The 288358-nt window shown below is 44.1% G+C and overlaps 1 long non-coding RNA gene across 4 annotated transcripts; it reads left to right on the top strand.

The window, feature by feature from the left end:
* Positions 1 to 5953: 5953 nt before the first annotated feature.
* LOC149524294 (uncharacterized) lies at positions 5954 to 142418 on the top strand. 4 transcript variants are annotated; one of them, XR_016349584.1, is made up of 9 exons: positions 5954 to 8084; positions 34944 to 35072; positions 36398 to 36512; positions 39865 to 39977; positions 117129 to 117223; positions 118231 to 118334; positions 134491 to 134621; positions 139582 to 139708; positions 140128 to 142418. It is a non-coding gene; the product is annotated as an uncharacterized LOC149524294 (long non-coding RNA). The 4 variants fall into 4 exon arrangements; XR_016349583.1 differs by lacking the exon at positions 5954 to 8084 and adding an exon at positions 15003 to 15900; XR_016349586.1 differs by lacking the exons at positions 5954 to 8084; positions 39865 to 39977 and adding an exon at positions 15002 to 15900.
* Positions 142419 to 288358: the final 145940 nt, after the last annotated feature.

Below are 288358 nucleotides of genomic sequence, written 5' to 3' on the forward strand. Positions count from 1 at the left end.
TACGTTAAATCTTGTAGGCCTTAAGCCTTACTTTGAGTAAGCTGCTGTCTAAGCCTGTAGCTTTGTGTTACTGCCTTAATCCATAGTGCACCTTTTTTAGTGTGTGCCCGTATATCTTTATCAAAATGGCTGGCACCATGGAATGTAGCAGATGAAATCATATTATGGCTATGGAAGTGATTGTAAACTAAATTCCCCCATTAGCTGGGTTAAGTAGAGATCTCTGGCTCACATTATTTGTCAGGTAAATGCAATTTATTATTGTGCTATGAACTGGTAAAAAGATGGCCTTTGCAGTATGTATTTAGTGATCTTGTAAAGTTCTTATTTTAAAATATTGTGTGATGAAAAATGAAAGTTATCCAAGTACTTCTGCATTTTAATGTTCACAGATGTGCTCTGTGAGCCGCAAGCTAGCCTAGCCACGTAGCTGATTCCAGAGACAGACCATTTAATTGGTGTATACGTTTCCAACTTGAAATATATACATGCATCATGTCTACTTTGTGTTAGATGGGTAATTTGTTCTTTCCTACCTTAGGAAGCTGTGGGATGGTGCCATTTCTCTTATTTCTTGTTTAAAAAAACAATTCCATATGCTGAATTTCTATAGTGTTCATTACAAGTTGATCATTATAATCTTTGCTAATCCGAGGCAGTTTCGTTTGAGAAGCACAAAACAATGTGAATGATGTAGTGGTTGCAGACACAACATGATTAGCTAAGTGCATCAGGATGATTTTACCACATGAAATAGCTAATCATCAAGGGCAGATACTAGTGAAAATGAAGATGGTGCTGACTACTTGGTTTCCATTGGTGTCCGTTTTAAGAAACCAATCCATGTTGGAGAAATCAATCCCTATTGAGAGACCCAGCAGAAGACCCGTGCACTGCCTTGGCCCAACTCTGAGAATTCCAGTGGGACTAAAATGGTGTGTAAGGTCTGTGGTTGGCTCTCTGCATGGGGTGGATTTCACCTCTCCCCCCCCTTCCCCTGACTTCTTACAGTGAAGAGGCAATGGCTTTGGCAATGGCGTTTTATGTTTCCTGCAAAGTCTAGGTATTTGGCTAAAAGCCATCAATGCTTGGAGTGAAGTTGTTTGTTGTTGTAGCACCTAGGATGCCAGGACTTCACTATGTTAGGCACTGTACAAAGGTAACAAAAAGTTGCCTATGCCCAAGGACCTTATAAGTGAAGTGTAAAGTAGGAGACAACAGGTGGAGACAGACAGGCTGATGGGGGAGTAAAAGGAAACAATGAGACCGGATGTTGTTTAGCACGATAGACAATGGTCTCTGTGCACTAGAAGCCTGCCTAGTCAAGCCTGTCAAGTCTATTGTAGACCTTATGGCAAGAGAGTTTTAAGGAAGATGATGAGGCAGGTTTGTGATGTCCACAGGGAGCTCCTACTAACCATGTGGGACAGCATAGGGGAGAATATGGAGATGTCTGAAAATTTAACTCCTGGACGAGGAAGGCTCATGGGAGATGAGCCTCAATTGATCTGGAGGAGCATGTAGCTGGTATGGTGTACGTTTTAGCTGTGGTATGTACAGGTAAAAAGCAACAAGTACCTAAGACCATTCTGTTGACAGGTCCAGCAAAAGGCTCTCTTGGGTTATTTATTTGGAGCTTGATCCAAAGTCACTGAAACCCTTGCGAATTTTTCCACTGAGTTTGCCTCGCATCCTGTGTTAGAGATCCTTAGCTGACGATGATGACAACTGACGTTTTGCACGGATGCAACTCAGTTGAATTTAATGGCATCACTTCTGATTGACACTAGAGTAAGATCAAAATTAGACCCTCTCTGGATCTTGGGTCCTGCTTGTCTTTTTACTGACGACTGGGAGTGGTGGGAGCCTTTAGTATGTATAGCCCTATTTCTCCATGTCAATGCCATGGAGTCACTGCACTCTCCTATCTCCTCAAATAATGGCATAATGAGAGTGGGAACACGAAGGAGCCAGGTGTGACTTCCTTGACCCTTGGTATAGATTTTTATCACCTGGAGACCTGACAAAGATCAGGGCAGTCAGGAGCTGCTCCAGTCTTTTCCTTTCTGGCCAACCCTTCCTCAATGCTAGGCTAGGGCCAAGCTAGAGAGACATAGGTTACCGCTCCACCAAATGTGAGCATCTCTATTCTAGGGGAATTCTTAGATTCATGTGCTTTCTAGCCACTTCGCATTACTGAGGGACTGAAAGGCAGCTAGAATCAGGTCTTTGTTTGCATTTTGCACATCTGTAACTCAGTAAACAACAAAGAGTTGCTACTTTAAAAAAAATCATATGCTATAATGACTTAAGTCATTTTCAGTGTAACCTACTACATTTATCTCTTTCAGTGGAATAAACTGTTTGGTTTTGTGCTAAGTTTCAGCACTATGAGATACTGAGAGGCATTTAGTCAGTGCCGATTTGTACTTTTCTCTAGCTGCATTTGTATGGATTTTAGGGCTTTCATATTTGCAAATCGCAGGTTGGTGAGGTTTACAGGAGATTTAGCTAGTTCAACCACATCTTTCAGAGGTCTGGTACTTCTGAAAGGTTCTCAGTTTGAACAGGGACCCCTGTTATTTATAAGAAGAAATTGTCAAAGTTAAGCTCTGCTCAGCAGTCTGAAGAGCAGCTTACGTACATCAGTACTAAACTGTGCTCATTTGGTTAGCACAAATGGCTAATTTTAGCTTAAAATTGGAGCAATTATGGGTTCAAGAAGAAATGTCGGCTGTATGTCACTAGCAATTGATTTCTTTTAGGGAAGAGCTTGAACAGTTAAGAAGTAAAACCTACCTAAGTGATGCAACCTGTCATGAAATACGAAAATATTTTCCATGTGTGTATGCATCTGGTAGACCAGAGGTTCTGGTTTTTCCCGATATTTGTCTGGTTTGTTTATTTCCACATGCCAGGAGACTTTCTTACTGAAACTCATGAGCTAATGATGCCTCACTTCATTTATTCAAACTGAGAAGATTGCACAAATATTATACAAAGCAGAGATCTATATGTCTTAGCATAGGAAGAGTTGAGTCATTCAGTAAGATTTAGTTCCCTGCTTTCAACATCACAATGCCTTGATAACTTGTTCTGTCTTTCCCCTGAATAGCTCATGGTAATTAGGCTGAGGCAAAGGCTGGTCAAGCAAAACAAAAGTTCTATATATTGGTGAGGAAAACTCAGAACGCTGTTTACAAAAACTAGAAATAGAAAAAGAGCGCTTAAACTATTGCCTACTGTTCTTTTCCACTTGGAGCAATTTGTGCTGTTTTGTAGAGATGTCTAGATAAAACAGGAGGCAGCAAGTACCTTCTGGAACAGAAATTTGTGGCTCCAGTGGAAAGGATCAGACTGCTGAGATTCAATCTAACTTACTTAGGCCATGCCCATACTTACCACGCCAGAGTTCAATCTTCTGGCATTCATTTTAGCTGGTCTAGTAAAGACTTGCTAAATCAAACACAGAGGGCACTCCCAATTGGCACCAGTACTCCTTGCAGTTGTGAGGAGTAGGGGAAGCCAACGAGAGCGTTAGCTCCCATTGGCCTCCCACAGTGGGGATGGTGCCAAACTCGGCTTTAAGGGATGTTTACATAGCTAGAGTTGCGTACCTTAAGCCAACATTCCAGGTCTAGTTCCAGAGAGGTAGCCAGATTAGTCTGTTTTAGCAAAAACAACTGGGAGTCCCGTGGCACTGTTCTGGCTGTGCCCTGTGGGTCCTGCCCTCCTTAGGTGATTATATTATATGCCTCAGATCCTCTACACTGCCTCTTATGTTTTTAGAGGTCAGGGTTACAGCTTATTGAGCTAGTTTCATCATTGGCAAAGTCAATGAATGGGGAGAGGGGAATCTCTCTGTAGATTCCTGGACCTTCTTTTCATAGAATTTGTTCTTTCTGTGATGTGGGGTGGTTGGGGGGAACCCAGGCCCACCCACTACTCAGAGTTCAGGCCCAGGGACCTGAGGCAGCAGCAACTCAAGTTTTTCCCTCTAGTCCCAAGACAGCAGCCTTTTCCTTGGGCCACTTCCCCAAATGCTCCCCTAGTACCTTTCCTCTGGTACCTGACTGACTCTTGCCCTTCTCAGCTTCTCCACAAACACACTACTTCCTCCTCCTCCTAGTCCATCCCTCTTCTCCTTCCTTACCCCGGGGGAAACCTTTTAAAGCAGAACCCCAGGCTTTAATTGGTTGTGGGTGTCTGATTAGCCTGCTCCTTCAGGCCAGCTATTAATTAGCCTCAGGTGTCTGTCTGCTTTAATTACAGGGCAGCAGTCTCTGGGATTTTATTCAGGGATTAGAAAACTGTGTATCCAGCATCCTATATACCTGCCCTCCATTAGACTGTGGCAGTCAGCTAGTCTGGGTCTGTCACACACCTTAAAAATTAACAAATGTATTAGGGCATAAGCTTTTGTGAGTTGCAGCTCACTTTGTCAGCTGCATGAAGTGAAAAAAATCAAATGGCAGGGATATAAACATACATACGGAGGTAGGAACGTACTAAAAAGCACAAGTCAGAAATAGAAAAAATGCCCAAACTTTAATATTTTTAGAAAAATCTCACGATTTGAAAGCCAGTTTTGGAGGCCATGGGATGGTACTACAGCTGGGTTTTAAAAATCAGCCATTATTTCATTTTTTAAATTGTATACTTGTTGCTGTCAATAGTTACAATATGTTTAAGGGAATGTACACTATTTCCCAATTTGTTCTCCAGTCTCACAGGTCCTTAGGGCATTGAGAGGCAAGATGCATTTAAAATTATCTTTGTGTTTTCTGTGCCACAAATGCTTAGTGGGAGATAATGAATGCATGTTAACAGACTGATTATTGAATTTTTGGTTTCTTATGCTCTGTGCAGTCCTCCTCCAGTACTACCACATTAGCTACCTCTATATGGTAAATCTAAATCTTATATTGAATGATCTTCCCTCTTTGGCTATAGGAATTTGCAACATCTTAACAAATACAACTATAAAAAGTTTTAAAGATAAGTAGTTTGTTTAGCTGACTGACTGTATATTCAGTATAGGCTGTATCTCCAAAATCTGGGACTCTCTGGTCCGGCAATACCTTTGGTCCGGCAGGACCACGGATGCTCCTGGAGTTGAGAGTCTGGGGACCTAAGGGCAAGAGGGCCTGCCAGGTGAACATCAGAGTTGGGAGCCTGGCTGGGGGGAGTGTGGTACTGGGGCGAAGCATGGGGCGGGGGTTGGAGCCCCACAACTACCCCCAGCTGTGCGGTGCCAGGGCTGGGGCTGTACGGGGCTGGGGTCAGAGCCTCAGCCCTGTGGCTGTTCCCAGATGCATGGGGATAGAGCCCCATGGCAGTAGCCAGAGCCTGTACCACCCAGACTGCATGAGGCCAGGGCCAGAGCCCTCTGCTTTCCCCCAGCTATGCAGGGACAGGAACAGAGAGCCCTGTGGCTTTTCCTGGCTGCACGGGGCCCTGTGGTTGGAGCCCTGTGGCTTTCCCCACTGCATGGGGCCAGGTTCGGTGGGGGAGAGGGTGAGCAGGATTGCCTGCTGGGGCAACCTGCCAGCAGTGCTTGGGGGCCGGTGGCAGGATACCTCCCCTGGTCTGGCAAATTCTCTTGTTTGGGACCAGTCAGGTCCCAATGATAATGGACCAGGCAGGTCCAACCTGTGCTACTTTTATTGTTAATGTGTACACACATCTGTTCCAGGAAATGAAAATTATACTACTAAGGAAAAATTTTGAATATGAACCCATTTTATCGGGTTCTTAGTTTTTCATGTGAAATTATAGAGATTGCAACATGATTAGCAATACATTTATCTAGTGCAACTTCTGGAAGTGTTTGTAGTTAGACATGGCAATACTTTGTTAGTTCCATTCTAGAATTAGAGGCAGCAAACCAAACAAATGGCTTGTCAATATGTTTTACTTAGGTTCATTTTTATTGTTGTTTCTAATACAGCATTTGCTAGGTTTTATTGACAAGGATGCCAATCTGGGAGTAATTTTGGCTTTGAAAATGCTATCAAGCTCCTCCTTTTGTATTATAATGCACCTTGATTAATGGGTTGTTGATGAAGGAAAAAAACAGAGCATAGCAAGATAAATACAATAGCAATTGTTGTTTGACATGTTTTGTCCACTAGCCTAGTTTATTAAACTTGCTAAGAAAGAGCTAAGCAGTCGTGATGAATGTCTCTGTTTTCCCTAAAATTATCTCCTAAGAAGTACTGAAATGATTTTATATTCTATATGAAATGGGTAGACAATCTCGTTAAACAAAAGGCAATTCTATGTATTAGCAATCGTGATGGAATAATTAAAAATAACGCACCCCGAGGAATGTCATTTTAGAAGGAGATTTTTTTCAAGGGTTAATATGAGAGCTGTTTTCTGTTCATTTTTTTGAAAGCTTTGCTGTAATTTTCTATGGAATTTGAGATCAGTAAGTCTATAATATCTAATGAATAATTTACAATGCCAACAGTCTTTCTGTGGAAGAATACTAAATTAATTAGGGCCTGGAGGAATTTCCATGTGTTTAAACCACATTATATCGTCAAGGTTTTACTGCTTCAAAGTCACTGAGACTAACTTCTGCCTTCTTAGGTGTTAATAGTGCTAGCAAAACAAGATCTGTGTCCTTGTTATAGGCTGAATGAACCAAAGGGCTGGGGTACACCAGAAACACCTTCACATGCCAACTTCCCCTCCCCTAGTTTTCTGGGAAAGGCTAGAGTTAAAGGACCATCCCTAGATTCTCTATAATCACCAATGACCTTGTTGACATTAAGAGGAGACATACGCATCCACAGGGGCAGGCTCATTTTCCTGGTTCGAAGGAAACAGAAGCCACCTCCAAAACCCTTGAGGGCATTGGTAGGCTGCTGAGCCTGTTCACCTCCAGAAGACAGGTGGGGAAGAAAGCTGCACAAGGGAGGCCATTTCACTTAACTTGACAGTGGGTTTCAGAGGTTCAGGTCGTTCAGCTAAACCCTGGATACTCTTGCGAACATGGCCCAGAATTCTGTGTTTGTGAACTTTGCCCACGGCTGATGGTGTGGAAAGGAGCCAGTGGTGCAGTGGTTAAGGCTCAGAGGGGTTTCCATCAAACACTGGATCCTCCTACAACCTGCCACACCTGTATTTTTAGAAATTGAATTGAAAACAGCTACTCTAGCGCCCATGGCTTAACATAAGACACAAAGATCAAAACCACACTCCACTGTTAGCAGATGGTCTCCCACCATCCAAGCTGATGCCTGAAGCACTGGACCAGCCTTCCCTCCCCCTACAAGCACATGCCAAAATGCTCTGTTGAATCGGGGCCTTGGACCCTTCTTCCCTCTCTCCTCTTCGAACATTGACTACAGCTGGGTGTCTAGATGTTTAAAATGCGCAAGCCTGTGTGTTTCATTGATTTGTTTGTGTATTTGTTATATTAATACATAAAGGGACCAGAAGAGAGAATCAATGTTTTGTAAATTGCAGCAAGTAGAATATTTGAGTCCTATTTTATATTGGCAAATTATGGTGTGTGTGTATGTGTATATATTCAAGCTACTGGAATGATTGAATTGATAATTTAGAGCAGGAAAAAAGGCCTTCAGTGAGGGCTGGTTGTAAAAGGGGGGAGCCAGTTTGGGGGCCTCAAAAATATCAAAACTGCCCTGGGAGCCAGTATTCCTGGATGATTTCCACATCAAAGGAAGGGAGCGGAAATGGACATGAGAAGTGGCAGCAGTTGCCAAGTTAAATAAAAGCCCCTCAGTGAACGGGAAAAGCAATAAGAGCCGTTTGGAAAGTTGGCTGCAGAAGAAGAGGCTGTGTGAGAGCTTATCCCCTACTGCCTTCTTCGTCCCTTGGGAACTGATACAGACTCTGCATTCACTTGACCCGTGAGGCTCAGGAAAATGTGGCCACACATCAGTAAAGCCTGATGTTTGTCATAGGAAACAAAAGCAGAACTGTGCTGGCCACCAGACGAATGGGATCGAGTAGCAGGAATCAAGACCCGCCTATAAATCTCCAAATTAATCTGGACCAGTAGGTTTCCTTAGAGCAGAGTTGCCCCTGCTTAAAAAAGAGCGGAATATGTAAGTTGATTATTTTTTTCTTGCTTAGGTGTGTTGGAGGAGAAATCCAGGGTGGGTTTGGTAAAGCAAGCAGTCTCTTTAAGAAAGTGCTTCTTAAAATATAAGGTTTTGTGGATTTGGCATTAAAATGCTTTCCATTCTTGTCTTGAATTACTTTTTTAAATGAAAAGCAGTTTACATAGGTGGAAAATTAATACCAAAATCAGCTTTCACTTTCCACCCCCAATGTGGTCCCCCTCTTCTCCTGCCCTTCTGGAGCAAATTGAGGAATAACCCAGACTTCTGTCCCAGAGGTGGAAAGTTTCCATTTTCACCATGCAGCCCTCTGAAAGTTACCTTTGTCAGGCAGAGGGAAATGTTATCCCTGTTCATATTTGCAAAGACTTGGAGGAAATGATCTGTTCCCACTGCAAATAGCTGTGGGGGAAAAAGTGCTTGTCATCTGAAGATGGGATCTTGGGTCAGTTTCTTACCTCAGTATCACTATTGTACACAAGAGTAAATCCATGCCGTCAGTCTGGTCACTCTAGATGGACACACGTGTAATGGAACAGAATTTGGCTCTGAGTTTTTAATTTTTTTTCCCACTCAGGCTGCCTGTCTGAGGAATTAACCTAGCTCATGGTTCAGGGTGGTGGTGCATATCACTGCACAGATACTGCAGTCCCATCTTGGCTCTTGGTGCCGTCTGCACATGGGTGGTGGATATCAGGCAGGAGAAAGCAATACCTTCCCAAACTGCCTGGCTAGCCCTGGTCATCCTCCATCCCCAGGCCACCCCATTCAGTGCCTGGGTTTCTGCCCTGTGCTTCTTGCCCTCCCCGTACTTGGAGGGAAGGGGTCAGAAGGGGAGGCAGGGAAGGCTGGGGCTGCAAGCTGCCCATGCGTGGAGGAGGAAGCCGGGGGGCGGGGAGCTGTCACTTCAGTATGGGAGGGGGGCAGCTTAGGTCCCATGAGGGCCATGAGTAGCAGGGGCATGGTATTGGGCAGAAGGCATGGACCTAGGGGCTTGCTTCCCCCAGACCTGGGTTCACCCACCGCCCGTGTACCTGCACTTGCTTTATGCTCAAACTGACCAGAACTGGCAGTATCCTGGCCTCACAAGGCACAGCAGGTTTCTTTCTCCAGGCTGAACTCTGTGACTTGCCCCTTTGTGAGTCACGTGAATTCAAGGTGAATTTCTTGCGCCGATCCAAGGTGAGGTGTGCGTGTTTGGGGGGTGAGGGAGAGGGGCTAGGAGTTGCTAGTGGAGATGTGTCTAGAGAGGAATTACGGTTAACTCAGTCACTTTGGAACACAGGGGTCTAAGCTACCTTCCAGTTCCCAGATTGCTTACAGGATAACTACAGCTGCAAAGTGGCCTCCACTTACTAGGGCAGGTTGAAATCTCTGTGGAGGTTACAGCCTTTGCTGCAGTGCTACATGGATCAGATAACAAGCTCTTTCATGCTAGTACAACTTTGCCCTAGGCAGGGGCTCAAGTAGTTATCCCCGCAATCAGGAATCTCTCTGTTTATCATGTCGAGGTGTGTCACAGATTGTTCCCTACTTCTCATTTAACAGCAAAGCTCCACATTTTCTTTCTCCAGGTCCCTTATGCACTGCTCCCAGTCACATTATGTGTAGTCTCATAACCTCCAAGGCCTTAGCAGACATGGCTAAGCAATCTTTGGGCTAGTGGGCTGGAGGAAAAGGGTGAATCCTGGACATTGCAGCTGAAGTGGGGTTGTCCAGCAAAAGAACTTGGCAGGGGGACCCCAGATTTTCTTGAAAGGGCCCTGCTTCCTGCACCTGAGATATAGTAAACCCCTCCTTCCCTGCACATAAGGCCACGTCTACACTACCAAGTTTTGTCAACAAAACTTAAGTCGACACTAGGGATGTTTACAAATGTTTATTTTTGTAAACGTGTAACTGCTGGAATTTTAAAGCAGTTACATGTTTACATGCAAGTGAGAGTCAGTGAACACTGGCTCTCCCTCCCCCGCCTCTGTGGGAGCCAGCAGTGGGTACAGGAGGCTTTGTGGGAGCCAGCACACGTGGGCAGCTGGCTCCCCATGTGCACCGGCTCTCGCCTCCCTACCCCACTGCCTCTGATAGAAGCAGCAGGGGGAGGGGATGCCCATAACTGCGTGGGTTAACAGGTGAGCCGAGGCTTGTCAGTTAACTGGGTACATGGGTACACATGGACATTCCTAGTCAACACCCAAAAGTCAACAAAATAAAATTGACCAGAGTGTGTTCACACTTGCTCCCTCTGACAGATCATGTCCACATTGGGGCACCATCATCAACAATGTGAGCAATGCTCTGTGGGTATGTATCCCACAGTGCCTTGTGGGAAGGCAGAGCAGCATCATGAATAGCTCTGTGAGCTCTGAGGAAGGTCAAAGCGGCACAGCAGCCTGTCCCCCTCTCCCAGCAGCAGCCTGCCTGCCCCTGTGATCCTAGTGCAGGGAAGAACAGGAGAAGTCCAATGTTTTGCTTTTTGTTCCCTAAACGGAGCAGCTCACTCAGGTGTCAGACACTTCCCTGGGCTTTGTAAGGGAAGGGGCGCATGCCTGCAAGGCAACAGAGATCAAAGTTGAGGAGCCATCAGGGCAGGCATTATGGGATACTGGAGGAAGCCACTCTCTCAAAACAAACAGGCTACGTCTACACTGCAGGCTTTGCTGGCAGGTTCTATGCAAATGAAGCACGGATTAGCATATCACCTTGCTTCATTTGCATAATTTATTTGCGCTGGTTTTGCACAAGGGGTTTTTGCTCAAAAACAAGCAGTGTGGATGTTTTCTTTTTGCTCAAAAACCTCTTTTTTTCCCCCAAGATCCTTATGACCCCAAAAAAGAGGTATACCGGTCTTGCGGAAAAAGGGGGTTTTGCGCACAAAGAAAATGTCCACATTGCTTGTTTTTGTGTAAAAACCCCAGAGCAAAAATGGATCAGCAGAAAATATGCAAATAAGATTGTGACTCATGCAAATGAGTCCCTCATTTGCATATTTTTTGCAGAGAAAACTTGTTGTGTAGACGTAGCCACAGAGTTTACACTGGCTCTTTGTCAACAATAAAGGGAGGGGGAAATAAAAGTCTCTTGGAGGGGTGGGTGTTTTTCCCCACAAAAGTCCCATTGCAGTGTGAATGCTCTCACTGTTTTGTCACCAAAAGTCAGGTTTTGATGACAAAACTTTATAGTATAGACAAGATGTTTCCTTTAGCTGCATCTTCTCTCGTCTCTTCCCTCCATTTCCAGTTCAATTAGCAGGCCAGATAATGTTTTCTTCTGCTACACCTCCCAGATTCCATATGAAGAGCCAGATTCTCCGGTGGCACAGACCTGCTTATGTCTGACTCAGAGGTGCTACCTCAATTTACACTAGCTGAGGATGTATCCCAAGATTGCAAAAGCTTCCAAAACAAGATGCTTTGAGATACCTTGCACTGAAACCAGTCTAATGATGTTGGAAATAACCTATTAGATCAATGCCTCCCTATTAGGATATGTCCTAGTTATGATGCAATCAGTTTCTATTTTCATTCAATAACTAGGTTTACTGTAATTAGGCTAATGACCTGAGCATGAGGGAGAGGAGATTAAATTTAATAGGGAGACAATGATGAAAAGTCTAGAAAACGTGATCTTGAGGGAAGGCTGAAAAAACTGGGTTTGTTTAGTCTAGAGAAGAGAAGACTGAGCAGGGATGTAAGTTTTCAAATACATAAAAGGTTATTACAAGGAGAGTGAAAAATTGCCCTATACTCAGATGTTAAGGAGAAGAAACAGTGGGTTTAAACTCAGCAAGTGTGGTTGAGGTTGGACATTAGAAAACTCCCTGTCAGGATAGTGAATCTTGTGGTGCAATTTATTCCAATGTTTGTGGAATCTCCATCATTGGCAGTTTTTAAGGGGAGGTTAGACATGCACCTGTCAGGAAACGTTTAGATCAATGAGGGGCAACCTGGGCTGGTGAATGGGCCGCATGAGTGGCCCTCCTCCATCTGAGGGGGCTGCAAGAGTGTCATAACCAGAATGGTCCCCAGGATAGTGTACTTTTGCTAACTGCTTAAATACCTAGAATTCACGGGGTGTGCCGATTGAACCATAGCCGTGCTTGATTGGATGCGGAGGGAGCACACGGCTCTTACAATCGATGTTGTGTGTAATCGGCAAGCGCCTCACTCCACATTCCCTTGCTTTAAATGTGTGTCACTTTAGTAATACTGGTAGGAAAAACCCAATGTGGGCAGAAACCAGCAGAATCTGGCAACAGTTAACAAAATGTCTTGCGGGCTACAGCTAGAACCCCAATGGGCTGCATGCAATCCTCAGGTCACAGGTTGCTCACCACTGGTCTAGATAGTGCTTAGTCCTGCCTTGAGTGCAGGGAACTGGACTAGAAGGTCTCATGAGGTCTGTTCCAGACCTCTGATTCTATACTGTAGGAACGTGTCCGACTAGTGCTGATCCCTTCAATGCTTGCTTGCGAGCAGAGTGAGAGGAAAATTCCTTTCTGATTTTTTTTCCTCTGCGTCCTCTTGAAATGTAGCTGATAGGCCAGTAGTGGGCAACCTGCTGCATGTGGCCCATTGGGCTTCTATGTGTGGCCCATGAGACATTTTGTTGACCGTTGCCCACGTGCAGGGTTGCCAGATCTCGCTGCTTTCCATTTGTGTATTTTTGTTCCAACTGGTATTGCTAAAGTGACACGCACATAAAGCAAGGCCATGTAAAAGGAGGTGTGTGGTGACGGCATACAACATTGACTGTAAGAGCTGTGTGCCTCTTCTGCATCCAATCAAAGCGCTGCTCTAGTTCAATTGACACACCTGCACATTCTAGGTATGCAAGCGCAGTTAGTAAAACTACCCTATTCTAGCACACTGTCTTAGGTACAACAACCATGTGGCCCACTGAGATGGAGGGCCACTAATGCAGCCCACTCACCGGCCTAGGTTGCCCATCGCTATGAGAGGCAGAACCTCTCTTTGCTAGCCCCTTGGCAGCTTGGAGTTGCAATTCTGTGCATGCTGTGGAGTAGCGTGACTGCTCCAAGGCAGCTGGGCCATGCCATCATGCCAAGCTGGTGGCATGTTGTCACTAATTTGCTGAGTATCACCAGTCTGCTCACTCAGTCTGCAGGGTCCAGGCAAGATGATGCTAACTGATCAAGAGGGAGAAAACGCAGCTGTGGCACAATACAGACACCTTTTTCTCAGCTGACCGTAGAGTGCTGAAAGGATTTGTTGTGTAATCTAAAGGAGCTGAGAGCTCCCAGGTGGTGGACCAATATGAATAAAGAATAGCGCAGACTGTGATGGCATACTTAAATATATGTCTGCACTGTAGCTTAGTTACTGCCTGCTGGCATGTCCCTCAATCTGGCAGACGGTGTCTCTGAAACAGCTGCTTGCCTTCTTTCTCAGACACCCAGCAAGGTGTAACAATGACAGCTGTTCCCTTAGGGGGAGCTGCTTCAGAAGGGTATTTAGGTCTGGAGGGACTTGCTCTGGAAGGACAAGCCTTAGGCTGTGCACATGCCAATCCACACAGGCATGAGCACCATCTGGTATGAGGTGACTGCTCTGAAGAAGGGGGCAAGGACAAGCAAGGCGTATAGTTTTGTTCTTAGCCTAATAGACTAGTATTTAGTCATCCTTTTCCCATAGGGTTGCTAATTTTGCTTGGACATATTCCTGGAGATCTAGTCATGTGACCATCTTTGGTTAATGAGTAATCTTTAATTTCTGGAGATGCTAGGCCAATCCTGAAGGGTTGGCAACCCTGTTTTCCCAGCAAACTCAGTCATGTCTGCAAGATCTACAGTATGGACTAACGTTTTTTATTAAATAATGTATCACTGATGCAAATGGTAGTAATTACCTAAGCAATCTCGAAACTCTGTGAGGCATATCAGAAAAACCAATCTGCCTCTTGTTGCCGGAAGGAGTGTGAAAGGGGCTGTCAGCTGCTTTGAGGAACTTTCTGCCTGACATAAAGGACTCAGCCATGTCAGATGCCATAAAGTGTCTTGTAGACAATTGTTTTATCTGTGGCTCCAGGTATTTGCAGGAGACAGCTGACAATTAGACCTTTTTGTTTTCTTTTTCCTGGTTGATAGCCAAATGTTTTTTTTTTTAAATTTTTGGGATGCGCGCGCGCGCGTGTGTGTGTGTGCGTAACGTTAAATATACTAGCCTTATCATGTCCTGAATTTTTAAACGAAGAGAAAACTGTCTTGAACACTGTAATATCATAGAGAAGAGCTTTTGGTGCTTATTTTAAAAAACTCTGAAAGAAAATCACCTTCTTTCTCCTGAAGCTACAAATTGTAAGAACTGTTGTACAGCCTTTGCAAAGGAAAGACAATCCCAGAGTTGGATTCATAAATGTTTGTGCAGGCACTGTGTGATTTCTACTGCAAAACTTTTTTTCTGTGTGCTTCCTTGAATCCGTTTTCCCCAGGGCTGAGCAAATAGGATGGAATCTGTTTTGAGTTCTAGATGCTGAATACCAGAAGCCAGTCTGTGAATTAACCACAGGCTGAGAAGTGTTTGTGTTTCAAAAAAAATTGATCAAATAATTCTGAAGAAGGAACTTGCTCATAGAAATGATTTTTCTGTGGACATTTTGTGAGCTTGAAAAAAAATACCCAACTAAACAGATCAAGAAACAATATAAAGGTGTGATAATTTGCATGCATACTGTATAGCTACTATTTATGGCTTGAAATATAAATAATAGCATACGTGCAAAAGTGACGAGGACTCCTGTGGCACCTTATAGACTAACAGATTTATTGGAGCATAAGCTTTTGTGGGCAAAGACCCGCTTCGTCAGATGCAATATCTATAAGGTGTCACAGGACTCCTCATCGCTTTTGCAGATTCAGACTAACACGGCTACCCTTCTGATACTTAATAGTATACATGAGACACTCATGATATTGGCTGGATTCTCAGCAGTAATGGAGAGTAGCAGCTGCAAAAAGCTGTTCTCTGATTCAGAACTATCCAGCTCCAGTGCAAATTAGAGTTGCATGGGGCAGCCCTGATTCGTACAACTGATTTGTACAAACCCAGTGCAGCAGAGAGCTGATCTGCCACATCCCCTTCTCACAGATGATCTGCTCCAGACATCCCAATGGGTGTCCTCTTATGCCAGAGGAAGGGGACACAGGTTTCTCTATGCAGAGACAATTCTCCACTCTCCATTTCCACAATAGAGAAACCTGTCTCGTTGTGTCAATGAGGCCCAGTAAGCAGTGCAGCGATCGGAGTAGATGGTAAGGGATGAATATGGGACTTTGAGTCTTTTGTTGCATCGAGCTGTTCTAAAGCCCTGACCATTCACAACTGCACTTGAAAAATGTTCTCAGGAAAGCTGAAGAGTTGAAGGCACTAGACTGACTGTGATGAACCAGGAAAATCCTGGCTAGTTGATCCATGAGGCTGAAAACCCAGAACTTGCTCTAGACCACATCCCTAATTAGTGTATCAAAAGCCCTGTCATAGCAGTTCCCTAGCAGCCCAGTAATGGCTGGAGTAATTAAAGAATTGGGTACAAGAGATACCAGTCCTTGTTGGAAAGCTATGGGGATTGCATTAGAAGGAATTTTTGCTGTCCCAGTATGTTGAGAAAAATACCTAACAGTAATTGTTCTAAAATTAAAAAAATGAAATGCATTGACATGTAACATCCCTCCTCAGCTCCTTACATGCTTGGTCCCTATGAAGAAAGAATGAGATCTGGTAGTGACAAAGTGACCTCTGGGAATGTCTGGAGAGGCTTGCTTCCATCAAAGGAGCAGAATGGAAACGTAAGGAGGCTGTTTTCCTTGGTCCTTTGCCAACTGAATAACCATTTGGGAGGACAGTGGAATGGCAATGGGCGATCTAGCAACCTTTGAAGTACAGTCCCAGCATATATTTTGTGTGTTTGCATTTGTGGGCCTGCTCCTACCACCTTGACTCGCTTGAGACTGCAGTAGTGTATATGAGCTGTGTGTGAGTGAAGACTGCAAATTCTGTATTTGTCTGTGTCTATCTTACCATTCCAATGAGTCATCCAGGGCTTGATTGGAGGTCCTGTTTTTTTGAGATGCTTATGTAATATTTGGTGCTTTTAAGACTGCATTGAAAACAATTACAGGTGGAGATTTTCATTCATTTTCAAAGGGAATTAAGCATCACATTCCTTAATCGCAGCTCAGGTGAAATCCGGAGGTCTTTAATTGGCAAAATTTGCACTGAAAGAAATGGGTGTTTTGAGCAAAGTGTAAGCAAGACCTAGGTTAAGTTTACTGCAGGTATGGTATGTGGACGTTGCACACAATTTATAAACATCATGTACTCTACAATCTGTCATAATGGCAGTGTATACTAGTGGTGCCCCTCTAATTAATACACTGTAATAAACTCTTAGTGTGTAATGATTAGAAGAAATCATGCATAAAGAAATCACTAGCAAATAATCACATTGGCAAAATTATAACTCAGGAATATTGTGGTTTCATTTATTTTCTGTTGGTTTAATCACCACTAATAATTCAGTCTGGGATAATTAATCTTTGCTGATCAAAGTACAGGAAAGAACTTAAGTACTATAACAGCATCATAATCAGAAGAGGTGCTGATGGAGCAGAATTATTCAAAATGCTCACTTCTGTGGAGAGTTGTGAAGATGGTCTGATAGGCACACAATCAATCAGCGCATGTTTATTATCATCAGATGGTAGCTACAGCTCAGGCTTCATGGTGACAGAACCCTATAAGTACCAAGATAGACAGATGTTAATAACTAGGACCAGCTCGCAGGAAAAAAAATGATGGAGGAGAGAGCCGGGGAAAAAGACATTCTAAGTTTCCCACCTGATTTCCTTAGAATTGTTCCATCAGTGGGAGGGGACATGGTTTTTCTGCACAAAAGGAATGGGGGAATCCCATTCCCAAGCCCTGTGGGTTACCCATGAGCTTTGAAAGGCACTGGCTATCAGTATGGAGGCTCTATTCTTATGCAGGGGTTTCCTGATACTTTCCCTGTTATGGTTTCTCCTAACAGCTGCTGCCCATGGCGTCTTACCTCTTAAAGGGCTTGGGGGTGGATGGTTTGTAGCACACAGTAAGCTCTAGTCAGGCGTTAGTTTAACTTGAAATCAAGTGAGGATGAGAATTAGGATTCAGCTGTACTCAGAATACAGTTGGACTGTAGATAACATGTCACTCTTGGTACTCTGTCTACCCTTTCCCTCATTCCTCTGTTGTTAGGAGTACAGGAACAAGGTGTTTGCACTTGTCTGCTTGACCAGATGGGCTAAATATTGTGTATATAATAGGTATGTATTGGAGTTAACAAAGCTACACTGCAGTAGTGGAGGTTATGAAGATGACTGATTGAAAAGCCTTGCAAGCCTGATTAGTTTGGGTTCATTTATTTTAAGCTTTCAGCTAAGCACTATTTGAGGAACTTTGATCTGAATGTGGTGTCTGTTTTCAAAGGGCCAATAAACCTTTTCACATCTGAATATTGTATTTAAAATACCTTTGATAGTCCCTGCTATTGATTCTGCTGCTGAACATCAGCCATATTTACACACCCACACCCACCCACAGTATTTATAATGATCAACAGCATTGGAGTACAATGAATTAAAGGCAGAGCTCCATCAATTCTTCCACTGCTAAAACATTTCCATGGTGGGTTTGCCTTTATTATCTAGAATAAAGAATATATTCAGAAAACACCAAATATCTGGCAGTAAGCCAGAGGCATTGGCTATAGGTCAATTAGCACAAGAGGGACCAAAGCTGCCCCCATCTCTCCCCTCCCCCAAAACAAGGCTTCTGGAAATAGACAGACATGAATGAGAAATATTTTTAACATGCACTTTAACTTATTAGTTTGATCCAAGTGGTTGCCTCTTACTCCTCTTGGCTGGAAATGGAGTGTTGTGTTACTTGGCTAGCTTTGCTGTCTTCAATCATTCGTTCCCCACTTCAGTTGTAGGACTAGTACAATATTGCATTTGTTGTCTCTTTCATCTTTAGGACCATTTTGTTCAGTTTAGAACAGATAAAATGAGGGCTCAGTAGTAGTCACAAAGATAGGCTGCTTTCTTCTAATCCTTCAGCTCTCCCTCGATAAACAATTTTAATTAGAAAAGAGGATTTAAGACTTCACATTCCAAGGCTTGCTACAGTCAAACTGATAATGAAAAAGGATATATTTAGATGGCTAAAAATCACTTCTAATGATAACTTTTGATATTTAAAAGTGCTAGGTTGCTCTCAGTATCACATGCTATAGCTCTACTCTTGTGTATTAAGAAGAAGATGATTTTAGTCCTTAAATCTAAACATGACCCCATAAAGCCTTGAACACTGAAAATAATGCAAGTTTTACTAGTCTGCTTGAACAATTGGGACTGTCCCAATCCTCATGTAATGACTTCAGTTTACACTAGCTGAGGCTCTGGCTGTATAATTTTGACCCCACTGATATGGAGCATTGATGTGACAGGTGCCATGTTAGCCAACATCAGGGATTCAACCACAGACTTAGAAGCTGAACTCATATGAATGTTTTATAGCTTGAGATAAGGAGCCAGAGTTGTAATGGATTTGCATTTTCTGTCAGTCAGAAACATGGGGAGGTGTAACACATGCCAATCAGTGGATCACATGCTTCATCTACACAGGAGGTAGTTCAGGTGTCCACTTATGTGACACAAAGCTGCTAAGAAAATGGTTTTATTTTCTCTTGGAGAAAATGTCAGTGAAAATAGATTTTTAAGTTCTTTTTTTTGTTAAAAAAAATTGCACAGCAAATTTTGACTGGTGAAAAACTGAAAACCAGTATTTTCCCTTAGGAAAATCAAAATGAGATTTTATTTTGGGTTGTCACATCAATATATTTTGGTCTGTTGAACTAAGTTACAAATATTGTTTTTTGTCTGTCTGACTGAGATGTCTGAGCTGCCATGGTGGCTGTAGTTCAGGTGTCTTTTCCCATGATGCATTACACTCTTCTCTCTTCCTGTTCTGTCACACTGAACCATCCGAGTACATCTACACTGCAATTCTATTTTGGGATGCCAAAGTATCCCGCAATAGCTATTTCACATCTTCACAGCAAGCCCGTTATTTTGGGCTTGCTATTCCTACATGCCTGTAAACCTCGTTCTACGAGGAGTAAGGGACATTTTGGAATAGCACTGTATTTCAAAATTTGGCGCTGAGTATCATAGAATCATAGTATCCTAGAATCCTAGGGCTGAAAGAGGCCTCAGGAGGTTATTGAGTCCAGCCCCCTGCCCAAACAGGACCAACCCTAACTAAATCATTCCAGTCAGGACTTTGTCAATCCAGGACTTAAAAACCTCTATGGATGGAGATTCCACCACCTCCCTAGGTAACCCATTCCACTCCATCACCACCCTCCTAGTGAAATAGTTTTTCCTAATATCCAACCTAGACCTCCCCCACTTGTTGGTGTAGACAGGAACAAATGACGAAATAAGCTATTTTGAAATATCATCGAAATAAGATATGCCCTTTGCAAAGCTCAAATTGTGTATCTTATTTTGAGTTATGGTGCAGTGTAGATGCACCCTCAGAGTCATCTAGCTGTGGTGCATTGTAGGAGAGTTAATCCAACTGGGAAATCTGGTCCATAGAGGAGAATGGGGATACAAGGTATGCATGGTACAGCTCTGATTGCATCGTGGTGACTCAGGAGTGCATGCTTATATGTGGCATCCAGAAATATCATTTATGCTGTCATGTGCCGAAAGTGTCTGTCTGCTTTGTACATTGGACAAACGTCTCAGACACTTTGCCAAAGGATCAATGCCCACAAAACAGATATTAGACAGGATCACAAAGAAAAAACAGTTTCTTGCCATTTCAACCAGAAAAGACACTGTCTCAACGACTTAATTACATGCATCCTGCTTCAAAAGCATTTTAAATCTGCACTCGAAAGGGAATCCTCTGAATTGTCATTCATGCTAAAATTTGACACTCTACGTGTCGGTCTCAACAAAGACCCCAACTACCTTACCCATTACAAAGATAGCTTCCCCAATTATCACCTCTAATACCATTAGCTCACAGACTTTTACCTTTCCCCACCTCTAATACCATTAGCTCACAGACACTTACCTTCCCCCCCCCCCCCGCAGCCCCCTTCTGTTCTGAAATGTGATTTGTCCTTTTCATATGTGTTCGCTTTTTTTTAAATTGCATCCTTTGGTATATATGGTTGTGACTATTTTCTTCCACTATTTGATCTGAGGAAGTGGGTCTGGCTCACGAAAGCTCATCATCTAATAAATCATCTTGTTAGTCTTTAAAGTGCTACATAGTCCTGTATTTTGTTTCTGCTTATATGTGGCAATGCTTCTATTCAAGAATTCAAAATATTTCATTTTGATTGTATATGTTAGGGTGTTTTTTGATACTTACTAAATGGAAGTTTTAGTTTTTTGTCCAAAACTCAAAAACATTTCAGTTTTTGGGTGTTTAATGTTTTGATGAAGAGCTGATATTTTTTTTCCACAGAAACAAGATGCTTTTCAAAACAAACCAACCCCCAACCCCTTAATTTAAAACCTAATTTTTAGTCAAAAAATTGTTTTGCCACCATCTTGGCCAAGGCACCAAGGATTGACTTGAATCTACAGAACCAAAACCAAGACTTTACAGCTTGAGCTAACTGGTGTCACATGTCCCACTCTCTCTGAGCCACAGAGATAGTGGGTCTGTTACACTGTTCTCTCAAGCTATAGTCTTATATTTTCAGCTTACAGACACTTCCAGAATCTTGACTGATTCTTATTCAGGACACGGCTCATCATCTTGTGTGTGGGAAAACAGAGATCCAAGGGAAGGAAATGTCTGTCTGGTTTCTTTTTGCAGTTTCTCCTGAATCCTTCCTGTGGAGGGAAACCCTCTTCACCTGACTGAAGTCTTTTGCCTCTATGGCTGTCTTGGTCCCTGGCAGTCCTCTGTCACTCAATGGAGACTGATTCCAGGGATTCTACAAGGCTGGTTGTCACTAGGACTTCATTAACGGCTGTATGACCTTTATACTTTAAGCTTCAGCTACAGCCTGTTCACATTGTGCCCCCTTAAGACTTTGCTCCACCTGTGCACATCCCATATAGACCTGGTCTATACTACAGCTGAAGATTGACTTAAGATACGCAATTGCAGCTGTGTTAATTACTGTATGTAGCTGGAGTTCATGTATTTTAAATCATGTTTCCACGCTGTCTATGTAGAGGGAAGTCGATAGGAGCAAATGCTCCTATCAGCTTCCTTTATTCCTTGTTAGGAGTACGCACCCTCTGAGTTGATTTAGTTGGTCTATTGACTGCAGCAGCATCGATCTTCTGCGTAGTGTAGACATGGCCTCTGGGAAGCTTGTAAACTCTGGCTGTAGCTGTATGGCAGCTCAGATTAGCTATTGTACAGCATTCTCCTCTCTTTCCCCATCCCCTATTCTGGGGGTTGCTTCATTTACTCAGGTGGTACAGAATCCTTCCAGCAGCTCTCATCTGCCCCTCCCATGCCAGGGGTACCCCTTTTACAACTCCTTTATACTGTGGGAGTGAAAGGGAGAGTCCAGCCCAAGACTTATAGGGTTGGGAAGAATTGAAATATTGACTTTGCAATCAGGGTTCTTTTAAACTGTAGTTTCCTGTATGGAAGGGCTTCTATTAGTTTCAATTGACTTGTACTCCATCTGGAAAACTGCAAACTGTGCTCAAAGAAACTGCACAGGGAATATTGGCCCTAGAATAATTCCTCCTCTGAGGGAGCACAAGGTCATGGAGCACTGGAAGGGCAGGCATGGGAGGGTAGAATAAATGTCAGAGTTATGTTTCTGCCATAGATTATTGCTGTTCTGTGTCTCTAGGTCAGGGGTTCTCAGACTTCATTGCACTGTGACCTCCTGCCGACAACACAAAAATACTACATGACTGCAGGAGAGGGACCAAAGCCTGAACCCAATTGAGCCGTGTCTCCCTAGGTGGGAGACCAGAGCTCCAAGGGCTTCATCCCAGGTGTGGGGTCTGTAACCTGAGCCCCTCTGCTCTTGGTTGAAGCTGAAGGCTGGGTCCCACGCAGTAGATCTCAGGCTTCAGGTTTGGCCTGGACTCATGGGGTTTGGGCTTAGTTCCCAGATCCCAGCCAGTTTAACACCAGCCCTACTGACCCCTTAAAATAGGTCTGTGATCCACTTTGGGATCCAGGCCAATCTTCCTTCTAATCTTTTTCCTCCATGTGTGGAATAATTTTATATACACCAAGGCATGTGCAGATGTGCACCACCAGGAGAAACCAAACACCTAGCTGTGGGCGCTCTGCTAATCTGATGTGTGGCAATGGAATCTCTCGTGAGTGGCTGCACAAGCACGCAGCTTACAGGGAACACTGGTCCAGACCCACAGTTTGAGAGCTGCTGCTCTCGGTGCTTCTGCAGCTCCCATCCCCTTGATACCTGAATATCTACAGAGAGGTTTTTTTGTAGCTCTTTATAATACTTTAGCATTTCTGTCCCATTTTCATGCATTACCTAAGGGCCATGGGCACTAATCACCACAAGCCAGATCCTCAGCTGATGCACGTAGACATAAGTAAACTGATTTCAATTTTTTATGCCAGCTGAAGGTCTGCCCCCAAATTCATAATGGAAAGAGTCACCCCTATATTGTGCTGAAGGCTTGTGCAGAGACAAAGAAAGCCCAAGCTACTTGATGAATTGATACACAACAGGCTATTTGCACCATCAGGACTGGAGGGGAGACAAGCCAGCCCACTCAGCTGGGAAATTGAGCAGGCAGAAATATGTGCAAGACTCATTCTGTTGTTCCTTGTTGAAGTTCCTAGGGACATTTGCCAGGCAGGAATGTGCAGTGTGGTGAGATTCCCTGTAATTCCGTGGGGGAGGGAAGGGGCAAGTCGAGGACCTTACCCCTGATTAGAAGCTTTGTATTTCTTTGGTTTTGTCATGGTGTTTCTGGCACAGCTGCAAATAAATCAGTTTGCTTCAGTTCATTTATTTTAAAAACAGAAGCAAGTTGAAGGGATTTGGGTTTTAGACACAAAATATGACCTATTTCAACTTCAAAATGGCTTGCTTTGGCGGGGAAATCTTTTGGGAGGTGCAAAAAACCCCAGAAGTGACAGTGCTGGTGCAACTTGGAAACAGCTGAAGTAGAACGATGAAATAGGGTGTTTTGAAGCAGGCTGGGCAGGCAACTGGGTCCTTTGCTAACCAGCTCCACCAGTCATTAACCCATACAGAGCAGGGATGCAGGAGCTGCAAATGCTAGTCTAGCCTGAGGGTTGCAGAGGAAGAGGTCTTCCCCAGCTCACCTCCATGCAGCCTGCCTGACTAGATTTTTCTGGATTTTTTCCTTTATGCAGTTGGAATTGGGGATTTTGCATGGCCTGTGGTGGAGTTAATTGAACACTGCCTTGCCAGCCACTTGTGGGAAATACCTATCAGAATTCCAAAATATGAAAGGGAAAGTGTTTGTGCTCATAGCTTCCACTGAGCGCTCACGTGGCATATCTGATATAAAATTCCTTGCAGGTCTGTAATAGTGGTATCAATATTCTAAATGGTCACCCAGATGCCAAACAGTGTCACAAAGCCCACAGTCCTTGTTCCCCTATGCACTCAAAGCAGGGCTTGCTATAGCTAAGAACAGAAGTGTTAGTATTCAGTGGCTAATTTGAACAGCTCTTGGGTCCCAAATGATAACGAGACTAAAAGAGACGCTGTTCAGGACTCTGAACAAAGTTGTTGTTCAGACCTATATGTCTACAATACTTGCTCCTTTAGGAACTGAAAAACTGGCCACAATAGAAAATGGCTCTACAATGGCTTTTAGCCTCTAGACATAAATCCCAGAGCTGACATCATCAGCAATTATGGTGCACAAACAAAAACACTCTGACATAAGAAGGTAAATTATGCATTAGTTGGATAGTAGATGTAGCTGGCACTTTATGAAACATAGGAATAGCAAGACTGGATCAGACTCAGGGTCTCAACTACTCCAGCACCAGAAGATTTGGAGGAAAGTATAAAAAGCTCCTATTAGGCAGATTTGGGGTAATCTGCACGCACATAGGTATTATCCCAGTCTCTAACACTCTGGGTGCATCTACATTGGCAAGATTTTGCGCAAAAGCAACAAAAACTCGCCAGCTGTCTACACTGGCCGCGAGAATTTGTGCAAGAGCACTGACGTTCCAGTGTAAGAATTGAGTGCTTCTTGCGCAAATACTTGGACACTCCTGCTCAGGGATAAGCCCTCTTGCGCAAGAATACTTGCGCAAGAGGGCCAGTGTAGACAGGCACCTTAATTTCTTGCGCAAGAAAGCCCGATGGCTAAAATGGCCATCGGAGCTTTCTTGTGCAAAAGCACGTCTATACTGGGCATGGATGCTTTTGCGCAAAAGCAAATTTTTTGCACAAAGGCACTTGCCAATATAGACGCTGTCTTGCACAAATACTTTTAACGGAAAAACTTTTCCATTAAAAGTCTTTGCACTAAATCATGCCAGTCTAGACGCAGCCTCTGAGATTGTCTTAAACCCTGAAGCACCAGCCATAATACTCCTTCCCCATATGGAGGCAAGGTTCCTGGCCCAAAAAGCTTGCAGTCTAAACCAGGCAAAAGCAAAACACAGGGCAGGAGTGGAGGCATCGAGACATTTGTGAGCTCAGAGTAAGAGGGAGTAGTGGAAGAAGTGGGAAGGTTTTTGTAGGGAGGATACTGGGCAGGCACATCTGCTGTGTGTTTTAATGAAGTTCAACCCTGTAGCATTCCAAACTCAGGAAGGGGCAGCTGGGAGTATCTGTCTGCCAAATAGAAAAAGGACGGAATCACTGGCAGGAAGGGTATGTCTACACTACAGTGTTATTTCAAAATAGCTTAGTTCGAAATAACGTGTCTAGACACAAAATGCATTTCGAAATAGCGTTTTGCTATTTCAGAATAGTGCATCCACACTGATAGGACGCTGAATCACATTTAAAGGCCGGTTGGAACCAGTTCTGGCAGGGCATCAGGTTAGGAGTTACTTTGTGTGGCTGCTGCCTGAGGCTATCTGAGGCCTGTGCTTAAAGGGACTCCCTCCCCCCCCCCCCCCCGTCCCGGACAGCCGGTTCTCAGCTTTCCCTGCTTGCTTTCCTACCTCATGAGAGACAGCAAAGCATTTTTTTTCCTCTGTGAGCTCTGGTTGCCCTCAGTCAGGACTCCACAGCACTCTGCAACATGGAGCAGGAGCCGTCCCTGGGCACTCTGGTGCTTCTCCTGGATGTATTGTTGTGAGCCTGGCAGCATGTTCTGCAGGCAGTAACAGTCTCCCTGGTGTGCCCCACTGGGGGCTTGTGCCTCATTCCTTCCTCACGTCCTTCCACTTGCCCCTCCCTAACCCCCCCCTTCCTGCTGTACAATAAAAGACACATGTTCATTACAACAAAGCCTCTTTATTGAACAAAACTGGGGTGGGGGGGAGAATGAAATTGAGGTGAGACCGGGGAAAGAAGGTGGGAGAGGGGAGGTGGGAGGGTAAGAGAGGGAAACCTGGGAGGAGGGAGCTGGCAGGGGGAGGCAAGGGAAGGAAGGGGGAGGAGAAGCTCAGGGTTGGAGGGTCTCGCTGGCCCAACTGTCTCCCAGCACCGTGGGTGCAGGGACCTTGGCATCCCTGGGGGTATGGGGAAGGTGGGGAGGAAGAATCAGGAGGGAGAAAAGGAGTGAGAGGAGGAGCGGTAGCTGGGGAGGCAGCAGGGGCTGGAGCAGCAGGAGGCAGCAAGCTCTGCCCCAGGGTCGATGACCACCTGGGGGGCACGGACCGTCCTGTGGCCCTGACATACTCCTGCCGCAGCTACTTTATTTTCATGCGAACGTGCTCCTGGGTTTTCATGTGGCCTTTGGTAGCCAGGCTGGCAGCCATCCGCCTGTAGACGGTTGCGTTCCTCTGTTTAGTGCGGAGATCATGGACGTTGGAGGCATCCCCCCGCCCCAAACCTGAATTAGGTCCCTGATCTCTGCACTGGACCAGGAAGGCGTCTGCCTTTTCCAAACCTGGCAGGCTCCTGGGAGCTGGCAGACTGGTCCTGGGGAGCGGTGGAGGGCTGGCTGGCACTGGCTACCTGGCTCATGCTGAGGCCAATGGGTCAGGTGCAGCGACTGCTGGCTCTGGGCTGGCAGGCTTGGAGCTGGCACAGGCACTGTGGCCAGAGTCTACCCCTTTAAGAGTTCTGGGGAAGGAGGGAGGGAGAGGAGTTTTCTTGGTTGTGCCCAGAGTGGCAACCAGGACACCCTGGGAAGGGCTGGCAGCCCCCTATTTCAAAATAAGCATCTACCCAGCGCTAATTTCGAAATTGGCGCTATTCCTCGTGGAATGAGGTTTACCAAATTCAAAATAAGCCTTCTGCTATTTTGATTTAATTTTGAAATAGCGGTTTGGCTGTGTAGACGCTAGTAAAGTTATTTCGAAATAACTTTGCTGTGTAGACATACCCAAAGAGATCATGATTCTAAGAGGGATCATAAACGCTGCAGCTAGGGGCCACCCCAGGTAAGGATCTAGTGGGGGGGGGCAGGCGCCTGCTTTCCCTGCATACTCATTTATCACCTGATAGATTTGGAGAGGTGTAACTAGGCAGGGCTTCTCTCCAGCCCCCAAAGATACCCTGTCACCCCCACAGTCTCCCTTAGGTAGGGTAATTGTCCAAATTTAAAGAAACAAACAACCCAGACTGTTCCTCAGCTTACCCTTTATGCTTTAGTTTCTCACTGCCTCCCCTGCCCAGGGACTAGTGGCATAGGCACATATACTTCCTGCAGTTCTGTAGCCTTCTTGCAAGCATTCCATCTTCACCAGGTCTCTCTCTCACACTTTATAGCCAGTGATACAGAGATGATCACTTAATTGGCAAGGGGCACTGTACTTGCTTCAGTGACCGGGACCAGCCATCCTCTGACAAGAGGTTAATTGGAGTACTGATATAAGGCAAATTTTAGTCCTAATTGCTAGGGTCCTATGGACGATTGACTTTTCAAGGACTCAGTTGTGCATGGTTTAATCCCACTAGCATTTGATTGTAGCCAGTCCCGTGGGGGTGTGTTGTGGTGGGATCAGAGCACAAGGAAACATTTTCTCCGAACTTGTGTAGCTATATAAGGGTGAGTCCCAAACTCTGTCCTTGCACTCCAGGTCTGCACCCAGGCACTTGATACCCTAATGTGGTGGAGCCATTGCTCATGGATGCCTGCCATGTAATCAGAGCTACTGCAGGGGAGAAGCCACGTTGAATCTTGCTGCGACCCCTATAACACTTGTTTAGGGGGCTGTGCTCCCAGGAACCATACAGACTGAATCTGCCTTTACATCTCACATCCCCTGTGTGTGCTCTGGCTGGAAAAGCCAGAGGAAAGCTTTTCCTCATAAGCAGCAGCACGAGTTTTTGCGTTAAAGTATTTGCGCAAGAGAGCGTCTACACTGGCATGTGCCTTTGCGCAAGAGCATCCGTGCCAGTGTAGACGCTCTCTTGTGCAAGAAAGCTCCAATGGCCATTTTAGCCATCGGGCTTTCTTGCGCAAGAAATTCATGTTGCCTGTCTACACTGGTCTCTTGCGCAAGAACAGTTGCGCAAGAGGGCTTATTCCTGAGCGGGAGCATCATAGTTCTTGCGCAAGAAGCACTGATTTCTTACATTAGAATGTCAGTGTTCTTGTGCAAGAACTCGCAGCCAGTGTAGACAGGTGGCAAGTTTTTGTGCAAAAGCAGTCACTTTTGCGCAAAATCTTGCCAATGTAGACACAGCCTATGGATTCACTCACATTTCTGGGCATGGTCTGCAGTACTCATATACACAAGGGCTATGTCTACACTCGCGGCTTCTTGCACGATTAATATGCAAATGAGGCTAAGCGTGGAATATTGCCGAGCCTCATTTGCATACCTAATGACCCACCATTTTTTTCCAGAAGATGCTCTTGCGCAAGTAGGAGCGTATACACTGCCCCTTCTTGTGCACGCAAAACCCTCTTGCGCAATGCTGTTATTCCTGAACAGTAATAGGTATAATGACATTGCGCAAGAGGGTTTTTCTTGCGCAAGGAGGGGCAGTGTAGACGTTCCTTCTTGTGCAAGAGCCTCTTCTGAAAAAATGGTGGCTCATTAGGTATGGAAATGAGGCTCAGCGATATTCCACGCTTAGCCTCATTTGCATATTACTCGTGCAAGAAGCCGTGAGTGTAGTCATAGCCAAGGTGTAGAAGGAAATAATTTAACCCTCGCTCAAGATTTGAAACTATTAATGAACACACATTCATCTAATGAAGTGGGATGTGCCCACAAAAGCTCATGATACCATCTACATTTTTTGTTAGTCTCTATGGGTGTGTCTGCACAACACCATAAAGTTGAAATAAGATACCCAATTTGTGCTATGCAAATTGCGTATCTTATTTTGAGCCTATTTTGAAATTTGGCTCATTTACACAGTGCCAGATTTTGAAATAACACCCTATTTTGAGACATCCCCTAAACCTTGTGGAATGAGGGTTACAGGGATGGCAAGGTAGTGTGCCCCGTTATTTTGAAAAATATTTGAAAATAACAGGTGGCTTGTTAAGATACGGAGCATCTATTTTAGGATACCGCCGGTATCCTGAAATAGCTGCACAGTGTAGACATACCCTCAGGATGCCTCTAGACAGAAGTGCTATTTTTGGAAACATCCGGTATCCCGAAATAGCATTTTCCATGTCTTGACAGCACACTCGTTATTTCAAAAGCGGTTTTGAAATAACAGGCATGCTTTCCGATGTCCCTGTAAACCTCGTTCCATGAGGATTAAGGGATATTTTAGAATAGCTCTCTCTTCTGACATTCCAAATTATTGAAATAAGCTATTTCGACATTAACTCCAAATAAGCTACTCAATTAGTATAGCTCAAATTGTGTAGCTTATTTTGAGCCAAGTGTGCCATGTAGATGCACCCTAGGGTGCTGCAGAACTATTTGTTGTTTTTTAAGTTTATTCATAGATTTGTAATGCTGGAAGGGAACCTTATGATCATGTACCCTGATCTTCACCAAGTAACGTTTAAATGATGCTAGGGGAGACATTTAGTTTACCATCTATCATTTAAGTGACGAAAACTTTCTTGGGGAACTTGTTTTTTTATGTACTAAAAATTAGCCTCTAATATCCTCCCAACCCACCTGCCAACCAAAATAAAAAGCACCAACCAACTTGCAGGATAGAAATTTCTTAGCATTGTCAGTTATAGTATGAAGAACAAAACACATCTGGTTGAGATTTACACCAACAAAAAAGATGAGTTTCTTTCTTTCCATTTCATTATCTCTGTAGGTATCGATGCAGCAACATGTGGCAGCTGCCTCATAAACAAGAAAAGCCTCCAAAAGCCCATCACACGAGATATAATTTAGAGCCTTTTTCCTAATCTCAAAAAGTATAGGAAAGATCAGTCTATTTTAGATCCTGGCCCTTTTAATCACTGAATTCAGTGTCAAAACTCCCATGGAACAGGGAGCACGATTGGATCAGCTCACCATTTGTGACCCACCAAAATAGCTACACACCAGGAAAGTTAAACTTTGAGGTTGCATCTAGATTGGCAAGATGCTTTTGCGCAAAAACTTGCCAGCTGTCTACACTGTCCTCTTGAATTCATGCAAGAGCACTGATGTTCTAATGTAAGAACTCAATGCTTCTTGCGCAAATACTTTGACACTCCCACTCAGGGGTAAGCCCTCTTGTGCAAGAGGACCACTGTAGACAGGCACCCTAATTTTTTGTGCAAGAAAGCCCGATGGCTAAAATGGCCATCGGAGCTTTCTTGCGCAAAAGCACGTCTATACTGGGCACAGATGCTTTTGCGCAAAAGCAAATCTTTTGTGCAAAGGCACTTGCCAATCTAGATGCTCTTTTGTGGAAATACTTAATGGAAAAACTTTTCCGTTAAAAGTATTTCCACAAAATCATGCCAGTCTAGACACAGCCTGAGAAAAGGAGGCAGCTAGCCCTTAGCAGAGAGTGCTGGATTGTGGAATTCCTTGTTAAGGATCAGAATAGCCACAGGTGGGTCATTTTCTTAGTATGACACACCCTCTTTATGAAAAAAGCTTTATGTAGTAAGCCTAAAGATCCTTCAATTGATTCTAGTAGTTGTGAGGAATAAAGTCCTTTATGGGTGAATTCAATACAAGTATTAATTTTTCTAGTTGACACCATGAAGCAATTGGATGGGTGAATTATAAATGCAATAGAAAGACATATAATCAATATCTTAAGAAATGCTACAAAGAGGAACATCCATCAGGCTTTGGATATGTATTGAGTTGGAAGAATGAGTTTATTTATATTAAACTATATCAGGGTAAGCCTATGCTATTGTCTTAATGAGGAGTAATATAAATAAATATTCCTATTGTATTAAGCTACGGCCTGGTGTCATGAAAAGGTACTGGCAGGATCTGAAAACATATTTGATTGCAAAAACGTCCTTTGAATTAACACTGGTTCAATTAGAGGGATTTGCAGGGAACTTTGGTCCAGTTGGCAGGCTGCACCCTGAGTGAATGTGCTAGACAGCCCTGCCTCAGCAACTGAGACCCCAGCTGCCTATCTATAGCCCCACTCTGGCTTCCATCAGCCTTGGTTACAACCTGCAAGGTGAACCCAACACACTCCCAGTCCTGAATTTTCCCCAGACCATAACCAATGCCAAACAAATAGTAAGGTTTGCTTGTTCCTCTAAAGATTACAAGTGCATCGCAGCTTATTAACTTACCTGGGGGAAATACACACTTCCCTTCAAGTGCAGCACTGTGGTGGTTTATATAAAATTAAAACAAGTTTATTAACAATAAGATGTAGAGCAAGTGATTCCAATAAAAGAATAAAATTAGAAATGTGACAAGCAAATAGAAGCGAAAACACCCAGTTAGCTTTTTGTAGTTAGCAAGTTCCTCTCTTGGAATTCACACCTCCAGATCAGCTACTATAAGGTGCCACAGGACTCCTTGCCGCTTTTGCGGACTAACACGGCTACCCCTCTGATACATTCATATGACATGTGTAGTGAGTATGTCAGGCCTGGTGAGTTGCTGATGCAGGGTACCACAAATGAGCAGCTGTGTCGCCCGCTCTCCATGCTTGCAGTTGTAGAGGGACAGTGGTGATGTTTTCTCCTCCAGCAGTCTTGAATGAAACATACGTATGTCCGCAACTGTGACATTGCCAGGGATGATGCTATTCCCTGCCCCGCAGGAAAAGTAGAACTGCTTTTGAGGTTTGGGCATCTGTTTGACTCTGACTCAATGATAATTCTTTAGAAGTTAGCCAGCTTAGAAAGGAGCAGCCAAATGCTACTCCTAGTTATGCCTCTGGCAATCTGGAATATCTCCACTGGACGAAATTCATCCCTGGTGTAACTAGAGGAATCTAGATTCTAGACTGTTCTCCACCTCCTACGCCAGTGCGTAATTCAGCTCCTGTACTAGCATAATTTCTCCCACAACGCATGTCCCAATATACTTTATAGTTCCAATATACTTCCCAAAGTCTCAGACTTTGGACTATACCCCTGAACCTGAAAGGGGAAATGTTTTTGGTGGTGATGTTATCTGAAAGTAGAGGGGACAGCTTCTTAAGTGAAAGCAATTCTATTGAATCCATTGATACCAGATCTGAATTTGGCCTGAAACTTTCTTGTCTTTGAAGAGAATCATCCTTTTCTTACAGTCTTTGTGGTCTATTCTGCACAGAAGATTAATCCTCAAATGCTATACATTTAGGCTGTGTCTACACTGGCGCGATCTTGCGCAAAAGTGGCTGCTCTTGCACAAAAACTTGCTGCCTGTCTACACTGGGGCTACGTCTACACTGGCCCCTTTTCCGAAAGGGGCATGCTAATTTTCAACTTCAGAATAGGGAAATCCGCGGGGGATTTAAATATCCCCCGCGGGATTTAAATAAAGATGTCCGCCGCTTTTTTCCGGCTTGGGGAAAAGCCGGAAAAAAGCGTCTAGACTGGCCCGATCCTCCAGAATAAAGCCCTTTTCCGGAGGATCTCTTATTCCTACTTCGAAGTAGGAATCTCTTATTCCTCTCTTCGAAGTAGGAATAAGAGATCCTCCGGAAAAGGGCTTTATTCCGGAGGATCGGGCCAGTCTAGACGCTTTTTTCCGGCTTTTCCCCAAGCCGGAAAAAAGCGGCGGACATCTTTATTTAAATCCCGCGGGGGATATTTAAATCCCCCGCGGATTTCCCTATTCTGAAGTTGAAAATTAGCATGCCCCTTTCGGAAAAGGGGCCAGTGTAGACGTAGCCTGGCTGTGTGTTCTTGAGCAAGTAAAATGACGTTCTAATGTATGAAATCAGGGCTTCTTTTACCAGAACTCTGATGCTCCCTGTAGCCAGACAGGAACCCTCTGCCACAATCATCTTGCTTGCCCTCTAAGATGCCTCAGAGCACACAGGGCACAGAGAGCAATAAAATCAGCATAGTCTTTGATGCCTTGACAGAAGGCCCGGATATGCTGACTCATTGTGATCCTGGACAACTGTAAACATAGATAAGAGGGCCATTAAGCCAGTCGTTGACCAAGAGGCTGCAGAAACTGCCCTTGGCTAGCACTGATATTGATACGATCACACAACCGTCCCGGAAGAGGAATCTCCCGCTGAGTAAAGAATGTCCAGTACTCCCAATTTAGTTCTCTCTCTCTCTCTTACAAGTGTAAATTATGTTCATAACTCCCTTGTAAGAACTGGCGTCACAAAGACGAACCATCACAATTTGGCACCTAAGATAAGAAAGAGAATACGTGACCCCACGGATATAAAGATGGGCCCAGCAGCACACTCACTTTGAGTATCAATCCATCAGCTGCCTGCTGGTCGGGCTAGGTGATTGACTCCCAAGGTCCACATGGGGATGCCCAGTCTCATATTCGTCTTTCCGAGGAATTGAGTTACCGATCCTGGCCTGACCTGCTAGAATCGAGACACGCAGAAGGTGGTAAAAATTGTATCTGTATGTGTCCTTTTCTTTTGTCATTGTGCAGGTATAGCATTAGAGCTCTATAAGGCTAAGTTGTCATTTTGGTACCATTATTTTGGTGTGTTTTTTGTTTTCCCTCCTTCCTTTGTAACCACTTAAGACGTATATTTGCTAGCAGTTAAGAAGTAGAGTAATAGCCATTGTAACCATATGATTATAAGTTTCTCTAAATAAACCTGTAACTGTTTAAGCTTTAACCTGACTCCTTCTGTTGCTGTAACAGAACCAGACACACTTAAAAGAATGATAGCCAGTCGGGGTAAACACAGTAAGAGCTAAGTGTCGAGTCGTGTTGCTTCCACGGGGAAGACTCTTGGGGTGCCCATCAGCCTCCCTGGCTGCCCGCTGCAAAGGGACTTTTTGTTCTATCAGTCAAAGACTCGGGTGCAACTAGCTCTCTCTGCACCACCTTGGGGCACCCGTCAGCCTCCCTGGCTGCCCACTGCGAAGGGACCTTCGTCCTAGCAGTCAAAGACTTGGGTGTATTAGGGCTCACAGACCACTTGCTACCCCAGCCACCGGCTGACACTCCCGCTCAGGAATAAGCCCTTTTGCGCAACTGTTCTTGAGCAAGAGGCCGGTATAGACAGGCAACGTGAATTTCTTGCACAAGAAAGCCCTATGGATAAAATGGCCATCAGAGCTTTCTTGCACAAGAGAGTGTCTACACTGGCAAGGATGCACTTGGACAAAAGCACCTCTCTTGCGCAAAAGCACATGCCAGTGTAGACGCTTTCTTGCGCAACTACTTTAACGCAAGAACTCTTATGCTAAAGAGTTTTTGCGCAAGATCACGCCAGTGTAGACATAGCCTAACTGTTCAAGATCGATCACTTTAATCCAGAGAAGGTTTGATGTTCTAGTAACTAGACTCAGAGGAGTAGCTGTGTTAGTTTCCAACTTGAAAAATAACGAGTAGTTTTGTGGCACCTTAGAGACTAACAAAAACATAGTATCATGAGCTTTTGTGGGTAAAACCCACTTCTTCAGATGAGCTTGAGTGAAAGGGGAACTCTCAGAATTTATAACAGAAAAAGAAAGGGATGGGGAAGTACCTGTCAGTTGTAGTGCCGGTGCTAATGAGGCTAATTGAGTGGGTTGGACGTGTCCCATAACTACCTTTCAATGTCAATGAGGTGTTGAATTTAAGGAAGGCTGGTTTTATAATGGGCCATCCAGTTCATGTCTTTATTCAGGCCAAGGGAAAAAGTGTCAAATTAGCATATGAAGGTCAATTTCACACATACTGTGGTTGGCTTGTGAAATTCCTTTGTAGAAGGATGGCTATTTTTAAATCCATTAATGAGTGCAAAGGTAGATTAAAATGATCAAGCAGGCCCCCTGAAAGTGAAAATAAGGATTCTGTGAGAAAATTCCATTAAAATAACATTTCATGATTTAATTTTTTTTGTACACGTTAAATGTGATTTTTGTTTTTAAATATGTGCAGTTAAACTAAATGTTGATCTCATGACCTTGTTTAGCATTTGTTAATTATTATCCTTACTTATTTGGGATCTACTTTTTCAGCTCAATATATAAGACTGTTATATGGGGTTCTGCAAAATTCTTTCGCATTTAAAAGGGTTCTGTGGCCAAATAAAATTGGGAAAAACTGGTCTAGCGATACTGCAGTGTATCTTTGGGGGGGGAAAAAGAAAAAGAAACAAAAGGAACTGCTGGCTTCAGCAAACTGTGTAACTATCTGCAAACTCATTTTCCCCCTGTGCCAGTTTCCCTCTCTCTATTTCGGGATGCCTTGTTATTTTGGAGAAACATCACCCTATCCAGCTATCTCTGAGGATGAGCATTAAAAAGCTGTAAAGAGAACTGTGATGATGGTAGAGACTTGTGTAGATGAGGTAGGTGACATTTACTTTGGGGCCTTGTTTGCAATCAGAGAAGTGCCTTGAAATAATTTCTGTGCTGAAATATACTGAGTTGTTCATTTTCTATCTCATTACCTGGAATAACTTGGCTTCTTTCCTATAGCTTGGGCAAGACACACCACAGTATTGTAATTACTCGGGGAAATGCTGGTTTTTCATGCTGCATACTCCATTTTCCTGTGTGTGAGAGAGGAGTATGTCTGTATAATAGGTTATATTTTTATTACACTCACACTTCCTCTCATACACAGCACCTTTAAAAATTCAGCATATTCCACCAAAATCACAGTTCATTGGTGTGTCTGACCCAGAATATAAGAAGTTTCCATAGTGGTGGGATGTAGCTTGGACAGTGAAAGTTGCATTTTTAATGGTGCTTAAAATATACAGTCTAAACTTTGGTGATTTGTTTTGTTACTCTAATTTATTCCCGCTGGCTGTGGATAAATGAGGAAGAGTCCATTTTTAGTCTGACTGTTGCTTTTTCTTTGCTTCCCAGCAATCCAATTTTTGATTTAAAAAATACATCTAATTAAAGGACACATTATTCAGCAGGCACTCTTTTAAATGCATAACTGATTATCAGCTTCCTGTAATTGGTAGCTTGTATATTGAAACTTTGATTGAGTTGGCAGCCAATAAAAGATTATTTTTTAATTAGACATTCTCATTCCTACCATTTGGGAATAGGGGATTTCTACCCTGATTTGCTTCAATTGAAGAACACACACAAATCGCTCAGTAGCCATCCGTGTCCTTTTCCTCCAGATGATAAATAAATAGAAATCTGCTTCTCTCTCTCAAAACCAGCATGGTGAGGCAGTATTTGTCATATGAGTTTGAGAAGCCACTGCTAACAGGGTATACGTGTATTGTATGATACACAAGCAATATAACGGAGCAGTTTAAAATACTGAGATTTATTTCCTGTCCCAAAGGTTTTTTTTGAAGTTTCCTCTTCATTAGAAATTCTGCTTTTACACCAGGAGAATGTTGACATGAAGTTATGACCCCAAACTACCCTTTTAGAGGATACCAAACTAATCCCGCCCCCCGACCAAGCAATTGTTAGCTGCCATAAGAGACATCCCATGAAACCTCTTGCCCTGCAAACTCCATCTAAAGTGATGACTCCTCTAGAGGCCTTTCTTTCTGCTTGATAAACTGTGTTGTAGCCTGTCTCTAGTAATATACAGTACATAGATGTGCAACTCTTTGGTAGTAGCAGAGCTGCCAAACAGGGTTAGTATCCTGAAACATTTGTAGCAATTCTTTCTGTCTGTCTGCCTTCCTTCCAGGTGCAGAGACCTCCATCCTTTCCATTCCAAACCGCATGAGCCATCTCCTTCCATTTGAAACTGCATTCCGTTCATGTGGGCACTCACAGCTGATGCTTTCATGGGCACAAACCAGGTAAGTAGTGAATATGTTTGTTTTTAGCAGTCTGTGACACGGCATTTGCCCTGCACTGGCCCTTTAAGGGCAAAACCTCAGCCCTGAGCAAGGGCTGAGAGCAAAGCCCCAGCTGAGGCAGTTCTGGCTAATGAGGGCCCAGCTGGGGGCTATATATAAAAGGGCTCCTGGCAGGAGAGGGAGAGCTGACTGTGGTTCTGGAGAGACAGTAGAAGGGACTTGGCTGCCAGGGACGCAGGAGGCTTCCTGGTGGTAGAGCAGGGCTGGGGAAGCTCTGGCCAAACAAGCTCTCAGGTTACAGGGCCTGAAGCAAGGCCCAAGGCTACTAGGGCTGTAGAGAGGTAGGCAGGGGCAGCAGGTCCACACCCCTTTGCCAGTGATGAGTGGCCATTACAGACTGCAGTTTGCCCAAGGCAGGGGCTAGATGGAGACTGGCAGTGGGTCTGAGGCAAGCTGGGTACAGGGCAACTGGGTGTTCCTTGGGAGGAGAATAGGGTGCCCTGGGCAAAGGAGGACCCTGGAGTGCAAGCAGGGTAAACACTAACCCCCGGAAGTACTGTCAGAGGGCAGTGGCCTGAAGAGGAACATGGGGAGACACCATCTAGAGGGAGGCAGCCAGCCAGACAGACAAAGCTAATTCCCAGTAGGTTGCCAGATGTTCCATTTTGAACCGGACAGTCCAGTATTTGAGCTTTCTGTATGGGGAAAGAAATTGAGAAATAGAAATGTCCAGTATTGTCTAAAGAAGATGTAATATTGATTGTGATGTCAAGTGTGTCTGGTATCTTCGTTGAAACCATCAGGCAACCCTAATTCCCAGGACTGGTGGCGCTATGGTGGTGAGTCTGCCCCGGTCACAGTGCTTTTAAAGTTAGCTAATGGAAATGAGGAGGAGTTGCTGGCAGCCCACTCTGAGTGGTGCACAGCCACTAGTTTGAGAATATGGGTGCTAGGTTTACCCTTCTCCCTCCCCCCTGCCAGTTTCTAATGTCTTCTGAGTTGTATGATCCGCTGCTTGTGAATACATGCTGCCTTACTGTGCTGGACACCACCGCTATTTTCTAACTGAAAATGTGCAGTTCTTCTGCCCTGTGCGTCTAAGTCAATCTCCTCCTGAAAATGGCCAAATTCATCTTTATCTGTAACCTGCCATTGGCGTAACCATTATGCACACCTTCCTTGGTCATTGTCCTGCTGACTGTTTCAAATCTCTCTGTCCCTCTCTCCCATGGCCCTGCTTATCTGAACAATATGGAACTGATTCTCCTCTCCCTTCCACGGTGTTTAACCTGGTATCCTCTGCAGTAGAGTTATTCCCAGCTTACACAAGGCTCAGTGAGAGTAGAAGGGGGTCCCAAGACTCCTAGGGTATGTCTACACTTGTGGGTTCTTGCGCAAGAATCTGCAGAGTGTCCACACTGCCCGCCCACTCTTGCAAAGGAAATTTACAGGATGATGTGGTAAGAGAGGGCTCCTTGCGCAAGAGCCATGCTCTTTTTTAACAGGTGTAAGCCCTCTTGTGCAGGAGCTCTTGCGCAAGCAGGCAGTGTGGACACTCGGCAGGGATTTCTTGCGCAAGAAAGCCCTATGGCTAAAATGGCCACCAGAGCTTTCTTGCACAAGAGAGTGTCCACACTGCCATGGGCACTCTTGTGCAAAAGCACAGCTCGCACATGGCAGTGTGGATGTTTTCTTGCGCAAGACTTCTTGCACGAGAACCCTTGCGCAAGATTTTCTTGCGTAAGAAGCTGCCAGTGTAGACATAGCCCTACTATGTTGAAACAACATTATTCTCTTTGTGCATAATGTGACATGTCATCACACCACCCCTCTGCCAGTTTCAATAGCTTCCTCTGCTCAGTAGCATCCCAAGGATTTTCAAAGCTCTCTGTGGACTTGTCTGATGCTCCCTCTCATCTTGTATCCACCCCCATACACTCTGGATATCTCCTGTGAGTCTTCCCCTCGGCTCTGAACATGTGGGTGTTTATCTCTTGTACTCATTTATCTGAAACTTTGAGTCACTTCCTCTCTCTAAATCTCTCACCCACTTATCTGAGTCCCCGGGCCACCATTTGATGACACTGTGCAGGAAGGCAGGCGCTCTGAGTCATGCTGATCTGGGACAGCACAGATACTGTTCTATGCTCAGCCACAGCTGTTGTTTCAGATCCAAACTGTAGGCCTCAGCAGGGAGTGTGGGATTGTGCCTCAGAAAGGAAGAACTTTCTGTGGTGGTGTGGGAGGCCAGGGTTTCTGCTGTGCTGAGTGCATCAGGGAGCTGGTTATGGCTCCATGATTCTCTGCCTTGCCCCGGTACAAGTTAGAGCAGCCCTGGGGTGTGTTCTAACCCATGTCAACTGCCCAGCAGCTACCCAGGGACCATCTACCAGCTGAGCATAGCTAGCCCTCAGCCACTGTTCCTCATCACCCACAAGATCTCCATCCTCACCCCTCTCAACAGGGGGTCCCTGATAATGAGGTAGGTCCCCTTTAAGACAGGAGCAGCACGAAGGGGGCATGGACTCTGGGTCCAGAAGTGGTTTTCTGTTCAAAGGCTCCATGGTGTGTCCTATTGGGAGGGGTTAATTCTGAACGGCATTTATGTCTCGAGTTTTGTCATATGATAGTATGTTTTACTGGGGGGTACGTCTACCCTGGCATGATTTTCTGAAAATGCTTTTAACGGAAAACTTTTCCGTTAAAAGCATTTTCAGAAAAGCATGTCTAGATTGGCAGGATGCTTTTCCGCAAAAGCGCTTTTTGCGGAAAAGCGTCCGTGGCAAATCTAGACGCGGTTTTCCACAAAAAAACCCCGATCGCCATTTTCGTGATTGGGGCTTTTTTGTGGAAAACAGTACTGTGCTGTCTACGCTGGTCCTTTTGCACAAAAGACTTTCGGGAAAAGACTTTTGCCTGAATGGGAGCAGCATAGTATTTCCGGAAAAGCACTGACAATCTTACATGAGATCGTCAGTGCTTTTCCGGAAATTTAAGCGGCCAGTGTAGACAGCTGGCAAGTTTTTTTCCGCAAAAGCAGATGATTTTGCGGAAAAACTTGCCTGTCTAGACACAGCCGGGGTGTTGCTGGTCTAGTCTGTGTCCAGGAGCTTTCTGGGGTTCAATAGCTTTATACAGAGGGTTTTGTCAAAGGGGGTGATTTGCAGCTGCATTTTAATGCCATTGACTCTTGGTTTATAGTACTTGGGGAAGTGATCCTTGTATTAGCAGAAGTGACCTCCTTCCCCTCCATAATGGCTCTGTTGCCTGTCAGGTTGCAGTGAGGAAATCAGAGGTGGCGAAGTAACCTCTTGCTGCAACTGCATTTTCAGCAGGCCTTTTTGTGTGGCAGGTGTAACCTTTGGAGAAGATATAGGCTGCAGTCCCTTTCCCTCTTCACCCACTGCGAGCAAGCTCAGGCGACATGCGATCAAATGAGCAGGAGAACTGCCTCAGGGCAAGACGGTATGAAATGCACGGTGCTGAACGAATTGATACTCTGTGCAACTGTGTATTTGCAGCAGGAGTGTAATAACGTGGTGTTTTGCTTCCCTCTCAGAAAAACAATTTACATTCTTTTTGTTTGTGAATACAGTATGTATTTTCCAGTGTGTTAGATCCAGAGCTATTGGGCTGACTCCTCAGCTGTCATAAGCTCGGGGTGCAGGGCCACACCAGAGCCATCTGCAACTTGCTGCTCCTGGGGCTGATGCTACGCCACCCTGTACTCCGCATAATCTAGAGCCACCTCAAAGAAGCTCTACATTCCACTGGTAATCTCCATTATGCTGACTGGAGATCAAAGAAGCACCACACTCTGCCCTGCCCCTTTCTCCCTTCCCCCTGATCATGGTGACTTCAGCTGGGGTGTGGAATATGATGCTGAGATGACGGAAGGAATCTGCAGCTGACAAATTAAACTTGCATTCTGGTCTCTTTTGCTGTTAGAGGAGATCTGTCTGTAGATGGGTGCCAAATTCCCATTGACATTAATGGGTGTTGTGAGCCTGCGTGGAATGAGTAGTACTGGGAAGCAGCTGGTCTGTGTCCCCACAACTAGAAACTCCCTGAAGATATTGTGGTGTTCTTCAGAATGTCAGATTTCATTGGTGTTAGTGTGGTGTGTGTGTGTGTGGGAGGAGGAAGAGAGAGTAAGTCTCTAGATGCAGTAGCTGCTTAGAAACTCTCAGAAATGTGAACCCAATGTAACCAAAGAAGAAATGAGTCTACAAAGAGTTTGCAGAGGTATGAACCTTCTCCCCACCGCCCTAAAATGCCCAGTGATGATGATTAACTATTTCATTCCTCACAGGAGGCATTGTCTGCATGGGAAAGTATGTTTAACTTAAACTCTTTCACAAGTGGTATAAGCTAACATGAGGACAGCATTGTTTTACCAGAATGTATCCATACAGGGGATTGTACCTATATAAGGAGGATGAAGATTAAAGCCTTGATTATACATGCAATTGTACTACTTTAACTATACTGGTATAGAAGCTTCAGGGGGTAGCCGACTTAGTCTGAACAGGTAAACTGAAAAAACAACAAATGATCTGGTAGCACTTTATAGACTAACAAAACATGTAGCTGGTATCATGAGCTTTCGTGGGCACAGCCCACTTCTTCAGATGACTGGAGAGTTGGATGTCTGTAGATATCTGCATGCCTCTAACTAGGGGACCGGTACCACCCACTGCAGCTGTATTTTCTCTTTTTTTAAAGCTCTTTTGGGGAAATGAGCTTGGAGTACCCCTGGAGTTGGTTTCAAGTGTCCACCCCTTGTGGGGTTTAAAAGCACTTGATGGTGGCAGCGGATATTCCCCCAAATCCGAGTACTAGGATATTTTTGGGGGGAAGTTTTTGTACCAAAGCCTGTAGAGCTCAGATTTTGGTGTGGTTTTGCAGGCCCCCACTTCTGCATTCATTGTACCAGAGTGGGGAATAGCCTAGATAGCCAACACCCCGGTCATCTGAAGAAGTGGGCTGTGCCCGTGAAAGCTCATGATACCATCTACCTGTTTCGTTAGTCTGTAAAGTGCCATTTGTTGTTTTTTCAGTTATACTGGTATAGTTAAATTGGTACAACCCTTTGTAGTGTGGATGTGGTTCTGTTAATACTACAAGACTTACCTGGTGTTACTTGGGTCCTTCAGGGTAGGGATCTTAGGTGTGCGGGAAAGCAGGAGTCAGGGCAGGGGATGGGGGCAGGTGGCAGCTGCTCCCCAGGTTGGCCTGGCCTGGCGTGGGGCAGTGGCAGCTATGCCACCGAGTGGGTGGCTGCTCCCTGGGGCTGGTCTGGGAATATGGGGACTGCCTGCATGGCCACCCAGTGGGTGGATGCTCCCTGGGGCTGGCTAGGGCTATTAGGGGGTCAGCGATGCGCGTGCTTGCTGCCCCAATGTGGTCAGTCTCCCTGCTATCGCAACCATTCCTTTCTGCCTGATGAGAAACAATCACATTACATGCACATCCCATTGTCCTGGCACAACCAGCCCTGACCTTGCTTTAAGTTATGAAAAGAGGGAGCTACATACCAACTTTGGTGCTCGGAGCTCTTACTGCAGTGGTCCCCAACCATTTGGTGCTGCTGGGTGCCTGGGGGCGGGGCCACTCACGTGGCTGGGGCTGCCCATTTGCCACATGCCTGGGCCAGTGCTCCCCATGCGCTTCATGGCTAGAGGTGGGGCCGCTCATTCGCTGCAAGCCCAGGGCCGGCGCTGCCCATTCGCTGCATGCCCGGGGCTGGCAGCCCCCATAGCCGCGAGGCTGGAGCAGCCAATTTGCTGCATGCCCAGGACTGCCGCCCCCCAGAGCTGCATGCCGGCACTCCCCATGCGGTGCACTTGGGGCCGGTGCCGTGGATGTGCAGAGAGCCCCACACAGCACCACGCGCCCAGGGCGGGGCCGGCCCTGAGCACTTGGCGGGCACACACAAATGTCCCGATGAGTGCCATGGCGCCCGTGGGCACCATGTTGGGGAGCACTGTCTTACTGTTTAGCAGGAACAGACTCTCGGATGGGTGGACACCAGGACAGACTGTCATATATAGTAGATCAAGGTGCCTTATGGGAAAGTGAATAAGCTATATTGGTGTGAGGCACCTTTTTTACAACTATAACCATATCAATGCTATACAGGTTTTACTGACTTTGCACTATGGCTACATCTAGATTGCATCCCTTTTCCGTAAAAAGGATGCAAATTAGACATATCGCAATTGCTAATGAAGCGGGGATTTAAATCTCCCCCACTTCATTAGCATAAAAATGGCTGCCGCTTTTTTTCGGCACGGAGCTTTGCTGGAAAAAAAACGCCAGTCTAGACGCAGATCTTTCGGAAAATAAAGCTTTTTCTGAAAGATCCCTTATTTTAAGAGGGATAAGGGATCTTTTGGAAAAGGCTTTATTTTCTGAAAGATCTGCGTCTAGACTGGTGCTTTTTTCCTGCAAAGCTCTGTGCCAAAAGAAAGCGGCAGCCATTTTTATGCTAATGAAGCGAGGGAGATTTAAATCCCCACTTCATTAGCAATTGCGATACGTCTAATTTGCATCCCTTTTACGGAAAAGGGATGCAATCTAGACGTAGACCTATTTGTTTTAAAAAAAAAAATAAAAACCTCACCCTGAGTCAAAATAGTTAAACCAGTGTAAAAACTGCATAGACAGGCTTTAGTGGTAAAACCTTCTCTTGTGCACATGTCCTAAGAAAGGGAGGAGCACAGATTTGCCTGATTAAGTGATGGTGCATTTCAGTGCCATTAATAGGTGATGTTTGGGAGGTGCCATCAAGGTTCCTTCTAAGTGGTGCAGCAGCACAGCCCTGCAGCTGCTTAATCGGCCTAGCCCAGTCAGGCAGCTCTGTACTCAGAGCCCCGGACTGAATGGGGCTGATTAAGCAGCTGTGGGCCTGAGCTGCCATGCAGCTTATAGGGAAACGTTGGGTGCCACCACTACCTTCTTTGCCCCTCATTAAGAGGGAGTTGAGCCCAAAGAGCCACTGACATGCTGAAGTCACTGAGGGCAAGCCAAGCTGAAGGAGCCCAGAGCAGCCCACAATTACAGCATGAATATCTACATACACAGAAGTGAATGGGATCATGTCTTGGCTTCTTGCATAGGCAGAATGCACCAGAGATCTTTCTCTACACTGCAGAGTAAGCCCAGGATTCAAGAGCAGGCTCAAGCATAACCCTTCTTCTGTCTACACCCAAATTACCCTAACCTAGGATTCGGACTTAGGGTCTTAGGACCTAGAGGGGTGGGCAGTCTGAGATTGAGTCAAGCTGGGATTCAGGAGTCAAGCCCTATTGCTTTGCAGTATAGGCACAGAGCTTGTACTCTGTGAGACTGCCAAAAGTATCCCACAGGCTGAATTCTTGTTCTCTGGACAGTCAAACCTTCCCCCACTACAGCATGAGCAAAGGGTTAGCACCACGTTTTGGGTGTGAATGCAGAACAAGGTCTATATGGCTATAATTATTTCGTTCAGAACAGTGTCCCCTTCTCAGTAGCACTTGCATGATAATCAGGCCTACAGATTCACCCTAACAGGGAGCTGCACTGTGAAAAGTGAGTGCAAGTTCATAAAATGTCACAGTAACCTATAATAATAAATATTGATGGTAAAAGGTGCAAAATAGGGGGAAATGAATTAGTCCAAACAGAAAAGCCTACTTATGCAATTCAAGCAGTGCTTAAAATCACGCCTGGTAAACATGAACAGCGTGAGACCACAAATCAGTGAGTCAAATTGGTGTGCTGAAAATTAGGCCTAAATGATGGACAAAATAAAGAGGGGATGGACTATTCTATTCATCCCTCCCTTTTGGGGGTCCCTCTGTGGGGGAAAAAGACTTTGTAGCAATAGCCAGTTTTCCTCCCACTGGCTGACTGAAAGAAGGAAAAAGGATGGTCCTTATATGACCATCACTCCCACCTTTTCCTGGGACCTTCAACCTCCTTCATACTATACCTGGAAGATGTCCTACGCAGGCCAGGCTCTAGAGGGAGAGCCCAATGACATCACCACCTCCACTGGGTCTAGCTAACTCCCAAACACCACTTGGGATGTGACCCGCCCCTCCCCCCCATCCGGACAACTTCCATGTGACTGTTTCCTTCCCTGTCTTCTTTCTTTGCTTTCTTATCTCTCTCACTTTCTCTTCTGTGTACTAAGAGTCTGGCATAGACAGCCAAGATGACGTATTTAGCAACAGTGCTGTAAACTTGCGCCAGAGAGGCAGATAAAAGTAATGACCCACCCAGTCTGATCCTGTTACAAGCGTGGCTGATCAAACCATGTGCTGTTCCTGTGTGTTTCCAGCAGTGAAGTTGCAAGTGAGAGTTAGGAGCAGAGACAGAAGTTGCATTTTTTTTTGTCTTTGCTGTTCTTTCCCCTCCCTTTGTGTATGGTTACAACAAGGATTCTAGCCCAGCTCAATTAACTTTTTCTCTTTTCCCCAAAACGGACAATTATTACAAGCTTTATTTGAACTAAGACTGTCAAATGGAGGTGTATGTGTTTTTAGGGGGTACCCATCCCACCTCCCTCCAGTTCGAGAAAGGGAACAAGAAATTTTGTGAAAGTGAAAGCCTTATTTAATACTTCACAGGTCAAATGCTTTAACTGGTTTTCCTGTTTTTAACTGCTTCATTTTCTGCATTTTGAATACATGATTAAAAAGATGTTTAATGGTGTTTTCTCCCTGGTACCGAACAGGCTGGGATGTGTGTATATCAAACCCTGAATCTTTTTTAACATTGTGTAGTGTTGGGCAGTGACAGGGTTCTGTCAACATCTTTAACAATGGGGGTCCTGTATTCCATCTAAATTAATGCAAGAGGACTAATGTGGTGCTGTTTCCCCTATGTGCCCCTGTTCACAAAAGGGAATTCTTTCTCATCTGACAGGGTACTGCTGCGTTTTCTGTCACGTGTGGAAAAAGTGTTCAGCACTTCCATTGTTGTATTGTAATACCCGTGATATGGTCCGCAAACATGCGTGGTGCTGTACAAGGGAAGTGTGCTTAAAACTAACATGCTTCTGTTCTCCAAAGAGTTAAACTGGGATTTGTAAAAGAACCCAGAGGAGTCCGGTTCCCAACTCCCAGTGCATTTCAGTGTGGGGGGGTGGTTGTTGAATCTGCAGAGAAAATACTGAGTGGTCTTAGATCTTTGGAGCTAGGATGCTTCCCCAAGCAAAGATGGCACTGGAAGATTTTGCAAGTGAAATAGAAATGGGCTGGGTGTATATTAACTGGAAGGCTATTTGGGGTGCACAGTTCATTGTGGAATAGTAACAGTCTGCAGTTGGTGAGATGGGAGGGCGCGGGAGTCTGATATTTTAGCATAATCTTATTGGTGGAAGAACTGCATAAGTCTTTCAGCACCATAGTGAACATAAGAATGTCCATACTGGGTCACCAAAGGTCCATCTAGCCCAGAATCCTGTCTGCCGACAGTGTCGACTGCAAAGTACCCCCGGGCGGGAGACGACCAAAGACAATGATCAAGCGATTTGTCTCCTGCCATCCATCTCTAGCCTTTGACAAACAGAGGCCAGAGGCACTATTCCTTACCCCCTGGCTAATAGCCTTTTATGGACCTAACCTCCATGAATTTATCTAGCTCTCTTTTAAACTCCGTTATAGTCCTAGCCTTCACAGCCTCCTCTGGCAAGGAGTTCCACAGGTTGACTGTGCGCTGTGTGAAGAACTTTCTTTTATTAGTTTTAAACCTTCTACCCATTCATTCCATTTGGTGTCCTCTTATTCTTCTATTATGGGAACAAGTAAATAACTTTTCTTTAATCACCCTCTCCACACTACTCATGATTTTATAGAGTGATGCAATAGTGGCAAGAGGTGGTGTCAGCAGTGGGGTCGACAGACTTGTTGGGCCCCTGGACAAGGCTGAGGAGGACTCTGCATCTCCCGAAGGGGCAGGGCTGAGGGTAGCCTCCCCCGGGCATCCCTCAGTGCCACCCGGAATGCACCACACATACTCCAGTCAGCCCTCAGTGCTGTCCAAAGCACGCTGCTTGGGGCTGTGGCAGCAATGTAAAGGGCCAGGGGTCCTGGCTGCTGCCCCAGTAGCAGCAACAGTGGTCCAGAGCTCTGGGCCCTTTTGAATCACTGGGCCCAGGGGCAGTGCCACCTTTTCCCCCACCCCCAATGGCGGCCTGGGTGTCCATGACTGTGTTTAATTTATTACCCACACTTACAATTACAGCCCATTTTAAAAGTATCATTATTACGGTTGCCCTACCAACCATGGATCTCTGATTAATGGCCTACAAGCAACACATGCCCTGCCCAGTCACAGCCAATGTTCTATCGCTTTGACCCAGGTAATTCTATGAAGGGAGTTACTGTCTCGTTGTAGATTTATCAAACTGGACGTTACTGTCTGGTGCACCGTCTCCTTGCAGAGCAAAGTGTTCTTCGTTCTTGCACTAATGTAATACGCTAGTCATATAAATGTTTCCCAGGTAGGCATTGCCCTGAGTCCAGCTCATAGGTTTCCCCTGTGGAGTAATTCACATTTTTAAACTTTGCTGAAATAAAAGGTCATCCCGTTGTATTCTTTGCATGATTCAGAGTCTTTCTGGAGAATAATCCATAGCCAATATTTGTAGAGGAGAACATGCTTATTAGTTGACTGTCGCTGTCTCTCCAGATCATTTGGAAGACCTATGTCATTTACACAGGTCTCCTGTAACGGGGTGAGAATGAAAGGAGATTTCTAGGCACAGAGTCTGTATGGAGAGCAGGCATTTGTAGACTAGTGTAGACGAGAGCTCTATTTCCTCACTCACTTTTTATCTTTCTCCATCAATCCTATTTTCCTTATTTCCCGTTCTCTGTCCTTGTGGATCTCCTAGGGTTGCCAGTTACTTTCACAAAAAATACCGAACATGGCAGGAAAAAATTTGGCTGAGCCCAAAACAAAACAAAAAACCCCCACCGGGGGCCCACAGTTGTTGAGCAAAAAAGAAAAAAAACACAAAAGAAAAAGTCACTGTGACTTTAAATCCCCACACTCACCGCTTCCCCCATCCCCGCCAAGCACGGCAGGGGAAGAATGTCCCAAGCAGCCTTCCTTCCGAGAAAAACAGAACATACTGGACATTTTACAACCGTAGGATCTCCCAGTTTCCCTCACTTCTCCATGCCTCTTATGCCTATTTTCTCTGTGCTAGCGTCAGCTAATGACTCCATGGGGAGATGCTAGAGAGCCAGCCAGGCTGAGATTTTGGGTTGGACAGAAGAGCCTATTCTGTAGCAGAAAGATCTGTGACTCACCAGCACAGCATCCCAATCTGTCCTCTCCCTGCGTCTTTCCAGCTGTTCTTACTTCTAAATCCTTTGCCACACTGTTCCCACCTGTTCTCCTTACCCTGCCGTTCCTCTCTGTCACTGCTCCAGTTCTTCCTAAACACCAATCTCCCTCCTCCCTTTTGTCCTTCCATTGGCATAGGGGACACTCTAAGATGTTTCTAGAAGGGGAGGCCATTGGGGACTGGAGTAGCCAGAACGATATTCTGCCACAGAGGGATAAGGACCACTGTTCCTTTTAACCTTTTCCAGTCATGTGTGGATTTTTCCCCCATCTATGTGTGGAATAAATTTTGTGCTGTGCACCAAAGCATGTGTGACAGTGCACTACCACTATAAACACACATTCTCTCTGTGGGTGCTCTGCTAATCAGCTGGGCAGTATTTGGATTTCTCCTGAGTAGCTGCACAAGCACTCCGCTTACAGGGAGCACTGATGAGAAGGTCTGGAACAGCTAGGAAGGAGGGATGTGCTGGGGCCTGAGGAGAGAAATGGAAGGCAGCCTGGGATGGGGCCAAAGATGCTCTGGTATATATGGGTGAAATGGGGTTGAAACAGCTGAGCTGCCAAATATGTGCTGGAGCAGAAGCTTGTGAGCGAGGGCTGAGGTGCAGCTCTCTCCTTCAGAACTAGTCACTCTCTGCTCTTCTGGGTCTTAGCACCCAGAGGTGGCCTTTTTGTGCAGGGGCAAAGGGAGCCACAGCTGTCTATGGAGCCAGAGGGGGCACTGGTGTCCAGGGGCTCAGAGAAAAGCAGCATCGTTGTATTGAGGTTGCTAGTACCCTACATAAGAACAGCCATACTGGGTCAGACCAATGGTCCAGCTAGCTCAGTATCCTGTCTTCTGACAGTGGCCAATGCCAGCTGCTCCACAGAGAATGAACAGAACAGAGCAATTTTGAGCAATTCCCCTGTCATCCAGTCCCAGCTTCTGTCACTTGGGGTTTAGGGACAGTCCGGGGATGGGGTTACAGCCCTGATAAGCGTGGCTAATAGCCATTGATGGACCTATCCTCCATGAACTTATCTGGTTCCTTTGGAACCCCAGTATCATTTTGGTCTTCACCACACCCCGGGCAAGTCTCACCCTCCTTCTGTCTACGATGCCCAGCGGCTCAGCTGCTAGCACTTCCCCCTGGAAGCATGGTAGATCTCTTATTCCTGATCTGCGGGGGAGGGAGGATGGGCTGAATGTGCACTTGTACAGTGTGTCTGTTCCCATGATGGGCTCTGTAGATAATGATCCCAATTGCAGATGTTTATCAGAAAGGCATGTGGATGACTTGGATGGAAAATCCTAGGCGATGAGGCTTTCTGGAAAGACTTACAGTACATGCTGGTTTTGCCTGAGGTGGGAGTTCTGTCAGAGACTCCCCCTTGTGGTTGGTACTAGGGATGTTAAAGGTTAAGTGAATACGCAGTAAGCATCACCCTAAACGGGTAATCAAAGAATCCCAGGGCTGGAAGAGACCTCAGGAGGTCATCGAGTCCAGCCCCCTGCCCAAAGTAGGACCAACCCTAATGCTTACTGGTTCTGGTTAACTGGTAATGAGGGCGGGGGGAGAGCGGGGAGGACTGGTGCAGCCCCCCAGTTGCTGTGGGCTGGAATCTTCTCTAGCCCCACAGGGGGGCTGCTCTGGCAGGGACTGGGAGCCAGGAGCCAGCCCCAGCCTGGGGCTGAAGGCAGGAGACCCATGTTCTGGGGGCTGCTCTAGACAGGCAGGAGCGGTCCCTAGCTCAGGATTCCACTTGTCAGTTGACTGGTTAAGTGCTAGGTAGACCTAACATTTAACCAGTTAACTGATTAACTGGGATTTTACATCCTTACAACTGCTGCACGGCCTGGCTATAACCCAGAGAAGATACATTAAGAGATTTGGGAAAGGTCACCAACATTCACCCTGCTTTTTCAAATCTCAGAAGATGTTTGGGTTCAAGCAGAGCTCAAATTCTAGGTGAAGATTTGGTTCCATTTCTAGTTGTTTTGCTTGAATTAATTTCCTGGGTCTGGTATCAGAGGGGTAGCTGTGTTAGTCTGAATCCGCAAAAGTGGCGAGGAGTCCTGTGGCACCTTATAGACTAACTGAACTCCTCGCCGCTTTTCCTGGGTCTGTTCCTCCCCTCTACATCAAACTAATATCTTGGACCGAGGGACAAAACATACCACAAAAGTGAGGGACTGGCCCAAACCAAAACGCCAGCTCCAATGGCCCCCAGATCTTTGGGAAGGATCAGTTCTAGCGGGATTTGGGCCCAGAAATATACAGAGGGGAAATAAAAAGGGGACTAGTGAGAAGTAAAAGGCCACGTGTGTGCCCTGTTAGTTTGGCTCCTTTTCCTCTAATGAAAGACCCTATTCCACAAATACACCTTTGGGGTGTCTCAATGGGATCATGCAGGTGCCTAGATCTGCTCGTGTGTAAGTGTTTGCAGGATCTGGGCCTAAGTCAATATACTATCCCCGTGATACGTATTTCAGGCATGGAGGGAGTCACTCAGATTGTTCTGGGATGGGGCAGGGGTTGGGAATAGAAGAACTGTCATTGTTAATCATCTTCACTGATTTCAGGTTCACCCTCCCACTGGCAAGTGTCAGTCTAAAGGACGTAAATTGATAGTGAGGGAGGTTTCTCAGCTTCATCTTTACTGCAGCCATTGCCTCATATTTTTTTTAATCTGGATAATTTGGTCTATAACAATGGCACCCAACAGGGCTGGTGTGCTGTAGTACACCTGGGGAAGATTGGACCAGGTCCTTTGGGTAGGTCCAACTGTGCTTGGTGCCAAATCCAAGGAGAAGGGGTAAAGGGCCGCTCTAAGTTAGTTTAGTGGGAACAGCCGGAGTGGAAGGTACTCAGTTCATGACCTGACTTGCACCTAACATGCCTCTTATGCTAGTGAGTGGCTGGAAGCGGGTGGTGTAGAATAAAGCTAGTGTAGCCAGTTCTCCCAGGCTTAGTAGTACATAGTAGCTGGTTACAGAGCAAAGGCTGGAGCATACAATGGCACGTACGTCAATATGGAGTGAGGTACGATCAGTATATAAGAAATCCTTCCTTTGCAGGGGAGAATGCCATAGGGTGAGTTGATTGCAGGGTGATTTATAGGCTCCTTTCTGCAAGAGCAGCTTGTTCACTGCCAGGATTGTAGACATATGCACTCACTCTGTTTTGTGCAAACCACATCCCATTTCCCTCAAATTTCATCCTGATAGGTCATGGTGCACTGAATAACCATGTCCAGCCATGTGTTTAGTATAGTGTAGGCTGGGATGCCTTCTGGGGGCCCAGTTCATATGCCCAATGAATTGTGTGAAGGACTGTGGCTAATGGACACCCCTCTCCCATGTGAAGCACCATGCTATTTGGACATAGAGTAATGGAACCATTTGTATCTGAGCAGGTTGCAGAGGTTTCTCCATGTCTATCCCCTTCAGTGTGTTTATGCGGCACCTGGAGATGCTTCATCAAGGATAGAGGCAACTCTTTAGTCTCAACAGTTTACAAGAAGTATTTTATTAAAAATTAAAAAAAGCATTAGAGAGTGAAATGTTCAAGAAAGCACAATATTCTCACTGAAAGCCCCAAGAGGTATCTGTAGAATACGCCAATGTAATCAAGCAATTAGAGAAGTGTAACAGCCCAATAAATCACAGTGGCATAATGACCCCACCTAATGCATAGCTGCGCATGTAGCCTCCACACAATTTTCTCATGCAGAAACCCTGAGAGTCTTTTAACGCCACTGCACAACCCTACCAAGTGCTTCACAGTTCATTCTCCCGCTCTGCTCACATACATGGCTGCCAGAGCTGAGTTCATAACATGCAGACCTCAAACAGCTGCCTGATGTGCTTTTAATCTTTCCCAGATGCTGCATCCAGGCACTTCAGTATAACAAAGAGCACATCTACAGGCAATTTAACAAATCCTGCGTGTTCTTAGGTCTAAGGCTAGTCTTGACTCTTGAGCCTCAAACTAAAGATAATTGGCAAAGTGCAATGGTCACATTTATTTCCAAATTCCTCCAGCAATGGGGATAGTTCCTGATATTCTATGCTGCTTATTCACAAGTAAGCCCTTGAATAGACACAGATCTAGATCTTTCTCTCTTACTTTTTACTTTAGTGAGCAGGGGATATTTTTCTGTCGTCCATGTATTAAATCTTTCCATGATCATTCCTTTCTCTCATATTGTCTTGCCTACTCTAGTTAGTTCACAAATTCCTTGCACAGGGACTGTCTCTAACTGTGTGTATTTATACAGCACCGAGAACAATGGGTCCTGACCTTGTTTGGGGCCTCTATGCTCGGCTCTACCCTAATACTACTATGATTAATCTCAATGATGAGCAAGATCATTACAAAGATCATGTCAGAGAACTCACTTTAACCCTTTTGAGACTTCACATCCTTCGGAGGATCAGCTTTTTGTTGGCACGCTGAAAAATGCCATCTTTCTAAGAGATAATATTGAGTGCCATTAACAGCCATGCTCTTTACACAATAAATCTGAATATTTTCTCCATGTTCCCCTTTCCTACATCTGCCTTGAGCCTCCACATGAGCCTGAGGATTATTCTCTTTCCTGCTCCAATACCGCTTCAGTTCCCAACTTCCCTCTGCCTCCCACATGACCTAAACTAAATCTGGTAAGAAAAAAAAGTTCAAATTCAATTTTTTTTGACAAAAATCAGTGACAAACTTTTTCATAACATTTGGCAAAAAATGTTGTCTCTCTACACCGAGTCCTAGAATCACTCTCTCAAGCTGTGGCAGAATGCAAATGCAATGAGTCTTACCTGTGTCATAACTTTTATTATAGAGACACCATCTTCCAAACCATCTTTCCACCAAAGGGCAAGTGATCCTCTCGGTCTTTCTGACTGAATTGTGGGCCAGAGAGATGCTTATAGAACAGGGGTGGGCAATATTTTTTTTGCCGGGGGCCACTTCGGAAATTTTTGAAGGTTCCCCACCCACAGACAATGATTAGTCTGAGGGTGAGGGAGTGCCTTTGCCCCCATCCCATGTTCCCCCATGTGAAGGCCCCCTACGATGGCCCTGACAGCCTGAGCTGTCAGCTGGGCACCAGGATGACAGCTGGAGCCCCTCAGGTCCTGTTTCTGGCACCCCAAGCTATCAGCCAAGTGTGGGGCTCAGTTTCACAACAGGGAGCCTCCCAGCAGTGAAATGGACATTTGTGTCAGCTGCTATTAGTTCACATTTTTGTCTCCAGCTCTCAGCCCGTGGGTCGGGGTGCCAGTGCCCCCCATCCGTCTGTGCAAGTACTCCTGGTGAGAAAAAGCACCACCAGTAGCAGTGCGGTGTGATCTCACCAACAGCCAATTGAATTGCAGCAGTGCCTGCAAGTCCACCTAATGTCAGTCAACTTAAGTTTGCAGTGAGGACAAACCCTATGTGTAATGGAATCTGGCCCTTAATGTAGTAATTATTCTGACATTTATATATAACAGTTGGCCCCACAAAAGCTCTCCCAAATCATATCACTCTTGAAACTGGAATCTATCATAGGGAAACTAATGGGACTTTGCTCATAGGTCCCTATTGAGGTCCCTAGGGAACGTGTTGATGGGAAAGAATAATGCCTTTCTTTGGCCTGAAATAGTCCCAAGTGACTGTGCACTTAGGAGCAGATTAAACTTCACACCAGTGTTCCATGTGGCAGCTGGTCCCCATGTGGCTGTTACTGTTTCTCTACTCTGTTATGGCTTTCCTTTCATATACCATGTGAGATTATTCCTGGCTTGGAATCAAAGGGCAAAGGGGAAAAGGATAACAGCCCAGGCTCTAGTTTGAGCATTTTGTTTACTGGAATATCCTTTTAGCTGTTCAACGTATATATTGGCACTGAATGCATGGGCTGGGAAAAAGTCATTAATGCAGCCCTTGATAAGTGGATTAAGTAATGCTGCCATATGCTCTGATCTAGTCAAATGAAATCACTGCCCAGAAAGGCCTTTCCAACAACAAAAACAAAATGAGATTTGCTCTTGCTCATTTTTCATTACCCTAAGGACGTGTGACTTTGCTTCACCAATGTCAATGAAGTGTGCAAATGTGCCCAGTGCCTCTGGACAGACAAGAGCTTTAAAATAATCACAGATAATGCTTTTTTAAAAAAAATTTCTGTGTGAAATCTAATAGTCGCTAGCATCAGATTGAAAACACAGTCCAGGCCACCAGCTGGTAATGGTTGGCATTTGACTTCAGTTGAGCTAGACTGACTTACATCTGCTGAGGATTTGTCTCATTGATTCTCTGTTTTGCTCAGTTAACATATATTTTGCCTTGTTGATGGAGCCCTGGACTGGATTCTACTCACAGCTCTGCTGCGGACCTGCTGAGGGATCATGAGCAAGGCACATCTGTGCCTCAGTTTCCCCATCTGTAAAACTCACCGCCTTTTGTAAAGTGCTTTGAGATCTATGGATGTAAGTGTGCAAGAGTCAGGTGGCAGTACTGGGTTAGTTATTATCAAATGACACATTACTGGCTGGCTTTGCATGAAAACAAGTTCTTGCCTAAAGTTATATCTGCTCCTGCTGCTTCTTACCCATGTGGGATCACAAGTTGTGGAGGCTCCCACGCTAAGCTCCAGGGGTCCCAGGTTCAAATCCGCCTGCAGGCAGTTACACTTGGAGTTGAAGAGACAATGTAATTATAAAGTCATGTACAGAGGCATAGCATGGGGATTGGTGCTGGGAAATCAAAATAAAGGGAAATAAACTGCAAATTATCAGCAACACTCTTTAAAATAGGCTGAATTCTGTACAGGCATGCACCCTAACCTGCCACAAATGATTTGTAGAAGGCATAAATCAGTGCAGAATTTGGGGCCCTGTGTTGTACAACATTAACTGATTAATCCTCTGAGCTGCTCTATAAGGCAGGAAAGGATCTATTATCACCCCTATTTTTATGGAGGGAGTAATTGAGGCCGCAAAGATGAACGACTTAAGGCCATGGAAGTAATGATTGTCAGAACTTGGTTTAGAATTGTCTCTTAGTCATTTCTGGACCACTCAATTCTCAGCAATGCCAGATGAGGAATAAAAAGTAGGAGCTGCTGGAGCTATTCAGAAACCATGATGAGGGGCTGTATCCTGATCTCAGCTGTACCTGCTGTAAAGCCAGAGTTGTTCCATTTGATCTCAGCGGAGACACCCTGGATTTATGAGGGCACAACTAAAATCAGAGTCTGGTTCCTCATATTCATATTCAATGCAGAAAATACAAGCAAAGGGCCCATCCAGAAAATAGGACTGTTATAAGCAAAATTATTTTAAAAATACTTATCCAAGCCTCCCCTGTATGATCCTGATGAGAAAGACTTATGCTTTTATCAGGGAAGTATACTGAAAATGAGCCCAGTGGTAGCAGCAAATATGCCGAAACATGACAGGATTTTTAAACAACAAAAGAACAATTCTATTTGCTTAGTGCTGACTTTCCGGAGTCACTGCAGTGTGTTGTACATGATGTATGAAAATGAAATATAAAATTTCTGCCCAGTCCCCAGTGCTGTGTAATCACTGCTATGCGGGGCTATGTCTGTGGCTCCTGTACTTGCAGACATGAGACGAACCTGAGACAGCCAGAGGAGCCAATGAGCCAGAAATTGCTACATAAAATATCCTGGTCACAATGAGGTTTTCTGTAGGTGCCCACTAATATTGAGTCTGATAGAAGAAAAGAGGGACGGGCACAAATACTTACCAACCCTCCTCCAAAAGCCAAGTAGCCATGGTGCAATCAGCAAAGTAACAAGCTGGATACAATCACTGCTCTTTCTGTTTTTGCTTTTACTCGGTATTTGTACTGTGGTGTTGACAGCCTCTACCTTGCAATATGCTGAGGACAAGAGAGGGCTGTAAACAAACAGGGCTGATGCAATGAAATCAGTATATGTGCACTGGTGACACAATGTGATTATGTCAGTACATTAAAAGCAGAAAAATAATGCAATGGAGATTATGACAAACCAGATTTCTGATGACCTATTTAAAGAAATATACTGTTATACTGCAATGCAGCAGTGCAAACAGTGATGATTAATGCCATTAAAAATTAATGCAAGCACAGGTTCTCCAAATGCTTTTCCATATGAATTGTCTCTATAGAGAGGGCACTATTGCAAGTATGAAAGATCAGTGTCCAGGCTAACAACGCAGAATGCTGAAGGAATAGCTTCACAACAAGAAACTTGGATCCGATCTCCCTGTGCCCCAAGGTAAGAAATGGATCATGTGTTTCAGGTACAAATTCCTGGCATTGTAAGTGTACAATACGGTTCTATACCCCCATTTTGTCATTTGCATTTTCAGAGGTAACATATGCAAGTGTAAACAAAAAATAAAAATATAATAAATGAAATTAAAAATTCTAGTTCATAAGATACTTTAATACCGCCTGGAAGCTAAACAGAGATTGGATTTAATTTAGGCCAATCCTCTGCTGAATTTCAGATAGAGGATTTTTAATCTAGTCATAGGTTGATAAAAATACCCCTCTTCTATCCTGAAGGCAACTTTTTTTCTGCCAATTTTCTTTGCAGAGAGGAAGAGCAGGGAAGAAATAATTGAAATAACACTGCAGCATAGAAAATCACACTAGAAGAAGAGTGCGCTTTGGAGTTGTATGCACTGCCAGTTCTACTGTTTTCTATACTCTTCCCCTTTCCTCCCCATCCCACTGTAGTTCAAGTATTTTAAGCTATTGGTAGTTGTCATCACTCTTCTTTTCTGAGCACAACATAAGCTGCATTTATTCAAATAGGAAACAAATTCTGTAGTCTAGAACATTAGTACAAGTTTCACAGGATCGTTTGTTCTCTTTTACCCTCACCCACCCCCCAAACCTAGTGGATAATTTTTAGGGTTAAGTTATTCATCTTGTTGCTGGATGCATATATGGCATTGCAGTCCATAGAGTATTTTTGGAGTTACGGCTAGGGAATGATTTCATAGACACACATGTAAACATGATTTGAAGGCAGTACATTCTCTTGAATGCAACATTTCAAACCCATGGCATGAAAAATAAAGGTGTAGCTGGAGGCACATCTGTTTGGAGGTGTGAAATGCTGAACTGAGTATTTTTATCCAGGTTAAGAATGCTCTTCAAAAAAGATATTACCTAGCATTTTCTGGCAAGTCCTATGTAGTTGAATAATCAAATGACAAAACACGCACTTGTACATTTTTCGCACATTAGGCTCTTGAGTCTTTCTCTAGGGTTGTAAACATGCGACATGCAGATTTCACATGACAGTGGAGTGGAATGAAGAAGGGTAAGAGGGGCTAGCTTTAGTAAGTGACCTACAGAAAAAGAATGTTTTAAAAAGCTTTGAGGCTGTTTTTAAAAGAGTATACATGCGAAGGGATTCAGGTGTTGAGAGTCAGACATTGGTGTAAATGAGGAAAATGTGTGTAGTTACACTGGTGTAACACTATGACGACACAGGAATCGCACCCTATAGCTATAGGGTAATCTGCAATCACCTGATACTTGCTCCCGGAACGTTCTGTTTCCTGCATTCTCTACCAGTGCATTCTAGCATTAGCCTGTGGAATCATTATCTTTCAAGTATTGCCCTCTCCCCCCCTTGTCACTCATAGGCTACAAGGCTGAGTGAGACATGTTGCCACCTACTGCCTGGCTCACAATGGGACTAAGTAATAGAAATGTAGCCGTGTTAGTCTGGTGTAGCTGAAGCAAAATACAGGACTATGTAGCACTTTAAAGACTAAGGGGTCTGTTGTTACTTCCTGTAAAAGGAAATGTCATTTAGGCAAGCTGTTGGAAGCTTGTTTCTTTAAAATGAGCCCCCATCTAATCAAGTCTTAATGCCCCAAAGGTGTGAGTCTGTGTGTGCCATAAAAGTAATGCAGCTGCTCTTTGTAGAGCACGGATTCATTACAGCTAGACTGCAGACTGTCAATCATGCACAATTAACCTAAACTGCATAGCCAGGTAAATGTGACTGAGGGTGAGTGATCCAGGTCAGATAAAATGACTCCTCCCACTACCATTTCTTAGCCAGTTATAGAACTAAACTCAGACCAAGTCCTGAAATGCTCCAGTAAGTATTTTAGCCACTGCCTGTTATTTATCAGGATTAGTAGGAGAGGTTTTTGACACTGCAGCTAGTGGTATTTCAGCTGGGACTGGAATGGCCAGAAATCCAGCCCAGTTTTGCAGATGCAAAAGACATGAATATACTCTGGGTGTTGATCCAAAGTCAACACCATTTCTGAATAGTTTGAGACTCTTCAAGTCCTTTAACTTTTTATCTGAAAAAATTTAAATCTGCACTATCTGTTTGGTAAGGAAAATGCACACTGGGGTGAATTTCACCCCTTGCATGAAGAGTTGGTGCCAAAATATGGTGTAAATATGTTATCCACTCTGTGTCCTTTATTGTAAGCTATAGAAGCCAACTTTAAGCAATCTGTCCACTATTTGATCTGAGGAAGTGGGTCTGGCTCACGAAAGCTCATCATCTAATAAACCATCTTGTTAGTCTTTAAAGTGCTACATTGTCCTGCATTTTGCTTCACCTCAACATGAAGAAATCTTGAGAAATTTTAGTTGTCCTCTGACTGCCTCTCGTTGCAACATCCTCCTCTGGGCTTCATCCAAAACCCATTGAAGAGAATGGGAACCTTCGCATTGCTACAGTGGATGTTTGAACTGGCTGGATGTAGTGGTGATTTAAATGTGCTCCTACTCTCCCAAATGAGGTCCCAGGTAGTATTTATACAGTCCTGCAATTCTGTAGTGAGTCCCTTGTTTGTCTCTTGCTTAATGGGTCGTAAACAACGTGTAGGTGGTATAAATACGTTATCCAAAATTACATCCAGTTTTCACTGCCTCTTAGTGTTCTGCACTGTGCTTCTATTCAGACTGCAATCCCTGTGCTTTCTGTCGCTCTCCAGTCTCATTACCTTTCATTTTGCTGCTTTTAGCCTGGCTTCTTGATTGTGATAGTCCATGCTCACTCAGTGTTACCCAATAGGTGAAAAAAAAAATAAACCAAACCAAGAGACAGCTATGCAAAAAAAACCCAAAAAAACCAACACCTTGGAAACATGTGTTTAACAACTGGGTAAATACCTACACCAGTGCCTAGTTTGGCACCTTGTTAATCTGTTAGGTGCACATACACAATATCTAGGCTTGCCAGCATAAGTGCATTTTATATACAGCTTTTCAAAATCAGGCCCTTTAAATAGCTCCAAAATCAGGACTGAGACATATCCCCAGTGTGGAATCACAACTCATCTTATATGACATAAGCAAACAACTTTCCCACCGTAATATTATCGATTGTGCATTCAGGCAGGCCCTGGACAAGATGGAGGTCCCATGAGAACGGGTCTGAAACTCTGAATTTCTGGTTCATAGGATATTTCAAATATTGTTTCCACTCCTATAAGGATGAAATCATTTTAAAAAAAATCCATTCAATAGATGTTCCATTACATTTTAGTTTGAAAAACAATGAAACACCCTATTTGAGAAATGAAAATGCTCCCTAGACCTCATGGTCTGCTGACTTAAATGGCTTTGATTTGAGGTGGGGCTCTCTAGGGCTATTAGCTCTTGACTCTCTGACCCTGACCGTCCTTAATGGCAGGACTGCTCCAATTGGCCAGCTCTGAAAGATTATCTCAGGACTTTCAGGCTCTCAGCTCTGCATCAGGGATCTGGAGTCCTCAGTCCCTGGGAAGTCTTTATTGTAGGGATGCCCCAGAATGACTTTGGAAGCCCTGGTTTCCCAAAAGCCCACCAGGTGAGCTGGCATGAAACCAAGCAGAGTTTCTGATGGAAGCCTTTCTAGCAGACAGGGTGCTGCCAGGCCCCTGTCTGTAGTTTGTGGGAAGCTTGTCAAACCCAGTGTGTTTCTGCAGAACTTTTCAGGTTCAGTGAAATAGCATTTTTTGGTAAAATTCTTTGTGACAAAATCTCTAACCATCTTGAGGCTGTATTGGGCATGCTGTACAACTTCCCTTTTCCCCTCCCCCCCTCCCAGCAAAAGTCTCTCTGTTCCAAAAAGCTTACAACCTAAACATAGAAGATGGACAAAAGGTGGGAAGGAGTACATACTGTTATCACCATTGTATGGAATAAACTTATGATGCAAAGAGATTAAATGATTAGCCCAGGCTTGCACAGGCAGTCTGTAGCAGAGCCGAGCTGGAAATTGTCCCCAGATCTCCTGGGCAGAGCTGACTCATGTTTTTTTTGATGGGACCGTTTTCAGTTGGAAGGTGGAGTTTTGTGAATTTGGGAATGTGTTAATGCTGACATTTTTTTTTTTTGAAAGAAAGGTATCCTTGTGACTCATTATATTTTGATAATGTTGAGACATCTTATTTAGATTTACATTATCATTTAATAGCATGTATATGGGCAACCAATGTACTATTTTATATTATTGTGTTTTGACATTATAAAAACAAAGAACTTCTATATTTCCAAACTGGAATTTTACAGAACTCTCATTCTGTGGGGAAAAAATGAGTTTTTCTTCCCATTTAGAATGAATGCACATTTTAAAATGCTGACTTTTCCCTTGGACAGAAATTACAATTCCCAGCCAGCTATAATCTTGTGCTCCAGTCTAATGCCTTAGCTAGATGCCCAGCCTTTCTCTCACCAAGAAAGAAAAGCCACTTTTTTTTTTTAAATCAAACAACTTATTTTGAAGTTGTGGTTTCATACATCATTGTATCATGTATAATTAATAAACAGAAATGATATTCATTGCTCAGGAGTATATACTTGCAATAAATGCCTTGCAGTGTTATCAGAAACCTCAGTACTTAATCACCTGCAAAAGCATGTGTTGCCTGATGTGCTCTATTACCATGAACATTATCTCTTCATTAACGGCCTTATTTAATCTGGATTTAAAAAGATCATTTGAAGTGTTAACACATATTTATTATTAACCTTGAGCTGTATCTATTACATGGAAAAAAAGTTATTCTGTGAGCCGAGGTATACAATTTTATTTTCTTGTGGAAATGAATGAGTGTTTTATCTTTGGCTTTCTGTGTTTTTATGAATTGATCATGGATTATTTTTTTCTGCTGTCATGGACTACAACCGAAAATATCGTCCCCAGGGCTGCTCTAGCTAAAATCAGGAAGTCAAATAATTGCCCTCACAGAATCTCCCTGCAGACTGTCTAGTTTAATGGTACTAGATTTTTCAGTGGGAACAACTGTAATTAAAGAAAGGAATGTTTTGGAAACAGCATCCCAATGGTCAGAGTATTCATGGGCCATAAGGAAACACATGACAGAATAAAATCAAAACAAAAAATGGAAACATTTTTATGAAAAAGTCTCTTTGTTTCTCTTTTGGCTAATGGATTTTCCCCTGGGCCTTGACTTATCTAGCCCATGCATTAATTCATCTGCAGCTAGTTAATATCTTTGTACCCTAACACCTTGCAGAGGTGGATGTGGATGTGGATGTGCCACCACAATTTAGAGCCCCAGGAAGCACTGGGGAGTCGTATTTCAAAACAGAGCATCCATACTAATGCTGTTTCGAAATAATTTCAAAAATAGCATCATTCCCCGATGAAAGCAGGGGTATAGATAGTATAATATAGTATAGTACAGATTTTGAAATAACGGTAGTGTGGTATAGCTTGGTAGTGTAGTATAGCTCCACTTATAAATTTGACCCAGAGGGGGGTTATTTTGAAATAATGCCCTAGTGTGGACCAGGGCTTGGAGGGGTCAGGGCAGAGGGCTTGAGGGGCTGTGATAGGAGAATATCTGTATGAAATGTAAGTGTGGGTTGGAGTGGGAGGAGTCCAGGATGGGGCTGTGGGTGTGGGGTTTCAGAAGTTGGAACAAGAAGTTGGGAGCTGTGGGGGGGCTCAGGGTGAGGGGGTGCATGAGTCAAAGCAGGGGGTTGTGAGGCGTGGGAGGGGGGAGCTAAGGGCAGAGGGTTAGGGGTCTGTGGAGGTATTTTGGGGCTGGGAGAGCAGCCACTGCATTTGCCTGGCCACTGGGTTCCCAGGGCAGCAGAGAATGTGCTTGCCTGAGCCCTGGGCCTGGCTGGGGTGACGGGGACTGTGCTTGCCCAGATGCTTGAGCACTAGGGCTCTAGGTTGGGTGCACTATGGCCAGGTGCCAGTAGCATCCAGAGCCCTGCTCCCAGCCGGGGCACACTGGCTTACTTTCACCTTTGATTTGGACACTAATTCAGGGCTTTTCTACACAGCTGCTTTACTGCTCCATAATTTTCTCGCTCGGGGTGTGAATCCACCTTCCCCTGCCGAGTGTAAACAGGCTTCCAGCACTGTTAGCTGCTCCCCTCATGAAGGTGGTTTACCAAGAGCCATGATGACACTGCCACATTAAAACATTCTCCTGGCTGCACTTTGAAGTGTAGACAAAGCCTCACAAGTCTGCGTCCTCTTTTTGAGGCCAAGGGAGGGACACAGTCCATTTACAGCAATGCTGTAGGAAGGGGCAGTTGTGCAAGTGTGAAACTGCATTGAATGGGGGTCGATGAATGGCTAATGGTAAAGACATTACTTCAGACACGTGAGAGAGAGATTTATCATAACAAGAATGGGTTGCATGCACTGGTGAGTGGAGATAGGATGCTGTTCTACTAGTTGCAAATTGAAGAGACCCTTAAATCAAACAAACAAACCTCAATATCCAAAATTGAGCCTTGCCCTAAGGTGACTTTTTTTTGGTTACAGCCTAGTTTTCCTTATCCTTTTCTGTTTCTTTGACTTTGATTTTATACATTTTCATTACACAATTGTACACCGCCATTAAAGATGGATTATCATAAGGAGGGAAATAGGCATTATCTTTATTGATAGTGGAGAGAAACAATTTCAATGTTTTCTGTCATAGTTTTCAGTAATGGATTGACAACTACTGAGAATAAATAGGTTTCAGCTAGCAATTATTTTCACTGTGAAGAACATTCTCTGTAAATACCTAGTCAGAATTTGGGTTATGTTTCTTTTTAAACTTTAACAGTTTTTTTTTAATTTTCAGTAATGCAGAATTATTAACAAACCTTTTTTTAAATGTTCACAGTTGTATGAAACTGTGGGAGAATCAGACAATTATTAAATGACAATAGATATTGGGATATATACTATTAAATCAAGTTTGCAACACCACACACCAAAACAAAGTAGATATCCTTAAATCAACACATTTAAATCAACAAATCATAGCTTTTTTTTTAAAAAAAAAAAACTATTCAATTACTAGTCCATTTTTGACCAGTCTAATTCAAAAGTTCAATCACAGGATTTTGACCTATAAGTTCTCAAGCAGCATTTTTCTCACTACCTATCTGTAAATTTTAGAGAATTATGACTAGAACTATTTTTGTCAGTTTGTGTCTGTACAGGTAAACTGGCATTTACCAACTTTTGCCTGTACAAATCTAAGCCCTTTCAAGCGTAGCTATATTTGAAAGGCACATTCTTCCTTTTTACATGAACATGTAGCACTCAAGGCAATATCACAGAATCTCATCAGACTTGCCCAGAGATCACCATAATGCAATACTGGCACAGCCCCGCTACGGAACAAGCATTGATTTAGCCCCAGATTAAGCTATTTGCTTAGCTCCAGTATTAAAATTCAACCCTGACAATAGTCCAGAGAGAGCAGATTTCCCAATGTGCAACTGGAATTAGATTACTCTTAACTGCCGCTATTCTAATCCTCTCTTTCCATCTCCCATCATATTTAAGGCTGGGATTTCATTTTGTATCCCATGTGCCCCCAGCTTTAGAACCTGCAAACGTGGTCTGCAAAAAAGTCACATTGGAGCCCAGAAGGGGGTAATGGTGGGCATGCATTTCACTGGTCCCCCCTACCACTGGAGTTAGCTGGTTAGCAAGCATTTCACTGGCCCCACTACCACTGGAGTCAATCACAGCAGGTCAGTCCCGAGGGCTATGTGGGCAATGTGCCAAAGCTTCAGGCAAAAACCAAAGCCAAGAGCAATGCCTCAAGCATCTTCCCTTCCACTGCCCCCAAATGTAAGTGCTTCTGGGGAAGGGAAGGTTTTGTGCCCTATGGAGGTGCAGTGCTTTGGCTTAGTTCTGCTGCAGTGCTGCTGCTGTTGCACCTCCAATGTGGTGTGACAGCTTCCCTGATGGACATAATTTATGGTAAGGTAACATGAAGTGTCAAGGTAGACACTAGCAAACGTTTGTCCTTTTCAGTAGCAACCAAGCACTACTCACTTGGCAGCTTTCACAGGCATGTTGTTTAGTTACGAGGCACCAACGTTGTGTATTGCATTTTAAGCACATTAACAGGAGGTGTCTTCTGCTTTCCCTTTGTTAGTGTTCATGGTAAGAGGATTTTTCTGTTGCATGGCCAATAAAAGATTCATTTAAAAAAAAAGGACCTATTTGCACTGCGACAGCGATAAGAGGGTAGCATGACCAGTTGCTGTCATTTTTACAGGTGGCTGAGATAATTCTGTAAGTAGCTTTTTACACCTCTGCAGCCCGTACTTCCTGAACAGAAGTCAAAGACTGAGCATACAACCTCACCAGGCTGTTTGCACTGACTAGTTACAAGCTGGTACCAAAGCAGCTGTAATGTTATCTGCTTAAAGCCCCAGGCAACACATAGCAGGTAAATGGTTAATTAAAAGGCTTCTTTAAGGCTACCTTGAGGGGTGCATGGAATATTTCCAAAACTTCCAGCAGCAGTTATTGATGAAAACTGCTGCCTGTGTTTTTTTTTTCTCTCAGGGATCCTGAGTCAGTAACTGTAACTGTTGCTGACACTTTATTCATTTCACCATGAGATTCCTGAGAGGGCAGAACTAAATAGCTAATCTCCTTTAAGAATGAAGTGTGACACAGGTACAGACATAGTGGTAAAGACAAAGGATCTATTCATTCAGCCACAAGGCTAAAGGACATTATTCAAGTTGCAAAGTCAAGCACTGAAAAATTCAGGAAGCCCGGAATTGTCTGATCGTTCTGAAGCGTGATTGAGATTTTAATGACATGAGTTTGCACTCTTTTCTAGAACCCCCCTCACCTTTCAGTCACTAGTGGGACAGCACTCACTTAATGAGCAGCTATTCGATATTTAATCTTATCCTCAGAGTTCAACATATAGCTGTAAGCCTTGTTTACAGCACACTGTCCAAACCCTGCTTGGAAGACAGAATTTTTAATTTCCCCCTGGTCTTTTCTATGATGCGCCTCACTACACTGTCCGAGTGCTGCACAAGCAGTCACAAATGTATTTTCAGAATAGCCCTGTGGGAAGAGTAGGTAGCCTATCCATGTTACAGATGGGCAGCTGTGGCACAGAAATTAAGATCAAAATTATCCACTAATTATGGGTGCCCAATGTGAGACACCTAGGACATAATTTTCCAGAACATTTAGCATTAGATAGTCCTTTGTGTTCAAGCCACAGCTCCTATTGTCTTCTGTTGCAGCCATAAGTGCTCAGCACGTCTAAAAACCAGACCCCTGGGTCTTATGGCAAGCACTAAGAGTACGTCTACACTGCGGGTTTTTTCCGGTATCCTGGAAAAACTCCGCCGTGTCCAGGGAACACATTTGCTCTTCCGCAAAAAAAAAGCACCAAAAAAGCTGCTCCTCCTATGCACTGAAAAAGCTCATTCCACCAGGAAGAAGGGAACTTCTGAAAGAGGGGGCTTTTCTGAAATTTGGCCCAATGTAGACTGGCCAAATTTCAGAAAAGCCTCTTCTGAAAAAAAAAAATGAAAAAGCTACACAAAATGCGGAGTGCATTTTGCATAGCTTTTCCCGAAAAACAGCTGTAGTGTAGACCTAGCCTTAAAGAAGAATACACAATTAGGGTGTCTCTACACTGCACCGTAACTCAAAATAAGATACGTAATTTGAGCTACGCAAATTGAATATCTTATTTCAATGCTATTTCGAAATAGCACATTTAGTCATGTGGTGCTGTCTACACAGCATCAACTTTCAGAATAGTGCTTTATTTTGAAATGTCCCTTACTCCTTGTAGACTGAGTTTTACAGGGACGTCAGAAGAGCAAGTCTGAAATAACGGGCTTGCTGTGAAGATGCAGGATAGCTATTTTGGGATTCTCTGGTATCCCAAAATAGCGTTGCAATGTAGACATAGCCTTAGTGACCTCCCATATAAAGCTTGGGTGAAGTGACTTGCCCAATATCACATAGGAACTCTGTGGCAGAGGCTGAGAGAAGATCCATTGATCCAGAGTGGAATTTGACTGCCTTAACTGTGAAGACCCTACTTTCTCTCTCTGCAGTCCCCTGCTTCATTTGCTAAACATCTTCCAACTTCTGCAGCAAATGGGGTTGGGATGATAGACAACAGTCTCTTTTACAACACTATCCTGATTCATCCTCAGAGCAGATTCCTCCTATGCACTGAATAAGACAGGTTCTGTAGACAAACTAGTGAGTTATCATGCAAATAAAAATTGTAACATAATATAAATGGGCCAGATCCTCAGCTGGTTTCACAGATTCTAAGACCAGAAGGGACAAAATTGAGCTGGAATATATCAGGAGGTGAACTGGGCAGGGCAGTAGAAAGAGGAGCCAGGCAGCATGGGGAGAGCTTGAGAACTGGATAAAGAGAGAGAGCTGGTGCTGGACAACATAGAGTTGTAGCATGTTGGGAGTACAGCCAACCCCCCAGCTCATGTGAGCTGTTTGTTATGTGCCAGTCAGAATGCTCAGCATGCTCATTGTAGAACAATTATCAAAACATTGGCTGTATCCATCAAAGAACGGAAAGCAGGCAGCTGAAAAGCAAGAGTCTATAATTAAAACTGGATTGAATTTTGTTTCTAAAATTTGTTCAGATAAATCTGTCAGAATTTCCACAGGTTCATTACCCTCCAAACCTCCTCCTGGTGCCAATACACAAATATTACAAGTACAGAATTAGTTTTTGAGTGATGCTGATGACTTTTTCTCTAACCAATGAACTGCCCCTTGTTTATGAGGGAAAGCTTGTCTTTGTAATAAGATCCTGATTCAGTGAAAGCAGTTTTACACCCATTCTGCAGTTGGTTTACTTTGCTCCTCAATTTTGCAATGTTTGGCCAAGTTCTCAATTAAACTATAAAGAATTTGATCCTGCACCGTGCAGGATTGAAATTTACATAGAAGTGCCAGCTAAAAGATGTTGTCAACTAGGGAGTGCGGGACAACTGAAACCTGTGTTTAGACGAGTGATGCTACATGGGCACCAAGTTACTCCTGCTGTCAGAAGCAGTGAGTTGAAGGGTGTGCAGTCAGAGAGGTGATTGAAGCATGTGTAGATATGCCTGAGCTAGCTTTGATCTATCTAACTTGAATAATAAATAGCAGTGTAGCTGTGGCAGAATGGGTGAGCTGCTTGAAAATTTACCCAGGGCATCCAAGGGTTTTGTCTAGCCCATGCTGCTGTGCTTCCCTGCTGTTCTTACTTGGGCTGGCTAACTCAGTCACACCTCTGCAGTCACAGATCTGGTTGTAGTGTAGACGTTCAAGGAGAATGCCTAGCTCAGGCCCTCATTGGAAAGTTAAAGATTGCACTTAAACTCATTCATGGCTCCCCAGATGTGCCTGTTTTTAGTTTCCACTCTGCTCCTTTTTTCCTCCTTTAAGATGAAGTGAGTGGGATGCAGAGGGCTTAGACCCTGATCCAAAGCCCAATGAAATGATTGGAAAGACTGATTTCAGTGGCCTCTGTATCAGGCCTTTGCCTTTACTTCCACTCCCTCTAGGGCTCTAGAGGGGAGATTTCCAAAGGTACAAATGAAAGTGTGAGGCAGGCCTCTAATTTCTTTTCCGGCCTTCAGAAATGATGCCTTATCTCTAGGCAGAGAGAACCGGGACAATGCAATTTCTAGGCTTTAATCATTCCTTCACATATGCTGTTTGTTCTCATCGAGCACCATCTGAAAGTGCTCCAAGTTCCCACTCAGAATCATACCATAGTTTCACCCCACAGGGATGCTATTTACTGTAACAAACTAATATTGTACCTTAGCTTGCTTGTGTACTTGTTGTCTGCTCAGGTCTGTGCTCCCCACTGGGCACTGCACAAGGACTTGAATGATTAAACCTTAGCTGTGTCAGCCTGTGGCCTCCACTCACATGTGAGAAAGGGCTCCTCCCTGCAAGGTGCCGAGTGCCATCCAAGCCACTAAAGCTAGTAGGAACTGAGTATATTTGACACTCACAGGGACTGCTCAGCATCTTTCAGGGTTGGGCCAATAAGGTGCAACATCCTTGTACTCACTCCAGGCTGCCTGCTACGCAAGAACAAGCAGGACAAGTTTGAAGAGATGTCAGAGAAATTTCTGAATTGTCATACCCTGACCTCATTAAGCGACTAAACTATTCTGAAGAACAGGGCTTCACCCCAGCCCCTTATCTCAGGCATCCTCATCTATTTTGTCCAATGCATGAGAAATCATCTAAGATTGCAGTTTGACTGGGGATTTCCTCTCTTTAGATCTGTGATTACTAAAAGAAGGTGACACCCAAAGGAATGTTGCAAAGAAGGAGTTTCTTTGCACAAAGTCCTAATAGCTCAAAAGCTGAACACACGGGAGAAAGAAAGGGCCACAAACCCTCTGGAAGCATGGTAGCATGAGAGAAGTCCGTTGTCTGTTACACCCTGCATAACTCTGCCACCTAAAATACTATTCATAACAAAGAGATGGAAAATATTTTTCATAATCTGCGCTGATGCTAGAAATGTTTCCAAGCTCACACTATCTCCCATAGTTAGTCCAGGGAAAAGGAAGGGAGCTGATATCCTGGCTCAAGTGGGACTAACTGACAGCAGTAAATCCTATATTTCCAGCAGTCAAGAGGATGGAATTGGCAGGGAGCAAACAGAGTAAGCCATGCTAGAGCACTGGTCCAAGCAACATGAGTTCAGAAAGTTACATTGATGAGTGTTACTATGTATTGTTAGCGATTATAGCAACATATATGGGCTTTAGTATGCAGGTGGGTGCAGCAATCTTATAGAAAGGCTAAAAATTACGTATGGTTTTGGATACTCTGATTTTTGGCTCCCTGATGGTGGAGGAGTGGCTGAACTTTCAAAAAGTGTTGAGCATCCACTCTCTGTGCCAAAGCTTCCGCTGGCATCGCTCGATTGAGTGCAGTTACACAAACAACAAAGACAATGCAGCTTCTTCTTTAATGGAGCTTTCTTGTGATTCCAACATTTCTTCCCATGTTCCAATTGTCTGTTGTATTCCTCTATACTCAATAAAAGGAGAAGTAATCAGGTTAAGAGAATAGCAATATACACTTGTTAAAATTGTCCAAGAATGAAATTATCAGTTGAATTTCATCGAAGGTATTAGAGAGCTGGATTTTCGGATATATAAATTAGGTTTTTTTATCTCGACATTTTCGTATGTACTCTTTGTTTAGTTAGACCACATATTAGATGATCGATATTAAAAGTCTGATATTCAGTATAATACCAGATTTGGGATTTCCGTTTATACAGAAACGAGCTATGTTACTTTTCCAACAGAAAAATCAATATTATCTTACTCTGATGCATGTTGTTATAAGGACAGACTAGCTATTCAGAGAGTGAGAACTGAAGCTTATACCTTTGCTTCTCTGTGGACTGTTTCAGTTATTAATCAATATTTATATGATACTACTGGATGGAGAGTGAGGATAATTTTATTGCCAAATGTATTTTCCTCAAAGCTCAGATGTATATAATGCAATAGGGCAGCGTTCACTAAATTGTTAGAGGCTGAAAGGTGTATGTCATGTGATGAGAATGCTGGTGATAAATTCTTCTGTTTTTTTTTTCTGGTGTTCTGATACACAGCACGTGCCATATCAAATTTGAATGTAACTGAGAATGGGAAGATCAAATGAAGAATCAGTTATTCAGGAAGTTCTACATACTGCTGTAATGAAACGTTCCATTTCTCATTCTTCGTAACTCTGAAAGGGTCAGCTACATAAGAGCTAGGCATTATTATTGTCATTTCAGTTCCATGCCATTGATCATGCTTCATTTATCAACAGAATTTTGCATTCCAATGTGAAGATAATTCAAGTCTCAACTTAGCAAAAACTAAAACCTGCTAGATTGTTAATACAGCTCTTGCATTGTTTCCCCTAGTTGTTTTTACTAACCTTTCCCCTTCATCTGGTACACCACCTTTTCTAATGAGGATATACAGAATTTTCTTTTGAAGTGCTGCTCTTTCTGAAAAGGGGCCCCATTTCCTTCAGTGGGTTTAGTATATTCTTTGTAGTGCGGGTCAAGAGATAGGAGAATTGTGAGGTTCTATAATTACATCTTGATTGAGAAGGGATCCCTCTAAGTAAGAGGCACATAACAAAGACATACTGCGAAGTAAAACTAGTCTTAAAGCGGAGAATAAGACAATTTCATTAGAGACTAAGGTCAGGTCTACATTAAAAAGGAACATTGAATCAAGATACGCAACTCCAGCTCCATTAATTATGTAGCTGGAGATCACGTACCTTGTTTTGAGTTTCCTCACCGTTCCCACAGTGGGAGACCAATGGGAGCAAATGCTCCTGTCAGCTTCCCTTACTCCTCGCAGAAGTAGGAGTACCAGCCACCAATGGTTTTATTTAGCAAGTCTTAACTAGACTCACTAAATCGAACTCTGGAAGATCGATCAGCAGTGTCAAACTTCCATGTAGTGAAAACGAGGCCTAAGATTGGAATTTTCATAGGTGCTTAGGGGAGTAAAGTGGAATTTGGACACCTACTTCTCTTTGGCTCCTTTGAAAATATCAGCCAAGATTTTGCAAATCGGAGTCTAAAATTTGGCCTCTGAACATATGCAGATGTGTACATGAGTGGCAGTGCTTGAGCACGTTCAGTGACTTCAATGGGAGTGCAGGGTGCAGATCACTTTTGAAAATCAAATGATTTATTCAGGGGCAGGGAGCCAAGACTTTCAGAAGCAATAATGCCTTGTTATCTGAGTGCCCAGCTGAACATACCTGATTTTCAGAGAGCAGGTGTTCACCTCTGTCTGAAAATCTGGCACCTTTAAGCAGTCACAAGTTAGGCTCCTAGAAACGAAGGCATGCAATATCTCTAGTCACTTTTGAAAATATTGGCCTTATATGTATGCATAAGAGATTGCTTGGCTCCCATTTTTTAAAAATCGTGTCCCAATAGTTTCTAATGTTATAAATGATCCTGAATGAGCAAGCTGCATACTATAGAAATTTTGTATCCAGGGACATATTTTCAACTGTGAGCACAATGAATGATTCCTTTAAAAAAAAAAAAAAAAAAAAAGTGCCTGAAATCTCACGTGTATAATGCCAACAGGCGGAATTAAACATGAGACTTTTGGAGCTTTGAATATGAGCCTCTATCAGATATGCTAAAAGCCAGCTGGCTAGTACCTAAGGCTGTAAAGCAGATTCATTATTCTCTCCGTGAGTGGGCTCAGTGCCACTAGATGGGACAGTACACCACACCCAGAAGGTGTGTGAGTTACACGTGCATGTGCATGTGAAGGGAATGTTAGGTTGTAGTTACTCTCTTTCAGGATTTGCTTTTCTTGGGAACTTTAGGCTTTGCTGGGCACATGGCTCTCGGCTTACAGATCTAAGTGACAGTACAGCAGATAATGCATGATATGTATTTGGATCAGTTTGTCACAGTGTGCATGCCCAAATGATGAGATCACTTCCTGGCACGTCCGTTCTTTGTTGTCTGAATCCCTCTGTACGTGTGAGAGAAGGCGCAGGTCTATGCCAAACCTAGTTATAAGCTGAAGCTTCTGCACATTTTAACTGTTGCTTAGGGTGGACCATCGCAAATTCGAAGTTGTGGTCACATTTGGAGTAGTGACTACTCTTAGACACATGGAATAGGGCCAGCCACTAGCCTAGCTCAGTTTCCCTTATTTAATCTCTTAAGCACATTTACTGGCTTAGCTGGTTGAGTGGCAGAATCCCCATCAGCAGTTTGAAAAAAGCAATTATTTTGAATCTCTGCAGAAAATATTTTTATCTGAAAGACTTTGCCTGGCTCCTGCATATTAGCAATGGTGTGAATCATTCTGGAGCATTAATTGATAAGACTTATTACTTTAAAAACATTATTAAGGAGCATAATGTGAAGCACAGGCAGTGTAATTCAGTCCAGAGGCGGGGGGGAGACAGTATTTTAATGAACGTGTGCTAATTATGTATTGGGTATTTCAAGGATCGTGAGAGAGGCTTTTAACAGAAAAATCAAGTATATGATCAGCTATGCATTATATCCTTCAACTAACTCCCCCCCCAAAAATAATATAATAGATGATTTATAACACCATACAAATCTCTAATGAAAGGACCCTATTTAGGGGAAAGCTTTTTTTTCCATATCACTGCTCTTTTGAGCCAACATAGCAAAGGTATGAGTGACAGCTCTATTTCCTCTAATCTTCAAGCCTCAAACAGTTTAGTTTTCATAAGAATAAGCCATTGTCCGTAGTTATTGAAATGACATTTAGGAAAATTTCCATCTCTGCTGTGAATATAGTGAAACTTGAAACATTTACCCATTGGTTATCATGGAGACAGAGATTAAAAAAGACTCACTTGGGTCACCAAATTTATTTCTCCTGCAATAGATCGTTTGTCCTGTTTTAAAATGTATTTACCTGATTTGCACGTGCAATTACGTATGTTTACGCAGAGCTCAGTTCAGAATCTCTCAGAATCAGAGGTTGATTTCTGTTATAACTAGTGACCATATTTCCCCATGCCAAATACGGGACACCAAGGGGGGAGGCTGCTGGCACTTGGAGCTTCAGCCTTGCAGTGGAGGGTGGGGTGCACTTGGGGCTCCAGCCCCACTGGGGAAAGGGGAGGGAGCTGCTGGCACTTGGGCTTCAGTGGCTGACTCTCCAAGTGCCAGTGGCTCCCTGCCAGCCTGCCCCACTGCAGGGATGAAGTTCAGCCCTGCAGCATGCAGGGTGGGGAGGGGAGAGGAGCTGCCAGTGCTGGGGCTTCAGTGGCTGAAGTCCCTTGTGCTTGCGGCTCCTCCTCACTCCCACTGCAAGAGAAATATGGAACAATGTGCCCGTTTTTTTTAAAAACTTCGGAACAGCCCTTAAATTTGGGACTGTCCTGGTAAAAATGGGATGGATGGTCACCCCAGTTATAATTCCAGCCTTCCATGTAGTCCCTTTAATTTTTATGTCTTTTTCTGTAAATAGTCCAAGGCTATTCAAGTTTTCTTGAATTAAATTGAAGAAACTAATTTTGTTGCTAGTATTCTATTCGGACATGTAACCAGGTATTTTTAAGTGCTTTGTATTGTATGGTGGACTGCAACTGCTTTATAAGCATAATATAAAGGTTTCCCTGGAGTTGAGGAAAAATTAGCTTGTGCGTCCCTTATCTAATTAACCACATGCATGTTGCTTTACTCTTTATAATTTACTATTGTGCACAGTAGATAGAATCTGATTGGGAAAATAATGTAATCCATAAAGGAAAGAGGAAAAATATCCTTTTGTCCCAGGCATAATATAAGCAGACATTTCTAATCACAGCAGATTAAAAAAGTACATTAGTATTAAAATCTCTCAGTGAAAGGAAGAGAACTAGAAACTGGAGGGTATAATTCAAAGTGTGGATGTATTTTTGGTTTAAAACTTACTTTTTGCTGATTTTTTTGGACTAAGTTGGTGTCATAAAAAATTTGATAAACACTACACACTGTATCACTGTGTATCAGTGTCCCCTCCCACACTGCCTCTGTCTCTCGACCCCATCCATTGCTGTGATGGGTACATTAGAAATAATGGAATGGATCTTCATCTGGTGTAAACGGCTCAGCTCCACTGTCTTCAGTTAAGTTGCGCCAATTTGTACCAGCTCAAGATATGGCTCAACAGAGACGAATATCCATATGTAATGAGGTGAATGGAGTTATTCCACGTTTACACTGGTGTAAGGGAAAGCAGAAATTGGTCTGAGGTCTCACAAATCAAAGCTGTGAGGAAGGTTCAGGTTTTGAATCTTATAATTTCACTGGGAAAGATGGGACTTCAAAGGCATCCAATAAATATTTTTAAAACTGCGTAAGGGATTCAAAAACAAGGGGACATGCGAGTAAATAAGGAATGTGGGATGAAGTATTTCACATCCAAGATGATATTCATATGGCTTAAACTGCCAGGGAAGGTAACTAAAGCAAAGGGTGCTTATTGTAAAACAAGCCCACTATACCAAAGTTAACTGATATTTTACCTTAGTAGACAAAATAAAGTTGTTCTTTCTACAGCTGACAAGTACCATGAATATAGGGTATGGTATATACCGAATATCTCACTTGATATCTTGAAATAAAAAAAGTGTACAAATGCCAAGGTCAAACTTAGAATAATAGTGTCCCCTTCTTCGTGAATCTCTCTATTCCTTCAGAAGGGAGGAATCCTCCCTTTCCCTCCATTTTTCTGTCCTTTTAATTTTTTGGCATCTACTTTTCCTTTTCATGTTCTCTAATGCATAGTACTTAGAAGCTCCCCTCCTCGGTTTTTATCTCTGATCCCTCACATTGGATTGTTACACGTCTGCCTTTAAAAGGTTATTTGCAGTACTATTCACACCTGAGGTGCAGTGAAATTTTAGCCTGGATTCAGAAATGCTTGCAGACACTTGACACGCCAAAGAAATCACATGAGTGGTAGGAGATGCTCATTTATTGGAATGTGCATACTTCACGGGCTGGGATGCAGTGCATAAAGAAATTGATTCACTGGGCATTGAAACATAGATGCTGCCTGTTAGAATACATTCATGCTTTACTAAAAGAAAAGATGAGTATCAAATAGATGCATTCCTTCCTGAATCAGACATATTGCCTGTTGCATTGGATACATGACTTGTCAAATCAAATCATTCTGGTTCTAAACCAGGGTTGACAGCTCTTGAATCAGCTGCGTTGGCTATTGAATTAAACCTGTCACATAGGAAATCATATCAGTATTAAGTAGAAAACATATACAATGTATTATAGAGATCTCTAAGCTGATATATAAGGTACACAAAATATTATTTGGCATTATATTCAGTGCCCCTTGTGCGTCCATTTGTGATCTGGACCATCAGAGCTATAAATCAGTCTAGCTCCAATGACGTCAATGGAACTATGCTATCTTATACCATTAGTGGATCTGGCTATGTTATTTTCTGTTCCTGAGATATTGATATATCAATCCTATACTGTTCTGTCAATACTTTTAAAATATACTGTGTTTATTATAAGAAGAGGATCATAAGCTGATAACTAGAGCTGGCCAGGAACTGGAATTCCCATTTATTGGGAATTCCAAATGAATCATAGAATCACAGAACACTAGAACTGGAAGAGACCTCGAGAGGTCATTGAGCCCAGTCCCCTGCCCCTATGGTAGGACCCAGTACCATCTAGACCATCCCTGATAGATGTCTATATTATGTACCTGCTCTTAAATATCTCCAGAGATGGAGATTCCACAACCTACTTGGGCAACTTATTCCAGTGTTTAACCACCCTGACTGTTAGGAACTTTTTCCTAATATCCAAGCTAAACCTCCCTTGCTGCAGTTTAAGCCCATTGCTTCTTGTCTTATCCTCAGCAGCCAAGGAGAATAATTTTTCTCCCTCCTCCTTATGACACACTTTTAGATACCTGAAAACTGCTATCATGTCCCTTCTCAGTCTTCTCCTTTCCATACTAAACAAGCCCAATTCTTTCAGTCTTCTTTCATAGGTCATGTTCTCTAGACCTTTCATCATTCTTGTTGCTCTTCTCTGGACCTTCTCCAATTTCTCCACATCTTTCTTGAAATGTGGTGCCCAGAAGTGGACACAGTACTCCAATTGAGACCTAATCAGTGCAGAGTAGAGCGGAAGAATGACTTCTCGTGTCTTGCTCACAGCACACCTGTTAATGCATCCCAGAATCATGTTTGCTTTTTTTGTAACAGCGTCACACTGTTGACTTAGATTTAGCTTGTGGCCTACTATGACCCGTAGATCCCTTTCTGCAGTACTTCTTCCTAGACGGTTGCTTTCCATTCTGTATGTGTGAGAGTGATTGTTCCTTCCTAAGTAGAGTACTTTGCATTTGTCCTTATTAAACTTCATACTGTTTACCTCCGACCATTTTTCCAGTTTGTCCAGATCACTTTGAATTATGACCCTTTCGTCCAAAGCAGTTGCAACCCTTCTCAGCTTCGTATCATCTGCAAACTTAATAAGAGTACTCTTTATGCCAATATCTAAATTGTTGATGACGATATTGAACAGAACCGGTCCCAAAACAGACCCCTGCAGAACCCCACTTTTTATGCCCTTCCAGCATTATTGTGAACTGTTAATAACTACTCTCTGAGAATGGTTATCCAGCCAGTTATGTACTCATCTTATATTTACCCCATTGAAGTTGTATTTCCATAGCTTATTGATAAGAAGGTCATGTGAGACCGTATCAGATGCTTTACTGAAGTCTAGCCTATACCATGTCCACTGCTTCTCTCTTACCCGCAAGGTTTGTTATCCTATCAAAGAAAGCTATCAGATTGGTTTGACATGATTTGTTCTTTACAAATCCATGCTGCCTGTTACTGATCACCTTATTATCTTCCAGTTGTTTGCAGATGAATTCCTTAATTACTTGCTCCATTATCTTTTCTGGCACAGAAATTAAAGTGACTGGTCTGTAGTTTCCTGGGTTGTTCTTATTTCCTTTTTTATAGATGGGCATTATATTTGCCCTTTTCCAGTCTTCTGTAATCTCTCCTGTCTTCCATGATTTTTCAAAGATGATAGCTAAAGGCTCAGGTACCTCCTCTATTAGTTCCTTGAGTATTCTAGGATGCATTTAATCCGGCCCTGGTGACTTACAGATATCTAACTTTTCTAAGTGACTTTTAACTTTTTCTTTTTTCTTTTATCTTCTAAACCTACCCCCTTCCCACTAGCATTCGCTATGTTAGGCATTCCTTTATCATCAGGCTTCTTGGTGAAGACCGAAACAAAGAAGTCCTTAAGCACCTCTGCCATTTCCAAGTGTCCTCTTACTGTTTCTCCCTCCTCACTGAGCAGTGGGCCTACCCTGTCTTCCTCTTGCTTCTAATATATTTATATAATGTCTTCTTGTTTCCCTTTATGTCTGTAGTGAGTTTGAGCTCATTCTGTGCATTTGCCTTTCTAATCTTGCCCCTGCATACTTTATTGTTTGATTTTTTTATTTATATATAAGCAATCTCCCCCAAACTCCTTCAGAATTGATGGGAAATTCCAAAAAGTTTAGAAAAAGTGAAAATGATGTTTCATTTGCACCTGCTGGCTGTGGAGCTCTGGGCAACTTTGTGCGCGCACAGGAAATGCTTCTGCAGAATATTTTAATTTCAATAAACAGGCATTTTTCAATGGTAAAACATTCTGCTGGAAAATTTCCAGCTATCTCTACTGTTGGTGTTTTTCAGCTTAATTCCTCTCTATCTTGCCCCCTGTGCAGTCATGACACTTGTGTGCAATGCTGTTGTAACAGGGTCATGCTCATTGTTGGGACACCTTGTGGCTGCAGAGGAGGATTAGCTCCTTTCCAGTTTGAAATGCCTGTTCCACCACATTTGCCCTCCTTCAGCCGTGCTCTCTCTCTCTGTGACTCTACCCTGTGGCCATGTCAGTGTGCAGTCCTCCCTTTCTGGGATATCAGAGTTCCAATGGATCAAGTGTTCACATGCCATTCCAAAGCCAATCCCATATCCAATTTCATGTCACTTTCTGAGCGTCTGGTCGGGGAACTGGGACTGCCCACTGCTCCATGTTCCAGCTCAGTGGCCTTCCAGGGAATGACTACAGACTACTTCCCTGGAAGCCTTTCTCTGGTTTCAGCTTCATCCCTTTATACAGGCCCAACCTGCTTCTTCCCAGCTGAATTTCTTTCATTAGGCTTTCTTGAGCTTTGGCTCTCCTCCAGGTGCAGCATATAAGGTTAACTGAGCCAATCCAATCTACTCTGCCTTGTGTGGGGTGAATTGCTATCAGAGCTGCCCAATCAAAACCATAGCATTTTACACCCACTTTGTAGAGGGGTAAATGACTATGACCTAGAGAGCTCCTTAATGCCCAACGGCAAAGGGCACATCATACCCTTATTCTCATCACAACTAGCCCACTCATTGCCCCAGCTTGCTGTTGTCATAATCTGTGTTTGAAAAGTGTTGTGTTAAGTGTCATATGAGAACTGGTAACATGCTGGTCATTAATATTATTGTGTGATGTTTAGTGCCCTACCCAATTCATGGTCCATTTTGGTCAATTTCACAGTCATAGGATTTTAAAAATGGTAAATGCCATGAGTTGAGGTATTAAAAACTGAAATTTCATGGTGGTGTAATTGTAGGGGTTCTGAACCAAAAAGGAGTTGTGTGGGGGTTGCAGTTTATTGTTTACTTCTGCATCACTGCTGGCCAGGAACTGAGCTCTGAAGGCAAAGCTACTGCCAGCACCAGCAGCACTGCGGAATTACAGATGTCATGATGTGGGGTTGCCCGCCTTACTTCTGCACTACTTCTTGCAAAGCTGGGTCACTAGGGACATGTTTCCACTTGCAGGAAGATCGATGCTGCAGCAGTCGATCTTTTGGTGTTTGATTTAGTAGGTCTAGTAAAGACCCGGTAAATCAAACTCTGAGGGTGCCTCCATTAATGACAGAAGTTCTACTCCTCCTAAGGAGTAAGGGAAGTCAATGGATGTGTTTGCTCCCATCAGCCTTCCACTGTGAGGATGGTGCAGAAGCTCAGCTTAATGTATGTTGACTCCAGCTATGTTTTTTTATGTAGCTGGAATTGCATACCTTAAATCGATCTCCCCCCGTACTGTGGACCCTTAGTCAGCTGCTATGCTCTGCCCTCCCAGCTCTGCAAGCAGCAGTCCAGAAGTAAAGGCAAATGTGGTTATGGTATTTCCAACGTTATGGCTGGTGGGGTGCTGCCTTCAGAGCTGGGCACCCAGCCAACATTACAACCACCACTCTCCAGTTGCCGTTCTCTGTGGGCAGCACAGATGTAAGGGTGGCACTACTGCGACACTCCTAAAATGATCTTGTGATCCCCCTGCAACTCCCTTTTGGGTCAGGACCCCCAATTTGAAAAACTGGTCTCCCCCATGAAATCTGTATAGTACTGACCTAAGTCAATAACCACAGTCTCAAAGTATGGCCCTTTAAGGCAAGGCCTGCGCTGTCTGATCAGGGTTATAGTGAGGTCGCACCCCTGGTAGGGGGACCTGGGCCCACCCTACTCCACCGGGTCCCGACCCAAGGCCCTGTGAGTGGCAGGACGGCATGACACTCCCTCGGCGGGGAAGTCCTGCCGAAATGCACCAAGGTTCCCTGGGGGGAGAGGCGGCTCACAAGTCCTCACAATGATGGACCTAGACTGACAGCCAGAAGGGGCCTTTGTGATGTTCGAATCTGACCTTCTGGTTAGCACAGTGGATAGTATTTCCCCCAAATAATTCCCAGAGGAGCTCTTTGAGAGAACCTTCCAAACTTGATCCAAACTACCCCAGCTGAAGCATGGGGGAGGGAGACTCAGGCAGTGCGCTGCTCCTGCCCTTCCCCCCACTGGCTGGAGCACACTTATTTGGGGGACCGTAGGGAAGGCTAAGCACCCAAAGACTGACTTAGTCCTTTTGACCACAGTGTTACATTAGGAGTGCATGTTCAGCTGATTAGTCACCATGATAGTTGGATCTTTTTAAGAGATGCTGCTTCCCAGGATAGAGTCCCCGTCTCTCAAGTTTTTTTTTATTAGATGAATACGTTTACACATAGCTGTATTAAAACACATTTTGTTTGCTTGAACACAGTTTACTAAGCAATCCAGATTGCTCTGGGTCAGTGACCTCCCTTCTTCATTATTTTCTGTTCCACCTCCCTCCCCACCCCTCCCCACCCCCCGCCACCTTCCCCCATTTTTGTGTTACCTGCAAATTTTGCCAGTGATGATTTTATATTTTCTTCCAGGTCATTGATAAAAAGGTTAAATAGAGTAGGGCCAAGAACTGAGCCTGGCGGTAACTCCACTAGAAACACACCTGTTCAATAATTATTCCCCACTTAACAATTATATCTGGAGACCTATCAGCCAGCTTCTAATTCATTTAAACTCAGGTCTTCTATATTTTTAAAGTATTTCCATCTTGTCAGTTTCACAGAAGAGGTCACTGACTAGTTCGTTAAATCGTGTGGTGGATTTTTCACATTTTGAAGTGTTTTGAGAACACCTTAATTCCTATGGGATTTTGAGTTCTTATTGACTTGATATATTTTCCCAGGAGTGTGTATCTCCAAGTTTTGCAGCACACTAGTTGGTCAGAATTCTTGGGTGAGGTTCTTTGGCCAGTGTAATGCAAGAGGTGTGACTAGATAACTATAGTTATCTCTTCTGGCCATAAAAATCTATAAATCTATGAGTATTGCAAAAATGAGCTAACACAGAAACAGGACCTGGGACCCCTCACAAATCTCTGGAGTCCAGCACCTCTGAACTTTGAGTGTGAGAGTCTTGAAATATATTTATGTATTTTTTAATAGCCCCTATTTTTATGTGGACTGAGTAATAAGTAAAATCCCCCCAAACAAGGATTTTGCAGTCATCAGAAACCAAAGTTACATTGTATGGACTGTATCTTTTTATTAAAAGACCATGGATGGCTTTTAATAACACATAGCGAGCCAAACCCATTGCTATGGCAATATTTAGAAATAGATAGAAGGCTGGGTATGGATCTAGGATGTTGGACGGAAGCTCAGAAGTTCAGGGTCTATAAATTCCAAGGGCACAAGATAAGAGCCAGAGAACTATGCCTAAATAATACCAGGAGCAGATCTTTAGAATAGACATCAAATCTTGAATGAAACATGATCAGTCATGAAAAATCCACCATGAGCCTTGGTAAATTATCCCAGTGGTTCTTTACCCTCACTGTCAAAAATATACACCTATTTCCATGCTGAATTTGTCTAGCTTCAGCTTCCAGCCATTAATCTGTGACACCTTTCTCTGCTACATGGAAGAGACCATTATTAAATATTTGTTCCCCACGTAGGTACATATAGACTAATCAGGGCACCCCTTCACATGTCTTAACACCCTGTAAGCAAACAGATTGAGCTCCTTTATCTTATCACTTCCAGGAATGTTTTCTAACGGTTTCATCGTTCTCTTGGCTCTTGGAATTTTTCCAATTTATTGAGCCCTTCTTGAATTGTGGGCACCAGAACTGGACATAGGATTCCTACAGTAGTTGCACCTTTACATTTATGTATTCTAGCATCAAATTAGTTCTTCTGCTCATAGTGTCACATTAGAAGTTCCTAGTCTGCTGAGTATCCACCGTGACCCCCAAATCTTTTTCAGAATCTCTTTCCTGGAACAGAGTCCCACATCCCCTCTGTATAGCCAACAGTCATAGTTCCTAGATAAATCCATTCATTTTGAGATGTATTAAAATGTATGTTGTTTGATAGCACCTAGCTTATCAAATAATCCAGATTGCTCTGTGTCAATAACCTGTCCTTTTGATTCTTTACCCTCCCCCAACTTTTGTGTCATCTGAAAACTTTAGCAGTAATTATTTTACAGTTTTAAGTCATTGGGGAAAAAAAGGTTAAATAGTATAGGGCCAAGAACTGGTTCCTGTAGGATATCACTGTAGCCGCACCTGCTGGATGACAATTCCCTGAATACAGTTACTTTTAAGATCTATCAGCCTAGTTTTTAATCCATTCAATGTGTGGCACTGTTTCAAAAAAAAGCAAACAGGATTCTGGCATGCATTAACAGGAGTGTTGTGAGCAAGACACGAGAAGCCATTCTTCCGCTCTACACTGTGCTGATTAGTCCTCAATTGGAGTATTGTGTCAAGTTTTGGGCACCACATTTCAAGAAAGATGTGGAAAAATTGGAGAAGGCTCATAGAAGAGCAACAAAAATGATAAAAGGTCTAGAAAACAGGAGCTCTGAGGGAAGACTGAAAGAACTGAACTTGTTTAGTTTAGAAAAGAGAAGACTGAGAGGGGACATGCAAGTAGTTTTTAAGTATCTAAAAGGGTATTACAAGAAAGAGAGAGAAAAATTGTTCTCCTTGGCCTCTGATGATAGGACAAGAAGCAATGGGCTTAAACTGCAGCAAGGGAGGTTTAGGTTGGACATTAGGAAAAACTTCATGACTGTCAGGGTAGTCAAACACTAGAATAAATTGCCTACAGTGGTGGTGGAATCTCCATTACAGGAGATATTTAAGAGCAGGTTGGATAGACACCTGCTAGGGATGATCTAGACGGTGCTTGGTCCTGCCATGAGGGCAGGGGACTGCACTTGATGATCTCTTGAGGTCCCTACCAGTTCTAGTATTCTATGATTTTGTTTATTTTATATACGTTTATTTTTTTATCAAAATGTCATGCAATAGCAAATTAAATAAACTACTGAAGTCTATTGTTTCAACACTGTTATCTTTATCAACACAATTTTTAATATCAAAAAAGATATCAAACTTGTTTTAATAGGATTTCTTTTGATTTGCACTAATTACATTACCCTCTGTTCATTCTTTATTAAATCCCATATCAGTTGCTCCTTTATCTTCCCTGGGATTGATATATGTCTGACAGGTTACAATTAACAGGATCAAACTGTTATCCCCTTTTTAAAACTGGCACAACATTAGTTTTCTTCCAGTCTTCTGGTACTTCCCCAGTACTCCAAGACTTAACTGAAAGTCAGAAGTAAGAGTGCTGTGAGCTCCTTGTCCAGCTCCTTTAAAACTCTTGGATGCAAGTTATCTGGACCTGGAGGTCCAAAAATTTCTAACATCAGTCGCTTCTGTTTAACACTCTCCAGAGATACTAATAGAATACCTAGCTCTGCAGCGTGTTTCCTTTGTGGCCCTAGGCAAATCACTAAATCTTTTTCTGCTCCAGTTCTTCTCTCTAAAATGGGGCTAATACTTCCCCTATCCATTGTCTGTTAGGATATGTCTAGACTACATGGCTCTGTCGATGGAGCCATGTAAACTACTTTACCCAGCATAGGCAAAGAAGCGGGGATTTAAATAATCCCTGCTTCATTAAAACAAACATGGCTGCTGCGCTGTGCTGACGATCAGCTGATCCGGCACAGTGCGGTAGTCTAGATGTGGATCGGTCGGCTGTGGAAGCCTTTGCCGACCGATCCCTTATGCCTCGTGAAACCACGTAGAAACCAAGATTCCAAAGCAAAGAAACAAAAAATTAAACAAAACAAAAACAAACAAGCAAGCAAAAACCCAAACCACCCATTTAGCAAGCAGAGCTCCTCTACTTGTTTGTTGAAGAAATTAACTTTAACTGGGAGAACAGCAGTTCCTTTTTTCCTCCCACAGTTTGAAACCTGCATCTCGAAAGAGAAAATGAGAACCATTCACTAACTAGTAGAATAGCTTCCTCAGCTCATGCTCATTCTAGAAGAGACCTATATTTAGAGAATTCAAAGTATTAGATATACACTAAATTGGCAACTGTTCTGGGCAAATTTCCAGACCCGTCTGATTTACTAAACAAGTGAAACCTTTTAGTAATATAAGTTGCACGAGATCTAAAGCAACATGTTCCTACATTTGCAGCTATTCCTGCCTCTGCTCAATATCAGTTTTAAGATGAAATGTTTGATATGATATGATGTAATTCTATGTGTGCGCACATGTGTGCGTATATACACACTGGAAGTAGCATGAATATAGGAGAGCAGAATTTGGCCAATTTATTTTGGCAGCTCTTTAATGAAAAATAAATCCATTTTGAGGTTAGACATACAGAGGCATGTGACACAGATGTGTGACATCCTTTATGCTATGGTGAGCTAGCACCTAATCACCCAATAATTTAGCATCTGTAGATTCCTGCAGTCATTAGTTTCCAGACACCTCAAGCTGATTATGGCAGGAAAGTTTAGTTGCACATTATGTCTGCCTTAAGGGAAGAAGTCACATGTGGCTTTTGTATTTATATACCAGAATATGGTAACAGAAGTTGTAGTAGGTCAGGATTTACCAGTGTGGTATCCTGGCAAAGATGACAATCAGAAGGGTGTGTGTGTGTGTGTGTGTGTGTGTGTGTGTGCGTGCGCGCTCAATCATGTGTGCTGCGTTGACCTGCGCAAGTAGTCAACACCACAGACTCTGAGAGAGCCCCCAGAGACCACAAATCAGATAAGGATTGAAGGCACCCGGCCGGGTTTATTGTTAAGCGAAGTACAGTCATAGTTGTCAGTAAACTCTACTGAAACACTACGCACACGTACCTGTAACAATGGACTCAGCTCAGTCAGTGGGAGGTCCCACTGCCCACTTGGCTGGACAAAGACTGTCCCTTCAAGATACACATCGCTCCTGATGTGGCAGGTTGCCACCGTCTGACATTGTCAAGTTACCACCATCTGTTGCTGCTTAGATACCACCCATCACCCTGCACCTCATGGTTCCATTAGAACATATCTATCCATCATGCTGTTATTTTAGACCAGGATGGGGAACCTAAGGCTTGCCTGGATCCGGCATCTGAGTCTCAGGGTTCCCCCTCAGTGTTGGGGAGCCTGCGCTGGTGCTCCAGCTCCACTGCTGTTCCCCCCATGGGGCTGGAGCACACAAAATCTTCTAGCCTGGGCCAGACTGATTTTTCTGTGGGTCAGTGGCTCCTGACCCAGAAAAGGTTCCCCATCCTTATTTTAGACCCTTTACTGAATCTGGGTTTGTGTCTGTGGGAAGTGTGGGTACCAAGGTATTTTTTTAACGAGCTGGTAGTACCATCCTTTTGGAATGTGCTTTCAACTTATGACCAGCACTGATTACTCTTCTGCACCTGGACCTATTACCAATTAGTGTTTTGCACTCTCAGCCTTGTTTGTGCCAAGTTCTGTGAGCTGCCTCTTGCTCACAGCTTAGCTTTGTTTTATATTAGTCATGTTTTGTCCATTGTTAGCTAGGCCTCAGACCAGCTCTGTACTACGTGGACTTTAGTTTCAGGCCCTCATCTTGCTACAGAAGTCATAGCAACTGCTATAGATAATGTTTCAACTTCCTTTATAATAACCCCAGCCTTCCTTTTTCAGTTCCTCATGATTTTGTCATATTCTTATAGATTTACATTTTCTATGTCTGCCCAGAAGCAATCTTTTGGTGGAAAGAAATGTCAGACTTTGAGTTGTGCATAATTCCACCCCATTATTGCTGCCGATCCTGATCTTCCTTTTGTATTCTTCCCTGCCATTTTGCTACTCTGTTTGGTGCCTCTTTGTTGAAAAGTAGATTGCAAACTCTTCAAGATGGGAAACTAGCTTCCTTAATTGTAGCAATAGGAACCCAGCACACCTGAGGTACTGTAACAATGATTCATGAATTTTAAAACCATATACACCTTTAATTAGAAATATTATGCACCCATAGCTCAAAAATGCCTGAATATATTTCTTCAAACTTGACTTGCTTTATAGAGCTCATTGAGCTCCAAATGAGTTTGAAGGAGATTAGGTGAGCAGGTTTGAAGCTATAAGTGTTGATGGTATTTAATGCCTGCATCATAGGTAGGTTTTCTTGTTTGCTCTAAACATAGAATACGGGTGTATGAGCCAGCTATGCCTTATTGTGCATCCTTCTGGAAAGTCAACAGCACCTTTTGGAGGCACTTTGAAATAACATGAAGAGGAAAGATTGAAAGAATTAGATTTGTTTAATCTGAAAAAGAGAAGACTAAGAGGGAACATGATACAAGCTTTCAAGTACCTAAAAGGTAGTTACCAGGAGGAAGGGGAAAAATTATTTTCTTTAACCTCTGATGATTGAACAAGAAACAATGGATCAAACTGCAGCAAGGGAAAATTAGGTTGGACATTAGGAAAAACTTCCTGTCAGAGTAGTTAAGCACTGGAATAAATTGCCTAGGGAGGTTGCAGAATCTCTTTCATAGGAGATTTTAAGAGCAGGTTAGACAAACTCCTGTCAAGGGTGCTCTAGATGGTGGTTGATTTTGCCATGAATGCAGACCTGAAGACCTCTCGATGTTCCTGTCTGTTCTATGATTCTATATTAACTAGCCAATTAACCCATCATAAAATGGGATTTTCAGGTCTTTCCTCCACCTATTCCCTTTCTATCTCGGTCTTCTCTCGTGAGCCTTCAGTCTCTCTCTCTCTCCCCCCTCTTCCCACTGCCTCCCCCCAGCCCCCTCTCAGCTCTCCTCCGTCTCCTGCCTCTTTCTCCGTCTCTCTTTTTGTTCTCCCCCTCCTGCCTCTCATTCTCTTTCTCTTCTCCTCCACCTCCTCCTCCTGCATGGGGAGTGTAGAGCCCAAACGGCTGTTTGTGCTGCTTGCTCCTGCGCGGCAGCCCGGCTGAGTGGCTGCCTATGAGCTCTAGCTGCCCCCCTGCACCGTTTCCCTTCACTCCACCACTGATCCTGCAGCCTCCCAGTTGTCCTCCCCCTCGTTCCCCCGCCCTCCCCCCCCCGACAGGGTCAGCGCCCAGCCCCCACTCACAGGTGCCGACTGGAGGACTGAGCAGGGGGCAGCCATGGAGTAGGCGGCTAGAGAGAAGCGGCACTTTCCCCTTCAAAGTGCCGCTTCTCTCCAGCTGGCTGTGCACCTGCTTGTGCTCCTCCAGCCCGTGCCTCCCTCCCGGGCCTGCTCCAGGTTGCGAACTCTCCCATGCTGGTTGGACCAGACGTCAGCACAGTAAGGACATGACGGAGGCTCCAGGTCCCGCCCCCTGGCTGTGTACCTCAGCGCCCCGCCCCTCTTTGCCTCCCACCGCGGCGGCCCAACTGAGCAGCGCAGAAGTCAGCCGAGCACTACAGCAGGAGGCAACAGCGCCGCCCAGAGGGAACAGCCAGCGTTTCAGCATTACAGAGTCACAGACATTGGGCTGCTATATATATGATGTTACAGAAGTTGGACAGAAGAACATGGTGTTTAAATCCACCTCTACGCCAATAAGCTGTATTAATACTTTGTACTTTGCAAGTATTTTTACCTTTCCTGGGGCCAGGATTTACCCTATTTGGTTATGTCTCCCCATTAAGTAGATACACTGAGGCTCAGTGATACTAAGATCTACATTTCAAAAATATCCATTTATTTTGGTACCCAGGGTGAGACAGCTAAAGTATCAACTCAGGCATCTGACATGCCCATAATTAGCAATTGCTTTTGAACAATGACTTAAGTGAGCTGCCCAAGCAAGTCAGTATCACAAGCACCATTTAAATGCAGATCTCTAAACTGCTAGGCATAAGGGCCATGATCTTCAAGGAATTTAGGTTCTGGAAGTTCAGAATCTAAATACCTTTGAAGATCTGAGCCTAGCCAACTCCAACACATTATACTGCTTACCAGGTGAGGGTGTGTCAGTGTTTCATTTTCCCCATCTGTGTATGTTTAATAAACATTCCAGTACAATTCCACATACTAAACCATTGTATGGATAAAAGACAGGAAATAATTCAATGAGGGTATATATGTTGTTTTCAGATTAATTTAAAGCACCTTGGCAGTATCCCTTTATTTCTGTGTGTAAAGTCATTGCACTGTTGCCAGGACAAGTAGATGCATGCAGACTTGTCCTACTGCCATTGTCAGTGCGAATTGAACAGAAATAAAACACTTTTATGTAAGTGACTGTAACACCAAAAACTATTTTGCACAAGCCAATTTGACTGACCCAGAACTTTCATATTTAGTAATTACACAAATCTTAATTTTGCTACAGTAGTGTTATACATTTGCCACTCTGTCCTGTAGACAGTGCCGGACCGAGCCATATTTGTGCCCTGGGCAGCGGGCGCGTGGCGCATGCGCGTCCTCGCCCCTGGGCGGGTGGTACCTGATTGACATGGTAAGGGGCGCTGCGCCCCCGCCCCTGGGCGCCAGCCTATGGGGGTTGTCTGATTGAAGTGGTAACGGTATCCGGGGGCAGGGCCGTGCATACGCCGCATGCCTGGGCATGCGGCTCCCCTTACCACTTCAATCAGGTGCCCCCCCCCATAGTTTAGCGCCCTGGGCAGTTGCCCGGCTAGGCCCCCCTTAATCCGGCACTGCCTGTAGAAATGCCTTCCTTTGCGATTATCTACTCCCTACTATTCCTCCTCAGTGTCTTTTTTAACCAGAACTTTTTCCTAGTATGCCTTTCTGGGGTCTGGCCTTTTAAGTTTGGGAAAGATACACAGTTGCTTTGTTAATATGGCCATTTTGCAGATGGTGACTGCTTATTACTGCTCTCTTTCTTCAAGCAGGTAGATTTTCTTAATTGCTATTACTTTCCCTCTCTCTGGTTCATTCTGATGTTAATTCCTTTAACATCTTTTAAATATTGTCAGTGTTTCTTTTGAGTCTGCTTCAGTCTCTAAAGTGACTCAATCACAAACGGCATTGGTAAGGTTCCATGTATTCTGGCTCACTGATTTTTGGCTAACAAGTAAGATGACATTTTTTCATATTGCCAGCCTTGCAAATTCAACCTGTGCTCAGACAGCTGAGCTGTGCTCTTTCCTTGTCATGCGATTAGTGAAGATTCTGCAATCAGGATTTATTGTAACAATTCTACTGATGATGTGTGAGTTAAAATAGACTCCCATTCAATCTCTCATAGTAGCGACTGCAGTGCTAGCAGGAGTAACCATGTACTGCAGTCAAAATAAGGAGATGCAGAATGAGATATATGCAGAAGGTTTGAGCCTGATCTTACGTACACTAGTGTCACTTCACTGACTTTGGGGAAGATTTACATGAGTATAAATTTTTAACACTTTCCATGGGTAGACAATAATGCTTTCAAGACTAGAAAAACTCTGTTCCTTGGGCTTCAGTGGGTAGCTGAGTTAGTCTGTTACAGAAAAAACAGCAAGCAAATGGTCTGGTAGCACTTTATAGACTAACAAAACATGTACAGCCTGTCTCTGACTTACGAACCAGTTACAGATCAAGCAATTGGTCGTAACTCGGTTTGTTCATAAGTCGGACCCCATTGAGTTACACACGACCGCACTGTTCATAAGCGCGGATCGTGTTCGTAACTTGGGGTCCGCCATTTACGACACCTTTGGTCGTAACTGCAAACGGTTGTAAGTCGACCATTCGCAACTCGGGGACCAGCTGTAGATGGTATCATGATAACTCCGGTCATCTGAAGAAGTGGGCTGTGCCCATGAAAGCTCATGATACCATCTACATGTTTTGTTAGTCTTTAAAGTGCTGCCAGACTCTTTGTTTTTTTTAAAATTTATCCTGTACAGACTAACTCAGCTACCCCTCTGAAGCTTTTGAATTCATTGTTCAGTGACACATAATGCTTTGCTCAGGTCTTCTCAGAAAGTGGGAACCCCAGAGTGGTTCACACACAGTTAAAAAGTACACACTTTTGAGCTTTGCTCTAAAAGGGCGTTATGAGTTTTTACAAGATTGCACAGTAAACTTGCAAATGGATCACAAAGTAGCATGGGAAATGGGGTTTGTCTGTATCGTGCAGCATGCTGGCTGTGCTAATGCTGTGTATTCAGTGACTGTCTTGTAGACACAGATTCATAATATATGTACCCAATGAAAAGTAGCACCAAGCATATCTATATTCCTTAATTTACATTTATTTTGATTGTGGGCTTGGCTTCACTATAAACTTAAGTCAACTTGTGTTTGGTCAATTTATTGTGGTAGTTCGTGTCTGCGCTGCCCTTCTTCTGTCAGTTGTTCATGTCCTCACCGGGAGCACTTCTACCAACTTCAGAGAGGCAGTGAGGGGGACTTGAGGTCAGGGCTCTCAGCTTCCCCAATTAGGAGCTTGGCTGCACCCCCTTTGGTTCTCCTCCAGGAGCAGGGAAGCTGACCAGACTCTGGGTGCACAGCTTCTCCCTGAGGACAGCCATGCTTGCAGTGGGGAGCAGGGAGCTAAGCACCCACAGGGGCATATGGGCGCCTAGTGAGGAGATCTGTGTCTAGAGTCCAGACAGCTGCTATGCACTTGGCAGGGGGCAGGGAACTGAGAGGCCGGGTGGCAGCCCAGCTGGGACCCCAGGAGGGGTGGGGTAGCAGGGCTCTGAGTGGGGAGCCCTGGCAGCAGCCTGAGCCAGGACCTTGGTGGGGATTTGTCAGCCAGCGTTCCCGTCAATTTCATGGCACCAGAGGAAGAGAAATTGACAAGAATGGCAGCCAGGAGCAAGGCTTTAGTGTTCAGACTGACCTAATCAGATTGATAGAAACTGCTCAACGTCGACCTGAAGACGAGGGCAGATGCCCCACATCCCTCATACAGAGCCGGCTCTAAAATGATTTCAGTTCTTATCCTACAGTCCATACACTTTAGACACAACTCACTCTGCTGCTGGTTCAGTGGCAGGTAATGTTCTCGGTACTGTGCTCAGATGGTTGTGATTTGATCCCTGATATTCCCAGTCAGACTGGAAATGACACCCCCAGTTCCCAGAAACAGCTTTCTGTGTTTCAAAGCAACAGGCGAGGGAGTCACTTCTCAGAAGACTTTCCCACAGGAAGGGAGGTGTTTGCATTGACCTTCACTGATGAAATCATTGGCTGACACTGGCTCTAGGAATAGTTGCAGTGAAGTGACGTCCTCTAGGTTCCATGGAGCATGACTGTGATTGCAGGTTTCTATAACTGCAGGATTCAAAGTCAATTTTAAAAAGAGAGAGAGAAAAAAGGGAAAAAAGCTAGGAAATATGATACTACAAGGGGAAAGCCTAAATAAATGCTGCCATTTTTCACACCCAAAGAAAGAGCTGATATCTCAGTCAAACTGCAAGCACTATTGCAACAGTTAATTATTTCCATGTGTTTACTGGCTTTAATAATGGTTTGAGGGGGAACCAATATAGAATTCTGACTTGTGTTTTAAAACGGTTCACCCCCAAAAAATATTTTTCATGGCTGTTTGATGTAGCATAAAGAATCCAGGGACTGAAAAAACATGATAGAATAGAAACTAAAAATATAAAATGTCGAATATCAAGGGTTTATATCACAGTTGTAAATTTTATGTCCCAGAATAAAATAAAAAGGTATAATCAATGAATGACTCTGAACACTCCAGATATGATCGTATTACAGTAGTTGTGCCCTTCACCGAACAAGAGCTTTGTGAAATATTTACTCTGAACTTTGGTTCAGTTCAGGGGAACAGACAGCCACGGTGGGCCCCTGGACAAGGTGGGGGGGGGGGGGAGTACCACGTTCTCTGAAGGGGCAGGCCTCTGGCAGAAGGGGTGAGGCCAGAGCAGTGAGCACACCACACTGTCCCTCCAGAGCCTCAATGCTGCCTGGAGCATGGCACCGCTGCCCAGTCCCTCCACTTTTCAGCCCTTAAAGCCACATGCGGTGTCAGCACAGTGCTCCGGTGGTGATTTAAAGGGCCAGAGTCCTGGGCCATTTTGAATCACTGGGTCTGGGGCAATTGTTCCTTTTGCCCTCTCCTCACCTTGGTCGGTGTGCCTGGCTTAGTATTAATGCAAGCCACCAGCTTGTTCTTATTTCAACCTCCAAATGCGGCTAGAGGGGGAAGTTTGTGAATTCATTGTGAATCTGAACTCACATGATTCACACAGACCTGAGCAGAATGTATGAAGATGCTGTTTGCATTTGAGAGATGCACAATCAAAAAATGGGTTACGGAATTACCTTTAATCAAGTGAAATGCAAAATCTTTGATATTAAATCATAAATTTGTATACTTAAAACCACACACAGCCAAGAGTTGCGGAAGTGTAGGTGCCACTAGCAATATCAACTTTTCATACGTTTTATGACATGAACTGCAATATAGAGATACAAGTTTAGCAAGAAAAAGTAGAAATAGAGAATACTACAGATGGGGAAAGTAACAAAACTAACTTTGCTGTTGAAAGCAGAGCTGTTTCATTTCCTGTGTGCTGTGAGAAACCCTTAGAACAGGGGTCTCAGATTCAACTTACCTTAAGACCAGTGTCAGTCCCCAACTCCTCCTAATGGGCTAGCAGGCATCCCTCTCTGACAGGGCTCGGAGGCAGCTGCCCAGAAGAGATTCAAATGCTGCCCAGATGATTAACAGAATGCCCGCAGCCTCCCACACAAGGGTGTCATTTTGGGAGAGCTGGGGGAGGGCAGTCCTGCTCCTCAAAAGGATTAAGGGAAGTTGAAGGGAGCGTGTGCTCCCATCGACCTCTTTCTATGTGGATGGTGCTAAAACGTGATTTAAAATACTTCAACTCCAGCTATGTAATTAACGTACCTGGAGTTGGAGATCATAAGCTGACATTCCCCTTTAGTATAAACCAGGTCTATGTGTGTTAAATCATGTCCATTTCCTTTAGTGACAAAAGCTTTTATTTTGTTTTTTACTTCCTCAGGACTGCAGAAGCAACAACGCTACAGAAGAGTGAAAGCGTTTGCATAATCAATAGTTATTAAATTTCTGTTACATACTATTTACTTCAAGGTGTACAGATAGTGCATATTGGAATAGCACTTTAACCACAGAGATGATACACCTCAGCTAGATCAGAATTATGGATAACGATGCATGAGCCAGAAGGAGCATACTTTGATTTTCATGCCAGCTTGAGTTTTCAGAGATTACAGTTTGGCAAAAAATATCCCATACAAATGAGAGAACTTACTACAGAAATAAACTTAAAAAACAACTAATAGTCTAATAGTGGCACTTTAAAAACTAACAAAACATGCAGATGGTAGTATGAGCTTTCATGGGCACAGCCCACTTCTTCAAAAACATGGAACACTATGGTGCCAACCCTACAGTCACTTTTCAGAGTGAAATCACACTTCACAATGTACTGAAAGAATATTTATTCAAACTTTCCAACCAGATTTCACTTTGGGGTACAACCCAAATCAGGAAAATGTCAATGACAATAGGCACAAGTTTGAAAGGTGAATGTTTCAGAAAATCAGTGTGTGTAAAGAAAAATGGTTGGAATGAAAACAACTTTGTCTTAAATCTGGAATTCTCTACTAGCAACTGATACACTCTTGCCAAAGCAATTTTCAGAGAGTCATTACACCTTGGTAAAAAGAAAATGGCTTGTTCCAAAATCCTCACTCACTGTACAGGCAGTCCCCGGGTTACGTACAAGATAGGGACTGTAGGTTTGATCTTAAGTTGAATTTGTATGTAAGTCGGAACTGGTACATATTGTAGGGGAAACTCTAGCCAAACATTTCTCCAGAGCTCAGTTTTATTCTCCCACACCTCACTTCCCTTAGTCCTTTATTCTCAAGCTGAGGTGTCTGCTGAGAAAAGCCGCTCCTCATCTCCCTGATCTGCTGAGGGGGGCGCTAGCTTCGCGTCTCCCTGGTCTGCTGGGGGGAAGCAGCTAGTGCGGGGTTGCCTCACCCCGTTTTTAAGTAGGGATCCGATGTAAGTTGGATCCATGTAACCCGGGGACTGCCTGTACTTTGTCATTTGAGAATGTAATAGCAGTATTTTCATTTTGGGGGAACAATCTGATCCAGACCACTGTTCAGAATAGGACTGGTTGGCACATTTTTGCCCAACTGAAATTTTGGTGAAATATACGGTTTGAGGAAGCTGACACATTGCATAGAGATGTATGAGTTTTGACAGAAGTATTATCAGGAAGCTAAGGCAAAGTGACAGATCTTTTGTAGATAGTTGGCTAAAATTTTGGTCTGGGAAGTGGGCGAAGCAGGTTTGAGTCCTTGCTGTACCCGAATCAGGGTAGTCTGAACTGAAAAACTCTTACGTTGAATCAGGCATTGTAGTAAATTGAACCTGAGTTTCCCAGACCATAGGTTAGACACTTGGCACTTTACAAAAACATTGAGAAAGTTTTGGTTTTCTTCGAATGCCTTGAAAGTTGCTGCAAAACGGAATTGCTTTTTGATCAGCTCTAAGTCAAAATCAACAGTAATAGTGAAAAGCTGCTTAATAGATATTGATTATTATTTATTATATGTGGCAGAGCAACATTATCTTTGTGAAAAGTTACTTTTCTCTGTCTCCCTTTTGAGGAGCTACTTAGGGTATTTTGGAGGGCTAATGACAGCTGTTTACCACATTATATTTTAAAGGCGGCTGGCTTCTGTAAATGCATTTACTATTAAATCTGTCTAGCTCACAAGAGTGCAATAGGAGCAGCAAATAATTTTGGAATCTGAATGGAATCAGCCATTTTATTTGCACAGACAAGAACTTTTTGATGACTAGATATGTATGCTATATTGTGAACTTGGATCAATCCCCTATTATCTACTCGGGGCTAGTAAACATGAATGAAGTTTAAGGAAGACTGGCTGGCTCCCTTTAAATAATAAACAGAAACTGATAGTCTCTTTTTGGCTTAGCTAGATAAGAGGTATAGAGACAGACTGGCTGGTACAAAAATGAATTATTTCAGTGCTATATTAGATTGCTTCTTTAGATCTGAGCAGGTTTCCCGTTTGTTGCTCATGTGTAGCATGTACTCGTGCAGCAAGGGTACCCAAATTATGCAAAATCAGGAGCTACATGGGCAACTTGCCAAGAATCTGCAAGTACCGTTTACTGTGAATGAAATGGAGAAGACTGGAACAGCCTTGATCGCTAATATTTAAGTGTGGCCCACAGAGGTTACAACTCCTGGCGTCTCCATCTTGGTCTGAGTAGCCAAGAACTGATGAAGTATTAGGTGCTTTACATCATAGTTTCCATGGGATGCCTTACTATATTAAAGATTGCCTGCCATGGACAATTTGGCCACTTCCCTACCTGTAAGAGGTTGCTTGGTGTATGAGGGCACCAGAAAGATGAACCTACCACATCTTTAGACTCTGAAATAGAATTCAAGTGATTCACGCTCATTGAGCTGCACCTGGTATAGTGCATCTCGTTATGTGACCTCATGCTCTGCGTGTTGGTGGACTCATGCCAATAAGCATAATCCCCAGAAAGATGACAGAAGGCACAAGTTCAGTCATGCTGATGGCTGACGAGAGCATGGCGGCAGTATGTGGCTGCTGGTTATGCCCATGTTCAGCAAAATAGAGATAATGGATTTTAGGAAGGCAGATTTTGGTAAGCTCAGAGAGCTGGTAGGTAAGGTCCCATGGGAAGCAAGAGTAAGAGGAAAAACAACTGAAGAGAGTTGGCAGTTTTTCAAAGGGACATTAGTAAGGGCCCAAATGCAAGCTATTCCGCTGGGTAGGAAAGATAGAAAGTATGGCAAAAGACCGCCTTGGCTTAACCAGGCAATCTTGCATGATAACAAGTCTTGTGGATAAGGGAGAAGCAGTGGATGTGGTATACCTAGACTTTAGCAAGGCATTTGATATGGTCTCACGTGATCTTCTTATCAATAAACTAGGCAAATACAACTTAGATGAGGCTACTATAAGGTGAGTGCATAAGTGGCTGGATAACCGTTCTCAGAGAGTAATTATTAATGGTCCACAATCATGCTGGAAGGGCATAACAAGTGGGTTTCTGCAGGGGCCTGTTTTGGGACTGATCCTGTTCAATATTTTCATCAACTATTTAGATATTGGCATAGAGAGTACGCTTGTTAAGCTTGCAGATGATACCAAGCTGGGAGGAGTTGCACCCACTTTGGAGGATAGAGTCGTAATTCAAAATGACCTGGACAAACTGGAGAAATGGTCTGAAGTAAATAGGATGAAGTTTATTAAGGATAAATGCAAAGTACTCCACTTAGGAAGGAACAATCAATTTCACACATACTAAACGGGAAGCGACTGTCTAGGAAGGAGTACTGCAGAAAGGGATCTAGGGGTCATAGTGAACCACAAGCTAAATATGAGACAATAGTGTGATGCTGTTACAAAAAAAGCAAACATGATTCTGGGATGCATTAACAGGAGTGTTGTGAGCAAGACAGGAGAAGTCATTCTTCTGCTTTACTCTGTGCTGATTAGGCCTCAGTTGGAATATTTTGTCCAATTATGGGCACCACATTTCAACAAACATGTGGATAAATTGGAGAAGTTCTAGAGAAGAGCAACAAGAATGATTAAAGGTCTAGAGAACATGACCTATGAGGAAAGGTTGAAGGAACTGGGCTTGTTTAGTTGAGAAAAGAAAAGACTGAGAGGGGACATGATAGCAGTTTTCAAGTATCTAAAAGGGTGTCACAAGGAGAAGGGAGAAAAATTGTTCTCCTTGGCTGCTAAGGATAAGGCAAGAAGCAATGGGCTTAAACTGCAGCAAGGGAGGTTTAGATTGGATATTAGGAAAAACTTCCTAACTGTCAGGGTGGCTAAATGCTGGAATAAATTGCTTAGGGTGGTTGTGGAATCTCCATCACTGGAGATATTTAAGAACAGGTTAGACAGACATCTATCAGGGATGGTTTAGTCGGTACTGGGTCCTGCCGTGAGGGCAGGAGACTGGACTCGATAATCTCTCGAAGTCCCTTGCAGTTCTAGTGTTCTATGATTCTACGTTACACTTACGTATTCTGTCTGAGGACGGAAATTAGACACATCCCCGACATCCTCTTGGTAGCAGTCCTGGGCGGACAGTACTTTTGGGGTACGCGAAGGTGGCTATCTGGTTCTTAGGCTGAGAACACTGCCTCTCTGAGCCCTCAAACTAACCATGTTCCAATATATCAATACATGGATTATATCCTTTTGTTATAAACTGTTTTAGAGTCCCTGAACTAGCTAACTTCTTTAAGCAATGTAGCTCCTGTCAGTAAGGAACATTGGGAGGTTGGTGACTGTTCATCAAAGCACTTAATCACGTTTAACTTTAAGCATATAAGTGAGTTGACTTCAATAGAGCTCCTCAAGCACATACTTAATTACCTTGCTGAATAGGCATTTTTCTCAAGTGTGTATTACTAGTTCTTCAAAAGCTTTTTTTTGTCATTCAGTAGCAGCCTTTGGAAACCTGTTTGTATCTTGTTTGAGGGACCGGTGAAAAGACCACCAAATTACAGAGCTACTTATGTTACTCACTGGTCAGTGTGTCTGACCTGCAGAGGATATGAGTTTGCTCCAGCTCCAGCTAGAGACCTTAACAGTTTGAGTTTGGTCTCCATTTCAGTCCCCAGTGTGTTTCCAAGATGGTGGGTGTCACATTTGTGAACTATGTTAGACCATTCATTCTTTGGATCCAGTCCTTCCATGGACAAACAGAAACAGAGCTAGAAGTAATTTATAAAATAGAATCTGGCACCTAATGTTTCTAACAGAGAAGTAGGCGCGATACTCAACATGCATTGAAAAATAGAACAAATAAGTCCCTTATTTTTCAAGCATCTGGGGGATCACTTTCATTCTTCTTGTATCATGGTGAATTGGGCCTTTAAGATATAGTGTGCAAGGAACAGCATCATATTTCACGGCCCAAACAAGTTTGATAGAAATACTTTTATTTCTCCACTTGGTCAGCAGGACGCTTCCTCTCATGGGCTGGAATTTTCAGATGGATAGCTCAGAGCAGCCATTCATTAAGAGAATGAGAAAGGCAGAGTGAAGTGAGGGGAAGATTGATACACACCTCTCCTATAACAGATACAGCACAAGGCGGCATTGATGGGCTGGACTGGCATGGCAACACCAGCAGATGGAGAATGATTCTTCTTTTTTTTTCAGAAGCAAACCCATTTAGGTTGATGCTTTTAATAATCATTAGTGGTTTGACTTGAAAAGCAGTGTTTGCCTTCCACCCAGCATGATTAATGAATGACAAGCGTCTGGTACATGGCCAGGTGGAATCATACTTCTTGAAAAAGGCGAGTCCCTGAGAAGTACCTTTCTGCTCTGGAACTGTATCACTCAACTTGTATTGACAAGTTGGCCTGGCAAACTGGAAACGAAAAGAGGCAGAATGCTCAGGGGCAGGATGACTCAGGCAGCAGCAAAAACCCACAAAGTCCTTCCAATGTTTTCAGCCTTTTTTTCAAAGGCATGGTGTAATAAGGGTGAATCTCCCCAGGTGTGGAGGGAAAGACGCCCTGCAGAACTCCTGGTTGTGCAGACATACAGGCGCGCTTGCACACACTCACAGTCACGTCTCACACAGGAAGGCAGAGGAAGCCATGCTGAGGGGCGAGCCGGGAAATGTCTGTCAATGGGCCAGGGGCAGAGCTGTGGCTTCAGTGGGCCCAACCCATGGCTACAACTTAGCCGCAGCTGTGAGTGAAACATGGTGGGTGGATTGAAAGCTGAGGTGGGAGGCTGAGACTCTTCCCTGAGGTAACCAGTGTTGTGGAGAACCTCACTGCCTCCTGCCCTTAGTGTATCTGCCTGCTGGGGATCAGCCCCCAACAGATAGTGCCTCCCGGGCCTCACAGTTTTTACTCTCACTCTGCAGGTTAGCAATAGGCACCCTTCAGCTGTGGGAGCATTTATTCAGACCCTAGTCTGCATTATTCACGGATTCTCTGCTTTCCAAGATACAGCAAATCCCAGCTTATTGGTTCCATCTCAGAGCCCTACTCAGCTTAACAAGCAGCAACAAGATCTGCCTGTAGTGAAATCAAGAAGTTTATTGAACAAGCTATTCAAGTACAAGTTGAACTTCTCTAGTCCAGAACTCATCCGTCGTCTCAAATGATTTTAGTTAGGCGGATGTCTGCTTTTCATGGGTCTGGCCAAGTTTCTTGTGGTTCCATAAAGTTTGTTTATAGCCACCAGTCCTAGCTCTGTGTTCTGTGCTGTTATTTAGCTCTACTTCGCCCCTAAATGTCTTCTAACAGCCCAGTAAGCAGTGGAAGTGTTGGTAATGCTGCTAGACAATATTGACCTCCTGTGGTCCGGAAAATTTTCTGGTTTGGAACCGATCAGGTCCAAAGGGTTCTGGACTAGAGAGGTTAAACCTGTAGTAGCAAGTAGAAATATTGAAAACACATGGTTACATATAAAATATCATAACATGCATTGTGGAATCTAGACTTAATTATCCAGATACTTTCATGTGTAGACTATTACTCAGCCCAAATCCTTGCAGTGCTTTTCTGGCAGGCTGGTTGTCATCCTTCTTTCATTAGACCACGAGTTTCCTGCCTAGGTGAAGGATTTTGTATGTATCTTTGTATTTCTACATATACCACACTAATCCTTTGTCTTTACTCCTAAGCAGGAACCCTTCTGCCGTTTGTTTCATTCTGTAGATTTCCTGAAATCTCTCAGTTCACACCACACTCGGTATGCAAATAGGCTCACCATGTGAGGCAGACCATCTACCAGTGGCTAGATGGAGAGACAGGTGTCAATTATCTCATGTCTGAATGGAACATCTCCAAGGTACATCACCTTTTGGGGGGCCTGCCTTAACTCCAAGACCTTTAGAGTATCATTTTCTATACAGATACATAATTCCTTACGTATTTTCCATACTGATTCTAGGTCAGGAGCTCAGGTACCACCCTTTGGTGGGCTAGCAGGCTGATATCTGAGGCAGGGGCTCCCTGTAGAACACTATGCATGCCTTGTGTCTTCTGCTAGCTGGCAGACTGAGGTCCCTGGGGCAAGTTTGCCTGCTTTGGATGAAATCTTCACACAAGGGTTTGAGATGTTTCCTGCGACAGAAGCAGTGGGTTCTGAATAATGTTTCCGGCCAGGGGTAGCTCTTCTTAATCTGTAATTTCAGATGTTGTCAAAAAGCTCGCTACATGCTTGGGGTTATAGATACCATGTAAGTAAGTAAATATGCGCTTAAGACAAAATTCTCACCTCCTATCTGAAACCTGTTCTTGAGGCAGTATTGTCTCTTCCTCGTGATTTCCGTCTTCCGGCTGTAGCCAGAATGTAGAAAAGAAAGAGGGGAAAATCTGACCCAAACTGTATCGTTTTTGTGTGAACTGTAGTCGCTTATGAGCTACACCAAGAGGTGGTCACAAAGTTTGAAAAATGCAAAAGAGCTGCTAATTAAAATGATTATTTTTAACTCTTTTATTTGAAAACAAAATTCATTTTGGAAAAAATAAAGTGCAGTAGAATGTTCCCTGATAAGGTCTGTAATTCCAACACTTGTGTTTTAGTTCCACTCTAGAAGATTAGTCCTTTTAACAGGTGAGGAGAGGACATTGAAACTCTGAGAACAAGGTTGGGGGAGGAGGAACCAAAGCCTGTGGCCTGTGATTTGCCTTGATTTGTCCCATGAGGCATGGGGCTCCCCCTCCCAAAGGGGGGAGCTGGTACTGGTGCTCCAGTCAATTGTGGGTCTCCATGGTTGGAGTATTAGTACTGGCTTCCCACTGCAGGGACAGCCCCGAGTCTCTCGGGCCTGATCAAGGCAAGGCAAGCCAAAGCCAGATCTACCTGATTGGGGAGGGGAGAGGAAGCAGCTCTGTCACTCTCATTGGTTGGGAACTGCGACCAATGAGAGCAGGAGGTGCCTGCAGGAAACTCTTCTTGCAGCTTGCTGAGCTGCATGGCGGTGCACCAGATAGGTGCTTCTATCCCTTGCCCCTTACTGCATTCCCTCCCGCCCAGATCTCATACCGCCACTCCGCTCCTGCACCCTCTCACCCAGATCCCATACCCCTGCTCTACTCGTATACCCCCCCTTCCTTCCAAATCCTGCACATCTACCCCAAGCCCACTCATCAGCAGCTCCCTGCCTCACACTGAACCCCTCATTTATGGCTGCACCCCAGAGCCGAAGAAGCCCACAAAATCCACTAGCCCAGCCCCTAGAAAAGTTAATTCAGCCCTGTAAGCCCTGAGCCTTGGCACCTTCCCTCCTCCCTCCCTGATGGGACTGGCGCATGAGGGGAGTGTGGGAAGTGTTCCCCCCCCGATTCTCAGTTGGGGGCCACATCAGTGAGAGTTGGGGTTTTTACTTTGGGTTGCATTTTTTGTTTTGTTTTGCTTCTCACTTCCCCCAACTGATTTTTCTGTGGGTTAGTGGCCCCCGACCTAAAAAAGGTTCCCCACCCCATCTTAGAGTATATACATTGTAGCTGACAGATAGTGCCCCATATAGCTGATCCCAAGAAATAAATAGCTACACTATATGTCACAAGGCAATATTGTCGTCATCACCTTCCAACCACCGCTCCAGGGTGCTATTTTGCTTACCACCTTCAGTGGCACGTACTTCACATTGTAAGGAAGCAAGACAAGGCAAGAATAGAGTGGGACACTTACAAACCTATGTCAGCCAGGTCTAGACCTAACCATGATTCATATAGTAAACAATATGAACAGTGAAACCTAAACTGGCTATACAATAATAATATTAATAACAAACCTTCAAAACTTTCCACTTACTTTTGAGAGGAGTAGTGGAAAAAAGAAAATTGACAATATGCGTGGAGAGTGAAAAATATTTGTACATCATTTAGAAATAAATAGGTACGTAGAAGAACAAAGTCACTTGTAATTAACACTCCCAGGCAACTGAGATTATGAACAAAGAAAATTATCGAGAATCAGTTTAAAAAAAAATCTGTTATCTTATATAAGTTGTTGTGTATCAGACTAGGCCATCTGCAGCATGTTCCAAAGAAATCTGCAGTGTCATTTTAGGGTCGGGCTTGTTTGGTTGTTTTACTGCATTAAAATTGCTTTCTATTGGCATCCAGTAACATCTTCTGGGGCTAATACCACTCCAAGGCAGGTGGAACATTGTAAAGAAAGTTTTTGGTCTTGTGACCTAGCTACGGTTTTGTAAATCAAATCAGCAGCCAAGAATTTTGGGTGTGACTTATGAAAACAAACTCCATTTATTTTGCTTTGTAGGATGTGCCATAGAAATATACCTATGTTCCTAACATGGACATTTTGTTAGAGATGCAGAAGAGTATCAGAAGAAAGACATGTGCAAAGCACCCCTATTGCTTTTCTAACTCTAATACCTGCAGTAATGTCACACAAAGGTGAATACTTTCCCCCAAAATATCTCTGTAAAAATGTAGTCCTTAACCAAGAGATTACATAGTCTGTTTAAGCCCTTATTAAAGCCTTTTTGTGTCTTCAGTGCTATAGAATTGACAGTGCATGGAATGTGAAATGGTAGAAATTCCCTAATCTTTTGTCAGTGAATAGTCCTCTTGCACGAGTAATTTACCATGAATTTTTTTCTGTGCAAGATGTCTGCATAAAATTGCCCATCCTCCAGGAGTTGTACATTACACATGATATAAATGCTACAGAGTCCGCCTCAGAAATCTGAATGTTTTATATAAATACATATTAAAGGGAAATAATTTACAATAAATAACAATCCACAAATGCCACTTCATCTACTATCCATGAGGAGATTGTAATTACCTTGACCTGCTTGCTGAATAACTTCTGGGATTCATTCTCTGGAGCTCACAGAAGAGCAATTTGTTGCAACCATTTGAAGCAAAATGCAGGACAATGTAGCACTTTAAAGACTAACAAGATGGTTTATTAGCTTTCGTGGGCCAGACCCACTTCCTCAGATCAAATAGTGGAAGAAAGTAGTCACAACCATATATACCAAAGGATACAATTTAAAAAAATGAACAAATATGAAAAGGACAAATCACATTGCAGATCAGGAGGGGGATGCGGGGGGGGGGGGGGGCGGGAGGAAGGAAGGTAAGTGTCTGTGAATTGATGATATTAGAGGTAGGGAGAGTGGGATGTTTGTGAGTTAATGGTATTAGAGGTGATAATTGGGGAAACTATCTTGGTAATGGGTGAGATAGTTCAAATGTTTGTTAAGTCCTTGTTGGAAAGTGTCGAATTTTAACATGAATGACAGTTCAGAGGATTCCCTTTCAAGTGCAGATGTAAAAGGTCTTTGTAGCAGAATGCAGGTGGTTAAGTCATTGAGAGAGTGTCCTTTCTGGTTAAAATGGCAAGAAACTGTTTTCTCTTTGTGATCTTGTCTGATATCTGTTTTGTGGGCATTAATCCTTTGGCGAAGTGTCTGAGATGTTTGTCCAATGTACATAGCAGACGGACACTTTCGGCACATGATAGCATAGATTATATTTCTGGATGCGCAGGAATATGTGTTCTTGATCTTATAACTCACTTGGTTAGGTCCAATAATGGTATCAGCAGAATGAATATGTGGACAAAGCTGGCAACGGGGTTTGTTGCAAGGGAAGGTACCAGGGTTGGTATTAGTGTGGTATGTCCTGTGGTGGTTGGTAAGAATCATCTTGAGGTTAGGTGGTTGTCTATAGGAGACTATGGGTCTGTCTCCCAGAGCCTCTTTGAGTATGGTATCCTGTTCCAATATAGGCTGTAGTTTATTGATAATGTGTTGGACAGGTTTAAGTTGGGGGTTGTAGGTGATGACAAGTGGTGTTCTATTGTTGGTTTTCTTGGGTCTGTCTTGAAGTAGATGGTTTCTAGGTATTCGTCTGGCTCTTTCAATTTGCTTTTTTATTTCTCTGAGTGGGTAGTTGAGATTTATAAATGCTTGGTAGAGATCCTGAAACTTCTGGTCTCTGTCAGTGGGATTAGAGCAGATGCGGTTGTATCGAAGGGCTTGGCTATAGACGATGGATTGTGTGGTGTGTTCTGGATGGGAGCTGGATGCATGTAGGTAACTGTATGAGTCGGTGGGTTTTCTGTAGAGAGTGGTGTCTAATTTTCCGTTGTTGATTTGTACGGTGGTGTCCAGGAAGTGGATCTCTCGTGTAGAATGGTCCAGGCTGAGGTTGATGGTGGGGTGTAGGTTGTTGAAATCTCTGTGGAATATCTCCAGTGTTTCTTGGCCATGCGTCCAGATCATAAAGATGTCATCGATGTACCGTAGGTAGAGGAGGGGTGAAAGGGGACGGGAGTTGAGGAAACGTTGTTCTAGGTCAGCCATAAAGATGTTAGCATACTGTGGGGCCATGCGTGTACCCATGGCTGTGCCGCTGATCTGGAGGTATAAGTTGTTCTCAAACTGGAAATAATTGTGGGTGAGAACAAAGTTACATAGGTCTGCAATCAGGTTGGCAGTAGTGTCCTCTGGGATAGTGTTTCTAATTGCTTGTAATCCGTCTTCATGTGGGATGTTGGTATATAGAGCTTCTACATCCATGGTGGCAAGGATGGTATTATTGGGGAGGTTATCGATGTTTTGTAGTTTCCTTTGGAAGTCAGTAGTGTCTCGGAGATAGCTGGGGGTATTGGTTACGAAGAGTTTGAGAAGAGTGTCTACATAGCTGGATAGACCAGTAGTGAGCGTGCCAATACCAGAGATGATGGGACGTCCGGGGTGCCCAGGTTTATGGATCTTGGGAAGTAGATAGAACAATCCTGGTCGGGGGTCAGAAGGTGATTCTGTGAGGATTTGTTCCCGAGTAGCTGTGGGGAGGCTTTTAAGGAGACAGTGTAGTTTCTTTTGGTAGTCCAAGGTGGGATCAGAGGGGAGAGGTTTGTAAAATGTGGTGTTCGAGAGTTGTCTGGTTGCCTCCTGGTTATAGTCGGCCTTATTCATAATGACCACAGCACCCCCTTTGTCAGCTGGTTTGATTACAATGTCCAGGTTGTTTTTGAGACTCTGGATGGCATGGTGTTCAGCGCGGCTAAGATTGTGTGTCGCTTGTTGTCGTTTGCGAATAATGTCAGTCTGTGCGTTGTTGCGGAAGCTGTGTATATAGAAATCCAGATTGTAATTCCGACCGTCAGGGGGAGTCCATATAGAATTATTTTTCCTTTGGTGTTGATAGGGGGGATCTGGTAGGTCAGATTGATGTTCAGTGGTGGTTTGGAAATATTCTCGGAGACGGAGGCGGCGAAAAAAAGCCTCAAGGTCACCACAAAATTGTATCCAGTTTGTGGGGGACGTGGGGCAGAAAGAGAGACCCCGGGACAAGACAGACTCTTCTGCTGGATTGAGTTTGTAGCTGGAGAGGTTAACAATATTATCCGGTGGGTTGAGGCAGTTGCTGTTGTAGCCAGTGGTATGGAGCAGGTTAGAAAATTTATTGTCTTTTCTTTGTTGTAGGGAATAGAAGTGTGTATAGTAGATTTCTTGTCTGGTGGAACAAAAGTCTTGCAAGGTTAAAATGGCAAGAAACTGTTTTCTCTTTGTGATCTTGTCCGATATCACAAGGGTTGGTATTAGTGTGGTATGTCCTGTGGTGGTTGGTAACCCTGGTACCTTCCCTTGCAACAAACCCCGTTGCCAGCTTTGTCCACATATTCATTCTGCTGATACCATTATTGGACCTAACCAAGTGAGTTATAAGATCAAGAACACATATTCCTGCGCATCCAGAAATATAATCTATGCTATCATGTGCCGAAAGTGTCCGTCTGCTATGTACATTGGACAAACATCTCAGACACTTCGCCAAAGGATTAATGCCCACAAAACAGATATCAGACAAGATCACAAAGAGAAAACAGTTTCTTGTCATTTTAACCAGAAAGGACACTCTCTCAATGACTTAACCACCTGCATTCTGCTACAAAGACCTTTTACATCTGCACTTGAAAGGGAATCCTCTGAACTGTCATTCATGTTAAAATTCGACACTTTCCAACAAGGACTTAACAAACATTTGAACTATCTCACCCATTACCAAGATAGTTTCCCCAATTATCACCTCTAATACCATTAACTCACAAACATCCCACTCTCCCTACCTCTAATATCATCAATTCACAGACACTTACCTTCCTTCCTTCCCCCCCCCCCCCCGCATCCCCCTCCTGTTCTGCAATGTGATTTGTCCTTTTCATATTTGTTCATTTTTTTAAATTGTATCCTTTGGTATATATGGTTGTGACTATTTTCTTCCACTATTTGATCTGAGGAAGTGGGTCTGGCCCACGAAAGCTCATCATCTAATAAACCATTGTTAGTCTTTAAAGTGCTACATTGTCCTGCATTTTGCTTCAACTACCCCAGACTAACACGGCCACATTTCTATCACTATTCTACTTGCAACCATTTGACATTCAAGGTTTTCAGCTAGTTCCATTTGAGATTTAGGTGGTCCAGTATATTCCAGTTTCCGGGGTGGATCAGTGTATTTCTTAGACTTGAGTTTCTGGTTTGAGTAATCCCAAGTATGGACTTGAATTTTGAAACTTTCAAGGAGTATCCACTACTATTTGTTTAAAATTTGCTGTTTTGTCAAATAGCGGTAATATAGTTGCAGAGAGCACAAATGAATACATCTGAGGCAAATTCATTTAAACATTGAAATGGATGACCACTGACCACTTGATTTTGCTATAATCAGCCTTAGTGCTGTGTATAAACTCGCATATTGCTAACCCATAACCAGTCATGCAGGGTCTAATAGCTTTTTGAAAACTGCATTATTGAAAATGTAGTGAGAAAATTAAATGTAATAGGAGATCAGAGTGGGTAGAAAATGTAATCTCTGGAGGAAATCACTTTGATCCTGTTGCTTAAGGTATCTTAGTGTACATAGGGTCTGACCTGATCTTGCTTCACCATAGCAATTCCATTGACTTCAGCTGAGTCTCTCATGATTTACACCACACTCCTTAAGCTCTACTGAAGACAAATTTCATTGCAAACTTGCCTTATCTGAAACAATTGTTAGACCAAAGCCTAGCCTGAAATGAAGTCTTCCCAGGGTGCAGACAGCCTGCCAGATTCTGGCAGAGAGAATATTCCGCTCTGTTAAGATTCTTGATGTGGTACTCATGATAGATAAAAACAAAAGACGTAGATCACAAGGAAAAGCTAATGCTGCTATTGAGAGCATTGCATAACTTTGCATCTAAGAGTTTTTATTACCACTGTACGCAATCCAACCCCTCTTTTGGTTCAACTTTTGCCCTAGCATCTTATCTTGGAGAGCACATGTTCAGATTGAAGATAACTTTGCATAAGGTATATTTTTGGCCCTCTGATGTTTAGAGCTGCTTTAAGTCTGTTAACCTTTTGCAGTTATAACATCCTTGCAGGATTCAATAATAAAAACTAAGTTATAAAATAGGGACAACATTCCAACCTCTTTACATAGCTGGATGGTGTACCTTAAGCCAACCTGCCTGGTCTAGTGTAGACCTAGGCTTATAGAGTACCAATATATAGGTTTGTATGCTGCTTTCTTTGGAAATTGGATTCTAGGAAGCTCTGGGGTTTTCAGATAGGTAGGGAACAAAATAAAAATCACCAAATTGTTGTTGAAGTTTGGTTCACATACTGAGAGAGGGACGGGAAGGAAGTGGAAAGTAATGCACATAGGATTGTGACACTGGAAGGAAAAGTTACAGTGGTAGCGGTCTAGGTTGGATATTAGGAAAAACTATTTCACTAGGAGGATGGTGAAGTACCGGAATGGGTTACCTACGGAGGTGGTGGAATCTCTATTCCTAGAGGTTTTTAAGTCTTGGCTTGACAAAGACCTGGCTGGGTTGATTTAGTTGGGATTGGGACAGGGGGACAGACTTGATGACCTCCTGAGGTCTCGTCCAGCACTGTGATTCTATGAAAATAAAGCCATTCATCACTAGTTTTTGAGCTCCAAATCTGTGCTGCTCACACAGAGAGAGAGTAAGAGGAGACATTAAATCCAAAAAAATCTAATTTCTGGATAACAATAAAACTATTGACAAAACCTCCCAGTGGAAAGTGTTCAATTAAAAGTTAGCTCATCAGCAAGTGTGGAAAACTAAAGGGCACTATGGGCCATCAGCAGCTATGCCCTTAATACCTACTGAAGATGGTGCCAATAGGCATCTGTATTCCGCCTCGAGACAGACAGAAATGTGCCACATGCATTTTTATAAAGACCAGGCTAAGTACTTGGAGCAGCAAAAGAAAATCTTCAATGAGAGATGTTCAGAATGCATCCAGAAGCTTTTGCTAATGGATACACTATTGGCCTCTCTCAGGCCCAAGCTCCATAGTTAAAAAGGTAGGCAATTACCCCAATAATCATTTCATAAATGTATGTGTCTGGGTAATGATTCTCTGCCTTATACCCTTCTGCTTGAATTAAACCATTATGGCTTGGGAACCTAATTCTTTGTAGTAAGCCTTTTGATCTGTGCCGGGAAATGCTCCTATTAAAACAAAAAAGTGCTTCCCAATCAGAGGCCACAAGAGTTGAATATTGTTCAACTTACTCATTTAAGCAGCCTTTAAATTCATCATGTGCATAAATGGATGCATCTTTCTTGAAATCAATGACATTTCATCCACTCATGACACTGGTCAATACGGCCCCTGAAGGCATTCTTAAGAAATAAGGTGAGCAGGACTTGGCCATATTGCTGCATGCATCTGCATACAATGATCAAGTGTGAAAGGGGCAGAGGATATAGTACGAAAACAGCTTTGTTGACACATTTTTCTCCAACAATCTTCATTTTTTTTCATTAATTTTCCATTTCAAAGGAGAAAAAGAAAAAAACAGCAACAAAACCCAAGAGAGCACTGGTATTAGGATTAACAAGGCAAACTATCTCTATGTATTTATAGAGGGTGAAGGTGCGTGTTGGAAAAAATATGTCCCCGAAGACCATTGTTTTTGCTTGTTGACGTGGTGCATTCATTTTACTGTGCACCTGCTGTTCTTGATTTTTAGTTCTGCGGGGTAAGCTTTGAATGACATAGGACTAGAAAGCACAAATTGCATTATTTGTTAATATACGTGTTTTGAAAGTGCAATTTTCAGCCGTCTGCAAAGAGTACAAGCACAAATCCTATCATTCAGTAATGAGCTCTGTGAGCATAATTTCCACAGACTGTTTTAAACATTTATTCTTTTTTAAAGGGATTCATGTTTATCATATTTAATTCTCCTCTGAGATCCAAATGTTGGGCTCGTTTGTATAAGACACTTTCAAGTAGTGATTCAGAGCCTTTGGTCCTTCTATCATGTTACAAATATATGCAAAAATTTGAAATCATTAAAATGATCTAAATGAGTCCTATAGACTGTAAAAAGCAAAAATTGCATTTGTTGACTGTGTAAACAGCTTAACTTGGCTGCACCTTTTAACGTCTCTAGTAGGAAACCTTTTGACATTGCAGGTTGCAACAACGTTATCTGCGAGGGCATGCATCAGTCATTGGATGAGCCTAAGCTTGTCACAAACTTTCAGTGAACCATTAAGTGGCTAGCCTTAATACATCACATCTCAAACATTATGCAACTATAATATACAAATAAACAGCTGACAAGTTTTTCCCCCCCAGGCACCATGTGTGCATGCTGAGCAGATGAGGAAGAGCCTAGTGTGTTTACTATATTACTATATTGTTGTGTACTTTTTTCAGTATGATATTTTAATAGCTTCTTACATAATATCAAGTTCCTTTTGGTTCCTACAAAAGGTAAAACAACACTAAATAAATCACCTGGCATCAGAAGAAAAAGAGAATTGTGTTCATCATAAACAATAACAAGACTTTGGGCCCTGAGGGGAATCTAGCAGATTTTTTATACATGCATATTAATCTTTAGACCTGGTTGAATTGCTTAAAAAAAATCCAAACTCAAAGAATGTTTTTTCTATATAAAAAACTAATTTCTGTTTGGTTGGGTTTTTTTGGGGCAGACTAATATTTGTTGTTCTTGAATATTCAAATAAGCTTTGGTTGTTTGCGATATCTGAGTATCCCGAAAGTTCCACAAGACTTAGCATAGTACTGAAAATAATTATTTGTCATTTGCTAGTCCCCTGCTTTACGGATGTTCAGTCATCCAATCAGGGAGCAGAAGCAAGACCCTCTGCTTCAGGTCACCAATCACAAAACATGTATACTGAATATGTAAAGCAAATAGTTTGCAAACATTCAGTAAGCTAAAAATTAGTGGCTGAAGCTAATCAATGACTACTTAAGAATGGCAGTAGCAGAAACCAGGAGGATCAGTTTGCACATAATTTACTAACCATTTAAGGTGCTGACTTCATAACATCTATTATTAAGTGTGATCAGCTCTGTAAATGGTATTTACCAAGAATTCCTTCTTCACATGATAGCTCCTTAAATGTTTTCATCTGGGAGTTTTCAATGTGATGGCTTCTCATATGACTATGGAAGGGAAAAGAAAGTAGTCCAAAAATGTTTTTCATACATTCCCATCTTTCTGTTAAATATTGATGCCAAAACTGGTCATGAATCCCTTTCAGATGAGATGGATCCTTTTCTGCCACGGTTAAGTAATTCAAGCCAAACTATTTCCAGTTTGGGATGATAGTAGAATGAGTGAAATCCTAGCTGCATCAAAGTCAGTGTCAAGTTGCCCTTTAACTTCATTGGGGACTGGATTTCACAATGTATGTAAAGAGTCCATGGGACTTAGGAAGCAACTGATCACAAAATATCATTTTAGAAAGGTTTATTTAAGTTATGCATGAGTGGCTCTTACTAAGAGGCCATCTTGAAGCGTATGTTAATATAACACACCTAAAGAGATTCTGTACAGTTATCACATTTGTGTTCAAGTGGGGGATGGATAAGGCTTTTGCACTGGCAACGTAGTTAGAATTACAGGCCAAGAAGGAACCTAATGGTGGGGAAGAGTGAAAAATGTGGAAATTACTGTTTGCAGTGAGTACTGTAGTTTTTCTAGCGAAGAAACTTTATTGCTAGTGGGTCTCTTTTGTATTAAACTTGCTGATGCTATACTTTTCTGACCATAAGATTAATGATGCCAATCCTAATATTATGCCCAGGCTTAAAGGTCACAAATGATTTCCTCCCTTTATCATCTGTTTTTCATTTCAATGACCACCAAGGCATTTGCTTTTACAGGAATGATTACATATCTAAGTTTTAAGCAGATTAAATTAAACAGTGGTCACTCGTCATGGTATAGGTCTCATTAGCATAACTTCTTGCTGCTGACAGAAAGTAGTTTAATTAAAATGGCAGTACAGTTTTAATGTGAAATGAGTTAGGAATCCTGTGGAGATCATGCCTGGGTAGTTATTTTCAGATTGCTAAAGGCACCATCCCAAGTGGCCCCCTGGATGGAGGTCACGTCAGAGAGGCCAAGAACTCACTGGATCGCCTCACTTCTCAAAGTGGTCTTCCTGGGCTGGTTTGAGGATAGCGTAAGGAAGCATGCAGTCCTTCTGTTCATATTCTACCTATGTGGTCCAATACATTCTATCCAGGCAGGTCCCTTTCACCAGCATTAACAGTTGTTACATGACCCTGAAGTGTGTTGATCAATGGGCTTGCAAAAGCAAGGAAAGTCACTGGAATTGTGATGTAGGTACAAACTCAATAAGCAGCAGAACTATATCTACTAGTTACTGGAAGGGCGTAATTACCAGCAGCTATCCTGTTACCAGTGTTTCTGACAGCTAGAAATTCGAGTTGGTTGGAAAGCAATATTCCGCGTTGTGAAAAAGTTTGAACTTTTGAAATATGAAAGAAAAGGAGAGACTCTATTATAGCAATCGCCATAGGTATTCTTCAAACTAGGCTGAATAGAGACTGAACCTAGATCTTCCATATTCCATACATGTGCCCCAACCATAGGGCACTAGACTAAGTCTCTAACAAGCATTTCTGTTGCAGTTCTACTTTGCATAATTATGTATTCACTAGCCCAGAGAGAGAGAGAGAGAGAGAGAGAGAGAGACAGAGAATGAGAATGACTATACAGGCTAGTGGTTAGGGCATGTGAGAGACCTGAGGTAAAGATTCTGCTCCAAATAAAGCAGGGTAGAGACTTGAACCTGGATCTCCCACAGGAGTGCCCAACCCCTACTCTTTCTCTTGCAATTCTGTCTTGGACCTGATAAACATTTTGATGACAGGACATTTTCGGACAGGAAAAGGTTCTGTCATTTTTTTTTGACCAAGTCTGCTAGAAATGCACTTTAAAAGAATGAAAACTGAGATTCTTACTTAATTGCTTGGCTCCTAGTGCTGAGGCTTCAAGAAAAATACCTGATATTGCTGGATGACTGGTAATGAATTTGGGAGAACTGAAATCTCCACTCTTTCTTTCAGGCCTAGGCATTCCAGTGGGGGGCTGGGTGGGGGCAAAGCGGGCATCTACCTGGGGCCCAGAACCCTGAGCGCTTTAAATCTCTACCAGAGCACCACTATGATGCTTTGGGCAGCTCTTAGGACTGCCCAGGGAGGTGGGGGCTCCGCACAATGTGCTCCAGGCAGCACTGTGGGGGGTTCTGTTTTCTAGACAGCGCTGAGAGCTGGCTGCCTTTGGCCCACCCCTTCTGGGAGCATGGAGGTATCCCCCGACCTTGTCTAGGGCTCTGTCATGATTGTCAGCTCTCCTGCTCAGGCCCTACTTAAACTAACCTCCCCGTGGTTGAGCTATCCTATGCAACTTCTGCGACACAATTAGCATAGCTGAAGTCGATGTATTTACTGTGGTGTCTTCCATGCAGTTAGGTCAGGAGGGGCTGCTCTCCCATTGACTCTGGCTACTCTTTTCATCCTGATGGAGCACTCGAGTTGATGGGAGAGTGGTCAGAGATCGGTTTATTGTATCTAAGCAATGTTGATCCACCGCGTAGTGCAGACAAGGGCAGAAAAGCACAGACTTGCCTGGACATCCTCTTACAGTTCCTTCCTGAGGATTCCCGCTCGGGCTGGAGTTTGTGCCTCTCATTTGGGAGGGGCATCATCCTTTTAAATGCTGTCTGTGCAAGCACCTAGAAATGCTCACTCACCCAGCTAGCCCAGTAACTGAGTCCTGTGTTACAGTATTGTATTTATTGTAATGCATGGAGGCTCACCTCACGTTGGGGACTGCACTGTTCTATGCATTGTGTAAACACATTAATGATACCGTGCTTGCCCCAGTGAGTTTGCTATTGGAACCGCTGAGATGGAAGAACAGAGCTGAAGTCACTCGTCTAAGGGCACTGAATAGGCGTCTGGTCGAACTGGGAATAGAACGCAGGTTTCCTGAATTCCAATCTGTGCCTTATCCACTAGGTCATGCTGTCTCCCTGATTATTTTGAAAAGAACAATAATATTTCTGTCTTACATGTTCTGGGTAATTATTGCTATGACAGCTCTCTCTTTACAACAGACATACATTTTGGAGAGGAGGTGGAAAGCAGCGAATTGAAGAAATAGCCCAGGAAAGTATTTGGATGAATAATTTTTACTAAAATACAACAGAGGTAAAACACAATGTAAATTCATTCACTGACTGTTTTGCTCCAGTGGCATGGCACAGGAACAAAAGCCCAGAATCCCTCATGTGTTGAAAATGTAGCACCATGAAAAAGTAAACATAGAAGCCTATCTGCTATTTCCTCAAAACAATGTTAATCTGTAATAGGATAGCATGGAATATGGATCAGAGTCAGAAGTTGAGTTTGTTCAGTGGTGTGACTGAATTGATTGGTATCCCCTAGGTAAGGAGAAGCATTTTAACCAGATGGAACAATGAATGCTTCAAGCCTACAGAGTATTCATTGGTGACAGTGTTACTGAATGCATTCACATTTAAAAGGCCAGCAGTTTCAGTATGTAAAACACAATGATTTTAAATGGTTGTCCTTGGGAATAGTGATTACTGTGTATTCAGTTGCGGTAGTGCCTACTAGCTTCAGGCAGTGATCGGCCTGCTAGGTGATGAACAAACAGTCCCTGCCCCTAGGAGCTTACAATCCAAGTAGAAGGCAAGAGACAGAAGGTGGTTATAGGTAGAGGGAGCACAGAGTAGCCATAAGATAATTATGATCTGGTCTGATTAGCCCCTTAGCCACTGTCAAATTTTTTGTAGGTGTCCCATAAGAGGTGAGTGCTAAGAGGGAGATGAAGAAAGACAATGAGGTGGCCTTGCACGTGTTTATGGGAAACACTTTCCAGGCATGAAAGAGCAGCCTGGAAGAAAACATGAAGGTTCCTGCTGGAAAATTTGACAAGAATGCTGAGGGCTGGCACCACAGCTGGAGCAGAAGCAAGGAGTCAGGATCTTAATAGCAAATGGTGTTATAAGAGACGTGAAGGCAAGGATTGCAATGGAGGAGGGGGAGCCATTGGCTGGGAGTAAGGAAGGTAGGGATGTAGTTGAAGTGCCAAGCCATGGAAATGATCATGTTGCAGCAGTATTTTAAATAGATAAAAATGGATCCAAATGGAACTAGTCAAGGCCAGGATTTGATGGACTTACTGAGAAATCATAACATTCCCCTTCTGCATTTTTTGCCCAGTTTTTCAGAATGGTAACTTTTTAGTGGCTTGTAGATAGCCAAAGAAGCGCTCTGATTTCTGGTGTGTGTCTGTTGTGAGGGTGAGATGTCACACTCAAGGTTTTGCTAAAACATCCAGGAGTAGATGCCACACTCCCAATCATTTGCATTTTCTCCCATCACTAACCAGTGCAAATGTGTAAAATGAGTTCTGAGGAAGGTGAAGTGTTGAATTAAAATTGAATACATATTTAGGAGGAACACTGTTTTCTGCCATTGAGACCTGATGTAAAGTTCAAACGGGTTAGTATCATGTCTCTTAGGCCAGGTCTAGCATACAAAGTTTTGTTGGGACAGCTGTGCGTGAAAATGCCACATCCCCTAGCTGACATAATTGTCAGTGAAACCCTAGTATCGACAGCATAGCTGACTTTGCTTGGGAAAGTGGTTTTACTGTGTCAGCCGAAGAGTCCCTTCTGTCAGCATATGCATGTTCATGCTATGGGGCCATGTGGGGATGGTTATTCTGACATAGGCTCTTTAACATTGGCATGACCCAAGTCATCAATAAGGATAAAAGAAAGAGAGGGAATTAAAAAGCTTCACAAATTTTATTGTTAGTTAGGACTTGGCACCCAGAAACTTTATTTTTTTTAGTCATCTTTAATGTTTGTCTCTTTCTTCCACTCTGCCGTCTCCTTTGATAGGCCTATGTCTTGTGCAAAATATGCAGGTGTATCCATGTTTTATATAATGGATTCAACTGACCTCTGCTTGTGCCAGAGATGCATACTATATTTCCTTCCAATGAGGAGGGCTGCTAAGGTAGGGAGCCCTGACTAAAATGCATAGCTCATGGCTGACAGTGTGCAAATTATCATATTTGATGGGAGCTCAGCTGCAGGAGGCTGCCCATGAGAAGGGCTTATTCAATGCATTCTCTGGTACCTGGCCAGCTCTTCTGATGCTGCAATGAGGCTGCACTGTGGGGACGGAGATACTGTGCATAGCTGTGAGCCTCCTGCCCCCTTCTAGTTGGCCTTTCTGCCCTGATGGGAGTAGATATTGATGCTCAGGCTCACCGACAAGGGGCTAAAAGGGGAAGCTTCCCTAGGGCCCAGTGATTCAAAAGGACCCAGAGCTCCCAGCCGCTACCGCAGGAGTGATGGAGGTGGGAGGACCATGCCCTTTAAATCACCACCGAAGCACCATGTGAGGCACTCAGAGAGCAGCCTGGGGGAAGAAGGGTCATGGCACGGAGTGCTCTGGATAATGCCGAGGGCTGGCTGCCCCTAGCCCCACACTTCTGCCTGAGGCCCCGCCCCCTCTGGGAGTCCAGAGACCCCCTTCCTACACTGCCCAGGGGCCTGGCAAGTCCATCAGCCCCCCGTGCTGAGGCTAAGTAGATTAAGCACTATGCTTCTGGTTTGGCATTCATCCTAGTGTTGTTAGGAGTCACGTTGTAATAGCTCTCTCACTACAGGCAGTCCCCGGATTACATGGATCCGACTTACATTGGATCCCTACTTACAAACGGGGTAAGGCAACCCCATACTAGCTGCTCCCCCCCAGAAGACCAGGGAGACGCGAAGCTAGCGCCTCCCCCACCCCCCAGCAGACCAGGGAGACGCGGAGCGGCTTTTCTCAGCAGACACCTCAGCTTGAGACTAAAGGACTGAGGGAAGTGAGGTGTGGGAGAATAACACTGAGCTCGGAGAAATGTTTGGCTAGAGTTTCCCCTACAATATGTACCAGTTCTGACTTACATACAAATTCAACATAAGAACAAACCTACAGTCCCTATCTTGTACATAACCCGGGGACTGCCTGAACACTTCTATCAGCTGCTTCGCTTGAGGGAAAATCAAATATCAGCTTGGGCCCAAGCCCTGCAACCATCCTTTTCCAGATCAATGCAGACGCCTCTGACCTCAGGGGTTGCTGTTGAGCAGGATGGAAAAGCTCAAGGAAGATTAGAGAGCCCCTCCCCAAATCTCTGGATTACAGAAGAGTGACTTTCCCTCCTGACACAGGAACTGTGTTGTTCCTGGTTGTGGGAGAGAGGTCAGGGGGTCCCTGGTGCATTCCAGCACCATTCCGTCTTGCAGTTTCCTTTCAAATGCCTCAGGGCTGTGGCCTGAAACACTTCTCGGGGCAGCTCATTCTATTTTCTCTTTGTTTCATCCACTGCAGACATGAGTCCACTCCTCAGTATGGCTTTTGGCCACCAGTCATTTAGAATATACCTGGGCAATAGCTGACGTCCGCTGCTCACGTGGCAAAGGCCAGTGGAGAGGAACTTGTGTTTGGTCTTGTACATGTCATACTGATTTCCTCCTCGCTTCAAGAAGTGCATTCCCTTCGGAGAAGCAGCAAACTAATACTGCTTTTAGTCCTGCGTCGCTTCCACAAGGCTGTTTTCTCATCTCTTTGGGGGTTTGACAACATTAGATGTAACGTTTTCATGCAAACTCTGGAATAATAGTTGGACATTTCAGTAATATTTGACCAGGGCCTTGCAAAAAACTGGACTGTTACTCACTTACTAATGCCAAAATAGCCCCCTGGAGTCAGGCCTTTGTGGGGAGGAGTGTGTGGAAAGAAGGCAAAGGGAGCAGTTGCCCTGGGCCCAGAAATTGTAAAGGGCCCAGGGCTACTGACTGCTACTGTATCAGCAGCAGTGGTTGGAGTGCTGGGCCCTTTAGAATCGCCATAGGAACACGAGGTGGCATGCTCCAGAGCCCCATGCTCCAGCTGGCTTGGAGGGCCAGTGAGGGGGCTGTGCTGAGGGAAGGCTGCCCCAGCCACACTCCTTCTGCCCTAGGCCCCGCCCCTTCTAGGGGTGCAGAACCGCCCCCTCCATATTGCCCAGGGGTACAGCAATCCTGTTGGCCCCCCTACCTGGAGTGTGCGAGAGGCACATTGTGTGGCTTTCCTTTGTGTTTGCTGAAGCGGAAAGTGTCAGACAGAGGCCTGCCACCAAATCACTTCATGACTATTACATTTAAGCCCCCGGTTCGGTTCTAAATTCCCTTGAAATGGACACACACATTTATCCCAGTGACACTAATTATGATGAAGCTGATATTCTATATTACTGATGGTGAGGGTCTGTTGCAATGGCTGCTGAATAAGCCAAATTTTGAGGCGCTTTTTTTTAAAACCAGTGGGAAGGTCAAGCCCAGCTGTGAGTCTGCAGTGCAAGGTGATGAAAGTAGCAGACACTACCTGACGGGAGCTCCCTCTGCATTGCTGACGTGTGGTAAGTGCCTGGATTGCACTAGGGTGCAGGGAGATGCTGGTATGTTGGGGGCCCAGTCAGTGAACGTGGACACAGTGTGGATCCACCTGACCACAAACCTTGATGGAAGGTAGCATCAGGCAATGCCCAGTATTTCTACCCATACCTAGTGGTGGCTGCATGAAGCTCAGGTGTGCCAGACCCGCCATTTGCATGTGGATTTAGAGATATCAAGGCTGGAAGGGAATGCTATGATTCTCTGGCCTGACCGCCTGCACAACAGAAGCCAGTGAATCACCTCCACTAATCTTTGCCTGAAGCCCGATGAACTAGAAGTTTTAGATAGATTTCTCAATGTAAAGATTTTAATTGATGGGGAATACATTGTATCCGTGGTAAGACAATCCACAGGTTAATAACCCATAATGTTATAAATTTGTTTCTTATCTCTAGCCACAATTTGTCTATCTTAAGCTTCCAGCCATTGGATCTCAATGTATAGGTGTCAATTAGCTTAAGGAGACCTTGGCTATCAGAAATCTTTTCCTCATGTAGATACTGATAGGATGTAATCTAGTCATGCCTCCATCTTAAAAGCATAAGAATATAAGAACAGCAATGCTGGATCAGACCAATGATCTTGGGGAGGGCTGACAGCTTCTGTGGGCCCCTAGGCAAAGTAAAGGGGGTGGCTCTGTGTCCTGGAAGGGGTGGGGTCTCGTGGAAGGGGTGGGATCTCAAGTGGAAGGGGAGGGCTGTGATATCCAGCCCTTAGCGCTGCCCAGAGCATGGCGCAAGCCTCCCTACCCCCGTCATTAGAGCTGTGCAGAGGGTGTGGAGCTCTGCTCTGGCAGCAATTTAAAGGGCACCTACCCCCTTTGCCCCAGGGTAATTGCCCTTTTTTCCCCCAAATGGTTGGGGAGGGGCTGGTCTTGCCCTCCCTTGTGTGTTCCTTTCTGTCCCTTCCCCATCTTCCTTCTGTCCTCCTCTCCTTTTGACCTGATCCTGAAATCCACTCCATTGCACAGCACTGGTGAGATGAGATGGCCCATCCAGTGTTTCCTGGCCTGAGAAGTACCAGTGAAGAAGAGAGACCTGATCATCCAGACAGTGTCCCTGACTGAGGACACAAGTAAGGATCCAGAGCAATAAATGTCATGGCCTGCCAGCCCCAAAGCATCCATGCACAACTAACCAACTGTTGTGAATTTTCAGAACATCAGCAAAAACTCTATTTTTCCTCTTTCCACTATTCTGTCCCTCATCTTCCTTCTTGTGTGTGTGTATCTGTATTGTCTAAAGCAGGAAAATTGTCATTCCTGATTCAGAATTGAGCAACAAAACTAACCCTTCCTTCCCGTCTAAGGCGGTTTGTTTGACTGAATATATGTAACGACTTGCAAAGCTGACAAAATCTGTTTAATATCCATGGGTAATTGCATGTGTGGATGCAGATATCTGTGGCTCAGTTTTGCAGATATGGATGCAGATACAAATTTTGTATCCAGAGCTCTATAAATATGCAGATATCTGCTTTATATCTGTAGGTGTCCACATCCATAATAATGATAACTTCTGAGATATCAGCGGATCGTTTTTGCAGATGTGGATACCAATTTTGTATCTTTACAGCATTCTAAATATATGAATACTAGTTAAAGTCTCTGTCTCCAAAAAAAGGAGCATTAAATAGGTTTTGATTGTTTTGCATGAACAAGTTCAGAGTCAGTACTCTATACTTCATTTGGGTGACTCTCCTTTAGTTTGTTTCAGTCAATACATTTCTGCCCTTTGCCATGAATTGTATAGCATGTTTCTCATGATACTAAGCAGGCTGAGGTTTCTGATTACTGGACTGATTGCTGGATTAATGAGGTTTCTAGTTACCAATTCGTCTTTAACACTGTGGAATGTTGGATAATACTTAGTCCATATAGGTTATGTTATGCCTAGTCCATATAGTCCTCAGCGATATCTTTTTGGGTGCTTTTTATGAAGTCCTACAGATTCAAGGTTGGGAAGTTGAATGAAGAATTACATTCCCCCAGTCAAGAGAGTTTTGCAACCAAAACCCAAATAAGATTTAGAAATAAGTCCCACCCTTCAGAACTGATGGGAATTTCACTTTCAGGGTTGCTACTGAGACAACAGCAAAATCATGTTTTAAACATTTTCCCCCGTTACTTTCTCATATGTCTCAGTCTGCCAGTAGCAAACATCCTCATTGTTAGTCACTGAGAACTCCATTCAGGATGAATTTAGTCTTCTGAGAACTTTGTCTTCCAAAAGCATATTTTGCAGTTTTGCCTTTCTTCTCTATTTCTTTTATAAGTGCTAGGACCAAAACCAGCTTTTTCAGTCTTTATAGTATAAAGTCTAATTTTCATGTTGTTTTTTTTCATTTGGTAGCTTAGAGATCCACAGACAGTTTTACTGTGGGTTAGTATGCTAATTTCACATGGTCTAAAGTACAGTAATACAGTAACGCTATAAAGTGGTGTTCTTTATTCTTAGAAATAATAAAAGCCAGTTACCTCATGATGTTGTTTTATTAGCAGAATATGGGTCTCATGTAAATAACTACATTAAATGGGAAGCATTGTGATCACATTCAGTCTCCCTTGCATTGCCCAATCCTGAAGTTCTCAAGAGAAAGGGAGCTTTTGTCTTCTCCGGAATCCTAGTTTGCATAATCTGGTTAAATAAAACCAGCACATACACAAAAGATTGTGGGGAAAATAGTAGTAATAGCCAAGCCCAGTTTCTCTGTCTAATCTGACAACAATATAATATATAGCTTATTTGTGTACACTGGAATAGCTCCTTGGGACCGAGTCCTTCTCTCGTTTCCCAACAACACTGTCATTAAAACAATGGGCACTGTAATTACTGTGATAGAAGGGCATTATGGCTTAAGTTCTTCATCTGGACCATGTGCAGAAGGAAGAGTTTGTCTTTATAATCTCCCTCCACCAGGAGTACACGGACCAGAAGGCTCCTTCTACCACTGTCTCTGCATGTACAAAAGCTTTCTCCACACAGGAGACTGCAGTGTGAGAGCCTTTGTCTTAAATGAAAAGGGCATAACACAAGCCTTCTGTCAGCACTGCCTAAGAATGAAAGAGGAGCCTCTATGCACCAGCTCACTGTTGAACTGAGCACAATACTGTAAAATCTGTATTTTTCTATTACCTCAGCTGGACTCGTATATCAGTAGTACTGAGCCTCAAACAGCGGCAGCCCCAGTTTGTGGCATGGCAGCCTTGCAAAATCATTGTGAAAGTTGTTGAGCCCCAGCAGAAAATCTGCTCTCCCTTATTGCCAGCTTGCTCATGACGATAATGAGAGGAAAATATTTTATTTGTCCTTTGAAGATAGTTGCTCTGGCTGGCAAGTAGAAATTTGCTCAGCCATGCTATTTGCTTTTAGCAAATTGTACTTCCATGTTCTGAGTGACTCTTGAGAGTTTGATTGCATTTCAGAAACTAGGGGTTTGCAGGTTGTTTCCAGTGACTGATGACTATATTGCTACAAGCTCAGACTTCTCTGCCTCTAATAACAAAACAATGTAGGATGTAGCTAGGCTTGTAGGTCTCTCATTGACTGTCACATAAGCTGTACTGTTTTAAACTATCCCGCTAGTTCAGGGATAGGCAATGAGACAGCAATGGTTCACCAGGGTTAGCCCTTGGCAGGTCGCCAGTTTATTTATCTGCACCTCTGCAGGTACGGGCGATTGCAGCTCCTATTGGCAACAGATTGCCATTCCCGGCCAATGGGAGCTGCAGGAAGTGGTGTCTCATTCTGTGCCACTTCTCGCAGTTCCCATTGGCCGGGAGTGGTGATCCGTGGCCAACAGGAGCTGCGAGAGCATATAACTATGGAGGCATAGGTAAATACAGCAGTTGTGGCCTGCCAGGGGCTAACCCTGGTGAACCATGTCCAGTCTCTGGGCTGGTTATTGCCTGCTGCGGTGCAAATCCTATGTTCAGACTTTCAGCAGGTGTATGTGCTCCATTGACTTCAGAAAAGACACATTGGCTTGTGCAAGCTAGGATCACATCCATGTTATCACTGTTCTAAATGCGTGAGCAGTGACTTAAGATGGATAGAGTTTCAATGAGATTTTTAAATGGCATCAATTTAGTTGAAAGACGAAAGAAGCCTCTGCCTGCCAGATTCCAGTGGGAGAGATTTTAGAGCTGTCTCTTCCCTACTGTGTCTGCCTTAGGGGATTTTATTATGTTTAATACTGAGCACCCTTGCCTCCCACTGGCTCCAGTATGGATTGAGGATCCTCAGCACCCCCTAGATTGCAACGGGCATCTCTCAAAATTAGGTGTAATGGCAGCAGAATGTTCCTTGGTTGTCTGTAATGTGAGTGAGTGCTGGCTGGGAAGCATCAAGGATTGCCATTAGGGAGCTGAAAAAATCATTGCTATTCCTAGTGCCGTGTAGTAGTTTGAGTCAGCGGGAGGCTTCAAGGCCTGATGGTCGGCCTGTAGTAGTCCTAGTGGCCCGCCCTGGTTTTAGGGCTGGTCAGCAAATTAGCAGTGACACAGTAGTACGGAGGGATCCCCCACAGTTCAGGGGCCCAGGCCCTGGGTCTGGGCCAGTCAGTAAATTAACAGTTGAACTGTAGACTAGTAGGCTGCACGACAGTTTGTGAACCCACACCCTGGGTCAGGGCAAGGCAGCGAACGAGTAGTCAAACAATAAGAAAAGTCTAACGGTTCAGGCCTGTTTGCAGGCTGAGCCAGGAGTTGGGTCTCCTTGCTAGCGGAGAGCTGACAAGCACAGGGGATTTGCCCCCACAGGGGGAATTTGCCACCCAGGGAAAGTGGTGGGGGGAGAGGGGGGATGCGGACCCTCCCTATTCCATCGCATCCCAGCCCAGGGCTCTAGTAGTGGCAGCACCACAGCCACTGGATCGGCAGGACTCCTGGTCGTAACGCGCCGTCCGGGTCAGTGAGTCAGCAGGGCTTCAAGCCGCAGCGCCCTGCCCAACCAACCTCCATATCCTCAGCCGCCCCAAGATTGGCTGTCCCTGGGCCACTTCCCTGTTCCCCTTGGGGGCCTACCTGACTCGGAGGTCACTCCTTGGCGTCAGCTAGGGATGGCTAAGGTGGCAGAGTGTCCATAGGCTCAGGATCTGGGTCTGTTAAAGGTTCAGGCAATTCGGCCCACTTGGCTGGGCCCAGCAGATGCTCAGCGGGTCTGGGTTGACTGGTGGGTACAAGCATCGGCTCCCGTCGGCGTGTCTCGGGATCCCGCTCCAGCTGCAGTCGGCGCAGTCTAGGCCTCAGCTCAGGGCCTGGTAATGGCCCGGTCATACACCTGAGAGCAGCGTAGCAAGGCCCTCCGATGCTGGGGCTGGGGGAGAACCTCTGCCCTGCTCGGTGGCTGAGACCTAACTGAGCTGGGAGCTGCCCTTCTTATACTTCCAGCCCTGGCTTCCTGTTTCCTGTGGGCGGGACTGGGTGATTCTGGCACCGCCCACCAAGCGGTTTTAAGGGGCGTTTCCTCCTCTGAGTCAGTGGAAGGCCATGCTGACTCACTCCATGCCCCCTTTTAAGAAAATTATTTTCTCCCCATTGAGAGCATAACTGATGTAAATTGGACATGTCACCCTGAATGGAACACCAACTCCCTCCTCTAGAACTTTTATCCTCTCCTCCAACTATGGGCAAACAGAGCGCCCATTCAGACGTCAGCAGAGTGCCAACCATTTCATCAGAAAGCAGAAGCCATCCTGGTACAATCTGCTACATCTCAGGATTTGACAGTGCTGTGAAATGTAAATGATCTCCAAGATGGCAACGCCTGCTTCGACTGCCGGTAAACAACTTCCTTCCTTAAAGAGATGCTTTTGAAATGACAGCCCAGGACTATGAAAATATATTGATATAGTTCCTATCAGCCAGTGCTCGAAGGCACTTTTCAGGGTTCACCAGCTGCAGATCTCTTCTCAATTGACTGAAAGAATCATCTCTGAGCTGCTAGACAGAAGCCATTTAAAAGCATTTAGGATAGAAACCAAACCATTACAGGGATAACTATAGGTAGGCAGAATGTAATTACTCACTAGAATTTGGCCAGGCAGCAGAGTTAGCATCCATACTAGGGATAGTCGACTACACAATTAACTGATAAACTTATTGGTTAATCTTGTCGACTACGTGCATTCCCCTCCCCCCCGCCCGTTGCTGCCTCTGTATCAGAAGCGGGGGCGGGGAGAAGTGGGAGCCAGTGCCTGTGAGGAGCTGGCTTTACGTTGGCTCCCCCGAGCACTGGATTCCCCTGCCCCCTCCTTACCTCTGTGCTGCTGCTTCTAATAGAGGCGCTGGCTTTCAAGCAGACTCCCTTTGTGTGCCAGTTCTGTAGACTCGCCTGCCTCCCTCCTCCTCTCCCCACCGCCCCGATGCCTCCTGAAGAGGCGGGAGTGGGGAAAGAGGCATGAGCCAGTGCTGGTGGGAGCTGGCTTAAAAGCCAGTTCCCCCAGCATCAGTTCCATGGTGCTCCTCTACATCAGTGTAGGGGACAGGGGTGGGCAGGAGAGGCTGCTGCAAAACAGCCTCTGTCTGTGGCAGGCCTGAGCTCCCTGTGGACAGAGGCCGCGCTGCATCCAATGGAGCAGCCTCATTCCATGGGAAGGGGGCTGCTGTCACAGACCAGCCTCTGGCCGCAGGAAGCTCAGACCCTCTGCGGACAGGGGCTGCTGCCAACCCGTGTTACTGCCTCTGTATCAGAGGCAGCAGCGCCAGGCAGCAGGCAGCCAGTCTGTGCAGGAGCTGTTTTTTAAACTGGCTCCCCTGGCAGACCAGCTTCCATCTGCCACCCCCATGCTGCTGCCCCTGATAGAGAGGCAGCAGCATGAGGTGGCAGGGGCTCCCTTGGAGTGGCACTGGGAGCACACTGGCTGCTGGCCCTACTCCTGGGGATTATTGAATAATCATGTAACTGCTAAGATTTCATGCAGTTACCTGACTATTCAGTTACAGGATATCTAACATCCCTCATCTATATTCTTGCTGAAAGCTGTATTAGTACCATTGGTAAGTTTCTTGGGGTAAGGACTGTGCATTTGTACAGTGCCTACAATAGTGGGATTCTAATCCAGGATGCACTATGGCAATACTAATAATAAATAATAGTGATCACAAGTGGTCAGGGCCTTAATTTTATGCCTCATCTGAAAGACTGATCGTTGTCCCATACCGTGCTTTTGTATGTTGGGAAATGATTCAGGAAGGAGTGACACTCACCGAGTCAGCAGCTTCTGGGTTTTCCTGGGAAGTAACTTACTGACGTACTGACTTCATCTTACTTATCTTTTCAGATCGGATGAGATGAGAGCTGGAGGTAGCATAGCTGCTGTCTATCTTTAGATTTTCCATATGATTCCTACACTGAGTCAGATTAAAAATGAATGAGGTATAGAGCCATAGCATATATTGGATGTATTTCTCAAATATAAGAACATTCAGATCAGACAGTGTCTGAAATACTATGAGTAAGAATATTCTCATATTACTTGTGACACAAAGAGAAATGGAAAGTACCTGAAATTTCAGGAGCCAATTTTGCAGGATGAATATGTTTTTAACAACATCTTGGCAGTATGTTTACCTGACCTTTGTTGTAGTTCACCCTGACAACATGGCCACTATTTTCTTATCCAAAAGATCTAGACAGGACTCTATTTGAAGATGTCCTGCTGCTTTGGTCTTACTTAGATTTAAGGGTTTGGATGGCAGAAGAGTAGCAGTCTAACCAAAATATAACATATTCCAGCAGGCTTATTGAAAGATTGTTAAAAAGAGGAAATGTTTCCTGTGACTTAATACTTTGCTCAATTAGTATTCTTTGGGGTAATGGAAGACACGTTGTCTTTATGTAATTATGACTAGAACTGCCTCAAATGCAGGATTTCTGATTTGTGCAGATTTTTACATTTTCCAAATTTGTTTCTGAATCAGAAAAAAATCCAGATGTGTTGTGTATGATCTTTGCACCCCTGTAGACTCTACTTAGTTGGCACAAAATGGTCCCTAGGTCAGACATACCTTTAGGCAATTAACTCCTTAAATCAAGAACTGTCCTTTAAGCGTGTGGAAAGCACCTAGCACCGGGGTGGGCAAAAGGGCCTCTGCGGGCTGGATCCGGTCCGCCAAGCGAGTTGACCCGGCCAACGGAGGCCCTGCTGCTCCGTCTGCCCTCAGACCAATCAGGGCTTGGGGACGGGGGAAGCATGTGACGTCTCCGCCCACCCTGCAAGGGGCTCAGCACTTAAAGTCAACTGCCAGCTGCTGCTCAACTGGAGTTTAACTTTAAGCATGGCGCTCCCTTGCAAGATGGGGGGAAGGAGTGAGAGACTTTGCACTCTTCCCCTCCCCAGGCCCTGATTGACCTGGGAGTAGCAGCGGGGGGAGCAGGCAAAGTCTCCTTCCACCGCCGGGACATGGGTACCTAGAGGAAACTGCCAGCTGTTCAGAACAGCTGGCAGTGCTCTTGGGGGGGGCAGGGCAAAGAGTTTGTGTGCTCCCTACCCTCAGACCAATCCAGGTCTGTGGGTTGGTAAGCATGGAAGTGTCCTGGCCCCGCCCCTTCCATCTGAGGCCCCTCCCTTTCTGGGGTAGCCTGGGGCCACTTCAGAAACTTCTGAAGTATCCCCCGGTCAAAAATTATTGCTCACCCCTCACCGAGCATATAGCGAACACTACCACAACTAAATAATAAATACTAACACCATAGAACAGGAATATTACCTTGTCTTCCCATATGTAGACATTGTTTACCTGGTTGTGTTCAAGATTCCTTTGCTCATTTTAGTGAAGTGTTGTTAGGAAAGAATCTTTGATGTAACTATTTTGATCTTTTGTAATATTTTTTAAGCAAGCTTTTTTACTGATTTTGTTCAAAATTATACACCTGATTAATCTAATCTGACAAGTAGCCCATAGCTGTCAAGAGTTGTACTAAGGTGTAAATGAAAAGCTTATGCTGATAAAGGAATCATAAATCTGATTTCCTTAGGCAAGTTCAACTGTGCTCCGTTGACAACAGTTTGATGTTTCCCAAGAACACCACTGCCTGTGTTTCCCAGTAAGATTCTTGTTGGTTCTTCTTATCTGTGTTTAAAATGGAGGGAAACATCTTCCAGATTCCAAAAGGAATTAGAGTTAAATGAGTTTGAAAATTAAGACCACCAGGTATCTTCTGCCTGTAGTGGACTGAAAAGTGTAAAAAATGGCAAGCTGTCATTTTTAATCCAAAGGGGTTTCCTGATCTTGCTTGCAGGCAAGGCTCTGTAGGAAAGTGTGTGATCTGTGTCTTCACAGTCGGTCTATGGAGAACCAGCCTAGAGCAAGGTGGGTTAAGCTGTGCTTCTGTTTTTAAAAGCAGCCTGCTTTGCCTCACTCTCTTTTGGGGATTCTTGTGTGTTACCATTGTGAATTTTAAGAAATAAAGTCATGTTACATTGCAACCTTATAGAGACATAAAGGTATAAAACATTCTAATTTCGCTGTAAGCTAAGAATATATCACTCCACATTTTCAGCTCCTCCAAAAAGGATCCTCAAGTAGGGTCGATTTGTGGGTCTTGAGTAAGATTACTATAAGTCATTGGAGGAAAATATTAATAGAGTGTTTTCTTGTGATGTTCATAGTAAGTCTGAATAGAGCAAAATAAGAGGCATCATTTCTAATGTCTTCCTTATTCAATGACTTTTTAAAATAGAGCCCTTTCATATTAATTTATTATGTGGTGTCCATTCTCTCTGCTCCTCTGATACCTTCAGCAGTTGGAATTTGATCCCATGAACACTGAGAGAGACCATCCTATTAAACAAAGATAGTGGATGTTTTCACATGAAATTCTAGTGCACACCTGACTAAAATGGCTTACAATCAGGTGTTTCTGACACTTCAGTGGCATTAATGTTGCCACCTTTTCGACACTAGCCTACATGTCAAAGTCTTTAGCTCACAGCATTGTGGCACGTGCACTGTGACATGTGGCAATACAAATGTGCCACATCATCTGGTATGTCAGCACTCAACATGTTACATGCAGTGTTAGAGTTTGAAGAGAATTTCAGGCTCTCAATGACATGGAAGCTAGCTTGCAGGTGTGGAATGTGTACCCTTCAGAACTGAAACTAACCTGAGAAAATGAGAACATGTAGCAACTAGCAGCCCCATGTTTCAAGTGATGCATGTATGTGGTGGTTAGTATCTTTCCCTGCAGCTGCCTATACTATATTCCTATAGCGTGTAGCACAAATTCTACCATTCTAATTAAATTGCAATGTCTATGTATAAAGGGATTTGCAATAGTTCTAATTTTTTTTAACATCCAGGCATTGTTTATATAAAATCTCAGAAACTAAAATAAACATGTAAACCTACATAGAACTAATAAAATATTACTGCTAATGTAATAAAATTATACACTCAAAGTACATCAATAGTATATTACTACTCTTCTTAAATTACTTTCTGTTTTTCATTTTAAAGTGTAATTAAATGAATAAACAAACATTCCATTTATATTAGAAAATGCCCTCTTAGATATAGCTAAAATGCATGGCACAGGCTTCTGAAATCCCCAAAAGCAAAACTGAATGTTTTTTCAGCAAAACTATTTACATAATGTGTCAGTACAAAGGAGACCTGAGATGTTTACTTTTGATTCACAAAGAAAATGACTAAGTACCCCCTCATCTGTTATTACAGGCAAGTTTCTCATGCACTATAAACTTGCACACACTTTCACAAGTTCCTGCAATGCATCATTAGGCTGTGGAACTCATTACTGTGGGATATCATTCAGATCAAGAACTTAACAAGACTCCAAAGGGATTGGATACTTCTGGGTAATGAGAACATCAAGAGTTATAATATTAAATACTAAGAGCGTTGGCATATAAAATCTAATGCTCAAATGTAGAGTTAGGATTCTCTGTTTTTTAAATTTCAGTTTCCATTTTTTCTTGGAAAATAAATAGCATTGTCTGATTAGCTTTCGTCATCACAATATGAGACATGTCCCCAGAGACGATGCACAAAATCACAGAGTGTTTGCTGGGAATTATGAAAAAATAGAAACTAAAAGCTGGCATGAAAAAAAAACTGACTTCAGTAGGGGGAAAAAGGTTTAATCACTTTTAAGAAACTCATCAGACTGGGTGTCAGTCTTACCCACTGGAGGGGTGCTAAGAACTGCTTAAATAGACAAATCTATGGGCTATGCAGGGATGGCAGATATGGGAAGCGGGGCTAAGGATGTTAAATATCGACTAATAAATCAAATAGTTGATGCATTTTGCATTGACTATTTGATTGGTCGATAGGGCGCCTCCGCCTTCGAAGTGTAGCAATAGCCCTAGGGCTGTAGCTACACTTCAAAGGTGAAAGCGCCATGTGGAGTCCGGGGTCAGCATGATCCTGGGCTCCACATGGTGCTGCCTCTTTGAAACGCCGCGAGGAACCCGACACTGGGCTCCCCATGGCATTTCAAAGTGGAAGGGCTATGTGGAGCCCGGGGTCTGGCCCCAGGCTTCATCGGCACTGCAGCTTTGAAGTACCTTCTCCTCTCCCTCCCCCTTGCTGCTTCTTTCTGATAAAGGAAGCAAGGGGGTGGGGAGCAACTAGTTGACTATCCTGTTGATTTTCCTATAGCATTTGCTTATCGGATAATCGACTAGTCAACTAGTCCTTCACATCCCTAAGCAGGGCCAGAACACACAGTGCTCTGGGTAATCCAAGGCAGTCAGCCATTCTTGCTGGCATAAATAAGTTCATGTCTACGCTTATGGGGATGTGTAGAGTGCATACACTGCATATCTCTGGCATGGGTTTTCAATCTCAATGTTAATAGTGAGGCATGGCTTAGATAAGTAGAGCAAAGACACACCAAAATCTTAGTGTATATACCCTCCATGGCTCTACATGCATCCAAGCAATCCCTCTCACCTGTACATTGTAATTTTTAACAGTATAGTGTCCCACTGTGAGAGCCTTTCACAGCTGTATGTCAACCTGTGGAACTCCTTGCCAGGGGATGTTGTGAATCCAAGACTATAGCAGGGTTAAAAAAAAGGATGGATTAATCAATGACTATTAACCAGGATGGGTGGAAATTGTGTCCCTAGCCTCTGTTTGTCAGAAGCTGGAAATGGGCAACAGGGGAAGGATCACTTGATGATTATCTGTTCTGTTCATTCCCTTTGGGGCACCTGGAATTTGCCACTGCTGAAAGATAAGAGACTGGGCTAGATGGACCTTTGGTCTGACCCAGTATGGCCATTCTTATGTTCTTAACTGCACACCACAGTGTGGATGCAACCTACTTTTCACTGCAACATGTAGCTATGTACATTACATGCTGCTGCCAGTGTAGACCAGGCCAAAGAATCATCCTGAGGATGCTAATTTAGTCAGTTCCCAGCTGGCCCCAGGACTGTGGAAGATGGAAAAGTTCTTTAACGCAGACTGAAACTTCAGGTGGAGTTCAAGATTATTTTTTCTTGTTGAAAATTTCCAGTGTGTTTGAGATGCGGAGGAAGTAGGGCTTAACAGAGTAAAACTGAAAAGTGAGTCCTGCAGTATAGTTTCTGTGAAACCCAAGAATCCTCTTTTCTTCCCCTTTCTTATCTTCCTCCTCTTTTATTTCCTTGATCGTCATCTTTGTTTTTCAGCCTTCACCCAAATGTTCCTGAATTGCTCTTACATAAATAATCCAAAATAAAATTAAATTCAGTACATTAGATCCTGGTTGTCCAAACTGTCAGTGCTAGCTGGGATTTTGATTCATAGTGAAACACTCCTCTCTGATCTGGTTTTCATCGTGTTGAGACAACCTTGAAATGATGCTTGGTCGCATTAAAACAGCACATTTGGGCTACCTCCATAAATAAGATGCACTATACATGTCAAAACAAGTTCTTATGTAATAGAGATCTTGTGGTTTCATTTACTAGTAACATCCTTCATAAGTCATAACAAGGAAAGAACCAATCTCTGTGATATGGAAATTTCTTCTCAAGTGCATAAATTATGTCTTAATGCTTCAATTGCTTCAAAAGTGGGGCAGTCCCACAGGTCACCCACTTCTATCCAAGAGATAAGATTTGCAAATATTAATAATGATTTCTACTTTATGCTTAGGATTAACTTTATAGCTATTAGGGGTACAATTTACAGGAAAGAAAAAGTCCCTCAAAGGCAGTAAATTATCAAAGTCAAGTAGCGAAGGAGGACATTCTATTTGGTTTGTCAAGTCTGAACTAATTTCAAAATGCCTAACAGCTGAAAGACCAAATCTTGATTATAACTTCTGAATTAAAGCACAACGAATACTGGCCTGATTTAATACGCTCAATTTTTCATGCTTAGCTCAATTTTTGTCATTGGGTCAGATGCAGAGGGCATGCAAGAGACACGTGGAAACAGCTGTGGTATGACACTGCAGGATTGGCTTCAGTTGGTGCTGTGGTTGTCAGCACCTCCAACAATTTGGTCCATAGGCATCTAACGTTCAACTGCCAGAGAGACCTCTACAGTCACAGAAATGTGAGTGGGATTTGCTGATTTCTACTAGTATCGCCACTAAAATACATGCAAAAGGACTTTTAAAGTCTTACAAATAACTGTCATTGAAATGGAGCGAAATGAAAGATGCTGACTATTTCATAATGTCATGTTGCCTTACAAATAAACAAACAAATGAAAAATCTGGGCCCAGATATTGCTCTCAGATTTGCAACTTTGTGGATTTGGAGATTCCAAGGCCAAAAGGGACAATTTTTGGTCTTCTTTCTGACCTGGTGAATACTACAGGCCAGAGGACTTCCTCAAACTAATTTCTAGAGAATATCGTTCAGAAAAACATCCAATGTTGATTTAAAAATGGTCAGTGGTGGAGAATCTACCATGATCTTTGGTAAATTGTCCCAGTGGATAATCAGTACCCCACTTCAAAGTGAAACACCCTGCAAATATGAAGATTCCCCATTTACAGTTACATTTTGAGACCTATCAGTTAGCCAGTATGTAATCTAGTTAATGAGTGCCATGTTAATGTTATATCTTTCTAGTTTTTAATCAAAGTGGCACATGCATCTCATTAAATGCCAAACAGAAGTCTATTACATAAATGCTATTATCTTTAGCCATAACATTTGACATCCCATTGAAAAAAATAGATATATTATTTTGACAGATTCTGTTTTCCATAAGGCTGTTTTGATTGGCATTAATTCCTTTTGATACTTTATTAATTGAGTCTCCTATCAAACGTCTTCATTATCTTGCTTGGGGTCAATATCAGACTGAAAGGTCTATAATTTCACAGGTCATCCTACTTACCCTTGTTAAATATTGGCAAAACATTAGCTTTTCTTCAGTCTTCTGGAACATACCCAGTATATCAACTCTCAGCCAGCTCTTTTAAAATGCTAGGATGCAAATTACATGGATCTGCTGATTTAGAAATGTCCATTGTTAGTAGCTGCTGTTTAAAAGCCTTCTGAGATACTAGTGGAAAGGAAGGAGTGTTGTCATCTGATAGGGGCATATTGTTTGGTTTTCCCCCCCCAAATGCAGAACAAAAATATTTATTGAATGGCTGTGTCTCTTCTGCATTGTTATTGATAATTCTACTATTTCCATCTAGTAATGAATACCACTGTTTGTATTATTTTTGTTTCTAATAGACTTCAAAAAACTTCTTATTGCCCTTAACTTTGCTGACCTTAAAGATTTTTCCTTCTGTCCCTGGCTTCCTTTATCAATTTTTTGCAATGCCTAACTTCTGATTTATATTCATTATTATCAACTTCCATCTATCTATCTATCTATCTATCTATCTATCTATCTATCTATCTATCTATCTATCTATCTATCTATCTATCTATCTATCTATCTATCTATCTAGTTGCCTTAACTTTCCTTAACTGTACAGTTATCTGCAGCTGCCATATGTGGGTTGGGATATGAGGTTTTATTATCAGAACTCAATGGGCAAGGAGAAGCTGATTCTCCTACTACGAGCAGCAGAGACTTGCAGACAGAGACAGATTTTCAGAAAATGTGGAGTCTGCTGGGAGTAAGAGACATTCCCAAGAGCTGAAATGACAGTTGACAGCAAGTAGATGCCAGCAGGGAACCCTGAGTTTTCAGGGGAAAAGTTCCAGTCAGGGAGGACTTGGGAGATCCCCCAAAAGGGGGCCAGAACATTGACTTGATGGGGATCTGAAAATATTTATTTTGAATATTTTATTATGTTCATAAATTCAGTCCCACAGAGGCCTGCGGCTGAGAAATTGGCTTGAAGGTGCCGTGGAAAAGAGGGGAAACTGAGGCCAGGCATCTGCAGTGTGACCTCAGATCAAAAGTACATGCTCAGGAGGTAGCTGGCCCACTTACATTTCAAAACAGTTTTTTGGTTCAAAGACTGATGGAAAACCTCAAATCATAAGAAATATTAAACGAATTATTTAGTTCAGCTCTAAACCTTTTTTTTTTTTTTTTTTGGTACTTGGTTCACCAAAAAGTTGGTTTTCAGTTTGATGTGAAATAATTGTTTTTATTTTTTTGAAGCAGCATCAGGGTGAAAATGGTGATTTGTTACAGCACGATTATTGAGTGTTTTAAGTCAAGGCAGAATGGGAACTAGATGTGTGGGATTGCTAGTGCCCAGTCCTGCAATCTTAGTCAGGAGAGAAATCTACTCCCATGGGAAAGGGTTTTAGGATTGACTGTTTCACTGGAACTTCAGGAAGCCTGCAGCACTGGCAGGGAAAGGGACAGCATAATGTGAAAGCTCTTTTCCTGACTTCTGGAATTCCCAGTAGGTCAAAATACACATGCTCATGTGGTTGGGAGGCTTGTTTTGCAAACATTGTGTCACTCAGCAGCCAGTTCCTCTTCCCTCTGCCGTGTCTTCCTGTATTTGTTGATCTTGTGCCTTTGGTGGGAGGCAAGAGCACATCTGAAAGTGTTGCTTGTTGGTTTAAGGGTCCCTCACTGCGTCGACGGCGTTAGAAAACACACATCTCATTTTTCCTGAGCGGCCCCTAAGGACAGCAGCCAGGCAAACCCCATCCAGCAAAACACAGCCAACGTGATGCAGCACAATCTGTTTGAAATGATTAAATGGTACCCAGTTTTTTCAATGACTTTCCCCATAATCTCTCTAATTTGAGGTCACCATTGCTACTTTGCCACCCTTTCTTTGTGCTTGAAGGGAGAGGTTGGAAGCACTGCGCTGACACGCAAAAGATCAAAGGCCACATCCCCTGAACCAGACCAGTGGAGACTCAGGCACTGAACTCAAACTTTGACTCTGGTCTCCAGTAATTCAGCTCTCACTCAGCCAGCTTTTGTGCCACAAAAAGAGGAGTCCCCTGGCTTGCTGACGGGAAACAAAGGGGGCAGTTGCCCCAAGGCCCAGAGATTCAAAGAGGCCCAGAGCTCCCAGCTGCTGTCACTGCTTCTGCTGTGGCAACAGCAGCCAGGAGCCCTGGAGCCTCTTGAAATTGCTACTGGAGCAGTGGAACACTTCTCTGTGCAGCTCTGAGGTGGGCAGGGGCTGCACCTTGTTCTAGGAGGTGCCAAGCACTGATTGCCCTCAGTTCCTTCCCCTCTGCCTCAGCCATGCCCCCTCTGGGGCACAAAGCAGGCCCATCCTGGAGCCCACGGTGAAAAAAGAAGGGGAAAAGGGGAAAAAAGTCAGAGTGTTCATGCTACATGAAGCTGATAGAGAAGGTGCACATTGTTCGTAAGTACCCATTGTTTGGTTTTTTAAAGTCATTAGGATGTGGAAGCTGGTGTGCTAGCCAGGTAATGTCTTTATTCATACCTTTGTGAATTGGCCTGTCCCCCAAGGCTTGTGAGAGTGAGGGGTCATTTTCTAGGATAGGTTGTAGATTGTTGACAATGAGTTGGAGGGGTTTAAGTTGTTGGCTGTAGGTGATGACAAGTGGAATTCTGTTGTTTTCTCTTCTTTCTGGCCTGAAGTAGTTCATGTCTGGTTACCCTTCTCCACTTCTCAGTCCCATGTGGCGATTCCACTGAAATCCTCACCCCCACCTTATCACCTCTGACTACTCTTTATGCTTTGATGCTATGACTTAATCCTGCTGCTTTTTTCTTTACTATGTTCCCAAATTCATCCCCATCCCCAGATCCCCAAGCCTTTTCTAGCCCCTTAATTGTCTTTCAACTGGACATGTGCAAATGTCTCATCTCTGACCTTTCGAATATTCATCTTGCCTCTTCCAGTCAGTCCAAAATGTGGCAACAGGCCTGTTCTGACCTCATCCATCCGCTCTTCAAGACTCCTTGCAATGTTTCTATCACCCTCCATGTGAAATTTTGGACACGACCTTTCTACACTCTCTGTGAAGCCCCATGTAAGCGAATTACTGCCCTGCTTTTTCAAAGGCCTTGATGCAATATGCTGGCTAAATATGTTATTTCTATTCTATTGGGTGGTCCATGGAGAGGATACAAGCCTATTACTGCTTCCTGCTTATACTCACTTAAGTTGTGTGTGTGGAAATCTGAGTGTAAAAGATGAAGGAGAAAATGTTTCTATGCTAACATTTCTAGGTGCAGAAAATTGTGCCTGCAATTTTATATGTCTGCTTAAAAATGTACCTTAATGTGTTCCTTAAAGTATTTAAGATTTAACACCTGTGTAGTACATTTGAGATGCCTGAGTTTCAATTTAATTGTTTCTTTTGGCAACTGCTATATAATACTCTGTTTTTATTTGTGACAATAACCCCTCATCTTTTTTTCACAAGAGCTTCTGCAAGCTCTGAGTATTGATAAAGATGGCCTTCTACTTGTTACAGTACTTGTTTGAAAAATATAGTGCAGTCTTTTGGAAACTCACAATAAGTTAATTGGCCTGACATTCAATCACTGGAAACAGGAGTTCACCCTTGGGAACTGCAATTTTAAGAGCACACAGGAAAACCAGTTGAGTACCTATTTGGCTGGAAGAAGATCTCACAATTTTTGGGAAAAGGCACAAATATATTTAAAATAGTTGCATATTTAAAAAACTATATGTCAGGTTTGTTTAGGAGCTGCATGCTTGAGTTGTAAATGTTTCCCAACAAACAAGCAAATGTGTTATCAGAGACTTCAGCTCTTTCTTATGGTTTTTGCTCTTTCCAGAATATCTGAAGTGCTCTGGGCAGATGTGTTATAATGTTACAGGCCACTTCATTACTGGAAGCTAGACTGTAATAACCTTTCAAGCATCACCCATCCTAAAACATCTGTCTGAGTAATGTGTACAAATCATGGTAGCTCACCATTGACTCCTCTCTCTCCCCTTCCTTGAAAGTTACTCTTCCCCTGCAAATGCCTGAAAAAAAGGTAAATCTTGTTCACTTGACTCACTCTTCACAACCAATGTGGCTCCTCATTGGCGTAAAGCAAGGAAGTTTGGATCAAATATGTAATTTCCGAAGGAATCAGAGTATATAGAATGGAATGGGAAAGTCAGTACTTGACAGGTGATGCAGTAAAATATTTGCTGTTCTGTCTTTTTCTTCAATTTCCTATAACATGCATGGGCATTTATGGCCCTCAGCATTGTAGTATTTAAGAGCCTCACAACCATTAACAGATTTTTAACCGTACATGCCTGTGAGGTAGGGAAGTATGACCCACATTCCACTGATGGGGAAATGTCATAGGGAGGAAGGATTCTCCCATAGTTAGAATATTAGCCTCTGATTTCAGCCAGGCAAGTTTGAGTGCTTGCATCTCTGAAGATTTCCTGTGTGACCATGGGAAACTCATGTAGCCTTTCTATACCTCAGCCCCTTATCTGTAAAAGGGAATAATAATACTTCCCTACCTTGCAGAAGTGTTGAGGATGAATGTATTAAAGATTTTCAGGTTCTTAGATACTGTTGTAACATGCAAATTTCAAAATGGAAACGCACAAGATGGATTAAGTGACTTGTTGAAAGCCACATGGCAATGAAAGGGCTGACACTCAGAATTCCTGTCCCATAGGAAATTCAGTATTTTGAAATTTTATTTTGAACTGAACAAAAAGTCTAAATATTGAAAATGTTCACAGAACTGGAAGTTTAGATACATTTCAATTCAGAAATGTTGGAATATGCAGTTTTGGCTGGGGAGCTGTAGTTCAGCTGCCTCACACACTATTTTCCTCATGGGCCAGGCCCCCCTGACTGGCCTATATCTCCCATGATATACCTTGGTTGTACAACTCCCATGATGCACCACAGTGGATCATCCGGAAGGGAGGCTACGGTGCCTCAGGGAGTTGTAGTCTAGCTGGGGACCCTGGTCCCTGGAGAAGAAATGAGGCACAAAGCATCCTAACTCTCCTGAGGCCCAACAGCTGCTCATATTGGTGCAGATTAATATCCAATTGACCTGAAACTAAACATTTAGATTTGGCAGAACAAACAGAAATATTTTAACTTGAGACCAACTAACTGTAAATGCCATACTTCAATTAGATTTTCCTGAGGGAAACTTGAAAAAAAAAATCAATTCTGCAGAAACGGGATTGTCTGTTAGCAGAATATTGCCTGCCAGCGAGCCTTTCTCTGGCAGTCTGTGCCTCAGGTGGGTACTGAACTCCAGTACTGCAAGTCCCAGCTTGTGCCGGATTCACCAGGCCACCTTTCTTCCTTCAGATCACTATTTACAAGTGTCTCCTGCTAGCAGGGCCCAGACTCTGCAGCCCCAGATCCCCCCCTGGACTCTCTCCTCAGGAGTAATGTAGCAGGCAAACTGTGTTAATGTAGAGGAACTCTCTGAGGCCTTGTCTACACGGAGAGATAAGGTCAAATGTATTAAGTTTCATTTTTTTAGTGATTTTGTGAAGTCGAAGGTGCATGTCCCCCACTGTGTGCAAGAACTCGACGCCGTTTGAAGTCGTGTATCCCGAATAGGGTGGCTACCATCGACTTTGAGAGGGATGCACTGTGGGTAGCTATCCCACAGTTTCTGCTTCCCTTTGCCTTCTGGGTGCTGCTCCCAATGCACATGGGGACCAAAACTGTGCAGTAGGTGGTTTTAGGTGTATGTTGTCAGTGTCTCATAATGCATTCCTCTCCTCCCTCCCCCTTACTTGAAAGCAAACAGTCTTTTCCTCCCCCCTCCCCACTGATTATTTGCACAGACACCATAGCAGCATAAGCCCAGAACACTTGTGGATCCCATTGAGCATCAAAACATTATGGCAGTCATAGTAACTATTGTGAGCTGTATGCTGGAGTTTATCCAGGGCCTGCCGGAACAAGGACTATTCTTGGGAGGCCATAAACATACTCTTCGGTGAAGTGCTTGAGCTGAGCAACTTGCACAGGTTGGTGGAACCACGTAGCTATGGGATGATCAGAGTCATAGGGAGCAGATCCTGACTGTGGCCAGAAACGTGGGCATTATGCTGCAATGCTTTGTGCTGCAATGACACTGACCACTCTCCTCCTCCTTCTCTTCCTCGTCCACACTATCCTCCATGCTGCTGCCTGAGGCTGCCAAAAGAGTGTCTTGGGAGGAATCCACAAATTGGCTAGGAAAGCTGGTCAGGTACACCCTTGCACCTATGGATCACATGCAGTTGCTCATAGAATCAGCAGGTTTATGGTGATGATCCAGACCATCCGTTTGCCTCCTTTGTCTTCTAGTACAACTGCCTTAGCTCCTTTATTTTCACATGGCACAGTTGTGTGTCCTTGGAATATCCTTTCTCCTCCATGCCCTTTGTGATCTTGGCATAGATATCTGTGTTCCTTTTGCTGGCTCGTAGTTCTGCAAAAAAAGATCCCTCTCCCCACGCAACAATGAGGTCCAGGATCTCCCGCATGCTCCATGCTGGCGTGCCTCTGTGACCCTGAGAACTCACGACCAGGTGTTCTGCCTGCTCTAAGGCCTGCTTTGCCAGGCTGGCGACAGAGAAAATGGAATTCAAATTGTCCCAGGGCTTTTCCTGTTCACCTGGAGAGCTGCCCAGAGTGGTGACTGCAGGTCACTGTGGGACACCTCCCCGAGGCCAAGAACTTAGACTTTCACAGCGCTGCGTCTGTGCTACCATAAAGTTGAACATGCAAGATCGAATTTAGTGTTACTCCTTAAGAAAAGCTGGAGAACCAACATCCACTTTAGCAGCCCTTACCTTGATGGAATGGGTGTGGTGGTGGATTCATTGCTTAAAAATTCGACCTAATGCAATTAAAATTCATCCTCAACTCCCAGTGTAGACCAGGCCTGAGAGATTGTGCCTGCTATTTCCACATGTGGCAGAATCTATAGACCAGAGCCACACCTAATTCTGGCTTCTGGATCAGAGTCTATAAGCCAGAATCAAGCCTTTAACACTGTCATGTACAAAATATGTATTCTCATCAGTATTTTTCTTCCCCTCTTTCCACTAATCTAGTTCCTGAGGCTTTGTCTGCTCACAGGAGTTGCACTGATTCAGTTAAAGCTGAGAAAAGGCTACTAGGACACTCTTATTTCAGCTTAAGCCAGTTTTATTTTAGTGTAACCAAGTGGATTAGGGATTAGTTTAAACTAAATCAAAATAAACCACTCAGGCTGAAATAAGAATGTCCATACAGTGGTTTCGTGGATTTAACTCAATCTGTTTTAAATCATACCTAAAGTTTAATTAATGCAACTTTCTTCTTCAGACAAATTGAGACAGTTTTAGTTTTCCCAGATTACTTAAACAGAGTCCCTGGAGATGATGACTACCAATTCTGCTGTTTGGTTCATAATACTGCTTTATACTAAATCAACGCTATTCAGTACTCCCTCCCCCCCCCCCCCACACACTCCCTGTAAACTATTGCACGTTGGCCTTTGCCAAGCCTCCTCTGAGTGACCTATAGATGTGGTAAATAATCCATTCAATGGCTGTAGAGTTTGTTTATACTGTAAAGCACTGAGGAATGAAAACAGCACTATATTCCAGCTATTAACCCCTCCCGTCAGAAAATCCTAAAATCTTATTCTCTCACTGATCAATTTGAACTAGCACATCAAATATTTTCTATACTACTATTGCCCTTCATATATTTCATACTTTGGCACACTTTTTATTTTCAGAGTTTTATAACCTGTGCTTCTCTTTGCTTTGAAAGGAATCAAGAATTCCCAACTGCCAAGTCACACTTTTATGTAAAGCTTTAATTGTCTTAAAGAAAGAACCATTTTGAAATCTAGCCCTTTGGATTCACTGAGGCAATTTATTATCCGATAAGCCCCTTTAAGCTTTGGAACAGGTTAATGTGCCTCAGCATCTGTATAATTTTTCTTAGGCTGTGTTACCATGTTTATATGTGAATCTCCATTTTGCTTTGGCAGCACAATTTCTTTTCTGCTCCTGCAAATTACAGGGAAAAAAAAAAGAAAGAAAAACCCTACTAAGCTGGAATGCTCTGCAGCTGTGAAAACCTATAATAACTTCAGTCGGATTACAACTACATCAAAGGTATTATATATCCCTAAGTAACATATTTACTCGGCTTTTCAACAGCTGTGTAATTAGCCCCGGATTACTATTTTTCCTCTACATCTTTAAATATCCATATTTTTCAAAACTTACCCTCCGTTGAAAGAGAAAGAGGTTTTCCCCCTTCACTGAAGACGTAACCCATCCCTTTTTCTAAGATGGCTAAAAAAAAAACCAAACAAAGCCCTAACCTGCTTCCACTACCTCCTAGGAACTGGGATCAAGGTACCCACTGTCCCCTCCTCCAGCTGCTTTGAACATCTGATTGATTACTTAGGTAATTTGATGGGGAGGGGGGAGTTGATATCCTTTGTGTAGTACTGTGTGTAGTCAGTCAGTAAAGGGCTTTGAGATAGCAGCTGTCCCGTTTAGTAGTCCGCATTCTCTCTTCACAATAGGGGGATGCCAGAAGGTGAGGAAAAGCTCGTGCCTCCACAAGACGGAATAAAGACTCCATATGTCTCCTGCCTCAACAGATGCTTCTTCAGGGTGACCCTGTTTACTACACTACCTCCACCCCCTGCCATCGCATGGACCTCAATCACCTCACAGCTGACAGGCCCTATTCACAAGCTTGTCTCCAGCAAGACTTCCCTTCATGCCCTGCTGATGCCGACAGACGTTTTCTATGTTTTTTTTGCACCCTGAGTTGAATTGGAGAGCGCATTAAGTCACAGTCCTCCTGCTGTGTCCCTACACACTTCTGCTGTCATTCCTTTTCAGGACCCTTTGCTATTCAATTGTCTTTATTCTGGCAACAGGGAACTAGGAGGGAAGAGGACTTAAAAATTACCTTTAACACTAGCTGTTATATATTCCATTATAAATGTCAGGATAAGATAATGCTTGAGCATTTAAACAATTTGAGGGTTCCCCTCACCCCACCAACATATATTACATTTTCAGTAATTGGCAACTTGCTGCTTTCTTTTGCTCAGGTCTCAGGCCTACATGCAGGTCATTGGAAGGCAGCGTGAGGGAGAGCTTTTTCTATCCCTTGAATGAAATGTTGGTTTCCCATTGTGATTTGTGCTCAGCTGCTGTTACAAACAAATGGGACTTAGAACTGAATTTTCTCTTTGAAAAGTTTTTCTAAAGGAATCAAAAGCAAAAACAGAACAACCTGCTTTGTGTTGTTCTGTCATCTTAAAACATTTCACCGGAATTCATTTCATGCTATCTGGGTGTCTCTGGCACATGGTCAGGATCCAGCCAGCTGGGGACTTGAGCCAGCGTGCTATGTGATTTTATAAGTGCCATTCACTAGCTTTTAAATAGACATTATTTAACAAGCATCTTGCTAGTGTGGTGTCTAAGTGAGTTACATTCACAGTTCCTAGTACACTACTGTCTGGCTGCTGTCTAACAACCTGCAGGCAGTGCTTAACATGTGGCCTTAAATGGCTTGATTTATTTCAGGTTAAATGTGAAGCAAGATGACACATTATGGCCCAGCCCAGAGCATGGTGCTTACTACTGTAAGCAGTTATATTCAAGGCCCTAATTCTGCAAAGCATAGAAGCACATGCTTAAATCCATCCTTATTCATCTAAGTATATGTGAGCTCCTGCATTGGAATCTTATTCAATGGATCCTATAGAACTCATGCCTTCAGCAGGACTTCTTGAGTCTGTTCACAGCAATGTAGTAGAATACATGCAGGTCGTAAAGCTCTCAGTAGGTCTGTGCAAAGCACTTTGATGTTCATTGTGCAATATATGTCCTATCACTTTCCTTGTCCATGCCATATTGTTTTGGGTGAGCTCTCAAAGCATATAGCTGGAGCGACAGATGCTTTGTGAGACAAATGAAAGTATCGCTTTACATTTTCTGGTCCCATCTGGCTCACCGTATCATCCTATTACTTAGAGCCTGATATGCTTCAGTATCAGGCAGGTCTAACTGGACAGCCAAGTGAATACCGTGATGAAATTACACAATGTTTGTCAATTTATGGTTTCACTTGGAAAATGGTTTAAGTGGCAGTGTTGAGCTCTCTCAGGTTGCGTGCATAGGAATTTAAATTTGATTGCTTTTGCAGGGGCACGTTTTGTGTCCCCCTCCCTGTGCTTATCGGGGGAGGGCATTCCCCCACTTGTGCATGCCCCTGACGTCTCCCATTCTGTGTCATGTCACACCTCGCAACCACAAGGGGCAGTAGGTCATTGTGAATTTTGAGGCTGTGTGTGACTGGCCTGCAATATGCTGAGCATTCCGCACACGAGTATGTCTTTATTGTAACAAAGGAGACAGTTTATTACAAGAGAAATGTTCAAACTTCAACAGGTTGGCTATTGCTTTGAAACAGGACACCCCCTCCACACAGGGGCACCATTTCAGATTTTGGTAGGCAGGGCCAATCTATGCAAGCTCTGATTGCAGGGGTGATGGTGTTGGAAGAGAGTGAGAGCATAGGGAGGCAGATTGAAGACAATGGTTTCAGCAGTGTTACTGAGCATGCTCAGTATAAACCAAGAAACAAATGTGGGGGTAACCAATTCCATTCGCCCTCCCCACACACACATCACTTCTTTCTAGGACTGCTAAGGCACTGGAAAACTAGGGGTTTTTTGGAAGATAACTTAGCAATTAGCTGACAGATGCACTATATCTAATTCCTGTAAAAAAGAAATAAAATTTAAATAAATATTAGACCCGCTCAGCTCTAATATTAACAGTCTGACTTCTTGTGACAAGGCGACGAGGAGTCCTGTGGCACCTTATAGACTAACTGAAGTGTAGGAGCATAAGCTTTCGTGGGCAAAGACCCACTTCGTCAGATGCATGTACGAAGTACATGCATCTGACGAAGTGGGTCTTTGCCCACGAAAGCTTATGCTCCTACACTTCAGTTAGTCTATAAGGTGCCACAGGACTCCTCGTTGCCTTTGCAGATTCAGACTAACACGGCTACCCCTCTGATTCTTGTGACAAGTCACTTAAAAGACCCTGGTTAGCCTTAACATTTTAATATATATTCTTACTTTCTGACTAACTGCAGATAGAGAGAGACTATCATGACTCTGGACTCTATCTCTGGAAGTGGAGTGCCTCTAGTGGGTTACAGCAGGGGCAGATACATTTGGGCTCTATTTAAGGTCAGAATGGCCATATTCGGTCAGATCAGTGGTCTATCTAGCCCAGTATCTTGTCTTCCAACATTGGCCAATGCCAGGTGTTTCAGAAGGCACGAACAGAAGAGGCATTCATTAAATGATCCATCCCCTGTTGCCCATTTCCAGCTTCTGGCAAACAGAAGTTAGGGACACCATTCCTGCCCATTCTGGCTAGTAGTCATTGCGGGACCTAACCTCCTTTAACTTACTTTGTTCTTATTGATACCCTGTTATAGTTTGGGCCTTTCCACCACCTCCTGGCAAAGAGTTTCACAGGTTGACTGTGAAGAAATAATTTGTTTTAAATCTGGTGCCTATAAATTTAATTGGGTGAGCTTCATGTGTTATGAAATCTCAGAGGGGTAGCTGTGTTAGTCTGTAGCTTTAAATACAATGAGTAGTCCTGTGGCACCTTAGAACAGAGGTGGGGAACCACAGACCCGGTGCTTGGATCTGGTCCCAAGGCTTATGCCCTTCCCACCAGCATTGGGGAGCCTGTGTCAGCACTCCAGTCCTACTCCTACTGCCCCATCACAGGGCTGGAGCATACTCAATCTACTAGGCTGCCCCCACTAGGCTCTGTTGTGTGAAGGGAATATTGGGAGTGTCTTTCTCCTCAGTCAGGAACCACATCAGTGAGGGTTTTGTTTTTGTTTTTGCCTCTCATTTATGTGCGGCCCCTCACTGATTTTTCTATGGGTCAGTGGCCCCCAACCCTACCCTAGAGATATATATATATAAAATTTTCCACACCATTCATGATTTTCTAGACCTCTAACATAACCCCCATCCTTTAGTCATTTCTTTTCCAAGCTGAAAAGTCCCAGTCTTGTTACTCGCTCCTTATATGGAAGCTGTTCCTTACTCTTAATCATTTCGTTTGCCCTTTCTGTATCTTTTCCAAAACCAATATATCTTTTTTTTAGATGGGGTGACCGAATCTGCATATGGTATTCAAGATACAAGCATACCATGACTTTATATAGAGGCAATATGATATTTTTTTTGTCTTATTATCTATTCCTTTCGTAATGATTCCCAATATTCTGGCTTTTTTTAGTTTTTAGACTGCCACTGCACATTGAGCAGATGTTTTCAGGCAACTATCCATAATGACTCCAAGATCTCTTTCTTGAGTGATAACAGCTAATTTAGACCCCATCATTTTTGTATGCATATTTGGTATTATATTTTTCCCATGTGCATTGCTTTGCTTTTATCAACACTGAGTTCCATCAGCCCTTGTTTTGCTCAATCACCCAGTTTTGTGAGATCCCTTTGTAACTCTTTGCAGTCAGCTTTGAACTTAACAATTTTGAGTCATTTTGCAGTATCTGCAAATTTTGCCACCTTACTATTTACCCCCTTTTCTAGAACATTTATAAGTTTAACAGTACTGGTCCAAATTCAAATCCCAGCATCACAATTCTCATTGCTACTCTTTTTTCCCTCTATCTTTTAAGTACCTGGCAATGTTTTCATTATGATCTAACCATCCTTCAATTACTTGAATGGACCAGTCTTTTGTTATTCTTAATCCCCTGTGTAACAGGGCAGCTGCCCTGTACTGGCCCTTTAAGAGCCAAACCCCAGCCTTGAGCAGGCCCGGGGAGTTCAGCCCAGCTGGGCGGCGTTGGCCAATTAAGGCCCAGCTGGGAGGCATAAAAGGGAAGGCCGCTTCAGTGAAGGCAGTGTGAGTCTGGCTGCTGAGGGAGCAGGACGCTCCCTGGAGCTAGGGCAGGGCTAGAGAGTCAGGCTGGGCCAGGGCACTCGGACAGCCAACCGGCCAGCCTGCTAGGCCTGCGGCAAGGCCTGCTGGAGAGACACCAACCCCCGGAAGGGGGGCTCGGAGCGAGTGACTTGGGCACTGCCGGAGGGCAGTGTGGCGAAGAGAATGACGTGACTGGAGGATTCCAGAGGGGAAACGCCACGTGAGCGGAGGCCTGGGCGGGCGGAATGGACTGATTCCGGGGACAGATGACGGACCCCTGCTACGGTGGTGAGTGACCCCCTCACACCCTGCCTCCCTCTTCCTATAGCAAACTCTCTGTCCCAAAGGCAAGAGCTCAAACTCTGTTTCATTTAAGAATTGCCTCTGGAGTCAGGGCATGCAGGTTTAAGGAGACCTCAAGTATGAAATCTAAGGGTTCCAACTTCAGAGGGGGATGACTGTCCCTGCATTCCCCTAAATAGTGCCCTTGCCTCCATAAAAATCTCCTAGGAAGCTTAAAACATTTGCATGCCAAATCAAAACACATGCCACCGGTAAAATAAGTACAGGCAGTCCCCGGGTTACGTACAAGATAGGGACTATAGGTTTGTTCTTAAGTTGAATTTGTACGTAACTTGGAACTGGCTCCAGATTCAGCCGCTGCTGCTGAAACTGACCAGGGGCTGACTACAGGAAGCCCGAGGCAGAGTTGCTCTGCCCCCAGCTTCCTGGAATCAGCCACTGATCAGTTTCAACAGCAGCTGAATCTGGAGCCTGGGACAGAACAGCTGGGGCGCTGCCGGGTAGGTCCCCCCAGGACCAACCCGGCAGCACCCCACTGCTCTAACCCAGGCGTCCACAACAAAAGCCTGGTCTGCTGGGGGGGGGGTGCACTAGCTGCGCCCCCCTCCCCCAGCAGACCAGGGAGACCCGGAGCAAAGCCGCGGAGGTGGCAGGGTCCCGAGCCTCTGCGGCTTTGCTCCGGTGTCCCTGGTCTGCTGGGGGAGGGTCCCCAGCAGACCAGGGACACCCCAAGCAAAGCCGCAGAGGCGGCGGGGTCCCCACCTCCAAGGCTTTGCTCTGGGTCTCCCTGGTCTGCTCGGGGTGCCCCTGGTCTGCTGGGAGGGGTCCCCAGCAGACCAGGGACACCCCGAGCAAAGCCTTGGAGGCGGCGGGGTCCCGCACCTCCAAGGCTTTGCTCGGGGTGTCCCTGGTCTGCTGGGGACCCCCCAGCAGACCAGGGACACCCAGAGCAACTTTTCTCACCCCGGAGGACGCGGTGGCGGGACCACTGCACGTCTGGGTGGTCCCGCCGCCCGCGAGTTCCGGGGCGAGAAAAGCCCTGTTCGTAAGTGCGGATCCTACATAAGTCGGATCCGCGTAACTGAGGGACTGCCTGTATAGCAGGCCCCAGTGAAATTTGAATGTAGCAGAGACACTTGCAAATTAGGCAGACTCAAAAAGAGGGTGTGGTTTGCTCATGCTTTTGGGTCTGCCCATAATATTTTAAAAGGCAATAAAACCTTTAGCAACTGTCCATCACCATAACAAAAGTAAAAAAAAAAAAAAAAAGATTACTGCGTTTATTAGACACTGTGTTCCCGCTGCTTCTCTCCATTGCTTGGAGAACACCACAGATGAGCATGCTGTTTCACACTACCCAGAAAGATACAGATGCCCCATGGCAAAGATCTTACAGAGCAAGAGCTTGGTTGCCCCTTTTCACAGGGCCAAATCCCTCCTGAAATCCATCCTTACTCGATCCATTGGGTGTGGTGTTGGCATCCCCTCCAAAGCTTGCAGCTTTCCTGGTGTTGAAACAGATCCTGAGGGATCATGGGGCTATCCTATGCTGAGGCCTTGCTCCTCCCCACTGGCTCACTCCCCATCTCATGCAGGGCTTCTGAAGCTAGGAACTATCCCAGGGATGTCCCCCTCCTTGAGGCGATCATGCCTGGATCAATATTGTCCTTCTACTCTAGTCTCTGCAGGGCCAGAAGAGTGATGATGGGCATCTCCTCCTCAACTACCTGTGCTCACCCAGGTAGTGAGCAGAAATGCCCTAAAACCTAAAATGCCCTAAAACCTAAAATATTTTGATTTTTGACTAGCCTGCTGGGGCACCTCATGGGAGTTGTCATTCAGTTTCTTCATGGAGTCTCTTCTAGGGACTGGACTACGTTTCCCATAATGCTCAATGACCAGGGTGTCCCATGATGCTTCTTGAATCTCTTTTTAACCCCCCCCCCCCTTTATTGGTAGGAGGCTTATAATCAGCCGCCTCTTTGCTCCACAGACACACACAGAAAGAAAGAAAATACATGACTATGTAACAGTCTTAAAAGGCTTTTGAAGCAGGATACTGGTAATTAAGTCATTAAGACAATGTCCTTTCTGGTTGAAATGGCAAGAAACTGTTTCTTGCCATTTGTTTTTAAAACTGCACTTGAAAGAGAATCCTTTGAACTGTTGTTCATGCTAAAATTTGACACTTTACACCTGAGTCTGAATAAAGGATCTAATTATCTTACCCATTACAAAGATAGCTTCCCCAATTATCACCTCTGATATCATTAACTCACAGATATTTACCTCCCCCCCCCCCCATCCACCTTCTATTCTGAAATTTGATTTTGTCCTTTTCATATGTGTTCATTTTTTTTAATTGTATCCTTTGGTATATATGGTTGTGACAATTTTCTTCCACTATTTGATCTGAGGAAGTGGGTCTGACCCACGAAAGCTCATCACCTAATAAACCATCTTGTTAGTCTTTAAAGTGCTACATAGTCCTGTTTTTTGTTTCAGCTACACCAGACTAACACGGCTACATTTCTATCACTATAGAAATAAAGGTGCTTGTAGTAAATGTGACTGGTGCGTCCCCCGCTTCCCACAGCATACATTTTCATTTCAGTATGTTGAATGTCTGAACTCTGATTACCTTGGGTTGCCAGGCGTCCAGCTTTCAAGTGGAATGTCGGGTTGAAAAGGGACCTGGCAGGCTCTGGGAAAGTTCAATCAGCAGTGCAGTGCAATTAAAGGGGGCTCCCTGCCTGCCCTGGCTCTGTGCAGCTCCTGGAAGTGTCCAGCATGTCCAATCTGCCTCTTCATGCAGGAGCAAAGGGGTGGGGGTTCCATGCTCTGCCCCCAGAGCCAACTCCACAGCTCCCACTGGCAGGGAACTGTGACCAATGGGCGCCTTGGGGGTGGTGCTTGCAGGCATAGGCAGTACACAGAGTCCCATGGCCTATGCACTGGGAGCCGTGCATGCTGTCCTCTTCTAAGAGCCACGCAGAGCCAGGGTAAGTGGGGAGCTTGCCTTAGCTCTGCTGCACTGCTGACCAGGGACTGCCTGAGGTAAATGCTGCCTGGCTGGAGCCTGCACCTCAAACCTCCTCCAGCACCCAACCCCATGCTCCAGGTTGAACCTGGCTACTTCCCACACCCAATCTCACCCCCCAAGCCTACACGCTGTGTCCCGTCCCATAACAAAACCCCCAGTTCTAGGTCAGAACTCCCTCCCACAGCAAAACTCCCTCCTAAAGCCCGCAACTTGAGCCCACTTCTACACTCCAAGCTCAGCCCCCATCCAGACCCGATCTCCCCTCCCAGAACCTGCACCCCATACTACCCTCCTATACCCCAACCACCTGTCCTAATCCAGAGCCCCACTCAACACTCTGAACCCCTCATCCCTGGCCTCACCCCAGAGCCTGTACCACCAACCAGAACCCTCATCCTCTCCTGCACTCCAATCCCCTGCCCCATCCCTGAGCCCCCCACATCCTGAACCCCTCATTTCTTGCCCCATCTCAGAGCCTGCACCCCCAGCCATAGCCTTCATCCCCTCCTCTACCCAGCCCCTTTGCCCCAGCTCAGTACAAATGAGTGAGGGTGGGGGACAGATTCTGGAAGGGAGCACACAATGGAGGGTGGAAGGAAGGAGTGAGTGGGGACGGACCACAGAGAAGTGGTGAGGCCTCAGAGAAAGGGCAGGGAAGGGAACAGAACCAGGGTGTTCACAGACATGCTAGTAAAGGGCTAGTTTTTGCAAGCACTGAGCCCCCGCTGCCAACACTAGTTCAAGCCTGTGGCAGCATGTAGCACCCCTAACAAGCTATGCATGGATTTTAAACGTCATCAAAGTAATATCAAAGTAAAGTGGCACTGTGCTCCCACCCCAGAATGTGTTCATTCTTAGGGTGCATTTCCACCGCAGTTGGGATCTGTGTGTGTGATTGCAACATGTGTCGTCATACTTTAGTTAGCCTTAACCTAGCTAACCTGGGTCCCAATAGCAGAGAAGTCACGGCAGCCCAAGCTGTCCAGCTTCCAAGACCCTCAGTACTCAGGCAATGAGCCCATACTCAAGCCCATACTGCTGCAGCTTCACTGTTACACCTCTGCTAGGTCTTTACAATCTAGCTCAGGTATGTCTACATGCGTTTCAATCACTCTTCCATTTGCAGTGTAGACATAAGCTTAGAGACATGAATATACACTCTATAATTGTGAGAAAATATATTAGGCAAATCAGTAGCAGTATTTATTGGATAAAAATCCTGAAATGTCTCTTATGGAGTTGGATAACTCAGAGCGTATTCCAGGGAGTCTGCTATTTTGCCACTAGCTAGGAAGATGGCAGAGAAATTAGGACAGACGGAAAAGTATTTTATATTTTAATCAGTGGAAAAACCCTGTAATTTGCATACCAATTTTCGGTATGTTTTAAAGCATATTTAGCGGGGTTTGTCAGTGTAGTTTTTTTTTAACTACATTTCTTTGATTGCTGGAAGATGCCCAGAAATTTCAGACAAAGATCAATAATCCCTCTCTCCACATGAGAAATGGTGCAGCCCTGATTCCTGTACCCTATTTCATCCTCCCATTGCCTCCAGTCTAGGCCACTCCAGGCCTGAAGAGTAGGAGAAGTCTTGGGCTGAAGTCAGGAGTGTCAATGGAGGCTGAGTTGCAGAGTAACACCAGCCACTTTTGCACTGGTTTGCCTCCTGCAGTTGGGGTGTGTGTGTGCTTGCAAGATGCTTGCAAGCCATACCCGAGTGAGCCTTAACCTAGCTAATCTGGGTTCCAATAGCAGAGACGCCCCGGCAGCTCATAGAATAGAATAGAACATGTACAGGCTTTCTCTCCAGCAGGCGCAGATCCGACTCTCTCACTTCCAGAGCCCATCGCAGGTGAAAGCATCCAGAAGCTTGCGGTGCATCCCAGGAGGTGCTCTGCATCATGCTGCGGGATCTGACCCTACGTATCTAGGGCTATGCTCTAGCCTGAGAGCACTGAGCAGAGAAAGCAGGGAAAGGAGACTAAGCTCTGCGACACACCATTCTCAGGGCTCAGGCTATTGAGTTGGATCTGAAATTCCTGAACACTCTTTCATGCTAAGGCAACACAAGTTAAGTGAAAGCAAAAGGGAATGGGCCTGATTTTAAGAACAAATATTTCATATACATCAAGATGTACAGTCCCTTCTACGGGTTGAACGCCTCTAATCCAGCACCCTCAGGACCTGACCGGTTCTGAACCAGAGAATTTTTCAGACCACGGGAGGTCAATATTGTCTAGCAGCGTTACCAACACTTCAACTGCTTGCGAGGCTGTTGGAGGACATTTAAGGGTAAATTAGAGCTAAATAACAGTACTGACACTGAGAGCCAGGACTGGTGGCTGTAAACAAACTTGATGGGACTGAGGGAAACTTGACCACACCCATGCAAAGTGGACATCCGGCTAGCTACAATAATTATGGATGACAGATATTTTGGGACTAGAGAGCTCTGGATTAGAGAGGGTCAACCTGTATCAGGGCTCATACACGTAATTCTCCTACAGCCTCTTGCCTAGTAGCACAAAATGGCATCCTCTATAAATTAAGTTAGTTTGGGATAGATTCTCTGGCCTGTAGTGCAAAGTAGCTTTAATTCCCTTTTGCGATTTGCTTGGATGGAGGAGGATGTGTGTGTGTGGTGGGGGAGGGAGGAGAAGGGAGGGGGGAGATTTGGAGTGAAGAGTTTGTCTCCTCTCCATTAATCCGTTTTCTCTATAGGATGTGTGTGAAATTCCAGCTCCGGCACATTAGGATGAGTTTCTCACACATAGCAGAGCAGCATAATAGAGTTGGGATTCATTGTGCAGAGCTGAGAAGGTCACTGCCGCCATCTCTAATACAGCCCATTGTCCCTAGGCTGGGTATTAGTGTATTTGTGATTATGTCCTGGCCTTTCCCCTGTATTTCCAAAGCCACATGTACAGTTTTAATCATGCAACTCCCATGAAGAACATTGGGTGGGCTCAAACTTGGCGAAGTGCTTTGCAGTGGCAATTTTGTAGAAGGTTAATCTTATTGATCCACTGGGCTAGATCCTTAGCATACTACTATTGACAGCAGTGGAGCTATGTCAGTTTTTACCAGCTGAGGAGCTGGTCCCTTATATTCTAGTTCGTACATCCATCATTGGGGGAACAAATTTAAAAGGCTTTATTACATTTATTTATTGATGTATACTATTATATCAACCAGGAGCCCTACACCTGGACTTGTACTCCCTCTTCCCATGTTAGAGGCTGTACTGAAACACAGATCGAAAAGAGCTGACAATCTATTTACAAAGCAAGTGACCACAGAGGGATACAGACAGATTGATGGGGAAGAAGGAGGAAACAATGAGACAATATGGATCAATGAAATGACATTGAACAGCAGGATAGGTCGTTGCACCGGTGACCTAACGATTGTCAAGGTTTTGTAGGTATCACAGCAAAGGTGAGTTTTAAGGAGGGATTTGAAGGTGATGATAAGATCACTTGGTGGAAGGTTACAGGGGGCTTCTCCCACGTGTGAAGAGCACCATGGGAGAAATAACGGCAATGTTTATTTGAAAATATGACATGCAAATGATGGTGGATGACCCCATGGGCTGATCAGAGCAGAAGATAACATGTTGATATCACAAATCAGCTGTGATATATACAGCAGGGACAGCCGGTGAAGGGCCCTGAAGTGGAGACAAGTAGCTTAGGTTTGATGTGAGAGAGAAGGGGCCAGTGGAGGGATGCAAAGAGAGAAATGACACGTTCAGAGTGATGGACTAGGAAAATGCTTTTTGCAGCTGCTTCGTGAATGGATATGTGCAGAGCAAGATTGCATTTTCAAGGGCAGAGGGAAGGGAAATAAGTGAGAGGCAAGATGATGAGAGCTTGCTTAAGACTTTTAGGTGTGTGGATGGATACAGCTTGCTAATGGCTCCCATCACAATGTTAATATGGATGGGTGTATTAAATGTGAGAGAAATAAGATACCACTTGTAACAGTGCTGCTTACATATCTGTAAAGGGCATAACACAAAGGGCCCTTATTCTGGTTGGTACCCTTAGGTACTGTACAAAAGAATAGTAACTTTATTGAATATAAGCAAATAAAATATGCTAAACGGCAGCTGATAATGGAAAATTGACAAGCTCTAGTGGCTACATCAGTAACATAAGCCAATGCTCCTCTGTGCTCCAGGCGCAAATGTGTTAAATATTTAACAACTATATGGCAATAAATAATATTGTTTTTTTTCAAAGTGCACAGTATTTTTAAGTATGTTTTACTCCAGGAAGAATTATATACTCAAACCTCCTTAATAAAAGCCACAATCTGTGATATTCTTGATGTGCACGGAATGAGACTACACAGTATGATGACATTCTTCAAGAGGTCTTTAATGAATTAATGCCTCTCCAAATGGGTTGAAGCTTACAAAAAGAAGATGTGTGAATGATCCTAAATCACTCAGAGCCATTTTATTCAGTGCCTATTGATTTTAGTGCCAGTAAACCTCATTGCTGTCTGCATCTGATGGGTATTACATTATATCCTTCAGAGCACACGGTGGGATTTAATGGCGCCAAAAATGTAATTTCAGCGCAAAGTCCAGAAGTCATTATGACATCAGCTCTTCTCTCAAAAGTAACGGTACCTTAGGCTCAAACTCCTGAAGAAATTAGAGCCATTTATTTGAAATCATTGCAAAGAACTTCTTTCTGAGGCTGCAAATGCATCTTTGGAATTTGAATTGTTTTTGGAAAGGAAAATGATGGAGTTCAATGTTTTTACTCATATGCTTTGCATTTATTTTTTTTATTAAGGGGCATAGGACTGGGGAGGAATTTTTAGTCAGAGTCCAGTCCCCTGCTGCTATTGGCCACCCTGTCCTACAATTTCATTTGTATTCGTATTAAAGTAATGGGTGTATGCCCCAGGCAAGATTTGGGCTTCTGTTGTGCCAAGTGCTGCACCTCATTAAAGGCCATCCCTGCCCCAAAGAGCTTTCACAACTTCACAAGACAGGTCCAATCACTGCCATTTGAAACACCCCCAAAAGAAAAGATGTTTGGTTGCAAAGAAATAGCCCCCTCTACACTGGCCTGCATCAAAGAAGGGACTGTCTCTGCTCCAGCGAGTTTATACGGCGCTTCTGGTGATATTCCCAAACAAAACAGCTTTGTCACTTGATTCCAGCAAACTTTGAAAATGCTCTGCTTTGCACATAGCCCTCCAAAGATTTTTTGCCTTTATTCAGTCAGTGAGTGGAACCAACTATATATTTTAGAAACGTGTGTCTGTCTGTCTGTCCATCCATGAGTCTGTTTGTTCAAGAACTCCTAAACAGTGAGGGTATGTCTACACTACAACGTTAATTCAAACTAACGGATGTTAGTTCGAATTAACTTTGATAGGCGCTACACTAGCGCTCCGCTAGTTCGAACTTAATTCGAACTAGCGGAGCGCTTAGTTCGAACTAGGTAAACCTCATTCTACGAGGACTAAGCCTAGTTGGAACTTACTAATTCGAATTAAGATGTGTATAGCCCCTTAATTTGAACTAGTGGGAGGCTAGCCCTCCCCAGCTTTCCCTGGTGGCCACTCTGGCCAATACCAGGGAAACTCGTATGCCCCCCTCCCGGCCCCGGAACCCTTAAAGGGGCACGGGCTGGCTACGATGCCCGTGCCAGGTGCAAGCCTGCCAGCACCTGGCTAGCAGACCCTGCACATGGCACGGCTCGAGCCAGCCACCCGATGCCCCCCAGCCCTCCCCCTCTTCCTGGGACCAGGCTGGTGGCTCCCGGGAGCTTGCCCGGGACCGCAAGAGGCGGGCACCCACCTGGTCTAGTGCGGACATCGTGGACCTCGTCCACGACCTCCGCACTAGGCACAGGAAAGTGGCCATCTAGGGCAGGAGAGCTGCCAGCCTGGCCACCCAGGAGCAGGTGTGCATGAAAAGCAAGGTGGTCCACTGAGACCCCCGACCCTGAGCTTACAATGGCCGTACTGGGTCAGACCAAAGGTCCATCTAGCCCAGTAGCCTGTCTGCCGACAGAGGCCAACCCTAGGGACCTTGGAGGGGATGGACCGAAGACAGTGACCAAGGCATTTGTCTCGTGCCATCCCTCTCCAGCCTTCCACAAACCTTGGGCAGGGACACCACTCCTGGCTAATAGCACTCCATGGACCCAACCTCCATGATTTGATCTCACTTCCCTTTAAACTCTGTTCTAGTTCTAGCCTTCACAGCCTCCTGCAGCAAGGAGTTCCACAGGTGACTCTTTGCTTTGTGAAGAACAACTTTCTGTTACTAGTTTGAAGCCTGCTACCCATTCCTTTCCTTTGGTGTCCTCTAGTCCTTCTATTATGGGAACTAATGAAGAACTTTTCTTGATACACCCTCTCCACCCCACTCGTGCTTTTATAGACCTCTATCCTATCCCCCCTCAGTCTCCTCTTTTCTAAACTGAAAAGTCCCAGTCTCTTTAGCCTCTCTTCATATGGGACCTCTTCCAAACCTCTGATCATTTTAGTTGCCCTCCCCTCTCCCACCCTCTCTGTTCCCCTCTCCCACCTCCTTTTCCCAGTCTCCCGAGTTTTGTTCAATAAAGAGATTCTATTTTTGACCACACGTTTTCTTTATTTTGTACATCAGGAAGGGGGGCTACGGAAGGGTAAGTGGAAGGAGGTGAGGGAGGAATGGGGTACGAGCCCCCGATGGGGAGGACTGGGCTGGCTCTGCGGGCTTCTGGGGGTGGAAGCTCTCCTGCAGCCCCCCAATTGCCCCCTCTCCCCAGATGGCAGCCTGCGGCAAGTGCAGCCGGTCTGATGGCCGAGTGGTGTGATGTGCCCAGTGTGGGCTCTCCGGGCAATCCAAGCCAGGACTGCTTTGCAAGCGGGGCACCCCTGAGAACTGTCTGTCTGGGGTGGGGGTTGGGTCCCTTTAAGCACAGCCCTCGGCTAGCCTGAGACAGCAGCTCCACGCTCTAAGTCCTCCTCTGATGCCCTGCCCGCACTGCTTCCGGCCATCCTTAACCCCGCTTCAGGGTCCACTTAATGTGGACATGCTAGTTCGAATTAGCAAAACGCTAATTCGAACTAGTTTTTTAGTCTGGATGCGTTAGTTTGAATTAGCCTAGTTCGAATTAACTAATTCGAACTAAGTTAGTTCAAATTAGCGCTGTAGTGCTCCAGGAAAATGGGATGTGCCCGGAATTTGATTGTTTTCCATAACATGGAAAGGGAGGGGGCTGATCATAGGAGAGCTCTACTGCAGAGTAACCACTAGGGGCAGCAACCACGGGGAATAGCTATGCTGCACAGTGACCATTGGGGGCAGCCACACCAGCAAGACAGAGACCAGCTGGGGCCAGGGCTTGCCATCTTGCTGGCCATCTGACCGGGTAAGTGTCCCCCAACCCCTACCCCAGTCCTCAGCTGCTGTGCTGGACAGTGTGTGTGTGTGTGTGGGGGGGGAGATCCCTGCCAGTCATTGTCCCTGGCACTGTCTCCCTTGGGACTACCCCCTGGGCTGGGCAGCGCAGCCCCACCCCTCCAGGAGTCACCAGGGAATTAGGAACCATGGCCTGGCCCCAACCTCCTCACACCAGGAGCTACTGGGTCGCTGGGAACTGTGGCCCAGCCTTACCCCCATACAAGTGGAGTGTGGGTGGCTGGGCAGCCGAGCCCCAGCCCTGTGAGTACAGCAGCCACCCACCAAGGAGAACTGGGTACGCTGGCCAGCTGGTGGAGTTGACCAGTCCCACCTTGCCAGGAATTGCCAACTGTGGGGGCTGGGCAGCATAGCCCCCAACCCCTGGGAGGAGCCACCGGTCCTCACCCTTGGGTGGAGCTGGTATCTGGGGCCAGACAGTCCAACCCCAGCTCCCCCCTTCGCAAGTAGCCAACGGGGGGGGGGGGGGGGGAAGGGGAGCTGGGTAGTCCAGCCCTTTCCCCCCAGGAGCTGATGGGGGGGCTGGCAGTGTAGCTCTGGCCCCCTGAGAGGAGCTGCCAACTCATCCTGCCCCCCAAAAGGAGCCACCAAGGCAGCACAACTCAGCTCCTTGGAAGGAGCCGCAGCTGGAAAAGTACTACCCTCACTGCCATGGCTGGCCATGGTAAGCACCCCCCCCCCCCACACACACACCTCCCAGCCCCCTTCCCTAAGCCCACCACCACCTACCCTGAGTCCTGCACCTCCCACCCTTTGCCCTGAGCCCCCTGCCCTGACTGCTGCACCTCCCCACCCCCACAAGGACACGGGCAAGACCTGTTTAAATCCTCTAGTAATAGACAAAACACTGATGTAATTGTACTTCAGGCTACAATGCACGACGTTGCACAGTGTGTTTAGTTTCTGAACACAAAAAAGCCAAACTAAAGTGTAGGATTGTTTCAGGTCTAAGTGCCTGACGTGAGGAACCCTGTACAGTTTGGTTTCTTTTTCTTAATGGATTATTTGCTGAGAAACTGCAATTCCAGACCACAAAGATCTACTTATGTATTAGTATGTACTAGCATATCCAAGAATCCCTAAAAAACACTCAATCATATTCCCTTCTTGATGTCCAGGGACTTGTCAAGAGGAAAATATAATTCTTACTGCCACCCCATCTTGTTAACAATACATCACAATCCACGATACACCGGGGACAAATCCAGCATTGCTCCTCTGTACTGGTGGGGAACCTTTTTTGGGTTGGAGGCTGCTGACCCACAGAAAAATCAGTCGGGGGGCAAGAGAGAAGCAATGTGAGGAGCCCCTGACTGAGCAGGAAAAAGACACTTCCTCATATTTCCCTCACACACCAGAGCCTGAGGTGAGTGGGGAGGGGGCCAGATTGGTAGATTTTGTATACTCTAGTCCTGTGGGTGGGTGGCAGGGGGGATGGAATGCCAGCGTGGGCTCCCCAATGTGGGGGTATCCCTGAGCCTTGGGGGCCGGATCCAGGCAAGCTGGGGGCCGCCTGAGGTTCCCCACTCCTGGACTAGGAGCTGGACGTAGCTACTACTTCTGGGCACAGCGCAGTGCCCCAGGACAGGCAGGAAACAGCCTTCCTCACCTCCATAGCACCACCAACCAGACATCTAATAGCCTGGTTGGCAGTGCTGACCGGAGCCACCAGGGTGTTCCATGTGGCACCCTACTTACCACATGAACTCAGGGGTTTCACTGACTATGGAACTGGAAGTCAGACCCCTGGCCTTCAAATCATCACTGCTGTGAAGCAGGGAGTGAGGCTAGCTATTAAAAGCAGATGTTTTTAGTCACCGATGAAGAAGCCTGTTAAGCCTGATTTTAATGGAGCTGAGATTCTGCGATAAATAATTTAAAAGTGCAGGTTAAAGAGAATTATCATTTTTAATGTATTTACAATACCTGCTACTTTATATAGCTGGAATATGTAATCAATTGGTATTTAAAGTGAGTCCAGTTCCTGGAGTTTAGGATATATAGACCCTAACCCATCACATTAACTTTTATATGAGAGACTCAAGGAGCGTCTCGGTTGGGATGGACTTAGCAACACAGCTGGTAACTGGGCCGAGCTGCTGTCTACAACTCGTGAAGGCACAGAACAAGGTTGAATTTCAGTGCATTAACTGGTAAGGCAGCTAGACAGCAGGTTTAGCTGTTGGTTGGGAGCTCTGGTAATTAGCGGTCTGCTCTCGTGCCTGGTCACATGGCGATATCTGTTTTCTCTATCAACTCAGAAGCAAAATCCAAACTCTGCTTCAATAGGCCACTGGGGCAAGAGTATAAAGCTAGAGAAGGTTGAAATAAGCAGCTGATTTTTAGTCTAATATAAATATATTTGTCAGGGGTATTGTTCTAGACATTGGCTTGGGCTGCATTACAATGGCAACTTTCTATTCCCTTCTCAATAGCCAGGGTTTATACAACGTCCATTAACACTGGGCATAGTGAGATAGGAATATCCCCCAGTGCCTTTCCACACACATTGAAATATCTTGTAAATCTGCTAAGACTATTGTTCCTTTAGCCTCGCTGTTGAATGTATGGGGCCATAAGCACAACCCAAGGGACCCCAGTGGAGTTGCATGAGGGCTAAATTTCCCCCTGTGATGGGGCACGCCCCCATCAGGAGCATGATAATGAGCTCCTCTGGGCTCCACAGCTCCCACCCAGTCCTGCTGCAGCTGAAGAGAGCAGCCCTTAAAAAGAGGAGTCGTGTCACAGAAAGCGGCAGCAGCTAGGAGGAAGGCAGCTGTGCCTCAGAAGTGCCTGACTCTTGCTTCCGAGGAGTAGACAGTTCTGGGTAAAGGCTATTATGCATTTGTAAGCGCAGAACCCCCTTGGAGAAGTTTGAAGAACTGACTCCTACTCCAGCCCTTATTGCAGTTGGGGTGATCGCCCATAAGCTTATTTGCATTTCTGGAGGTTCTTCTAGAGTTTCCATATATTTTCTCTGTAGTACTTTCACTTTAAAAATAATATGCTTGCTTAGAAAGGGCTGTGGGGTAACCTTCAGGCTTACTTAGGCAATGTGACTTGCTGAGGGACTCACACTCAGGCTACGTCTACACTGGCATGATTTTCCGGAAATGCTTTTAACGGAAAAGTTTTCCGTTAAAAGCATTTTTGGAAAAATCGCGTCTAGATTGGCAGGATGCTTTTCCGCAAAAGCACTTTTTGTGGAAAAGCGTCCGTGGCCAATCTAGACGCGGTTTTCTGCAAAAAAAGCCCCGATTGCCATTTTGCCATCGGTGCTTTTTTGCGGAAAACACTACTATGCTGTCTACGCTGGCCCTTTTGCGCAAAAGTCTTTCGGAAAAAGACTTTTGCCCGAACAGGAGCACCATAGTATTTGCGGAAAAGCACTGATGATTTTACAGGAGATCGTCAGTGCTTTTTCGGAAATTCAAGCGGCCAGTGTAGACAGCTGGCAAGTTTTTCCGCAAAAGCAGATGATTTTGCGGAAAAACTTGCCAGTTTAGACACCGCCACAGTGTAAGGAAGGAACTGTGGAAATGACCTGGTCGGGAAAGAGAGTGACACACATCTCCACTGAAGAGAGGTGACGGCTGAGGAGCTGTGAGCCTACAATGGATGCCCTTGCTGGACCATGGAATTGCCCTGAACTGTGACACACAGCACTAACAGAGGACTTATCTGGAAGATTCCCCCATTCCCACACCCTTTTCCATGAAATTGTCCAGATTATCTTTTTTAGCTGCTCATTTTCTGTTGAGTGGCTCTTGTGTGCAGGCAGGTGAAACATGCCTGCTGAGTACACTCGCTCTTGTGCCATTTTATGGCAGTGATTGCATGGCAGCAGGGTGGGGTTTCAATAAGCAACAAAAGAGTTAATTGGGAAAAGAGAGGCTCTGATCTGAGCAAGCTGGCTCTGAATTCTCTAGGTTAAGAAAAGCAGAAGCGACTGCACAGATGGATTTATCTTGAGAAACCCCAAATAATAACAAAACAAGCAGCGAACTGTCCTTTTTTGAATGGGGCATATTCCTCCATTACAATGGTGTAAATACCATGCTACTTCCATTGGAGTTGCATCGGATTTATTCCAGTGTGACATCTCCTAATAAGTGTGCCATTAACTGATATAAACGTACAGAACTTCAGCAGTTTTTCTCAATAAATATGAAATGAATTGAGAGGAGCACTCTACCACTTAGCAGCTATGGAAGATTGACAGGCCTACAACTGCAGAATAAAGACTCTGCTCACTGACGTGCAAGATCATTTGTGTGAATTACAGTGTTTTGAAAAAAAAACCTGATTTTGATTGATAGAGAGGTGGAAGAGGAGATCTTGTGCTTAAAGCAGTGGATATTGTCAGTTGAATTCCAAGTGCTGCGGCAGGCTGCCTGTGTGGAAACCACATGCTTTGATTGCACAGTGAAGAAATGGCTGATCTTGGAATGGGAGGCGTTTTCTGAATTGGGAGTGTGTCCCCCAAAAGTTCTGCAGATGTGGCCCCTGCTATGGCTGCCTGGGCAGTCGAAACTTAGCTCAACACTGAGCCCCATGGAGTGGATAAAGGCTGCTGTGGCACTCGGTAGAATTTCAGCTACAGCTGTGCCAGTCAGCTGCCAAATGCGGACATGTCATGCGTTGGGCCCTAGCATCCATCAGGAAGCTAATGGGGGACCTGTGTGATGGCCGCTGGTGAATAGGGAAATAACTGTGAGGATGAATTCATTCATGTTTGCGAGGTGCTCTGACCCTTCAGCCAGCAATAACTGCCCAGCACAAGGCCCAATGGTGTGGAGACCACATTCCCCTAGTGGAAAAACAGATCTCTTGGGCCCACTCCTCAGCCCCTATTCGGAGCAGGATGTGTTCAGGGCTTCTCTCCCAGAGGGTTTTCAGGGACAAAAATATCCCCCTCCACCCTGCCATAGGGTTTCAGAATAGCCCCGGCATGGGGTTGACTCATTGATAGGCCACCTCCTTTTGGCAATGTCTGGGGACTTGCTCCCCTCGGGTCTGGCTCCCCTTTCTGAAGCTCTCCCCTTGGCATAATTAAACCACCTTCAACAAGCAGCAGCAGACAGGTCAGTGGGAGACTCTCTCCCCCATTCATGTTTCTGTTTGTATCATTTATGTCACTCACAGGAATGTTTTTTCACGTCCCTGAATGACATAAGTTATAGACACAAAAATGCTAGTTTAGACATAACCTTAGGCCAGCTAATTCCTCTTGGCTGTGGTCCAATCAGTTAACAGGCCACTTCTCAGCCTCATTAACCCCTTCTAGGCTGGTGTGCAGTGACTATCCTGTTAACCCTCCTACCCTCATTGTCACTATTTTGGCTACTGAGGTGTAGTAGCATGTGAAGCCCTGGAGCTCCAAGCGCAGGGTAATTTGGCTCTGAGCTGGCCAGAAATCCCTTCCTGTGAAAACACTGACTAATTGGACAATTTTTTTCATCCTAAACCAGGACATCAAAGGTGTGAACATTTTCCCTGGACTTCCCCAACAGTTCTCTCTGGGGAAAACCACAACAGAATGTTTTGGTTTCTCAGCTGCCCACCTAGAAGGCCCTGGGCAAGTTCACTTTGTGCCAGCAGATGGGAAGTGAACTCAACAAGAGCCATCCAGCCTGGCACAGCCAGAATACATAGCCTTACCCTCCTCTCCAGGGGTTGAGAGCCCAAGTGCTCAGACTCCCAGAACCTGGCTGGTTGGCTTCTCTACCAGCTGCAGGTTGGGCAGGGGGAGAGCTGAGGAGGACTGGTCTCTCTGGCTTTGACACTGGGACAGGCTGGGAGCCAGGGATGCAAAAAATCAAGGCACTCAACTTCAGCAGCCCTCCTGGAAAGCTTCCGCCAGGAAGCTGTGGGTAGCCAGGGATCTATTTCCATCTTCCCAATGGCAAATCAAAAAAAAGTGTGGTCATAGCAGACAGACATGGGGCCACAGTGTACCTTTGTCAGAAAGTCATTCTGGTGGGAGGCTTTGAAATGCAGGGGGGAGCAATTTCTGAGCTGCTGCTCTAACTCACTCTGGGTATGTCTACACTACAGCACTAATTCAAACTAACCTGATTCGAATTAGTTAATTCGAACTAAGCTGATTCGAATTAGTGCAACTAGACCTACAAACTAATTCGAATTAGCATTTTGCTAATTTGAGCTAGCATGTTCACATTGAGTGGACCCTGAACCGAAGTTAAGGCTAGCTGGAACCAGTGCCGGCAGGGCATCAGGTTAGGACTTAGAGTGTGGAGCTGCTGCCAGGCTAGTCGAGGGCTGTGCTTAAAGGGACCCAACCCCCACCCTGGACAGATAGTTCTCAGAGTTCCCCGCTTGCTTGTCTAGGGTTGGGGGACAGCAAAGCAGTCCTGTCTTAGAGTGTCCTGAGTGCCCACACTCGGCACATCACAGCACTCAGCCATCAGCCGCAGGCTCCCATCCGGGGGGTCAATCAGAGGGCTGTCAGGATCCAGGAGGCCCTGCAGGAGAGCTTCCACCCCGAGGAGCCCGCAAAGCCACCCCAGTCCTCCCCATCGGGGGCTCGTGCCCCATTCCTCCCTCACATCCTTCTACTTACCCCTCCCTAGCCCCCCTTCCTGATGTAAAAAATAAAGGACACGTGTGTTCAAAAATAGAAACTCTCTTTATTTAACAAAACTGGGGGGAGGGGGGATTAACCTCTGGGGAGACTGGGAAAAGGAGGTGGGAGAGGGGAAGAGAGAGGGTGGGAGAGGGAAACCTGGGTGGAGGGGAGCTGGAAGGGGGAAGCCAGGGGAAGGAGGAGGGGAAATATAAAACTATGGAATGCCATATCTTCAGTACTGTGTACAGATGTTGTCTCCTCACGTCAAAAAAGATATTTTGGCCTTGGAAAAGGTTCAGAAAAGGGCAACTAAAATGATTAGGGGTTTGGAACAGGTCCCATATGAAGAGAGGCTAAAGAGACTGGGACTTTTCAGCTTAGAAAAGAGGAGACTGAGGGGGGATATGATAGAGGTCTATAAAATCATGAGTGGTGTGGAGAGGGTGAATAAAGAAATGTTCTTCATTAGTTCCCATAATATAAGGACTAGAGGACACCAAATGAAATGAATGGGCAGAAGGTTTAAAACTAATAAGCGAAAGTTCTTCACACAGCACATAGTCAACCTGTGGAACTCCTTGCTACAGGAGGCTGTGAAGGTTAGAAATATAACAGAGTTTAAAGAGAAGTTAGATAAATTCATGGAGGTTGGGTCCATGGAGTGCTATTAGCCGGGGGTAGGAATGGTGTCCCTGGCCTCTGTTTGTGGAAGGCTGGAGATGGATGGCACAAGACAAATGGCTTGGTCATTGTCTTCGGTCCATCCCCTCCGGGGTACCTGGTGCTGGCCGCTGTCAGCAGACAGGCTACTGGGCTAGATGGACCTTTGGTCTGACCCAGTATGGCCATTCTTATGTTCTAAGCTCAGGGTTCAGGGTCAGGGGTCTTACTGGACCAACTTGAGTTTCATGCAAACCTCCTCCTGGGTTTGCATGTGGCCTTTGGTGGCCAGGCTGGCAGCTATCCTGCCCTAGATGGTCGCATTCCTGTGTCTAGTGTGGAGATTGTGGACGTTGGAGGCCTCTCCTCAAATCTCGATGAGGTCCACGATCTCCGCACTAGACCAGGCGGACGCCCGCCTCTTGCGGCCCCGGGCAGGCTCCTGGGAGCCGCCAGCCTGGTCCTGGGAAGAGGCGGAGGGCTGGGTGGCAGCGGGTGGCTGGCTCATGCCGTGCCAGGTGCAGGGTCTGCTGGCTGGGTGCTGGCAGGCTTGCAACTGGCACAAGCACTGTAGCCAGACCGTGCCCCTTTAAGGGCTCTGGGGCCGGGAAGGGGGCAGAAGAGTTTCCCTGGTTTGGCCCAGAGTGGCCACCAGGGCAACCTGGAAAGAGCTAGCCTCCACCTAGTTCGAATTAAGTGGCTATACAGCCCTTAACTAGAACTACTTAATTCGAACTAGGCGTTACTCCTTGTAGAATGAGGTTTACCTAGTTCGAATTAAGTGCTCCGCTAGTTCGATTTAAATTCAAACTAGTGGTTTGCCTGTGTAGCTCCTATTAAAGTTAATTTGAACTAACGGCGGTTAGTTCGAATTAACTTTGTAGTGTAGACATGCCCTTCGGGACTAATTAACAAAGAGCTGTCAATTATGCCACAAAACGGACTTGCCACTGCTAGGTCTATTCTTCTGACCGTGTGCATGGACAAGTACAGCAGCCACTGCACAACACGACTGGCATGTAGAAGTGGCCCCCGCCTCCTTCCTATCCCAGCTCCCATTTTGTGGGTATGCTGCTTCCCTGAAAGTGTCCATAAGGCCAATCCTGAGCCCAGCAGCAGGGCTAGGCGCTCTGCTGCCGTGAGCAGCAGCTAGAAAACAGCCGACAATGGAAAAGCTGAAGAGGATTAAGTCTTGTACCCAATGCCCAGTAGAATTAAGTATTTGTTGCAAGGGTTCACTGACTGAGAAATGCTTCCCAATCCCTTGGCAGCAGTGTGCTTAGCGCGGCTGCTGCTAACTATGGAGTGATAATTAGTGCTGGGAAATCCTTCCTCCCCAGGCCTGGCAGGTAATCTGGAATACTATCAAATCAAATGCTAACTATGAATCTCTTCTAGACATTACTGTAGAGCCTGCCTGTCTGTCTTGCTATCATGAAAGCCTGACCGTGTTGTTTGCTGACCTAAGGGACCCTTTGGTTTCAGCTGGAGAAATTTGTTGTTTCCCTTTCCCCTCTGCATCCACCCTGTGCGGCTCCAGCTGACAGAGATGGATAAGTGAGACTGTCCTCATGACACCCTGCCAGTCACTCCTCAGATGTGGCACAGACAAGTGGCAAAGTTCTCTGTCAGAAGCTGAATCAAGCTGTTTTTTTCTGGGCTTTACAGAAGCCAGCGGGATGCATTCTCCACCCCAGAGTGCTTTTCTGTGGCTCTGAGTGGATTTCTGGGCCTGGCTGCTGGTGCTTTCACTTGGCTTCCCCGCTGCTCCATTCCAGGCTTTGGGGAACTCACTTTTGACTTTCTGCTCTGCTTGTTATATTGACTCCAGTGAAGCTGAAAGCCTGGGTTGATTGGCATATATCCTCCCTTGGGGCGGCTTGTCTGAGCAGCTATAGGCCGCTTTTTTTTTTTTTTTTTGCCTTATGTAGGAAAAGGAGAGAAAAACTTTCATGAATCATCTGTCTGAAAGAGTGACAAATGGTTGCATGTCACCCAGCTTGAGGATAATATCTCTGACAATATCATCCTATGACAGCTGATGATTGACAGAGAGACCCGGTGTTTGACTGTATGTTTGGGCATTACTGGGGTTGTATGTTTGCCAGTGATGGCGGGTAAAATTCTGAATAGGCAATTGGCATGTTGATAGAATTGCAGTTGCCCTTGGCAATGGTTGACTAGTGCCCCTAGAAGGACACTAGGAATCAGAGCATAATTTGTACTGTCTAAATGCATTCCGCTGATCTATTGCAATGAGAAAACCTGATCAGTTTCTTGAGAGATCCTTGGGCAAACAACAAACATGACACCAGGGAAGAGTTCCAAGGTTCCAAACATCAGGCTGATTTATGGCATTGCTGAAATCATTCAAAATGCCCCCTGATCTATTGTAGATATACAATATGGATGGCAATAGTCCTGAAAATCCCTGCCATACATCAGCATCGCATTAATCCATACAATAGTCCATTTAAAATAACAAACACTAATTCCCCCCCCCCCCCCCGCTAGTGTGCTCAGAATTATTCTCAGCTCTTGCCATGTGCAGAACAGCAGCATCAGTGACAAAGTTTGCAGTTACACCTGATTGTGAGAGTTTATCGTGTGCCATTTGTTTTCTTCCCAGCAGCTTGGGCAGGCAAGAGGCCTGCCAGTTGCTTCATTGGAATAAGAACATTTGTGTCGTTTGCTAAATGCTGATGGACCTGGATACATCTAAAATGTCAAAGAGCTTTTAAATGGGAAACGTGGTAGAGCTGGGAGGATGTTATTTATGTTGGAGATGGAGAGCCTCATCCAAAGTGCAATGATGCCATTACAAGTCTTTCCACTGACTTTGGTGGGCTTTAGGTCAGGCCCATAGTGCTAGCTGATGTGAATATTGACACTTACAGTGGTGTAAAAAACATGCTATTCTAGAAACACACTTGTACTATGGCAGTTTCTTTCCTGTCAACAACACCGAAGTTCTGACAAAAAGACCACTGATGCTCTAATAGGTGTAGGCCAAGATTTTCAAATGTGGCTAGTTTTTTTGGATGCTTCAGTTTTGGTGCCTTTGAGAGAATGATTTTGCTGAGCACCTCCACTCTGAAAATCAGGCCCCTTTCCAGTTTCTTCAGTTGCACTCCAAAACAGTAGGCAATTTTGAAAAATCTGGGCCTTAATCTGGAACTCTACTCATGGAATTTAGAGTAATATAGCTGGATCAGGACAAACACCTGCACAATGTAAAGTCATTTGCATAAGGCCGAGAGTTGGGCTTGCAGTCAAAGCATGAAACATGGCTTAGAAAGATATGCTGCGAGCATCTAGATCAGAGCTACTCAACTTTGAAAGCCCTGGGAACCACAATGATACTCAGAGCACATGCCGAGGGCCGCAAATTAAGTGTGGTTGTATATACATGCAAATATATATCCAAATATATGTAAATAGCTTCTTTTACACTGATGGTCATGAATACAAAGATTAAGGCAAAACTACACAACACGCAGGCCCCATTTAAGTCAGTTCTGCTGATATTAATAAAATGCAATATTTACCCAATTTCCACCCATATGACAGCACTTTTAATGAGCAGTGACAGTCCAGGAATTTAACTACTAAAATGCATATCAACAGAAGACCATTATATTGACTACTTTTTTGTTTTAGCTCCCACCCATGGGCTGCAAACAAATGGGCCGCGGGCCACATTTTGGGTAGCTCTGATCTAGATAAAGTTCAGCCAGCCAGCTCTCTAATTTCTGCCAACCCAAGTCCTTCAGGATGCTTCTGAAAGGAAACCAATTAGGGAACCTTGAATCTCACCAGTGCTGGTCATGTGACACATGCATCATGCTTTTACATACATGAACCAAACATGCATAGATGCTTTGAACAAAAAAAAAATCCAAATTTTCCCCATAACACAAAAACCAGGGGTCACCAAATGAAATTAATAGGAAGCAAGTTTAAAACAAACAAAAGGAAATATTTCTTCACACAGTGCACAGTCAACCTGTGGAACTCCTTGCCAGAGGATATTGTGAAGGCCAGGACTTTAACAGGGTCCAAAAAAGAGCTTAATACATTCATGGACGATAAGTCCTTCTATAGCTATTAGCTAAGATGGGCAGGGCCAGTGTCCCTAACCTCTCTTTGTCAGAAGTTGGGAATGGGCAACAGGAGATGGATCACTTGATGATTACCTTTTCTGTTGATTCTCTCTGGAGAACCTGTCATTAGCCACTGTTGGAAAACAGGATACTTGGGTAGATGGACCTTTGGTATGACCCAGTATGGCCATTCTTGCATTCTTCAAATTGCATTGACATGTGGTGATAATTTGGATACTTGATTTCCTAATATTACAAAATGCTATGCATCAGGGGTGCAAAGACTTGGTTTACCCCATTAACAGTAGGGCTACATCTCCACTGGCATGATTTTCCGGAAGCACTTTTTGTGGAAAAGTGTCCGTGCCAATCTAGACACGGTTTTGCGCAAAAAAGCCCCAATTGCCATTTTAGCCATCGGGGCTTTTTTGCGCAAAACAGTACTGTGCTGTCTACACTGGCCATCTTGCGCAAATGATTTGTGCAAGAGGGCTTTTGCCCGAACGGGAGCAGCATAGTATTTCCGCAAGAATACTGATGATCTTACATGAGATCGTCAGAGTTCTTGTGGAAATTCAAGGGGCCAGTGTAGACAGCTGGCAAGTTTTTACGCAAAAGCAGCTGATTTTGCGGAAAAACTGGCCAGTCTCGACACAACCTAGCTGTGAAACTAATCAGCAGGGGGGATTACATTTAACTGTCCAATGACTGGGTCTCTGCCCTATTTCATAACCAGTTGAAGATATTCGTGCTGAAAACTCATCCTCTTCTTCTCAGACTGTCTCTCCCCTCCTCAGAGCTCTCCATTGTCTTCTTCTTGTCGTCCCCATCCAGTCCAAGGTTTTGATTCTGTGTGCTAGACTGACGCTTAGCCACACACTGCCTCCTCTTGGATCTCTGCTCTTACTTCCCTCCTTGTTTCCCATGAATCCTGCCTCTCTGCTCCCTACAGTTCCTCTCCCGCTCTCATTAGCATGCCTTCTTCTGTGCAGGAATTTCTTCCCACCTCCACTAGGCCAGGAATCCATCATCTCCCCATCCAAATTCCTCCTTAAAAACGTAGGCATAGCCCACCCTCTTGGGCTTGGTCCACCAGTGCAAGTCAATGTCAATACAAATGCTACCACCCGCCCACCTAGGTCTTAGAAAAGCATTCTCTCTGGATCCGTCTGTTGTTTTTGAGTGTGCTCTTAGGAGCATGGATTAGTTCTTGTACAGTTCAGTGCACATGGCTGACACGTAACAATAATAAATGAAACAAACAAAGTGAAAGGCAGGATTGTACTGTATGGGCAAAAGCAGACTCAATTCAGCAAGGCATGAAGCATATACCTAGCTTTAAACATGACTTCAATGGGACTGCTCACCTCCTTGCAGCATAGGAGCCTTAATGAAATACAGACTCCAAATAAAACAGCTCTTTCTGCATCTCAAAGGCTTAACTGATCCTGATGCACTGGACTTGTCAATACAAAATTGTTCCTGGATTTGACAATGTATTTCCTGGAAATCTCAGCATACTGCATGGTCTCCCACTTCTTTGAAATAGAGAATGGCCACACTATATAGATTTGCACTTGGGATGGTTTGGCAGTGAAGCAATTATGCCTAAATTTTATGCAGTCTTTACAAGTAGTTATGTTTTGAATAGTCTAACCTCCCTGCACATGTTGTTGTGGCATTATGAATCTGATATATTCTAAGAAAATACAATTATTTGAACCAAAAAAGGGCACCCGAGCACAGAATTCTTACTCCACTTTGATGTTGTTAGCATCTTCCTGGTTATGTCTCCCCTTGAAATGCATATGTGTGCATGCAGGATCAATAGGCTGGTTTTTAAGATGCCGCAAAAGACTATACAGAAGAAGAAGCAGCAGCCAAAATAGCAACAGAAGTTCTAGCAGGCAGATTAGCAGCGGCAGCAGGCTCTGATCAAGCTGTTCTCCTTCTGTCACTATTCTGAGTGTTTCTTGTGTAATTCTCTAAATGGCTGCTGATCTCAGGGCATTACCAGGGTAAAAGGACAAAGGGCAGTGCAAAGTCACTGTAAGAATGCTCAAATGCACTGGATTTCTGCTGCCTCCATGGAATCTTTCCAGTGCTCTCTGTGATTAGGCCTACCTGAATGCTCACTGAATCACACATGCAAACCTCCCGGAAATGGAAGTGTGATCTCAAATCTGTGTATTGTCAGTTACTTACATCACAATGGCCTGATCTTCTATTTGGATTCAACCTACCCTCCTTTTCTGCACCCCAAAATAACTATAGGGGCCACTGAATGTCAGTGGGACATCCAGCAACACGGTTACATTCCAGTAAATGTCATGGACCAGAATCATGCATAAATGATTGGGAAGCTGGGGGCTAGGCCAGCCGTCAGGAAATTTGACATCCAAGCAGCATTGAATGCACCTGCAAATAATTGTGAGTGCCAAAACAGGAGGCCAGGTTAGTAGTCTGTCCATGACTTTACCTACTGGCTGTGTCTAGACAAGCCAGTTTTTCCGGAAAATCAGCCACTTTTCCGGAAAAACTTCCTAGCTATCTACACTGGCCGCTTGAATTTCCGTAAAAGCACTGACTTCCTACTGTAAGAAATCAGTGCTTTTTGCGGAAATACTTTTCTGCTCTCGTTCAGGCAAAAGTCCCTTTTGTGCAAAGCTTTTGCGCAAAAGGGCCAGTGTAGACAGCTCAGATTTGTTTTCCGCAAAAAAAGCCCCGATCGCAAAAATGGCGATCGGGGCTTTTTTGCGGAAAAGCGCGTCTAGATTGGCACGGACGCTTTTCCGCAAAAAGTGCTTTTGCGGAAAAGCGTCTGTGCCAATCTAGACACTCTGTTCCGAAAATGCTTTTAACAGAAAACTTTTCCGTTAAAAGTATTTCCGGAAAATCATGCCAATCTAGACGCAGCCACTGTGTTTGAACTGTGTAAGCACTAATTTTAAATTGAATGGAAGTGACAGGGAGGAGGAAACAGGACAAGAAATTCTGAGATAAGCAGAGCAGGAAACTGGGGATCTTGCAAGCAGATGTTTGTGTGTGCCCCTGGGACCGGCAAATAAAAGCAGGTGTGAGCTATTCAGGACCTTATTGTGCATGGTCATTGTCAGCACGCCTGCAGAGAAGGGCATGTGGAAGGGCATTGCCCTGCCCTGGCCCTTTAAGGTGCTGAACGTAGGGAGTCAGGGGAAGCCCAGCTGCTGCAAATGAGGAGGGCCCAGCTAGAGGCAATAAGAACAGCTCCTAGGAGGAGGAAGAGAGAGAGAGAGAGAGATCGATCGATCGATTGATCTCCCTGCCTGCTGCTCTGGGGGGAGAGCAGTGGAGACCTGAGTGCTGGGGAAGCAAGAGGCTCCCGGGAAGAGGGCAGGACTGGGGAGGCTATGGCAGGATGAACCCAGGCTATCCGGCCTGAGGCCCAGCGCTGCAAGGAGGCAGTCACGAAGGGCCGGGGCTAGCATGGAGGCAGCCCTAAAAGGCCGAGCTGCGAAGGTAGACAGGGGGAGCTTGAGCCAGGGAAGCCCCAGGCCATAAGAGCAGGAGGCAGTGTTGCAGGAGGCAACCGGGAAGGCAGAGGTGCACCTGCGGCCAAGGAGGAGGGGCCTCGAGACACTGTGGTCTGCCTGGAGGGGCGATTAAGGGACTGGCAGTGGGTCACTGAGGCTAGGATGGCATGGAGGGAACTGGGTGTTCCCAGGACAGAAGAACTGGAGTTCCTAGGGAGTAGGGAGGACCCTGGACTAAGGAACAGCAAGGACTCCCCTCTTTCCCCCCGGAAGGGGGTGCAGACTAAGAACGGAGTGGTCAGTGCCAGAAGAGTGAAATTATTCATCTCAGAGAGTAAGACGGTGGTGAGAATGGTGCACTGTATTTTTCCTACAAAACAGAAAGATTGCACCTAAACTCAGCCATACCAATAGAGTTGTGAGTCATGTCTTAATAATGCTAGGTTCAAATGCCCTTGCTGTTACTTTAAAATAGATTCATTCCCGCTCCAGGGCTAGATTCAGAGCAGGTTCCAATGGTGGGGAATCTCTTGAGAGTTTGCTCTACTTGCTGAGGGCCTCTCACTTCAGAAGGATTAATGGAGAAGCTGAATGTTGGCTTCTTAGCATTTGGTTCAATTCTCCACCAGTTCCTGTGCTGTCAGGATATGTTGGCGCTGAATGATGCTTTCCCCAAGCTCCTCCACAGAGGGGGGGGGCGTCTGTTTTAGAGGAAGACACCATTTTCTCAGTTAAACCATTGATGGGGCAGAGCTGAGAGTGGTCCCAAGATCCAAAGCAAAGTCTCTCCAGGAGTTGGTATGTTTCAAAGAGCTCTGGGATGGCTCCAATTGGGGCACCTCGTTCCCTGCAATGGCGTCTAGTCCTTCAACCCACTCCCACCTTTGATCCAAATAGACTCTCTGGAAAATCCTTTGCTCACACTACTCTGCCACCCTACGAACACAGAGGGGCAGGCAGCCATCCTGCTCCCCCAGGATGTTTTGTGTAAGCTGGAGGATAGACTTCTATGTAAGCAATATCTTTAGGGGAACAGATGTCCCGCATGTCTAGCCAGTCAACAGCAAGGGGATGGGAATAGTCCTCTAGCATCACTGCTGCTGATGCTTTGAAGGCATGTTACCACTTTTTGGATGTAAAAGGAGGAGGTAGGGAACTAGCAGCACTTCTGGAAGGGAGAGGAGTTGAAGTGGGCTAGGTTGGATATTAGGAAAAACTGTTTCATTAGAAGGGGGTGAAGCGCTGGGATGGGTTACCTGGGGAGGTGGTGGAATCTCCATCCCTAGAGGTTTTTAAATCGCAGCTTGACAAAGCCTTGGTTGGGATGATTTAGTTGGGATTGGTCCTGCTTTGGGTAGGGTGCTGGACTCGATGACCACCTGAGGTCTCTTCCAGCCCTAGGATTCTATGATCCTATGACCACTGGTGTCACCCAGAAGACAAAAGGAGAGGAGAGAATGTCACCCAGCAGTTGGAAAGAAGGGTGAAAGTGTGGGGATTGATGATCTGGGATTTGTTGGGTAGGCTGGATGGTTGTGATGAAGGAAGGGGTACCATGTTTATGCACCAGGGATGCACTTATTTTTAAATTAGCAGGAAAGTCCAACTGAGTATATATGAGACTGATGTGCAAATGTGCTTGCTTGCCAGCATCTGAATCTCTTGGGTCAAATGCACATTCAGAATGAACGATGGAGTTGAAAAATAACAAAAATGGAAACTTGCCTCTGCATCAGAAGGCAGGTCCCAATTGTCAACAATAAATTGAATCAATAACAAGCCCCCTTGTTTGAAAATGAATCCAACTGGAAATGAAAGATTAAACAAGTACTGCCACGTAAGCATACATTACACGTAAATCTCTCTAGTATTCAGGATCAAAGGAAGATTAAAGAACAAGTTATGGAAATGTGGGAGAGGGAAAGAGAACCTATTAAATGATGCTGCTAAGCAAGTATCTGAGCTGAAGAGAGATGAGATCCGAGTTTGGGGGGAGGGAGGCGATCCTTGTGCTGTGGAAAGGGACACATTACCCATGGTAGTCATGATTTTAGGACAAACGCACAGACAGAAAAAAGTGGACCTTCTTCATCATTTTGTATGAGAAATGAGCCAATTTTCCTTCTAATTTTAAGGAGAGGGCAAGGGGGAAATTAGTTCTCTTAATGCAGTTGCTGCTCAGCTTGCCACTTTCAGCTACACATCAATAAATTTAATTCCAGCCACAGGTATAGGAGGGAGGAGGCAGGTGGTTCTTCCAATTCTTTGGAAAACTTTCTTACCCATTTGAATGTGATCAGTGTTCACTGACTTTGCAGTAGCACACAGAGAGCCCTTGGTAAGATCAGGGACCCACTGTGGCAGGTGCATACACATCACAAGAGGCAGTCCAACTCTGAAGTGGACAGCCTGAATCAGCAATGGGCAACTTAGAGTAGTGAGTGGGCTGCATGAGTGGCCCTCTTTCCCCTCAGTGGGCCACAAGATTGATGCAACCAAACAATTTCCTGGATTAGAGTAGTTTTGCTAACTGCACTTGCATACCTAGAATTTGCGGGGTGTGCCGATTGAACCGGACCAGAGCTTGGATTGGATGCAGAGGGAGTGCACTGTTCTCACAATCCCTTGCTTTATATGTGTCACATTAGTAACACCAGCAGGGGAATTAAACCCAACAATTATATGGGCAGAAACCAGCAGAATCTGGCAATCCTGGGCACAGTGAATAAAATATCTTGTGGGCCACACGTAGAACCCCAATAAGCCACATGTGGCCCTTGGACCACAGGTTGCCCACCAGAAGTCTAAATAGATAAGCTAGGCAAAGAATGAAAGAAAGGAAATGCCATTATCCTCATTGCTACAGATACAAGAAGAAAGTGTGTTGCCACGGTCTATGGTAGAGTGAGGAATTGAACCCTGTCCTCCTGAAGCCAGCCCAGCGACCTAACAACAAAACTCTTCTTCTCCAGGTGTAATTTTTACAAAAGTGCTGGTAAATGCTAGCTGCTTTGTGATGTCCTGGAATAACCATAGAACAAAACAGCTTTGTTCTGCCACTGCAACTTCCTAGCTAGCTAGGCTGAGTTGTTTGAAGGGCCTGGAAGGGGAAAGGATACAGATGACGCTATTTTCTTTAGAAATACATTTTTCTAGCACATGGAGACCTTGTGAATGTGCACATGACTGAACATGGCCAATCATAATGCTTGATCTCAGGTAAGAAACTATTCTGCTTTTTTAAAGTGCCCATGTATGCCTAATGGGAAACTTTCAAATCCACAAGAGTGAAATAAACCAAGATGAAAAGAAAACTGGCATTGAAAATTCACCCTTCTACATCCATTGTAGATCATAATTTAAGGAAAATTCCAAGCTCCTATTGGAGATTTATTTCAGTTTATTTCACTGCCTCATCAGTCTCCTGCAGAGAGACAAACACTCTTCATTCCCACCAAGTATAAATATGCACTTGGCTCACAACTGATGGGTCCTCGCCAACTGATGGTCATCCCTATTTACTGTTCCCCAAGCTTTTGCACAAAAGGGCCAGTGTAGATTTGTTTTCCGCAAAAAAGACCCCATCACAAAAATGGCGATCGGGGCTTTTTTGCGGAAAAGCGCGTCTAGGTTGGCACAGACACTTTTCTGCAAAAAGTGCTTTTGTGGAAAAGCATCCAAACTTTTCCGTTAAAAGCATTTCCGTAAAATCATGCCAGTCTAGACGTAGCCTTACAGGCCAGTACATACAGGCTTCAGACTAGCAGATGCTTGGATTGAAAGTGGAACTCTTGGACCAAATTCAACAGAACACGCTTTGAATGGCAGTCTTCTGCTAGGGTAAGGCGGACACACAAAGGCTATGTCTAGACTGCAAGCCTCTTTCGAAAGAGCCTCTTTCGAAAGATACTTTCGAAAGAGCCTCTTTCGAAAGAGAGCGTCTAGACTGCACATTGAACTTTCGAAAAAGCGGCTTGCTTTTTCGAAAGAAAGCATCCAGTGAGTCTGGATGCTCTCTTTCGAAGAAGCCCTATTTACATTGAAGAACGCCTTCTTTCGAAAGAGGAACTTTCGAAAGAAGGCGTTCTTCCTCGTGAAATGAGGTTTACCGCCATCGAAAGAAAAGCCACGTTCTTTCGATTTAATTTTGAAAGAACGCGGCTTGAGTCTGGACGCAGGTGAGGTTTTTTCGAAAAAAGGCTACTTTTTTCGAAAAAACCCCTGAGTCTGGACACAGCCAAACTGTCATTTCAAGTACAGTCGTCCCTGCTTCTTCCATAGCTCTTGGACTTTATAGCTGCACATGATGAAGAACTCAAACAGAATATCATCAAACCTGATAAGTCACAGAGTACATCTACACAGCAGGGCTTAAGTCGAAATAAGCTATGCAAATTGAGCTACATCAATTGCATATCTTATTTTGAAATAGGGAGCATCTACATAGTACTTATTTCGGAGTACAGTAATCTTCCTCCGACTTCCCTTACTCCTCGTACAATGAGGGTTACAGGAGCTGGAGTAAGAAGTCCTCCAGCTTGAAAGTATTTTGACACTCTTTCAAAATAACTAGCACTAGTTCTTTTGAAATAGCGTTGCAGTGTAGACGTACCCACATTCTTTTCGTGAAATTATGTCAGTTGGTACTTTACTTGTTTTCAAAACATGCTTTCAGATTGCGTTGTAGTTTTTATAGTTAAATCTGTCTGTATACTTTTGTTTCAAGATTCTAATGCTCAAGTTATAAAAGCCATGTAAACATGCTATTTCATGGTTGTAAAACACAATCACATATTTTTGTACCTTGTGCAAATAAAAAAATGAAATTCAATAGGTTCATACAAAGGTTGTTTGTATGATGTCAGTGTTTCTCAATGTGGGCCCAGGTAAGCCGCTGGTGGGCCTGCACCCCTTTGTTTATCTAAAGTGTCTGTAGTCCTGGAGCTTCAGGAAGCAGTGTGGCCCCAGCCCACTTTGAGAAACACTGTATTATATGATCACTGTTATTACATCCTACAGGTCAGTAAGCTCCAACTGAAATATGTTAATCCTAAACAAAAAGAAAATAAAGATTTAGTGAGTTTCATGCATTGTTTTGTTCTCTTTATAGAGGCCTTTATATACTACATGTAGCTTGGCAACAGCCATATACAGATTCAGCACAACATCCCCATTCTTAGAAGACTTGTTACCACCTTTTACAAAAATAACTCTTACAAGTTAACTTTTCTGAAATCCCTGGCTGTGCACACTGCCTTTTGCTTCTGGAGGTCTCTGGGCCAAATCCAATGAAGGTGAGAGGTCTGTTATTTGAGAGTAGATGGATATTGATTTTGTAAGGGGGAACATGCTATTACCAATAAATGCAATATTTAGCTAATGTCAAATACTAGCCCATAACTGTCTCCCAGTACCAATACTGAAATACCGGGATTTTCACTATTAGAAAGCACTAGTGTTCGCTCATTTTTATACCGGCGTTCAGTATGGTTGGATGGTTTAGACACAGGTGAGCCAACAGACTTGCTGGGCCCCTGGGCAAGATGGGGGAGTGGCAGCTCTGCACCACCAGGAAGGATGGGGCCTGAGGTGGAAGGGGTAGAGCTAGGACAGCAGCCATCAGCACTGCCCAGACACATACATGCCCCCAAGCACTGTCTCAAGCACGCAGCTAAGGGCCTGCAGTGCACTGCACAGGGCTGTGGTGTTGATTTCAAGGGCCCAGGGTGATTTATAGGGCTGAGGGCTCCTTTGAATTCAGACTCCAGGGCAACTGCTGCCTTTGCTCCCCCTCTATTGGTGGGCCTATTTAGACACATCAAATCCTGCAGCTTTGACATTAGGTGAGACAACATGACCCTTGTCGATCCTTGAAAGCCTATGGTTCTATGATCTGTGTGTGATTGTAAGTTATACGTCACCTGCACTCACGCTATTTTTTGTATAAGAATTGTCGTTCTTTATACCCAATCCTGTGATCCTTCCCTCACACAAGACAGCCCCAGGAGGGTTTCAGGAAGGAAGTGAATTAGAATCATAGAACACTAGAACTGGAAGGGATCTCCAGGGATCATCAAGTCCAGTCCCCTGCCCTCACGGCAGGACCACGCATGGTTTCTATCATCCCTGATTGATGTTTGTCTAACCTGCTCTTGAATATCTCCAGTGATGGAGATTCCACAACCTCCCTAGTTGCATTGGTTCAATCCAACGCAACTAAAGAAGACATAAGGAAAAGAAGAAACTTGTAAGCACAAGGACTGATATAAAAGGCAATTAGAGTGAGAAACAAAGGGTGATTATATGGGAAGAATAGCTCAGTAATAAGCCTGTTAAGAATACAGGCTTTGTCTGGAAACATTTCCCCTCCCCTCAAATTATTGTCCATTATATGGCTATATTGCATAAGAATTTAATAAATTTTTAAACATTTTATTGAATGAAAATTGTATGCAAATCTATTATTCAATACATATTTCCTGATGCTTATCAAGTCTACAGCCTAGTTAAATGTTCTGTGTGTCTATCCCATGTTTAAATCTGTCTCCTGCATATAGGGCTAGGTTCTGGGAGGGAAGCTCTCATTAATTTAATGGGCCTAGGTTTATCCCACAGGGTGTAAGCTCTCTAAATCAGGGTCTCTTCATCTTTCTTTATATAGTGCTTGGCATAATGGGGCTGCAATCATTATTGGGGCTTTTAAGAGATACTAATATTAATGATTAATAAACATATCCACTGAATAAATAATATGGAAACTGTGCGTCCATATTGACTAAATCTTTAAACAGTAACAAATATATTAATAATGCTTTGTGCTTAGGTAGTACTCTACCTTTTCAAAGCAATGTTCAAATATTAATGAATTAATCCTCACCACACCCTGTGAGGTGGGGAAGAAATTTTTATCATGATTATTTTATTATGTTCTACCTTTTATTGAATATAAAATAAATATACATTGCAACATGTAGCAATAATCTTAACAGAAGTCAAAATTGCCAAATTATTTTTATATTAAATGTGTTCTTAATATTTAATTGTTTTTAAATAAAATACAGTAAATGGCAGAAGTGGTCAAAAATGAAAAAAAGGAGTGTGAGGCTTAATTTTAAAAAAGTTAAAATCTTTGAAACTGACTGCTTTGTTTCTTTTTAAATTTGCAACTTTTTAATTAAAATATAGAAAACTATCAAAACCAGCTTCGAAATGGCTAGTGAAATTATTTGTTGACAAAACATCACTTTTAATAAAAAATGTCAAATTATTTTGATTATGTTTTCAATACACATAACATTAAAAAGCACAATATTTGCATGGAAAAAATGATTGTAACAAAAAAGCAATTTTACTCTGTAAAAAGTTCTACTTTGGAATATACTGATTATCTCGCCTAACCGCTGCAGACCCAGAAAATCAAGCTGTTAACTAGAGTTTAGCAAGGCTGTGTTGTCTTGAATATGATGCTGAGATTTTCTCATGGAATGTGTACAGTAGAATAAGGAAATCCATCCATTATTGGGCATCCATTATTGGGCAATACAGACATGGGTGTGCCATAACTGGCACACAGTCAAAAACCTCCATTAGTGGCTTTTGCTCTAAAGCAATTTCATAACATAGATTGATGAACAGACAGGGCATTTGTCCTGATGGGCCTGGGAAACTACTGAAGCCAAAACAAAGTACGAAATGCATTTCCAAATCAATCCACCAATCTATCTAGTCTGGCCTGCTGCCTTTGGCCAGGGCCTGCAGTTATAGAGGAAGGTAAACAGACAAAAGCATCAAAGCTGGAGTGCTTGTAACACATTGTACAATGTGCACAGAGGAAAAAAAAAATCCCTGAACATTAGAGGTGATTGGCTTGTACCCTGAAATATGAAATTTAATTATCTTAATCATGATCTTAGCGTGCATTGCTACATATTATTAAAATAATTAGGAAAACTGCCAAATTTGCAAGAGGGTTTCAAATTAGTCAAAATGAAGTTACACTTCCCTAGTATTAGCTACTGCTAACTAATTATAGTAAACATAATGCACAGCTTCCATTTATGTGGACCGGAAAATGCTCTCCAACCAGCTGTGGCCATGGATCTATTGTTATATCTAGCCAAGTGCAGATAGTTATCCCAGTTTGTGCTTGCAAGTTTCTTCCCAAGTGGTTCCTGTTGCTTTGAGTCCAGGAACTACAATTCCAAAGGTGTGCCAGGGCAAGAGAAGATGCAAGAGAAGACGGAAAGGAAGAATAAGAGCTCTAGAGAAGAATGAAGGAAATAAAACATCACCTTTCCTGTTATCAAGCTTCACAGGTCTTCCACAAAGGGTTCAGGTACAAAAACCTATGTACTTAAGGGTCCACCGTTCTGGTAAGTGCACACAGGTAAGCATCACCACCTATCACATATATTCACTTAGGCTACGTATAGACTACAGGTTTCATTCGGAAGCAGCTTTTCTCGGAAGAGATCTTCCAAAAAACTTCTTCCGAAAGAAAGCATTCACGCTGCAAAAGTGCTTCGAAAAAGTGATCTTCTTTTTCAAAAGAAAGTGTCCAGACTGAATGGACACTTTCTTGCATGTAAGCTGTGATTGTTATGGACAGAACGGTCACCAGAGCATCTGTGCTTTTTCCTCTTTCTTCTTCTTGCGAAAGAACTCCCCCTTTCCTGTCCACACACGCCTTTTTGCGAAAGAGCTCTTTTGCAAAAAGGTTTCTTCCTTGTAGAATGAGGATTACCAATGCAGGAAAAACCCCTCTGTTCTTTTGATTTTTTTGCGGAAGAATGCAATTGCAGTGTGGATGTCAAGTTTGAAGAACAGGTTGAAGAGTAGACCAGAGCTGTGTAAGAACTCCAGGGCTACGTCTACACTAGCCCCTTTTTCGGAAGGGGCATGCTAATTTTGAAAGTGGGAATAGGGAAATCCGCGGGGGATTTAAATATCCTCCGCGGATTTAAATAAACATGTCCGCCGCTTTTTTTCCGGCTTGGGGAAAAGCCGGAAAAAAAGCGTCTAGACTGGCCCGATCCTCCGGAATAAAGCCCTATTCCAGAGGATCTCTTATTCCTACTTCAAAGTAGGAATAAGAAGTAGGAATAAGAGATCATCCGGAATAGGGCTTTATTCCGGAGGATTGGGCCAGTCTTGACGCTTTTTTTCCGGCTTTTCCCCAAGCCGGAAAAAAAGCGGCGGACATGTTTATTTAAATCCGCGGGGGATATTTAAATCCCCCATGGATTTCCCTATTCCCACTTTCAAAATTAGCATGTCCCTTCTGAAAAAGGGGCCAGTGTAGATGTAGCCCAGATGTACAGGAGGAACTGCACAGGGGAGAATGGTTTTTTAAAGCTATCTGTTGGTGAGAAACTGAATGGTCCAGATCTCATTTGCATTTCTGTTGTGTGTCAGTTTGGGGGCATCTTTCTAAAAGTTCTGCCAAGCTTTAAGTTGGAGGATGATGAAACTTTTTTATCCCAGTTGAGAAAGTAAAAGACCAGTGAACTGCACCATATGTGCCTGAGGTAAGGAGTCATCCTGGCCCTAACCATGGGGTGGCATGGCTGGGTAAGGGAACCTGGCTGCAGTCACATGGAAAGAAGGAGTGTGGTTGTGCTAGTAGGGGTTCTTTTTAGTGTGCTGTTGAGCTGGCTCTGAAAACTTGTGATAGGCTAGACTAGGTCTAGAGCCCGCCCTCCCCCCGCTGGAGGCCTTTTCCAACCCAGAAAAGAGCAAAGGAGAAGACCTCCAGCTGGTCTAGAGTGGCTGCAGAGGAAGCAGCCAATCAGGAGCCAGGAGGTCTATATAAAAAGCCACAGAAGTGACCAAACTGCCTGGATCTGGAAAAGAGAGGATTGGGTTGCTGGTTGGCTGGAAGAGCAGCAGGATCATAGCCAGCTGAGTGTAGAAAGTGCTGAGCCCAGGAAGTCTGCTGAAGACTAGGGGAGCTGAAAAGGAGCTCTGCCTGGCTGCAGGGACCAAGGACCTCATCAGACCAAGTGACGGTACCACGATGGACCCTGTTGATCCTGTGTAGAGAGCAGTGTCTCCAGGGAGGAAGCCTTGGGAAGGGCTTAGTAAAGACTATATATCCTGGAAGGAGTTTGCTTATTCTGTTTCACCTACAGACAGTGTGTATTACTTGGCCGGAGAGCAGAGTCTCAGAAGACTTACTGAAGAAACCATCAGCTGAGTAGGAGAGGGGGGAGTGCTCGCAAGGTGGGGGCCACCCCATTCCAAGAACAAATGGTCTCACTCAAATTATCCCAAACTGATACCCTGAAACAAGCAGTTTCAAATCTTATTTCTGAATCCGGGGCTGATTCTGTTTTGTAACTGAGGGTGTGTCTAGACTACATGCCTCCGTCGACGGAGGCATGTAGATTAGACAGATCGGCAGAGGGAAATGAAGCCGCGATTAAAATAATCGCGGCTTCATTTAAATTTAAATGGCTGCCCCGCTCTGCCGATCAGCTGTTTGTCGGCAGATCGGGGCAGTCTGGACGCGCCGCGTCGACAAAGAAGCCTTTCTTGATCGGCACAGGTATGCCTCATGAAACCAGGTTTACCTGTGCCGATCAAGAAAGGCTTCTTTGTCGACTCGGCGCATCCAGACTGCCCCGATCTGCCGACAAATAGCTGATCGGCAGAGCGGGGCAGCCATTTAAATTTAAATGAAGCCGCGATTATTTTAATCGCGGCTTCATTTCCCTCTGCCGATCTGTCTAATCTACATGCCTCCGTCGACGGAGGCATGTAGTTTAGACGTACCCTAAGTGTGACATTGAGATTAGGTGAACCAACCAGGGGAGTGAAGCGGACAGGGAACTGCAGACAGGGGAGTTGAAGAGGGAGTTGAGCAGAGGGAGTGACTGATGGTGATGAAGACCCGAAGCGCTTGTGCCAGTACTTCTCCTGTCTCCTCCACCTGTGCCTGTATCCAGACAGAGAACCTGAGCATGGATGCCTCTACCCAGGTCCTGATGTGGTGTTGCAGTATTTGTGGCTTGCAATTCCCACTGACTGATATCCAGGCTGGGGGAGACAACCATTGTGAAAGGTGCCTGCTGGTGGAATCTCTCAGGCAGCAGGTGGGAGAGCTACAGGAGGAGGTGGCCAGGCTGAGGATCATTCGAGGCCATAAGGAATTCCTGGACAGTATTCCTGTGGAGTCCACTGAGGTCACTGTCCTAGGATGTGGGACTGCTGACCCGCCACTTATGGAGGAGGAGGTGGTGCAGGGTGAGCACTGGCAGCTGGTGACTTCTGGCAGCAGGCAGTGTTCCACCCCTGCTTCTAACCCTCCCACTGTGTTGTTACATAACCATTACACTTTACTTTCTTCAGGAGACAAGGAGTCACCCCCCACAGTGGAGGAGACCAGGCCTTGCACCACCAAGGTTGAGCAGTCTCCTGCCACTGCTGCGAGGAAGAAACGTAGGGTAGTGGTGGTTGGAGACTCTCTTCTGAGGGGAACGGAGGCGCCCATCTGTCGCCCTGACAGTTCATCTCGAGAGGTATTCTGTCTGCCAGGGGCCCATATCCGAGATGTTACGGAAGCATTGTCGAGGATTATCTGGCCCTCTGACTACTACCCCATGCTACTCATCCATGTGGGCACAAATGATACTGCCAGGTGTGACACTGAGCAGATCAAGCATGACTACAGGGCTTTGGGAGTAAAGGTGAGGGAGTTTGGGGTGCAGGTGGTATTCTCTTCGATCCTTCCTGTCAAAGGTAGGGGCCCGGGCAGAGAGAGGTGCATCCTGCAGGTGAATGCCTGGCTGCGAGGATGGTGTCGCCAGGAGGGCTTCGGCTTCCTTGACCACGGGGTGCTCTTCCAGGAAGGACTGCTTGGCGGAGATGGAGTTCACCTTTCCAGGAGCGGGAAGGCCTTGTTTGGACACAGACTGGCTAACCTTGTGAGGAGGGCATTAAACTAGGTTCGACGGGGACAGGTGAGCAAAGCCCACAGGTAAGTGCTGAATGTGCGGGACTGGGAGATGGGTTGGAAATGGGGGGAACTACGGACTATAATGGCAAGGAGAAAGGAGAGTCAGGGCACAACAGGGAGGCAAGATCAAATCAGTATCTTAGATGCCTATATACAAATGCGAGAAGTATGGGTAATAAGCAGGAAGAACTGGAATTTCTAACCAATAAATACAACTATGATATCATTGGTATTACAGAAACCTGGTGGGATGGGACGCATGATTGGAATGTTGGTATGGAAGGGTACGGCTTGCTCAGGAAGGACAGACAGGGAAAAAAGGGAGGAGGGGTTGCCTTGTATATTAAAAATGTACACACTTGGACTGAAGTGGAGATGAACGTAGGAGATAGCTGTGTAGAGAGTCTCTGGGTTAAGCTAAAAGGGGTAAAAAATGAGGGTGATGTCATGCTAGGAGTCTACTACAGGCCACCTAGCCAGGTGGAAGAGGTGGATGAGGCCTTTTTTAAACAATTAACAATACTATCCAAAGCCCAAGATTTGGTGGTGATGGGGGACTTCAACTATCCAGACATATGTTGGGAAACGAACACAGCGGGGCACAGGCTATCCAATAAGTTTCTGGACTGCATTGGAGACAACTTTCTGTTTCAGAAGGTTGAAAAAGCTACCAGAGGAGAAGCTGTTCTGGATTTGATTTTAACAAATAGGGAGGAACTAGTTGAGAACTTGAAAGTGGAAGACAGTATGGGGGACAGTGATCATGAAATAATAGAGTTCATGATCTTAAGGAAAGATAGAAGGGAGACCAGCACAATTGAGGTAATGGATTTCAGGAAGGCAGATTTTGATAAGCTCAGAGAACTTGTAGGTAAGGTCCCATGGGAAGCAAGACTGAAGGGAAAAACAACTGAGGCGAGTTGGAAGTATTTCAAAGGGACGTTGTTAAGGGCCCAAAAGCAAACAATTCCGCTGTGTAGGAAAGATAGAAAATACGGCAAAAGACCAGCTTGGCTTAACAAGGAGATCTTGCATGATCTCAAAATAAAAAAGGAGTCCTATAAAAAATGGAAACTAGGACAAATAACAAAGGATGAATATAGGCAAACAACACGGGAATGCAGGGGCAAGATTAGAAAGGCAAAGGCACAAAATGAGATCAAACTAGCTACAGGCATAAAGGGAAACAAGAAGACCTTTTATAAATACATTAGAAGCAAGAGGAAGACCAAGGACAGGGTAGGCCCACTGCTCAGTGAGGAGGGAGAAGCAGTAACAGGAAACTTGGAAATGGCCGAGATGCTCAATGACTTCTTTGTTTCGGTCTTCACTGAGAAGTCTGGAGGTGTGCCTAACGTAGTGAATACAAGCAGAGAGAGGGTAAGTTTAGAAGATAGGATACACAAAGAACAAGTTAAAAATCACTTAGGAAAGTTAGATGTCAGCAAGTCACCAGGTCCTGATGAAATGCATCCCAGGATACTCAAGGAGCTGATAGAGGAGGTATCTGAGCCTTTACCTATGATCTTTGAAAAATCATGGAAGACAAGGGAGATTCCAGAAGACTGGAAAAGGGCAAATATTGTGCCCATCTATAAAAAGGGGAATAAGAACAACTCAGGAAACTACAGACCGGTCAGTTTACAGGGAAGATAATGGAGCTGGTAATTAAGGAAATCATATGCAAACACTTGGAAGGTAATAAAGTGATAGGGAATAGCTAGGATGGGTTTGTGAAGAACAAGTCATGCCAAACTAATCTGATAGCTTTCTTTGATAGGATAACGAGCCTTGTGGATAAGGGAGAAGCGGTGGATGTCATATACCTAGACTTTAGTAAGGCATTTGATACGGTCTCGCATGATATTCTTATTGATAAACTAGGCAAATATAACTTAGATAGGGCCACGATAAGGTGGGTGCATAATTGGCTGGATAACCGTAGTCAGAGAGTTGTTGTTAACGGTGCTAAATCCTGCTGGAAAGGGATAACAAGTGGAGTTCCGCAAGGGTCTGTTTTGGGACCCGTACTGTTCAATATCTTCATCAATGATGTAGATATTGGGATAGAGAGTACGCTTATTAAGTTTGCAGATGATACCAAACTGGGTGGGGTTGCAACTTCTTTAGAGGACATAATTCAAAATGAACTTAGCAAGTTAGAGAAATGGTCAGAGGTAAACAGGATGAAGTTTAATAAAGAGAAATGCAAAGTGCTCCACTTAGGAAGGAACAATCAGTTCCATACATACAAGATGGGAAGCGACTGTCTAGGAAGGAGCATGGCGGAAAGGGATCTAGGGGTCATAGTGGACCACAAGTTGAATATGAGTCAACAGTGTGATGCTGTTGCAAAAAAAGCAAATATGATTCTAGGTTGTATCAACAGGTGTGTTGTAAGCAAAACTCGTGAAGTCATTCTGCCGCTCTACTCTGCACTAGTTAGGCCTCAGCTGAAGTACTGTGTCCAGTTCTGGGCGCCACATTTCAAGAAAGATGTGGAGAAATTGGAAAGGGTACAGAGAAGAGCGACAAGAATGATTAAAGGTCTAGAGAACATGACCTATGAAGCCAGGCTTCATGAACTGGGCTTGTTTAGTTTGGAAAAAAGAAGATTAAGGGGGGGACATGATAGCGGTTTTCAAATATCTAAAAGGGTGTCACAAGGAGGAAGGAGAAAATTTGTTCCTCTTGGTTTCTGAGGACAGGACAAGGAGTAATGGGCTTAAAGTACAGCAAGGGAGGTTTAGATTGGACATTAGGAAAAAATTCCTAACTGTCAGGGTGGTCAAATATTGGAATAAATTGCCAAGGGAGGTGGTGGAATCTCCCTCTCTGGAGATATTTAAGAACAGGTTAGATAGACATCTGTCAGGGATGGTGTAGACGGAGCTTGGTCCTGTCTTGAGGGCGGGGGACTGGACTCGATGACCTTTTGAGGTCCCTTCCAGTCCTATGATTCTATGATTCTAGTCCATAGCCAAGAGCTTCAGCAAGCGGGAACTTCATTAACAATGTAACTACAGCAGGGAGACAATTGGAAACTTAACTTAGTTTAGTTTGTGGCCATAAATAATCATGGTAATACGGTTCAGCTGCCCTGAGCAGATGTTTGACCCGCCCATTGTTCAGAGGGGAGGTGCTGAGACAACTGAACATGGCCTCACTCGCTGGCTATTAACATGAAGATCAATGGAATTGAGAAGATAAACCTCACCAGTCACACAATGGAAGTGAAGGGTTGTACTCTTACTGGCGTGTTTTATGGTTTCAGATTGCTCTGTGAGTTTGCATTAACTACACATGGGCTAAGTCTATTAGAATTTAAATAGTGTTGTCTAGAGAGAGTCCAAAATGATTTGGTGGATTCAGGGCCATTGAACTTTGTGGTGTTTGGAAAGCCACAGAAAGTTGTGCATTTTACTATTCCCAGAACACCTGCTCACTGGCAGTGTTGATAAATAATCTGACTTGGCCCTGAAGAAATTGGCAGGAAGAGCAGCTTTTTCTGCTTCTGTTGCTTGATTTCTGATGGCCTGAAACAACCAGCAGCCTTTTCTGTTTGCTTTTGCTGCAAAGACTAGCAATATCCCAGCTGTGGAGTTGGGCAGAAAACCAACTCAAATCCTTTAGAAAGACCAGGAATTGGTTGAGAGTGTATGTTGATGTTTAAAGTTTTGGGCCATAGGAGCATAAGGACGGCCATACTGGATCATAACAATGGTCTGTGTATCCCACTATCCTGTCTTCTGGCAACGTCTGGTACTAAATGCTACAGAGGAAGTGAATGTAACTGGGCAGCTTATCGAGTGATACATTCCCTTTCATCCAATTTCAGTTTTTAGCAACCAGAGGTTTAGGGATACACAGAACATGGGGTTGTGTCCCTGGTTGTATGGACAAATAGCCATTGATGGGCCTATCCTCCATGAATATACTAGGGATGTAAGCAACTAGTTGACTATCCGATAAGCATAGTCCCTCTATCATATCCCCCCTTTAGTCATCTCTTTACCAAACAGAACAAATCCAAACTTTTAAATCTCTCCTCATGTGTAAGCTGTTCCATATCCCTTGTCATTTTTCTTGCCCTTTTCCAACTCTAATACAGGTTGAACCTCTCTAATCTAGCACCTGACTGATGCTGAACAAGAGAATTTGCCGAACCATGGGAGGTGAATGTTGTCTAGCGGTATTAGCAACACTTCCACTGGGCTCTTAGAAGACATTTAGGGGTAAATTAGAGCTAAATAACAGCACTGAACACTGAGAGCCAGGACTGGTGGCTGTAAATAAACTTTATGGGATTGCAGGAAACTTGGCCACCCTTATGATAAGTGGACATCTGGCTAACTAAAATCATGCTGGACCACGGATGTTGCTGGACCAGAGAGTGCTGGATTAGAGAGGTTCAGCTTGTATACCTGTTTTCAGAGGGGGTGACCAGGTCTGCACACAGTATTCAAGGTATGGGTGAACAGTGGCCTTATTATATTTTATGTCTTATCTGTTCCTTTACTAAATGGTTCCCACCAGGATTAGCTTTTTTTGACTGCAGCTGCACATTGAGCAGATATTTTCAGAAAACTATCCATGATGAGTACAAATTCTTTTCCTTGAGTGGTAATGGCTAATTTAAACCTCATCATTTTGTATGTGTAGTAGGGATGTAAAATCCTGTTGAATTAGTTAACCAGCTAAAAGTGGGGGCTGCTCTAGCTGTGCTGGAGCGCCCCATGCCTGCAGCAGGCCCTGAAGCACTGGAGCAGCCCTCCTGCCTGCCATGGGTAGGGGGCTGCTCTAGGCCCTGCTGATTAACTGTAAATGGTAACCATCATCCAGTAAGGGTGATGCTTACTGGTTAGCTTATTAACCATTCACATCCCTAATGTATAGTTGGGGTTATGTTTTCCAGTCACATTACTTTGCATTTTTCAACACTGACTATCATGGCAGTTTTTTTTGCCTGTCACCCAGTTTTGTGAGATCCCTTTTTAACTCTTTGCTTTGCACTGAACTATCTTCAGTCATATTTTTTTATCATCTGGAAACATTGATGCCCCATTCTCTATACACTTTTTCAGATCATTTATGAATATAATAACATTGAGGGACCCCACTATTTGCCTCCTTCCACTGTGAAAACTGATAATTTTTCCTACTGTTTGTTTCCTGCCTTTGAACCAAGCACCGATTCATGAGAGGACTTTCCTTTGTAAACCAGGACCGTTTACTTTGCTTAAAAGTCTTTGGTGAGGAAACTTCTTAAACGTTTTCTGAAAGCCCGAGTACAATATATCCAGTGGATCACCTTGTCTACATGTTTGTTTATCTTGTCTCCTTGTCCTCAAGAATTCAAATAGATTGAGGTATGATCTTCCCTTCACAAAAGCCACGTTTACTCTTCTAACATACTGTGTTCATCTATGTGGTTGATAATTCTGTTCTTAAGCTTTGTTTCAAGCAGTTTCCCTGGCATTGAAATTAGGTTTACCAGCTTGTTATTCCTAGAATTGCCTCTGGACACTCTAAAAAAAATCAGTGTCATGTTAGCTAATCTGCCAGTCAGCTGGTACAGAAAATGATCTGGTACAGGTCTGTGCATGTGTATCGCATGAGATCTTGCTGCCTCTAGGCAATTTAATTGTTGTCATGACAGAGTCTCTCTCTCTCTCTCTGTTTTATAGATCCCAGCAAAATCTTCACCTCCCCAGATTCACCAACAACAGCTATAGATAGCAGAAAAAGAGAATGCAGTCGAGGAATAGGCTTAGAATATCATCACTTTCCAGTTAACAATCCTTTCCCTAACCATGAGAGGAAAATGCCCAAAGTTTTAGACTAACAGACATGTTAGAGACTGAAAAGTTGAAACTACCTGTGTAGATTTTTAATTTGCAAAGTCTGATTTCAGACTAATCTTTGTGGTGTTTCCTCACCCCGCTTCTCTATTCTTTATCTCATTGTGAGGTCAATTCCTCATTCACAGTGCCATGGATATCAGCATCAATTGCCTAGTTCTCCCAAAGGGACATCTGTAAAGCCTCTCACCGTCCATAAAGTCCCTCTCTGCCATAACAAATAGGAAAAACTGCCTACTGATAATCATAAGAAAGGCTGTGAACTGTGATTACGGCTACTGATTGGCTAAGAATTGTGCACCCAGTTGATCTGAGCTAAAGCGTGTTATTTTTGCTACTCCAGCTTTCTCTTCCCACTTTCCTTCAAAGCTCTGTCTCATGCACTTGCTGTTTTGACAGTTTAGACGGCATGGTCATTGAGGCAGGGATTCTCTCATACTCTGGGGTATGTACAGTGCCTAGCACAAGGGATTTTAATGATTGAGATTTCTAGGTGTTACTATAAAGAATTAGCTCACATGGCATTTATGTAGTGTAAACTACTTTGTGGTCTATGTGTAACTGCACAGAAAAGAGGCAGTTACAAAGCTATTTCAAATATGATCTTTTATAACCATTTAGATCAGCTGTTTTTTGAGGTATGATCTCACTCGGGTGGTTTGTAGCTATTTCCCCACCTGCTGAGGGATTTTCTATATAATGTATGTTGTTTAAGGAATGCTGGCTCCCTTTCAACTCACAGGCACCTCAGGAGCCAGAAACACATAGGAAAGTATGGCATAAGCCACTGGTGGCAAGAGTATGTTTGAGATAGTAGGGAAACGGGAAAGGCTTTACCAGAACTGAATGAAAATAGTATCCTAATCTGCTTTCATTGCAGAGTAAAATGAAGCAGATAGCCTCCAAATTAAATATTAAATCTAAATCATAATTCAGACTGTCTACAAATCATATCAGAATTAAAAGTGAAATTTAATTAGCCACAAGATACCTTTATTTATGTCATTTTGTACATCATCTTATGCTGTTTGTTTTGGGGGGTTTCACAAATTGGTTTTATTAAAACAAGCCATGTTGCTGTGTTTTGTTTTGTTTTTTACTAGATGGGTTTATTAAACGAAACCATAATGAAACACAGAAAACAGCTAACTATAACTAATGACTAGGGAAGGGCTGACTCATTAGAAGCCAGTGGGAACAGAGGACAAATCCCCTTCCCCATAAAATAACTATTTGTTTATCCAATGATGATGAAGACTCAAACCATTCTCTATTTAAAGAGAAATAACTACAGCAGGACATGGACCAATTTGAAATTAATGATGAAGTCTCTTAGAAATGTCAAAATACCCTTCTGAGGGGTGTTGGAAGAATACAATCAGCAACCCATTGTGCATAACACTGAATAAATACACTGTTACAATAAGATTCACTGCTGAAAAGAACTTTGCTTAGGGGGAAATCCTGGTCTTATTGAAGTCAACAGAAGCTATGCCATTGTCTATGGAGCTATGATATATGTTGCAATAGCACTCATTATGTATATTTCATCAGCAGCCAAAGTGTCTGCTACCTGCCAAAATCTTTAAAACCAAAGGAACTCCTGTATCATCTCCAGATATCACATTATGCAATGAAACATTATTTTATTAAGCTTATTATTCAGATGGAAATCCCCCCACCCCCTTATCTTTTATGTAGTAAATACCACCCACTGAATTCACTGAATGCAAATCAAAGTGCAGATTAGCATTATTTGTCATACTCTAAGATCGAAAAACTGAGACCAATGTGCAAATGTAACTTGTTTGTAAACAGAGAGGGAATCTTTACAGGCATATCCAAAGTAGTTTATTCTTCTGTCATCAGAAGTGTGGGTGTGTGGTTAAAATGTGCAACTCCCGTTAGTGCTGGGGGTGTGATTTTTTTTCTACATATTGACAGGAATCTGGAGTCTCATGTGTCAGTAAAAGAAAATATAATGGCAGAACAGGGAGATGGCATTATAGTACAAGTGTGGGAAAGCAAAAGACACAATAGAAATCAAGCAAATGGTTCTCTTCTAGAATTAGGTGTGGGCATGTGCATTCCCTGTTCTGGTTGCTTTCACTTTTGTTAGCAAAGCCATTGAGTTAAACTTTGCAACAATAATGAAAGTGAGTAGATACGCTAATATCTATGCTAATTCAGCAATGCAGTCTGAATCAAGGAATACAAAAATGTCACAGTGAAATCATGAAGAAATTAAAATTGAAAGTTGTAGCAGTCAGCAAACATAGTTTTGCCATTTGTGATCAGCCCTACTCATGGAAAACACATCCTGTCTTGCAGAATAGTGGTTAAAAATAATGCTAAACAATTCCCCAGCCTCATGAAGGCTGTAATGAAAACATAAAACACATCTTTCTCTTAGAACTCTTAATGCACCACATCTTGATGAGAAAATGCTCTAAAAGGGATATGTTTATTTATTTATACTGAATTCATTTATAGAAGAGTTTATTGAATTGCGACCCTGTAGACACTGTATATATACAGTCCAACGTGCCATGGACTAATATAAGAATGCATATACTGACATTGCATGTATCATTAGATTTAATTTTTTTTAAATAAGATGTTACATTTTTTTAACACTAATTTCACATGGGGTGCATCTACACAGCACCCTTATCTCAAAATAAGGTATGCAATTTTCGCTATGCAAATTTTGTATTTCATTCCAAATTTATGTCGAAATTTGAAATTTGATGCATCTACACAGCACCAAATTTTGAAATAATGCGCTATTTTGAGCCATCCCTTAAGCCTTGTGCAACAAGGTTTACTGGGATGGTGAAATAGCATGCCTGTTATTTTGAAAAATATTTCAAAATAACGGACAGCGTGTGTAGATGCAGGGTAGGTATTTCGGGATACTTCCGATATCCTGAAATAGCCATGCAGTGTAGAGAAACCCATGGTATCTTACAGCTATCCTAAACTATATAGAAAGATGGGAACTCTGTTCCCTGAGACCTTATAGCCTAAAGAAAAGAGGTAGTTGAAGAATATGGAATAGCTATGTAGCAAAGGGATGTGGTGTCCTTCAGAGATTGACAACAAAGGAGGGCCAGAGGCCTCCTGGTGGGTGGACCCAGGAAAACCATGCTTAGCATGCTGAAAGCAAAGGGGCAGAACAGGAAGAGGAAGTATAAAAGGCAAGCCCTGTAGTTCAGTTGGGAGGTAGCTGCCAAAGGAGATGGATGCATTTTCTCCACTGCTGACGCAGGAGGCTGTAGAGGACGTCAGTTACCCTGAGGACTTCCCCAAGCTATCAGAGATGCCAATCCAAATGAACACTGAAGAGGTGCTGGAATTGCCACTGGCAGTACACCCCAGAGAGACAGAGGAACGAGCCCAAGGTTCGGGTTCATCCTGAGGAAAGGGGAGGAAAGAGCCTAGGGGGAGCCAACTGTAGTCTGGCTGCAAGGGTATCCAAAATGCAATCATCATGTTGGAGTGGGATTCCTTACTAGCCCAGTGGCAGGCCATTGTTAACCCCCGGGACTGGGAGTCAGATGAACCTAGTTACAGCACATGCCAGGGATATAGGACTATGTCTAGACTGCAGGCTTCTTTCGAAAGAGGCTCTTTCGAAAGCATCTTTCGAAAGCGCCTCTTTCGAAAGATCGCGTCTAGACTGCAGGCGGATCTTTCGAAAGAGCAATCCGCTTTTTCGAAAGAGAGCACCCAGCGAGTCTGGATGCTCTCTTTTGAGGAAGCCCTATTTACATTGAAGAACGCCTTATTTCGAAAGAGGAACTTTCGAAAGAAGGCATTCTTCCTCGTGAAACGAGGTTTACCGCCATCGAAAGAAAAGCCGCGTTCTTTCGAAATTATTTCGAAAGAACGCGGCTTGAGTCTGGACGCAGGGGAAGTTTTTTCGGGAAAAGGCTACTTTTCCCGAAAAAAACCCTGAGTCTGGACACAGCCTAGGAGACCCCGCCCACGTTTAAATCCCTGCTAGAATCTAGGTCTCCGACATCCTTGGCAATTTCCTTAACCAACCTGCCTATAGAATTGTATCTCTCTCAAGATCTCCTGTTAGAGCTGCTCCTCTTTAGTCATTTAGCCATTTGACTCTCTAGAGAGAGTCAAACAGAGCAGGGTCTTCATCCTGGGTTTCCCACATCCCAGGTAAGTGCCCTCATCAGCAGGCTTATCAGCTGTTCTGGTGCTTCCCTCTTTGGTTATTCACAATTACTTGGTTTTGTCCCAAGGCAAACAATGAAAACAATTTGAAATATTTTTTGTAATTGAATTTTTATTTTCCAGCCAGCACTAGACGGCAAGCCCACTTCTGGCCTCCTCCAAGCCACCAGGTAGGCCCTAGCTGTTGGAAACGGTTAAGGATATGGTCAGGAGGATCAGAGAAAACTCTGGCTGAGGACCGCAAGCTTGATCTAAGAAGGGGAAGGGTTGGGAAATGGGAAGCCAAATATCCTGACTTCCTTTAATTGTGACAGTCATGAAAGGCTTTCCCTTGCAGCCTCCAACAGAAAAAGATCATGACGCAAATCTGCTTCTGTGCTATTAATGGATTCACTCACTCAAAATGCTCAAATCCCCTGTGTCAGTGACATAAATACATTTACAAGAGACCGTTTTTAATAGTAGCATTTTTCAGTGCAAAGCCTAAATAGGGCTGAAAATTACACAAACAAAATTAAGAGCCTTCTGTTTCCATTAGTAACGTGAGCAACAAAGACAGAGAGAGAACAGGTGTCTCTTAGGAGGTGTTAAAGATTAATAGGATTTTCTAGGATTGTTGATGACGCATTTTGTTTTTCCAAGCAGAATATAGGGGGATGTTCAATAGCTTTCACTGGTACTTTAGAGGTAAGTCAGATTCACCCCTATTGTAACTGTGTTGCTTTCAAAGGGGTAACTGCAGAAGTGAATTTGACCCACTCATTTGTCCTACACATCTACTTGGCCAAGTTCTGTTCTCAGTTATAGCTGCACAATTCCAGTGAAGTCAATGGAGTTGCACAGAGTATTCGAGGAGAGAATGTAGCTAATATAATACAGTGATCACTAGTTAATGATAAGCAGATCTGAATATATATAGTCAGAAAGAGAAATCCACAAAAGATGCATGTTACAACCTTCAAGTATCAGAGGGGTAACTGTGTGAGTCTGAATCTGCAAAATCAACGAGAAGTCCTGTGGCACCTTACAGACTAACAGATTTATTGGAGCATAAACTTTCATGGGCAAAGACCCACTTCACATGCATCTGACGAAGTGGGTCTTTGCCCACGAAAGCTTATGCTCCAATAAATTTTAGTCTATAAGGTGCCACAGGACTTCTCGTTGTTGTTGCAACCTTATTCATTTTCAAGAATTTGTATATATTTTGCAGCACAGAATCCCATCAGACTATTAAAAGTTTCAGGCTTTTTTCCCCCATCCCTAACACCCACAACCAATGTGTCTGAGAGTCTGGAAGTACCCAAATCTGTCTGCTTTCAATACAGTCTGTGTTTCACTGGTGTGTGGTTTTCAGTAGCTTGTGTGAGCCCCATATTCAAGAGAGTCCAACAGGTGGATCTACTTGAAGTGAAGCCATAGTACCCACAAAGACAGCAACCTGACCACACAGATGACTGTGTCTGCACCCTATTTTGCACATACAAGGCCCCATCTCCATGTACAAAAGTTGGATATTGCAGGCACAGTGTAGGACTGAACATCATTGCAGGTTCACTTCTTATATGTTCCTTTGAAATTCCTCTCTTACTTTTGTGTTTTTTTTTTTTTGCAATATATGTAATAAGTACAACATACTGCACATTTTCTGCTTACTATTATTTGTCAGGCTCAAGCCAAAGCATATTTCCAGGATTATGAATCTAATTCAGCAAGACACTTAAAATGTACTTTACTTTAAGCATGTCCCATTGTCCCATAGTCCCAAAGAAGTCCATGGGGCTACTCATGCACAAAGTTCAGCATGTGCTTAAGTACTTTACTGAATCAGGGTCTATGGCAGCAGCCAAAGACCTAACTGTAGCCCAGGTTAAAACCAACCACTACGTTTGAATATGTGCTATTGTTTATCTTGTGCTAATGCCAAACAGAGAGCATCTTGGCAATGTGCAATAGATGATATTTGAACTTTACTTTCAACAGTGAACAACATCAACAGGCTGCTTTCTCTGAGGAAAAGATCCCAAGACCATAAATAATGTAACAGTACAATGTATGTTGTTCTCACTGTAAATATCTCTTCATAGTGTGTTCACCTTCCTTTATGAATTATTGTGAGATAAACACAGTGCTTAAAATCTGATTTATTTTAGTCCGAGGACAAATAGTTTTTTATCAAAAGTAGCTTCACAACAATTAATGTGACAGGCAGTGAGGGTTTGTCATACTGTTTCAGAGTTGACGGTGTCACTTCTGAAGGCAGGTGCTGTTCCTTGTGCCGGGTCCCTCCCCCACATCCCTTTCCATTACAGAGATAGTTATTGTACCACTGTGAAAAGAGCAGCTGCTGTTCCTGAATTTTCATGTCAGCTACTGTTCCTAACGTTGGTATGGAATAAGGGCACAATGTTGGGTCTTAATTATCCACAGCATCACTACTAGAACTGCCCCATTCTGGCATTCTTCCTAGGAAGCATGTGTTGAATGCATATTAATCTCTTTGCTGCTACTCATTGGGAAACCGTTTTTTAAAAGTGATGGCTTTGTATTATTCAAGAAACTCCTGGCTGGGGTGCTAAGCAGTCAAATTAAATATAACCTCCTCTCTTGACCTCTAACGATCAAGCTGTTTTCAAAATCCTATTATGATTTTTTTTTAGGTAATTCTATTTAGGCCCAGTATTTCAAACACAGTATTTTTAGCAGGGCACCTGTTTGAAAATCTGAGTATACATTCTGAAGCAAGGAACACTTTGGACTAAATATTTTGATGAGTGGCATGTGTGAATTTGGCTCATAACGTGTGTGAGGCATGAAAAGGAAGATTGAGTCCCAACATAAATAGACATGAATTATGGCTACTTGGTTCTCATACTAGTCTTACTGCAACTGCCAAAGGTTATTGAAAAGAAAAGAAAAGAAAAGAAAAGAAAAGAAAAGAAAAGAAAAGAAAAGAAAAGAAAAGAAAAGAAAAGAAAAGCCCACAAATTCTGAGCTATCAGTATAAGGCAAACTTTCTGGCAAAAATGGTGATTATCTGAGGAAAGCTCTGCTAATTAGTCAACACTCCCACTTCCCTTAATTCCACCAGATCACTATATTTCTTTCACTCTCTTGACCTTCAATCAATCTGCCTTTTGCTGTGCTCTTGACAGATCTCAAAAACTAAGCAAAGTTAAACCAAGTTAGTATTTGGACAAGAGACCTCTGAAATACACTTCCTGGAGCATTTGGTTGTACTGTCCACTAGGTGGCACTCTTCCTTCTGAGTTGGGCCTGAACCAATGCCTCTGAAAGCTGATAGTCCACAGCCTTTATTCCTTGTGCTGCTATATTTAGGATGAGATGTAAAAACAAAGCTCTTGTCCCACACTGTAGCCATTAAAACTTGAATGGCATCCCATTATCCTCACAACTTTCCATGATGTGTAATTACATTCCACCTAAGTCCCAACCAGCCTCTCAGCCATGCTCCCCCCTCACTCCATACGAATGGCCATTCTGAAGGTATAAAATGCCTCAAGTCCTAAGTGTTGGTCTTGTTCAGATTATGCTGGTGCCAGTTCGTAGAGGTCATTCAAGTGGGCTGGTGTTTGTGTTGCCACTAGCAAAGATGATAACTGAGAGCCTTTTTCGGTGTGGAAATGGGGCTCGCATATCTAATATTTTCTGGTCAGGGCTGTGTAGGAAATACCACGAGGAAAAGTTCTGCATATAGTAATTCAGTATTTCCTAAATCAAAAACAAGAGATGAAAAGAAGCTAAACCATCTAAACCACATTTTTAAAAGTATCTAGGACTTTTCTGAGATTCAGAAAAAATTAACTTCTGATTTTGTTTCATTGGAATGGCATTACCTGTCTCTGCCTGATTCCAGGTTGTTAATGAAGAAATGCAAATATGTTACCCCAGGAGAACACACACAAATTTAGATCTCATGTAAGCGTGTTCAAGTCCACTGATGTCAGTGTAATTGGCCCTGCTATGTTAGATGTGAATTTGGCCTAGGATTAGACAGTTTCAGTGACTGATATGCTGTTAGCTTTCATCTCTCTTATGCAAATGTCAGGGATTCTATTTAACTAGTTCTCTCCAAGGGATCAGTCCTAAAATTGGATTTTCCTTTTTATCTAGACCATCTCAGGAAGGTGTCAATTAAAAAAAAATCCCAGTAACATCAGTGATGTTTTGCCTCAGATTCTCAGTTCACATCGTTCATAGTTTTAGTAAGAGTAGCTGGCAACAGACCACAAGAGTTGAGCTCAAATTCTATACCCCATTTTCTATACATCAGCAGTATAACTATTACTGGAAGAATGATTAACAACTGTTTTTTTGTGGTACCCACAAAGAGACTTTTCTGAGCCTCAGAAAAAAATTAAAAAATTATTTCAGAGTAAGGACAACACCACAGAAGGATAAAACAAATAGCAGGTCTCCATAAAGGAGGAGTGTAGTATTGTACATTTGAATGGAAATGAAAGTCAGGTGCCTCAAAGCAGGGAGACACCCATTATTTTTTATTTGTATTACTCTGGCATCTAGACACTCCAGTCATGGACCAGGTCCCCATTGTGCTAGGCTAGAGGTGGGCAATATGACAGTGGTGGTTTGCCCAGATTAGCCCTCGATGGGCTGCTGCTGCTATATTTTCCTGCATCCCCATAGGTAAGGGTGCTTGTGGCACATATTGGCCATGGATTGCCATTCCTGGCAACTGGGAGCTGCTGGAAGTGACACGGACTGGGACATCATTTCCTGCAGGTCCCATTGGCCAGGAGCTGTGAACTGCAGCCAATAGGAGCTACCATCCCCCGTTATCTGCAGAGGCGCAGACAAATAGGCTACGTCTAGACTGCATGCCTTTCTCGACAGAGGCTTTTTCGACAGTATCTTTTGATAAAGCCTCTGTCAAAAAAGAGTGTCTAGATTACATTATGCAGATCAAAAAATCAATCTGCTTTTTCGAAAAAGATCATCCAGACTGCTGGATGCTCTGTCGAAAAAAGAAAGCACCCAGAAGTACTTCTGGCAGGGCATAGGGGCAGCCTTTATTTCCAGGTGCTGCTACATGCCCTTTGCAGAGACGTGTGCTTAAAGGGATCCCTGTGGACAGCCATTGCTCTTCTCCTGCTTCTGGCTTGCCTACCTCTGAGCGGGAAAGCAAAGCTGCTGCAGTGCTTGCTCTGGTTGCCCTGCTTCCTCGGACACCATGGCAGTTTATTTGCAGGGTTTTTTCCTGCTTTTCACTGTGTTTTTGGTCATGGAGCCTGAGCTGCCCCTGGACAGGCTATAGCCCCACGCTGCCATAGTGCAGCTTCTGCTGCATCTGCATGACTCTGTCATGAATCTCCTGCCCCATATGGACCCGGACCCCTCCGGGATGCAGGCGCTCTGTCCTTGCCCCCAAACTTTTCTGGGGACAGGCAGATTTGGAGGCACGAGACGAGTTCAGACTGGTGGGACCAGCTCATCATGCAGCTGTGGGACGATGAACACTGGCTCCGCACCTTCTGGATGCAGAAGGCCACATTCGTGGAGCTGTGTGCCTGGCTCGCCCCTGCTCTGGAACACCAGGACACCCACCTGCGGCCCGCCATCCCCCTGCAGAAGCGGGTCACAATTGCCCTGTGGAAGCTGACCACCCCCGCCAGCTACCACTCCATGGGACACCAGTTTGGCGTGGGGAGGTCTACCATCGGGGCCATCTTCATGGAGGTAAGTCACTTTCGGGGGACAGGCCCTGCTGATTGGGGGGCTTGAGAAAGGGGGACTGCCAGGCAAGGGCAAGAGGGAGTAGGGGATGGAGTGGCACTTGGAGGCCGCTCCTCGGCCACACTTGCACTGATGCGGGGGAGGGGGGCGTCCTGACAAGGGAAAGCATGGGTTGGGGGGAGGGAGGGTTCTCCTCCCAAGCGCTTAAGTAACCTAACTCCCTGGTTTCTGTCTGTCTGTTTGTCTCGTGCTGCAGGTGTTGAGGGCCATCAATGCGAAGCTGCTGAAGAGGCTCGTCCGTCTCGGGGACCTGGACAACATCATTGCCAGGTTTGCCACCTTTGGCTTCGCGAACTGCGGAAGAGCCCTCGATGGGACACACATTGCAATCTATGCACCGCCCCATCGAGCAGCCCAGTTTATAAACAGGAAGGGCTACTATTCCATGGTGCTGCAGGCCTTCGTCGCCCACCAGGGACACTTTATGGACATTTGTGTTGGAGGTCAGGGAGGGCACATGATGCCTGCATATTCCGGAACTCCTACCTGTACCTCAGGTTGCAGGCAGGAACATTTTTCCCCCAGCAGCACCTTGTGCTTGGGGACGTACAGATGCCAGTGTGCATAGTGGCCAACATGGCCTACCCTCCTGATGCTATAGCTCATGAAGCCCTACACCAGCCACCTGGATGCAAGGTAGGAGCTTTTCAACACACATCTTAGCCAGGCTCGCATCCAGGTGGAATGCGCCTTCAGCCGGCTGAAAGGGAGGTTCCATTGCCTCCTCACACACCTTGAGATGGGCGAACACCACATCCCGGAGGTGGTGACCACATATTGCGCCCTCCATAACGTGGTGGAGAGGAAAGGGGAGGCCTTCCTGCTGCGGTGGGGGGACAGGTTCTGATGGCGAGAAGAAGTAATTTCAGCAGCCCTGGATGGCTGCCATCGGCCAGGCTCACCAAGCTGGTGTCCAAATCCATGAGGGCCTGAGGGAGAGATTCTCAGAATGAGCCTATTGACTTTCCCCAGGGCCTCTCCCATGGGGAGTTTGGCCTGGCCCACCCCTGGCTTTCCCTCCATAACCCTCACTCTCTTCCCATTAAGAAGACATCGACCCAATTTTTTTTGTAAACAGAATTTTTTTTTATTAGAAACACTAGCAGTACAGAACAGGAGCAAACTGTGTGTAAAACACCTTTCTCTTCTTACTGTTCAACTCTTTATAAACAAAGTAAATCTGTCAATCAAAAATAAAGATTTTGTTACATAGCTAAAATGTCCTTTAACTGGGGTGGTAGCAGACTGAAAACCTGGAGGGGGGCTGAAGTAGGTTGCTGCTTTCTTGATCTCAGGGTCCTGCCACTTTCCTGTGTCCTGGCATCGCCACTGCCTCAGGATCGGGTGGAGCGAGAGCTGGTCCTGGCCTGGGCAGGAGTGGGGGGTCGGGGGGCGGAGCTGTTGGTCCTGTGAGGGCTCGGGAGTAGGAGGAGCTGGAGGGGCTGGAGGAGCAGGACGGGCTGGGGGGGAAGCAGGGGCTGGAGGGGCTGGGGGGCAAAGGGGGGACTGGAGGAACAGGGGGAGCCAGGGGCCTGGTATGCAGGAGGAGCAGTGCCCGTGACAGGGGCAGGCAAGCTGAGGACCTCCCGCATTGTGGCATAGATGAAAGTGTGCTTCTGGACCAGCTCATCCAGCAGCCTGGTGTGCCACTCGGCCTCTGCCTCCATCCTCTGCTGGAGGGTCCTGTTGAGGTCCTATAGGGCCACAACGTGCTCCCTCAGCAGGTCCGTGTAGACCCGCCAGTGCCTGCAGGTGCCACGGGTCTGGGATGGTGGTGGGGCGGGTGTGGGGCTCCCCTGTTGGGTAGAGGGTCTGGCTGTGTTGGAAAAGAGGAGGAGACAATCCGTGTCTGTGTGCACCCCTGCTGTCCCTGAGGGCATGCCGTGGCTGTCAGGGGCTCTCCTTTGCACAGGAGACTCAGGGGTGTTACAGTGTGAGTTGGGCAGTGACCTGAAAGCCTCATAGGAGCCCCACAGTGGCAATGGGACTTGATGCCCCCCCACACTGCCAACTCACCCTTGTGTGGTGACCCCTCAAAGCACTCACCTGATGTTCCCTCCCCACTGTCCATGGATGCCTGGGAGGCCTCTGGGGTCTGGAGGACCGGCTCCTGGGAGAGGGTCCCTGCTGCTTCTTCTTCCTCCTCCACTTCCTGGAGCAGCTTTACAACCTCTCCTGCCTCGTCTTCCTCCTGCAGGGGTCGGTCCATGATGTGGTGGGGTAACCCGGACTCCACCACACGCAGTGGAGTCTGGGCTTCCCCACTGCCCAGGATCTGCTCCAACTCCTGGTAGTAAGGGCAGCTCTCTGGGGCTGCCCCGGAGCGGGAGCTCTCGTCCTGGGCCTTGGCATATCCCTGCCGCAGCTCTTTGACCTTGGCCCTCGCTTGTGCCCTGGTGCGGGGTGATGCCCTTTGGTCAGTCCCTGGGCCAGGAACTCATAGATGTCCGCATTCCTGTGGAGTGTCTGCAGGGCCTGCAGGCATCTTCCTGGGACCAGAGCTCCAGCAGGTTTTTTATTTCTGGCCCTGACAGGCTGGTGCCCGCCTTTTGGTGCCCCTGGGTGGGTCCTCCTCTCTGTCCCGAGAAGGGCCAGGGAGGCCTTGAGGCTGGGACATGGCTAGCATGGCTGGTACGGGTGCTCTGGCTAGCTGCTGGACAGCAAGGCCTGTCTGGGTGCCTGTGCCTTTACAAGGCTGCAGCCAGGAACCACAGAGGTGCTCTACATGTAAAGGCTAGACTGTCCACCAGAGCGTCTTCTTGGAGGCCTTTTTTTTCGACAGAACTGGGTCCCTACGTCCACACACACCTTTTTTTGATAGATCTCTGTCGAAAAAGGCATTCTTCCTCGTAAAACGAGGTTTACCACTGTCGACAAAACCACCACATTCTGTCGATTTCCTGTCTAGACGCAGGTATAGTTTTTTTGAAAAAAGGCTAGTTTTTTTTAAAAACCCTGTAGTCTAGACACACCCATAGAGTGGCAGCCTGCCAGGGGCTAACCCCGGTGAACTGGATTCAGCCTGCAGGCTGGTATTTGCCTGCTACTGTACAAACACAATGTAATGGTGCAGTAGATAATAAACAGGCTGACAAAGACGCTTTCCACTTACATGGCTATCTATACCCCTGGGCTGTGTCTACACTGGGCCACTTATTCCGGAAAATCAGCCGCTTTTCTGGAATAAGCTGCGAGCTGTCTACACTGGCCCTTGAATTTCCGGAAAAGCAACGATGCTCTACTGTACAAAATCAGCCGCTCTTCCGGAAAAACTATTCTGCTCCCGCTCGGGCATAAGTCCTTCTTCCGGAACACTGTTCTGGAAAAGGGCAAGTGTAGACAGCCCAGTAGTCTTTTCTGGAAAAAAGCCCTGATCGCGAAAATGGCGATCGGGGCTCTTTTCCGGAAAAGCGCGTCTACATTGGCCACAGATGCTTTTCCGGAAAAAGGGCTTTTCCGGAAAAGCAGCCTGCCAATGTAGACGCTCCTTTTCTGGAAAAACTGAAAACGGAATAGTATTCCGTTTTAAGCATTTCCGGAAATTCATGCCAGTGTAGACACAGCCCTGAAGTGGTGAAAAGCTTTCTTCTGAGAGTAGGTCTCACAGCGGCAAGGTTAACGCACATTTATGTAGATTTGATGGCCAATGAGCCTAATCTTGAGGTACTTAAGCGTTCCCTGAGTGCACAAGGACCAATTAAAAAACTTTCTTCAAGACCCAGCTAAAGATCTGGGCCAGGAAGGCCCAAAGAGAGGTGAAGAGGCTCCTGTTGATGTGGCCTCATACCAGGGCTGGGGCTGCTTGAAGAGTAGGGAAAATTTGAGGTAGCTCAGAAGGGGCTGAGAGAGAGAATTCAAACTAGGGTACTGTACTAAGTTCTACTGGACTGACTAAGAAGTTGTGCCAGAGAGAGGGCTGCAGATAAGGAATCTTCCAGGGGGCACTGCAATAGGCCCCTTGGTGGACTTGTATCCCCCAGAAGGGGATTGTTCTTATATCACAGATTGTGGGTGACTTGGCAGCAGGGCTGAGTCACCAAAGAACAACCACAAACTCAGAGAGAGTGGGCAGGCACATATACTTTTCCAGGGGGTGCTGATAGGAGATGAGCGCACCCCATAAGTGTGTTTATAAATAGAAATAATTCAACAGTGAAGCATCTATTTTCCAATCATCTGAAGAATTAGGTTGTACCCATGAAACCTCATGGTACCATCTGGCTGTATCTAGACTGGCCAGTTTTTCCGGAAAATCAGCCGCTTTTCCGGAAAAACTTGCCAGCTGTCTACACTGGCCACTTGAATTTCCGCAAAAGCACTGACTTCCTAGTGTAAGAAATCAGTGCTTCTTGCGGAAATACTATGTTGCTCCCGTTCGGGCAAAAGTCCTTTTACGCAAAGCTTTTGCACAAAAGGGCCAGTGTAGACAGCTCAGATTTGTTTTCCGCAAAAAAGCCCAGATCGCGAAAATGGCGATCGGGGCTTTTTTGCGGAAAAGCGCGTCTAGATTGGCACAGACACTTTTCTGCAAAAAGTGCTTTTGCAGAAAAGCGTCCGTGCCAATCTAGATGCTCTTTTCCGCAAATGCTTTTAACAGAAAACTTTTCCATTAAAAGCATTTGTGGAAAATTATGACAATCTAGACGTAGCCTCTATGTATTTTGTTAGTCTTGTAGGTGCTGCTAGACTATTTGTTGTTTATTAAGCTTTTCCAGTTATAGAGTAACTCAGCTACCCCTCTGAATCTATTTTCTAGTCACTTTAACACATGGAAATTGTCTTCAGACCCTCCACAAGACATCCCAACTCCTCCTGTTCTTCAAGAACCTGCATTGCTTTAGCTCTGCCTATCTTACTGCCTCTACTTCCTGGCTCATGAACTTGTCTGATAATTTAGTTTGCCTGTGTGTGCCGACAAAGTCCTCCACTCAAGCTTCCCTGGCTATAACCTTCCCCCTTTAAAACCTCATTCCTTGTGAAGTCATGAACAATGCAGTTATCTTAAACATATGGCCATAACGCTGTTTTATACCACACTACAGTGAGGGAGCGAACTATACATACGGAATGTGCAAACACCTACATAGTTTCTGATAACCGATATTGTGGGTGAAAATATCTGATTTGTACTATCCAAATGTTAGCAGCAAGAGCTACATTTTGGTGTTATCTGGCTCTTTGGTGGATAGTTCAGTATGTCTTTATCCTTAAATAAGTCACGTTACACAAATCAATTGCTAATTCAATTAGTCATGAAAAACATACAAAGAGACATCCGAAGGAATTGATTTAGAGTAAGTTATGTATGGGTGAGTGAGCAAAGAAAGTTAGTCTGGGTCAAAAGACTTTGATTTTTAATCCTTGATGTCACAGATTTCCATTCTTTTGAACTAAAATCTGACTTACAATTTATTTTTTGGAGGGTATAGTTATAGCTACATTGACATTGGCATGTGTGGTCATGCATACAAAGTCCCCTTTCTTATGCCTGACTAATAAGAGCTTTTATGGATGAACAAATCAATATAGGCTTAAGATCTATGACGGTCTGCCTGGCTGACATTATTTCAGACAGTACACATTGTATCACATTTATTTCTAACTTAGTTTATAGGAAGCTAAATTGTTTCATTGCATTCTTTAGATCTTGATTTCTTTTGTTCTTGTGCATTTCATAGGCTGGTGCCTTTATCCCTATGGCAGAGAAATTTCCCAGTGATGTCAGGGGAGGTTTTGATACATCAGAAAGGCAGGATTTGACCCTCCATCATTTGTATGAAATGCATATTAGCAAAATGCTTGACGGCAATTGAATTTTTTCCTGTGAACATAGACCTGAGAAAGTGTGAGTTGGTCGCGGAGGGGCCGTGCTCCATGTTGGAGCCACTGTCTAATCTTGAATGTGCGCTTACAAGTTAATAAGGATGGGAGTTGGAAATGTAAACCCTTCATTCTGCAATGTGTCCCATATAAGTGGACCTCTAGGTCTGTATGGGTTTACCTCAGGGACCATTGTGGACACAGGAATCTACCCACACAGAGCCAATTGCAAGATGTGGGCCTAAACTGGTAACATGCTTATTCCATAAAGAAGGGAGCAAAACCAGGACAGTTGGTGCTGTAACTGCTATCTGAGGTCGTAGAGCCCAAAAGCTCATGCTGCACAGCAGAGGGCAGAATTTAAACCAGCAGACTTGGGCTTGTCAGTTTAGTGCCAGCCTACACACAGTCCTTGTGTGAATGTGTGGGGAACCAAGAGGTGCAGGGATGCTTTACATCCCACATAAGGACAACTGCAGTGCTGACATTCCCCTGAGTACAAAGACTGCTTCCTTCTAGAATAGTGATAGAAATGTAGCCGTGTTAGTCTGGGGTAGCTGAAGCAAAATGCAGGACAATGTAGCACTTTAAAGACTAACAAGATGGTTTATTAGATGATGAGCTTTCATGGGCCAGACCCACTTCCTTCTAGAGTCTGTCTTCCCAAGAGAGGGGCAACGGCACTGGGACTGTGGCTTTGCCCCTCTCTTCTCTTCTACCAGTCCTCAATTCCATGCTGTGCCACAGACGTCCTGGACAACTGTGGGTAAGTCCGTTGGTGTCTCTCAGTTCCTTAGTTGTAAACTGAGCTAATAGCACTGTTCTACCTCAGAGGGGTGTTGCGAAGAGAAATAGATTAAAGACTGTGAGGTGTTCAGATGCTGCAGGGATGGGGGCCAGAAAAGTACCTGAGAAAGCGAGCCTCAAATGCAGCCGCACCTGGGCACAGTCTGTTCTTCAGCAGAATCCCAACCGGCACCCTCCTTTGGATGTTATAAGGAAGGGTGCTGTGTTGCACTAAAAGGCATGTTGTGTCTTGGGGAAAGGACGTTAATTCCAGATAGAGAGAAATCCTTGACAGACACTGACTGTCAAATCAAGATGACTGGTAGGATACTGGTGCTGAGAGACCTCCTGGCTTTGAGAATAGGGGTGTCTTTCTACCAAATCTAATATGCATTGAATGTAGTGAGTGGGGAGCAAGGGAGGTGATTGCAGCATTAACATCTCACTGACCAAGCTTATACAGAAAAAAGTGATAATGGAATCCAGGTAATGATAAATTTTTACCACTCACCCAGCCAGCATCACTTGTATGCCACAGAGCATCCTTTAAGTACCTTGTCAGAATGCAAAGATGACCTCACATGCAGAGCATTAGCAACTAACAAAGCTCACCACAATTTATTATGGTGTGTTTCTTATGGCTGCTTACATAGCACCCATCATAGCAGAGCCTGTGATCCCTTTAGAGGGTTTTAGGTCAGAGGCAAAACCGTTTCCCTCTTAACAGATAGCTCATGACCACCTTTAGTACTGTTATGTTAAGGGGACGAGAAGAAAATCAGCTTGATCCAAAGCCCATTGATATCAACAGAAGGACTCCCTTTTACTTTGATGTACTTTGAATGAGGACTTAAATCCTTTCCAGTAGACTTGACTGAAATTAATTATCAAATCCTGTAAGTGCCTTTGAAAATCTCAGCCTGAGTAATGGGAGTAATGGATGATGGATCTGCAAAAAGTTGAAACGTTGAAGTACATTTTACAACTCTCTGAATTTGGCCAGACTCAGGATTAGCTATTTCCACTTATAACCAGCTCCAGAAGAGAAGTGTGTCTCTTACCAAGAATGCTCTGCCTCCTCACTCCCTCAGGTGTTACCTTCGGGACAGAGCATAAGCGATTGAGATGAGTGCAGGAGGCCTGGTGCTTCAAAGAAGCAGACCCATGAGTACAGGAGCCGTTTAAAGCTGTGACTAGCTCCGAGGGTTGACTGGCAGTCAGTGCAGAGAGTGGAACACAGGCATAATAATCATTCTTGGCTCAGAAAGCGAAGAGCTGATATCTATAAAAGCTGCAGCTTTTGAGTGGCCTGACTAAATGAAACATTTTAATAGAAGAAACTCTTGAGATGGGTACACACCTTTGTGAATGTCCACAGTCAGGGGCAGCTGGCACTGACAGAAATGTGTGCCATGCAAATAGGTGAGACTAATGATTGCTAGGATCCCTAGCTAGCAGAGACTCACATTCACAAGTCAGCTGTTCTGGCCTTCATCCAGTCTATTACTTCCTGCAAGGGATGGTGACAAAGGCATTGTTTGTCTTGTCCGATGAGCATGAATTTATGTCACGATCGCAAGTGGAAGTCTCAGCTAGAACCTGATCCAAAGCCAATGGGAATCTTTCCATTGATTTGAATGAACTTTGGATCAGGCCCTTACTACATTGTATCTGCCTGCTTATGTCACAGAGTTGATGAGTCTTCTATTCAATTTTAGAGACAACAACAGATTGATTTATAAAGCCCTGTATTACTTGGGCCTGGGCTACCTGAGAGATTGCCTCTCTGAGTATTGTTGAGATAGTTAGGGTGTGTTTATAAAGCAAGGCTTAACTCGAAACAAGCTATGCAAATTGAGCTATGGCAATTGTGAAGCTTATTTTGAAATTGGGAGCATGTACACATTACTTATTTCGAAATAGAACACTCTTCCTCCGACTTCCCTTACTCCTCCTACAATGAGGGTTGCAGGAGTTGGAGTAAGAAACCCTCCAGCTTGGCAGTATTTCCACATTATTTTGATATAACTGCCTGCTGTGTAGACGCGGACTAAGTTATTTCAAAATAACTCTAGTTAGTATGAAATAATGTTGCTGTGTAGATGTACCCATAGTGTGGGGAGAAGGTTGCAAGCAGTCTGTGATTCTATGTGAGGCTGGTGGCAGGGTCCTGACTGTGGAGGGCTCTTGACTCAGGTATTCTTTTCCTCTGCTTGGCAATCAGAGTTTGAGTCTACTGCCATTCAGAACCTCTTTCAGGATTGTCTGTTTTGCTCTGGGACTGATGAGAGTAGCCACAATAATGAGGACGTGACTTTTATTGGGGTTTCGCTGATAAATCTGCATGTGATGTACGGGAATTAAAGAATTGAAGGATGGGTGAATATTAAAATCAGAAAAGTAAATAAGTGTAATATGGGAGTAGGCAATCAACTATTTGCTCTTGGAGCTCAGTGTAACGCTTCTTCCCTTTTGTAGCACTGGTGACTAAAAATGGAGTGCATTTCTCTTTCCCTGTAATTGTTCTCTTGACAACGTGTCTTTCCTCTTCCTGGACTCAGCTTATATGGGAGACTCTCCTTTTCAGCTCCCCTGGGTGGGGGATAATACACCCACAATACACATTGAGCTTTCATTAGACTCCATCCTGTTTGGTTAAAAGCTATTTCCACTCAGACAATCCAGAATTCATTTCCACCCTTAAGTGGTTACGCCACTGGATACTCGCTGAGAGTGTAATTTTTAACCACTGTTTACTGAATTTACAAAAGCAATTATTGGAGAGGTTTGTGTGCAATAATTTATCCATAGGCACCTGAGAGTAGCAGCAGTTGATTTAAGCAGTTACTAACCGCATTGTGACCCTTGCAGTGCTGAGCAAAGCAACACCTAAGTGTTTTTAAAAAATTGTGTCAGGAGTAGACCAGCTGATGGGTCCCAGGTCTCTTAAGTTCTAAGCTATCTACTGGACCGTCTGACTTCTTGGTAGTTGCTCAAATACATTGACGGACATATTTTTCTTTAATGTTCCCCCTACTTCCTTAGAGCAGTCATTTCTAAATTGGCATTCAAATGGGCCTGCTGAGTGTTGTCGTGGTCTACAAATTCCAACTTAGGAGACACTCCATGACTTATGGAAACACTTTTGCTGACGTGGTTTGCATTTCAAATTTTTGGTTCCAGGATCATTGCTCATATTTTGTTCCTTGACTTTAGTGGCAATACACCAATTCACACTTGCTCGGGATTTGGCCATCTTATCCTTTTGCTGGCCAACTGACAAATCATTTATTTGCAAATAACTTTTTCACTCATAGTTAAAGTTTTTAAAATATGACACCTCCTCCTCACTAAAAGAGGGTGTTCTGACTCACATGAAGTACATATTAGCATTAGGAATGTGTTTACAATGTCTACTTTTGGTCCTAAACTGATTACTGTTTCAAAGTAATTTTTCCCCTGACTCTCCACATTAAAGATGGCATTTCTTTTTTAAGTCAATAATAAGCAGCAAAATTCAGAGATGAGTTCAGTGATTCACTCCAAACCATAGCAAAATGATGCATACCAACCACACTTAATATAATGTATATCAATGAGGCGCCTCTATTTTCTCTTTTCCTGGGGCATTGTGATATAGTCTTTGATGTATATTTTAGCCTTCAAGCCTCTGAGGATACAATTCTCTTTCACACACTGAGATGCAATGATTTAGACTGAACTTTTAAATGGGGTGGTGTGGGCACAGACCAAGGCAAAAAATCCTCCTTTTAGGCTTTCTGACTAGGTCACCGCCATTTGGCTGTAGAAAGGATTCTGAAAATACAACTACATGCTCAGTCCATGAGGAGTTAGCCATGGGGAGTTGGTGGGTCTCTGTCCTCTCATTCTACCTCCTGTAGCCCTGTCTGCCAGGAACATCTTCTACCGAAGAGGGAAGTGAGGGTGCTCTCATGCCAATAATTTGTCTTCCTCCGTGGAGCCCAAAAAATGGATGCTGTGTGAGGATGATAGCACTGCCGTATTCAACTTTGAACCTGTTGATCCTCCACAGACCTCTCTGTTGAGTGGAAATCTCCCAGGAGGGAGCCCTGTTGATGATGGTCAAGACAGCTTCATTCACAAAGACTCCCTCAGGCCTGTTTTAATCCCAGGCCGTGTCACAAGATGACAACGTGTAGGTGGAGATGACTGCCCACCTTGAGGTGATAATAAGACTCCAAGCTTAATCTCCTGCTTCTTCATCTCAAGCATGCATGGTGGGGGAGGAGATTACAAATGCAGCAATGGAAATAATGAATGACCTTGGGAGCATTTGAAATTCATTCCTCCTTACTGGTTGCTAATGGGGCAAGGGTGACTGGAACAAAAAAGATGGTGAATTGGTGTAGGGCAGCAACAGTCTCGGAGAAACAAGAGCAAACACTTGAAGACCACCATCTCTTCCAAACCCTCATCTTTGCCTCAGTTCTCATTTTGTAAATGGCCACCCATAAGTGGCAAACGGTGCAACTGCCTCTTCTCCTTCCTATCCCTTTGAGAACAGCCTTGCATCAGCTTCTCATTGCTAGGGGAAACTCTGCTGTATGATGATAATCAGGGGAACTAAATTAAAGTGGTGTGCATGGGAGATTTATATAACTGGTACCTGAGTCACAGTCAATATCTATTCCCAGGATTCAAGGACTTATTTCAAATTTTCCAGTCAAAACTTCTTGGTTTTCTATGCAGATTGACACAAATGTATTCATTGCTTTGAAACAACATTTTAAAACCAGAATTTTCACTTAGTTTCAAAACCAAATAAAATTGCTGTTTCATATTCGGTTTTTGGAAACAACGCATTTTGGATTTCCATTTTCTGCTTTCGGCACTTCCCAGTCCCACCCTTCCCTACTGGAGCCTTCCTTTCACACTTCTCTTTTTCCAACTGGGAAAAAATTGGAAAGCAGGGAGAATCTTGTGTGAGGTAATACAGGAATCTGTGGCAGAGCCATGCATTGAATACAGTAGAGGTTTTTTGCTCTGTATGTGGCAGTAGTGCAATTGCTGCTGGAAGACAGTGTCCAAATCTGGTGTCTACAAGTGAAAAATTGGATAGGGGTCAGAGAAAGAGTCACACGGGCAACAAAAATGCAGAGGGGTTTGGAATGGGTGCCATATGAAGAGAGATTAAAAAAATTGGGACTTTTCATCTTAGAAAAGGGGAGACTAAGGGAGGCTATGATAGACGTCTATGAAGTCATGACAGGTATGGAAAAAGTGAATAGGGAAAAGTTATTTACTTGTTCCCATAAGAACTAGGGATCACCAAATGAAAATAATAGGTAGCAGGTTTAAAACAAACAAAAGGAAATATTTTCACATAGCACACAATTAACCTGTGGAACTCCTTGCTAGATGATGTTGTGAAGATCAAGACTTTAATGGGTTCAGTAAAGAACTAGATAAATTCATGGAGGATACAGCAATCAATTCTTATTAGCCAGAATGGATAGGAATGGTATCCGTAGCCTCTGTTTGTCAGAGGCTGGAAATGGGTGACAGGAGATGGATCACTTGATGGTTCCCTGTTCTGTTCACTCCCTCTGGGACATCAGGCATTGGCCACTGTCAGAAGACAAGATACTCGGCTAGATGGACCTTTAGTCTGACTCAGTATGGCCATTCTTATGTTCTTAAGGATTAGAAGACTTGCTTTATAGTGCCGGCTGCAAGGAGCTCAATCGGTTGTGCTTAACAAAGTGAAGGGGGTGGGTGACTTGATTACTGTCTGTACGTATCTACATGGGGAAACTGTTATTTAATAGTGGGGTCTGTATAATCAGACCCATGGTCTGGAAGTTGAAGCTAGACACATTCAGGCTGAGGCACAATTTTTAATAATGTGGGTAACTAACTATTGGAACAATTGACCAAGGGTTGTGGTGTGTTCTTCATGACTGAAAATTTCTAAATCAAGTTTGGATGTATTTTTAGAAGATAAGTAGTAGGCATTTTGGGGAACTTCTACAGCCTGTTTTATAGGAGGTCAGGATAGATGATCAAAATGGGTCCTTCTGGCCTTGAAATCTATGGATCTCCAATCTGGTGTTTTTTAAAAGAAACCAATATAGGCACCGGACCTGTGGGGTGCTGAGTTCCTGGCCTACTACCAGGGGGCCTCTGCAGCTGGCCTCATGTGCCAGGGTCCTGATTTGAGCCCCATATATGAGGGGTCCCTGCTGCTGAACTCATGTCCAGGCTCCCAGCCTTGTGTGCCAGGGCTTTGCTCCCAGCCTTAGCTGGGGGTGGAGGTGGACAGGGACAAGGGAGCTCAGCACCCCCACTTTTAAAAACATTCCCATGCCTATGAAAGCTCATGATACCAGCTACATGTTTTGTTAGTCTATAAAGTGCTACCAGACCATTTGTTGTTGTTGTTTTTCTGTACCAGACTAACTCGGCTACCCCCTGAAGCTTTTAGTTCAACAATCAGTCAATCTAATGAAGCTGTAGGGTTATATATGCTTTAATTATTTCTGAAAAAATAGGGCTGTGTATACAACCATGGGGAGGTGTAGCATATACAGGGCCAGATGCTCACTGATGTAATTCAATGAAACTCCATTGCCTCTAGTAGAGCTACATTAGTCTATATTTGCTGAAAATTTGGTCCGTAGACTAAAATAAAATCCCCCAAAGGAACCTGAGCTTGCTCTATTAAAAGAAAAGGAATGATATTAAATGTCACTGTTATTGATGCTGCCTCCTCATAGTTAACTTATCTGTCTTTCTAGCTTCTTTTTTTCCCCTCTCCTGCTGTTTATTGGAACTATTTGTATGCAAGAGAAAAATAAACCTGCCAAAGTCACTACAGTCCCTTCAGGATTTTTCATTTTGTCGAAAGCTGTCAAACTCCAGGTGCGAAGAGCACGTTGGCAATGATGTAATTGCTATATTCAGTGCTGCTGACGCTTTAAAGTCTTAAAAATACGTTTCTGCACATGAAGGAGGCTAATACAAACCAGAAGCCTGGGTAACAGAAAATATCAGGGCAGTGCTGCTGAGCAAAATGGTCTCTTTTCTTCTTTAATATGCCCCCCCTCCCCCCGCCCAAACATATAGCTGACTATGTGTTAGATTTTCCTGATCTGTGTGAATAAACTTCCTCTAGATGCGGTATAATTCTTGCTTAATGCATGTCGCAACAGCAATGGAAAGCACATATGGGTGTCCTTGTCATGCAGTGTAAGCCCTGGGTCTGTAAGAGGGTAGCAGATGCTTCACAGCTGTTATAGACTTGCAGCTATGCTGAGTCACTCTGGGCTCTGGTTTATTAAGATGCATGATGAGTCAAGTGGATCCAATTGGCTTTAACCAAGGCAATGAGTGTCTTGTGGGGTAGAGTGGTAAAGCAGATGTTACGGGAGATCTTTGGAGCAAGCATGCTTGGAGAGGAAACTTAAAGGGAAGTTTATGTTGTAGTGGTTTTATGTGTTATCAGTAGAGCTGAATCCCTGGTCAAGCAGGAATGTGGACACTAATTCAGGATCCATATGTTCTGTTGAGGACTGTGTAGGGGCCCTGAGGGTATGTCTAGACTGGAAGCTTCTTTTGAAAGAAGCTTTTCGAAAGAGAGCATCCATACCTCAAAACCGAATCGAAAAAGTGATCTTCTTTTTCAAAAGAGAGCATCCCGACTGTATGGATGGCCAATTATCACCTCTAATATCATTAGCTCACAGACATTTACCTTCCCTCCCCCCATCCCCGTTCTGTTCTGAAATTTGATTTGTCCTTTTCATATGTGTTCATTTTTTAAAATTGTATCCTTTGGTATATATGGTTGTGACAATTTTCTTCCACTATTTGATCTGAGGAAGTGGGTCTGGCCCATGAAAGCTCATCACCTAATAAACCATCTTGTTAGGCTTTAAAGTGCTACATAGTCCTGTATTTTCTCTCGAAAGCAAGCCCTGATTGCTATTCACAGAATGGCCACCAGGGCACATGTGGTTTTCTCGATTGCCTCTTTTTTCAAAAAATGTCCCTGTTCTGTGTCCACACACACTTGTTTTCAAAAGAGCTCTTTCAAAAAAGGCGTTCTTCCTCATAATATGAGGTTTAACAATGTCAAACCCTCCCCCCCGCGTTCTTTCAATTTAATTTCGAAAGAACGCAATTGCAGTGTGGACGCAGGTGCAGTTTTTTTTTAAGAAAAGGGCAGGGTTTTTTTCGAAAAAACAATGTAGTCTAGACATACTCTGAGTGGCATTGTAGTCTCTTTAGTAGAAGATGAGCATAGAGGCTTGTATAATTCATTGCTCTCATATGGGCATATTTTTAAGTCTTTGTTAATCTAGCTGTGATCGACATGTTATGTTCTATTCTTGGACCCGTGTGTGCAGGGGATAAGGGGATATTCCTACATCAGATAGTCTTTTGTACATTAAATACATCACAGGACTAAACTGGTACTCTATTCATGAACCCAACCCTCGCAACTCCAATCTTGTCCTCACAGTATTAGCAATGCACTGTGGGGAAACAGCACTATGTTAGCATGTACTGAAACCTTTAGCGCATATCAGCAGGGTCTACACAGCCCAGCGGGTGCACTTTCCATTTCACACCCTTCTGGTGTTCATTGCTGCAACCATGCACACAAGCCCTGTGAGCATGAAAAGTGACAATATTTTTTTTCCTCCTGAATTATTCTTATTGCTATTGTAAAGGCTTAAGAACTAAAGGAAACAACCTCACATTGAGGATACTAATGAGACAGAGGGTTTTCTTTTGGTTCCAGTTTTAATGGAACTGGAGAGAATTTGTTTGGATATTCCTGCCCCCTTCCATTAGACAACTGTGTGTCTCCAAAATGAGTCCTGGCTTCACTTTGATATTGAATTGTTTTTTATGTTAGTGTTTTATTCTAGAAGTAAATACAAACACCTAGTTCTCCATGTGGAGTTTAACTCTTAGTATTTTGTGGCAGTCATTAGTTTGCCCATGGAATCCAATATTGTACACATAACTTTGTTGTTAGCATTATTAGAGTATCTTCTCCTTGAACGACTACAAAGTTTCAGTAACTCTTATTAGACTATTTCCCTCTCCAGAGGGTTGACAAAAAGAGAGGTAATTTATATTATGTCCAGAAAGGACTCAGGGATACTGATATTACACAGTACACCATTAATTGCAGGATTCTATTTTTGCCATATAATATTGATTTCTTCAGATAACCAGATATCATTAGTTTGATTAATGCCAGCATAGCTTGGACTAACAGGCTGGAAAGTTCAAACTGGGGCATTTGTCAGTGGAAGAGAAAAGTACAGCTTGTACTTAGAGTTCTTTTCATATATTCCTGAAAATTGATGACCATACCAGTGTGGAGTATCACTTGACTTATTGATATCAAACATAAGAGATCTGAGAACAGGGACATAAAGTTATAAGTGGAAAAGCACCACCTGGACTTTCTGATGCTAACCCTGCTCAGCCAAGCTAACAACTTCTGGATTTTTGTTCCCAGAAATCCAGGTTACTTTACAAATGTCACAATCTTTGTTTAGAATGCCTCAGAGCCAATGGGTGACATGTGGGCTGTTGAGTGGGAGGAAAGTTCTGATATTAAAAACATAAGAATGGCCATACTTATGGGTCAGACCAATGGCTCATCTAGTCCAATGCCAGGTTCTTCACATGTAATGAACAGAACAGGGTAGTTTATAAGGTGATCCTTCTTATTTTCCAGTCCTAAGTGTCTAGCAGTCTGATGATAAGGATACCCAGAGCATGGGGTTGCAACCCGGCACATCTTGCTTGAAAATAAGCGGTAGAACAGCTCTTGCGCAAGAGGGGGTTTTTGCATAAGAAGGAGCAGTGTAGACTGCACCTTGTTGAGCAAAAGCCCCTTGTGCAAAATGGCGGCTCATTAAGTATGCAAATGAGGCACAGCAATATTCATTGCCACACCTCATTTGCATATGTTCTTGCACAAGACCGGCCAGTGTAGATATAGCCTAGCAGTATTAGCATGATTAGATACGTGTGCACCCAAAGCCTGAAATAGAGAGGGGACAAAACAGTATGGTGTTAGGGTATGTCTGGACTACAGGTTTTTTTTTTTTTTTTTAAGTAGCCTTTTTTCTAGGGTGTATCTAGACTGAAGCTGCATTCTTTCGAAAATAAATCGAAATAACGCGGCAATTTTTTCGATTGTGGTAAACCTCATTTTACGAGGAATAATGCCTTTTTTCGGAAGTACTCTTTTGAAAAAAGACGCCATTGAATGGAAACTGCTTTTTTGAAAAATCTGCTTGTAGTCTAGACGCTCTTTCGAAAGAGGCTTGTGGTCTAGACATAGCCTAAGAGTCCTTTGTAGTGCATAGCCCAAGAACTTGAGAAGAGAGAGAAATTCTTTTTCCAGTAGCCTCGGAGACTTTGAGTAAACATTAATGTGTGCCTATCGTTTACAGGCCAAAAAGAGCAGTGACAAGGGTCTTCATATCTCTTGCAAGAATTGTCTCTGTTCCTAAATGTGTAAAACTTTTAAAGTTTCAGGGTATGTTTACACTACAGAGGACGATAGAAGCTGCTGCTGTTGATCTTCCAGGGTTCGAATTAGCAGTCTAGTGAAAACAGCCAATTCAAAGTGAGAGGGTTGATGCTAGTAACCCTCATTTCAGGAGGAGAAGTCCTTCGACTTCCTGCAGTATAGCTAGAGCCAAAAGTCGAGTTAAGCTTCTTGGACTTCAACTACACAATTAACATAGCTGAAGTTGCGTATCTTAATTAGATTTTGTCCAGTAGTGTAGACATACCCCTCAGGCTGTATCTACACTGGCGCAATCTTGCGCAAAAGCGGCCACTCTTGTACAAAAACTTGCTGCCTGTCTACACTGGTCACGAGTTCTTGTGCAAGTAAACTGACATTCTAATGTATGAAATCAGGGCTTCTTGTGCCAGAATTCTGACACTCCTACTCAGGAATAAGCCCTTTGTGCAACTGCTCTTGTGCAAGAGGCCAATGTAGACAAGCAACATGAATTTCTTGAGCAAGAAAGCCCTCTGGTTAAAATGGCCATCAGAGCTTTCTTGTACAGGAGAGCATCTACACTGGCATGGACGCTCTTGTGCAAAAGCACATCTCTTCCTCAAAAGCACATGCCAGTGTAGATGCTCTCTTCTGGAAGAGTTTTTGCACAAGAACTCTTCCACAAAAGAGTTCTTGTGCAAGAAGCTGCCAGTGTAATCGTAGCCTCACTATCTGATATGTAGTGCCTTACTCAGATAGTAACAAAACCAATAGGATTACTCTAAGGAAAATTACTACAAAGATCGCAGAATCAGGCTGTTAATGATTACCATGCTGCAGATGTACAAACTTCATTTGGGTGGGGACAGCAGGGCATATGTGGTCTCCTTCAGTCAAAGCAGCCCAAACCAGCTGTGATGATCAAATATTGAAGTAACATCAGTTTTTGGCTGTGGTCACTACCTATTGCACAATGTCATTGACGGAATGAGACGACATGGTAACCAGCTTCATGGAAAGCAAGCAAAATGATGCCATTCCTTCCTTTGCAAAGCTTGCAAACTGATTGCCATATGGGACACATTTGGCCTGTGATGTCCTTAAGTGGACTCCCTTGTCAATTCTTGAATAAGAAATATGGACTAATTCTGTCCTGACAAATACCCAGTACTGTGTCATTAATTTTTTATGATATATCCTGGGATAAACCAGAACAGACTTTTTCTCATTGTCAAGCAGAGCCAGGCTAATAATTTGTAATCAATAACTTATTCAAACTAGGGCTCTTTTCACAAGCTATCCATGAGCAGATGACAACATTCTTGAATGCTATTTCTTTGCTCTCCTTGTAAATATTCAGAATTTGAGCTACATTGCTTAGTTGTGACTGGCCAGATAAAACACATGGTATTATTTCTGTTCCCTGATCAGATGGCTATGAAAGCTCTGCTGACAAATACTTGAACATGTGAATTTAAAATTCGCTCTCTATGAAGAGTTTTAGTCACTTTCTACAAACACAATTGCCAGTAAAACTTCATTAACTGGATGAAAGGGCATGACCATGACGTATCCAAACTCATCTCTAAATCAAAAAATTAACTTTTGTTTTATGTTCTTCCCTGCCTTCCTACTTTGCATCTGACCAAGCCTCCTAGTCCTGCATTTAGCATCCGTGACCTTGAGAATTTTTCCTCAATCACAACTGTCTGCAACCAACACCTTTATTTGCTATCTTAAAGCTGATATGACTTCCCTGCCATCTCTCATAAAGTGACACATACCATTATTCCTTCTACTAGGCAACCACTCAGCCTCCATGTTTTTGGCATATCGAGAGGGAGATGACATGATAAAAAGTACATAAATAATATTTGCAAGCCTGATGGAAGATATATCAGAGGATTTCACTTCTCTAAAGAAAGAGCATGGAACTTTAGAATTCTGTATTTGAGAGACAAATGAAAGATGGAAATATTCACCACCTCCAGAGCAGAGTGTGACTTTCCCTAACTCTTTGCTAACCAAACCAGAAGTTGAGGTTAGAGGTATTTAACACACACCTTTAGCACTTTGAAGTTGTCCAGCAGTTAGGTTGAATGTAATGAAAACAGCTTAATAAGAAAATGTTTATCTATTCAGCACAAACTGATAGCTGAATCAATACATTACTAGAATTGGAAGAAAAAAAACAACCTGTGGCTGAATTGTTGCTGAATTGCATATTTGGAGAATCCTCTCCAGTTTTAAAATTCATATGAGTTATTAGAAGGGCTCTGAATGGGAGAAAACATAGGTACTGTACACATAATAAAAAAAAGTAAAAAGAGAGAAAATAAAAGGGAAAATAGAGCTCTATTATATTTTCTTTATATTTGGTTCAGTTTCTTATACCCGGCCAACCTCACTGTTTCTGATTGCAAAGACTAAGATTTTTCACAAGTGACATGGGACGTTCTGGGTGTTCGGTCTTAAAGGGCATGACTTTCAGAAGGTGCTGAATAGTCACTCTGTGAGAATTGGCCCACGTTAGGGTCTCTCTTAATGATCACCCAACCTCACTTGTTACTTCCAGTCCTATTATTCTATGATTCTATGATTCTGACAATGTTAGCCTTAGAGAATTATTAATGCGATCAATGAAAGAGAATATAGGCCTCATGAGCCAGTGAAAAAAGTCCTATAAAGAATATATGATGAGTTGGTTTAGATAGTGCACTCTTGTTCATTTAAAGAAACAAATTGACATTTATTTGCATTCCAAGATAATGATGCTAATTGGGCTAAGGACAGATTTTTAGGGTAGAGGTGTGGGAAATGGAGACTTGTGTCAAGTGATGAGCAGACTTAAAATGACAATAGTATACACTGGATTGCAGCACATCTCATATCATCAAGAGACATATGTATGGTTTGTGCCTCTGTTCATTCCTTCAACCAAGACACTGATGTGCTTATTAAAAATAAATACAATATTGATGTGGTTGGCTTTTGATGGTTTTGAAGATTTAGTGGCTTGCCCGAAGTCATAGCAAGTCCATGTCAGGAATTTGCCCCACAACCCATGATTTCCTCTGATTTAACCATAAGATCTTTCATGTATCAACTACTGGCTTGTCTTTGTGAGCTGTCATTGGAAAGATCATTAATAAATATATGGACAGAATAGAAAGAAAATTACTCTTCTTAGCTGGATTGCTAATTACATTATTTTCAACCAGACATGGGTCGAAATCCAAACAATAAATGTGAAACCCTCGAAACTTTAGTTGTTCCAGTGTAATGGGGCCAGGCCCTAAGGCCAAAAGGGCCATAGAGATGTCTTCCAAGTAGCTAGAGTGGTAGAAATAAACCTGCCAATCAGAGGCCAGAAGGGACAATATAAGAAACTGCAGGAATAGAGGCAGCTCAGTTATAGCCCTTACCTGGAAGGGAGAAGGTCAGGGGTAGCTGGATTACAGAACTGGGGACAGCTTAGAGTGGAGAGCTGTTGAGAGACTGATGAACTGATATAGAGCCCTGAGATAAGGGTGAGGACTTGTCTCCAGGAGGGGGAAGTCCCGGATGTACCACTGTCGTTCAGAGTGAGGCAACAAACCAAGGGAACAGCACTGAACTGAGACACCCTACAGAGGGTACCCAAATGGGCCCCTTTTAGAGGTGTTCCCTGGAAGAGGTTTGTGATTGCATAGAACATAACTCGGCTGAATGGCTGTGTTGCTGAAAAGGCTGAAAACTGAGGCCAGTGCAGGCACATGCACGTGGCCGAATAAGGCGTGCTCAAGGGAGGTGAGTGCCACTGGGGCCTCTAATAAAGGGGAACCAAATCCCGGTCACTTCTAGCTTTTAGATGTTGCAAAAACCAAAATCTGACATGCAAGGTTTTTGCAAAATCAAGTCACTTGCAGTTTTACCTGTTGCTATTGCCAGCAATTCCACATGCACCCACTCTCACCAAGAGTTGACACCTGGGCCCTCTTGTGGTTAACTCGCTTGCTCTCAGATGATGTGAGTTCAAATCCCGGCTTTGCTGCAGACTTGCCATGGCTTGGGAAAAACACTATCTCTTGCTATGTGTCAGTTTTCCATTTAGGTAATAGGGATGACATTTCCTTCCCCCCACCTTTTATTTAGATCATAAACTCTTCAGGACATGGCGGCTGTGTCTACACTGGCACCCTGTTCCATAAAAGCGATGCTAATGAGACACTTCGGAATTGCAAATTCCACGGGGGATTTAAATATGGCTGCAGCTTTTTTCCGGCTCGGGGTTTTGCCGGAGAAAAGCGCCAGTTTAGATGGGATCTTGCTGAAAATAAGCCCTTTTCCGGAAGTAGGAATAAGGGATCTTCCAGAAAAGGGCTTATTTTCCGCAAGATCCCGTCTAGACTGGCGCTTTTCTCCGGCAAAACCCCGAGCCGGAAAAAGCAGCAGCCATGTTCATTCAAATGCCGCGGGGGATATTTAAATCCCCCGCGGAATTTGCAATTCCGAAGTGTCTCATTAGCATCCCTTTTACGGAAAAGGGTGCCAGTGTAGACACAGCCAGCCTGTTTCTCTTTGATATGTTTGTACAGGATGGACTGCAGCAGTTCAAACAATGTCTGTGACTAGACATGCTAGACATCTTCTAACTTGATTTCATAAAACGTATGAACCTATTGTCTTAATGGGATTTCAGTTTCATCAGCAACATTTGTGTTCATTGGAATCAGTAGCCTAAGAGCCACTTACCACGTCTGTAGCCGGATCTGATGTATACCGCCAGCCACCTCCAGATGTAGATAGTAAATTATTTTCTTTTATGTGGTAGATACAAGACAATTACAAGCTTAAGTGATGGCATGTCATGTCTTAACGTAACAAAGCCTTTTATTAGAAGGGGCATCAAAAGAGGTACATAAATATTCAGAACAATGGCAGACAAGGGGAAACAGCTGCTCAGAACCACATTTGACTCTAGGAAAGCGATCCGGGTGTGCCCTGGTCCTGCACCTGCTGACTATTTCATTCCAGGTCCCTTCACCCATTGCCCAAATGCTCACTACCGCCAGTGCTCTCAAAGGCTCTGTTTGTTTTCAGGCATCTGGACACTTTTGCTCTGCTTCAGGGCTGCGCTACAGTTCTCTGCTTCCTGGCCGAGGCAGCTTATTGATGCGGCTTTGAAGCCAGAAGCTTTGACATCTCCCAGATGCAGACTGAAAGCAGCCCCAGCTGCACGAGTAAGAGACAATGATATGAAACAGCACAGTCCCAGCACGGAGCAAAATTCTTGCCCCTCACTCACTAGCATGTAGCTCCTAGTTCTCAGTCAAGAATCTGCTATCCAGCTCCCTTTCTACCAATGGCCAAGCAACCTGATCTCCAGGTATGGTCAACAGTCTGTACACCTCTGATCCAACCTTTCCCCCCTCATCCCGAGTTTTTTTGGGAGTCCCTACAATGGCAAGAGAGAGAAGGATGCATTTGTCCCTCTCTCCTGGAGATAAGGTGTGTCTGTATTAAAGCTGGCTGCTGCTGCTGCAGGGCAGATATGGACTTGGAGAAGCTGATTTGATATTTGACAATGGAGCCAGGACGTTACAACTAAAATGATTTCTGGGAGGGTGGGGGAGCAGGAGACCAGCACGGTATCTTATGGCCACAGAACTAACTCACATAAGCTGCTGAGGCCTGGTCGTCATCAGCAGTGCCGTCAGGATGCCATTCACTGTGTGTTCTAGTCTGCTTTGTCTCCTGGCATTTGGAACACTACCAGCCTGATCATGACAATGAGGACAGGCACTGGCCGAGGGGTAGTCAGCTGGCTTGTGCACCTTAGTAGCCACGTGCGCTTACCTGTTGTTTATCAATGCCTGTGAATCACTCCCTTGCGGAGTGTGCAGGCCGCTTACACCACAAAGGATTACAGCTTGAATAAACCTTCCCAAGCAGACAGTTGGAGTAGGTGGAAGAAATGAAAGAATATAAACTTGTTTAAGAGCCAAAGGGGCCCATGAATAGGGAATCAAGGACAGCACCCCTGTTAGAGCATTGGGTGTGCTTTGTGTGCAGAATATCAAAGTTAAAAGTTGCTACACATGGCCTACGGCTTCCATAAGTCACAGTCTGACTACTGGGTTGCCCATCCTGCCAAGCTAACCTCCACTCTCCATCTCAACATAATCCATATCATGATTGTAAGGGTCTCCTTTTTTCCTTACGCTTGCCTCATTGGGGGCCAGACCCAGTTGCTGCCTCACTTCTTAGAGTGCAAACTCTTCAGACAGGGACCGTCTCTGAGAGGTGTTTTTAAAGTGCTTAAGCACCAAGCTACCACAATACAAGCTAATTATACTAGCAAATTCTTGCTCATCCTGACTTTAGACATGAGATCCAAGTGGCCAGAGAGTCCACTGTGGTGTCAACACCATTGACATTCACTGGTGGTAAACCTGGGATAACTTTTCCCTCATAATACACATTGGATGACTTGTCATTTTCTCGCAGGCTATGTCTAGACTATGGGGTTTTTCCAGGATCCAGAGAACGCATCTGCTCTTGCATTGGTGGTGGTTGTTCTTGTTGTTGTGGGTTTTTTTTTTTTTTTTTTTGCGGAAGAGCAGACGCAGTCTTTCAGAAGCCCTGTCTTCCTCTTCCTATGAGGAAGAAGGGCTCTTCCAAAAAAGGCTTTTTTTCCCCCAAAATTTGGCCCAGTATAGACAGGCCAAATTTCAGAAAAGCATCTTCCAAAAATACTATTAGAAAAAGGCATGCTAATGGTGGACTGCAATTTGCGTACTTTTTTCCGATAAAGCCCCGTAGTGTAGACATAGTTCCAGTCAATGCAAACAGAAAGACTTATGAGCAGCATACAAGGTAACTTTGGGAGGGGAGGGGGGTAACTGACAATAAAGCAGTGGTGTAGACTGGTAAAGCTATTTGTAGCACAAGGACATCAGAGTTCAAGGTAAAAGTCTTTTGGATTTTGGGCTGGCAGGGTCTGGGAATGCTGTGGAAACCTCAGAGTGGGTGGGAGAGCATCTCTTTCCAATGCAGCAGTAGCATTGATGGGCTTTGGGGGTGAAACATACACCTCTATTCATCCAACAGAAATCACCATAACACTGGGATTCTCCTAGCTACTAGCTCTTGTTCTGTTCACTCTTGGCTGGTGACCATGTCCTGGCTCCTCTCCAGAGCTGCCAAGCATCAGCCAGAGTGAGATTTGTGCAGCGCTTGAAGGGAGATTTGGAGCTCTGTAAATTTTCAAGCCCAGACTGTTCCAGTTGATTAGTGGCTGTGTGCTTTGTGTGGCCCAATATCAAAGTGATGAATGTTGTGCTGACTTAAGCACCATGTATGCCTGTGTACTGAATATTATGTGCTGCAAGTAAATAAGGGCAGATGAGCAAACCCGGCTGTGATGCCAGTTCAGTGTCCATAATGTATCCATCCACAAAATGCAGTGGGAATATATCATTTTGGCTGTAGAAACAGATAAGCAGTCAACTTTCTTTATTTTTTCTTGGAGATGAAAACAAGAGAACCAGAAATAAAGTCAGGAATGAGGAATATTAATAATTGGGCAATATACAGGCAGTCCCTGACTTACGCGGATCCGACTTATGTCGGATCTGCACTTATGAACGGGGCTTTTCTCGCCCCCGGAGCTCACGGGCGGCGGGTCGCCACCCGTGTCCTCCGGGGCGAGAAAAGCTTCTCCCGGTCTCCAGCAAAGCCGCTGGACCCCCCCAGCAGACCAGGGACACCCGAGCAAAGTCGCCGCCTGGGGGCGGCTTTGCTCGGGTGTCCCTGGTCTGCTGGGGGGGTCCAGAGGCTTTTTTGGACCCCCCCTCCCCAGCAGACCAGGGGGACAGGAGCAAAGCCGCCTACGTGGCGGCTTTGCTCGGGTGTCCCTGGTCTGCTGGGGGGGGGGTCCATGCTGGGAGGGGGGTCCAGCGACTTTGCTGGACCCCCCCCCCCCAGCAGACCAGGGGGACAGGAGCAAAGCCGCCTACGTGGCGGCTTTGCTCGGGTGTCCCTGGTCTGCTGGGGGGGGGGTCCATGCTGGGAGGGGGGTCCAGCGACTTTGCTGGACCCCCCCCCCCCAGCAGACCAGGGAGACAGGAGCAAAGCCACATGGGTGGCGGGGTCCCTCCGCCTGTGCGGCTTTGCTTGGGTCTCCCTGGTCTGCTGGGGGGGAGGGGGCGCAGCTAGTGTGCCCTCCCCCCCAGCAGACCAGGCTTTTGTTGCGGGACGCCTCAGATAGAGCAGCTGGGGTGCTGCCGGGTTGGTCCTGTGGGAACCTGCCGGGCAGCACCCCAGCAGTTCTGTCCCAGGCTCCAGATTCAGCAGCTGTTGAAACAGATCAGGCTGATTCCAGGAAGCTGGGGGCAGAGCAACTCTGCCTCAGGCTTCCTGTAGTCAGTCCCTGGTCAGTTTCAGTGGCAGCAGCTGAATCTGGAGCCAGTTCCAACTTACATACAAATTCAACTTAAGAACAAACCTATAGTCCCTATCTTGTACGTAACCCGGGGACTGCCTGTATTTCAAAAGGTTAGCTCTCACCCCCATCTCCAAGTTCTATTTTATGCTTTGGGGGGATCTTTCAGATTGACAGTGTCCAAAAGAGGAGGTAAAGACTAGAAAAATCCACCAGGAAAAAGGACCAAAATAATAAAGAATTCCAAAACTCATCTATAAAACGTTTCTGATGAATTATTGCACTGGGACATTCAGGACTCTTAGCATGATGTTAAAATGTGATTATCTAGCTAATTGTATAGTCAATACAATTTGTATCAAGTATATGATTAGCCAATAAGCGACTCTGTAGAGCTGCAGCAGAGGTAGCTCCAGGAGCTGACTCAAGCCGGGACTGAGCAGTTCTGGCTCATGCCGGCTCCGGACCACCCGCAATGTGGCTCTGTATTTCACCTGCAGGGTTTTTGTACATTTCAAAAGCAGAAGCACCCACAGTGGGAACTGGCGCAAGAGGGGACTGGACCAATCCACACTCATGCCATTTCCTGCTGTGCCTCTGCCTCTCCTCCCACTGCACAGACCTGCTGGGGGAAACTGGCTTTACTGGTTCCCCCCAGCACCGGCTTCTACTCCACCCCCCCTTGCTGCCTCTCTCTGACAGAGGCAACAAGGGTGGTGGTGGGGGGAAGTGATAGCAAACTGGTCACTTATATCCCTACCCCACTCCATTATCTCAGCTATACTCCATAGCCCTTTCCCCCCTCTTTTTGCCATGATGCTGAGTTCCTTACACTTGACTGTTCACCTTGATTCATTCTCATACCATCCAATGTGTAAAAAAGGTATTATTCCAGTCCTGGTAGCATAATACAGAACAGACTCATGCTTTCCATGTGAGTATGCTAAATGCTTTCCCAGAAGTGACAGAATTCAAAGCCAATAAAAATGTGCTTAAACTGGGATTCTCTTGGATGGAAAAGCAAAGAGGAAATGGAATATGAAAATTCAGCTTCCAACCTGGATTTCTAATTGCTATAAAAGTTCTGGGTTGTTTGAATATAAATTCTAAACTCTTCAGTCCCCTAAAAATTATGCAGGTGGTAGCTACAGGGCTTTGCTACCTAAGGGTATGTCTACACTACCCTGCTAGTTCGAACTAGCGGGGTAATGTATGCATACCGCACTTGCTAATGAAGCCCGGGAAATTCAAATCCCGGGCTTCATTAGCAAGTGCGGTATGCATACATTACCCTCCTAGTTCGAACTAGGAGGGTAGTGTAGACATACCCTAATTTCCCAGGAAAATAAGCCACAACTTACTTCTCAGATAATTAACAGATACCCTTCTCAACCCTTTTAACCCTTTTCAATGATGATAGTCACAAATACATGAAACCAGTATTTTTTTATGCTAAGTAGATTCTAGAAGAAGATAACAATGTCTAAGTCATGGCACTGCTCTGTGCCTCAGTTTCCCCATCTGTAAAATGGGGATAATTATACTGACCTCCATTGTGCAAATCTATTGATGGAAAAAGTGAAAAAGAAGTGCTGGGTATTATTACTAGTGTACTGGAATTAGCCTTAAACCTTGCCATGTCAAATTGTACCTATGGTCCTACAATCTGTTTTCCTTAAACTGCTGTCACTTTCAGTATCCGCTTTCCCAGCATCCATATTCCATTCCCTCATTCACTACACGATGATGCCCTTTTGAAAATCCCTGATTCTGCCACTCTGCCTCCAAACACTGATCTGACAAATGTTACAGATGACAAACCTTTAGCTACAGAAGGTGCATACCATCTATGCAATCCCATGTGCATTTAGCTATCGCAGCAAGGTAGCAGAATGATTAGGATAGTCATTAGATGGTAAATTAGAAACTCCCAGCAGTTTCCTGAGTGAAGATACTAACTTACAGGCATATTTTTCACAGTATTCCTAAAAATGCCATTAGTCATACCTGTAAATATATGCTAGATTTAAACCCCTGGTGAGTATTTTTATTAACATATGAATATGTTAGGGCTCTTGTGCTGCTTAAAATGTAATTAAGCATCTTCTAAAGATTAAGGGTGCATAATCATAAAAAGAACTTCAATCTTGTGCATTTAATTCATCTAATCTGTCTTGTGTTGATGTTAGTGCTGAGGAATAATTGCTGGTTTGCTTTAACAGTTGGGCTTGTGCTGTAGACAGAGCAAATCACTGGATGTATTTTTAAACTTCAGACTTGGTGGGTTTGCATTGATGGGGAAAAGAGAAACCACAGAGGCCGAGTAGGAAAACTTATATTTCTTTCTATTCCTGTTGCAAATGCCATGCAAATGTAAAGAGCTCTTTCAGATAGCTTCATTCAGCAGACTTATCAGGTATACACGCACACACACAAGATTTGGGGACTTGAGCACCCAGTGAACACCAAAGATAAGAGTGATAGACTTTAATCTCTTGAAACATTAATTGAAATCTATAATGTGCCAACAAAGTCACAACAAAGTCATGCCTGACTGTCTTACTTAAGGAAGGTAAGGAAGCTGGGCAGGCTTGGCTGAAGATGATCTATTAACCAGTTTGGAGTATTATGACACAAGATCCAATCTACAAAACAAGTTAATGATCTTTTTACTTTCATTCAAATAGAATACGAGGAAGAAATTCCTCCCTCAACATACTCACATGCACTGTTCCACAGCCATTCAGTCTCATTTAAGGAAACGTGGGTACTATCAGGTGTTACCCATTGCTGCACACGTCCATGTACTTCCTGGCAACAAGATCAATAAAGCCATCAGATAATTCTGAAGACTTCAGAGATATCATCACCCCCTCCCCCATCCCTCCTAGCTTGACTCCTTAAAAACTAGGAATAGATAACAGAAAAGCTCAGAGACAATGAGCAAAGGTCATCTGCAGAAGGCGACCTTATTAATTCATTTTAAAGTTGTGCAGCAATTGTCACGCTGAAACTATTTCATGGAAAGTAAGTAGGGCAAGACACTTACTGAAAAATTAAGGCAGATTTGCAACTCTAGTCAGCTCCCGCACGGAACTGAAGGGGAACGAAGACTGTAACTCTCTAGAGCAGCAGTTCCCAAACTGTGTGTTGCAATCATCAGCAAATGTGGTTGTGGCAATCCCTAGTTTGTATAGGACACATTTTGCTTCTCACAACAAGACATTGAAAATACAATGCATGTGAAGTCACAGTGCTTGGAGGATTCCATTTTGCCCTAAAAAATGGTATCTTCCATCTAGCGTGACCTCACACACACCATACATACGAGGTCATTCTGTAGAGAGGTTACCATTTCGTTTTTCAAAACGGCATCCTCCATGCTGTCTTGGGTCCTAGGAGGAAATAATTAATTAAAATGAGGTTGTGCCACCAGAACATTTGAGAATTCCTGCAGGAGAAGTGCTCAGAGTTGGCAATCTGCTCTTGTGTTTCCCACCTCCTTGATTCAAGTGCTGGAACTGCAAGAATGTAATGATATAAATCAATGGCAGCTGAAGATATGGAGGGAAAATGCAAATTTTTGTTTAAAATAATTGTCCTTTTCATGATTTTGACCAATGTTAGGCTTGTTTTAAGGATGGTTGGCACTTAGTACACCTCATAAATACATTGTTGTAGGTCAAGAGGAGCCTATGTATGGTGCTGTGGTCAATTGAGTCTCCCTCTCATTAATGACCTTAATGCTATAGTGCAGGAAGTCACCACATAGCACTGTGATACATAATCTTACAATTTATTTTCTTAGGGTGAGATCAAATGCTCAGTTTTTGAAGAAATTCTGTGGTGTGGATAGTTTTATGATTTAGTTTCTATTTGAGGGATTTTGTTCTCTGCCTTTGTCTCTCTAAGTAGACTGAATTTTTGAGGCAGAGTTGTTCTCTGGAAATGGATACTAGTGTTTTTGGCTCAAATTCCTGAAGGAGGGGATTGTCTGCATGCTGTTTATTACCACCCATGAACAGGGACTGGCATATACAACTCTGGTTTCATCTCTCAGGGGAAGCTGACTTGTAAGGCCCTGACATCTGTTGCCATGTGGTGATACTGTCCTCATGGCGTCCAGGTCCAAAGCCTATTGAAGTCATGGGGAATCTTTCAATGGGCTTTGAATCAGACGCTTATGTTTTAATGTTGCACAAAGAACCTTCTGAATTTCAAGTCTCTGGTACCAAAAAAAAAAAAAAAAAAGCAGACTAAATTGTTCAGGGTCATGAAAAACTGAGTTTTCTTTTGGTAAGTCTGACAATCATAAGCTAACATTCGTTGGTACAAATCTGCTAGTAGTATTATATATGAATCACATGTAGTTTTTTGTACATCATATAAGAATGAAAAAAAACCATCTTCAACAGTGAACAGATGAAAGCCAGAGTCAGACTTGAGCAGATCGCATACCTGAACTCATAGGTGCTCAAGTCTTGGCTTTTCAGAAAAGCCTGAGTAAGTTCAGTATGGATGCATTACTGTCCTAGGCAGGTGGCCTTTCAACCTGAGTGTATTTAAATGTCAATGCAAAGAATGCAGGGAGTTCAAAGTCATCCCAATTACAGCAATGTTTATGTGCAATACTATCAATAACTTAGTGTAACCTTTAATGGACTTCAGAGCCCTGTTAATTCTTCCTGCCATTCAAAGCCACACTGAATATAGTCTGTAACGTCATTGTGAGAGCCAACTTACATCCCATCCTGTGTTCTAGTCATTTAGTGTCAACCCAGAGCATTCAATATTAATATTTTTGACTCATGTTACAAATAGGAAATAAGAGCCCTGTTAGGCTTCCCGTGCACCACTAGCTCAGTAATGCTAATATGATGATCTCGTTGAACTTCTGTGCTGTAGCTTAAGGTAGTATTGTCTTGTTTAGGCACATTAAACATAGGAAATTGGATGTTTAGAAGAAGACAAGCTAGACAATGTAGGATAAACCACTCATCTTGGCTACGTCTACACTGGCACCCTTTTCCGGAAATGCTTAAAATACATATTCCAATAAATATCCCAATTCCATTTCTTACGCCTAGTCTCAAGGGTATTTTCTTGTTTGCATCAGCTTGGTCAGGCTTAACTTTAGCTATGCCTTCAGTACTAATATGTGGAGCCTGTTCATCAGTGCCAGCCAGTGCTCCTGCACCCTAGCACTCTACATCGGATGTGTCAGAATCAGCAATGGCTGCAGAACTCCTGAAGGTGGCTGATGTCAGGTGATGAGTTTTCCCTACACACATGCAAGGATGAGTCATTCCTGTTAGGCTTCAGCGAATCCACAAGCCAGCAGCTGGTTTGGTAACTCTCCAGCATAGGTATCTGAGCTGCTGTTTCTCCATGGAGACTTAGAATAATAAAATCATAAATCCTAGGGCTGGAAGAGACCTCAGGAGGCTATTGAGTCCAGCCTCCTACCCAAAGCAGGACCAATCCCAACTAAATCATCCCAGCCAGGGATTTGTCAAGCCGGGACTTTAAAACCTCTAGGGATGGAGATTCTACCACCTCCCATTCCAGTGTTTCACCACCCTCCTAGTGAAATAGTTTTTCCTAATATCCAACCTGGACCTCCCCCACTGCAACTTGAGACCACTGCTCCTCATTCTGCTGTCACTATTGAGAACAGCTTCTCTCATCTTCTTTGGAACCTCCCTTCAGGTAGTTAAAGTCTGCCATCATACCCCCCTCAGTTTTCTGTAGACTAAACAAGGCCAAATCCCTCGGCCTCTCCTTGTAGGTCATGTGTTCCAGCCCCCTTAGCATTTTGTTGCCTTCCTCTGGACTCTCTCCAATACATCCACATCCTTGCTTTAGTGGGGGGCCCAGAACTTGGCTACAAGGGCACACTGGTGACTTAGTCTGCTCAGTGTCACGTTATGGCTTGGAACTTTTCTTTTCCTGATGGAGGTACAGCCTCCAGGGGCCTCAGACTGCTCCAGCTCTTACTCTGGCCGTGTCCCTGCTCCTGCTTAGCCTTGCTCTGGCTGTAGCTTAGCTTGCAGCCCTATTCTAGCCTTGGTCATACTCTGATCTTTACTTCTGATTCTAGCTCTGATGCTAGGCACTGACTTACCCTGCTCTGATCCGTAGGCCTGACCAGCCTTCCCTTGATTTCTGGCAGTTGTCCTTTGATTGTCATCTGCTGCTCTTCTCTGGTGCTTTTTACTCTTTACACAGCACAAATCATATGAAAAAATCAAACAGGCACAGGTAGGTCCCAAATAACTGTGTTTACAATCTCAACACAAACTTCTAAGACTTGGCTATATACACCTCTGGCTTGTTTCCGGTGGCTTCTAAAACACAGAAAACAGTAAGCCTCACTAGAGGACTAACAAACTATTATTCAATGGGATACTCTCTATTTTATTATATTTCACCTTTCCAACATCTGCCTTCAGCTTATGGTTCCTGGGCACATGTACCTTGAAAGGGCCAAGTTTCTAGTTTTTGGTTGAAGTAACACCTCTGAACAAAATGTTTATACTAGGAGCCTTTCAGCATCAGGTGGAAGGGAGGGAGGAGTTAGAAAGCTCAGCTATTTGTAGTTTATTCTTACAGTCCACAGGCAATATCACAACACAGCTGGAATAGCTAAGAATAAAATGGAACAGTCCTGGAAAAAATAAGTAGACAGCATGTGAATCCATATAAATGTGCAGAGTCTTTGAATGGAGCATTTTGGGGATTTAGGGATATAAATCCATTTTTAAAATGTATTTTTATGCCTGAACAATTAGAGTAGAATTTATACTTCTCCTTAACTCCTCCTTTTATAAGGAAACACCATTTCCTCTCTCTCCCTGTCTCTCTCTTTTTTAAAGTACCTCTTAAAAAGTGAACTTTCATCTCTTGTCTTGAATTATTTGCATGTTGCTGGGAAGATTGCTAATGTGTAGGTGGTTAGCATATTAGCAAAACATATCATTAACATGTAAAGGTCATATTCCCTTACTTGCTTTTCATGTGCCATAGGAATATATCATATTTACAAACAATGTTTTTCTTTTTGGAATTCCAGCAAAATGTCTGGTCATTTCCAATTTTATTCGTGCTTCTTTCTTTAGCGAACACTAATGAGATCCAAGTAAACAATTTCCCCCAAACAATTTACTTGACAAATTTAACCTCTTTCTCTGTCTGCTGAAATGGCTTCAAGCAGATCACAATTTCCTTGAATTTATTCATTTTTGAATGTTCCCAGCATGCCTTAGATTGATTTTTTAACCACTCAATAGACTGATCACAGACAGTTCACTGGAGAATTTGATACTGGCTATCCAAAAGTTAAGCTTTGTTATGCAACTTTTCAGTAGTAGCTCAGAACAATGTGTCATTCTTTTGGGCCAAAAGTAGATGTTTCTAGTGGCACTGTCAAGATCCCACCAAGATTTCTTAATTATCTGCTTATTTATATGGCCACAATCAGAGCAGCATCTGGCTCCCTTCCAAGCCAATCAGAAAACTAAGGTTTCTTCTTTCTCCTTGAGGACTATTCCTTTCTTCTACCAACTTAATTTATAATCCAGCTCTAATGAGAGGTTAGCTAGTCATGATCTTCCTTAGGTGATTTCATGCTATCATCAATCTCCCTATGTGGTATTTATTCTCATGAACATTTGTTTTTCCCCATTACAGAAAATCCAATTTATTATTTTACATGGTGTATCCCCTCCCAACATCCTTTCATAAATAAAGGTTCAAAATGTAGTTTCTTTCCAGTGCCTAAGTATTTTCCCACTTCTCTAATGAACTTTTAAAATATGTCTGCACTGCTTTCTTTATGTTTCTGGAGTGGAATCTATCTGGCTGTGCAGTCTTCATAATCAACTACGAATAGTCCTGGACCACCTTCAAGACTAACCAAAATATATAGAATCATGAGCTTTTGTGGGTAAAACCCACTTCATCAGATGAATTAGTGTGGAAATAACAGAAACAAAGAGATAGATATAACGGTAGAAGAAGTACCTGTCCATTGTAGTTAATGAGGCTAATTAAGTGAGCTTGATATGTCCCATACATAGATTTTGATGTGGAAATGCAGATGTTAAAGGGAGGAGAAATTGGCTTTGTAAAACGCCAACCAGTAAATGTCTTTGTTCAAGTCTAGGATAGTGGTGTCCAATCTGTAGATGAATTCCAGTTCTGCAGACTCTCTCTGTAATTGATTCGTAAACATAAACTGAAAGAACGACACCGTAACTTGGGAGGACAACTGAAGTGGCAACATTGATATTGACACTTGGGAACACTCATTCAGGATAACTCAAAATGGAGACAAGTCCTATGCAATGACTCCCTGAATTTTGAATTTTTCCACCGACATGCTGTAGAGAAGAGGTGCAGGAGGAAGGAGAGACTGGCTTTTAGTTATGATCAACAGCCTCCTGCTGTATATGGAAACATATGTCTTCACTGTAATAAAACTTGTGGTTCAAGTATCGGCCTTATCAGCCACCTGAGGGTCCATAACTCCCATGGAAGATGATCATACTCCGCAACAAGTGATTGCCCAATATCATCATCATCACTATCATCATCAGATTTACAGGGCCAGATCCTAATTCCACTGAGATTAATACGAATAAAGCTGTAGACTTCAATGGCAGCAGGTACACACCTAGGCTGTGTCTAGACTGCATCCCTTTTCCGTAAAAGGGATGCAAATTAGACACATTGCAATTGCAAATGAAGCGGGGATTTTAATCCCCCCCGCTTCATTTGCATAAAAATGGCTGCCACTTTTTTCCGGCTCAGAGCTTTGCCGGAAAAAAGTGCCAGTCTAGACGCGGATCTTTCGGAAAATAAAGCCTTTTCCGAAAGATCCCTTATTCCTCTTAAAATAGACTCAGCCTATAAGTTCTTCTACTATCCTCATGACATTCCTTTGTAGAAGAATGGCTACTTTTAAATCCATAAGGATTTTAAATCCACACCACTCAAGAATGAGATTTTGGAATCATTGTGGACTGTTCTCTGAAATCATCCCCCCTATGTGCAGCAGCAGTCAAAAAAGCTAACAGAATTTTAAGAACCATTAGGAAAGGGATAGATAATAATACAGTATATTTCATAATGCCACTAAATAAATTCATGATGTGCTCATATCTTCAATACTGCATGTAGTTTTCATCGTCCCCTCTCAAAAATGCATTAAAATTGGAAAAGGTACAGAGAAGGGCAACAAACATTACTAAGGGTACAGAACAGTTTCGCTATGAGGACAGTTTAAAAACACTAAGGCTACGTCTACACTGGCCCCTTTTCCGAAAGGGGCATGCTAATTTCACAGGTCGTAATAGGGAAATCCGCGGGGGATTTAAATATGCCCCGCGGCATTTAAATAAAAATGTCCGCTGCTTTTTCCGGCTTTTAGAAAAGCTGGAAAAGAGCGTCTACACTGGCCCCGATCCTCCGGAAAAAAGCCCTTTTCCGGAGGATCTCTTATTCCTACTTTGAATAAGGGCTTTTTTCCGGAGGATCGGGGCCAGTGTAGACGCTCTTTTCTGGCTTTTCTAAAAGCCGGAAAAAAGCGGCGGACATTTTTATTTATTTTTATTTTTATTTATTCCCTATTACGACCTGTGAAATTAGCATGCCCCTTTCAGAAAAGGGGCCAGTGTAGACGTAGCCCATGACTTCTCTTCTTGGAAAAGAGAACTAAAAGAGACCTGGAAAGAAAGTGATCAAGAAAATGTTTTCTCCTTTGCATAACACAAGAGGCAGAGTTCACCCAACAAAATTAATAGGTTTAAATGAAAGAAAAGGAAGTCCTTCACAAAACACACAGTCGACCTATGGAGCTCATTGCCAGGAAATATTCTGAAGGCCAAAACTATAAGAGAGTTTAAAAAAGAATTCTGAAATTACATGCAGGATCGGACCATCATTGGCTATTAGCCATAGACAGGGATGCAACCCTGTGCTTTGGGTGCCCCTAGTATCTTCCTACCACCATTTGGGAGTGGCAACAGGGGATGTGTCACTCAATCATTGCTGTTCTGTTCATTCCCTCTGAAGCACCTGGCATTGGCCGCTCTTGGAAGATAGGATACTGAGGTAAATGGACCACTGGTCTGACCCAGTATGGCCATTCTTATGGTTTTATATGTAATGTTCTCAATAAAAACTGAAATCATGACTGAACTGTGTTTAACCAGGTAAGTCTGGTGAGTGGCACACCTGTTTCTCAAAGTCAAAAGGCAAGCTGAAGCCTCTAGGAATATGTCATCTAAGCTGATTGGTGAGCATTTCTCAAGTACCCTGTCTTTGGCAGTGAAGGGGAGAAGAGGAGATTGATTTGCATTTTATCACATAGCTATATGGAATCTCTTTTCACCCATGAGACTCCATGCCTCATCCACACAACTAAAAGGAAATTTATCTAGGGGTTACCTTGAGGAAAAGATTTACTGGACTTTAAATGAGAGGGGGTTAAAACATCCCAAACATATACCTCTCTCTCTGTCTCTGTATCTATCTCCCCCTTTCTCTGGGTATGGCTAGACAGCAGGGGGTGGGGTTGGGATACCGGAGGTATCCTGAAAAAACTCTGCCGCATCCAGGGAATGCGTTTGCTTGTCTGCTTTTTTTTTGCAGAAAAGCAAATGCGCTCTTTCAGAAGCCCCTGTATTCCTTGTTCCACGAGGAAGAAGGGGGCTTTCGAAAGAGGGTTTTTTCCCGAAATTTGGCCCAGTCTAGACCAAATTTTGGAAAAGTCTCTTCTGACAAAAGTATTGGAATAAGATATGCAAAATGCAGAGCGCATTTTGTGTATCTTTTTCCAATAGATCCTCACAGTCAAGACGTACCCTCTCTCTCTCTCTCTCTCTCATGCAAACACCCAAAGGACTCAGTCTTTGGACATTATTGATGGGTTTCATAGAATATTTGTTCATTGGTATGTGTATGGTAAAATCTATATTTACTTACATTTACTGTTAAAAATCGAATCCTTCCAAGCCTAATGATTACCGAGAATTCAAAAACAATAATGTCCAACAACCCAAAAAATACAGCGAGAGAGACTGGCTGTTCCCTAAAATAGTTAACCATCATTCACTCAGCCTTGGTTTAAGTCAGTTATTTCAGGCTTTACTACAAAGCCCTGGAGCCTGCAAGAAGGACCTGAAAACCAACCCTTCTTTTCCCCATCCCTTCTTCACCCCAAGCATATACCACATAGCACTGTTACAATGATAGCCTGGAATTCTAGAACAGTTCATACACAACACCTATTATAGAGAAAGTTTAATAGTGTAAAACAAAACTACATTACTAGAAAATTGTGGAACTGTCCATAAAAAAAAAAAAAACCACCAGACTCTTGGTAGGACCTTGCAGTCAGTAGAATAGCTCGCTACCTTGTGGCTTTGCTGTTCAATATGAACAATTGTCCTGAGCTGTGTGTGTCTGTGAAATCCAGTCTTCCATAGTCTATTTTCCCTGTATACTCCAGACTTTTTCCCTTTCTGAAGGAAAAGTCAAATAATCTATCATTTCTCTGATACCATATTCAAGGTTCAGTGCTTAAGAATTTTATATGAAACTGGAGAGTGAATTGTGCATATTGAGAAATAGTCCAAGAGCTAATATGCTTGAATGCATGTCATTTTCTTTTGGCTTATTAACTTTGACTTCTCTCAGAATTTAGATGATCCAAATCCTGCTTCTTTAGGCTTTTGTACAAGTGACAGTTCTGAGTAACCACCGTCTCCTTTTTAAATGTTCACATTCCTCAGATTTTTTTCTTCCTCCTGTTCAGTCTTGAAATTTGCAAAGAAATCTTCATAGGGCCACCTTGAGATTTGACGATGTTATCTGATCTCAAAGTGTAAACATTTTATAGGAAAACTACCCAGGAGATTTACTTTTTGTGGAGGTAAGGGAGGATTTAACATAGCCAGAGATCTTAACAAGATTTTCTAAGAACATCAGGACAGTCAATGAAAGTGGCTTCCTTACATATTTTTGGCATTCATTGATAATTAATATAGGAGCTTCTCTTCCATATTCTATTGACTTGCCACCCAACAAGACATTAGCAGAAATATTGGAAATACTGATGGAGCCAATTGTGATGCTGAGTGGCTAGGAATAAAGTTTTCCACCAAATGCCTGTTTGAAAAGGAACCCTGTCCTGCCCAGTGAAAATGAGTGAGGGAGTGACGGTGGGGGAGAGAAAGTGACGGAGGGAGGGAGAATGGAGTGAGCAGGGTGGGGCTTCAGAGAAGGGCTAGGGCAAGGGCAAGGGCACTCGGTTTTGTTCTGTCAGAAAGTTGGCAACCCGTGGAGTGGCTTACAGTCATGAGTGCCAACCTCGGGGCAGGCTGTCCAAAAGCAGGGCAGAGACTCCAAACTGTATGTTCTATAATGAGACTTAACAAATGTGAACTTCTGTAACAGTCATCCTAGGAAGTCAGACAGTACCCTTGGGCATTACAATCCATCTCACCACCCTGGAAAGCTGGACATAGTGATATTTGATTCCTATATGCCAAAGAATCTAATATTCTAGTGGCTTCAAGAGAACAGTCACTAATGCCAGGTCAGTTTTTACTTTAGATCTCTCACCAAAGAACATAGGAACAGCCATATTGAGACAGACCAAAGGTTCATCTAGTCCAGTACCCTTTCTTCTGACAGTGGCCAATGCCAGGTTCCCAGATAGAAGGAACTGAACAGGTAATCATTGAGTGTTCAATTCACTCTCACACATTCCCAGCGTCTGGCAAATAACTGCTAGGGACACTGGCATTGCCCATCCTGGCCAATAGCCATTGATGGACTTATCCTCCATGAATTTATCTAGTTCTTTTTTTGTACCCTGATAGTCTTGGCTTTCACAACATTCTCTGGCAAGGAGTTCCACAGGTTGAATAAAAAAATACTTCTTTTGCTTGTTTTAACCCTGCTGCCTATTGATTTTATTTGGTGACCCCCGCCCCAGCCCTTGTTTCATAAGAACACTTTCTTATTTATTTTCTCCACATCAGTCATGATTTTATAGGCCTCTCCCATATCCACCCTCAGGGCCGGCTTTAGGCCAATTCGCCTGATTCCCCCGAATTGGGCCCCGTGCCTAAAAGGGCCCTGTGCTCTAAAGCCAGAGGGCCCTGCTCCCTAAGCCCGCAAGTGTGCTGGGCGCACTGCAGGAGGGGGCATCGGCCCCGGAGAAGAAGCACGGCAGCTTCTGTGCGCTGCGGGAGGAGGAGTCAGCCTGTGTGTTTGGCTGGAAAGGACTCTGCCCTGTAGCTGGGGATTTAAAGGGCCTGGGAGTTGTTTCTTTGTGTGTTGGGTTGTTTTTTGGGTTTTTTTTTTGCTCGACCAAAATTTGGTTCGAATTGGGCCCTGCACTTCCTAAAGCTGGCCTGTCCACCCATAGTTGTCTCTTTTCAAAGCTGCAAGTGCTAATCTTATTAATCTCTCCTTGTATGGAAGCTGTACAATACCCCTAATCACATACCACTTCATCACTTTTGTTGCCATTTTCTGATTCTTTTCCATGTCCAATATATCTTTTATGAGATGGAGTGACCACCCTGACATGCAGTTTTCAAGATGTGGGCATACCAGGGATTTATATAGAGGAAATATATTTTCTGTCTTACTATCTTTCTGAATGGTTCCCAACATTCTGTTCACTTTTTTGACTGCTGCTGCACCTCGAGTATATGTTTTCACAGAATTATCCACAACGATGTCAAGATCTTTCTTGAGTGTTAGCTAATTTAGATCCCTTCATTTTGTAGCTGTAGTTCGGTTTCTGTTTTCCAATGTACTTGGCATTTATCACCATTGAATTTCATTTGCCATTTTCTTGCCCAGACACCCAGTTTTGTGAGGTTCCTTTATAGCTCTTTGCTAGCTGCTTTGGACATAACTATCTTGAGTAGTTTTTTATCATCTGCAAATTTTGCTACCTCACTGTTTATCCCTTTCTCCAAATCATTTATGAACATCCTGAATAGTACTAGTCCCAGTAAGACAACAGACGCACAGGGGACACCTCTGTCTCCCTCTCTCCATTCTGAAAATTGACTATTTATTCCTACCTGTTGTTTCCTATCTTTAACCAGTTACCAATCCAGGAGAGGCATTTATCCCATGACAGTTTATTTGGCTTAAAAATCTTTGGTGAGTGGCCTTGTTAAAGACTTTCTGAAAATCGAAGTACACTATATCCACTGGATCAGACTCATCCACAAGCTTGTTGACCTCCTCAAAAATTCTAGTAGTTTGGTGAGGCTTGACTTCCTTTTACAAAATCCATATTGACTTTTCCCAAACAAATTATGTTCATCTGTGTCTGACAATTCTGTTCCTTACTGTGGTTTCAGCCAGTTTAGCTGGTACTGAAGTGAGGCTTGCTGGCTTATAAGTGCTAGGATCACTTCTGGTGCCCTTTTAAAAAATTGGCATCATATTAAGTATCCTCCAGACGTGTGGTACGGAAGCCGATTTAAATTATTGTATTATGAATGAAAGGCAACACTTTTAGCTAAGACTACGACTCTCTCATGAGTATTTTTAGTAAAAATCATGGACAAATTGTGGGCAATAAATAAAAATTCATGAAGGCCCATGGTCTGTCCCTGACTTTTTCTAAAAATACCCTGGAGATGAGGAGGAAATTAGAGTGCAGCTGGGGTTAGCAGCTGTACCAGCCTGGCTGGTGCTTCTGTGGCAGAGGCTAACTACTGCTGTTCCAGCCCCAGGAGCCTGATCCAACCTCAGCTGTTGCTCAATTAAAGTCCTAAATCGAACTACCTGTTATTCCTCTGCAAGGAGGTTTAACAGGTAATTCAATTTAGGGGCTTTAATTCTAAATACCGGGTCCCTGCCGCGTGTAGACACGGGCAGTTAGTCCGGACTTGTAAATTTTAAAAATGGCGACCGGCTGGGAAGATGCAAATCAGGCACGGGATATTTAAATCTCAGGCTTGACTTGCAACTTCGAATGCCTACATTAGCCTCCGTAGTTCGAACTGGGGGGGGGCTAGTGTAGACATACCGTTAGTGATTAGCAGAGGATCCCTCTTGACCAAGTTAACCATTTCAGAGCACATCTTCAATATTATCTTATAGCATGTCATGGTATGAGTGAGATTTATGCATGCCACAATTGACAAGCATTTTATAAAGTCTAAACACATTGTTACAAGTTCAATACCTTTCTTAATCACACAGGTGAAACAGATTGAATTTGTCAGTGCTCAGCTAAGGCCTAAAGGCTTGATGAGAGCTGGCACATGCTCTATCGGCATCCCAGCATTATTTACTGGTGGTATTATTCAAATGTACATACTTCAAATAGCGCCTAGTAAATGCTTTTAGGCTACCTCACTGATGCATGCAGACAATGTCCTACATCGGGGGTGGTGCTACCTTTCCCTTTTAAAGTGATTGTTTATGTGGTCTGGATTAACTGTGCTTGTAATAATGCAAATGTATGCAAAATAAGTGTGTCTGTATATCACAAGAGGGTGGTGGCTATGGGAATTGCAGTTTGGCAGACTGATGAGGTCATCATACATCCAGGGATTTTATCCTCTGTCTGATGGTTTGAGGTAACATTTCGGGTCAGATGTGCCAAACAGTGGGCTCATCATATTCCTACTCTAATGTTTATAGGGTTGACATATTTTCTCTGAAAACAACATGTTAAAATTACCTGTGGGCTAGTTCCTTTGATAATGTAATTGAATAACTAATTAAGAACTGAGAAATGAATGCAAATGTATGTGACTAGACAGCAGTCAAATTAATACATTTCTGTATTTGGGGAACTTTTAGACAGGAATGAAGTATCCATTGGTGAGCTGCATCTACAACAACTTGCTTGCGTTCATTATATGTTTTGTTGGCAGCACTTTCTTGTTGCTATTAAATTCATGGCATAAAATGCTATAATTTTACACTATTTAACTCCTCTTTGCTGTTAACTGAAAAATCAAATCTTGGCCCACATCCCCAGCTATGTCCAGTTGATACCACAATGCCGTTCAGGAGGGCCTTTATGATTGCTGATCCTGGCACAGCTGTCTGGTCCCTTGGTGTAAAGAAGAGCAGATCGAAGGCCACTATATTTTCACTGGCTGCCAATGACTGTTAAAGGGCTGGTACGGCAGCTGGGGATTTAAGGAATCTTTCCTCCACTCATGCCTTGTACATGCACAAATCAGGTATTTCCATGAATAAATGGTTAAATTGCATTAAAGGGCTTGAGTCTAGAAGTGCCTCTGTGGCTCATCCCTCAAGAAGAGCATGCAGCCACAGATGTTCATTTCCCTCTCCGAAAAGGTTAATGAAATCACTTCAAGAAGCCAATTGCACATAATGTTGGAGACGAGTTCTTCACCCAGCTAATAGATATCTATTAACCAGGAAAACATTGCAAAGAGGCTACAAGTCTAAGATCTTGCCACATATGGCACCTGAGAAGCTGCAAGGGAGAAGAAATGTAGTCCAATAGGCTGGGCTATGGACTTTTGTCCCAGCCCCACAATCTCACCTACCAGACTTATAATGTAAAGAGGGAGCTGAAGAAAGCTCGGACTGGTACATCAAAATGCTGCAAATATTTCCATTTGCACTTATTTCTAACTGTACTGAGTAGGCAGGGCCTACAGTTTCCCTTTACTTCCCATCCCTCCATGTTACTCCCCACTCACAGATGCACAGTGTGATGTACTTTCCTATGTAACTTTCTGCTTTCCTGAATCATCTGCCTATCCCAGAGAAAGTGCTCATTGCAGCCATGTGGATCCCAGGATATTTGAGAGACAAAGAGGATGAAGTAATATCTTTTAATGGACTAACTTCTGTGTGACGAGAGAGAGGAATTTTGTGAAGCTTGGAAGCCTGCCTGTCTTCCCAATAGAAGATGGTCCAGCAAAAAATATTATTTCACCCACCTTGTCTTTCTTCCAGAGAGAAATAACTAAGTGATGATGTACTTTTAATAGTATAGGCAGTTGGGGGAGAATGACTGAGTTGGGAATCATGCTGTCCCCAGAAGTGAAATAGCAAGGAAGGGGTTCTGGGCATTATTTTAATTTTAGTTAGTGTGTGCATGCCTATTACCACACGATCAGGTATATACTGTTAACATGATAGTGTGTTCATGCTGTGCTCTGTTTCCTGGGCCATGAGCCTTCATTTGTGAACACGGTAGAAAAATTACCTCTTTCTCTTTGCCCCTGTGTCAGGTACCAGAGAACTGCACATATACCACAAACTGTATTCCAGCTGTGAACATGGGATTAATCATTTTATAAGACAAAGGGATTGCTTCCATGTGCCTTTTGATATTGCCATACTAGCATCTGTCTGTATGTTTGCCTTAAATCCATATACATTCCATCTTGTGCTAAAGGGAGTAAAGAAAGCATAAAAAACTCATGCTTAAACTGATAGCTTGCTTACGAGTGCCCTCAATATAATTCCTGAGAAAGGTTTAGAAGACAACTCATCTGTTTAGTGATACAAGAACTTTCACCCAATCTCACTGTGAGTGAAATGAAAGAAACATGCAAGTTTTTTTATTTTAAAAGCCTTAAATTAAGAATAATAAAAATCACTGAGTAAAAATCCCCAGAATCTTTCCCCATGCACACAGCCCCACCTAATGGACTGGCTGAAAGATAGTCTGTATATCTACAAAGTATGGCGTATTCGCTTTTTCTCATGCAAAACAAATTACCCTGAAAACAGGACCCTGCAGCATTTCATTCTTAATTATGGGTGCCAACATCGTTTTCCAGGGAATCTAAAAAAAAAAAAAAAAAAGGTTTGCAAAATAGCCTAAGTCTCTAGAAGGTAATTCTTGGCAGTAAAATGTGTCTTCGTGGCAGCGACTCTTTTATCTGTAGTGCTCAGTGTTCTCTCAGCATGGATCAGCGACAGCATGGAATCTCCGTGTTTCTTAGTCATATTATCATTATGACACTGATTCTGGAATGTCATAATCATACCGTGCAGTGTAGCCCTGAGAGAAAACACCAGGAAATCACTGAGAGAAGAAAGATATCAGAAAATCCAGGCCTCATTTTCTGTTGTGTAGTTGAGCTTTTAAAAAGCGCCAGCACACTTCCATAGAAGTGTCTTGGTCGGTGCCATACACGTCCAATGAAAGACCATTTACAAAGCTGTCTGTTTTACATGCTCTTGTTGCATTCATTTGAATAAACCTTCCTGAAAAGCTATCTTCCCAATACCACACTGATGTTAATATTGGATAGCAGTCTTTCATGTCTAATGAGTGAAAAACCTGTCCAGGGTGCGTGGATTTCACCTGGCCAGTGTCTGGGTTTGTGTCCCTGCTGAGGCTTGGGACCATGCTGGCAGGCCACCCAGCCCAAACTGGGCCCCAGCTAGCTTCCCCAATTATAGCCCCTAATGTCATTACCTCACAGAAACTTCCCCTATTATCACCCCTATGTCACTACCTCACAGAAACTTACCCCCTCACCTTCACTCTGTTCTAAAATTTGATTTGTCAATTTCACATGCGTTCACTTTTTTTTGATTGTATCACTTTGGTATATATGGTTGTGCCGATTTTCTTCCACATATTGATCTGAGGAAGTGAGTCTGGCCCACGAAAGCTCATCACCTAATAAACCATCTTGTTAGTCTTTAAAGTGCTACATAGTTCTGTCTTTTGTTTCAGCTACACCAGACTAACACGACTGCATCTCTATCATCATTTTAAACAGTTCTGTTGGCACTGTCAGAACTGTAATGTTTGTTTTATTTAAATTAACAACAGCATCAGAAAAAGCATGCTGTGCAACGGTATTGTTCATATGGGAGCAATAACTTCAGCCGAAACACATGCTAACTATGATTTCCTGTCCTGCCTTTGATCTCTCTTGACGAGCTTCTGAAGTGTTGGAATGACAGTATGAAAATCATTATCTTTTGGCTGCATGACTATTGCAGAGTGACCACAGAACTGCTTTCAAAGGGGAATGCTGACCAAGTGCCAGATTCTCCTCTCAGTGATGTTACTTCTTGATATTGTACAAAATATTCACATTCAAAGATTTTCACACTTCAGTCTGAAGGCACTTAGGGTTAAAATAGCCATGTCAAACCAAAAATGTTGTATTGTGGGAAATGAAATAAACCCCAATACATTTTTGAACTTTCTGAAATGATATCATTTACCTCCTGACTAATATTATTCAAAACTCTGGAATGAGCTAATTATTTTAATTAATCAGTTATGAAGTAAATTTAGTGCTAGTTTTAACCTCAGCTATTGGCTTAAGGTGCAAGACTCATAGCGCTGAAAATTAAAATCTTAATCACACCTAGCAATCATATCAGCTTCCCACACTCACTGTTAGGCAGCAGGCATGAGTTGGAGGGAGCACCTGTTGTACACCAAGAAGTGCGAGGGTAATTTAATCTTCAGGCTGAATAAGTCCTTGGTGTCTCTGCTGTGCACTTAAAAGATTGTCTGTTGCTGCCCACTGCGATGATGCTATTCGTAACTGGACTGAGCTCATCAATTACTAAGAAGTGGTAACCAGCAGCACTGGGCTAACTGTATATTGAATTCTCTCATTATCAGCACTTTTCAGCGAGCTGGATCTAGACTATGGCTCAGGCCATGGGAGCCCTATTGAGCTCCTAAAAATCCTCCATGCATCACTGAGTCAGGGTCAAGAAAGAGAAGCCAGCTCTAAGCTGGATTCGGCTCCCTTGGCACTGGCATTGACTTCTTGACACTGCACTGTCAGGGTATGTCTACGCTGCAGTGTAAACCCATGCTTGAGCCCAGACTCCAGTCTGATCCCCCTTGCATCTACACTTCAACTGGACCTTGAATCCTAGGATCCTGTAGTGATGGAGGGTCCGAGTTAAAGTTAAGCCAGGACCCAGAGTCTGAGCATGATTTCTTTGAAGTGCAAACACATCCCTGCTTGATTTGGCTCCTGGGAGTCAGTTGGAAGTTTTCCCCAATTCCATGGGACAACTTCCCTAGTCCTCTCTAGCCCAACAATCTGCAATCCACTCCATTGTGAAGAGATGCCGCTCCCCCTTGTCAAATGGAAGCAGCTCAGATTGCTGTTAACCCATTCTCTGCTGATCACCAATCTGCAAACACGCTATCAAGGACCCTCCTGGGTTTGCAATGGAGAGCAAAATGATCAAGCCTTTTGCAATGTCAGTTGCTTCCTGGTAACATGCAGGAGGGCAGGAAAGTTTTCCCACACTGCACCACACTCTTAGGGCTAGAATGGCTACCTTTTGACAGGGGGAAGACATAGCAGGGATTCTGGGGTATGGCTATTTTGACTTGAATCTGCACACCGCTGTGTGAACACAAGGGCCTTAGGTTCATGCAAGGGCTAGAAAAGCCTTAACATAAGGTGAAAATACAGTGTAGACACTGAAGCCCACATTTCCATAACATAGGTCAGCTGACTCAAGACCTACTAAGCCTGTGCTCACTTTGAAGCGTAGACATACCCTTAGAGGCAAGGATCTGTGCGAAATCAGGAAGCACAAAGAATTGCAGTAGCTCCCCTCACTGCTTGACTGTGGATCTACAGCCCAATGTCACTAGACGGCTTTCCCCTCTGTGGAGGAAGGCCCCACTCCCCTAACAAGCTGTTCTGTCTCCAGAGGAGGTGAATCTAGGGCATATGACTCAAATAATCCTATTTAGGTATATGTGATGGAGTGTACAAACCCCATGCTAAGCAACACAGGACTACGGTGGCCCAGCAGCAGTGCCCACCATGCCTGTAGGAAATATCCCAACCAGAGGAGAAGTTCAGAGGCAGAGGAACAGCTCCTTTGATGGCAGATGAGGGAAGAGAGCAGACCTGTGACAGTAGTTCCAGTAGAAGAGGGCACAACTCTCTCCGGGTATGTCTACATTGCCACCCTAGTTCGAACTAGGGTGGCTAATGTAGGCAATCGAAGTTGCAAATGAAGCCCGGGATTTAAATATCCTGGGCTTCATTTGCATCTTGCCAGGTGCCGCCATTTTTAAATCCCCATTAGTGCGGACTCTGTGCCCGCGGCTACACGCAGCACGGAGTAGGTAGTTCGGATTAGTGGAACAAGGTGTAACAGTATTTCGAATGAGAAAGCCTAATTTGAACTACCTACTCGGTGCTGCGTGTAGCCGCGGGCACAGAGTCCGCACTAACGGGGATTTAAAAATGGCAGCGCCCGGCAAGATGCAAATGAAGCCTGGGATATTTAAATCCCGGGCTTCATTTGCAACTTCGATTGCCTACATTAGCCACCCTAGTTCGAACTACGGTGGCAGTGTAGACATACCCCCACTGAGATAACTGCCCCAATGTCCTTCCCTAAAGGCTGCCATGGAGACAGACAGAGAGGGAAGCATTCCCCTCTTCCTTTCATATGAACTCTGGACTTTCCCTTTGATTTTTTTGCTTTGGACTCCCCTATGGGGGAAAGTCCTTGGACCGAGCTGGCCCAGGAGCATAGCTATACCACAGGTGGAGGCAGTTGCTGTCATTACCAGATTGTGGTGCCTTGTGGTGAGAGGGCACCCTCCACACTGCCTTAATCTGCACAGTGATTTAGAGACAATCACTGTGGATGGGGATGGGGATAGAAAGTGTTCTAGGGAAGGGAGCTGTAAGCAGCCTTGCCTGCCAGAGCACTGATAGCCCTCAAAGGTCTATCACACCAAGTTGGAGCTTGGTGGACAGAAAGGGCCCCAACTTCCCTTATCAACAACCCCCTGCAGCTTAGCACTGACCACTAGGGAACACTACCTGGCCAATGACTCCTGCGTGAGGGCCCTCACTGGATATCAATATCATGATCATTTATTGGTGTAGTAGTTGCAGCTATGCACCTCAGTCATAGGGCAGGCCCCTGTTGTATGAGGTAATGTAGAAATATATGATCAATAGACAGTCCCTGCCCCTAAGAACTTACAATCTATCCAAATACAAGGATCTGTGTACATGAATGGCCAATAATGAGTCAGTCCCCTACCATTAGTGATATATTTCAGTCCCCGTGATCTGGGGGTCAATTAGAGGTGAACAGCGGAGGAGACCTTAATGGCACTGGTGGGGGAGGTATCCCAAGAAGATGGGGTTCAGATGTTTTGTATTTCCCAAAATCCAAATATTCCTATTGACCGGACTTGAGGCATTTGGGGGCTGGGTTGTGGTGGGCAACCTTACCCTGCCAGCTCTTATATTCTGCTAATTCTGTGGCTTAACAGAGGGCTCTTCAGAGCTATCAGTCCTTTAAAAAATGCAAAATTCTTTCTTCTATTAAGAGAAAACACACCAAAAATGAATCCTGAATGCTAATCAGGCGGCTGTTACACAACTCATACAGAAAAGCCAAGAGAGATGATACTACTTGCAAGGCAAGCAGCCAGCCAGCACACTGTTATTTTATAAAATTACCTCACAAGTCTGTTGAAGGGAGAACAGGGGACATACAACTCTGTGGCCTTTTTGTTTGGGTCAACTTGAATTGTTTATAGTACATGTAATTGTTGGAGGTATAAATGTGCATTTGGGGCAACATTGGTCTGCCAGGTGAACTCCAATGGCTTCATCCTTTAGACATTTTTACTCTTCTCACACATAGGGCACTGATTTTACTTATATAAAGAAACGGAGGGAAGCATTATTAGGGAGAGTAGAGTCAGCGCTTAACTAACAAAGGTCTCTCCTCACTAATCATATGTCTGCACCATGCTTATTTCCGAGTGAGAGATGGAGCAATCAAAAATCAAGCCTTTAGAATTATGGAACCGCACAGGCACATGTCTGTGATATTGTTTCATGTGATTACAGCAGCAGTCTTTTGTACGCACGCACACAAGGCACACTATTAAAAAAGCTTGTTTGTGGATACGATGATGGAAATAACTGCAGATACATGGTTTTGAGACATACATTTCTAGCAGGATGGCTATTGTAACAGATAGGAGACAACAGAGATCAGCAATAGGCTGTTTCTATTTGGCACAGGCTGGTCTTGAAGTCAGGTTTACTGAGTCACAATCCACCATGTCCCTGTTCAGAGACCTTAGGCATGTCTGTTAACCTCTCTGTGCCTCACTTCTCAACCTGTAAATGGGAAGACTACCTGCCTTTGGTCTGTCTTAGCCATTAAGGTTGTAAACACTTTGGGTGTGTCTAGACTACATGCCTCCTTCGACGGAGGCATGTAGATTAGCCAGATCGGAAGAGGGAAATGAAGCCGCGATTAAAATAATCGCGGCTTCATTTAAATTTAAATGGCTGCCCCGATCTGCCGATCAGCTGTTTGTCGGCAGATCGGGGCAGTCTGGACGCGATGCGCCGACAAAGAAGCCTTTCTTCATCGGCACAGGTAAACCTGGTTTCACGAGGCTTACCTGTGCCGATGAAGAAAGGCTTCTTTGTCGGCGCGTCGCGTCCAGACTGCCCCGATCTGCCGACAAACAGCTGATCGGCAGATCGGGGCAGCCATTTAAATTTAAATGAAGCCGCGATTATTTTAATCGCGGCTTCATTTCCCTCTTCCGATCTGGCTAATCTACATGCCTCCGTCGAAGGAGGCATGTAGTCTAGACACACCCTTAGGGTACTGAGGAACTACACTACAGAGGAAGATTGAAAATGCTGCTCTCGATCTTCCAGGGTTCATATTAATGGTCTAGTTAAGACAGCTAATTCAAAGTAAGAGGGGCACTCCGGTTGATGCCAGTCACCCTGCTTTCCTGAGGAGTAAGGGAAGTCAAAGGAAGATTGTTCTTCCTTTGACTTCTTGCAGTGTAGACAATGCCAAAAGCCGAGTTAAGCTACTTCAACTTCAGCTGCGCAATTAACGTAGCTGAAGTAGCATATCTTAATTCGACTTTGTCCTGTAGTGTAGACATATCCCTAGTGGTCAGACCTGTTTCTTGCTATCTGTCTGTACAGCATCTACCACAACCAGAAATCGGCTTTAAGTCCTCTAAAGGCCACTGTAGTACAAGAACATTTTCACAAAAATTCTTGGATCAAATATCTCCTGCATAAGTGACTAAGCTTTGCCCTTCCTGACAGTAATAGTCATCTCTTTAGATTGATTTCACTTAAAAAAATGAGCAAACTGAGCACTATTTGATTTTAAAGGAAGAGCTAGCTGATTTACCCCTCTTTCCTGTTAACTTTTAGAGAATTGCAGTATTTTCAAATGCACAGAGGGCTGAGTTTTTGTTTTGGCATTTCCCTGGCATGTCGCCTTCATTGGCACTAATAGACCACAGAGTTCTTGTTTAGGGGAAATCTATTCCAATCTGTTGAGCTGATGCAAAATACTTTATGCGCCACTTAAAAGCAGGATGCATAAGTGCTGTATGGGGAAAACTACTGGCTGAGAATTGATTGGTCTCAGTCGGGCGTTATGACCTGACCCACTGTTTAGAGGACTGTGAACCAATTTCCCTCCTGATAATTTTCTTAGGTGAGATTAGTGCTTAGGAAATGTTGTTGACATGCCTCTATTTATTTGTCTAGCCATCCGTAGGATAAATGTGCAGCATCAGCAGCCCAGTATTTCTCCTCCTTGGCCTTACTGCTGTGCCTCAATCCTGACATTCAGGGGCCACTTCTAGCGGTCCATCACAGGATGGCAGGCCCCTTTAAGAGGGAGTAAGGTGCAGTCCACCTGTTACTGATCAGCTGCTTCCTAACTGTGCGTTAAGAGAGAGGGGTCATATAAAAAGGAGACCCTGAGAACAAAGTGGGTCAGCCAGTAGCAGGTAAGAGCTACCTATGATCAGGAGACTGGAGGAAAGCATTGGAAAACAGAAAGTTCTCTGAAGAATCAAGGCCCTAGTCAAACAACTGATCTGACTTTGGGAATTGTGTGCTTTCAAAGAATCAATCCTTCTCCCATTGAAGTCAATAGGAGTCTTGCCTTTGACTACAATGGAAACAGAACTGGGACGGTAAGAACAGAGCTGGTCTTAAGGGCGCTCGAGCCGTGCGGTTGCCTGGGGCTGCCATTTTGAAGGGGCCACTGACAGAGCTGGTCTTAGTGGTGGGGGGGCCGCAACTGCATTTTGGTCCAATCTCCTGAACTCTCGGATCTTTTTTTTTTTTTTTTTGCTCAACAAATTTTTTTTGCTTGACCTGGGGCTGCCAATTGGTTAGCACCGGCCCTGAGTAAGAACCTAAGAATGGCCATATTAGGGCAAACCAAAAGTCCATCTAACCCAATATCCAGTTTTCAGACAGTGGCAGATCATAGAATCATAACGGTGGAAGAGACCTCAGAAGGTCATCAAGTCCAGCCCCCTGCCCAAGGCAGGACCAATCCCAACATGATTAAGTGGAATGAACAGATCAGGGAAATTATCAAGTGATCCTTCCATAGTCATCCAGTCCCAGCTTCCAGCAGTCTGAAATTTAGGGACATGCAGACCACTGGGTTGTATTCCTGATCATCGTGGCTAATAGCCATTGATGGAGCTATCCTCCATGAGCCTACCTAGGTTTATTTTTGTAACTGTTATGCTTTTGGCCTTCACCACGTCCCCTGGCAACAAACTGAAAAGGGAGAATGTTCATTACTTTACATTTATCGACACAGAATTTCATCGGCTATTTTCTTATTCAGTCACCCAGTTTTGTGAGATCTCCTTGTAGCTCTTTGCTGTGCACTTAACTGTCTTGAGTAATTTTGTATCATCTGTACACTTTGCCAATTCACCGCTTTACCCTTTTCCCTGTTAATATATGAATCTGCTGAACAGCACTGGTCCCACTATCAATCACTGGGAGACCTTGCTATTTACCTAGTGCTGGTCCTAACCAATCGGCAGCCCCAGGCAACCGCCCGGCTCGCCCACCCCTAAGACCGGATATGTATTTACCTCTCTTCACTGTGAAAACTGACCAGTTTATTCCCTGTCTTTTAACACAGTGCTGGTTCATGAGAGGACGTTTATCCCAGGACTGTTTACTCTGCTGAAAAGCCTTTGATGTAGGATGTTGTCAAAAGCTTTCTGATTTAATATTTCAGATTTAGGATGCTTATGCCCTTCTAGGGTTTCTTTTATTTGTTTCACATTTTCAGGTCCTTGATAATAAACCACAGGCTACAGCTATTTGTGATGTGCTGAGGTCTCTGACCAGTTTCTTCCTAGGAAACTGTTCTTTGGATCACTGCCTTCCATTGCTCAGCAGATATTCTCTGTGACAGGAGAGGGGAGGCTAGGATAGCTGAATGAGAATGCACATTAAATATGCCTGGCCTGAATCAGTAGCCTGTGGAAACTAATGCCTCATCCTTAAAAAGAAATATCACATTTCAGTAATGGAGAAACAAAGGAGGAGGAAATTGGACTCCAGTGAGGAGGTAGGACGATGGGAAAGATTCACATTTGCATTTTTAAAAGGGAGCTTTTATCATTGGCTGTTTGAGCTGTAAACTGAAATGAAAGATGAAGGAGGGCAGGAGTTTATTCTGCTGTGAATGATCAGCACAGAGCTTGTTGTGTAGATTCCAGAGAGGAAAAATACTTTTGTGGTATAGCGGGGTGATTTTTTAAAGGTATATCCCGTAACACTGAACACTTGGAAAATTCAGGTGAGGTTTGCCTTATTGTTTCAGTACAAAAAAATTTCCTAACATAAAGTATTTTAATTTTTTCACATTTTGAAAAGAAACGTTTTGATTGTTTGGACAAAACAACTTGTCACACAAACGTCTTTCTGTTTTCATTTCTTAAACACCTCTTTTAAAATGGGTGAAATTGAGAACTCATTTCAGTTTTGCCAAATCAGAACATTTAGCTTAATTCCCGGTGTTGGTTTTTTTAAATTTTGGGGGTTAACAAAAATGGTTTTCAGTTTGACACCGTTGCCCCCTTTTTTAAAAAAATTGGTGGTGAACTAAAATAATCAGTAATTCAGACAGCTCAGTCTTGGGGTTCAGCCATTTTCCTGAGCTGAGGCAGGGGTGAAAGTAGCACATTTCTTACGAGTATTGTCCTATCACAACCCAGCCTCCCACTTGAGACTCTGCACTTTCCCCTCACTCCCGCATTCCCACCTACCCTCCAAAATTGGCAGCGAAGGTGGAGGGGGCTCAGGCCTTGGGCTATCTGCTGCTGAGTGTGATTGCCTGCAGGAAGCCAGGAGCCTGGCTGGGAATGCCCCACTCCTAGCGGAGCTGAGTGCCCCAGCCGGATGGCTTCTCCAGAGTGCTGCACCAGGGCATAGTATCTTACTTTCACCGCTGGGCTGAGGAGACTGTCAGCCGATGGTCAGGGCAGTGTGTGTGTGTGTGTGTGTGTTTCCGAGAAAAGGTTTAACGTCCGTGTCTTTACTGCTAGGACCGGGGTCCCGTCGCAGAGGGTAGCCAGCAGGCCAACAGACGCCCCTTTTTATAGGAAGAGCTTATTACACCTTAGATTTTAGCTGCTAGAACACAGGGTTCCTTTGCAGCGGGCAGCCTAGGAAAGGCTGAAAGGTGCCCCAACGGACCTGTCACCTGGGAGTGACACAGATCCAAACACCCAAGCTCTTCCTATGCCTGTCCCTTTATGACTGGCTGAAGTTCTTTTAAATTGTGCTTGGTTCTGTTACAGCAACTGAAGGAGTCAGGTTAAAAACTTAAACAGTTACAGGTTTATTAAAAAGACTTATAAAAGCATATGGTTACAATGGCTATTGCTCTCTTTCTTAACTGTTAGCAAATACAGATTTTAAAAATAGTTACAAAGAAAATAAAGATAGAAAATAGAAATAATGGTACCAAGTGACAGCTTAATCTTTAAAGAGCTCTAAGTCTATGTGTACACTTAAGACAAAGGACCACATCCAGGTACAATTTTTACCCCTTTCTGTGCCTCTTGACTCCAGCGTGTCAGGCCAGGGCCAGTCTCTCAATTCCTAGGAAAGACGAATACGAGGTGGGCGTCCCCTCTGGAACCTCGGGAGATCAAACACCTAACCCAACCAGCAGATAGATGGTAGATTGACACTCAGAGTAAATGTGCTGCTGGACCCTCTTTATACCCCTGGGGGCCCGTATCCTCTTTCTTATCTTAAGATAGCAAATTGTACTGGTCCATTTTGTGGCGCCAGTTCTTACAAGCAAGTTTCAAGTTAATTTACACTTGCAAGAGAGAGAACTAAATTGTGAGTACTAGACATTTTTTTACTGAGCGAGAGATTCCTCCCCCCACGGACGGCTGTGTGTTCATATCAATATGGGTTAAGTCAAGGGCACTCTTCAGCAGCCTCTTGGTCAGCAATTGGCATATCTCTGTTTTCAGCCATTCACGGTCACAGCAGCCTGCATATCCGGGCCTTCTGCTCTGTGTGCCCTGTATGCTCCAGGAAAGCAAAAATGGATGTTACAAGGAGGGTTCCTGTCTGGCTACGGAGACTCACAGATTTGATGTCCAGAAGGGAGCACTGTAAACACCTACGTTCTAGTCTGATCTTTTGCATAACACAGGCTATAGGACTTCCACCGGTACTTTCTGCACCAGGCCCATAACTTCTGTTTAACATGCAGCATATCTTTTAGAAAGGCCTCCACTCTTCATTTAAATGGAGATCTGGGTTCAATTCCTGCTTTTGCCATAGATCTTGGCAGATCATTTAATCTCTCTGTGCCTAAATTCCCCATCTGTAAAGTGAGGATAATAATACTGAATTTCTACCACACCGCATCTATTTTGTCTATTTCAGCTTTAAACTGTCTGGAGTGTGGCCTGTCTCTAACTACCTGTGTATACTGCTGAGAAATCTCAATTCCACTGTAGCATTGCACTGTCACTAGCTTAATTCTGAACAATTAGTCCAGCATTTGGATTTCTCCCAATCTGTTCTGAAACAATGCTGGTGGAGTATTAATGTGAATTATTCCTAAAGGACACACATGAGGGGTCAGAAGCAGTTCTGCCGGGTTGGGCTAAGATTTAAAAATTGTATACAAGTGTGAAGAGACCAAAGCTTCTTGCCTAGAGATGGTAGCTATGTTCTTTTGTTTCTCTTCTGTGATACCTTAGTGATATCAAGGCATCATATTCTGCACTAGGAGAATGCTAGATAAAAGAGAAATGTATATATTAATAGAGTGCCATCTGCTGGCACATAAGAGTATGTAGCTTTGTTTATGAGTAAGTCCAATAAAGTTGTTGTTATACATTGCAAATGGCTTCTTATATTCTGCCATAAACATTCTGCACAGGGAGTAAACATATTAAATGAGGGCTTTGCGTCTGGGCCAGAAGGAGCCTCCAGCACAAACATTATCATGTGCTAGTGGTTTCCCAGATAGTCTAGAGAAGAATTGAAATAACTTGTAGGCATCTGCATGACATGCAAGCCACTGTAAATTTCTCCCCCACCTCAGACATTTACCAGTACTTCGTTCATGCTACTGCAAACTCTCATCTTTTGCTGACAGATTCCTTTTCCTCTTAGGCATGGGGCTTAATCAGGTGTCCATACCTCTGTCAAGGCTGGTCCCCACTCTAGCACTTTGAGTGTAGAAGGTGGGGACCCACAAGAGACTTTACAATACCCTGCCACTAAAGGCTTTTGTTTAAAAACTCTCCGGCATCACAGATTCTCTGACCTTGGATGGTACGCTGCCACAAACCAAATGCAAAATCCCTTTGAAAACCCAGGAAGATGCACTTGGGAATTTCTCCCAGTGGGGTGCCCTCAAGCTCTTTAACCCTCCCCCTGGAGAGAGTTTAAAAACAAGTCTATAATTCTTTGTATAGCTGACTTTGCAGCTTAGGCACATGCGCACAGAACTTCCTGCCTTCTAGGACACAGAGCGCCACAGCAGAAGGGCAACGGGAGACGGGGCACTGACATACACGGTCGGGGGCGTGGCCAAGGACGTCAGCATTACAGACGCACAGACATCGAGCTACTATATATACGATGCAAATGAAATGTTACTGGTCTATCAAAAACCTTGGTCCCCAGAGCTGCTGCAAACAGCTGCCTTCAGCTCTGGCAGTTGCCATGTTTGTGGCAGCTCTAGGGGCTAGGGCTGGGGCTGGGGTATATCCTGGTCACCAGAGTCCCCCAGTACCAGTCCTAACCCCTAGAGCCCCCCAACCCCTCCACTACCCCCCCCAGCACTGACCCAAGAATCCCCTGCATCCAACACCCCTAGTGCCAGCCTCCCACCCTCAGAGCCCTGCAGTGCTAGTCCCCATCTCAAACCCCTCAGTGCCAGCCCCTTGCTCCTTAGAGCCGACCACCACCAGATCCCCCAGTGCCAGCCTCCTGTTTCCAGAGCCCCTCTGCACCCAACTCCCCAAGAGCCCCTCAGTGCCAGCCCTCAGCCCCCAAAATTAACCCTGTCCCCAGAGCCACCCAGTGCCAGCTCTTCCCCTCTAGCCCCCTTCTATTAATCCCACCCCTAAAGCTCCCCAGTGTCAGCTTTCCACCCCCTTAGAGCTCCCCAGGACTAGTCCTGCCTTCAGAGCCCTCCAGTATTAGCTTTGGTTCCAGAGCTCCCCAGTGCCAATCCCCCAATCTCGTAGAGCCTCCTACCCCCAGATCTCAGCACTAGCGCCGCCCCCGGAACCTCCAGTGCCTGTCCCACCCTCCTCGCCTAGCCCTGTGCTGCCTCCCAGCCACCAGCTGAGTGTTGCTACCCCAGGCTGCAGCTGCTCTAAGGCTGCTGTGCTGGGCTCTGTGCAGCCCTCCCGTCATATAGTGAACTGCTCTTCCAGGTCCAGGGGTACGTCTAGACTACAGGCTTTTGTCAACAGAAGTTCTGTCGACAAAGAGCGTCTAGACTACATCCAGTTCTGTCGACAAAGCAAGCTGCTTTGTCGACATGACAGTGTAGACACAAAGGACAGTGTAGAGGCAATAACGCCTTCTGTCGACAAAACTCTGTCGACAAAAGGCGTTATTCCTTGTAGAATGAGGTTTACTGCCGTCAACAAAACTGCTGAGTTCTGTCAACGCTATGTCGACAGAACTCAGTGGCAGTGTAGATGTAGGTATAGTTTTGTTGACAAGAGTGAACTTTTGTCGACAAAACCCTGTAGTCTAGACACACCCCAGGAGGAGACCCTGCCTGTGCCCGGCACTGGTTGACTGAGAGGTAGGGCAGGACACACCTCTCCCAACAGCTGAAGCCGGAGGGGAGACACTGCATGGTGCACCCCCAGAGCCACCATGGCCTAGCAGCAGTCAGGGGCAGATGACCATTTTGCGGGGCCCAGGGCAGCACAATTTTGCAGGGCCCCCCTTTGCCACTGCACATGCGCGGGGCTTCTTGAAGCAAGGGGCCCGGGGCACCCACTCCGCTCGCCCTGCCCTATATCCGCCCCTGGCAGCAGTGGTTCACAGCTCAGCAGCTGTTCGTGGCTCAGCAGCAATCCGCAGGTCGGTGATTAGGAACCACTGGTCTGGGGAATAAGATGAAAAGCAAGCCATATCTTGGTGTGCATGGTTATTACCCCCTCCCTCCTGAAACTCCACCCTTGAACCCATTGTCTGTGGGTTTAACCCTTACAGGCGATTTAGTTAACTGAATTGCTGGGTTGTCCAGAAAAATATAGTAACCTCCACCCCCATTCATTACAACCTCCTTGCTGCATTTAATCAGGCTAAGTATGCTTACTCCAACATTCTTGTAAAGATTTTACACACTCTGGTCTCTGACACATGGCCTTAACTGCAATTTAATGAAGTTTTTTGCTTATAAATCCACTAAGTGGTTTGAATATTTGTTCAATTCCCCAGTCAATCCAATGCTGAAATGAGTGGGGTGAATTTCCCAAGTGTATTGTGTATGTCTAATTATGTAAATGCTCCCCTATTGCTATAGGATACTAGCATCTTAGAGAGGACTAATTAATTGATCCTTACCATGCTCCTCTGAGGTAAAGGAAGAGAAGTCGCATTAACCTCACTTTACATTAAGGCAAAGGAAAATTAAGTGACTTGCCCAAAATTAAGTGACTTAATGGACACAAGAACTATGTGGCAGAGACAGGCACTTAAGGCATATCTCCCCAGTCTCAGTGTAGAGTCTTCTCTAAAACAGCCTCATTATAGAAAATCTCTTTCACTGCTGGCATGGTCGTCACTTATCATGATGGACATTGCTTTCTTTAGCCATTGCTTCCATGTTCTCCATTTGCTGGCACCCTCTCCACAGGGTGTTATGGGACAAGTTCTGTTCAATATCTTTAGCAATGATTTAGATGATGGCATAGAGAGTACGCTTATTCAGTTTGCAGATGATACCAGGCTGGGAGGGGTTGCGACTGCTTTGGAGGATAGCGTCATAATTCAAAATGATCTGGACAAAGTGGAGAAATGGTCTGAGGTAAATAGGATGAAGTTTAATAAAGACAAATGCAAAGTACTCTGCTTAGGAAGGAACAATCAGTTTCACACATACAGAATGGGAAGCGACTATCTAGGAAGGAGTACAGCAGAAAGGGATTTATGGGTCATAGTGGACCACAAGCTAAATATGAATCAACAGTGTGACACTATTGCAAAAAAAAAGCAAACATGATTCTGGGATGCATTAACAGGAGCGTTGTGAGCAAGACTTGAGAAGTCATTCTTCCGCTCTACTCTGCGCTGATTAGGCCTCAGTTGGAGTATTGTGTCCTGTTCTGGGCTCCACATTTCAAGAAAGATTTGGAGAAGGTCCAGAGAAGAGCAAGAAAAATGATTAAAGTTCTAGAAAACATGAGCTATAAGGCAAGGCTGAAGGAAATGGGCTAAACTAGACAGATTTAAACTAGACAGTTGAAAATCCACAACGGTCTACATTTTCAAAGTGATTAATTACTTGAGCTCCCCCAATCTATGATGCCCTAACTTGAGACAGCTGAAAGGGCTCTGGCTATAAAGTACAATTGCTCAGTGCATTCTAAATGCCTGACACCATTAAGATATCTTCACTGTGGGAGTTTTACGGACAGGAGGTCAGAAAAGATCACCACAATAACCCCTTACAGCCTTGGGATCTATGAATCTCCAAGCATCCAAAATCACTGCCCGTTTTTGAAGATGTAGATCATTCCCTTATACTGACCCATTAATAACTAATGTCAGGGCTGCGGCCACGATAAACAAAACATTGACTAAACTGCCCAATCTAGGCCCAACCCTGCATTGGGAGTTGTGCTGAGCCACTCCAACCCCAAAGGGAGCTGTGGGGGGGGGAGAAGGGGGCAGAGAACGTGCATTAGAGGAGCATAATCGCTCCAAATATTCCCTGGAAAGAAGGGAGAATTGCACGGCTTTGTGTCATCCTTTATTTTGGGCAGTTCAGTCTATCAGCGAATAGATGATCCATAACAACACAACTCCCTTCCCATTGCTGAATACAAACAAATTGACTCAAATGGTTTTGTGGACTCAGAGTACTTTCAAACAAGGATTAATCTGCCAGGAATCAGATTGGCTGCTGCAGGCACTGGCTCACTTAATGGACAAAAAGAGTTGTTAATTTCCATATTGGGACTGCAGCAATATGTAGGGTACTGAGCGTGCCTATCCACATAGACTCAGGTTTGTTTGACTTGTTATGTTACTTTTAAAAAATATTTCTTCATTTGCATTAAACTTTGTTTTTTGTCAGGGCGAGTGGTAATCATAGGCTAAATGTGTTTCTGTGATGGCCATTCACATTATTATCATCGAAGTTTTGTCTCTTGAAATTAAGAAGCAATAAATAACTTGTTTAGCACCATGGGCTGATGAAATCATTTTGACACTAGTTCATAAAAGCACTCCATCTTCCTTATTTGTAGTGTTACGAAGACACTCTGGCAAAGCAGTTGAAAAGCATCAGTTGTTCTGTTTGTGGGAACTGTCTCAGGGAGGATGGGAATAAACTCTCTGGCTAGGTCTACACTATAGAGTTTTTGTGCAAAATCGGCTATTTTTGTGCAAAAACTCACGGCGCATCCACACCTCAATGGTGTTTTTGCACAAGTAAGATGAAAGAACAGAGGGGTTTTTCTGGTGTAGGTATTCCTCTTTCTACAAGGAATAACTCCTTTTTGTGCAAGTGCTCTTGTGCAAAAGGTGTGTGTGGATGGGGAACAGGGGTTTTTTGCTCAAAAAGAGGCAATCGAAAAAAGCCCAGGTGTCTTGGTGGCCATTCTGTAAATAGCAAAGAGAGTTTCCTTTTGAGAGAGCGTCCATGCAGTCTGGATGCTCTCTTCACAAAAGTGCTGTGCTTTTTCAATGCGCTTTTGCAGCGTGGATGCTCTCTTGCATAAGAAGTTTTAGCGAAAGATCTCTTACACGGAAAGCTTCTTGCACAAGAAGCCTATAGTATAGACATAGCCTCTGAGAAAACCATTTGCTACCAGGATGAAGCAACAAAGGCAATGTTGGTCCAATTCTGTTACATATTTTGGGCCTTTGTGGACACCCTGTGTGACCAGCTGTTAGGGTCACTTCCTGCCAGCAGCATGGCGGACACAGCGAGACAGAGAGAGAGAAATTAGACCATTGTTCCTGACTAAAGTGTCATCATAAAATCAGACTAGGGCAGTCCCACTGATGGCAATTCTGAGCCCCAGGGCAGAAATCTTTGGGCCCTCTGCCCCTTCCTTGGGCAGGGCCACAAGCACCCCTCCCCCAAAAAGCCACAAGTGCCTGTCTTTTTCAGAGGACCTCTAGGCTGGCCCATTCTCATCCCCCACCTGCTTGGATGCACCGCACCATGCCTTCCCTCCCAACCCCAGACCAGCCTGCCTGCTCTGAGGAAAGCTGCAACAGCATCTCTTGAGTCAAAGACACTTTTGATAGACCTCAGGCAGGTTCTGGGGCCCAGTAACCCTTCCCTGGAACCTGCATGGGACATATCAGTTGCATCTTTGAATCAAGAGACACTATCCCCAGAGCAGGCAGAGCTACCATGGCAGTGGCTGGGACCATTGGACCTAGTGAAATAGGCCACTGGGCAATTTCCACCTTTTTTTGCCCCTCTACATTGGCAGGCCTGTTCTAGGGTAGGGAATGAGGAAGCATTGAACAGCAGAAAACCTGGGCAGGACAGAGAGACATTTTGAATGTGTTGTCTCAGCAGGATCATTCCTCCCAGGTCTGGACTCAGTCCGGTAAGGTGCTGAGCACTCTGACACATGACTCTTGAGCACTGAAGGCTGAAGGCTTTGCTGGATCTGGGCCAGTGTGTCTGGTGCCATACAGACTGGAGCCCTCTGAGAACAACCAGGCAAATAGGGGCAAAAAGGCCATAATTCAGGGAAGCATCCCTGCTCAGGACAGTGTTTGTAGCACATGCTCTGGGGTTGGAATTAATGCACACACCTACATGGTCTCCTGAAGTGGAGCATTCTCAGCCAGGAACCAGAAAGAAGACCCAACAGGGGCAAGTCGTTCTGAGGCTTATGTAGAATCAGAGGAAACCAGGAGAAATCAAAGTCTGGTTATGTGTTGGAGCACAGTGTGGGGGAGGAAGGGAGGGCAGTGAGAGCCCTGAAGGTCTCAGGGACCTGTGAGCCTGACATGACATGACAAGGCTGTGTACAGATACAACTGGGTGTTACATGCAAGATAGAGAGAGGTATATTCTTTCCTGACAAGCTTCCTGCCAGGATGAGAGCAGTGAATGAGTTTGGGGATTTTTTTTTCGTTCAGAACTTGGGGATATAATTACGACAATTTTCATAAAACCCAAGTCCCTGCTCTGATTTAATGCAGCTTAGCATACGGATTCTGAAGTGATTAGCATGTCAGATGGGCAGACAGGCGCAGTCAGATCTGTAGCCGGGAGTCTAATTACAAACTGCAAGGAAGTGTAAGACACCCGCTGAAAGGCTGATGGAAAGATGATATAGGTAGCCCAGCACTTTCAATCCCAGCGTCCCTCAAGCTAGGCTCCAAATCCACATTTAGGCACTCTAGTAAAAGTGGTCCAGTTTTCAGTATTTAAACTCCCAACTCCCTTTAAATTCTCAGCCTCTCTGAAAATCTGGCTATCTACTTAGTTTGGCGTTATTAAGTGCTTTGGAAAAATCAGTCCACGGACATAAATGTAAGAGCCTAAGCAGTCTTGGAAATGTCAGTGTTAGCACTTATTATATACTTGTATCAAAGGGGAACATAAAAGCTCTTTACCTTCCCAGATAGGGTGTTCAGTTTCCTGTAATTCTCTTCTCCATGGTAAGCATCATTAACAATGAATGGTGAACTACAAATGATGTCTGATGCTGTGAGGTCACTGACTGCTGCAGGCACTGAGGACATTCAGCATCTCTCAGGATCATCCCTAATATTAGGAGTAGGTATATGACCGATCCCAAACTTTCCTGCTCTTTTATGATTGAGAAACTAGGCTTGAAGTCTAACAAGAGTCGACCTTGGTAAAAGCTTTCCAGCCTTCCTTAGATTCCAGGAGGTTAGAAACATCTTGCAAATTGCTTCTGTTAACAGATTTCAGCTTTTCTCCAACTGGTCGAAACCAAGCAGTGCCACAGGACTGGAAAGCTGGCTCATTTGAGTTTGGGTTGATAGTTCATGGGCAAGGATTCTATTATCCAAAGCCATTTGCTTGTTCAGAATCTCAAGCATAGTATACAACACAGGTTTTTGCGTTTTAATTATACTATAATTGACAGAGTGGATGCTCAGCATCGCTGGGGAAAAAAAATCAGACCACTTTTATTTAGACCAGGTCTAGGGTAGGGAAGAAAGTCAACCTAAGAGACTCAATTCCAGCTTCAAGAATAATATAGCCAGTGTTGACATACCTTAGGTCAAATTTCCGCAGCATCCCAACTGCAAGAGGTTAATTAGAGAAACTTTCCCAAAGAGTTCCCTTACTCCTCACAAGCAAGTGGAGTACCGGAATTGACAGGAGTGTAATCAGTGATTGGTTTAGTGGGTCCTTAATAGACGTGCTAAATCAAATCCCAGGAAATAGATCGCTACCGCATCGAACTCGGGGTGAGTGGAGAAAAGCCCATAGATATCTAAATATGAATGTAAGTGTCTAACTTTCAGCACTCAACTTTGAAAATGTTGGGCTGTATTTCTGGCAACCCACTGTCATGATAATGCATAATGCAGTGAACCCATCTCTCACATAACACACACAGCCTTAACACCCACACAAAGTTCTACAGGGAAATTACAGAGTGCTTATGTAACTCCTTTCTTTGTCATTGAAATAATGCCTTCGGAAAGTGTCGTATGCAGTACCAAACTTTTTCTAAAGCCTAAAAAAAATCTCACTTTGATAGTATATAAATTGAGTTTCCTGCATAAATCAGTGTTTTTTCCCCCACAGTTGTACTGTAGCAGCACTACTCATAAATTGTAGCATTCATATTTGTAAATCTTTGGAAGCTAGGCATGAAGAACCAAACTTTCTGTTGTCAGGTCACATTAACTCCAAAGTTTCTTATAGGCAAATTATATCTTGAATACATTGCACAATTCACAAAAAAAGGGGTCTTTTATTCTATGTAAAGCATCAGCTCCCATTAAAGATGAGGAACAAGTAATCACATGCTAATGATAAAAGCATCCAGATAGATTGAACAAGCTTAGAAAAATCACATTGTGGCAACCAATTACAATTCACTCAAATTAATACCACAGCCCATCCAAGACCAAGGCAAACAGTTTTCCCTCAGTTATTTGGCAAAGGGAAGAAATCACAGCTCACAGCTGAGTGAGAGGTCAAAGGAGTACTCCTGAGGTCTGGTTTAAACATTATTCATTTCACATGGCTCTTGACATCTAGATACTGGCAGGAACATTTGAGCATGGGCAGGAAGCTAGACCAGATCAATACTTCTCAACCTTCTTATAGGTCACACAAAAAGGACAGCTGTGGTTTCTCACCATGACCCCAAATCCCACAATCCCTTGCAGCTACAAAACTGCAGTTTCAGAGGAGGAGGGGTATGCAACAAGAAACTGTAACTGGGTTTTGAGTAGTGGATGGGTGAGTGGTAGATGGGAATTGCTGAGTATAGAACTGCTTCCTGGCACTTGTAGGCTTTGCAGGTCATAACCCAGGCATCTCTACACTTGCCACATCAGTAGTGAAAGTAAAGTAAAGAAAGTAAAAAACCCTGGCACGTCTTTCATTACAAATTAAGAACTGGGTGTTTCTCTTTCTGTTCCTCCTTAAATCCCTCTGGGTTTGAACACACACAAAATAAATGTTGTTTGTGTTGTGATGCATGGGCTGTAACAATCTGAGAGACACTGGGTGAGAGGCGCACCCAGGCCCTATTGTCTCTAGGATTCTGTGAAGAAGTTTCCATGAAAACATAGAAGAAGAGGTTACTTATTCTATGCAGTAGCTGAGGTTCTTCAAGATGGCTGCCCATTGGGTGCTTCACTTTGGAGAGAGCCTGCCTCTTTGTTTATAAGCAAAGATTTGTAATAGCAGTGCCTGGTTGGATTGCACATGTGCTGTCCCCATCTCATGCCACCTCAGGAGGTTGCTAGGATGTCAAAGGCTGGGGCAAGGGCTGTTGTCATCTTGTGGGTCTCTGTTTCTATCTCTGTGGAGCTTATTGTCTCTGAGTTTGTGTATAAGGCACAGATCAGACACTTTGCACTGAGTAGCACTTGCTCTGTTTTTTCTTTCTTTCTTATTCATAGGCATATATGTACGCAACCATTTCAGCATCGGTTGGGGGTCACTCAATGTGTGAAGGGACTCATCAGTTTAGGATGTGAGTTGAGTGTCCTAACCACTGTGCTCTAACCACTGGGCTAAAAGTTGTAATGGGAGTGGCATCACTACCACCTTTTGCCTGACCTGGCTTAAGCATCAAACTGTAGGGGCTACATCTACACTGGCGCGTTCTCATGCAAAACTCTTTTGCGGAAGAGTTCTTTTGCAAAAACTCTTCCAGAAGAGAGCATCTACACTGGCATGTGCTTTTGTGCAAGAGATGTGCTTTTGCGCAAGAGTATCCATGCCAGTGTAGACGCTTTCTTGAGCAAGAAAGCTCTGATGGCCATTTTAACCATAGGGCTTTCTTGCACAAGACGTTCATGCTGCCTGTCTACACTGGCCTCTTGCACAAGAACAGTTGCACAAAAGGGCTTATTCCTGAGCGGGAGCGTCAGAATTCTTGTGCAAGAAGCCCTGATTTCATACATTAGAACCTCAGTTTACTTGCGCAAGAACACATGGCCAGTGTAGACAGGCAGCAAGTTTTTGCGCAAAAGTGGCCGCTTTTGCGCAAGATCGCGCCAGTGTAGACACAGCCTGGGACTGGGTTGACAGCTGGGAATCATGAGTGGCACTTCCTCTGAGGAGACAAGATTTGTGACACAGCCTTTTCCCTACATTTCTTATTGGTTAGCTCATGCAGTTCCCCACTCAGTGTGCCGGCATTTGAGAATCCCTTTCTTGGGCGCCTAACTGGCCCCAGTATTGTAGTGGATGTCTTGGCTCCTCCTTTAGGGCTATGAATTCCATCCGGTGGCAGGGCACTGAACATGGTAAATTCCGTTTGCGAATGTATCTCTTAGTTTCTGTCTAGAAACTAGTACAACTTGACAGTGTGGATCAGTGGTGCCCCCTGCAAGCCACACGCAGCCCACTGGGGTTCCGCCTGCAGATCCCCTGTCCGCCCTCATCCCCCACATCCCTCTTGTGCACTGGAGCCGCGCTTCCTACTCCTACCCCTCCCTCTCAGCACTTTTGGCGTTCCATGAATTCACTGATTCACACTCCGTTCCCACTCCTCCTCCTCGCTCCCAGAGCTTGCACATTGCAAATCAGCTGTTCCCAGTTGTTCAAACTCTGGGCAGGAGTGGGGGAATAAAAAGTGCGGGGCTGCAGTGCTCCAGAGGCATGTAGGGGAAAGGCGGGAGAGAGTGTGTGCGCAGGCCGCAGGTGGAACCCTGCTGGGCCGTGGGTCACAGCTTGTCCACCACTGGTCATGCGGCCCACTGAGATGAAGATGGGACACTCATGTGGCCCACTCACTATTCTTGGTTGCAAATCACTGGTGTAGATGATCTACTGTGTAGCCACAAAGTTATCATTTCACTCCCAGGGAAACCAATGTTAGCGTCAAATTCAGTGCCAGGTAATTCCTTTAAATCACTTTGGTGAACTTTAAAGTACTTCTGAAAAGAAACTCTCTTCTGGCATGATGGCTTGATGTTCTGTGTTGTAATGAAGATGGCCAGGAACAGGGACACACACAGGTACAAATCTGCAATCCTGCATGACAGAAATTAGTAACGAAGCAGTTGAAAGATGTTCCACTGGCTTCTTGAAGAATATAAATGCACATTCTCTATGAACCAGAGCTGGATGAATAATTCATCACATAATTTATTCAACAAATTTTGTCTCTTTTTAAGGGTGAGCAAATTTTCCATGAACAGACACATTTTTCTTGCACTTATCCCCTATCCTCCAGTATTTGCTGAATTAGGCCTAATCCTGCAAACACTTAGATACATATTTACCTTTACTATTCTGATTTCCAGGGGAATAATCAAGGTAATAAAGTTAGGCTCTTGTGTAAATGATTGCAGGATTGGGGACATAGTTCAGTCATTATTATTTGGGCTATAGGGATATGTCTACACAGCAACATTATTTTGAAATAACTAGCTTTATTTCGAAACAAATTAGTCCACGTCTACACAGCAGGCAGTTATTTCAAAATGATGTCGAAATATTGCCAAGCTGGAGGATTTCTTACTCCGACTCCTGTAACCCTCATTGTACGAGGAGTAAGGAAAGTCGGAAACAGTGCTCCATTTCGAAATAAGTGCTGTGCAGACAGCACCAAAACCCGAAATAAGCTATTTCAAAATAAGCTATGCAGTTGACATAGCTCAATTTGCATAGCTTAATTTGAGTTAAGCCCTGCTGTGTAGACGCACCCTAGATTGTTGGAGGAAGAGTGCTCTATTTCAAAATAAGTGCTGTGTAGATGCTCCCAATTCCAAAATAAGGTACACAATTGACGTAGCTCAATTTGCGTTGTTTATTTCGAGGTAAGCCCTGCTGTGTAGACACACCCTTAGCTGATTCAAGCAATCATCTCCTGGCATCTGGCAGCCCCTACTGTTCGGTTTCCCATCTTTATATATTCTTTTGCTATAGGCAAGAATCCTTTGTGTGCTATTTAAGGATGTTAAATTTCATTTAATCAGCTAATCAACCAGTTAATGGATTTTCCATCGTCTAGTCGATTAGTTATTAAGCAAGGGAGCCGCAGCAGGGTTAGCTCCCAGCCCCGGGAGCTAACTCTGCTGTGGCTCTGCCTTTTAAATGTATTAAGAGCCTGTCAGCTCATAATACATTTAAAAGGCTAACGCGCAGCAGGAGGGACCTTGCGCGAGCTGGACCAGCTGATTCCCAACTCGCACCAACTTCCCCCTGCTGCGCATCAGCCTTAAATATAAAAAGGTTGAAGTGCAGCGGGAACCCGGCACGAGCCAGGAATCAGCTGTCCTGGCTTGCGCTGGGAACCCCCACTTTGCACCAGCCTTCCAAATGTATTACGAGCTGGCAAGTCCTTCATACGTTTAAAAGGCTGAAGTGCAGCGGAGGAGAGGCGGGCAGTGCAAACCAGGCCAGCTGATTCCCGGCTTGGGCAGGTTCCCCTCTGCTGCGCTTCTGATTGTTAAATGTATTAAGAGCCTGCTGGGCTCATGTATTAAGAGCCAGGCGCAGCATCTGGGACTGGGCATGAGCTGGGAATCAGCTGATTCCTGGCTCACACCTGGTCCCCGCTATCCCCCTGCCTCCCTTACCCCTTTATGGAGATAGTGATAGAGGCAACAACTGGCAGAGGGAAGCAACTAGTCAAGGGACTTATCAATTAGTCACCTACATCCCTAGCGCTATTTATCATTTTCACACTTTCAGTGGGAAAATACAGTATCTAGAATGGGTTCCAACATCAGATGCCATCGCTCGGGAAGACTGGCGGGTCTGGCTCAGCAGGACAGTGGGTGGGGCATCCTAGAGGGAACGTAGGCAGGCTCTGTGGTATATCTGCACATCAAATGACATTCTTAAGGGGATCTCTGTGACTGAACCGATCACACCTGACATTATATCCTAAGTCCTTGGAGATGAGGATGGTGCCTTGTGTTTCTTTATAGCACCTAGTACAAAGAAGCTACATTTTGTATTATCACAGGAGCACTGTAATTACAGTGTAGTTACATTGGAAGCACATTTTTAATTTCACTTTTTGTTGCTTGTATTTACTACTAGTTTATATAACTAGGAAGTTTACTACTTGACCGAGAATAATTATAGTGCAAATAAATGTAGCTAACAATATATTATTAAAGAGAACACCAATGGGGTAATAATGTTAATATTGTAATTAATCTTCAAGTTAGGCTCATGTTATTTACACATTGGTAAGCAAAACCACTGCATGATTGAATTGTGATTGTGATGCTCTTTTTTAAAATGTGACCTGATTCAGGCTGGATCCTGAGTACAAGATTAATAATAAAGTAAATAATTATATACTCCTTCGTGCTTTCTGGAGAATATGTTAGGCATGTCAAGAGCTATCATACAGCGGTTCTGTTCATTGGTCTGCAAGGATAAGCTGAACTCCTTTGCTCTCTAGCTCAGTTTCAAAATTGTGGGCTACACTGGCTTTTTATTCTGCTTACAGAGAAACTTAAGCACCGACTACTGATAACAAATATATCACATTGTCTTCTGAAGGTCTCAGAAGTACAGTACCCTACAAATTAAAGTGAACTTCAGTACATTGCTAGCATGCGAGATCCAGATGCAACACCATACTGTACTACACTGTGCTTCCAGTGGGATTCCCACAAAGCAGTTATAATCCTATCTTGCTTCCAGAGCTGAAACAATAAAACTCAGGTCTTTTCCATGTGTGAACTGTGCAGCCCAGGAGCACATATCCTACAGATAAACAATTTCATTATCTTGCAAAACGTACTTGCTGTCTGTGTTACAAGCCAATCCATGGAGAAGCTATAGGGCTCCCAAATTTAATTTGGGCAGTAATCACTCAGTGAGTACATTGAAATGAACACGGATTTTGTACATCCATATTGATTTTACTCCTGTAATAAATGTGCTGGAGGGGAGCAATGCAAGTCAGTACTGACAGCAAACACTCCATAATATAGAGCACCAGCTGGTACAGAAAAAAAAACATCCATAAATCAGTGTCTCATGGGTATAAAGATTACTTTCTAGCCATGCCAGTGCTATGTACTGAATGAAAAGATAATAAATATTGAAATACTAATATCAGTGTGTCAGAATATGTTGAGTTACGTGGGGGGTTTCTTGGTTTGTAATCTCACTATAACACAAGCTTTGCCCAGTACAGATGCAGCATCTGACTTTTTCAGGGACATCTTTTACCTAACTTTGTAGTTGCTCATCTGTCATTCAATCAGAATTCGTTGACTCCCAGTGCTTCAAGCTTACCTCATATTTACAAGTTGCAGCTCTGTAAACTGGAACTCTCTGGACTAGCACCAGACCACAGATGTTTCAGTATCAGAGAGTCCCAGCCCGCTGCAGGAGTGAGGGGCCAAGAGCCCGGCGCTATGTGGAGGGCGGGGAGCGAGAGCCAGGAAGACTGGCGCAAATGTGCTGGTGGGGGGGAGGGAGCTGGCACATGCCTCAGCTAGGCTGTAGGGGGAGCCAGGAAGCCCATGGGAAACCAAGGAGGCCAGCAGCAGGGGGGCATAAATGATGTCCCCTGGCCCAGCAAAATCCCTCATCTGAGACCAGCCAGGTCCTGAGGGTGGTAGTCCAGGGACGTCTAACCCATATCAGAGATTGGCAGAATGTGGGGATTAAATGGCTCCAGTTTCACAAGTCGATATAATTTTGTAAGATTCTGCAGCACAAGATGATAAAGCTTTCATTTAAGAGTCTGTAGCCTTCATGACTGGGAAGATAAACTCTATTCGCAACATGAAGGTTAACTGGTACAGCGATGTCTATCTGAATCTGCAGCCAGCCCAAAACATCTGAAATGTATTAACTGGCCCCATCACTTCAATCAGATGTTGACTCTGAAGTCTAATGATAATGGCATGAACATCAACATGAACCATTTCAGAGCTGATCAAATCGCACATGAAGGAAAACAGAGGGTTATGATAGAAACATCTGCTCTCAGTGGTCTCTCATGTTGCTATATCCTTTTGGATACCTGGGTAGGATTTGGTTTGTGGGTGGAGTATCCATTGCCTTTGTTTCTTTCAGATTTGGCACCTGGGTATTGCAGTTCATGGCTGCTAATATTGCTGCTTCTTTACATCTTTGATATATTTAATTAGAAATGATAAAACATAAATGCTCTCCCCAGAAAAAAAAAAACAGAACATAGTAACTGATGGATCTATGATATTTTTCTCCCCATCTTCGCTCATAAAAATTAAAAATGAAACATCCATTTTCTCTTTAATGCCAAAGATAAACTTTGGATACAATGAATTAATTTCATTCTATCTGTTTTGTGATTTGTATGGCAGGTGCTTATATGAGGCCCCTTCAGTTACCTTCTATGACTAGGATTGGTCCCTGAGACACCTACATTCCTTCACCTCAGTCTCTCTTGTGGTCCCTGCAGTAGCAATGCTCATCCTCTTTTGACCTGTCTAGTAACATTGTTAATAATATTTATAGTTGAAATGTTTCTGTATCCTTCTGCACATTGGGCCAAAATTTCATGGGGCCAGATCATTTTCAATGCAGGAAAAAGCATATGGAAGTTGGAAATCCAGTGATTTCCTATGAGTTGCTTTCTCATCTAAGTCTCCTATTAAGTGTTGGGAGTCTGACCCATGTAGAATGAGCAAAAAACATTTCTGCCCCTAAATCTGCAGCTCCTCTCAAAATGTATAGAGACCAGCGCTTATATCCCGGCGAAACCCTGGCAATGCAGCTCCTGTCAGGAGCTGGAAAGAAAATGTGGAGTTGATTTCTTGTGCTTTTTTTCCTAAGGCGGAGGGTCACTGGAAAGGGTGGTAGTTTTTAGGGATTAATTTCACTTTTTCAGCAATGATACAGAATTGTATTTTGAAGTTTAGGATCTTAGAGGATTGCATAGACTAGAGCTAAATAGTTCATATCTTGACACCAGTTAAATATTTTCAGGGTTGTTAGGGGAGAATGTTCAGTTGCCCTTTAAAAAAAAAATCTGGAAGCTGAATAACAAGCCGTTCTTCCTGGAAGTAACCTAAGCTGTGATTTTGTTTTGTAGAAGACAGCATTCTTTAAACATCTTGCCGCACTGCTGAACCTCTCCATTGGCTCCTTTCAATTTAAACATGACAAAAGGAAGAGCAAAGGGTTTGAACTTTCTCCTACTTAATTTCAAAGCACACAGAAACAGAGCGAATCTGCATAGAAAAATGGGTATTGAGAAATTTAAATTTCAAACTTTAAACAGATTCAGTGCAGTGTGAGTGCATCCAAGCAATTAACTGAGCAAGATGCCAGTGATCACTACACCCACTTAGAATAGATGTATCTTTCAGAGAGTGACTACTATATATATCTAAAATGGATCTAAACATCCCTGGTGTAAATCTCAGTTAACCGAGGAGTGTCTTTGGCCCAGGGTATACGACTATCATAAGTCTCATCACAGATCTAAAAGGAATCAGTGGTTAAAAATATACTGGTTAAAAAAAAAAGAGCGAGTGAATTAACCTAAATTAAACTTCATATTCCCCAGATGAGAAGTCAGTAAACTCAGAGAGGTTTATCCTTGACTAAACTACCGAAAAGAATGATGATGCTGTATAAGCAATCTGTGATGGGATGAATAGAAGGGATGATATAGCAGAATTATTGGGTACATGAAAACAAATAAGAACAGCCATACTGCATCAGACCAAAGATCCATCTAGGCCAGTATTCTGTCTTCCCATAGAAGCCAATACAAGGTGCCCCAGAGGGAATGAACAAACAAATCCACACCCGGTCGTCCATTCCCAGCATCTGACTAATAGAGTGTAGGGACACCATTCCTACCCATCCTAGTTAATAGTCATTGATGGACCTATCCTCCATGAATTTAGATAGCTCTTTTTTAAACCCTGTTAAAGTCCTGGTCTTCACAACATCCTCTGGCAAGGAGTTCCACAGGTTGACTATGTGTTGCATGAAGAAGTACTTCCTTTTGTTTTTAAACCTAATACCTATTAATTTTACTTGGTGACCCCTAGTTCTTGTGTTATGGGAACAAGGAAATAACTTTTCCTTATTTACTTTCTCCACACCAGTCATAATTTTTTAGACCTCTGTCATATCTCCCCTTAGGTGGGACCAAATTATCTTGGAACCCTGGGATGATGACCAGCAGCTTCATAACCTCTAAATGAGGAAGCAGACCTGCATAGATTTATGGCAGGTGCTTACACCAAGCCTCTAGTGCCAGACCACTCACTTGCAAAAATCCATACCAGTACAGAAATGAGTGACTAGTGCCCTTTTTGGTCTAAGAGCACCTACCAATCAGGTCAACTGACAGGGTGGTGTTAGCCTGTCATCAGTGCTGCCAAAACCCAGGTCCCTGACGTTATAGCTGGATTTCAGAAGATAGATGGGGTTTCTGAATTGTACAGGGGCTCTGGATTGAACATATAGGCTGTGTCTAGATTGCATCTCTCTGCCGACAGAGAGATGCAGATTAGGCACATTGAAATTGCTAATGAAGTAGGGATTTAAATGTCCCGTGCTTCATTAGCATAAAAATGGCCGCTGCTTTTTTTCGGCACGGAGCTTTGTTGGAGAAAAGCAGCAGTCTAGCAGCTGATCTTTTGAAAAATAAAGCCTTTTTTGAAAGATCCCTTATCCCTCGTGAAATGAGGTTTACAGGATCTTTTGAAAAAGGCTTTATTTTTCGAAAGATCAGCCTCTAGACTGCCGCTTTTCTCCGACAAAGCTCCGTGCTGAAAAATAGCGGCGGCCTATTTTATGCTAATGAAGCACGGGATAGTTAAATCCCCGCTTCATTAGCAATTTCGATACTTCTAATTTACATCCCTTTTCCGAAAAATGGATGTTGTCTAGACGTACCCTAGGGTACGTCTAAACTACATGCCTCTGTTGACGGAGGCCTGTAGATTAGCAAGATCGGCAGAGGGAAATGAAGCCGCGGTTAAAATAAGCGCGGCTTCATTTAAATTTAAATGGCTGCCCCGCTCTGCCGATCAGCTGTTTGTCGGCAGATCGGGGCAGTGTGGACGCGCCGCGCCAACAAAGAAGCCTTTCTTGATCGGCACAGGTATGCCTCGTGAAACCAGGTTTACCTGTGCCGATCAAGAAAGGCTTCTTTGTCGGCGCGGCGCGTCCAGACTGCCCCGATCTGCCGACAAACAGCTGATCGGCAGAGCGGGGCAGCCATTTAAATTTAAATGAAGCCGCGCTTATTTTAACCGCGGCTTCATTTCCCTTTGCAGATCTGGCTAATCTACATGCCTCCGTCGACGGAGGCATGTAGTCTAGACACACCCCTATAATCCTATACTTTGATGACTAAAAGAAGTCAGTGAATATGTGAACAGAAAAGGTTACTATTCACTTGTTCTCTGAGGCTTAGTGGATCACTGAAGCCGGTTCATGACCACCAGTGTTGGACAGGAAAGGTTCATGATGCCAGGGTGCTCACGAGATTAGATTATATTTGAAGGGGGAAGAATGGACTTTCATTCCCAGAAATGACATGGTTCTGTACAGTGTTCCACATAGCCACTCCTAACATGGTTCACAAATCTGTACCCTGATGTTGCCAACCCAAGTAAAATGGAATTCAACTACAGACTGAGTATCGGTGGAATGATGGTGGAGTGCACCTTTGGGTAGTTCACAGCTCAGCCTGTAGCCCCATGTAGAGGTCAGTGTGACCAACGCAATTGGCATAATTTGGTGTGTTGTACCTTGCACAAGATATGCAAGTCTAAGGGGGGACTACCTCAGGAATGAGTGGGCACTGAACAGATCTGGTCTGTCTACCATGTACAGACAGCTGGAGCCCAACCCTGGGCCACTGCTCTTAGTTCCTGGTGGGCAAGGGAAATTTGAGATGCTTGCTCATCATGGAACAGTGGGAAGCCACAAGATGATCTTCAGACTGTGCTGCTCTGCTGGTGCTTGGAAAGCCGAATGGACCCTTGCCACACTGTGTTGTTGTTGCATATCCAGGGGTTTTGATCTCTGGCAGCTGACGTTCATGAAATCAGACAATTGTGTGAGGGCCTCTTCACAAGGCTAACACTTTGGGGTGCAGTTTTGTGGTGCAGAGGTGGTGTATGCTAGCTTTGATTAATGTTTTTGTTATAGGTTAATTGGTCTTTTTAAGGGTGCCTATGGAGTACACTTAATCATTGTTAAAGTACTTGAAAAACAGTTCAGGAAACTTTTGGGAGGGGCTTCACATGTTCCTGCCTCAAAATCTTTCCTTGGATGGTCTCACTTCTGCTAGGTATATTCCTGGGGTGTGGTTGCCTTTCAAGGAATTGGTTCATAAGTGCCTGCCTGCGAGCCCAAACCACCCTTGCCCAAAGCAACTTGAACTGCCCGTCTCCTGTCACTGGCAATAAGCAGATCCTCCAGAGTCCTTTTTTGCTCCTACTCTCCCACAGGATAGTTTCCCTGACAGCCTCAGAACATCTTGCCGAGACAAAGAAAAGGGAGGCATAATTCCTTTCTCCTTTGAAGAACTCCTCCCAAAAGCCCCTATAAAGGGTTGTGCTCACCACTATTGCGCCTCCTGCTGTTTACTTGGGGAATTAGGTCTGTTGATCAGCAGGGCACCCTCTTGTGAGGTCTCACTTTCTGTTACTTGCATGTTTCTGCCCTGCATCTTTCCTGGATCACAGAATCTTCTTCAGCGCACAGGCCTCCAGCTCTGTTGTCTCCCAAACTTCCAGGGGAACCAACAGTCCTTCACCTGGCCTCTTGCCAAAGTGGCAAACTACAGCCCCTAGACCAGCCCCTCTCTCAGGAAGAAACTGCAGCTCTTTGGCTGGTCACTTTTTTCAGTGACCACAGGGGCAAAGCCCACCTGCTACTCTGGACCCCAACTCAGGGGCCCATCTCTCACAGAATCATTGAATTACAGGGTTGGAAGTCCTCAAGTCCAACCACCTGTCCAAACAGAACCAGCCCCAACTAAATCATCCTAACCAGGGCTTTGTCAAGCTTGGACTTAAAACCTCTACAAATGGAGATTTCCACCACCTCCCTAGGTAACCCATTCTAGTGCTTCACCGCCCTCCTAGTGAAATAATTTCTCCTAATATCCAACCTAGACCTCTCCCACTGCAACTCTCCTTCCCCTCTACCATTACCTGCATTCCCAGGGCCACTTCCCCATAACCCCGGCACCTACTCGGTCAATGGACCAAGGCCTCAGTTCAGGAGCCAGACAAACTGGAGTTCCACTTGCTGCTCTGACCCTGCCCAGCACGGTTTCATCCCAGGTTCTACTTTCTGCAGACAGCCAGTTCTTCTCCCTCAGGCTCCAGGGAAAGACCGAGCTCCTGTTGGTCTTGCAGTCCTTATATGGCCCAGCCTAGCTGCTTCTAAGCCTTCCTCTGATTGACTGGTTCTGTGCTGTCGCTCCAAGGCATGCTATTAGCCCTTTGCCAGCCAGTGAGGGGCAGCTGCCCATATCACATACACCACCCATGTAACACAATTGTGCTGCTGAGGGCCACAATATTGATCATAGAATACCAGAACTGGAAGGGACATTGAGAGATCATCAAATCCAGTCCCCTGCCCTCAGGGATACTTTTCAGCATTGCAGGAAGTAACTGCCTTCTCAGACAATTTCTATAGCCCGCAAGGAAAGAGCTGAAGATAATAGTGCTACAAGACCTGCACTCCAGTTGTTAAATATTATAATGTTTACAGCACATCAAGAGACAGGTTGGGGTAGAGTTCGGTTCCTTTCAGAGGCAATGTTACCAGTTACCTATTTGTTCTTTAAAGGCTGATCATCATCTGGACAACACAGAAGGTTTAAAGGCACCAGAATGGAATACAGCAGTATCTTTCCAGTCCTGTGGAGATCCAGCCTCCCCTACACCAAAGAAATGTTTCTGTTAGTGGTCATCAGTCTTCATATTACTGAGTAGAGGAATTAGGTGAGCTACAAAGGTAGACCAAGTACATTTGCCCTGCCATTAAACCTGAAGAATCCACTTGAATGGGTATGGCTACATTGCATGGCTACTTCAGGATACCGAAGTTATTTTGAAAAATATTTCAAAATAACGGGCACACTATTTCACCATCCCGGTAAACCTCATTGTTTGAGGAATAAGGGATGGCTTCAAATAGTGCCTTATTTTGAAATTTGGCACCATGTAAATGCGCCAAATTTCAAAATAAGCTATTTCGAAATAGATGCACAATAAGTATCTTACTGCGAGTTTAGGGTGCAGTGTAGATGCACCCAAAGTTTTTTGTGCCAAAATTAATCCGAATCATGCTTATAAGCAGGGCTCGCTAATCAACGGTGAGGCCTGCTCACCAGCTGCGCAGTTCGGCACACTGAGCATGCACAGACCGCGCTGCGCAGCTGTGCCAGCTTGTAATCTACTCACTTTTAAGACTGGGAGTTAACTGAAGGGGAACTTGACAGCATTCTAACCCAGCAGATGGAGTTCCCATGGAAGAGGAACAGAGAATCCCAAAGAATATTCCCAGTTCCTATCCCTCCCCTCATTGCATGGCCTTGAATTCCTCCCCTCCCAGGTAGTTACTGTATTCAAGACTTCCTGCTCCCCATTAACCTTCTCTTAAGCTAAATAAATTAAACTCCTTGAGTGTATCCTTATAAAGCACATTTTCTAGTCCTTTAATTGCTCTCATGGCTCTTCTCTGATCCCTTTCCAATTTATCAACATCCTTCTTGAATTTTGGACATCAGAACTGGACACAGTATTCCAACTTCTGGTTGCACCAGTGTCAAATACGAAGCAGCTGTTTTGTAGGTATTAAGACTGCTTATTCTTGATATCTTATTGGATGGTGATTCTGGCTGGGGAGATTCTGGTGGGAAATATCTTTCTGTTTTAGGTATAGTAACAGTATCTCTCAATATTTGTGTGGGTCATGAATTAATGACTTTGTTTTAATTTTTATTCTTAAGTAGGTTGTGTACTTATTAGGAATTTGTCTGAAACAGTCAGCACTTGCTTATTACCACTGATCTTAATGTTAGCAACAGATGCCCACATGCTCACAATTTCCTTGCAGCTGGGTCCCACCCACCATCTTTCACGTATTCAATTTCAGGCTCAACGCCACAAGTGAACTAATTTAACATGCTTAGAAAGCATAAAAACAAACAAAAACAAAACCCTATTTTCATTCTAACTTTTTTAATCCCATTGACACCAATTGAAATAAATGGTAACTGATGTATTATTAAACCCAAAGTGGCTTGAGACTAATACAAAAATAAATTTGATCTCTTTTGATAAGGCAAGTACAACTTTTAAGCATTTAATATTTACACTAGCCAATACCATTGATAATGGCATGCTTAGATCCTTTGTTTAAGGAAAAGAAAACAGAAATGCACATACATCACCAGCATGACTTCTAGTTCAATGATAATAAAATTAGAATTTGATAGGGCTGTTTCCCACTCTGGCACGCCAAGTGCAGAAGATGGGAAAAGCTGCCACCATTAAGTGATTTAACCCTGAAAAAAACCCAAGAGGGTACACACCAATTTCTTTCTGCGGAGTACCCCCAACCTCTTTTGCACCAAGAGATCTTGAAAAAAGAAAAGAGAAAAACAAGCTGCAGTTTTCAGTAGCTGACTGCTTAGTTTTAGGCAGGCAGACACAGAGAGAGACTCCCTGTTACCTTTTAAGACACAAGAATTAAATTACTGCCTTAAAATAGTGATTTTTATTAACAAAACAGAAGATATACTTGGTAGAGCATACTTGGTTGCTAGGTGTTACAGAGCAATTGGGTAAAACAAATTAAAACACAGAGGAAAATTTCTGGGAACAACTTTTAGATAGTGAAAGGGGTAAGAAAGGCATGGATTTACACAGAGAAGTTTAAACCGAACAACCAAAATAATGAAAAATACCCTGATGGCGACTAGATACACTTTTTCCTTTACTCACAATTTGTGCTGATCTGTACTTTAAAGCCCAATTCACTTCCATGTTCAATATTTTTTATAGGCTTGGTAATTTTGATTAATGCATTTGCTCCCTGCAGCCTTTAACTTAGAATTGCAGTTAAAGAGAACAGGCAAGGTATTTAAATACAATTCAAATTTTAGCACTGTATCCCCATTGGTTTTTCTGGCCTCCTGTCACAACATCCTTGCTAGCTACCTGAGTTTAACACCTTAGTTACCGGGTGCTGTCCAGTGCTCCTCCTATACATCACAGAGGGTGCATTTACTATGGATGTTAAATATCGGTTAATTTAATAGTCGAGTAACTTCATGAATTTTTATCAGTTAATTGACTATTCTATAGTCCCCAGGGGTGGGGGCTGCAGCCACTGTATCAGAGGCAGCAGTGCAGGGTGCCAGGCAGGAGCTGGTCCACGAGGGGAGCCACTTTAAAAACTAGTTCCCCTTCTGGACCAGCTCCTGTTGCCCAGCGTTACTGCCTCTGATAAAGAGGCAGCAGCATGGGGTGGCAGCAGCCCCTGTCTAAGTGGGGGGGTCTAAGCTCCTGGAACCAGCGCAAGCTGGAACCCAGCCAGGCGACCTGCCCACCTGGCTCCTAATATAGTTTAAATGCAGAGCTATAGCAGGGGTAGGTTCTGGACCTGGCAGGAGCCAGAACTGAGCTGGGCTGCTGGCCAGCTTGCTAAAAAATTTACTGGAAAGGGTTGGGGGAGGGAAATGCGTGTAGTCTATAACATTAACCTATAAGCTTTTGCTTATTGGTTAATTGGTTAATTGACTACACTATTACATCCCTAGCATCTACACAGCAGGGCTTAGCTCGGAATAGGCTACACAAATTGAGCTACATCAATTGCATAGCTCAGTGTTTCTTAAACTTTTTGAGACCACGGAACACCAAACAATAAAATTGTTGTCAGACAAAAAATAAAAAAAGACAAAAACAAAGAAGTAACAAAAACAAAGAAGAGGTTGCAGCACACCTGTGAGTTGTTCACGGAACACCAGTGTTCCGTGGAACATAGCTTAAGGAAGACTGGCATAGCTTATTTCAAAATAATTTATTTTGAAATTGGAAGCGTCTACACAGCACTTATTTTGAAATAGAGCACTCTTCCTCCGACTTCCCTTGCTCCTCGTACAATAAAGGTTACAGGAGTTGGAGTATGAAGTCCTCCAGCTTGACAGTATTTCAACATTATTTCAAAATAACTGCCTGCTGTGTAGATGCAGACTAAGTAATTTTGAAATAATGCTAGTTCCGAAAGAATGGTGTTGTGTAGACATACCCAGTCTGACAGAGTTCTTACTGAGTCCGTTTTTACTTTTTCTTTGGTAAGAGAACATGGGCAAAATAGATAGCAGCTAAGTCCAGGTGGGATTGATAATTATTATTTGTGTTACCAGAGCATATAGAAGCCTTAGTAAGGGACCAGAACCCCATTATGTTAGGTGCTATATAAAGACAGACTAAAAAATGGTAACTCAAAAGCTTTTGAGCTAAGTAAATATGATAGCAGATACAAATGGGGAGGAGGGGAATTAAAAAAAAAAGAAATAAAGAAACAATACTGGTCAGCATGATAGGCAGTGGTCTCAGTATACCAACAGTGCAATTAGCCAAATTAACGAAAAACCATTCTTGGTTCAGTAGCAAAGTGAAAGTAGATATTAAAAACATAAAAATGGAGAAAGGGAAAAATAGTAATCAGTATAAATTAGAAGATTTGAAGTGCAGAAAGTGGATAAGGGAAGCTAAAGACATCAAGGAAAAGGAAATCAGTTTAGTCAAAAAGGCTAATACAGTTGATGAATGTATAAGCAGAGGAGTGGCTAGTAGTAATAGGGTGGTGATGTTCCCTCTTTATATGACACTAGAATACTGCTACTGTTCTGGTGTCTACATTTTTTAAAGGATATTGAAAAATTGGAGAAGGTGCAGAAAAGAGTCACACAAATGACGGAATGCTTAACAGTGAGGCTACGTTTACACTACAATGATCAATCGGAAAAAAGTACGCAAATTGCATAGCAATTTGTGTACCTTTTTACAATAGTTTTTTCGGAAAAGGCTTTTCCAAAATTTGGCCCATCTTTACTGGACCAAATTTCAGAAAAGTCTCCTCTTTTGGAAGAGCCCTTCTTCCTCATGGGAAGAGGAAGACAGGGCTTCCGAAAGAGCGCATCTGCTCTTCTGCAAAAAAAAGTGGAAGAGCAGATGCATTCCCTGGATGCAGCAGAGTTTTTCCAGGATACTGGAAAAATCCCATAGTGTACACATAACCTGAGAGACTTAAAGAGCTTCATCTGTTTTGCTTATCAAAAAGAAGATGGAGAATTGATTTGATTGTAGGGGAGAAAATACCAGATACTAAAGGGCTCTTTAATCTATCAGTGAAAGGAAAGAAACAAGAACAAATGGAAGCTTCAGCAAGACAAATTCAAATTGGCAATAAGGACAAGTTTTAAAATTTATGATTTGTTGATTTTTTTCCCAAGAAATCAAAGGGAAAAAAACAGACAAAAGACAACCTCCCTCCACAAAGAAAATACTACAGGGAGGGAAAGAAAGGGGTCAGGGAGGAGAAAGGCAAATGACAGCTTGGTTTCTGTCCATTAGGAATTAACCAAAGATTGCCGCAGACTGCTTCCAATGTACAAAATATAAGAGCAAGGTTCCCCTGGAACAACCTATCAAAAGGAGAGGTGGAGTCTCCATTTCTTGGTATCTTCAGATCAGGACAGAATGCCTTTCTGGACGTGCCAAACATGTGTTATGCTTTATTTAAATGCATACTACTGTGCTCAATACAGGAGTAACTGGCTGAAATGTAATGGCCTGTGATATGCGGGTCAGACTGGAACTACTAGTCCCTTCTGGCCTAAAACTTCATGAATGTATGAAATCTGTCTTGTTTCCTACACAGCAGAATAGCTTGCTTTTGGGCCCTTAATAATGTCCCTTTGAAAAACTAACAACTCTCTTCAGTTGTTTTTCCCCTCAGTGTTGCCTCCCATGAGACCTTGCCTACCAGCTCTCTGAGATTACCAAAATCTCTCTGAGATTTGGTTAAGATATTCTGAGCATCCAGCTTCTAAAAATTAAGCACCTTTAAGGGCAAGTATCAAGTTGGACCCTGACAAATTGCAGGCATTTAAAAATCTCTAAATATGAAAATCTTGGTCTCAGAGAAAACTCACATGTACAGCTTACCATAGTATTTGAGTTCCTCACAATATTTATTTTGTGTATCCTCACAACAGCCCTGTGAGGTAAGATGGTGCTATTATACCCATTTTACAGATGGGGAACTTGGAAGCCAAGACACTAAATCCAAAATTTTTCAAGGTATTTAAGTGTCAAGGAAACTTAGGAGCCCAAGTCACTTTTGGAAATAGAAGTTAGCCATCTAAGTCAATTAGGCCTTGCAATTCTGAGCAGAGCAACACCGAAATCCCTTTAAAAATCTGTCACTAAGGGGTTTGCCCAAGATCACAGAAGAAGCCTTTGGTTGAGCAGATCTTTCAACCCAGATCTCTGAAGTGCTGCTAGATCTGCTAGTATGTTAACAAATGAACCATTTGTCCTTAAAATCAGGCCACCATGACAAAAGTTTATCAGGATCAGCTGTTCTATTGAGTTCCATATGTCAATCCAAGCAAAATAACTCCCTATTTTTTTACTAACTGATTTGCAAATTTTTTCACAGCAAAAGATTTCAATGAAAATTAAAATGTTTCTTTCATTTTTATCAACATTTTTTTGATATGTTGCACTCCCACAAAGTTTTGGTTTTCATTTCTTAAAAGGCCATATAAAAATGAATGAAAACAGAAAGATTTTTATGAAAATTTCCATGATACTGAAATGACATTTTTCTTTGTTTTGTAAGAGTTTTCAGTGAAAATGTTTTGACTCACACTCCAGTTTTTAGATCCATTGCAGAACTGAATCAAAAAAGAGGATGAGCTCTGCTCTTTTAATTTGAAGTCATATTTGACAAAGTTGAAATACAAGCTTCTACTTTGGGGTCATCTCTAATTAAAAGGAAGATTTGCTTCCTTCTAATGCTGAGAACCCCAAAATGCCCCGCACAGAGCTGCTTTAGGAGCACACTGCAGTGGTGACAGAAAAGAGCTAATCCCAGAGTAATTGAGTAAGTATTCTTGAAGAATTATGGAGGAAAATATTTTTTTTTTTAACCAGGCCATTACTAAGCATCAGAGGAATGAAAGAGTGGAGTTAGACTAGAAATTACTGCAGTGAGTAGCAAACATCCATTTCGCTCAGTCTGTTTGAAAAAAAAAGCTAAACTGCCTTGCTCCTGAAATCTTAATGTGGTCTGAAAAAATAAACAGTAGACGTTAGACACGTAGATTAGTTTTCATTTTTAAAAGGGTTTTAAAAGACTTTTCTCCCAGCAAAGTGCTGCAGTTCTCACCATTATTTATCACCCCTCAAGTTACAGGCATCTGCAGTAAAGATCTGAGTTGAAATCCCTGCTCCAGTGCAGACAATGGCAAAACACCCTTTATCTTCAATAGGTTTAAAATCTTTAAACACCCACATCTTGCACATTGGGATGTACTGCCTTGCTCAGTGCCAGGTGAAACCGCTGTGCTGAAAATGAAACAAGAGCCATGTTGCATTATACTCCTTGGAGATAGGACATGATTTGAGGCCCTTGTAGGCAATGGTTAATTGTCTGCCAGCTCTCTTTTACTTAAAAGCCTAAATCAATTCATGTATCATCAATTTTACCAAAATTGCAAGTCTCAGCAAACGTTGGCTTTCAGTGCTCTCAGTTTTGTCTTTAGGGTTGTTTCCCTGCTCAGCTCTCAGGTAAACTTTACTTAATGGCAAAGCTGATGCAGGAGTCAAAAAAAGTGTGAAGCACAGCAAACATTACAGAGTTTATACAATTACTTCTTTATTGTATCAAAAGAGGAATGCTGGCTCAGAAGAAAAATGACAGCTGATAAACATCTTCGGGGCCCGTGAGCAGAAAACGTTTAGGCATCAGAACAGCAAAAAGAGAATTCCTCTGATAGGTACATCTGGGGATAGAGGTTTGGCATGTTGATTGTGTTTGCTCCTAAAGCAGGCGATGACAAGAAAGCAAGAAAAGATAAAATGGCACATGTGGACATTGAATATGTGTAGTAAAGTGGTCAGAAACACTCCTACAATACTACAGGCCAGAAACTTGCTGCTTTATTCCTCTACATCAGTGTTTCTCAAACTGGGATTTGCAGAACTTCTAGAGCACCACGGGCTCCACTGATCAACTCCTTCCCCCTTCCTCCCTTCCAGTGGTTTCTAGAGCCCATGGCCTGACTCTAAGGCAAGTTTTCCTGCCCTGGTTTCATGTGCTTCCTGGAAGTGGCTTCCAGGTGCATGAGCAGCCAGGAAGGCTCTGCACACTGATCCTGCCCAAGTGTTGACTCCACAGCTCCCATTGGCCAGAAACCATGACCAATAGGAGCTGTGTGGGCAGAGCCTGCAAGCACAAAGGCAGCACATTGCACCTCACTAGCTGTCCATCCACCTAGAAGCCACAGGGATATGGCTTCCTGGCAGCTGCATTAATCGCTGCCAGCACCCCGAGACCTTCCTGCACACCCACCCTGTGGCCCAGCCCAGAGTCTCCTCCTAAAATCCATCCCAGAGCCTGCACCCCACCACACTCCAAGCCCATGTTCCTATTTGGCGCCATCTCCTGCAGCCCAAATTCCTCATTCCTGCCCCCACTACAGAGCTTGCATCTCTAGCTAGAGCCCTCACAGCATAGGGAGGGTGCAGGGGTTCTCAGGGGTAGTGTTCCCTGTAAGCTGTGCGCTTGTGTGGCCAATCAGGAGAGATTCAGGTACCACGCAGCATATTAGCAGAGCACCCACAGCTGGATGTTTTGTTTCTACTGGTGGTGCACAGTCACTCATGCCTCGGTGCCCATACAATTTATTCCGCACATGGATGGAAACGATTACAGGGAACATTATTCAGGGATGTAAGCTCCAAGCGGCACTTACCTCAAGCAGCTTCCAGAAACAGAGGCATGTCCCTGCTCCGGTTCCTACATGGAGGCACAGCCAGGCAACTCTGTGCACTACCTGGTCCTCAAGCACCACCCCCCACAGCTCACTTTGGCTCAGGGATACAGGCCACAGTTCCCACCCCATTGGTTCCTATTGGCAAAGGCAGCACTTGAGAATGTAGAATCCCTGGCTGCCCTCTGTGTAGAAGCTGGAGGGGGATACGTTCACAAGGATAAAGGGAGTGTAAAATGCTCCATAATCAGAACGTGAATATGTTCACTAAGGCTGGCAGGTCTCCAGTTTTTTACCAGAGCAGCCAGTCAAAAAGGGATTCTGGCAGCTCCGGTCAGCACTGCTAACTAAGCCATGAAAAGTGTGGCCGGTGGTGGAGAGAGGCGACGGCAGGCTCCCAGCATGCCCTGGCTCCTGGAAGCACACCGCCAACCATTGTTCACTAGGGGGAAGCGAGCGTGAATGTTCCATAATCAGAACTTTATCTCCACTTGGCACTGGCATGAGGGTTGCCAGCTCTCCAAGAGTCTCCAGGAGTGAAAGATTAATCTTTAATGATGTCATGTGATGAAACTCCCAGTAATACATCGAGGCAAAACTGGCACTCCTCACTGCTGCAAATGGCAACACAAGAGGCAACGGAGAATGAGGGCTAAAACCAGCACTAGTGACGGTCGATGTGAAAATGCTATGTCGCTGACAGAACAGCGTATAAAAGGTCTGCATGGGACACAGTATGATGGAGAGTGAACGGTGTCGTTCTCAGTCAGTGAGACTGAGCTGATGATGAATGCCCTAGTGGGCCAAGGGGAAAGGCAGAAGCGGCAGCAGCCACTCCCTCCTAACACAGGCCTGGGCAAAGTTAGGCCGGACAGATGGCAAAGAGTGCAAGGCTGCATTGCTTCATATTGGCTTTGTGTGTTGCAAACATGTTCTGTTACATGGAAGTTCCTGTTTCACTGCTGTTTGGCTGCTTCTCTCACTTTAAGAAGGTTGTTAAGCCTAGAGGATTCATTTATATCTGAAAAAAACAAAAGCGGGTGACTTAAGAAGCTGCCCTGGTGCATATACGCAAATGAGTAACTGCTTAGAGCAGTGTTCAGTTCACCAACAGAATTCAAATTTGTTTCCCATAATTATGTTCTATTTGAAGCTTTCCTCCAGTTCTGTTCAGGCCTAGGGTTATACCTTTTAAGTGTGTTTTCATCACTTTCAGGAATGGGTTAGAATATGTTTGTCTTTTAGGAAATACCATTGACATCTCCTGGGACAACATCATGGCTGTGTCTAGACTGGCAAGTTTTTCCACAAAATCATCTGCTTTTGCGGAAAAACTTGCCAGCTGTCTACACTGGCTGCTTGAATTTCCGCAAGAACAATGACGATCTCATGTAAGATCGTCAGTGTTCTTGCGGAAATACTGTGCTGCTCCCGTTCGGGCAAAAGCCCTCTTGCGCAAATCATTTGCCCAAGAGGGCCAGTGTAAACAGCACAGTACTCTTTTCCACAAAAAAGCCCCAATCGCGAAAATGGCGATCGGGGCATTTTTGCGGAAAAGCGCGTCTAGATTGGCCACAGATGCTTTTCCGCAAAAAGTGCTTTTGCGGAAAAGCGTCCTGCCAATCTAGACGCGCTTTTCCGAAAATGCTTTTAACGGAAAACTTTTCCGAAAATGCTTTTAATGGAAAACTTTTCCGTTAAAAGCATTTCCGGAAAATCATACCAGTGTAGACATAGCCCATATGTATAATAATATTATAACACAATGGTAAAATCAATGTTCCCTTTTTCCAGAAAGTCCAAGCACCAGAATCCAAGAACTGTGTCTCCTCCACTGAGGAGGCTTACGATTTCTCCCAGATAAGGCTCTGCATCCACTTATTTCCTTCTGTGTCCACCACTTCTATTTTCATGGACTTATGTCTATGAGCCAGTTATGCTTCTGAAACAATGAGATCTCATCTTCACCAAGCTAGACCTCACTTCTACAGTTTGTCTTCCATTAAGGGGACAAGGACTCATCAGACCAGGAATTCTTAGACAGCACAACACACCTACAAATAAAGAAAATAAATCCTTCTTAATTGGTAAATGGTCTCGTATGTGAGCTGAAGGTGGAGATATCTAGAGAGGTTCTGGTTCAGTTAACAAAGCAAACAAACAAACAAAAAAACCAGCTGGCATTTTTAGCAAATACTAAGGATAAAACATATGAAAAGCCAGTTAAGTGTATCACAACTTGTTTGAAGACTTGGTGATGCTGTTCTGTTCTCTAGCAGACCATGGAGTCTCAAAAATAAATGACTTGTCACACATATTTCTTTTGCAGGGACTTTGATACAGGTACAATTATCCTTTCACAATTAAAAAGCCTTTTGATGTTAGACTTGGTCAACATTTTCTGAATTTTGCATATATGACATTTGTAATCAAAATTGTGACTTTTATCCACACTTATTTTCATTCTTCACATAGCTTTGTATCATACAATGTACCAATTTTTTTTCTTGAAAAAATTGATAGATATGATACAGCATAAAAATCTCTGACTAATTAAAAGTGTCAGAATAATGCAAAATATTAAAAAGAAACCCCCAGGTTTGTTAATATACAGTTCTAGTAGATTTACCTGGCATTGCTCAGATCCTTCAGGGCAGGGGCTTGTGGATGTGGTAGGCTGAGAGCATGAGGAACAGAGTGGGGACTGGGACATCTATAACCTCTTTCGGGCAACAGGGGGCAGAGGTGGAGGTAAACTTATCCCAATCTCCTGGCTACCCCAGGCCAGCATGGCCCCTGCTGCTCAGTGGGATGCCAGCGCAGCCTCTACCCACAGCGAGCTCGGGCCCCTTGCAGTCAGGGGCTGCAGCTGCCCTGCACTGCTGCTTCAGTAGCAGAGGCAGCAGCTCAGGCAGGTGGGAGCCATTCCATAAGAGGAGCCGGATTAAAAGCCAGTTCCCAGCACAGACGGCCTGCCGTGTGCTGCCCCATGCTGCTGCCTCTGATACAGAGGCACCAGTGCAGGGCAACAGCAGCACTTGTCCATGGTGGGCCCGAGCTCCCCATGGACACAGGCTGAACCAGAATGCCATGGAGCAGCCTCTGTCCACAGCAGTAATGTGTATGTGGGGGCAGGCAGCTCTCCCCTTACACCAGCTCCTTCCTGCCCCCCTCGTTGTCTTTATTGGAGGCATCATGGGGGAGAGGGAGGAGAGGGCTCCACAGAGTTGGCATGAGAGGATAGCCAGCTTAAAAAGACAGCTTCCCATGCATAGAATCATAGAATCATAGGATTGGAAGGGACCTCGAGAGGTCATTGAGTCCAGCCCCCCGCCCTCAAGGCAGGACCAAGCTCCGTCTACACCATCCCTGACAGATGTCTATCTAACCTGTTCTTAAATATCTCCAGAGAGGGAGATTCCACCACCTCCCTTGGCAATTTATTCCAATATTTGACTACCCTGACAGTTAGGAATTTTTTCCTAACGTCCAATCTAAACCTCCCTTGCTGCACTTTAAGCCCATTACTCCTTGTCCTGTCCTCAGAAACCAAGAGGAACAAATTTTCTCTTTCCTCCTTGTGACACCCTTTAAGATATTTGAAAACCGCTATCATGTCCCCCCTTAATCTTCTTTTCTCCAAACTAAACAAGCCCAGTTCATGAAGCCTGGCTTCATAGGTCATGTTCTCTAGACCTTTAATCATTCTTGTAGCTCTTCTCTGTACCCTTTCCAATTTCTCCACATCTTTCTTGAAATGTGGCGCCCAGAACTGGACACATATTGGCTTCCTTCCCCCCACCTCCCTCCCGCCACCTCCTGCTGCTGCATCTGATAGAGAGGCAGCAGTGCAGGGAGGGGGAGTAGCTTGTGTGAGCCCATATGCGTGGGGAGCTGACTTGAAACCCAGCTTCCTGCATGTACCAGCTCCCGCCTCCCCCCACACCTTGCTGCCTCTAATACAGAGGCAGCAAGGGGGAGATGCGTGTAGTTGATAAGATTAACTGATAAACCCAGGTTTATCAGTTAATCGGATATTCGACTACACTATGACATGGATTCAAGTAAAGGCAACCCAACTGATATGGAATGCCATAATCTAAGCTAATATTTGATCGTACAAAAATTTTTATTTGTTAGGAGTAAATTTGAAATGCCTGTTAGATCTCTGCTAGAAACAGATATTCATGGATTTAGCCTGTTATAGCTTTTGAACCATAGTTCTGTCATTCACTGTCAATATTACATTTATACTTCTCAAGCACTTTCCATGTGAGCAACTTTCCATAGTTTCCATAGTAACTTTCAAAATGCCTTCCATACACTAACGAAGCTTCACAATAAGTCAGTGAAGTAGCTAAATAGTGTTATCCCTGATGGTACAGATAGGGGGAGCAGATCACTCCAATGAAGCTACACTGATTTATACAGAGCTGAAGATCTGGCTCTCATGCTACATTGAAATCCATAGCAAAGCCACCAGACTTGCAACACTGAATGTAAAAATGTTTACATTTACCTGCATTATATGTATATATTGTATGTGCACAATGCAGGTGAATCTAAAGCTATATATTTGTTATTTTATCTATATTATATTAGATCATGTCCAGAAATTTTGGAGAGCTGAGTCGCTCTTGCTAAGAAATGGTGCATTTCTGACTTACCCTCCATCCCTGTTTCTTAAGACATATCTACAGAGTGCTGAGATGCACGTTGTATGGGTGAATTCTAACACATACTTCTGCGTTGTGCACAGATTGCTCCATGCAGACCTGCTGGTGTGTGCTAAAAGTTCCATGGTGTGCTTTAGAAATCACTCTCCTTCCCCTCCATCCCCCCGAATGCATTGCTGCTCTGTGTAGACAACTCTGTCACCTAATACGATGAGATCAATTTCCTACTCTCCCAGTCTAAACCTAGATCCTGGCATGAGAGCCCTCTTACTCTCCACTCCCCCCCTCTCCCTCCCCTCCACGTCCTATCCTTCTCTGAAGTCAGACCTCTCATTAAACCCACCTAAATGGTAACATTCTGGAGCAGTCCCAAAGTGCATACACGCTTCCCCTCGGTAGCCATGATCTCATTGCAGTGGTGAGGTATAAACATTTGGTAGCAATCACAGCAGTTGCAGTTACCCTTGCACACCAGATCATGCACAGACGCTGTAGGAGCTCAGATGATGCCTCTTTCTGGGCTAGTTATACTCAGTGAGTTGAATCAATAAATGCAGCCCAGGGTAATAAAATAAGAAGTGTCTCTCTTTGTACTGTGGCAGAAAATAGCTAACAGACAGACAGTGAATAATTTCCTTGCCCTGCTTCTTGGCTGTATCTGATTACACCATGGCAGTGCTGGGTGAGGGGCACAGCACTTAGGGCACCTCCTACATGAGATGAGGTCTGGAAGTGCTTACATTGAAAGACTCAGAGGTATAGTTGTGTTAGTCTGTAACTAAAAACAACAAGTAGTCCTGTGGCACCTTAGAGACTAACAAATATATATATAGTATCCTGAGCTTTTCTGGGCAAACCTCACCTCTTTGGGTGAGCTTGAGTGGAGAAAAAAGGGGAACTATATATATATACACACATACATGGGGGGTACGACTAGACCACATGGTTCCGTCAACAGAGCCATGTCGATGAGTTTACTTAACAAAGGGATATGAAGAAGCATTTTAAATAACCGTCGCTTCATTTAAAATAAAATGGCCACTGCGCTGTGCCGATCAGCTGTTTGTTGGCACAGCGCGGCAGTCTAGACCCTTGTTTCACGAGGCATAAAGGATCACCTGACAAAGGGTTTTGGGGGTCGGCAGATCCCCGTCTAGACTGCCACGCTGTGCCGACAAATAGCTGATTGGCACAGCGTGGTGGCCATTTTGATTTAAATGACGCGGCGATTATTTAAATCACCGCTTCATTTCCCTTTATCGTCCTGCTTCATCTCCATGGCTCTGTCGATGGAGCCATGTAGTCTAGACACACCTAGGGAGAGTAAAACCCGTGTTATCCAGCACACTCCAGGATTAGGACGTTCCTGTTATCTAAGAATTCCGATTATCTGAGGGGCCCATCAACCTAGGGAAAACCAATGGACGATAATAGTAAAACTCAAGTTTTTAATATTGGTAGTTTTGTAATGTGAGGCAGTTGGTCTCACATTTCTATTTTGAGTTAAATATTAGTAGTACTTCTTAAATAAAAAATTGTTAAGCCAATCATGGTAAACCAAGCCAGGCCTGTGCACCTGAATATGTGACAGTATTGTGACTGGGGGCAATGCTGGTTAACAAAGTTTTCTAGTTAACAGAGTGCCGGATAACAAAGGTGGCTAGACTGGGACTGTTGGAGTTTTTTGGGATACCAGCGGTACCCCGAAAAAACTCCACCGCATCCAGAGAATGCGTTTACTTTTCGGCTTTTTTTTGTGGAAGAGCAAACGCGCTCTTTCGGAAGCCCCTGTATTCCTTCTTCCATGAGGAAGAAGGGGGCTTTCAAAAGAGGGAGTTTTTCCGAAATTTGGCTAAGTCTAGACAGGCCAAATTTTGGAAAAGCTTCTTC

This window comes from Pelodiscus sinensis, chromosome 5, assembly GCF_052426305.1.
Source record: "Pelodiscus sinensis isolate ZL-2025 chromosome 5, ASM5242630v1, whole genome shotgun sequence".
Taxonomy (NCBI): Eukaryota; Metazoa; Chordata; order Testudines; family Trionychidae; genus Pelodiscus; species Pelodiscus sinensis.